This window comes from Urocampus carinirostris, chromosome 8 (genome assembly GCF_059441175.1).
Source record: "Urocampus carinirostris isolate Australia breed hairy pipefish chromosome 8, RoL_Ucar_1.0, whole genome shotgun sequence".
NCBI lineage: Eukaryota > Metazoa > Chordata > Actinopteri > Syngnathiformes > Syngnathidae > Urocampus > Urocampus carinirostris.
Window position 1 is genome coordinate 3,853,606 of NC_142356.1, and position 228,459 is coordinate 4,082,064.

Below are 228,459 nucleotides of genomic sequence, written 5' to 3' on the forward strand. Positions count from 1 at the left end.
CTCATCTCATTAGCTGCACCGCTTATCCTCAGTAGGGTCGCAGGGTTGCTGGAGCCCATCCCAGCAATCATCGGGCAGTGGGCAGGGGACACCCTGAACTGATTGCCAGCCAATCGCAGGGCACACAGGGACAGACAACTCGCTCATTCACACCTAGGGACAATTTGGACCGGCCAATCCACCTGAAATGCATGTCTTTGGAATGTGGGAGGAAACCGGAGTGCCCGGAGGAAACCCACGCAAGCACGGGGATACCATGCAAACTCCACAAAGGAAGTTCGATCTCATGACCTCAGAACTGTGCCACAAAAGCGCTAACCACTGTTCCGCCGTGCTGCCCCGATGCTCATTAGTCCATATCAAATATATCAAAGTGCCATGCTAATTTCTCATCTCATCTCATTAGCTGCACCGCTTATCCTCAGTAGGGTCGCGGGGTTGCTGGAGCCCATCCCAGCAATCATCGGGCAGTGGACAGGGGACACCCTGAACTGGTTGCCAGCCAATCGCAGGGCACACAGGGACAGACAACTCGCTCGCTCATTCACACCTAGGGACAATTTGGACCAGCCAATCCACCTGAAATGCATGTCTTTGGAATGTGGGAGGAAACCGGAGTGACCGGAGGAAACCCACGCAAGCACGGGGAGAACATACAAACTCCGCACAGGAAGTCTGGTAGCTGGATTTGAACCCACACAGGAGGTTCCCAAGACCTTAGAACTGTGCCTAACACACACGCGCTAACCACTGCGCCGCCGTGCTGCCCAGCTTGATTATATTTGAAATGAAATGCCTTCGACAATACGTGTTTGCATATGCCTCAACCCCTCCCAATATGAAAACGTACGTATATAAACTACAGCATTACTCATGTACCATGGAAAAAAATTTTGCGTGTCGTATACAGTGGTGTTAGAATAGAATAGAATATACCTTTATTGTCATTGGTACAACATGGGTTGAATATATTGTGACAACGAAATTGGACGTGGCACTCCAGTTCCACATTTTACAGTGAGGATAAAGAAAACGAAGATAAGGGAACAAAGAAGATGTTTGTACTGTCCTTGTTGCAGGCTTTGTTTTCCTCTGGAGGGGGGGTGTATGAGGGGGGTGAGGGACAGACAGAGATGGCCGGATCCAACTAGATGTTTGATCTTACTGTACACATGGTCCAGTGTTTTTTTTTTCCCTAATTGCTCAGTCCACGAATTGAATGAATTTGGGAAGTACAGTCCTTAAGCATGCCCGATTAAAGTCGCCGGCGATGATAAAAGCTCCGTCGGGATGTGCGAGCTGCTGTTTATTGACAGCAGCGGGCAGGAGATGTAGCGCTATGCTAACGTTAGCATCCGGTGGAACGTTAGCGTCCAGTGGAACGTAAACAGCAACCACAATGACCACAGTTAGCTCTCTCGGTAGATAGAAGGGTCTACACTGTACTGCTAGAAACTCTATATCGAGTGAGCAGTGTGTGTCAATGATTCGGCTGTTATTGCAGCGCATAGTCCCCCACCCCTGTTTTTACCGGAGTCTCCGTCTCAGTCGTGCCGGTGAAGCGTGCGTCCTGCTAGTTGGACTGACTCCGTGATGACAAAAATGCTGCAATTTTGGACGAAGCTGTTGGTGGCGATCCGCAGCTCAAATTCACTCATACACGCACAGCACAGCACAGCTAAACGCTAGCAAAGAAATGTTAGCGTCACTTAGGTTGGCAATAAATCGTATTGATTCATTGAATTCATGATTTATCATAAAAATACTCTTTAATTTGTTTTTATTAATATACATTTTTATATATTATATTATATGAGGCTGGGCAATAGAGGGAATTAATTTGATCAACATTATTTAAACTTAAAAAAATCTCGATTTTATTATTATTATTATGTTTTCTATGGATTATATTACATTTTATTATATTATGCTACATTATGAAATATCACTCAACTTAAGAGTGGCAATAAACCATGGCCCACGTGCTGAACTCAAGGCTGCAGTGCCTGCACGCCCGCATCAAGCGCCCGCCATGCGGGGCAGTAGAAAAGAGTGCCAACTATCGGTCAGTTCCTCTTTTTATATGGCCAGTTCCATATTTGATGTGTCTGTTATTCAAACTTTTAATCAAAAACTCAGGTTTAGTTGAGTGACCCATAAGGCCACGCTTAGATTAGGCCTGTTAGATATTAAGAGACTTGAGCTGATTCGCTAGATTGCTCTGACTTGTCCTTGCTTGTCGCCTTCCCATCTTTAAGCACCTTGCACGGAATAAACATTTACCAGTTAAAAGGGACAGTGTGTAATATTTAATGCCTCCTAGTGGTACGAAAAAAACCTTTTTTTGAATACTAGGTAAAAAACATGCACTGTCATACCAATGTTAATTTTTATTAAAAAAAACTAATCACAGGTCAGAAAATTTGTATTTTTTACAGTGGATTTCCTACCTAGAGGTCGCCGCTATCTTCGTCCTTCATCTCGCTGCTACGCTGTGCTCTCTGGTACTGGTTTTCATACATATAGGACACAATTTTGACTACAGTTCACAGTCAAAGTGTCAAACTAACTGTAAATCTCTAAATAAACCTTCATATGGAAACCCAATAAACCATGTAGGTTCATTGTTGAGACACTTTATGAAGTAAAGCCAGAGAACATACTTAAACCCAAAACAAATGTTTTACCCAGAAGCTCTAGCAAAGCATTGGGTGAGCGGTAAGAATGGGCGGGACTATACTCTTTTTTTTCCTTTGCCCAGAGTCTTCTGCACTGAAGGTAAATACGTTGGTATCCCTTTTTGCAGTATTTCGCGACATTTTTACAAAAGAACTTTGCTTGCACCTTCTTTTGAAACCATTATTTCGGACAAAAATGAACACTCTCAAGTAACTGCACAAGGGAGACAGGCTCCAGCGTTATTATTTTTTCATAGATTTAATCCAATCATCGAATGTTACACAGTGAAATAAAATGCGCTCAATAATTTACGGTTTTGGCAGTTTTGTTAAATTTGGTTTAAAAAGTGATGGTGTGGCTCTTTAGAATAAAAAATAAGATTCAAATAGTTTTACTTTTATGGCTCTTCGCTGAAAATGTTCCCAATGTAAGGGAACTTATAGTTTGATTATAGCTTGTATGTGCTTTGGTATGATTTTATCCTCAAAAGTTGTCATGATTACCAGTATGCTTCACCTGTGCCAGCTCCTTTGGCGCCAACTGACTCGGTCTCTGATTGGCTCCCTGTCCCTATTTAAACCCACCCCTTTCTGTCACCTGCTGTCAGTCTGTCTGCGAACCTCAGTTTACTCTAGGTAAGCTTTTCGACCCTGACTCACTCCTGTTTTTGCTCCCGTCTGTTTCCCGGCTTCGACCCGTTTTTTGATCTTGACCACGCTCCTTTCTTGGCTTTCGACTCGTTGCTGATCCCGAGCACGTTTTTTTGCTCTCCTGTCCCGGCTACTGACCCCTTTTTCCGTTCCCGATACCACTTCCGCGTTCAGAGCGATCTGCTTCCCGCGACCAGCCATCACCGGATCGTGTGTGCAATCCTTTCCTTTCTTCCCAATAAAACTGAGAAAAAACTTAACGCAAGTGGGTCCTGGCTTTGTTCAGGTCCTGAAAAAAGTACCTTATCAAAGCCAAAGATTATATCCAGGTGCTCTTTGTATTCTTGCAACAATTGTATCCTCTTCGGGCCCGCTAACTATTAATCAAGATGGCCTTCGCTTTGGTGCTGGGAAGTCCGGGAAAGAGCTTGCCTCCCTTTTCCAACTCGCTTGACTTCTCAGTGCGCGTTCTACCTTTTGTGTTACAAAGTTTCACTTTCCTTATTCAGTGTTCATTTTACCTCTGAAAAGTGATTGGTCCCGGGGACTCGCATGCTCAAAAATCTGTGGGTCCCAACAGAGATCTATGGCTCCCCAAAATTTAGTGTTATCGAGGTTGAAATTGTAAATCGACTACAAATATATAATATAAATCTATATATTCATTCAGTTTTAATCATTACAGTTTATTGGTAATACAAATCAGTTATCACTCCAAGATTTTTCAGTTCACAACGATATTGGACATCATACCAAATAATATTGCTGAAATAATTATATTTCTTTGTTCCTTTATCTCTTTATCCTCACTGTAAAATGTGGACCTGGAGTGCCACGTCCAATTTCGTTGTCACAATAGATCCCATGTTGTAACAATGACAATAAAGGTATATTCTATTCTATTAATCAATATTTTCATTCAGTTTTAATCATCACAGTTAATTTGTAATACAAAGCAGTTATCACTTCACATTTTTCGGTTTACAATATTGTACATTACGAGGTCTCGTTTGCCGAGATCGGCGTGCAGACGAAAACTCCAACCGCGAGACCAAAACAACAATGGCGGATCTGCCTGACGAAAAGTTAGGAGTGCGGTAAATCTTTGTTAAAAATAAAAGTAATCGGTAATAATGACAATTTTGTGTCGAAAAAGTTGCGTCCCGGGGACGCACGTTGATTTGAGACAATGCGTCCCCAGCATAAATGATGCGTCTAGGACGCAGGGACGCGGGCAAACCAGAACACTACTTATTGCTTATTTATTAGCGACCAGCATTATGGGCTGCATTTAAACATGTGATTTCTGTCGAAACTGATCAGATTGGTTTCATGGATTCATGTGATCTCGCTTAAACCAATCAGATGTGTTTTCAATAAATGAGTCTCTAGCCATTGGGGGTGTGTGATTTCTCTCCAAGCCGATCTTGGAAGCAGACCTAGGATAAAGCTCAGTAGTGTGTTCCTTCTTTATTCTCATACAAACGATATACCGTAAATTCCAGACTATAGAGCGCACCTGATTATAAGCCGCACCCACCACATTTTAAGAGGAAAACCGATTTTGTACATACACAAGCCGCACCTGTATATAAGCCGCACGCGCCCACGTTTAAACATGTAACACAAACACGAAATTAACCCAAACCCGACTTCAAGTCCCGCGATTGAAACTAAATGGGGGGTTTTTAAGGGTTATTGTTCTATCTTCGTTATTCATTATCCATTATCCGTTACGCTACAAAGCCTAGGACCTCTACTCTCAGTCAAAAGGCCAAGCTAAGGTCCTAGCCCTAAAGCCTTGCTGCGATCATTGCGAATGCACCGTTCCCGGAGGTACTACAATACCGGGCCGATGCGTGGAGTGGACAGAGCAAGCTCTTATTCCATCTCCGGATTGCAAAAATCAAAGTTCATGTCTACTCCGTCCGGTAGCCTAATTAACACATATCGGTATAGATGCATCAAACTAAATGTCCTTCATTAAAGTCCACAGTCCAAAAATCACAGCCGGCAAAATGAACGGAAAATGATACCGGTACTTAAGGTTTGATGCAGACCTGCAGAGTCCGGGTCCCGTTGAAAGTACTCCAAGGAAAATAGTGTATGTTTCCAAAGGTAAGGGTTGGAAAAATATATCAGATGAACACATTTACTCACGCAACTCCTTTTTCTTTAACCAACTTTTTACCCCCTCTTCTTTCTTCGTCTGTCCCTCACCTTTAGCGGTCCCCTCTTAAACTCGGCACCCCGCGTTTGTTCCGCCCCTCATTTTTCGTTCACCCGTGCAAAACATATCAGAATAAGTGTCTCAAATAAATACAAATAAATACATTACAAAAATATACAGTGTCAAATACCGTAAATTCCGGACTATAAGCCGCTACTTTTTTCCCAAACGTTCAACCCTGCGGCTTATTCACTGATGCGGCCAATATATGTAATTTTCTAATGGCCGCCAGCCACGCTCGAGTTCATGGTACATGACGCAGTTTACAAGCTAAACGCAATCGAGCAGTCCGATAAAGAAGGAAACAGAGCTACTGCACGCAAACTTTACCTTGCGAGCGTGTTGCTAGAGTGTTTTTGAATAAGGGAGCGCGGGACGACGTCTTTGTGACAAAGTCTCTTTCCCATACTAAAGGAGGCCAACTTTGATAACGCCAGTTATAGGGAGGAAGATGAGATCGATTTACCGTGGTTTCTACATGTACGGTATGTTTATTTTAACAGACCCGCCAACTGTATCACGAGCGTTTTGCTACCCTTCACAGGTACGGTTTGGAATGAAAGTTATAATATTATTATTAAAGCTTTGAAAACTCTCTCGGTTTACCGTCTTTCTTTGTAAATATGCGTAACCATGTGTAATATGTATTTGCAACTGTATATTTTTGTATTGTATTTATTTTGGACACTTATTCTGATAAGTCTTGCACTGACCAATTAAAAAGAAGGGGCGTAACAGACGCGGGGGATGACGGGAATTGGGGACCGGTAAAGGTGAGTGTTTGTGGACACGGCAAACAATAGTGGATATATATTTTTCCCATCCTTACCTTTGGAAATATACACTTTTTTTCCTTGGATTACTTTTAACGGCTTATAGTTCGGAATTTACGGTATACAAGTTTGTGGGATTGCTTGTTTTTTTGTGTACAGTATGTCAGCCCCTCAAAAAGCATGGCGGCATGATTAACTAGCTGTCGGCAGGCTTCACTCGCCGGCATGTGTCGGCTTCACACTAGCCGGGTGAAAAGTGTCTTGTGTACACACCCCAATAAACACGTCGGGCGCACACATTGTTGAGTGCTATAAACACACACTTCATTTGCACTCTGACAGCTCGCCGCATTTCGCTGATGGCGGAATTGACAGTTCAAGGTGACACCCGGCTACAATCTTGGCGTGGTCGGGCCTTGAGGCGCTTCTGTGACGTGAGGATGTACTTTTTTTTGGTTGTTGTTGTGTTTCTGTGGTCTGGTTTTCAGCAGGTAGGGGGTAGCTGACAGGTGTCCCTTCTTTTTAGCCATGCAATTTATCACACCGCTGGTGGTACAGGATGCTTTTGTCCAAACTGCAGAGGAAAAACTCTTTAACCCTTTGATGTTCCTGTAAAATTTGATTAAAATCCCAATCCAAGTTGTACCCAAGGTACCGTATTTTCCGCACTATAAGGCGCACCGGGTTATAGGGCGCACCCCCCAAAAAATCGTTTTTGGTCCTATATTTTCCATACATAAGGCGCACCGGATTATAAGGCGCTACAATGGGAACGTGGAAAAAACTGTCAAAAAGTTCAGTCCAACTGCATCGTTCCAAATATCATTCGGAAGGTTAAAGTCTCGGGATTCAAGAAATGCCAAACATTTCTTAGTTTCCATTTTATTTTTTGCTGGCAACTGTGTGGACAGCGAAGTACGAATTTGATTGTGCAGGAAAACTGGGTTCTTTCCTGTGCATAGGACAATAAACACTTTAAATTGAATTTAGTTTAAAAATAGACCCATCACAGAAACATCAAGATCGTTCTGAAACAAGATACCGGGAAAATATAAAGCCGCATAGCTCACCTAAGTTCTCTTGCAGCCATCACGTTCAATGATACGTAACCATGGTCTTGTTACAACCGTGAGTGTAGTAAATCCAGGAGAGTAAAATATTTACAAATACAGAATAGTAAAACATGTTTTCTCTATGCCGTAGTGCAACCCAACGTGTGATTCATCTTTTTCGGCCAATTGCAGGCTTTGTTTCGCCCCTTTAGCCTATGCGAGCCTGTAAATGATAAAAAGGCTCCGCCCCCTTTACCTCCGAATGACTTTATCCAATAGTGACTGATGATTGACACATTGGTTAGGAAATGAAACGCCGGTATATAAATCCCAGCATACACCGCGTACTACTTGGCGTTCGGGGGGAAATCTAGTAGGCGGCTGCTTGCCTTAGTTGCAAGACTTTGCGACTTAATATTGATCCATATGTAAGGCGCACTGTATTATAAGGCGCGTGGTCAGCTTTTGAAAAAAAATAAAGGCTTTTAGGTGCGCCTTATAGTGCGGAAAATACGGTAAATTGAATGCTGTTCTTGAACCATTTGGAGAATACGGGCGGTTTTGGTTCTATTTGAAATGAAAGTGGAATAAGAAAGATTGATGCGGTTGAGAGTAAATATTATTATCTCATTAAATAAACAATAGAAAAAACAATATTTTCCAAAAATAATTGTTTATTTTCACGACCTATATAGCATTGTATTTTTATTATTTTCATTCTCTGTAAAATATATAAAAAATACAAAGAATTGGGTTGTATACAGTACAATACAGTACACCATATGGAATAGATAGATAGATAGATAAATACTTTATTCATCCCCATAGGGAAATTCACACTCCAGCAGTCTACCCTGTTGTTTATTAACAGATTAACACGATGCCCTAGGGGTGCTTGTAGCGGAGTGGATGACGTCACGCTAGTCCAAAAGTTCGACATCCCTGCGGCAGATGGAAATCTTTTCTTTGTGAAAATCCAGGGATACACCACCTCGTGTTAGCAAGTCCGCCTCCTCTCCGATTCCCCCCGGCTTTCGTGTCTGTTATGTACCGTACCGTGGATTCATTCAGGCCATATTGTCGGGCTACGCTAGCGTAGCTATTTCCTGCTTTCAACTTGTCCAATAAACTCTTTGTTAATCGTTAACATATTTTAACGCTTTTTCTTCGGTTCACTAGATGCACCAAAAAACTTTTAGACTTAAAAAAATCACCGCGAAAAAAAGGCTAACTGACTGCGAGCTATGGCGAGAAGCGTACAGTACTGTACTGTATACGAGGTAAGCGTGGTCTACTGTAGTGAATGGGCCAATGGGGAGTCGAGTATTCGGCGAGTGCTGGCCAACGAGCTTGCGTTTATGGCCGTATAAACTTATAGAATAGAATAGAATAGAATATACCTTTATTGTCATTGCTACAAATGGGCTAACATATTGTGACAACGAAATTAGGCATGACACTCCAGTTTTACACATTCATAGTGAGGTATGAGCAAGAAGATAAAGGAACAGAGAAGATAATGTTATAAGACAAGGGGGATAAGGCTATAGTTATAATTTACATGGTATTTACACAAGAAATGTCGGCATGTGGGATGTTACATACAGGGTTGTCGTGATAACGTTGGTATCGTAACGGTTGTGCAATATTGCATTTGGTGCAAAGTCATCATAGTGCAAAAATAGTCAGCATATGCATTGGTGCAAACATAGACATCATAGTGCAGAAACAGGAAATGGTCAGACATTGTGCAATTTGAGCATTAAACGTGCATCTCTTTGTGTTTTAAAATCTTTGTAAAATGATGCAGTTACTAATTCCAATTGAATATTTTGTTTTCAAATTTTGTAAAATAATGTAATTTCTAATTTTAATGTAATGTTTTTCATTATTATTATTTTAAAAAAAATTTGTATTGATATTTATTTATTTTTTATTTTTTCCGAACGTCAAAGCGCGAAGTAGCGAGGTCCCACTGTACTCACTTTTGTGACATACTGTACTATTGACAACTATCTACGTCCATTATCCCTTTTACTGTAACTGGGCTGGCGTAATCAAATTTTTAAACACGCAAAAAATTGTATTTAAAAACTGACTTATCGCGTTTTTTTCCCTCCATTAAAAAAATGAATTTAATCCCCGTTTGGTCAAGGTGTGCAGCCACTCCGACGTGGAAAAAAAATGGCTGTCAAAAATAACTCATGACCAATGTTCCTTCTAAGCTGCATGTGTGCGCAATTGCACACTACCCAGAGCTGTTCTGCGCACAAGAAAATCTAGCCAGCTCAAATCAGGGCTCGAAATTGCTAGCTAAGAAACAAATTAAGTCAAAATTACATTGCAAGAAAGTAAAAATACAAGGGTTCCCCTGACGTTCTAAATGCGGTATTTGGAAGTCAAGGTCGAAGTAGAACGAAGTTGAGTAGTCAGTAGACTTTTTCGAGAACCGGCTTCTTCGGCTCGGCTCACTAAAAAGAACCGGCTCTTTCGGGTCGCAAGCGGCTCTTCAGGTTGTTTTTGCTTCTTTAATCCCTACACGACCAAATATTATCTAAAAGTATGCACAAAATGACTTTAGGGGGGGGCAATAGAAAAAAAAAAATACCAAAATGAAAAAGTAGTGAAGAGCTAGGAAAAAAAAGAAACAAAGGAGAGAAAAAGAGAAAAAAAAACGGGAAATTTTCAGAAAAAAAAGCCAGAAAAAAAGAAAAAGAAACAAATAAAAGGAAATAGAGAACAAAAAAGCAAGAAAAAGTAATAGTTGGAAAAAAATAAAAACAATAAGATTTTTTCAAAGGAATTAAAAAAAAAAGGGAAAAAGAAGAAAAAGTTTGTGTTGCATTGAAATAATTCCCAATTATATCAAGTCAATCTTGTTGCCAACATTGAACTTCCACAAAAAAATATAATCAAATACAGTTCTGTATCGTGCAACCGACCAAATAAGCCCCCCAAAAATGTTAGTATTATGCGACAAAAGATACCAGGAAAAAAAAAGAAATGGAAACCTTGTGAAAGAATTGTAAAAACAAATGACGTTTGTAGGCCGTACATGAGTCAATTCATTCAAAAGTGAAAAATAATCTTGCATTGCCGGAAACTCAGCAAAATGTAACTTGACGTTTTGGACATGTTTGATAATGACTTAGTTGCCACACTTGGGATTGCTGTCCCTCACTGTTGTTTCAAGCGTTGCTCACTGACTTTGTGTGAACGCTCAGACCCGTGAGGAAAATGACAGGGAACATTGCTCATGACTATCAATATCGCTCCCCAGATATCATTATTTGACTTCTATTCAATTAATTATGAAGGGAGCACGCTGAGACGCTACTTTAGATCTCATTTCAGGGCCCTAAATTGGTTTGCCAGCATAAAAAACCCATATTGTGTCGGCCCTGCAGCTCTTCGCCTCTCCCGCTCTCTCCTCCTGACGCATAATGGTGTGGAAAGTGGAATTGGATGTGGAAGTTAAATGTATAATTTAGTAGTTGCACATCACAAGCTTTTTTTTTTTTTTTTTTCTCTGACATTGGAGAGGCTTTTATTGGCGCTTGATCACTCTGCCGCTATTTTGTTAAACGGGATGATTTGCTTTTCTTTTTAAATGCGCATTCCTTGCTTCTGTCCTCGGTAACAGTGGGTTTCTCAGCGGGGAGCCCCTTCCCACTCCCGCCCCTCCTCGGCTATTGTTGCGCCGGAAAATTCCGTCGAGATTTGGGGGTGGGAGGCTGATGAGGCGGATGGGAAAACCATAAGGAATAGCCCCTAAAGCTGGAATCTTGCATTGAACTCATTCAATGTCAAAGAGTAAGAGTTGGTTCCAGGCAATTCTTGCCATTTTGACTCTTTTTTTTGAAGGCCTACGGAAAATTTGGTCCTATTTGAGGCATCCGTCCTTATCGGAATATTCTCCTTTCTCATCACGCTGCTTCACTATGCCTACTTGGCCTAAACACTCTCAATCGCTGGATACAGGAATGAAAATTAGGAAGTCGGGGCTCCCTCGATGTGTTGACAAAGATATGGTTAAAGCTATTCCTGCCATCTAAAGGTGATTTTTCATACTGAAATCATTCCCATAGGTTTGATGAGCTGCGAAAAATCCGTTTTTTTTTAAACGTTTTTGCATTTAGGGACAATGCTTTTCAAAGCATAGTTATACATTAAGGCAATGTTTCTGAACCTTTTTTGAGCCGAGGCACCATTTTTTAATCGAAATAATCTTGAGGCACACTCTCTGTTGAAATGTTAAGATATTAATTCATTTTTTAAAAAATTTTAAATCTTAAATGATCATGTCGCCTCAATTAACAATGTAACATTTTTAGCATTATTTGTGGTCACCGTGGATCTGGAGGTAATACTGGTTATTTCTTTTGGTTATTCATATTACAGTCATTTTTGATTTGACTATATTTATAACCTTATAGAGCAGGGGTGTCAAACTCATTTGAACTCGGGGGCCACACGATAGAACAAACATTCTGTCGGGGGCCGGATTAGTAGATTCAAGAGAAAGAAAAAGAGAGAGAGAAAGAAATAAGAGAAAGAGGGAGGGAAAAGGAGAGACGGGGCGGAACAAAGAAAGAGAGCGTGAGAAACAAAATAGATAAAAAGAGAAGTCGTGAAAGAGGGGAAAAGAAAGGGAGAGGAAGAAAGAAATCCAAAAAGAAATAGAAAGACAGAAGAAGAGAAAAGAAAGTGCAAAGGGTAGGAAGAGAGAAAGAGAAAAGAGAGAAAAAGGAAAAAAGGAAGTTAGAGCAAAAGAGGTTAAAAGACACAGAGAGAAAGAGACAAAGAGCAACAAAGGAAGAGAAAAAGAGAGACACAGAGAGTGAAAGAGACAGAGTGGTAGAAAAGGGGTGGAAAAGAAAGAGAGAGAGGGGGAGAGAGCGTGAGAAACAAAAGATAAAAAGTCGTGAGAGAGGGGCAAAAGAAAGGGAGAGGAAGAAATAAATCCAAAGAGAAATAGAAAGACAGAAGGAGAGAAGAGAGAAAAGAAAGTGAGAAGGGTAGAAAGAGAGAAAGAGAAAAGAGAGAAAAGGAAAAAAGAAAGTTCGAGCAAAATAAGTAAAAAGACACAGAGAGAGAAAGAGACAAAGAGCAACAAAGGAAGAGAAAAAGAGAGACACAGAGAGTGAAAGAGACAGAGAGTGGGAGAAAAGGGGTGGAAAAGAGAGAGAGAGTAATAAATACAAGCACAGTGTCTTTGTGAGAGACACCTGGCTTTGGCAACATCAAGTTGACATATTTCAACCTGCAGCTTGTTTTTCTCTTGCGCTTCTCTGAGTGTTGTCTCGCGGGCCGGATTCAATCCCTTAGCGGGCCTGATCTGGCCCGCGGGCCGCCTGTTTGACACCTGTGTTATAGAGGGCTCCGCGCTTTGTGCTAAAAATAGTAACACGGCTACGTGCCGCCATCTTGGAAGTCTGTCGATCACAAGCGGTGATAGCGAGAGGAGCAAATATTTACTCAGTTTGTCTATTTATTTACTCAACTAGCTTCGTTTGTGTACGGATTTTGTCCATCAACACTATGGAAAACTACGTGGAGAGTTTAGACAAGCAAGCACGGTGGAAAATTGGATCCCTACAAAATTAAAAACTAGGACTGGAAGTCTGATCCCGATTTGTTGCCGTGTGTGACTTACATCGAACTTGTTAACTATCTTGTTTTCCACCCAAGTCCCTTTTGTGAACTGAAGGATTTTCAAAATTACAAAAGTATGGAAGCCTACGACAGATTTGTGTCTGGTTGGGTTCGGGATGTGTCTGTGCACACAAGCGAAGGTGATGAAAACAAGATTGTGAAAGGGAAAGTGCTACATTCTCAGAGTTTGTCTCAGCCAAGTTTACAACCATGGATCATTGTTGTTAAGAATATTTTTTCCGAAATGTTACTCAAGAAGCAACACCTACAGTATTTAACCTAGCCATACTTGAATGGTGTCGACAGATGTACATGAAGTACACATGTCCCATAACCTTTTTAAAATTGATTTCTACATCATAAATAATTCAATTTACCTGTCAGAAAGTGGTCAGAACAAACACGAACACAGTCAAGCTTTGGCAAATTCGACCGGTTGATAGCTGCCAGCCACATTCGTCTTCGCCGTTCACTTTTCTCCTGAGCTTCAATCCCCTGATCGTAAACACACTTCGGAAGTCTAAAGAAGCCCTTCCCACCCTTTTCCCCTCGGCTACAACAGCCAACAATAACGCACGTATTCGGCATTACAATGTAGAATCTAACTGGTTCGCTGAACAATAACAATGAAGTGAAAAGCTTTGTGGACTTCCAAAATGGCCGCCAGCAATGCATTGTGGGTAATCTTAGGACCTCGAAGCACTCTATAGGTTTTACTACGTATTTATTTTCTCATCTCATCTCATCTCATTAGCCGTACCGCTTATCCTCATTAGGGTCGCGGAGGGGCTGGAGCCCATCCCAGCCATCTTCGGGCAGTGGGCAGGGGACACCCTGAACTGGTTGCCAGCCAATCGCAGGGCACACAGGGACAGACAACTCATTCGCTCATTCACACCTAGGGACAATTTGGACCGGCCAATTCACCTGAAATGCATGTCTTTGGAACGTGGGAGGAAACCGGAGTGCCCGGAGGAAACCCACGCAAGCACGGGGAGAACATACAAACTCCGCACAGAAAGTCTGGAGCTGGATTTGAACCCACGACAGGTTCCCATGACATGAACTGTGCCGCACAAGCGCTAACCACTGCCCCGCCGTGCTGCCCGTATTTATTTTCTTTTTCTAAAAAAAAATCTTAAAAATAATACTTAAAATGAGCAAAAAGATCTGCCAGTACAATTACTTTTCATCTTACTACAGTAACTATTTCTGCTTTTTTTTTAAAAAAACAAGAAATTATCAATCCAAATGAGTGCAATTAAAAGCAATATTTTTACACTGATTAATTGTATTGTTCAGATTCAGATATACTTTATTGTCCTTCTTGTACACATGTATACAGAACGAAATGTCGATACATCTGACACGCACAGTTTCCTCGAATGTACAGATATAAATAAAATGTCGTATTGAGTTGGAGTATTGAAGTACTAATAATATACTAAATAATGATAGCTATGTATAGTATTATACAGTAGTGCAAAGAGTGCAAGAGGAGCAGCTAACCAGATGTGCAAAATGGGCAGTCAGGTCAACAAGTCACTATACAATAACAATAACACTGGAGTGCGATAGTGCAGAGGAGAACAGATGTGCAAAGGAGTGGCTAGGTATAAGAGAGCTGCCAGTAGTGCAAAAAAACAAAAACAAAAAAAAAACAAACAGATGTATAGATTAGCAGCTGTGTAGGCTTACAATGTGTGTGATTGACCATTTAACAGTCTAATGGCCAGGGGGACAAAGCTGTTGCAGAACCTGGTGGTCCTGCACTGCACACGGCTGTACCTCTTCCCAGAGGCTAGCAGAGTGAACAGTCCATGATGGGGGTGAGAGGGGTCCCTAATGATGTTCTTGGCTCGGGATAGGCAGCGCTTCTGGCCAATGTTCTAAATGGAGGGGAGAGAAGTCACGATGATTTTCTCTGCTGTCCTCATCACCCTCCTCACACTACCCCAGTCGGAGGCACTGCAGCCTCCACACCACACAGAGATACAGCTGGTCAGGATGCTCTCTATGGTGCCCCTGTAGAATGTGATAAGGGTGGGTGGGGGCAGGTGGGCTCTCCTCATCCTCCGCAGGAAGTACAGGCGCTGCTGTGCCCTCTTCACCAGTGATGCAGTGTTCATGGTCCAGGAGAGTTTGTTTGTGATGTGCACCCCTAGGAACTTGGTGCTGCTGACAACCTCCACAGCCTTGTTGTTGATGAGAAGTGGGGCATGGTTGGGCTGGTTTTTCCTGAAGTCGATAATGATCTCTTTAGTTTTGTCAACATTCAGGACCGGGCTGTTGTCTCTGCACCAGCCCACCAACTGCTCCACCTCCTCTCTGTAGGCCAGGTCGTCGTCGTCCCTGATGAGGCCCACCACTGTTGTGTCGTCCGCAAACTTCACGATGTGGTTTGTGGCTGACCTAAGGACTTTAAACAGGCCAATCTGAAAACAGTTCTCCCGCATTTCCACTAGCATGTCGACTTATTTCAATTGGAGTACAATCTTGAACAGCTTCATCGAACAAAATAAGTTATTTATAACATTTCACTGTCTACCTCATAATTAATATATAAAGGGTAAAAGAATAGGAAACTGCTGCCAGGTTTTTGGCTGACCACTGGAATAAAAGGAAATATCCTGAACAATGGCATGCTTTTTTTATGGAAAGATAATATCGGGAAATTTCCTGCGGCACACTAATGTGCCCCGGCGCACTGGTTGAAAAACACTGCATTAAGGCACTGAATTCGTTATGGCCAATAGGAAATCAGATATTATGATTTGAGTTGCGAAAAATACAGTAGACCCCCATCCAGGTTACGGTGTCAACTGCCTCGGACTCTGATTGGCTCCCTGTCACTATTTAAACCCACTGTTACGAAACGGAACGGGAATCAGGAAGTTGGAACTCATTTGCGTAGACGATCTGTCACTTGAATTGAGAAAGAAAAGTTGTCCAACACACAAACGGATTAAAAACAAAACAATGCAGGCTCAAATGCAGGCAAAACTACGGACTAGGCATTTAACAGGAATCTCTCAGAATGTTACACCGAAGTACAACAAAGTCCAACAAGCACAACAAGAATAAACAGCTATCAAACAGGCATGAACAGGTTTTCAACAACGATCTGGCAAAGGGCTGTTCCAAAAGTCGCGTTAAAGTACCCATAGGAGTAATCAGGAAATGCAGGTCAGCCGGTGTCAAGGGGCAGGGCCAGCTGGGCGCCATGACAACCGTGCAGGACATGACACCCACGTCTATCTGTCACCTGTTGTCAGTCCGTCTGCGAACCTCAGTGTACTCTAGGCAAGCTTTTTGACCCTGACTCCCACCTGTGTTTGCTCCCGTCTGTTCTCCTGGCTTCGACCTGTTTTTTTATCCTGACCACGTCTACTCTCCTGTCCTGGCTTTCGACCCGATTTTGATTTGACCACGTTTTTGCTCTCCCGTCCCGTCTACTGACCCGTTTTTTCCCTTCTCGACATCGCTCGCCACGGAAGTCTCACTTCCACGTTCAGAGCAATTACCAGATCGTGGGTGCAACCCTTTCCTTTCTTCCAATAAAACTGAGAGAAACGTAACGAAAGATGGCGGCATCCCTGTCCGGCTGCGGCTACATCGGCTCGCTACAGTTTTTAAAACTTCGGCCATAAAACCCAGTCTTCGACTCAGTTTTGACGGCGCACAAAGTCAACTCAAACTGCAGATTAAGATACGATCGCAGTTTTTTTTTGCTGGATATGCGATCATCCAGACATCAAGCGCTCGGTGCTACGACCACTCTGGAGTGTTTATTAGCCACGGACTGCTATTTCAACAAGACCCAGCGGCCTACAAAGCAACGAAGCAGAGTGGCAAGAGAGCGGTGTACCGGAGGAGGAAGCTAGGTTGTCGGGCCGGGCTAACCGCTAGGCTAAAGGCTAAACCCTTCAAAACGCCTCTCCCATCCGTTTTCCTCTCCAACGTTCGCTCTCTGGACAATAAACTGGACCATTTACAACTGGAAGTAACATCGAACCGCGAGATGACGAACTGCTGCGCTAAAATTCTGACGAAGACATGGTTAAACTTATCTGTCCCGGCTGACGCTCAAGGAAACTGTGCGGGTCAGATGTATCGACATTTCATTCTGTATACACGTATACACGAATGACAGTAAAGGGAATCTGAATCTGAAAGTGGGTCCTGTCTCCGTTCTGGTCCTGACACATATAAGATACTGTTCAGCTATTGGTATGCATCACGTCCTCATTAAGATGCAGATAGGCTGTTGGTTGAACTCCTTAGTGTGCTAGAATAGTCAAGTTAATGTACTTGTATCGCCCTTAATCCCAAAATATCTCAAAGGATTACACAGACTATGACACCATCCCCTGATCTGAAACCGACATGCTGGCAAGGAAAACTAAGCATGAGGAAAATAGGACACCTTGAGAAGGGGCCACACAAGAGGGACCAGGCTGCAATAGATGCTGCATTGGGTAACTGTACACAAAAATAAGTCAGCATTAATAGTAAACGTTGGTAATACCTGTATATAACATTGAATACAGATTTCTGTACTGTGTTTGTTTGCTGTTGGCCCTCAGAGCTGCATTGATGCTAAAGGGAGAAGCAAATGATTTTGCATGCCCCAAAAAACATGCAAAATTCACAATTTGCAGTGTTGGTGCGAATTACACGTCTCATTTGTCTCTTAATTGGTCTCCAATTGGCTGACGTCATGATCAGTGTTCCCTCTAAGCTGCGCGCGTGCGCAATTGCGCACTGCTCGCACATTCTCAGCGCACAAGAAAATCTAGCCAGCGCACAAAAATCAGGGCTCAATAGTACTAATTAAGAAGCGACTTAAGTCAAAGTTACAGTGCGCGAAGGTAAAAATACACGGGTTCCCCTGACGTTGTGTCCTAAATGCGCTATTTCGAAGTCGAGTCGAAGTAGAACGAAGTTGAGTAAAGTTAGTAGAGAACCAGCTTCTTTGACTCGGCTCACTAAAAGGAACCGGCTCCTTCGGGTCCTAAACAGCTCTTCAGGTTGTTTTGGCTTCTTTAATCCCAACATGACCAAACATTATGTAAAATTATGTACAACATGACTTAAAGGACGGGGGGAATAGAACAAAAAAGAAAAAAATACCAAAATGAAAAAGTAGTGAAAAGCTAAAAAAAAGAAACAAAAGGAAGAGAAAAAAAGAAGGAAAAATTAAGTAAAAGAGCCAGAAAAAAAGAAAAGAAAGAAATGTAGAAAAAAAGTAAATAGAGAACAAAAAGAAAAAAGCAACAAGAAAGTAGAAAAAAACACAGAAAAAAGAAGAAAACGTTTGTGTTGCATTCAAATAATTTCCAATTATATCAAGTCAATCTTGTTGCCAACATTGAACTTCCACTCAAAAATGTGATTAAGTAGAGTTCTGTATCTTACAACCGACTATATAAGCCCCCAAAAATGTTAATATTATGCGACAAAATACATCAGGAAATAAAAAGAAATGGATATCTTGTGAAATAATTTTAAGAACGAAAGATGTTTGTAGGCCGTACAACCTTTGCAATAGTACATGAGTCAATTTATTCGTCTTTCTTTGTAAATATGTGTAACCCATGTGTAATATGTATTTGCAACTGTATATTTTTGTAATGTATTTATTTTAGACACTTATTCTGATTTGTTTTGCACGGGTGAACGAAAAATGAGGGGCGAAACAAACGCGGGGTGCCGAGTTTAAGTGGGGACCGCTAAAGGTGAGGGACAGACAAGGAAAGAAGAGGGGGTAAAAAGTTGGTTAAAGAAAAAGGAGTTGCGTGAGTAAACGTGTTCATCCGATACCTTTGGAAATATACACTATTTTCCTTGGATTACTTTCAACGGGACCCGGACTCTGCAGGTCTGCATCAAACCTTAAGTACCTGTTTCATTTTCCGTTCATTTTGCCGGCTGTGATTTTTGGACTGTGGACATTTAGTTTCAATCGCGGGACTTGATGTCAGGTTTGGGTTAATTTTGTGTTTGTGTTACATGTTTAAATGTGGGCGCATGCGGCTTATAGACAGGTGCGGCTTGTGTATGTACAAAATCGGTTTTCCTCTTAAAATGTGGTGGGTGCGGCTTATAATCAGGTGCGCTCTATAGTCCGGAATTTACGGTAATTTTCTTAGGTTACTATCTCATATCCCGGGGATCTACTCTATGTAGAAAATGGATAAAATGACCTTTGTTTTTCCACAATTCTTGACTTTTTCATGTCTTTATGTGGCACGTGACAAAGGACATACCACAATAACCAGTCCGGAAAGATTCCGAGAGTCCTAATGAAGTTGCCAGGTCGAGTGGTTATTTCCATCCTGCTTAGAAGTGAAATGTGTTTGTGATCACAACAACACAATAACCCACGGCAGTGGCGCCCTGTCGATACCGGTGACCAATGACGTTCATTTTTGCCGGACTAATAAATGTGTTGGATCTAAATGACACGGCACGCTCATGCATCTTCATGAACCCCCCATCCTCGTGTTTTACGCCGGTCTCAGTCCATTTTGCCCGGCGGCGTATGACCGAGTGCCGGCGTTCGCGTTTGCACACAAACGCATCACGGCCGAACTCGTTCCACTGATTCCCATTTTTGCTGACAGGAACGAACACGGCGTCGGTGCAGGAGAGCCGCCAGCCGAGACGAGGGGAGTCGGAGGAAGGAGGAACCAAAGGAGAAGGGAAGCACATCGGACACGACCTATTTATCACCCGGACTTCTCGCCTGGGAGGGTAAGGCGGGGCGGGAGGGACGCTGAAAGGGCATGCACAAAGAAAAGCAAAAAAAAAAAATGGAAGGTGTTTGTTATGGTAGAGATTTCAAATTCAGTTGATATCCAATCCAGTTGCAATAAAAACAAAAGTATAGTAACAATTCAGAGTTATCACACAATCAAATGAGTATATTATACTAAACGGGTACCCAGTGTTGATTTGACCTGTGAAAAGTGATGGGTCCTGGGAACTCTTATGCTCAAAAAGTCCCAACAGAGATCTATGGCTCCCCAAAATTTAGTCTTATCCAGGTTGAAATCGTAAATCGGCGACAAATATATCATATAAATCTATATATTCATTCCGTTTTAATCCTCAAATTATGAATTCATTTTCTGCATCAAATTATTGTTGGTAATATACCGATTAAAGGGATAACCACAAACCCGTCTTCCTTTTTTTCTTAACTTCTTTATACAACAACATCACTATGGATTACTTCTATCCTATGGGACATGGGTTTTAGCGCACAAAAATGCGTGTATTCAAGGAATTTCAACTCCTTGCCCTGAAGAATTCTCGTGCCGGCGTGATGAAGGGGCCTATCGGGGAAGAGGAGCCGGAGCTAGCGAAGCGGCTAGCGGCGTTATAAGTCTTCGGTACCATCCGTAAGCATGGTAAATGCGAACTCACGACCAAATAAGATCATCGAGTGCTGGTGGAAAACATCGAAGCGCACAGGGAGCGCAGTTGCTGTGTTTTGCGGAAACGTGGCTCACGTTTAGCATTCCGGACGCTAACGTGTAGCCACCCGGAGCTACCCGGAGCAATCCGGCTTCAACGCCGCTAAACAGAGACGCGAAAGCCGGGGGGAATCGGAGAGGAGGCGGACTTGCTAACACGAGGTGGTGTATCCCTGGATTTTCACAAAGAAACGTTTTCCATCTGCCGCAGGGATGTCGAACTTTTGGACTGGCGTGACGTCATCCACTCCGCTACAAGCACCCCTAGGGCATCATGTTCATCTGTTAATAAACAACGGGGTAGACTGCTGGAAGTGTGAATTTCCCTACGGGGATGAATAAAGTATCTATCTATCTATCTATCTATCTATTCGTAATATTAATCATCAAAGTGAGCCGTTTGAGAGGCGGCTCTCATTGATGAGTTGAGCCGAAAAAGCCGGTTCTCTAAAATAAGACTTTCACTACACATCTCGAACGCGTTTGACTTGATTGATTGATTTGCCGTTTGGTGATAGTCGGTGTTTACCGGATGGTACCCATAATTGACAAATTTTCGTTTTTCTGTACAGATTTTCTTGTACGTTGTACACGTCTTAAAGTGCACAATACTCCCAAATCTACTAAATTGTGGACTGAGCAATTCGGAAAAACGCTGGACTGTGTAATGTAAGATCAAACATTCGGTTGTGTCCGGCAACTCTGGTTGACCCCCCCGCTTGTGACCACTCACTGGTCGTGACTTCTCACCACTGGTCCACTTTTCGCATACATACTACTACAGGCAAAAAAAAAAGAAATATTGTGCTGTAAAAAGGTGTAGAGTATTCAACGTTGGGTCAGAATTCTGTTTTGCAATGTCAGAAAAACAATGTCAAAACATGTAAAGTGAATACTGTGTTATCTGAGCTATACTGGTGGAATTTGAGGTTGAGGAAGGGGACGTTAGCTTGTTTTTGCGCATCAAAGGTTGCCGTGACAATCTACCTCAGGCGGTCCGCCCCTCCCAGGAGATCGGAACCGAGAGCTGGTAGGTGTCTCGCCTCGCACGGGCAGTCTGAATTTGGCCAGCCAGAATGTAACAGGGCATATCCTAACAAGAAGAACTGGATCAAAATCCTGACTGGTCCTGACCAAGTCTCAGCTCAGCAAGCAGCCACAGAACCTAGTCAGTCAGCAGTCCCCATTTCCCTTAAAATAAAAGGCTAGTGTGAGAAACGTCCCACATTTGGGTCCTGATCCTGTTCCGGTTCATGACAGAAAATCAACCCAAAAACAACCCCAAAAAACAACTGAAATACGACCATGACGACCCAAAAAAACGCCTGGAAAAGGATACGTAAAACAATACAAAAAAAACCTAAAATATAAAACATGAATGGAAAAAGTACAAGAGCTTGTAAAAAGTGTGAAAAATTACCAAAACAGAACAAAATGGTGTTGAAAAAAAAAGTACTAACAAGCATGAAGAAGTGCTGAAAAGTGTCAAGGTTGCCATGGCGCCCAATTGGCCCCGCCCGTGTGGCGCCAGCTGCGGGTTGTTGACATATTAGCCTCCCTGCTATTTAAACCCAGTCCTGTCACTCTCCTTTGGTCAATCCGTCTGCAAAGCTTCGTATATACTAGGCAAGCCTTTTTTGACCCTGACTGTCGCCTGTCCTGTTTGTCTCCGGCGACGACCTGTTTTAATCCCGACCACGTCTGCTCTCCTGTCCCGACTTACGACTCGTTTTTTGATCCCGGCCACATCTGCTCTCCTGTCCCGGCTTGCGACCCGTTTCTGTCCTCTGCCACGTTTTTGCTCTCCTGTCCCGGCACTCGACCGTTTTTTCCGTCCCTGACACCGCCATCACTCGCTACTGAAGGTCCACTTCCGTGTTCGGATCACAATCCGAGTACGAGAGTGATTTGCCTCCGGCAAACACCAGATCCTGGGCGCAGCCCTTCGTCTCTCTTTCAATAAGATTTGTGGTAAACGTCGCGCAAGTGGGTTCTGTTTCCGTTCTGGTCCTGACCAAAAAGTAGTAGGAAAAATATGTACATTATTACTGAAAAGTTTGAAAATGAACAAAAAACAACTGAAAATACCCCAAAAGTGACAAAAAACAAGGAAAAAAGTCTTAAAAAATGACCGTAAATTGACCAAAACATGAACTTAGACACTAAAAACCAGCCCCCCAAAAACCCAGAATGGCTTAAACAAACGACCTAAAAACAACCCAAAACCAATGTTTGTTTTTTTCATTATTATTTTTTAAGACAGCGAACACAAACTATCATCCCCATGCATCTTTGAGACCCTCTACATCACAGGTGTCAAGCAGGCGGCCCGCGGGCCAGATCAGGCCCGTTAAGGGATTGAATCCGGCCCGCGAGACAACACTCAGAGAAGCGCAAGAGAAAAACAAGCTGCAGGTTGAAATATGTCTACTTGATGTTGCCAAAGCCAGGTGCCTTGAACAAAGACACTGTACTTGTATTTATTTTTCTGTCTCTCTCTCTCTCTCTCTCTCTCTCTCTCTCTTTTCAACTCCTTTTCTTCCACTCTGTCTCTTTCACTCTCTGTGTCTCTTTTTCTCTTCCTTTGTTGCTCTTTGTCTCTTTCTCTCTCTGTGTCTTTTAACCTCTTTTGCTCTAACTTCCTTTTTTCCTTTTCTCTTTCTCTCTTCCTACCCTTCGCACTTTCTTTTCTCTTTTCTTCTCCTTCTGTCTTTCTATTTCTCTTTGGATTTCTTTCTTCCTCTCCCTTTCTTTTCCCCCTCTCTTACGACTTTTTATCTTTTGTTTCTCACGCTCTCTCCCTCTCTCCTTTTCCCTCCCTCTTTCTCTTATTTCTTTATCTCTCTTTTTCTTTCTCTTTAATCTACTAGTCCGGCCCCCAAAAGAGAATGTTTGTTCCATCGTGTGGCCCCCGAGTTCAAATGAGTTGGACACCCCTGCTCTACATACACATTTAAACAATAATCGTCATCGAGGTGCACGTTCTGTCCATGCCAACGCGACGCGTTTGCGTACGCGTCGCCAATCAGAATTTTCAGTGTTTTCCCGAATGCAGGGCCACGCGTCTCTCTGCAAACGATGCGGCGGGCTCGCCTCCGGCTCGGGGAAATTGGTGTTCGATTTTAAGCGGGAGGACGGCGCGCCTTCGGGCCGGCTATTAGCCGCGTGCTAAGCTAAAGGAATGCAAATAGCGGCCCCGGGTTAAGCAGAGGGATCATTAAAAGGCATTCAGTGTCTTCAATAATACAACAGGTGATGCATGGCCGCGCCCGGGCCACGCTTAGACCGATTGTTCCTCGATAAAACTCCGACGGGTCGGGGGAAGTTCAGGGGAATGTTTAGAGGGGCGATGACTCGACAGGTTGTGGTCTTTTAAGGTCGCGCTGACGTATTTATTATCGTTTTACGGGACCCAAATCGTGCATCCCGGACCCTCCTAAAAACACTCCATTATAGGGATGATTAATGTTCTTGTGTGATTCTGTGAATAATAACGTACTTGTTGTTATCTGGAGAGGACAATCGACGTGGATTGATCGGATTGGATTCACAGTCTTGTTCCACGGACAGACTGAGGAGATCGTTTCCTCCTCATGCCATGAGGCTCTTTAACTCCACCCAGGGGAGTAAAAGCCCACATTAAAGCCCACCCCCACATTTGCATATTACCCTATTTTTATTACATTGTGTATTTTTGGCAGCACTATTTAAATACTCTATATCAACACGTTATATTGGGTATTTTTGTATTCTGTATCTTTATTTTATTATTTTATTTTTTAACACAAGGATACTGCTGGAAGTTTGAATTTCCCTACGAGGATGAATAAAGTATCTATCTATCATCCATCTAATCAATCTATCTATCTATCTAGACATCTATCTTTCTAGACATCTATCTATCTATCTATCTAGACATCCACCTATCTATCTATCTAGACATCTATCTATCTATCTAGACTTCTATCTAGACTTCTATCTAGACACTCTATCTAGACATCTATCTATCTACCTAGACATCTATCTATCTATCTAGACATCTATCTATCTATATCTAGACATCTATATATCTATCTAGACATCTATATATCTATCTATTTAAACATCTATATATCTATCTATCTAGACATCTATCTTGACATCTATCTAGACATCTATCTTGACATCTATCTAGACATCTATCTAGACATCTATCTGGGCATCTATCTAGACATCTATCTATCTATCTATCTATCTAGACATCTATCTAGACATCTATCTAGACATCTATCTATCTAGACATCTATCTATCTAGACATCTATCTATCTAGACATCTATCTATCTAGACATCTATCTAGTCATCAATCTATCTAGCTAGACATCTAGACATCTATCTAGACATCTATCTATCTCTTTCTATCTATCTAGACATCTATCTATCTAGACATCTATCTATCTCTATCTATCTATCTAGACATCTAGCTATCTCTATCTATCTATCTATCTAGCTAGTCATCTATCTCTCTATCTAGACATATATCTATCTATCTAAAATTCTCTCAGAAGTACAAAGTGTCCCAAAATGTACTCAAGTAAATGTAACGGAGTACAGAGGCTCCCCTACTTACGTGAAACGGTAGTTACGAAGATTTTTTTCGGGATGTCGAAAAATATCCGGACATTGCTGTTAGATTTTGTATCGTGTACATCTTCTTCCGAGTAGAGGTCAGTACTGTAGTGCTTCTTTCCACCGCGTGGCGCTGTGAGAGCTCACCCAGCAACAAGAAGAATTCCAGCTTCCTCTTCCTAGTTCATGTGTGAATATTCTATACTGTATCTCCAGCGCGCTAAGATCTTTGACATTTTTATTGTTAAATATCTCGCGCATCCATTCAATATGGTCGGTGTAACGTGTAAAGAAAAGGCACGCCGTTTCATTTGAAAATAGAAGTGGAATAAGAAAGCTTGATGCGGTTGAGAAGATGGTTAGATGGCTTTTTTTTGGTCCACTCTCTACCACAGATGAGGATCTTTTGAAGCTTATCTTCCAAAAGTAAGTTAAACTCAACTTTATTTATCTTTATAGAGCAGATTATTTTAAGAAATGTTTATTTTTTTGTACAAAACAATACAGGTTACTTATACAAGAAGGATGCCGGTGAGTCGCTTTTCTATCCCTGCAAATTCAAACACTACCCCCCAGATTTGAATTAAAATCAGAGGAGCCGCTTCATTTGGCAAGAGCCAGCCGCATTCGATTTCGCAGCACCGAATATGTCTGGAGCTATCGAGCGGAATTTAAAAGAGAAGAAAACACGCTTAAAATAGCCCAAATTGTGACCCAAGCTATTTGGCCCGCAGCGCAGTCGGAAAATAACCGCGAAAGGCGGCGTTTATTCATCCCGGCCGAATAAAAATGGCGCAAACGTCCCCCTGAGAACCGGGCTCCGTCTTTCTCACAGTTAGAGGTCACTGAAGGTTAAAAGCAAGGACAGCGGGCGAGCAAAGAAAATGGAGCCTAAATGGAACACGCCGCCGCCGCCGCCATGCTCTTAAATTGGGTTGTAAAAATTCACATCTCTCTGCTTTATACAAGTGTCCGGCGTGAGATCGAGAGAGGGATAAAAACAAGCAAATCAATTTAGCCGCCGGATTTATTTTCCGATCACAGCGAGAGTCGAGTAATAAAAACCGTATAGAGTCAAGGCTGAGTTCGGCTTGCCTTTTTTTTTTCGGTTTCTCGTGTAAATAGATGGATACCTTTGACACTCCAAAAAAAGTCCCTCATGAAATGTAGTGTAATTATATACATATATATCTCATTCGCTACACCACTTATCCTCAGTAGGGTCGCGGGGGTGCTGGAGCCCATCCCAGCAATCATCGAGCAGTGGGCAGGGGACACCCTGAACTGGTTGCCAGCCAATCGCAGGGCACACGGGGACAGACAACTCACTCGCTCATTCGCACCTAGGGACAATTTGGAACGGCCAGTTCACCTGAAATGCATGATAGATAAAAAGAGGGGCTGACAGAAGCGGAGCTATATATATACATATATAAGTACCGACAGACAGATATAGATAGAAATATATAGAGCTTGATACGTAGATAAAAAGAGGGGATGAGAGAGACGGAGCTAGACATACCCAGACCGTATATCTGTCTCTCTGTCTCTGTCTCTCTCTCTCTCTCTCTCTGTCTCTCTCTCTCTGTCTCTCTCTCTCTCTCTCTCTGTCTCTCTCTCTCTCTCGCTCTCTCTCTACTGACAGACGGATAGAGATAAATAAAAATATATAGAGCTAGATACATAGATAAAAAGAGGGGATGAGAGAGGGAGCTAGATTTAGCCAGACTGATATCTCTCTCTATATATATATCTATCTATCTGTATTTATATATAGAAAGATATAGAGACAGATAGATAGAGATAAATGTATTCTTTTTTACATGCAAGGAGTTCATTATTTGGTGACAATTTTTCCGGCATCTAAGAAGAAGAAGCTCATAAATCTACGGTGAGGTATTGAGATTTTGGACCGAGACTGTATTGGCAAATACTCCGAATCGAATAAATCAATCGAACCATTACCTTTAGAAGACAGACAGATAGATGGATGGATAGTTAGAGAGATTGATGGAAAGATAGATAGAGCTACATAGATAGATTGATAGATAGATAGATAGATAGATAAATAAAAAGGGGGAGAAAGAGAGATGGAGCTAGATACTATATAGCTAGAGTGATTGAGCTATAGAGATAGACAGACAGATAGATAGATTAAAAGAGTGGAAGGGAGAAGACAGACAGATAGATGGATGGATAGTTAGAGAGATTGATGGATAGATAGAGTTAGATAGATAAAAAGGGGAGAGAGAGAGAGATGGAGCTAGATACTGTATAGCTAGATCGATAGAGCTATAGAGACGGATAGACGGATGGATAGTTAAAAAGATTGAGGGATAGATAGAGCTTGATGGATAGAGTTAGATGGATCAAAAGCTAGATCGATAGAGCTATAGAGACAGACAGACTGATAGACAGATAGATAGATAGATAAAAAGAGCGGGAGAGAGAAGACAGATGGATAGATGGATAGATAGATAGATAGAGCTAGATGGATAGATAGATGGATAGAGTTAGATAGATAAAAAGGGGAGAGAGAGAGAGAGATGGAGCTAGATACTGTATAGCTAGATCGATAGAGCTATAGAGACGGATGGACGGATGGATAGTTAAAAAGATTGAGGGATAGATAGATAGAGCTAGATGGATAGATAGATAGAGTAAGATAGATCAAAAGCTAGATCGATAGAGCTATAGAGACAGACAGACTGATAGACAGACAGATAGATAGATAAAAAGAGCGGGAGAGAGAAGACAGATGGATAGATGGATGGATAGTTAGAGAGATTGAGGGATAGATAGAGCTAGATGGATAGATAGAGTTAGATAGATAAAAAGCCATAGAGACAGACAGATAAATGTATTCTTTTTTTACATGCAAGGAGTTCATTATTTGGTGACAATTTTTCCGGCATCTAAGAAGAAGAAGCTCATAAATCCACGGTGAGGTATTGGCATATACTCCAAATCGAATAAATCGATTACTCACTCCTTTGACTTCCTCCTTTGAAATTTTCGATCCCGCCAAACGTTTTCCCGGCCCCGGCCAAACCCGAGGCTCTCCGACCGCGCCGATAATTGAAACGGAAGCGGCGACAAACGAGACGCTGATTTATGAAATCCGTCCCTCTGTTTATCACGGAAAGCTCATTCCGAATGCGCCACGCCCGTCCCACCGCGAGACGGATGAGTCGTCCCGCCGGCGGGAGAAGAGCGATGGCCGCGGTAAACTCCGACGATAATCGACTCGTGAAATTAAACATCGGCCTTCACCCCAAAAAAACGCCGGGAATGATTGTGGGTGGCAATGTTCCCTCAAACATTCCCCGAACGCTTGAAACAACAGTGAGCAACAGCAATCCCATGTGTGGCAACTAAATCATTGTATTTGATTATATTTTTTTGTGGAAGTTCAACGTTGGCAACAAGATTGACTTGATATCATTGGAAATTATTTCAATGCAACACAAACTTTTTCTTCTTTTTCCCTTTTTTTAATTCCATTGAAAAAATCTTATTGTGTTTATTTTTTTCCAGGTATTACTTTTTCTTGCTTTTTTGTTCTCTATTTCCTTTTATTTGTTTCTTTTTCTTTTTTTCTGGCTTTTTTTCTGAATTTTTCCTGTTCTTTTTTCTCTTTTTCTCTCCTTTTGTTTCTTTTTTTTCCTCGCTCTTCACTACTTTTTCATTTTGGTATTTTTTTTTTCTATTGCCCCCCCCCCTAAAGTCATTTTGTGCATACTTTTAGATAATATTTGGTCGTGTAGGGATTAAAGAAGCAAAAACAACCTGAAGAGTCGCTTGCGACCCGAAAGAGCCGGTTCTTTTTAGTGAGCCGAGCCGAAGAAGCCGGTTCTCGAAAAAGTCTACTGACTACTCAACTTCGTTCTACTTCGATCTTGACTTCCAAATATGTACTATTGCAAAGCTTGGACGGCCTACAAACGTCGTTTGTTCTTACAATTCTTTCACAAAATATCAATTTCTTTTGATTTCCTGACATATTTTGTCGCATAATATTAACATTTTTGCGGGCTTATTTCGTCGGTTGTACGATACAGAACTACTACTGACTTTACTCAACCTCGTTTTTTTTGGCCTTTTAATATCGGTTTTCAGTTTAGTTTCCGTCTAGTTTTGTCCTGTTTCATATTTTCTCCAGTTTTTGTTCCCGTCTAGTTTCTCCCGTTTATTTTCGATATCCTGATTCGTTATCAATCCTGTCTGTCCCGTCCTGTCCGGTATCGACCTCATTTTCAAGTCAAGGCTTCCCAAAGCGCTTTACAATGTGCTCCACATTTCCCAATAGCGGCCTTGTATTGCAGCCATGTAAGACGCTAACCTGCTTATTGGGGGTATTAGGGGTTCAGTGTCTTACCCAAGGACACTTCGACACGTATCACGGATGAGCCGGGATTCGAACTGGGATCCCTTGATCCCAAGGCGAGCGATCTACCTCCCGAACTATAGCCGCCCATGCCGCCCAACACAAACTTGCATGGGCGACAAACTTTTTCTTCTTTTCTTCTTTTTCCCTGTTTTTTTTCTATTTTTTTTAATTCCTTTAAAAAAATCTCATTGTGTTTATTTTTTCCTAGCTGTGACTTTTTTCTTTTTGTTCTCTATTTACTTTTTTTCCTTTGTTTCTTTTCTTTTTTCTGGCTTTTTTCTACATTTTTCCTTCTTTTTTTCTCTTCCTTTTGTTTCTTTTTTTTCTCAGCTTTTCACTATTTTTTTCATTTTGGTATTTTTTCTTTTTAGTTCTATTCCCCCATCCTTTAAGTCATTTTGTGAATAATTTTACATAATATTTGGTCATGTTGGGATTAAAGAAGCAAAAACAACCTGAAGAGCCGTTTAGGACCCGAAAGAGCCGGTTCTCTTTAGTGAGCCGAGCCGAAGAAGCCGGTTCTTGAAAAACTCTACTGACTTTACTCGACTTCGTTCTACTTCGACCTTGACTTCAAAATACCGCATTTAGAACACAGCGTCAGGGGAACCCGAGTATTTTTACCTTCATGCACTGTAACTTTGACTTAGTTGGCTTCTTAATAAGCAATTTCGAGCCCTGATTTTTGTGAGCTGGCTAAACTTTTTTGTGCGCGGAATAGCTCTGGGTAGTGCGCAATTGCGCACGCAGTTTAGAGGGAACATCGGTGCGGCAAAGCGATTTGTCTGCAATTAGCGACTGGGCGCATAACTCACGTACGGGAGCTCATAAACACGTCGGCGCCTAATGGGACAAGACCGCGTAAGGCGACGCTACCCGGTGCCGAAGCGCGTGCTGAATAAACATAAAAACAGTAAGTTAATAAACGTAAGTGACATTAACAGGACCCGAGGCTAACGGTGAACAGCTTTCTCGTTTGTCAGCGGCTCCTATTGAATGCTTCGGAAAAGGTCCGCCGCTATTTATGGTCCGGCCCGGCTCATTTATAAGCGCCGGTCGGGTTAAGTAGACGGGGGAGACTTTCGCTGAATGTCGTTTTACCGACCGGCTTTTAGGGAGAGGTTCAGTGTTCATTTGTGATGGGTCCCGGGGACTCGCATGCTCCAAAATCTATGGGTCCCAACAGAGATCTATGGGGCCCCAAAATGTAGTCTTATCCAGGTTGAAATTGTAAATCGGCGACAAATATATCATATAAATCTATACATTCATTCAGTTTTAATCATCACAGTTAATTGATAATACAAAGCAGTTATCACTTCAGATTTTTCAGTTCATATATTCTTCGTGGTTTGCTGTCCTGCCACAGTTGTAATGCCTTCTAAAGGTCCAATCCATTATCATCCTCCTCATAGCGTCACCAGGAATATAATTGAGTCCATTTTGGCAGAAAAGTCCTTTTCTTGCTAGGAGTATTCTTTTGTTTATTTTCTTTCGTCGAATCGTTGGCTTCAACACGCGTGTTTTCCTTGCCCCTGTGATCTTCCGTAGAATTTCTCCGCCGTTCTTTCGTGCCGGAATTGTTGCCGTTGTTATCACTTTCGGCATTATGTTTAGACTTATTACTGAGACCGAAGAAATTACCAATTTGTGTTGATTTTCACCTTTCCTTGACGACAAACCACCACAACAGTGGCTTCATCTCGAAGCAACGAGATCTCGTTGGCCGAGTTCGGCGTGCCGACAAAAACTCGAACCGCGAGACCAAAACAACAATGGCGGATCTGCCTGACGAAAAGTTTGAAGTGCAGTAAATCTTTGGTTAAAAAAAAAAAAGGAATCGGGGAATAATGACAATTTGGTGTCAAAAACGTTGCGTCCAGGGGACGCACGTTGATTTGACACAATGCGTCCCCAGCAAAAATGATGCGTCTAGGACGCGGGCAAACCAGAACACTGGAGTTTGAATGTTAGCGTTAGCGGTGATGTTGGTGTGTGGTGAGGCACAGTCAGATTTACAAATAAGTGATGCTATATGCTCATGTAGGTTTTAGATCAGGGGATGGTGTAATAGTGTAGTAGTCTGTAGTCTGTAATAGTCTGTGGTCTGTCCAGCCCTTTGAGACTCCTTGAGGGTGTCACAAATAAACATGACTTGAATTGACTGAGGTTTTTGAGTTTTTCTTTCCCTCATGTTGTTTTTAGATCAGGGGATGGTGTCATCATAGTCTGTAGTCTGTGCAGCCCTTTGAGTCTCATTGTGATTAAGCGTGTCACAAATAAACATGACTTGAATTGACTGAAGTTTTTGAGTTTTTCCTTGCCCTCATGTACCGTATTTTCCGCACTATAGGGCGCACCGGGTTATAGGGCGCACCCCCAAAAAATAGTTTTTGGTCCTATATCTTCCATAGATAAGGCGCACCGGATTATAAGGCGCTACAATGGGAACGTCGACAAAACAGTCAGATGATTCAGTCCAACTGATTCCCCCCTTAACATTCCCAAAGCTTGCAAAGACGCAAATACGTGTCGAGAACACGTGCGGATGCGGTGTCCGTACGATGTCACTCAAATGCATCGTTCCATCATTCGGAAGGTTAAAGTCTTGGGATTTAAGAAATGCCACACATTCCTTAGTTTCTATTTTCTTTTTCGCTCGCAACTTTACTGTGCACATGACAATAAACACTTGGAATTGAGTTGAATTCACTCAACTCATCACAGCAACATCAAGATCGTTCTAAAACAAGATACCGGGAAAATATAAAGCCGCGTAGCTCACCTAAGTTCTCACGTTCAATAATGATACGCAATCATGGTCTTCTTACAACCGTTAGTGAAGTAAATCCAGGAGAGTAAATTATTTGCAAATACAGACTGATAAAACATATTTCTCTATGGTGTACTTTAGCAAGCTTGCTAAGCTTGCTACGCCATTGCTAAACTCGGCCAATTGCAAGATTTGTTTTAGTCATCTAGCCTATTGGAGGCTCTGAATAATTTCAGCCAATAGCGATCGATTTAACTGATGATTGACACATCTTTTTCGGCCAATTGCAGGGTTTGGTTTGGCCATCTATCCAATCCGAGGCTCCGAATAACTTCAGCCAATAGTGATCGATTCAAATGATGATTGACACATTGGTTAGCCAATGAAACGCCGGTAAATAAATCCCAGCATACACCGCGGACTTGCTACGCCATTGTTAAACTCGGCCGATTGGAGGGTTTGTTTTGGGCATCTAGCCAATCCGAGGCTCCGAATAACTTCAGCCAATAGTGATCGATTCAAATGATAATTGACACATTGGTTAGCCAATGAAACGCCGGTATATAAATCCCAGCATACACCGCGGACGACCTCGCGCTCGGGGGAGAATCTAGTCGGCGGCTGTTGAGTAAGTTGCGAGACCTTGCGAATTTAATATTGAGCCATATATAAGGCGCACTGTGTTATAAGGCGCATGGTCGGCTTTTGAAAAAAATTAAGACTTTTAGGTGCGCCTTATAGTGCGGAAAATACGGTAGGTTGTAGATCAGGGGATGGTGTAATGGTGTAATCGTCTGTAGTCTGTAATAGTCTGTGATCTGTCCAGCCCTTTGAGACTCCTTGAGGGCGTCACGAATAAACATGACTTGAATTGACTGAGGTTTTTGAGTTCTTCCTTGCCCTCATGTTTGTTTTCGATCAGTGAATGGTGTCATAATAGTCCGTACTTTGCAATAGTCTGTAGTCTGTGCAGCCCTTTGAGTCTCCTTGTGATTAAGAGTGTCACAAATAAACACGACTTGACTTGACTTTTGACAGTCTTAAAAATTGATTTGAATTGAAATCAGGGGAGCCGCTTCCATTAGCCAGAGTCGGCTGGATTTGTTTTCACATCTGTTGCAGCCTGGTCATCCTGGAAGGGGGGTTACCTCATAGGCCAGACCTGGGCACTCCGGTCCTGGAGGGCCATACGTCCTGCCAGATTTTGAAGTTTGCTCTTCTTTAACTCAGGTGATACAAATTATAACCTCGTTAGCAACCTAGCAAGTGCTCGTTAACGATACTGGTGATTGGAATCACCTGTATTGGATCAGAGAAACCTCAAAAATCATGCAGAACATGCGGCCCTCCAGGACTGGAGTGCCCAGGTCTGTCATAGGCAGTCCCTTCTCAAGATTTTTTCATTTTCCTCATGTTGAGGTTTTTGAGTTTTCCTTGTCCTCATGTCGGTTTTAGATCAGGGGATGGTGTAATAGTGTAATAGTCTGTAGTCTGTAATAGTCTGTGATCTGTGGAGCCCTTTGAGACTCCTTGAGGGTGTCACAAATAAACATGACTTGAATTGACTGAGGTTTTTGAGTTTTTCTTTCCCTCATGTTGTTTTTAGATTTAGGGGATGGTGTCATAATAGTCTGTAGTCTGTGCAGCCCTTTGAGTCTCATTGTGATTAAGCGTGTCACAAATAAACATGACTTGAATTGACTGAGGTTTTTGAGTTTTTCCTTGCCCTCATGTAGGTTGTAGATCAGGGGATGGTGTAATAGTCTGTAGTCTGTAATAGTCTGTGATCTGTGGAGCCCTTTGAGAATCCTTGAGGGCGTCACGAATAAACATGACTTGAATTCACTGAGGTTTTTGAGTTTTTCCTTGCCTCATGTAGGTTTTAGATCAGGAGATAGTGTAATAGTCTGTAGTCTGTAATAGTCTGTGGTCTGTGCAGCCCTTTGAGACTCCTTGAGGGCATCATGAATAAACATTACTTGAATTGACTGAGGTTTTTGAGTTTTCCTTTCCCTCATGTTGTTTTTAGATTAGGGGATGGTGTCATAATAGTCTGTAGTCTGTGCAGCCCTTTGAGTCTCGTTGTGATTAAGCGTGTCACAAATAAACATGACTTGAATTGACTGAGGTTTTTGAGTTTTTCCTTGACCTCATGTAGGTTGTAGATCAGGGGATGGTGTAATAGTGTAATCGTCTGTAGTCTGTAATAGTCTGTGGTCTGTCCAGCCCTTTGAGACTCCTTGAGGGTGTCACAAATAAACATGACTTGAATTTACTGAGGTTTTTGAGTTTTTCCTTGCCCTCATGTAGGTTGTAGATCAGGGGATGGTGTCATGGTGTAATTGTCTGTAGTCTGTAATAGTCTGTGATCTGTGCAGCCCTTTGAGACTCCTTGAGGGTGTCACAAATAAACATGACTTGAATTCACTGAGGTTTTTGAGTTCTTCCTTGCCCTCATGTTGGTTTTAGATCAGGGGATGGAGTCCGTGCAGCCCTTTAAGTCTCGTTGTGATTAAGGGTGTCACAAATAAACATCACTTGACTTTTGACAGTCTTAAAGATTGATTTGAATTGAAATCAGGAGAGCCGCTTCCTTTAGCCAGAGCCGGCTGCATTCGATTTCATAATAGTACAAAAAAAATAATGTACCGTATTTTCCGCACTATAAGGCGCACCTAAAAGTCTTAATTTTTTTCAAAAGCTGACCATGCGCCTTATAATACAGTGCGCTTTATATATGGCTCAATATCAAAATTCGCAAGGTCTGGCAAATTACGCAACAGCCGCCGACACGATTTTCCCCCGAACGTGGAGTAGTTCGCGGTGTATGCTGGGATTTATATACCGGCGTTTCATTGGCTAACCAATGTGTCAATCATCATTTGAATCGATCGCTATTGGCTAAAGTTATTCGGAGCCTCGGATAGGCTAGAGCGCCAAAACAAAGCCTGCAATTGGCCGAGTTTAGCAATGGCGTAGCAAGCTTAGCAAGCTTGCTAAAGTACACCATAAAGAAACATGTTTTATTAGTCTGTATTTGTAAATATTCTACTCTCCTGGATTTACTTCACTCACGGTTGTAAGAAGACCATGATTGCGTATCATTATTGAACGTGAGAACTTAGGTGAGCTCTGCGGCTTTCTATTTTCCCGGTATCTTGTTTTAGAACGATCTTGATGTTGCTGTGATGAGTTGAGTGAATTCAACTCAATTCCAAGTGTTTATTGTCATATGCACAGTTAAGTTGCGATCGAAAATAGAAACTAAGGAATGGTTGGCATTTCTTGAATCCCAAGACTTTAACCTTCCGAATGATATTTGGAACGATGCATTTGAGTGACATCGTACGGACACTGTTTCCGTATATGTCTAAGACACGTATTTGCGTCTTTGCAAGCTTTGGGAATGTTAAGGGGGTAATAAGTAGGACTGAACCATCTGACTGTTTTGTCCACGTTCCCATTGTAGCGCCTTATAATCCGGTGCGCCTTATCTATGGAAGATATAGGACCAAAAACTATTTTTTGGGGGTGCGCCCTATAACCCGGTGCGCCCTATAGTGCGGAAAATACGGTAAGTCTCGTGTTAGCAAGCAAAATAACAACAAAAAGCAAACTATGCCATGCACGAGTTAATTGACAGTCACAAAAATATTCCTAATATGGGAACTTTGATTGGGTAGTAACCCCGGTGAGCCACTTCGTCCACTGCATTCTATTTCACCCGAGAGCAACACATTGTATAAATCTGTCAAGCCAAACAAAATGGAATGAAAAAAAACTGCACTTATGCACAAACTTCTCCTGTGCTTGGTTTTAAAAATAGGACCCCGGGTTATTTTTCTCCGGATTCAGACTCTGTGCCCTGTGATTGGGTAGTAACCCCGCCGCAGTGTGCGCGAGCCTCTCGCCATAATTTATCCGGGATTGTCACTCGGACTCCCGGGACCCCGGGGCGTATAAACATTATATACGATAGATTGAAGGTTATAGCCCAGCGAAACCCTCGATTCTCCACCGGCCTTGTTTTCGTATAAAACACCGGCCCGGTTCAATTTTGCTACGCTAATTCCCCGAGTGTTTTTTGTTATCTTTCACCTCTGCAGAGGCGGAACAGCCCAGCTTCGGGATACGCCGACGCGAAATCCAGAAAGCGAGCGATTGAGGCCAAAGCGGGAAAACTAAACGTCAACAGACACAAAATTTAGACCAGAGAAACGTGAGGCTACACGACCAAAACCTGCCGCTTACAAGCGTGTGTTTCCTTTCCTTTAAAGCAGGGGTGTCCAACTCATTTGAACTCGGGGGGCCACACGATAGAACAAACATTCGGTCGGGGGCGGACTAGTAGATTAAAAAGAAAGAAAAAGAAAGATAGAGAAAGAGGGAGGGAAAAGGAGAGAGGGCGGGACAAAGAAAAAAAAAGAGAGAGAGGGAGAGAGCGGGAGAAACAAAAGATGAAAAGTCGTGAGAGAGGGGGAAAAGAGAGGGAGAGGAAGAAAGTGCAAAGGGTGGGAAGAGAGAAAGAGAAAAAAGAGAAAAGGAAAAAAGGAAGTTGGAGCAAAATAGGTTTAAAATGCACAGAGAGAGAAAGAGACAAAGAGCAACAAAGGAAGAGAAAAAGAGAGGGACACAGAGTGAAAGAAACAGAGACCAAGTGGGAGAAAAGGGGTGGAAAAGAGAGAGAGAGAGAGAAAAGGAGAGAGAGAAAAGGAGAGAGGGCGGGACAAAGAAAGAAAAAGAGAGAGAGGGAGAAACAAAAGATGAAAAGTCATGAGAGAGGGGGAAAATAAAGGGAGAGGAAGAAAGAAATCCAAAGAGAAATAGAAAGACAGAAGGAGAGAAAAGAAAGCGCGAAGGGTATGAAGAAAGAAAGAGAAAAGGAAAAAAGGAAGTTTGAGCAAAATAGGTTAAGAGACACAGAGAGAGAAAGAGACAAAGAGCAACAAAGGAAGAGAAAAAGAGAGACACAGAGAGTGAAAGAGACAGAGACAGCGAGTGGGAGAAAAGGGGTGGAAAAAAGAGAGAGAAAAGGAGAGAGGGCGGGACAAAGAAAGAAAAAGAGAGCGGGAGATAGCGTGAGAAACAAAACATAAAAAGTCGTGAGAGAGGGGGAAAAGAAAGGGAGAGAAAGAAAGAAATCCAAAAAGAAATAGAAAGACAGAAGGAGAGAAAAGAGAAAAGAAAGTACGAAGGGTAGGAAGGGAGAAAAGGAAAAAAGGAAGTTAGAGCTAAAGAGGTTAAGAGACACAGAGAGAGAAAGAGACAGAGAGGAACAAAGGAAGAGAAAAAGACACAGAGTGAAAGAGACAGAGAGTGGGAGAAAAGGGGTGGAAAAAAGAGAGAAAGAGAGAGAAGGAGAGAGGGCGGGACAAAAAAAGAAAAAGAGGGAGAGGGAGAGAGAGGGAGAAACAAACGATGAAAAGTCGTGAGAGAGGGGGAAAAGAAAGCGAGAGGAGTAAAAAAATCCAAAGAGAAATAGAAAGACAGAAGGAGAGAAAAGAGAAAAGAAAGCACAAGGGGAGGAAGAAAGAGAAAAGAGAGAAAAGGAATACAGGAAGTTAGAGCAAAAGAAGAGAGAAAGAGACAAAGATCAACAAAGGAAGAGAAAAAGAGAGACACGGAGAGTGAAAGAGACAGAGTGGGAGAAAAGGGGTGGAAAAGAGAGAGAGAGAGAGAGAGAGAGAGAGAGAGAGAGAGAGAGAGAGAGAAAGAAATACAAGTACAGTGTCTTTGTTTTGACGCACCTTTCTTTGGCAACATCAAGTGGACATATTTCAACCTGCAGCTTGTTTTTCTCTTGCGCTTCTCTGAGTGTTGTCTGGCGGGCCGTATTCAATCCCTTAGCGGGCCTGATCTGGCCTGCGGGCCGCCTGATTGACACCTGTGCTTTAAAGGAATTTATCTGTATTATGGGATTACGACTTGTCTGCATTTATTTACATGGATGGAAGCTATTCCTAATCCCTAATCTGTTTTGGAGGGTTGGAGGGTGTCAGATGATTGAATAAGCAAAATCTAGAAAAGAAATATTCTAGATTTTTGTAACTCCTGTTCTTTCCTGAGATTTTTATCCATCTCCTGGAGGTTTTTTTTTTTTTAGATTTTCCTCACCTGTTTTTCTAAATTGAATGAGATGCTTTCTTTTTTTTTCAAGATTTTTTTACACCTCCCATTTTCTAGATTTATTTTCATCTCCCTTTTTTTTGTAGATTTTTCTATCTATGCCCTGTTTTTTTTAGAATCTCCGTTTTTTTAGATGAGATTTTTCAGAATCTTTAAAAAAAAATCCATATCTATCTAGCTGTGTATCTAGCTATCAAGCTATAGCCTGTTTTTTTCTAGATTTTTGTATTCCTCCCGTTTTTCTAAATTTTTGTTTCTTGTTTTTTTTCTTCAGATTTTCCTATCCATTCCTTGTTTCTTCTTGTTTGTTTTTTTTAATATTTTTTTTTTTCTAGAAGTTTGGATGTGTCTTCCTTTTTCCAGATTTTTCTACCAATAGTCCTTTTTTTTCTCAAGTTTCTCTCTATATACAGCTGGCTAGCCATCTGCTATATATTTATCTCCTGCCTTTTCTACTTTCCTATATTTCCTCCTTTTTCTAGCTTTCTTCTTCTTTCTTCTTTCCATTTTGATGACTTTTCTATCCCTCTCTCATTTTCTCTAGATTTGCCTATCAATCCCTGTTTTTTCTTAAGATTTTTACTTTGGTCATCCTTGTGTTTTCTGATATTTATTCTAGCCACTTTCGGGGTTTTTTTTTCAGATTTTATAGTTTCAGGATTTTTTATCTCCAGTTTTTCGAGATGTTTCTATGTATCTCGTTGTGTCTACACTTCTATCCAACTCCTGTTTTTCCCCAGATTTGTTTCACCAATTTTTCTATTTTTCTATATTTTGTATCAGTTTTTTTTTGTTGATTTTCCAAACTCCTGTTTTTCTCTCTACCTACGTACCTACCAACCTACCTTCCATTTTTCTTTCTTTTTTCTCTTTCTTTCTTTTCCTGTTTCTCTCTCTCTCTCTCTCTTTCTCTCTCTTTATTCTCTCTCTCTCTCTCTCTCTCTCTCTCTCTCTCTCTCTCTCTCTATGTGTTCTCTATGTGCTCTCTATTTCTCACTTTCCTTCCCTCTCCCTCTCTCTATTTCATTCTTTCTACCTTGTCCTCTCTCTCTTGTTTTATCACTGTGTCTCTTTCCCTCTCTCTCTCTTTTTCTCCTTCTCTGTCTTTCCTTCTCTTCTTCTCTTAAATCCACCAGTCTGGCTTTTTTTTTCCTAGAATGTGGGAAAATGAGTTCGATATCCCTGAACTAGGTTTTTTAGAGGGCTTGAGAACTAGATTAATGACTTAAAACTGGTGGGGACCAGAGGAATGTGACTATTTAATGTCAGAGTGGCGATAAATGTACCGCTAGACCACCGGTGGTACAGATGACATGTGAAAAGGCATTATAGCTTATCTCTATACCTACCGACCTAGCTTCCATTTTTCTTTCTTTTTTCTCTTTCTTTCTCTTCCTGTTTCTCTCTCTTTTTTCTCTCTGTCTCTCTCTCTTTGTCTCTCTCTCTCTCACTACGTGCTCTCTATTTCTCTCTTTCCTTCCCTCTCCCTCTCTCTATTTCACTTATTCTACCTTGTCCCCTCTCTCTCTCTCTTTTTATCTCTTTGTCTCTTTCCCTCTCTGTCTTTTTCTCCTTCTCTGTCTTTCCTTCTCTTTTTCTTTTAAATCTACTAGTCTGGCTTCTTTTTTTTCCTAGAATGCGGCCCCCTGGGAAAATGAGTTCGACACCCCTGAACTAGTTTTTTAAAAGGGCTTAAGAACTAGATTAGCTATTTCTATGACTTAGAACTGGTGCGGACCAGGGGAATGTGACTCTTTGATTTCCGAGTTTACCAGTGGTACAGATGACATGTGAAAAGGCATTATAGCTTATCTCTATACCTACCTACCTACCTACCTACCTACCTACCTACCTACCTACCTACCTACCTACCTACTTGTATGTCTTTATCTACAGTATATATCTAACTGAAGTATCTTGGATAGCAATTATTGTAAAAAAATCACATTTTACATTTGTGGTTGAATAATAACGTGCAAGCATCTTCACTCAACAACCGCCCACCCAGGCTCGCACTTGTCAACAGTGAAAATGAATCGTTTGATTAATGTAAGGCGCTCCTACCCTTTTAATTTAGCCTAGCTGACAAATATCCGCGGTTCCTTTCCAGTCTTTGAAGCAAAAAATAACATAAACAACCATAAATATCCCTCGAGCGCACGTCTTTATAATCCTCGTTAATAACAGGAGTGATTTTGAAGTCGCGATTAAAATGGAATTACAAGGAAAAAAGAATGAGAAGTGTTTAAACTCGGGGCAAGTTTGTATGACAAAACAATGGCGGGTACGAAAAGGAAGGCAAATATTTCAAAATAAAAGTATCTCTACGTGCACAAACAGTATAAAAGTATGCTGTATCTGTTTATTAAGAACAGAGAAGTGAGTTGATAATGCATTAGCATCTCCATAGAACTGCATTTACGAATGATAGCTGCCATATATAAATGTGATGAACCGGAACAGGATCAGGACCCAAACGCGTGACGTTTCTCGCACAAACCTTTTATTTTACGGGAAATAGGGAGTCATGCACGTTAGGCAGCAGTCTGGCGTGGAATGACAGGAAGCCAGAGGCCGACGAGATCGATACCAATTGCCGGAGCAGATATCGGACAGGACGGAACAGACGGGATTGATATCGAAACAGGATATCGAAATTAAACAGGACAAACTAGAAGGGAAGGAAACTGGAAACCGATATTCAACAGGACAAAATAAACGGGAACAATACCGGTCAGGAAATACCAACAGGAAACAGGACCGATTCAAAACCCACGTCTTGCGGTGCAGAGGTTCGTTGACGGACTGACAAAGGGAGAATGAGATTACTGAGCTTAAATAGAAGGAAAGCCAATGTGTCAATGAGCTGCAGCTGGTGCCACACAGGCGGGGCCAATTGGGCGCCCTGGCAACCGTGACAAGTTCCCTGTTTAAATCACAAAATTTTACATTTATTTTTGTAGTATTGTACACGTATTTTTGTCGTATTTCTGGACATGGATTATTGTAATATTATTTTTGTCATATTTCTGTAGTGTTTCTGTATTTTTGGATAGTATTTTTATATTATTAAGTAGTGTGTTTTCATATTTATATTTTTAAAGTATTAAGTAGCACTGAGCTTAAATAGAAGGAAAGCCAATTTGTCAACGAGCCGCAGCTGGCGCTACACGGGCGGGGCCAATTGGGCGCCATGGCAACCGTGACAACAAAGTGTGCTCAGGATATCAAATATTTTGCCAATTTTACTAGATTCTCACAAATTTTGCTGTATTTGTGGGGAAAAAGAATAATCTTTAAAGTAATATAAACCCGGATTCTTGGACCCCAGATTTTTATCTCATTTTGAGAAACATTTTTTTTATTTCCTGTATTCTAATATTCTATCTTTTTTTAAAAACTTGAGTCTAGGATGTTTGTGTCCCTGCACTTTTATCATAACCGAGCCAATCTTTAATATTTGTTTTCTTAGTAGATAAGAAAAATAGTCAAGTCATGTCTATTTGTATAGCCCTTAATTACAAATAATACTTGATATGTTTACATAGAATAATATTGATTTTAATTAGAAAAAAATTAAGCACTTTTTGTCACGACCAGAACAGAGACAGGACCCACTTGCGTTGCGTTTTTCAAAAGTTCTATATGAAGAAAGAGAAAGGGCTGCGCCCACGATCCGGTGGACGCGGGAAGCAAGCCGGTACTCGGGTTGTGTTCCAATCGCAAAGTGGATTTTCCGTGGCGAGCGATGGCAGTGTCGGAGATGAAAAAACGGGTCTGTCGCCGGGACAGTAGAGCAAAAACGTGGTCGTGGTCGGAAGCGAGTCGTAAGACAGAATAGGAGCGAAGACGTAGTCGGGGAAAAAAAGAGTCGAAAGCCGGGACGGGAGAGCAGACGTGATCAGGATCAAAAACGGGTCGAAGCCGGGAACAGACGGGGGCAAAAAACGGGACAGGTGGGATTCAGGGTCGAAAAGTCTTGCCTAGTGTTCACTGAGGTTCCCAGACGGACCGACAACCGGTGATTGACAGGACTAGGTTTAAGTAGGGACAGGGAGTCATTTAGAAAAACAAATATAATATATTCTGGAATATAAACACACCAGATCATAAACCACACATTAAGGCAAATTTGGGCGTTTAGATGCCTTTATTGGGGAGAATACAATATATTTTCTACCAAAAACTACAAAAAATAATAATAATACTTGTAATAATTAAAATGTCTGCCGGTGGTGAACCCTTTCCACTGCCGTGACCCAACAGTAGACCAAACTTCAACTACTGTATTAACAGGGTTTGGTAGGGTTACTTTAACTGGATTACTTTCAATTACTTTTGGATTACTCCAACAGATAGATAGATAGATAGATACTTTATTCATCCCCGTGGGGAAATTCACACTTCCAGCAGTCTACCCCGATGTTTGTTAACAGATTAACACGATGCCCTAGGGGTGCTTGTAGCGGAGTGGATGACGTCACGCTAGTCCAAAAGTTCGACATCCCTGCGGCAGATGGAAATCTTTTCTTTGTGTAAATCCAGGGATACACCACCTCGTGTTAGCAAGTCCGCCTCCTCTCCGATACCCCCGGCTTTCGTGTCTCTGTATAGCGGCGTTGAAGCCGGATAGCTCCGGGTCGCTCCGGGTGGCTACACGTTAGCGACCGGAATTCTAAACGTGAGCCACGTTTCCCTGTGCGCTTCGATGTTTTCCACCAGCACACGATGATCTTATTTGGTCGTGAGTTCGCATTGACCATGATTATGGATGGTACCGAAGACCAGCTCAGTAGCCTAGATGGTAGTGTGCCGGCTTTGAGACTGGTAGGTCGCTGGTTCGCGCCTCGACCGAGACATACCTAATTGGTATAATGGCGGCGCCCTCTGGCTGCGGCTGCACCGACTCGCTACAACGGGTCAGGTGTATCGACATTTCGTTCTGTGTACATTGTTACAAAGAATGACAATACAAAGGAAATTATTATTATTATTATTATTATTATTATTACTTATAACGCCGCTAGCCGCTTCGCTAGCTCCGGCTCTTCTTCCACGATAGGCCCCTTCATCACGCCGTCACGAGAATTCTTCAGGGCAAGGAGTTGATTCCTTGAATACACGCATTTTTGTGCGCTAAAACCCATGTCCATAGGATAGAAGTAATCCATAGTGTAGTTGTCAAAACGGGAAGAAAAAACACCGAAGATAGGAGCAGACAATAAAACAATAGGGCAGCTGCTGGAAAAGGCAGCCGCTCGTGGCAGCGCTGCTTTGATCTTTTGCAATACCAAAAATGCTAATAAAAGACAAAAGAAACTAAATAGGAATAAATGACAAAAATTTGTGCAGGCTCGGGAAGTAACGGAACACAAGGAACGGCAAAAATGATGTTGGCAAGATGTTTGGATTTATTTTCATTTAGTTTCTGTCGCATTTCTGCCGGAGATCAAAGAGATCAAAGGCAGGAGAGAAAACTTACCACGTGTCTTTTGTGTTTTATTAGCATATTTGGTATTGGAGTCATCCAAAAGTCATTGAAAGTAATCAAGTTAAAGTAACCCTACTCAACCCTGTGTATTAATCATATTTTTTTTTATAACATATAAGAAGTAAATATACCTTTCAAAACAATTTTATATCATCTGATGGATGCTGTTAGTCCCAAGTCCAGGAACTCTGTTTATCCTCTTCCAGCCATTGATTAGATATAAACTGCAGACCAAGTTTAAGAATTTATTTTCTTGCCAGATTGCAAAAAGATCTTGAAGCTGTCCCGACTTAACTCCTAAAAATTTGGTCCTCGAGGGAGTGTGGTCGTCGGTTTTAACTACTCTAAACCCCCGGGATGTGACATTGAATGAATGGATGAATGAAAACTTTATTCGAACATTAAAATAACAACAGAAGAAAAACAATAACTCAACGACAAAATAATGTTACATAATATGTTCGAAAAGGGGTAGTAAGAAGCAAATGCTTCCCTATTAAATACACCAATCATATAACAACAATAGTAATAATATTAATCATAACAGTTATGATATAACAATAGCAACAATAACAACAAACTTAACTATAGTTTGTAAATGCAGTATTTCCAATCTTTCGTATCACTCATACTCGATTATCTTCATCTCTGTATTCTGCCAGTAATATTTATTTGTTTTTGAATTTGAACACGTGAATAGTTGGACATTGTTTGATCTCGTCTTGTTCCAAAATCCATGAATGATTAAATTACATCAAATACGGTCTTGACTGACTATGAAGCGATGAGTTTTCAGATCTACGGGTCTGTAGCGAAAATTCTCTGTGCCCCAGGCTGGTTTCAGGCCACCTTTTCAAAGCCATCGTTGACTGAAGGGGAATATGCGCCCTACATTCTGTAGTACGATTGGTGGTGGGGTCTGAAACCACATGCAACCTTTGAGCTGGAGGTAAGGCTCTGGTAGAGGTTCCCCTAAAACACTAGTCCTGATAGACAACAACGCCAGCAGAGCTGGGTGATGAAGACAGTTGGTCTTGGAGGCAAGGTGGGGTAATATACTGGCCTTATTAATGGTACCAGTTGTACCAGTTTGCACTAAATGAGCTCCCAAGGGCAGACTGTGTGGCTATGTCCATTCAGTTCACAAAGCAGAGGTGCCATGGTCTTGACTGAGAATGGAGCGATGAGTTCTCAGATCTACGGGTCTGTAGTGAAAACTTTCTGTGCCCCAGGCTGGTTTCAGGCCCATTTTTCAGAGCCATTGTTGACGGAAGGGGGATATGCGCCCTGTATTCCGTAGTACGATTGGAGGTGGGGTCTGAAACCACATGCAACCTTTGAGCTGGAGGTAAGGCCCGGGTAGAGGTTACCCTAAAACACTAGTCCTGATTGACAACAACAACGCCAGCAGAGAAAGCCTTCTGGGCAAAGCACGCAAGGGTTTTCTGTTCACTGGGCGATGAAGACAGTTGGTCTTGAAGGCGAAATGGGCTCAAGTACTGGCCCTATTAATGGTACCAGTTGTACCAGTTTGCACTTAGTGAGCTCCCAATGGCAGACTGTGTGCCGTCGTCCATTCAATCCACAAAGCAGAGGTGCCATGGTCTTGACTGACTATGGAGCGATGAGTTTTCTTATCTACGGGTCTGTAGCGAAAATTCTCTGTGCTTCAGGCTGGTTTCAGGCCCATTTTTCAAAGCCATCGTTGACGGAAGGGGGAAATGCGCCGTAGTACGATTGGTGGTGGGGTCTGAAACCACATGCAACCTTTGGGCAGGAAGTAAGGCTTGGATAGAGGTTCCCCTAAAACACTAGTCCTGATAGACAACAACGCCAGCAGAGCTGGGTGATGAAGACAGTTGGTCTTGGAGGCAAGGTGGGGTTATATGCTGGCCTTATTAATGGTACCAGTTGTACCAGTTTGCACTAAATGAGCTCCTAAGGGCAGACTGTGTGGCTATGTCCATTCAGTTCACAAAGCAGAGGTGCCATGGTCTTGACTGAGAATGGAGCGACGAGTTTTCAGATCTTTGGGTCCGTAGCAAAAATTCTCTGTGCCCCAGGCTGGTTTCAGGCCCATTTTTCAGAGCCATCGTTGACGGAAGGGGGATATGCGCCGTAGTACGAGTGGTGGTGGGGTCTGAAACCACATGCAACCTTTGAGCTGGAGGTAAAGCTTGGGTAGAGGTTCCCCTAAAACACTAGGGTGAGTCCTGATAGACAGCAACAACGCCAGTAGAGAAGCCTTCTGGGCAACGCAAGCAAGGGTTTTCTGTTCACTGGGCGATGAAGACTGTTGGTCTTGGAGGAAAGGTGGGCTTATGTACTGCCCCTCTTAATGGTACCAGTTGTACCAGTTTGCACTTAGTGAGCTCCCAATGGCAGACTGTGTGGCTACGTCCATTCAGTTCACAAAGCAGAGGTGCCATGGTCTTGACCGACTATGGAGCGATGAGTTTTCTTATCTACGGGTCTGTAGCGAAAATTCTCTGTGCTTCAGGCTGGTTTCAGGCCCATTTTTCAGAGCCATCTTTGACGGAAGGGGGATATGCGCCGTAGTACGAGTGGTGGTGGGGTCTGAAACCACATGCAACCTTGTGAGCTGGAGCTAAGGCATGGGTAGAGGTTCCCCTAAAACACTAGTCCTGATAGACAACAACAACGCCAGCAGAGAAGGCCTTGCAGGCCCTCACGGTCCAAAACAGAAGGAACTCATCACTGTGGTTCCACTGTTTTTAATGGTGACACTTTCCTTAATAAGCAGGAGACTTTCTGTTGAAAAAAATGAACTCCGATTGTTCTAATCTCCCGTGGGTAAGGTCAAACCGAGTTTAAGCAATGCTTCCTTTCCCCGCCAATAACTTACACGACCTCATTATCTCGCCCCAAAAACTTGAGAAGCAATCCCCGCCCATCCGGGAGCAAACGCCTCCCCCGGTAGTCCTCAATCCATCTTTTCCTTTTTACCTCTGACCTTTTCATCTCCCTATTCCGGCGTGACAATCCGTTCTCCCCTCGCCGTCATCTGCTCTCTTTCTCCACGCTGACCTTTCGGTTCCATTCCTCCTCCATCTCGTCTGGTCCCGGTCCGGGCTGTAATTCAGCTTGTTTCAGGGCCACTTAGGCAGCCACTGGAGTTAATCTGTCCTTTCAGGTCATAAATCACTTCTTGGCACTTTTCTCGCTTCCTGTCTGGTGTCCCGCTCTCTCGTTGGATGCATACCTGAAGATGATGGCGTTTGACTCTCCAGGCTGGCACGTCTGCGTCTTTGTTTGCTTCTCTCCGCTTTAACGTCTCTACCGGTGTCGGCAGTAAAAAGGAGATTGCGGGCTCTTCTATGGTAATTGGTGCACTGAAAAACGTTTCTCTTGCTCTCATCTCATCTCATTAGCTGCACCGCTTATCCTCAGTAGGGTCGCGGGGGTGCTGGAGCCCATCCCGGCAATCATCGGGCAGTGGGCAGGGGACACCCTGAACTGGTTGCCAGCCAATTGCAGGGCACACGGGGACAGACCACTCGCTCGCCTCATTCACACCTAGGGACAATTTGGACCGGCCAATCCACCTGAAATGCATGTCTTTGGAATGTGGGAGGAAACCGGAGTGCCCGGAGGAAACCCACGCAAGCACAGGGGGAACATGCAAACTCCACACAGGAGGTTTGATCTCATGACCTCAGAACCCCCATTAAACATCTCATCTCATTATCTCATCTCATTAGCTGCACCGCTTATTCTCAGTAGGGTCGCGGGGGTGCTGGAGCCCATCCAAGCAATCATCGGGCAGTGGGCAGGGGACACCCTGAACTGGTTGTCAGCCAATTGCAGGGCACACAGGGACAGACAACTCGCTCGCTCATTCACACCTAGGGACAATTTGGACCGGCCAATCAACCTGAAATGCATGTCTTTGGAATGTGGGAGGAAACCGGAGTGCCCAGAGGAAACCCACGCAAGCACAGAGAGAACATGCAAACTCCACACAGGAGGTTTGATCTCATGACCTCAGAACCCCCATTAAACATCTCATCTCATTATCTCATCTCATTAGCTGCACCGCTTATCCTCAGTAGGGTCGCGGGGGTGCTGGAGCCCATCCAAGCAATCATCGGGCAGTGGGCAGGGGACACCCTGAACTGGTTGTCAGCCAATTGCAGGGCACACAGGGACAGACAACTCGCTCGCTCATTCACACCTAGGGACAATTTGGACCGTCCAATCCACCTGAAATGGATGTCTTTGGAATGTGGGAGGAAACCGGAGTGCCCAGAGGAAACCCACGCAAGCACAGAGAGAACATGCAAACTCCACACAGGAGGTTTGATCTCATGACCTCAGAACCCCCATTAAACATCTCATCTCATTATCTCATCTCATCAGCTGCACCGCTTATCCTCAGTAGGGTCGCGGGGGTGCTGGAGCCCATCCCAGCCATCATCGGGCAGTGGGCAGGGGACAGCCTGAACTGGTTGCCAGCCAATCGCAGGGCACACAGGGACAGACAACTCGCTCGCTCATTCACACCTAGGGACAATTTGGACCGGCCAATCCACCTGAAATGCATGTCTTTGGAATGTGAGAGGAAACCGGAGTGCCCGGAGGAAACCCACACAACCACGGGGAGAACATACAAACTCCGCACAGGAAGTCCGGTAGCTGGATTTTGAACCCACACAGGAGGTTCCCAAGACCTTAGAACTGTGCCGCACACGCGCTAACCACTTCACCGCCGTGTTGCCCTTTCTCTTGCTCTGTTTGCAGAAAATTATAATGACTTCAAGTAGCAATAGCAAGTATTATTGTCATGATGCACTTGGCCAGTCTCAGAGCAAGTCAATTAATGTCATGTTTATTTGTATAGCCCTTAATCACATACTAATATTGCAACACCCCCTGATCTGAAACCTACATGAGGGAGAGGGAAAAAAATATAAGGATGAGAAAAATGGAGAAAAACCTTGAGATGTAATGAATGGAGAAAGCTCTCGACCTGTCGATTTCTTCTTGGCTCTTGGAATAATAAGTCAAATTGCATTACATGACTCTGACCAAACTGCATTAATAATAACATTTAGGCAGTGCTTTAAAAACGAAAATGTTTAATTTAAAAGTGTCACGGTTGCCATGGCGCCCAATTGGCTCCGCCCGTGTGGCGCCAGCTGCGGCTCGTTGACAGGTTTGCTTTCCGTCTACTTAAGCTCAGTGCTCTGACTCTTCCTTTGTCAGTCCATCAACGAACCTCTGCCCCGCAAGACGTGGGTTTTGACTCAGTCCTGTTTCCTGTTGGTATTCCCTGTCCGATATCGTTCCCGTTTATTTTTGTCCTGTTTATTATTCTCTCCAGTTTTCGTTCCCGTCTAGTTTGTCCTGTTTATTTTCGATATCCTGTTTCATTATCAATCCTGTGTGTCCGTCCTGTATATAACGAAGTATCATTATAAAGTCTGCTGTTATTTTTTTCCCGGGGAAATGCATCATACTTTGGGGGTCTTTTTCTGCACATGGGACAGGACAAATGCACTGCATTAAAGAGAGGATGACTGGGGCCGTGTATTGTGAGATTTGGGGGAACAACTTCCTCCTCTCAGTCAGAGCATTGAAGATGAGTCGTGGCTGGGTCTTCCATCAAGACAACGATCCGGAGCACACAGCCAGGAACCAAGGAGTGGCTCCGTAAGAAGCACATCAAAGTTCTAGCAGTCTCCAGAACCCAATCGAAAATCTTTGGAGAGAGCTCAAACTCTGTGTTTTTCAGCGTTTGACCTCTGTACTAGCAAACAAAGGCTACTGTACCAAATATTAACATTAGTTCCCCAAAATCTCACAATACACGGCCCAGTCATCCTTTCTTTAATGCGGTGGATCTCGTCCTGTCCCACGTGCAGAAAAACACTCCCAAGACATGATGCTACCACCCCCATTCTTCACTTTAGGGATCACGTTCTTCGGATTGTACTCTTCATTTTTCTTCCTTAAAACACACTTAGTGAAATTATGACCAAAAAGTCCTATTTTTGTCTCATCTGACCACAAAACTTTCTCTCATGACTCCTCTGTATCATCCAAATGGTCATATGCAAACTTGAGACGGGCCTTGACATGTACTGGATTAAGCGGGCGAACCTTTCGTGCCATGCATGATTTCAAACCATGACGTCTTAGTGTATTACTTACAGTAACCTTGAATAATGGTGGTCCCAGCTCTTTTCAGGTCATTGACCAACCCCTGTCGTGTAGTTCTGGGGCAGATTCCTCACTGTTCTTAAAATCATTGAGACCCCACGAGGTGATATCTTGCATGGGGTTCCACTCCGATTGAGATTGACGTCTTGTTTAGCTTCTTCCATTTTCTAATGATTGCTCCAACGGTGGACCTTTTGTCACCAAGCTGCTTGGCAATTGCACCTTAGCCCTTTCCAGCTTTGTGGAGGAGTACAATTTTGTCTCTAGTGTCTTTGGACAGCTCTCTGGTTTGCCATGTTACAAGTTAAAGTATTTTGTAATGTATGAGGTGGACAGGTGTCTTCATGCAGCTAATGACCTCAAACAGGTACATGATACATGGAGTGCAGGTGGACTTCTAATAGGTGGACTAACAGGACTTTCAGGGTCAGAATTCTAGCTGATACACAGGTGTTAAAATATTTATTTGAAGCGGTATCACACAAACAAATTGTTAAAATATTATGCAGTGTAATTTCTGGACTTTTCTTTTTAGTTTATCTCTCTCACACAGGGGACATGGACCTACGATGAAAATTTCAGACCTCTCCATGATTTTGAAGTTGGAGAAATAGCAAAATAGCAGGGTGTTATTTTCTTCACTGTATATACTGGACTGTCTCAGAAAATTAGAATATTGTGATAAAGTTCTTTATTTTCTGTAATGCAATTAAAAAAACAAAAATGTCATACATTCTGGATTCATTACACATCAACTGAACTATTTCAAGCCTTTTATTATTTGAATATTGCTGATTTTGGCTTACAGCTGAAAAAAACTCAAAAATCCTATCTCAAAATATTAGAATACTTCCTCAGACCAAGTCAAAAAATAATTTTATAACAGCAAAACTAAATCAAACATTTGAAAATGTCCATTGATGCACTCAGTACTTGGTTTGGAATCCTTTTGCACGGATTACTGCATCAATCCGGCGTGGCATGGAGGCAATCAGCCTGTGGCATTGCTGAGGTGTTATTGATGCCCAGGATGCTTCGATAGCGGCCTTCAGCTCATTTGCATTTGTAGGTCTGGTGTCTTTCATCTTCTTCTTAACTATACCCCACAAATTCTCGATGGGGTTCAGGTCAGGGGAATTAGCAGGCCAATCAAGGACAGTGATGCCATGGTCAGTGCACCAGTTACTGGTGGTTTTGGCACTGTGGGCAGGTGCCAGATCATGCTGGAAAATGAAATCCTCATCTCCATAGAGCTTTTCAGCAGATGGAAGCATGTAGTGCTCTAAAATCTCTTGGTACACAGTTGCATTTACTCTGGACTTGATGAAACACAGTGGACCAACACCAGCAGCTGACATGGCTCACCAAACTATTGCTGATTGTGGGAACTTCACACTGGATTTCAAGCAACTTGGATTTTGCTCCTCTCCAGTCTTTCTCCAGACTCTGGCACCTTGACTTCCAAATGAAATGCAAAACTTGCTTTCGTCTGAAAAGAGGACTTTGAACCACTCTGCAACTGTCCAGTGCTTCTTCTCCATAGCCCAAGTCAGACGCTTCTTCCGTTGTCTTGAGTTCAGAAGTGGCTTGACCACGGGAATACGGCTATTGTAGCCCATTTCCCGGACACGTCTGTGAACTGTGGCTTTTGATACCTGGACTCCAGCTTCAGCCCACTGTCTTTGAAGCTCCCTCAAATTCTGGAAGCGGCTCTTCTTCACAATTTTGTTAAGGCTGCGGTCATCTCTCTTGGTTGTGCAGCGTTTCCGGCCACATTTTTCCCTTCCAACAGACTTTTTGTGGATATGCTTTGAAACTGCACTCTGTGAACAGCCTGCTCTTTGAGAAATTTCTTTTTGTGTCTTACCCTCCTGATGGAGGGTATCAATGATGGTCCTCTGGACAGCAGTCAGATCAGCAGTGATTTAGTTTACTGAACCAAGCTGAGTGTTTTTAAGGCTCAGGAAACCCTCGCAAGGTGTTTCGAGTTAATTAGATGATTCAGGTGATTAGTTGAATAGCCTACTTGTATACTTTTTCATGATATTCTAATATTTTGAGATAGGATTTTTGAGTTTTCTTAAGCTGTAAGCCAAATTCAGCAATATTCAAATAATAAAAGGCTTGAAATAGTTCAGTTGATGTGTAATGAATCCAGAATGTATGACATTTTTGTTTTTTTAATTGCATTACAGAAAATAAAGAACTATATCACAATATTCTAATTTTCTGAGACAGTCCAGTATATATATATATATATATATATATATCATCTCATCTCATCAGCTGCACCGCTTATCCTCAGTAGGGTCGCGGGGATGCTGGAGCCCATCCCAGCAATCATCAGGCAGTGGGCAGGGGACACCCTGGACTGGTTGCCAGCCAATCGCAGGGCACGCAGGGACAGACAACTCACTCGCTCAGTCACACCTAGGGACAATTTGGACCGGCCAATTCACCTGAAATGCATGTCTTTGGAATGTGGGAGGAAACCAGAGTGCCCGGAGAAAACCCACGCAAGCACGGGGAGAACATACAAACTCCGCACAACAAGGCCGGGAGATGGATTTGAACCCACTCAGGAGGTTCCCACGACCTCAGAACTGTGCCGCACACGCGCTAACCACTGCGCCGCCGTGCTGCCCCCTGTCCGATAGCGTTCCCGTTTATTTTTGTCCTGTTTATTATTCTCTCCAGTTTTCGTTCCCGTCTAGTTTGTCCTGTTTATTTTCGATATCCTGTTTCATTATCAATCCTGTGTGTCCGTCCTGTATATAACGAAGTATCATTATAAAGTCTGCTGTTATTTTTTTTCCGGGGCAATGCATCATGCTTTGGGGGTCTTTTTCTGCACATGGGACAGGACAAATGCACTGCATTAAAGAGAGGATGACTGGGACCGTGTATTGTGAGATTTTGGAGGAACAACAAGGATATATATATATATATATATATATATATATATATATATATATATATATATATATATATATATATATATATATATATATATATATAAAACCCCACCTTGTATTGTTTTGAACCTGAACGTGTTATAAGCATTTAAAAGTATTGTAAGTGGTTTCTTTTTTAACATATGAAAAACATGCTAAAGCTTTAACCAGGACCCATTACATCAAAGGCGTTGAAAACGACAAAAGCAATCAAAATGGAGTAGTCCTCTCCCCGAAGGGGGCTCTTTATTGTTTCTCTTTCACAAGCGTAAGCAGAAACACTTTTATTAACAGTATATAAAAATGAGATTTATAATAGTAGTCAATGGGGACCCAAATTAGCTTTTTTACACCTTAAAAACTGTAGCTCTTGCTCTCCTATTTGCGATTACTTGGATTTTTAATGTTTTTTCTTTGATTTAACACATCAAAAACAAGCAAAAGCCCAAAACGGGAACTGATTTACCTTAGGTGTTCAAAGCAACAAAAACAATCAAAGGCGGCACTCCTCTTGTCACGGTTGCCATGGCGCCCGATTGGCCCCGCCCGTGTGGCGCCAGCTGCAGCTTGTCAGTATTTAAACTCTGTCCTGTCAGTCCCATTTTGTCGGTCCGTCTGCAAAAATCTTTTTTTTTTACACGGCAAGCCCTTGTTCGCCTGTCCCGTTTTTTGCTACTGTTTGTCTCCCGAATTACGACCTGTTTTGATCTCGACCACGTCTGTTCTCCTGTCCCGGATTACAACCTGTTTTGATCTCGACCACGTCTGTTCTCCCGTCTCGAATAACGATCCGTTTTTGATCTCGACCACGTCTGCTCTCTTCTCCTGGCTTTCGACTTTTTTTCGTTCCCGACACCGCCATCGCTCAGAGCGATCTGCTCCCCGCGACCAGCGATCACCGGATCTTGTGCGCAATCCTTTCCCTTCTTCCCAATAAAAGTGTGAGAAACAAGTGCGTCCTGTTTCTGTTCTGGTCCTGACACCTCTCCCTGAAGGAAACTGTTCGTTGTCTTTCGTTCTCAAGTGCAAAGTGAAGCAGTTTTATTTACAGTTTTTAAGAAAATGAGATTTATAATAGTGTTCAATGAACACCCTAATTTTGCCTTTTTTACACCTAGGTGTGTCACAGACCAGGAACGGAGACGGGACCCAAAAACGTAAACGGGTTCAGAAAAGAGGTCGGCAACGGGAATCAGACGGAAAACAGGGCAGGATAGAGTCAGGCGTCAAAAGAGCTGGCCTTGCATGTAGCTAAGGTTCGCAGACGAGCTTACGAATGTTGACAGGAAGGCGGGGGTTTAAAAAGAGGTCACCAGCCAATCAGGGTCCACGGCTGTTGGCGCCAACGGAGCACACTTGGTTCTCAATTGCAAAGTGAAGTATTTTTATTTAGAAAAATTCGATTTATAATAGTATTCAATGGACACCCTAATTTTGCCATTGTTACACCTAGGCAATGTTCCCTCTAAGCTGCGCGCGTGCAAAAATCAGGGATCGAAATTGCTAATTAAGAAACGAATTAAGTAAAAGTTACTGTGCATGAAGGTCAAAATACACGGGTTCCCCTGATGCTGTTTTCTAAATGCGGTATTTTAAAGTCAAGGTCGAAGTAGAACGAAGTTGAGTAAAGTCAGTAGAATTTTTGGAGAACCGGCTTCTTCAGCTCGGCTCACTAAAGCGAACTGGCTCTTTCGGGTCCCAAATGGCTCTTCAGGTTGTTTTTGCTTCTTTAACCCCTACACGACCAAATATTATGTAAAATTGTGCACAAAATGAGTTAAAGGAAAGGGGGGAATAGAACAAAAAAGAAAAGGACAAAAGGAAGAGAAAAAAGAAGGAAAAATTCAGACAAAAAAAGCCAGAAAAAAGAAAACAAAGAAACAAAGAAAAAAAAGTAGATAGATAGATAGTTACTTTATTCATCCCCGTAGGGAAATTCACACTTCCAGCAGTCTACCCCGTTGTTTATTAACAGATTAACATGATGCCCGAGGGTGCTTGTAGCGGAGTGGATGACGTCACGTTAGTCCAAAAGTTCGACATCCCTGCGGCAGATGGAAATCTTTTCTTTGTGAAAATCCAGGGATACACCACCTCGTGTTAGCAAGTCCGCCTCCTCTCCGATACCCCCCGGCTTTCGTGTCTCTGTTTAGCGGCGTTGAAGCCGGATAGCTCCGGGTAGCTTCGGGTGGCTACACGTTAGCGTCCTGAATGCTAAACGTGAGCCACGTTTCCGCAAAACACAGCAACTGCGCTCCCTGTGCGCTTCGATGTTTTCCACCAGCACTCGATGATCTTATTTGGTCGTGAGTTCGCATTGACCATGATTACGGATGGTACCGAAAACTTGTAACGCCGCTAGCCGCTTCGCTAGCTCCGGCTCTTCTTCCACGATAGGCCCCTTCATCACGCCGGCACGAGAATTCTTCAGGGCAAGGAGTTGATTCCTTGAATAGACGCATTTTTGTGCGCTAAAACCCATGTCCATAGGATAGAAGTAATCCATAGTGTAGTTGTCAAAACGGGAAGAAAAAACATAGAACAAAAAGAAAAAAGTAACAGCTCGGAAAAAATAAACACAATGAGATATTTTGGAAGGAATTAAAAATAAAATAGAAAAAAAGACAGGGAAAAATAAGAAAAAGTTGGTGTTGTATTCAAATAATTTCCAATTATACCAAGTCAATCTTGTTGCCTACATTGTACTTTCACTAAGAAAATGTGATTAAATACAGTTCTGTATCTTGCAACTGACTAAATAAGCCCCCCAAAATGTTGGTATTATGCGTCAAAAGATACCAGGAAAAAAAGAAATGGATATCTTGTGAAAGAATAGTAGGAACAAACGTTTGTAGGCCGTACAAGCTTTGCAATCGTACATGAGAGTATACCATCAGAAATGGGCAGGAGGAGGAGTACCGGAAATTGATTCAGGATGGAGCGACGCAAACCACCTGCACCTAAACACCACCAAGACCAGAGAGATGGTGGTGGACTTCAGGAGAACCAGAACTCACCCGGTTCCTGTAACCATCAAGGGAGAATGTGTAGAATTTGTCCAGACCTACAAATACCTGGGTGTGCAGCTGGACAACAAACTGGACTGGACTGCCAACACAGAAGCTCTATGTAGGAAAGGGCAAAGCCGACTTGACTTCCTCAGAAGGCTGGCCTCCTTCAACATCTGCAAAAAGCTCCTGAAAATATTCTATGAGACAGTTGTGGCAAGCGCCCTCTTCTATGCGACAGCGTGTTGGGGAGGCAGCGTCAAGAAGAAGGATGCCTCTCGTCTCAATAAACTGGCGAGGAAAGCGAGCTCTGTTGTGGGCACAGAGCTGGACAGCCTGACAACAGTAGCTGAGAGACGGGCACTGGAAAAGCTGCGGTCCATCATGGACAATCCATCGCATCCACTACACAGCATTATCTCCAGACAGAAGAGCAGTTTCAGCGACAGACTGCTGTCACTGTCTTGTACTACGGACAGACTGAAGAGATCTTTTCTTCCTCATGCCATGAGGCTCTTTAACTCTACCCGGCAGAGTAAAAGCCCACAGTAAACCACACCACCTACATTGCATATTACTGAATCTTATTGCAATGTGTATTCTGTGTAGCACTATTTAGTTATTCTATATAACACGCTACAGTGGGTATTTGCACGTCACACTGGGTATTTGTATATTGTATTCTTCTTGCTTTATTATTGTATTGTTCTCAGCTCAGGGATGCTGCTGGAAATGTGAATTTCCCTTCGGGGATGAACAAAGTATCTATCTATCTATCTATCTATCTATCTATCTATCTATCTATCTATCTATCTATCTATCTATCTAGACATCTATCTATCTATCTATCTATCTAGACATCTATCTATCTATCTATCTAGACATCTATCTATCTATCTATCTATCTATCTAGACATCTATCTATCTATCTATCTAGACATCTATCTATCTATCTATCTATCTATCTATCTATCTATCTATCTATCTATCTATCTATATATGTAGACATCTATCTATCTATATATGTAGACATCTATCTATCTATATATGTAGACATCTATCTATCTATCTATCTATCTATCTATCTATCTATCTATCTATCTATCTATCTATCTATCTATCTATCTATCTATCTATCCAGACATCTATCCATCTATCTATCCAGACATCTATCCATCTATTTATCTAGACATCTATCCATCTATCTATCTATATATGTAGACATCTATCTATCTATCTATCTATCTATCTAGACATCTATCTATCTATCTATCTATCTATCTATCTATCTATCTATGTAGACATCTATCTATCTATCTATGTATGTAGACATCTATCTATCTATCTATCTAGACATCTATCTATCTATCTATCTAGACATCTATCTATCTATCTATCTAGACATCTATCTATCTATCTATCTATCTATCTATCTATCTATCTATCTATCTATCTATCTATCTATCTATCTATCTATCTATCTATCTATATATGTAGACATCTATCTATCTATCTATATATGTAGACATCTATCTATCTATCTATATATGTAGACATCTATCTATCTATATATGTAGACATCTATCTCTATCTATCTATATATGTAGACATCTCTCTCTCTCTCTCTCTCTCTCTCTCTCTCTGTCTATGAGTCAATTCATTCAAAACAGAAAAATCATTTTGCATAGCCGGAAACTCAGCAAAATGTAACATGATGTCAAGTTTCGGACATGTTTGATAATGACTTAGTTGCCACACTTGGGATTGCCGTTGCTCACTGTTGTTTCAAGCGTTGCTCACCGACTTTGTGTGAACGCTCAGACCCGTGCAAAATTACAGGGAACATTGCCCGCGACCCTACTGAGGATAAGCGGTGCAGCTAATGAGATGAGATTTATAATAGTATTCAATGGACACCCTAATTTAGCCATTTTTACACCTAGGTGTTATAAAACCTATTTGCAATAACTGTTTCGTTTCGAACACGTTCTCACGATCGAGGTGATGAGTCATCTCATTTGAAGTGCTCCCCTCTTTGATGTAACACATCAAAAACAAGCGAAAGCCCGAAACGGGACCGGATACCCCCTAGGTGTTCAAAACGACAAAAACAATCAGAAGCGAGACTCTCCTCTCCCCGAAGGGAGCTGTTTATTGTCTCTCTTTTAAAAGCTCAGTCAAAGAGTAAGAAAATTGCGTTTGATTTTCCCCCTACCTAAAGGGCACGTGCACGCTTTTATGAGCCAGCACACAGGTGTCAATCAGGCGGCCCGCGGGCCGGATCAGGCCCGCTAGGGGATTGAATCCGGCCCGCGAGACAACACTCAGAGAAGCGCAAGAGAAAAACAAGCTGCAGGTTGTAATATGTCCACTTGATGTTGCCAAATAAAGGTGCCTCGCACAAAGACACTGTACTTGTATTTATTTATTTCTCTCTCTCTTTCTCTTTCTCTCTCTCTCTCTTCCACCCCTTTTCTCTCATTCTCTGTTTCTTTCACTCTCTGTGTCTCTCTTTTTCCCTTCCTTTGTTGCTCTTTGTCTCTTTCTCTGTGTCTTTTTAACTTCTTTTGCTCTAACTTCCTTTTTTCCTTTGCTCTCTTTTCTCTTTCTCTGTTCCTACCCTTTGCACTTTCCTTTCTCTTTTCTCTCCTTCTGTCTTTCTATTTCTCTTTGGATTTCTTTCTTCCTCTCCCTTTCTTTTCCCCCTTCTCTCACGACTTTTTATCTTTTGTTTCTCACGCTCTCTCCCTCTTTCTCTTTTTCTTTCTTTGTCCCGCCCTCTCTCCTTTTCTCTCTCTCTCTCTCTCTCTCTCTCTCTTCCTCTTTACCACCCCTTTTCTCCCACTCTCTGTCTCTGTCTTTCACTCTCTGTGTCTTTTTAACTTCTTTTGCTCTAACTTCCTTTTTTCCTTTGCTCTCTTTTCTCTTTCTCTGTTCCTACCCTTTGCACTTTCCTTTCTCTTTTCTCTCCTTCTGTCTTTCTATTTCTCTTTGGATTTCTTTCTTCCTCTCCCTTTCTTTTCCCCCTTTTCTCACGACTTTTTATCTTTTGTTTCTCACGCTCTCTCCCTCTCTCTCTTTTTCTTTCTTCGTCCCGCCCTCTCTCCTTTTCTCTCTCTCTCTCTCTCTCTCTCCCCCTCTCTCTCTCTCTCTCTCTCTCTCTTTCTCTTTACCACCCCTTTTCTCCCACTCTCTGTCTCTATCTCTTTCTCTCTGTGTCTTTTTCACTTCTTTTGCTCTAACTTCCTTTTTTCCTTTTCTCTCTTTTCTCTTTCTTTCTTCCTACCCTTCACACTTTCTTTTCTCTTTTCTCTCCTTCTGTTTTTCTATTTCTCTTTGGATTTCTTTCTTCCTCTCCCTTTCTTTTCCCCCCTTCTCTCACGACTTGTTATCTTTTGTTTCTCACGCTCTCTCTCTCTCTCTCTTTTTCTTTCTTTGTCCCGCCCTCTCTCCTTTTCTCTCTCTTCTCTCTCTCTCTCTCTCTTCCTCTTTTCCACCCCTTTTCTCCCACTCTCTGTCTCTGTCTTTCACTCTCTGTGTCTTTTTAACTTCTTTTGCTCTAACTTTCTTTTTTCCTTTTCTCTCTTTTCTCTTTCTCTCTTCCTACCCTTCGCACTTTCCTTTCTCTTTTCTCTGTCTTTCTATTTCTCTTTGGATTTCTTTCTTCCCCTCCCTTTCTTTCCCCCTCTCTCATGACTTCTCCTTTTATCTCTTGTTTCTCACACTCTCTCCCTCTCTCTTTCTTTGTCTCTCCTTTTCCCTCCCTCTTTTTCTTATTTCTTTATCTCTCTTTTTCTTTCTCTTGAATCTACTAGTCCGGCCCCCGACAGAATGTTCTATCGTGTGGCCCCCGAGTTCAAATGAGTTTGACACCCCTGAGCTAGCAGGTGCATGGGAAAGTGCTGCCCCCCCTGCACGGGCAAAAAACAGGAACGACGACCTCAGTTTAGAGGGGGAGGGGGGGAAATGCTGAAGAAAGAAGTAAAAGAGAAGAAAAAGCAGCTTAGCGTAGCGGGAGGCTGTTCTAAGAAAAGGAAAGGACGCTGAATAGCGAAGGGAGGGAAGGATGAATGGACGTGTTGGGGAGCTATTGTGGTCATTTTGTGAACAGGGTGTTAGTAAGCTAAGTGTTGGGCTGTGATTTACCGAGCCGAGGCCAGCGCAGTTGAAGTGTGCGAAAAATAGCTGTTTATAAGCCTCACTCGGTTACCAGAGAAAAAAAACAAGCCCGTGTCAGAGACCGGAAACAGATACAGGACCCAATCGCGTGACGTTCTCACACAAGCCTTTTATTTTACAGGAAATGGGGAGTCATGCATGTTAGGAAGCCGGTCTGGCGTGGAAGGACAGGAAGCCAGAGGCCGACGAGATCGATTCCAATAGCCCGAGTTGATACTGGACAGATCGGGTCGATCCCGGACAGGAAGAGACAGACAGGATTGACAACACATCAGGATATCGATAATTAACAGGAGAAACTAGACGGAAACGAAAACTGGAGAAAATAATAAACAGAAACAAAACTGGAACCCGAAATTAAACAGGACAAAAATAAACGGGAACAATACCGGACAGGAAATACCAACAGGAACAGGACCGAGTTGAAACCCACGTCTTGCGGGGCAGAAGTTCATTGACGGACTGACAAAGGAAGAGTGAGAGCGCTGAGCTTAACTAGAAGGAAAGCCAATCTGTCAATGAGCCGCAGCTGGTGCCACACAGGCGGGGCTAATTGGGCGCCATGGCAACCGTGACAAGTTCCCTGTTTAAATCACAAAATTTTACATTTATTTTTGTAGTATTGTACACGTATTTTTGTCGTATTTCTGGACATGGATTATTATAATATATATATTTTTTTCTGTAGAGATCGATTCCAATAGCCCGAGTTGAAAACCTGTACGTTTTTGCCGTACAAAGTACGTTTATTATGCATTTTAAGAAGTGTACGACGTACGAGAAAATCCGTACGGAAAAACGCAAATTTGTCAATGATGGGTACCATCCGGTATACACCGACTATCACGAAACGGCAAATCAATCGAGTTAAACGAGTTTGCCGCGGTAGCCTCTATCTCGGTATCGTTTTTTTCGTTGCAAACGAAGCGAGCGCTTTGATGTAGTGAAAGGAAGTCCGTCTCTTTTTGTCTCACAACAAAATGTTAATTAACAATATATATAATATAACTTAACGAAACACATGTACAATATAACATGTTAAACTACATAAATAAACACATTTAAAAATATGGTGTAAGATTTTTTTGTATTTTGTTTTGGGGGTCATTGAGCGCGACAGGTATGATATCGGACAGATGGAGTCGATACCGGACAGGAAGGGACAGACAGGAATGACGACAAATCAGGATATCGATAACTAACAGGAGAAACTAGACGGGAGTAAAACCTGGAGAAACTAATAAAGAGGACCAAAATGGACGGAAACAAAACGGGTACCCGAAATAAAACCAGACAAAAATAAACCGGACTGAAGATATCAACAGGAAATCAGGACCGAGTCAAAACCCATGTCTTGTGGGGCAGAAGTTCGTTTGACGGGCTGACAACCAAAGCAAGAGAGCGCTGAGCTTTATCTAGACAGAAAGTCAAGCTCTCAACGGGCCGCAGCTGGCGCCACATAGGCAAGGCCAATCGGGCACCATGGCAACCGTGACACACACGGGCGGGGTCAATTGGACACCATGGCAACCATGACGCACACAGGCGCAGCCAATAGGGCGCCATGGCAACCATGACACAATCGTGTTTAAACCCGATTAATTCTTCTAAGTTATATTGCAATACATGTGTTTTTGACTGAACTGCTAAAAAAATTATTGGTTTGAAATGGAAAACTGTATACTCACCCTTTCTATTTCCATCAACTAACTCACTTAATAATTTCATATTTTGTCGCTGTTGTGCGAAATAAATTATTTGTTTTTGCATTCATGGAATATTTAGAATTTTAAAAAATGCATTTATTGAATAATGTAAAAAAGAATCCCCAAAATGGAGATATTTTCACATGACAATGTTTTTCTTTGCGGCTGGTTGGTTAGTGGGGCACAGTTCTGAGGTCATGAGATCGAAGCTTCCTGGGTGGAGTTTGCATGTTCTCCCTTTGCTTGCGTGGGTTTCCTCCCACATTCTAAAAACATGCATTTGAGAATTAGATTTTTGTCTCTGTTCCCTGAGACTGGCTGGCAACCAATTCAGGGTGTCCCCTGCCCACTGCCCAACGATGGCTGTAATGGGCTCCAGCACCCCCGCGGCCCTACTGAGGATAAGCGATGTAGATAATGGATGGATAGGATACAAAGTTGGGCACGACAATGCAATATTATTTTTTCAGCGTCAACAAGTGCCAAATGACCACCCCCTCGAAAGGATTAAAAAAAAAAGTGGATTTTGCTCACAAAATGGATTTTCTCGATTTATTAGAATATGCTTTCCACATTACTTCTATCCCCAGGGTAAATTTTGTTTTTTTTGTACAGCAGCGAAATGAATTGCCTCAGCCCACCAAATAATCCTAATGTCAAAAGTATCATCCAAGAAATAAAAATAACTGAAGGCATGAGAACGACAGCAGCAACGTGGGAGGAGATGAGTCAACTCCAAATGAATGAATAACTGCGTGTGATGGCGGAATCCTACTTTCGAAATCGAAATTATTGATAATCTTACTTTGTTTAAAGAGAGATTTTTGACAACAAACGAGGCTTTTTATAGGGTTGGATTTTTTTAGGGTTTGAGTAATTCGATGATGTACTCGATTATTTGATTTATCGATTATCTGTGCCAGGAATGGTTGCCCTGATTAAGATAAAGCAAATTTTTCCTGATTACTGATGTGACCCACCTGTCCCGTTTTTTTGCTCCCGGCTTCGACCCGTTTTTGATCCTGATCACGTCTGCTCTCCCGTTCCGACTTTCGACCTCTTTTGGTCCCGGACTACGTCTTCTCTCCTATTCTGGCTTACGACTCGCTTCTGACCCCGACCACGTTTTTGCTCTCCTGTCCAGGCTTCTGACCCGTTTCCGCGGTCGGAGCACAACCCGAGTTCCAAAGTGACTTGCTTCCCGCGTCCAGCGAACACCGGATCTTTCTTCCAATAAAACTTCTGAGAAACGCAACGCAAGTGGATCCTTTCTCTGTTCTGGTCGTGACAAAATGTGCTTAATTTTTTTCTAATTAAAATCAAAATTACACTATGTAAAAATATCAAGTATTATTTTTCCTATCTACTAAGTGAAAACAAATATTAAAGATTGAATCAGTTATGATAAAAGTGCAGAGACACAAACATCCTAGACTCAAAAATAATTCTCAAGTCCGTCCCCTGTTGTCAGTCCGTCTGAAATTCTCCGTGTAAACAAAGGCTAGCCTTTTTCGACCCTGACTCCCACCTGTCCCGTTTTTTTGCTCCCGGCTTCGACCCGTTTTTGATCCTGATCACGTCTGCTCTCCCGTTCCGACTTTCGACCTCTTTTTGTCCCCGACTACGTCTTCTCTCCTATTCTGGCTTACGACTCGCTTCTGACCCCGACCACGTTTTTGCTCTCCTGTCCAGGCTTCTGACCCGTTTCCGCGGTCGGAGCACAACCCGAGTTCCAAAGCGACTTGCTTCCCGCGTCCAGCGAACACCGGATCTTTCTTCCAATAAAACTTCTGAGAAACGCAACGCAAGTGGATCCTTTCTCCGTTCTGGTCTTGACAAAATGAGCTTAATTTTTTTCTAATTAAAATCAAAATTATACTATGTACAAATATCAAGTATTATTTTTCCTATCTACTAAGTGAAAACAAATATTAAAGATTGAATCAATTATGATAAAAGTGCAGAGACACAAACATCCTAGACTCAAAAATATTTCTCAAAATGAGAGAAAAATCTGGGGTCTAAAAATCTTGTATTACTTAAAGATTATTCCTTTTCCCTTGAGGTACAAATACAGCAAAATTTGTGAGTATCTAGTAAAATTGGCAAAATATTTAATATACTTAGTACACTTTATTGTCACGGTTGCCATGGCGCCCAATTGGCCTTGCCCGTTTGGCCCCAGCTGCGGCTCGTTGACAGATTGGCTTTCCTTCTATTTAAGCTCAGTGTTCTCACTCACCTTTGGTCAGCCCGTCAACGAACCTCTGCCCCGCAAGACGTCAATTTTGACTCGGTCCTGTTTCCTATTGGTTTTTCCTGTCCGGTATTGTTCCCGTTTATTTTGTCCTGTTTAATATCGGTTTTTAGTTTCGTTCCCGTCTTTTTTTTCCTGTTTAATTTTGATATCCTGTTTTAATATCAATCCTGTCTGTTCTGTCCTGTCCGATATCTGCTCGGCAATTGGTATCGATCTCGTCGGCCTCTGGCTTCCTGTCATTCCATGCCAGACTGCTGCCTAGCGTGCATTACTCCCTATTTCCCGTGACGCATTTGGGTCCTGATCCTGTTCCGGTTCATCACATTTATATATGGCAGCTATCATTAGTAAATGCAGTTCTATAGAGATGCTAATGCATTATCAACTCACTTCTCTGTTGTTAATAAACAGACACTGCATATTTTTTTATTTTATACTGTTTTGATCCCGACCACGTCTGCTCTCCCGTTCCGGCTACGACAAGTTCTGATCCCGACTACGTCTGCTCTCCCGTCCCGGCTTTTGACCCATTTTTGATCCCGACTACGTCTACTCTCCCGTCCTGGCTTATGACTCGTTTCTGATTCCGTTATTACTTTTGGCCTTTTTTTTTTAGTATAACCCAACTTTCCATATCTGGCTACATACCATACATACCTACCATAACTATGTGTTAAGACAATGTACTGACAATTTAAAATGAAAACAAAACTAAAAACGGACTTGGATTTTTCAGGAATATAATGAAGTAGAGACTGGACCTGAAAATGTACACATTGTTAGACAACCTAAAACGGAAATATGAACTGTTATAAATATTTACGAACAAATTGAGTCTTGCTCTCTCAAGTGTCCATATATTGTCAACTGTTTTTCACCATGACCCAGCATTCTATGGGCCTGTGTGCTAGATGGTGTTGCAATTCCTGGAGACAGAGACCCAAATCATATATTTATTGCCATTTTGACAATCAAAACTCACAAAGTAGGATTCAAATGTATTTTTATTATTGGTTACAGATAACAAAAATGTTTTACAAAATGCATTACTTATTATACCCCGTCTTTGTCATTTCTTGCCCGTGATTGCTCCGTTGCCACACGTGCCTGTGAGATACCGTTGCGTGAAGTGTTGCAGAATATAAACTTGCATTTGTAGAATAGATTTGCATACATTTGTTCTGGAGACTTGCTAAAATGTAGAAAGACTTGCGTACAGTTGGGAGAAATGTTGCTTACATCTCGGGAAGGTCTCGGCGGACGAATTAGTATAAAAAATCCTCCTTAAGGGAGGACAAGAGATAACGGCAAAGGGCAAGGTGACATAAACTGGCATAAACTTAAAAACACTTCCAAATAAGGACGGAACCCTGGGCATGTACACGTGAAAGGGTGTAGCGTGAAAGGGGCGGGGCTAGATCCAGTTACACATGCTGTGTTGAAACTATAAAGACCCACGCATATCTGAGAATCGCTGAGTTTTCTTGTTGAAATTGTTGTATCAATAAAAAAGAGCTCCCTCTGACGTCATTTGATTCCTGCATTCTTTGAACATGTATGAGACGATTTCTCGACATATCTTCTTCAACAAATTGGTCTTATCTTCATCAGAAGTTACTGCCACCTTGTGGGTGTTTTGGAGAACTACTTTGATGCAATCTGATTAAATAGTGGTCGCGGGGGTACAGTCATTCAAAGTGGCCCGGTCAAACGGGGGCGCCGGCGCTCCCATGGCACTAAGAGGGTAAAGGAAAAGACAGTTTTAAAAATGCTATAATTTTGGTAGTGCTTGAGTCAAATTTGTTGGTGCCAAAAAGTTATAATATTATTATTAAAGCTTTGAAAACTCTCTCGGTGTACCGTCTTTCTTTGTAAATATGTGTGACCATGTATAATAAGTATTTGCAACTGTATATTTTTGTAATGTATTTATTTGTATTTATTTTGGACACCTATTCTGATAAGTCTTGCACTGACCAATTAAAAAGAAAGGGCGTAACAGACGCGGGGGATGACGGGAAGTGGGGACCGGTAAAGGTGAGTGTTTGTGGACACGGCAGACAAAAGTGGATATATATTTTTCCCACCCTTACCTTTGGAAATATACACTTTTTTTCCTTGGATTACTTTTAACGGGACCTGGATTCTGCAGGTCTGCATCATATCTTAACTACCGGTATCATTTTCCGTTCATTCTGCCTGCTGTGGTTGTTGAACTGAATACTTCATGTTCAGTTTCAAACGCGGGCCTCAAAGTAGGGTTTGGGTTAATTGTGTGATTGTGTAACAAGTTTTAGCGTGGGCACACGCGGCTTATATACAGGTGCGGCTTGTGTACATACAAAAGCGGTTATCCTCTTAAAATGTGGTGGGTGCGGCTTATAATCAGGTGCGCTCTATCGTCCAGAATTTACGGTAAATGCAGATCATTTCATTTTCATTTTATTATTTCTCTCAAACATTTAAGTCATTCTAGAACCAACCCGCGGGGCGTTAACCCCAACCCTCGGCACGTAAACCGATAGACAAGAAAAACGCCGAGTGCCCTTTCTTCCCCTACCTGTCTACCCATGCTGTGTGAGGAATGCTGAATTCTTTCTTTTTTTTTTCTTCCTCCCCACGCCGTTTCCCACCGTGGGGACCTTGAACAAATATCCACGGTATTAGAACAGCAAGCCCTATGACGAATGGGAGAAAATAGAGGAGGTGCAGGTTGTTTGTGTGTGCCCGAGTACGCTTTCGCCATCCTGATTCGTCCAGAAAGGAAAAAGGATTCCGTGGAGCAATATCCTGCCTTCTATTCCACTGCGGGATTGTGATAAGCGCCAACATACACCTACACACTTGCACTGCAATCATCGCCCCCATCTGACTCTGGCTTATGGAAAGACCGCTTTTTTTTTCTCACAGGAGGTCTGAGGTACAGTAATCCCTCGGTTATCGCGGTTAATGGGGACCGAGACCACCCGCGAAAACTAAAAATCCGCGAAGTAGCGGCGCCCCTTCAAAAATGCTTAAAAAAATGTATACAGGTATACAGTATGTTTTTTTTTCTTTAACAGGTCCGTCTTCTGTGTTGCAAGCGTGTTGCTAGTAGCGTTTTGCTACCCTTCACAGGCACGGTTTGGGATGAAAGTTATAATATTATTATTAAAGCTTTGAAAACTCTCTCGGTTTACCGTCTTTCTTTGTAAATATGCGTAACCATGTATAATATGTATTTGAAACTGTATATTTTTGTAATGTATTTATTTGAGACGCTTATTCTAATATGTTTTGCACGGGCGAATAAGAAAGAAGGGGCGGAGCAATCGCGGGCTGACGGGAAGTGGAGGAAAGGTGAGACATGTTTGTGGTCGCGGCAGACAACAGTGGATATATATTTTTCCCACCCTTACCTTTGGAAATATACTTTTTTTCCCCTTGGATTATTTTCAACGGGACCCGGACTCTGCAGGTCTGCATCAAACTTTAAGTACCGGTATCATTTCCCGTTCATTTTGCCGGCTGTGGTTTATGGACTGTGTATTTTATATTCAGTTACAATCGCGGGACTCAAAGTCAGGTTTGGGTTAATTTTGTGATTGTGTTACATGTTTTAATGTGGGCGCATGCGGCTTATATACAGGTGCGGCTTGTGTGAGTACAAAAGCGGTTGTCCTCTTAGAATGTGGTGGGTGCGGCTTATAATCAGGTGCGCTCTATAGTCCGGAATTTACGGTAATCAATTTACACAGAATAGGACTGCGGCGAAACCACTACGAAGCATTCAGTATGCTTGTATTAACCGCTCTCAACCACATGCAGCCATCGCAGATCATTTCGCTTGTTAACACTACCGGTTACATATTGAAAATAAAAACAGTGAAAATGTGATATTTGATGAGTGTTTGTGAAGCGTTTTGGGAAACAACAGTTAAAAAAATGGTCTGTGTTCATTTTAATGAAAGTGAAAGAGCTACCTTCTGACAATAGCAACATACTTTAGCTAGCGGCATCGAACGGCTTTTACAACAAACGCCCGAAACCGCACACAATCAGCCGTGTTTAGGTAGTACATTTAACCGCTCGCTTTTGGTAAAAAAAAGTCAAACTTGAGATGAAATGTGACAGAAGAGGATATACTTACGTCGCGTCGCCGAGTTCCTCCTTGATAAACTGAGCGCCACATAAGAAGGGGGTGAGGTGGGAGGAGTTGAAGGAGGGGAGGGGGGTTGAGCGAAGCGGTAACTCACCATGACTAAGCATTGTGTCAGGGCCTCCCCCTCCCCTTCACAATAAGAGTGTCCACACCGTGTCCTCAGTTGACATAAGCTCGCGCTCAATGGCGTCAAGTCAATAAATGCTTTGATTGAGAAGGTAAGGTATATTTTTTAGACCCGCGAAGCTCTGAACCCGCAAAAGTGGAACTGCGAACCTGCGAGGTTCCACTGTATTGGCGTTTCGAGAACCTCCTCCTCTTGTCCTCGGTTCCTCCTCCTTTGCCCTTCCTGCCCTGGAGCGTTCCCACTTCCTGACAGAGCAGTTAATCAAGCCAGGTCCCGGTAGGTCCATTTGGTGCTCGTGTCCAGATGTAGACTTTCATTTGCGCGGTGACGAAGGATCTTTCTAGCAGGGCTGTCATTTATCACTCTTGGCAAACTCCTCCACTTCAAAGTACGGTTTTTCTTTCGCATCCTAAATGCTGAAGGATATTATCAGGGTTGGGTAGGGTTACTTTAACTGGATTACTTTCAATGACTTTTGGATTACTCCAATACCAAATATGCTAATAAAAGACGAAATAAACTAAATATGAATAAAATGACTCCATTTTGTGCAGGCTTGGGGAGTAACGGAACACATGGAACGGCAAAAAGCTGTTTGGATTGATTTTCATTTTGTTTCTGTCGCATTTTATGTTCGTTTTGCCGGAGATCAAAGAGATCAAAGCCAGGAGAGAAAGCTTACCACGTGTTGTGAGTCATCATTTGATTCATATTTACTTTATTTTGTCTTTTATTAGCATATTTGGTATTGGAGTAGTCCAAAAGTCATTGAAAGTAATCCAGTTAAAGTAACCCTACCCAACCCTGCATTTTATGTTAGTTTTGCCAGAGATCAAAGAGATCAAAGCCGGGAGAGAAAGCTTACCACGTGTTGTGAGTCATCATTTGATTCATATTTACTTTATTTTGTCTTTTATTAGCATATTTGGTATTGGAACAATCCAAAAGTCATTGAAAGTAATCCAGTTAAAGTAACCCTACCCAACCCTGCATTTTATGTTAGTTTTGCCGGAGATCAAAGAGATCAAAGCCAGGAGAGAAAGCTTACCACATGTTGTGAGTCATCATTTGATTCATCTTTAGTTTCTTTTGTCTTTTATTAGCATATTTGGTATTGGAGTAATCCAGAAGTCATTGAAAGTAATCCAGTTAAAGTAACCCTACTCAACCCTGGTGTCATGTGTACTGATGTGACTCAGCTGTGCCCGTTCCAACTGCCACGGGTTCTGATTGGCTCCTGATCAGTATTTTTACCCAGTCCTGTCTTTGTGCTGTGATTCTAATTCCGCTCTTCTGCTTAAACTTAAACTTCCCAAATTCATTCAATACGTGGACTGCCCAAATGGGGAAAAAACACTGGACCGTGTGTACAGTAAGATCAAACATCTAGTTGGATCCGGCCATTCTTGTCTGTCCCTCACCCCCTCATCCACCCCTCCGGAGAAAAACAAAGCCTATGCACCAAGGACAGTACAAACATCTTTTTTGTTCCTTTATCTCTTTTTCTGTTGATAAGAGAGTACTCGGTTGGTCTGGACACATGGAGAGGATGGATGAGGAGCGAATGTTGAAGAGGATCTACGGAGCAGAAGTCAATGGAAGGAGACCAAGAGGAAGGCCGCCATTGACGTGGATGGATGGTGTTATGAGAGCACTGCAGGAAAGAGGTCTAAATATAATGGAAGCTAGAGCTCTTGTTGGTGATAGAAAGGAGTGGAGAGGTGTTGTGAAAGGATAGTGGGATTGTGGACGCGTATGATGCGGCAGGGGTAAACCAGTGAAAGCTGTCGGGCCCTGCTGTTGAACAAAAGAGTGTGTTCTGTCACCCTGACCCGAGTGACATGGCCGCTTTCTTGTGTCCTGTTTCATCTGGAGGGAGGAAAGCATGACCAACTTAGGTGCCGAGGTGCCTAACTTTTGGGTTTGGGTGTTTGGGCATTTGGGTTGGCCATGGTCCCAAAATTTTCGTGTGTGTTTTTTTTTGCTATTTTTTTCCCCTTTTATTTTCTTTGTTATTGTACGTGTTTGTCTTCCTGTCGGTCACCCCTCTTGAGGGATATGACCAAGGTAGATAGATATATAGATTCTCTATCCTCACTCTAAAATGTGGACCTGGAGTGCCACGTCCAATTTCGTTGTCACGATATATTCAACCCATGTTGTAACAATGACAATAAAGGTATATTCTATTCCACAGGCGTCAAACAGGCGGCCCGCAGGCCATATCAGGCCCGCTAAGGGATTGAATCCAGAACACTCAGAGAGACAACACTCAGAGAAGCGCAAGAGAAAAACGAGCTGCAAGTTGAAATATGTCAACTTGGTGCCTCGAACAAAGACACTGTGCTTGTATTTTTTTTTCTCTCTCTCTCTCTCTCTCTCTCTCTCTCATCTGTCTCTCTCTCTCATCTTTGTCTCTCTCTCTCTCTTACTCTCTCTCTCTCATCTTTGTCTCTCTCTCTCTCATCTTTGTCTCTCTCTCTCTCTCTTCCACTCTCTCTCTCTCTCTCTCTCTCTCTCTTCCACCCCTTTCCTCCCACTCTTTGTCTCTGTCTCTTTCACTCCCCGTGTCTCTCTTTTTTCTCTTTCTTTGTTGCTCTTTGTCTCTTTCGCTCTCGGTGTCTTTTTAACTTATTTTGCTCTAACTTCTTTTTTTTCTTTTTCTCTCTTTTCTCTTTCTCTCTTCCTACCCTTTGCGCTTTCTTTTCTCTCCTTCTGTCTTTCTATTTTTCTTTGGATTTCTCTCTTCCTCTCCCTTTCTTTCCTCCTCTCTCACGACTTTTTATCTTTTGTTTCTCACGCTCTCTCCCTCTCTTTTTTGTCCCGGCCTCTCTCTTCTTTTCCCTTCCTCTTTCTCTTATTTCTTTATCTCTCTTTTTCTTTCTCTTTAATCCACTAGTCCGGCCCCCGACAGAATGTTTGTTCTATCGTGTGGCCCTCGAGTTCAAATGAGTTGGACACCCCTGTTCTATTCTATTCTATTCTAAACGAAAGCCATCGATTTGCCCAACCCCTGCCCACCTCGCTCCCCCTCTGTCACTAAGTTTTACAAGTCAGCGATTTTGAGGTATGAAAAATTGCTCCTCCTCTCCTGAAATCTTAAATTTCAAACCGAATTTGACTCCGGTCCCTTCGCATTAGCGTCTCCGGCGCATCTTGCACCCCCGTGCCCTTTTTGCACAGGCGCCGACACGCATGCATGCCGACTTATTTTTCTGGTGAAAGGCAAAGGCACTTAGTCCAACGCCGCGTGACTCCCCATGTGATGTTCATCCCCGACCGCCGTTTCATTAGCCGGGAGCCCGGCGCGCTATTCCGGGAGGGGACGCCGCATCTTTGTCGGAGACCGAGACGTCTCCAATGGCAACTGAGACCTATAGGGCCTCCCGCTGTGCATCGGATTGGCTTGATCTTTTGACGTTGGCCGGGTGCATACGTCTGGACGTTAGATGAAAAGCGGTATTTCGGTGGCGAAGCAACCGGTGGGGTGTAGTCGGCAGTGTTCTGCTTTGCCCGCGTCCCTGCGTCCTAGACGCATCATTTTTACTGGGGACGCATTGTGTCAAATCAACGTGCGTCCTTAAATTACCGTATTTCCCGCACTATAAGGCGCACCGGGTTGTAGGGCGCACCCCCAAAAAAGTTTTTGGTCCTATATTTTCCATACACAAGGCGCACCGGATTATAAGGCGCTACAACGGGAACATCGACAAAACAGTCATATCATTCAATCAAACGTATTACTCCCTTAACATTCCGAAAGCTTGCAAAGAAGCAAATATGTGTCTCAGACATGTACGGAAACAGTGTCTGTACGATGTCACCAAACAAACATTTCTTAGTTTCCATTTGATTTTTTGCTAGCAACTGTGTCCAGTCTATGGTCCATCCCAGTGAAGTACGGTCTATTTCAGTCTCTATTCTAGTCTCCAGTCCAGTCTGAAGTACAGTGGGCAGTCCAGTCTCCTGTTCAGTCTCCAGTCGAGTCAACTGTCCAGTCCAGTCTCTGGACTATTCAAGTACGGTCTTAAGACTAGTAATATCCAAGCTTCAGTCTAGTCTCCAATCCAGTAACTAGTTTCCAGTCCAGTCTCTAGTCCTGTCTGCATTCCTGTCCAGTCTCCAGTCCAGTCTATGGTCCATCCGAGTGAAGTACGGTCCATTTCAGTCTCTATTCTAGTCTCCAGTTCAGTCTGAAGTACAGTGTCCAGTCCAGTCAACTGTCCAGTCCAGTCTCTGGACTATTCAAGTACGGTCTTAAGACTAGTAATATCCAAGCTTTAGTCTAGTCTCCAGTCCAGTATCTAGTTTCCAGTCTAGTCTCTAGTCCTGTCTGCATTCCTGTCCAGTCTCCAGTCCAGTCTATGGTCCATCCCAGTGAGGTACGGTCCATTTCAGTCTCTATTCTAGTCTCCAGTCCAGTCTGAAGTACAGTGTCCAATCCAGTCTCCTGTTCAGTCTCCAGTCGAGTCAACTGTCCAGTCCAGTCTCTGAACTATTCAAGTCCAGTCTTAAGACTAGTAATAGCCAATCCCTAGGCTAGTACCCAGTCCAGTATCTAGTTTCCAGTCCAATCTATAGTCCTGCCTACATTCCTGTCCAGTCTCCAGTCCAGTCTATGGTCCAGCCCAGTGAGGTACGGTCCAGTCCAGTCTCTATTTTAGTCTCCAATCCAGTCTGAAGTACAGTGTACAGTCCAGTTTCCTGTTCAGTTTCCAGTCCAGTCAACTGTCAAGTCCAGACTCTGGATTATTCAATTCCAGTTTTAAGACTAGTAATATCCAAGCTTTAGTCTAGTCTCCAATCCAGTATCTAGTTTCCAGTCCAGTCATTAGTCCTGTCTCTAGTCCTGTCTGCATTCCTGTCCAGTCTATGGACCAGCCTAGTGAGGTACAGTCCAGTCCAGTCTCTATTCTAGTCTGCAGTCCAGTCTGAAGTACAGTGTCCAGTCCAGTCAATTGTCCCGTCCAGTCTCTGGACTATTCAAGTCCGGTCTTATGACTAGTAATATCCAAGCTGTAGTCTAGTCTTCAGTCCATTATCTAGTTTACAGTCCAGTCTCAAGTACAGTGTCCAGTCCAGTCTCCTGTTCGGTCTCCAGTCTACTGTCTAGTCTAGTCAGGTCCAGTCAATTCTAGTCTAATCGATTCTACAATGCAAAAACAAAGCCTAAGAAAGCTATTTAATAAAAAATTGTACTAATATTATTAGCCTGTAGGATTACCCATCGATTGATGCTCTTAATTTAAAGGAACAGCGCATAGACTTCATTTATATGTTAGGTGAGATGATAGAGTGTTGCTGTTTCAATGCTGCAATTGATATATTGCTTTCTTGCTCTGCCCATCAAATCACAAACAAGATGTTCCTTTAATTGCGAATCAGACTGTGCCTTACCAGCAAACCGACCTGACCGCACGTCGCAGCAATGAACATGTTAGAGATGAGCCGGCGAGGGAAGCCATGCCACATATATCGATCGCGCCGGGTAATTACAGCGCGATTTATTACCGCGGAAGCAGAAAAAGGGAGGGGAACGCGATGCCATCGGATGCAGGCGAAGATGGAAGCCGCAATATCGGGAACGGCCTTGTAAATCGGCTTTTTTCGGGGCCGAGAACAAGGTCAGCGCGAGACGGGAACGGATCTCTTTCCTCGGACGGTCCCTCCGGTGCGATCGGATCTCTTTGCCGCTTCCTGACATCCTTCTTTTGGTTGCGTTACGGACAGGGTTAGGTAGGGTTACTTTAACCGGATTACTTTCAATGACTTTTGGATGACTCTAATACCAAATATGCTAATAAAAGACAAAAGAAACGAAATAAGAATAAAATGATGACTCACAACACGTGGTAAGCTTTCTCCCCTGGCTTTGATCTCCGTCAAAATGAACATAAAATGCGACAGAAACAAAATGAAAATCAATCCAAACAGCTTGCCAACATCATTTTTGCTGTTCCGTGTAATTCGTTACTCCCCAAGACTGCACAAAATTGAGTCATTTTATTCATATTTAGCCTCTTTTGTCTTTTGTTAGCATATTGGGTATTGGAGTAATCCAAAAGTCATTGAAAGTAATCCAGTTAAAGTAACCCTACCCAACCCTGCTATCTATCTAGACATGTATCTGTCTGTCTGTCTGTCTGTCTGTCTGTCTGTCTGTCTGTCTAGACATATATCGAGACATCTATCTATCTATCTATCTATCTATCTATCTATCTATCTATCTAGCTAGCTAGCTAGCTAGCTATCTATCTATCTATCTATCTATCTATCTATCTATCTATCTATCTATCTATCTATCTATCTATCTATCTATCTATCTATCTATCTATCTATCTATCTATCTATCTATCTATCTATCTATCTATCTATCTATCTATCTATCTATCTATCTATCTATCTATCTATCTATCTATCTATCTATCTATCAGGGTTGGGTAGGGCTACTTTAACGACTTTTGATGACTCCAATTCCAAATATGCTAATAAAAGACAAAAGAAAGTAAATATGAATAAAATGATGACTCACAACACGTGGTAAGCTTTCTCCCTGGCTTTGATCTCTTTGATCTCCGGCAAAACGAACATAAAATGCGACAGAAACAAAATGAAAATCAATCCAAACAGCTTGCCAACATCATTTTTGCCGTTCCATGTATTCCGTTACTCCCCAAGCCTGCACAAAATTTAATAATTTTATTCCTATTTCGTTTTTTTTGTCTTTTATTAGCATATTTGGTATTGGAGTAATCCAAAAGTCATTGAAAGTAATCCAGTTAAAGTAACCCTACCCAACCCTGGTTACGGAGGCCGACTTCCTCGCTTCCCGACTGCGGTTTCACCTGAAATCAGCCGTGAGCAAAGTGCTCGTCTCGACTGTATTGCGTGGGCGCACTGTGTGATCCTTTGTGTTGTTTGTGAGAATTAAAATGGAGGGACAAAGCAATGGCTGTTTTTTTTCCTCACATCCTGTGTTCCGTGTACGCCCGACATAAAAGATGGGTGTCCGGGCAGACGTAATGAAGTTGACCTCAGGAAGCTGCCAACCAGACATTGTTATTATTTATATTTTTGGTTGATTATGTCTTGGTATTGTTTGTTGCATCCATTGCCGCCTGGTCATCCTGGAAGGGGGATTACCTCATGTGTTCCCCTTTTTCAAGGTTTTTTCATTGTCCTCATGCTTAGGTTTTGGAGTTTTACCTTGCCCTCATGTCGGTTTCAGATGAGGGGATGGTGTCGTGTCCAGCATGGTCGCCGTGGCGACCGGCTGGCCCCGCCCCCTGGGCACCAGCTGAAGCAGATCGCCTAATTTGCGCGTTTGCTTCTTAAGGGGGGGTTTGGGTTTTGCGGGTGCTGGCTCATTGCATTTTCTGTTCTGTTTTGCTCTGTCCTGTTTTGTTTTAGTCGGAGGAAACCTGTGTTCGCACGTTTTGAGTAAAAGCCTGTTTTGTTAGTATTCCTAGTCTAAGTTTCTGATTGTCTTCAAGCCTTGTTTCGTTTTGTCCCATGAGTGTTGGACAACTTTTATTTTACTAAATAAAAGTATGGATCGTTAACGCAAATAAGTCCTCCCTCCCTGCCTCCTGCCTCCGTTCTGGTCCGGTCTCTGTGACAGATGGTGTCATAATAGTCTGTAGTTTGCAATAATCTGTGGTCTGTGCAGCCCTTTGAGACTCCTTGTGATTAAAGGCCAAACAAATAAACATGACTTGACTTGAGGTTTTGAGTTTTCCCTTGCCCTCATGTAGGTTTTAGATCAGGGGATGGTGTCATAATAGTCTGTAGTTTGCAATAATCTGTGGTCTGTGCAGCCCTTTGAGACTCCTTGTGATTAAAGACCAAACAAATAAACATGACTTGACTTGAGGTTTTGAGTTTTCCCTTGCCCTCATGTAGGTTTTAGATCAGGGGATGGTGTCATAGTAGTCTGTGGTCTGTGCAGCCCTTTGAGACTCTTTGTGATTAAGGGCCAAACAAATAAACATGACTTGACTTGAGGTTTTGAGTTTTCCCTTGCCCTCATGTAGGTTTTAGATCAGGGGATGGTGTCATAATAGTCTGTAGTTTGCAATAATCTGTGGTCTGTGCAGCACATTGAGACTCCTTGTGATTAAGGGCGTCACAGATAAACATGACTTGACTTGAAATTGTATTAATTGTCAACAGGATTGTAATAAAGATTTCAAAGAGGAAAATAAAATATATAAGGCAGAAAAAAATATGTACACGGTAGTGCTTAGAGACTGGCTCATAGTTGTACAATAACCGTGAATGATAAATGTACTGCATTTCTATAGAGCTTTTCAAGTTAATGAAGACCTCCCAAAGCGCTTTACAATGTGCTTCACACTTTCCCTTTGTACACACTAACTAACCGATAGCAGCCGTGCAAGGCAACTACCTGCTTTTGGGGCATTAGAGATTCAGTTTCTTGCCCAAGGACACTTCGACACATAATACGGAGGAGCCGGGAATTAAACCTCTTGATCCCAAGACGAGCGCTTTGCCTCCTGAGCCGCCCTGAAAGAAGAGTGCATCATAATAGTGCAATAAAAAGAAGTACAAAAACATTTAGCTACAAAAAAAAAGAAAAGTCACATGGTATACATATTCACAGTTTTATTTATGAGCAACAGAAAAGAAGAAAAAAAAATAGTCGCACATTTTTTTATTGTTTTGTGTGCTCTTTTTGGGTGGTGATGGCCCTGGGGTAGAAGCTTTCTCTGAGCCTGTCTGTCCTTGTTTTGAGGAACTTCCAGCGCCAACCTGGGGAAGTGTCTTTTATATCTATTCTATTTATAGTGATTTGCTTATATTTATATATATAATATCCATTATTATCCATCCATTATCTGCACCGCTTATCCTCAGTAGGGTCACGGGGGTACTGGAGCCCATCCCAACTATCTCTGGGCAGTGGGCAGGGGACACCCTGAACTGGTTGCCAGCCAGTCGCAGAGCACACAGGGACAGACAATTCGTTCATTCACACCTAGGGACAATTTGGACCGGCAAATTAACCTGATAATGCACGTTTTTGGAATGTGGGAAGCAACCGGAGTGCCCGGAGGAAACCCACGCAAGCACGGGGAGAACATGCAAACTCCACAGAAAGGCTGGTAGCTGGATTTGAACCCATAACCTCAGAACTGTGCTGCACACGCGCTAACCACTGTGCCGCGATGCTGCCCATATATATATCATATATTATATTATAATGTCATCATCCTTCCAATCTCCTTTTTCTTCCACTCGGTCGCTTTACTTCCACATCCTCTCACATTTAGTGACCCTATAACTCGGGTTTGCGAGACCTTTCGGTCTCCCGCCCCCCTTTCTTTGCCTTGCTGTAGGGAGTAGAGATAGAGAGGAGAGGATCCCCAGTCCCCTCGCTCCCTCCATTTTAGTCGCCTCTCACGACAGGCAGCGGACCACGGTGGGAAAATTCTCACACCTCCTAGGGAGAGAGGGCCCCTTACCACAGGACCATAGATAGATAGATAGATATAGTATCTTTATTTACATATATGGATGTATTTATATTGATGGCTCTGCTACGGTATCTTAAGCCGGCAATGCCCTATAGACCGGGCAGAGAGCAGCCCATGATCTTTTGGGTGGTGTTGATTACTCTCCGTATGTTTCTCCTTCCCGCTGCAGTGCTCCCAGCATAACAGGCGGTGATGCCCACCCTCAATGTAACAGAAAGTCTTTGGTATAAACGCTTCAGTTTATACGAGTCAAGGCCCGAAGCATTCTCCTGGTTTTGTTTTATACTATCCTATTTTAACGATAGCACCGGCACCGTTCCATTACCGGAGTTGTTAATCTAGACAGCGGCGATATGGCTCTTTAATGGTGCACGTGTATTTTCTTATCAGTCTTAGGGCGCAGTATCGATCGGGCTAAAGAAAGCTGGCTCTAATGCGCGCTGTGCAGGAGGTTGGGGCAGCTTTCACTTAGCCCCTGAGCCCTTCGCACAACATCTATCTGTCAACATTTCCTGGCATGCCAAGGTCAAGCTCGACCGGCACATAGGTGCACACAAACACACGGACGTCAGGAAATTTGAGACCGAAAGCTTCGAAAGAGATTGTCTTTAAACGTTTACAAAGGCTGACGAAGACCGTTGTTGTGAGCGTTTGCATGGAAGCCCACGAGTGCCAAAAATGCATTCAATGAAAATGACATTGTGAATTTACAGGCAATTAGACGACACATTTTATCATATTTTTTAATATATTTTTTAAAATGATGTAATGAAATGAAATGAACTGATCTGCATTTATATAGCGCTTTTCAAGTCAATGACTTCCCAAAGCGCTTTACATTGTGCTTCACATTTCCCAATAGCGGCCGTGATCTGTGCAGCCATGTAAGGCGCTAACCTGCTTATTGGGGTTAATTGGGGGTTCAATGTCTTACCCAAGGACACTTCGACATGTAACACGGACAAGCCGGGATTCGAACTGGGATCCCTTAATCCTAAGACGATCGCTCTACCTCCTGAGCTACTGCCGTATTTAATTCATATGATTTTCTCATCTCATCTCATTAGCTGCACCGCTTATCCTCAGTAGGGTCGCGGGGGTGCTGGAGCCCATCCCAGCAATCATCGGGCAGTGGGCAGGGGACACCCTGAACTGGTTGCCAGCCAATCGCAGGGCACACAGGGACAGACAACTCGCTCGCTCATTCACACCTAGGGACAATTTGGACCGGCCAGTTCACCTGAAATGCATGTTTTTGGAATGTGGGAGGAGACAACCCACGCAAGCACAGGGAGAACATGCATTACTGAAAGTACATATTAAAAAGAAAATAAAAAATATAAAGTTAATAATAATAATAGTTCTTTAATCTGGTTAATCATTTTGCCCATTAAGTAATATTTTTTATAGTTTTACCTTGAAAAAACACATTTAAAAAACTGTATAATATTTCAATGTATTTTACAAGAACATCAAATTAAATTAAATATAATAAAATAAGAATAACTTATTACTCATTGATTTATATTTTCAATGCAGTAAAGAAATGATATATTGAAATAAGATTATTATATTGCTAAAAAAATGTTTAAGTAAAACAATTGAGGGCAGCACGGCAGCGCAGTGTTTAGCGCATGCGCGGCACAGTTCTGAGGTCATGTGATCAAACCTCCTGTGTGGAGTTTGCATGTTCTCCCCGTGCTTGCGTGGGTTTCCTCCCACATTCCAAAAACATGCATAAATTGGCCGGTCCAAATTGTCCCGAGGTGTGAATGAGCGAGCGAATTGTCTGTCCCTGTGTCCCCTGCCCACTGCCCGAAGATAGCTGGGATGGGCTCCAGCACCCCCGCGACCCTACTGAGGATAAGCGGTGCAGATAATGGATAAATGGATAAAACAATTGACATTAAATTCAAATAAGCTATTATGACAGGTATAATTTTCCCAAATTTCAATATATTCAACTGCGACATATAGTATATATTCTAGTAAATAGATATCAAAGAATATTAAGTGCACTATATTTTCTACCCCCATTTTAACGAAAATAGTCATATTACATAATTGCTTGTTATTGAGCAAATTGTTTATCATTTCAAAAGGTTGTTGCATTTTGGCACCCTTGGGCTTCCATACATTTGTGTTTCTTACGTCTAATTGAAACAAAAGTCCGTAGAGAATTTCTCACAAGTAAGATGGGAGTACGTCGTATTTTTGCTGTTCCCATTTGAGCGGAAGCAAGCAGCTGCAACTCCCATCTGGGAGCGAGATGATGAAGAAGAAGAGATTGAGTCGCTTCTCATTTATCCGACTCACTTAATGCCCCGCCATGTCATATTTGACCACTAGTTGGCACTGTGGTGTCTGGTTTTGTTGTTTTATTGAAGGAAAGAGGAAGGGCTGCGCCCACAATCTGGTGTTCACCGGGCGCGGGAAGCAAGTCGCTCTCGTACTCGTATTGTGATCCTAACCAGGGTTGGGTGGGATTACTTTAACTTGATTACTTTCAATTACTTTTGGATGACTCCAATACCAAATATGCTAATAAAAGACAAAAGAAACTAAATAGGAATAAAATGACTACATTTTGTGCAGGCTTGGGGAGTAACGGAATACATGGAACAGCAAAAATGATGTTGGCAAGCTGTTTGGATTTATTTTCATTTTGTTTCTGTCGCATTTGATGTTCGTTTTGCTGGAGATCAAAGAGATCAAAGCCAGGAGAGAAAGCTTACCACGTGTTGTGAGTCATCATTGTAGTAATCCAAAAGTAATTGAAAGTAATCAAGTTAAAGTAACCCTACCCAACCCTGATCCTAACACGGAAAAAACAGGTCGGTAGCCGGGACAGGGAGAGCAAGGCGAGGTCGGGGTCGGAAACGAGTCGTTAGCCGGGACAGGAGAGCAGACGTGGTCGGGATCAAAACAGGTGGTAGCGGGAGACAAAAAGGAGCAAAAAACAGGGGCAAGTGTGAGTCAGGGTCGAAAAAGGCTTGCCTAGTATACACGGAGATTGGCAGACGGACTGACAATAGGATTGACAGGACTGGGTTGAAATAGTGACAGGGAGCAGAACCCGCGGCAGTTGGCACCAAATGAGTGGGCACAGCTGAGTCACATCAGTAATCATGACACCACTGTATAAAATAAATACAAATTTCTCGACCCAGCATTTAGATTGTTATGATAGTTGTTGTTGTCATGTATTATGAATATGCATTGCAAGTACTCCAAGGCTTCCTAATTATTGTCAAACAATTTCTCCAAACAAAAAACACGTGTAATAGAAAAAACAATAGAGGAAACTACATAAACCAGAAAACAAAGGAAGAGAAAACAAAATAAAAATTCAGAACAGTGTCGTGACCAGAACGGAAACAGGACCCAATTGCTTAACGTTTACCACAAGTTTTATTGAAGGAAAGAGGAAGGGTGTTCGCTGGAGGCGGGAAGCAAATCGCTCTCGTACTCGGATTGTGATCCGAACACGGAAGTGGTTCTTCCGTAGCAAGCGATGGCGGTGTCATGGACGGAAAAAACAGGTCGGTAGCCGGGACTGGGAGAGCAAGGCGTGTTCGGGGTCGGAAACGAGTCTGTCTGCAAACTACTGTTCATACAAGGCAAGCCTTTTTCGACCCTGACTCCCGCCTGTACCGTTTTTGCTCCCGTCTGTGTCCAGCTACGACCCATTTTTGATCCCGACTACGTCTACTCTCCCGTCCCGGCTTATGACTCGTTTCCAACCCCGACCACACTTTGCTCTTCCAGTCTTGGCTACCGACCAGTTTTTCCGTCCCTGACACTGCCATCGCTCGCTACGGAAGATCCACTTCCGTGTTCGGATCACAGTCCGAGTGCGAGAGCGACTTACTTCCAGCGTCCAGCGAACACCAGATCCTGGGCACATCCCTTCCTCTTTCTTTCAATAAAACTTGTGGTAAACGTTACGCAATTGGGTCCTGTTTCCGTTCTGGTCCCAACACACTGTCCCTTTAAGCAGAGTGAGGGATGAGGGCGGCCCTAATCCATCCCTTCGAAAGGAGAAATTCTGGTCGGGATGAGCCGTTTTGCGCGTTATCTTTTGTTGTCAGCCTGTTTGGAACTGCAGGAAGTGGCTGTTGGAAGTGCATTTTTTATAATTTCGCGAGCCGTGAGACTGTTTTTAAAAGGATGTAAATCTCTGTGGAACGCTTTAAGATGCAAACTATTATTCCTTGCCGGGAGATGTTGTTCCCTGTCATAAGCGGGAATGCAACATCAGGTGGCTTAGAAGAAGCAAAACAGAGAGCTGAATATTTTTTGGGGCTTTGGTTTTCAGAACTTACATAAGCTTCAAAGAATAATATTCAGTGGAAAATCATTCAAATATGTTTTTGTCAAGGATTATAAACACAAGATACTAACAATTTTGAGTCTGAATTAAGGGTGGGCAAACATTTTGATTAGCTGGCTGCAATGAGTTAGAAAATTTTGCATTGAAGCCGAGCAGGAAGAAACAAAAAGACTGATTGATGCATTTACGTTTTTGTATACAGGGGCTTGCGAAACTATTTGCCCCCCTTGAACATTGTGACCTTTTGCCACATCTCATACTTCAAACAAAAAGATATAAAACTGTCATTTCTTGTGAAGAATCAACAATAAGTGGGACACCATCATGAAGCGGAACACACTTTATTGGATATTTTAAACCTTTTTAACAAATGAAAAAGGAAAAAGTGGGTGTGCAAAACTATTCAGCCCCTTTACTTTCAGTCCAGCAAACTCTGTCCAGAAGTTCAGTGAGGATCTCTGAATGATTCAATGTTGATCTAAATGACTAACGATGATAAATGGAATCCACTTGGGTGTCATCAAGTCTCTGTATAAATGCACTTGCACTGTGATAGTCTCAGAGGTCTGTTTAAAGCGCAGAGAGCATCATGAAGAATGAGAAACACACCAGGCAGGTGGGATCCCTTAATCCTAAAACGATCGCTCTACCTCCTGAGCTACTGCCGCCCCAATACAAATATAAACAACACAAAAGCAGCGTTAACCAAATTTCCAGAGAAAAGGGGTGAATCTGCTTTGTGCCCCGGGCTATCTCCAGTGTCATGGTACCCCCTTTACCTCCCAGTGGTATGTCCGTTTTTGCCTCATTCGCAATTTGGTGAACACCTTTTCGAACATGGCCTCGAAACAGCAGTGAAAAGAAAAAACAAGAAGAACCGCTTGCTGGTAGTCACTGTTAAATTAAAAAAGCTCATTATTGTACTGTATTTCCACACCCATTTGGTGCACTGTTTTAAAGGGCGCACTCTCCTTCGTTTGGATAATTTTTTTTGTCAGCTCATATGGCGCACTGGCCTATTGGATGCTAGTCTCACCCGACTGCCTTATTACTGTCATGATTACTGATGTGACTCAGCTGTGCCCGCTCATTTGGCGCCACCCGCCGCGGGTTCTGATTGGCTCCCTGTCACTATTTGAACCCAGTCCCGTCAATCCCCTGTGGTCAGTCCGTCTGCGAATTTCCGTGATACAAGGCAAGCCTTTTTTGACCCTGACTTTCGCCTGTCCCGTTTTTGCTCCCGTTTATCTCCGGCTATGACTCGTTTTGATCCCGACCATATCTGCTCTCCCGGTCCCGACTTACGACCTGTTTTTGATCCCGACCACGTCTGCTCTCCCATTCTGGCTTACGACTCGCTCCCGACCCCGACCACGTTTTTGCTCTCCTGTGCCGGCTACCGACCCGTTTTTTTCCGTCCCAGACACCGCCATCCCTTATACGCAAGATCCACTTCCGTGTTCGGATCACAAGCTGAGTACAAGAGCGAACACCGAATCGTGGGCGCAGCCCTTCCTCATTCTTTCAATAAAACTTGTGGTAAACGGTACGCAGGTGGGTCCTGTTTCCATTCTGCTCCTGACAAAGGGTGCGTATTTAAAAAAAAGTCATATCCTATTTGTGTAGAAGTCTCAAAGGGCTGCACAGACTAAATGAATAAAAAAATAAAAAAAATACTTTTTGGGGCATTTCTCACATCTAAGGTAACTTACTTAACTGCCTGTAAAATATGGTGTTGATATTCAATGTCATTCTGGTCTAGAAGAGTAGAATGTCTTTCTGGGGAAAATGCTGAGTCAACAAAACCAAAGGTTGTCAGGACCAGAACAGAAACAGGACCCACTGGCATGACGTTTACCACAAGTTTAATTAAAACGTTTTATTAAAGGAAAGAGGAAGGGCTGCCACGATCCGGTGTTCGCTGGAGGCGGGAAGCAAGTTGCTCTCGTACTTGGTTTGTGATCCGAACACAGAAGTGGATCTTCTGTAGCGAGCTATGACGGTGTCAGGGACAGAAAAACTGGTCGATTGTCGGGACAGGAGAGCAAAAACGTGGTCGGAGACAAAAAACGACTCGTAACCCAGGACGGGAGAGCAGACTTGGTTGGGATCAAAACGGGTCGTAAGTCGGGACAAGAGAACAGATGTGGTTGGGATCAAAACGGGTCGTAGCCGGAGACAAACGGGAGCAAAAACAGGACAATCGGGGGTCAGGGTAGAAAAAAGGCTTGCCTTGAAAAACAGAGGTTCGCAGACGGACTTACCCCAGGTGACTGACAGGACTGGGTTCAAATTGTGACGGGGAGCCAATCAGAACCCTTGGCGGGGGGCGCAGCTGATTCACATCAGTAATCATGACCAAAGTGCTGAGTCAGCTTTTTGGCGGCATTTTTTTACATCTGAGGTAAAAAAAAAAAAAAGCACCGGGACCAAAAGTGAGCTTGATTGTGGTTTAATCAAGTATTTATCTGTCAGGAAACGAACCCGGAAGCAAGAAGTCAGAACTCATATGCGTTGACGATCTGTCACTTTAATTTAGGAAAGAAAAGTTGTCCAACACACAAATGGACCAAAAACAAAACAAAACAGGTTTAAAGGCAATCAAAAATACAAACTAGGCATTACTCAGATCAAACAGGCATGAACAGGTCTTCAACGAGGTAAAGCAATGGTCTGGCAATGGGCAGTCCCAAAAGCAGCGTTTAAGTACTCCAAAAGCAATCAGTCCAATGCGTCTCAGCCGGTGTCAAGGGGGCGGGGCCAGCTGGGCGCCATGACAACCGCGCAGGACATGACATTATCACAAAGTAAAACACCAGATTACAACCAAATTGTAAAAAAGAAAAAAAATTACCGTATTTTCCGCACTATAAGGCGCACCGGGTTTTAGGGCGCACCCCGAAAAAATAGTTTTTGGTCCTATTTTTGACATACATAAGACGCATCGGATTATAAGGCGCTCCAATGGGAACGTCGACAAAACAGTCAGATAGTTCAGTCAAACTTATTACCCCCTTAACATTCCGAAAGCTTGCAAAGACGCAAATACGTGTTGAGAATACGTGCGGTGTCCGTACGATGTCACTCAAATGCATCGTTCCATCATTAGGAAGGTTAAAGTCTTGGGATTCAAGAAATGCCAACCATTCCTTAGTTTCTATTTTCTTTTTCGCTCGCAACTTTACTGTATATATGACAATAAACACTTGGAATTGAGTTGAATTTAAAAATAGACACTCCATTCCATCCATTATCTGCACCGCTTATCACAGAAACATCGAGTTCAGTCTGAAACAAGATACAGGGATAATATATATAGCCAGAGTAGCTCACTGAAGTCGTTGTGTTCATAATAATGTGCAGCCGTGGTCCTCTTGTATCCGTGAGTTTAGTAAATCCAGGACAATAAAATATTTACAAATACAAAATAGTAAAAAAATGCTTTCTGTATGCCGTCAACCACGTGCTATACGTATTCATCTTTTTCGGCCAATTGCAGGCTTTGTTTTGCCGTTTAAGCCAATGCCAGCCTGTAAATGATAAAAAGGATCCGCCCCTTGACCTCCGAATAACTTTAGCCAATAGTGATCGATTCAAATGATGATTGACACATTGGTTAGCCAATGAAACGCCGGTAAATAAATCCCAGCATACACCGCGGACTACTTGGCGTTCGGGGGAAAATCGAGTCGGCGGCTGCAAGTTAGTTGCAAGACTTTGCGAATTAATATTGTTCCATATATAAGGCGCACTGTATTATAAGGCGCATGGTCAGCTTTTGAAAAAAATAAAGGCTTTTAGGTGCGCCTTATAGTGCGGAAAATACGGTAACAGTTTTGTCATCACATTTTTTTGAAACAAAGCCCTCAAACTCCATATTTTGTCGTACCACATTTATTATTTCTGATCATTTTCTCAAACTGGGACCGTCTCCTGCTTACACCCCGCGTTTCATTTCTCATTTTAGGACTTGCCAAGCATTCGGGCCAAGCACAAGTGCTTGCCATTGTAATATGGAGGAAACGGGTGAACAGCATCTCTAATTACACTTCACCCACTGACACTCATTTGCATACAAACACAATCACACTCCAGTCCAAAAGCTTCATTATCTGGGAACTCCATTCTTGTAGGGCTTGATATTCCGCCTCTATATTTCATTCAAGCGCCGCTTTCTCGGCTGCTGCTGCTGCATAATTACCGTAGCAACTGAGAAAATATATTTTTTTTTTTTTACTGTGATGTCTTTACTTTTTTTCCTGCTTACATTATATAAACGGTCGGGGGATCCAGATGCAAAATGAAGTTATTATATGGAGTGTGCATGCATCTGTGTGAGCTTCTGGCGCTTCAAACTATTTTTAAAAAAATCACACTCCACACTGCTAAAAATAGGAAGTGGGGGTTGTCATTTGGGGTGGGGGATCCAGCCCTCAGTGTACATGCGACCACATTTGAGTGTTATATCTTCAGGCAATACTTTTCTTGCCCTGCAGAAACTACCGTAAATTCCAGACTATAGAGCGCACCTGATTATAAGCCGCACCCACCACATTTTAAGAGGTAAACCGATTTTGTACATACACAAGCCGCACCTGTATATAAGCCGCATGCTCCCACAATTAAACATGTAACACAAACACAAAATTAACCCAAACCCGACTCCAAGTCCCGCCATTGAAACTAAATGTCCTTCATTAAAGTCCACAGTCCAAAAATCACAGCCGGCAAAATGAACGGAAAACGATACCGGTACTTAAGGTTTGATGCAGACCTGCAGAGTCCGGCTCCCGTTGAAAGTAATCCAAAGAAAAAAAGTGTATATTTCCAAAGGTAAGGGTAGAATAAATATTTCAGATGAACACATTTATTCACGCAACTCTGTTTTCTTCAACCAACGTTTTACCCCCTCTTCTTTCCTTGTCTGTCCCTCACCTTTAGCGGTCCCCACTTAAACTCGGCACCCCGCGTCTGTTCCGCCCCTCGTTTTTCGTTCACCGGAGCAAAACATATCAGAATAAGTGTCTAAAATAAATACAAATAAATACATTACAAAAATATACAGTTGCAAATACATATTATACATGGGTTACACATATTTACAAAGAAAGACGGTACACCGAGAGAGTTTTCAAAGCTTTAATAATAATAATATAGCTTCGACAGGGCAGTTAATGGTAGCAACACTCGAGCGCCACTAGCGACCGTTACAAAAATTACATAAATCGGTCGCATCACTGAATAAGCCGCGGGGTTGAAAGTTAGGGAAAAAAGTAACGGCTTATAGTCCGGAATTTACGGTATAAATAGTTGTGTTGGAGTCCTAGCGATGATTTCAGTGCAGTGGAGCATCAACAAATGTAGTGAGTTATCATTTTTTGGAACAGGGGTCTCAAACTCGATTTACTTGGGGGTGAGGTTGGGCCAAATCACGTTTTCCACTAGAAAATGTCTATTCTACAGTTATTTTATATATTTTAAACATTTTCTACAGAAGATAATAATAATATGTAAACATATAGAAATAAAAATCTATATGAAGATAAATAAATACATTTGAAATAAATGAATCCAGAATCCGTGATGGCTGCACTTAAATTTTCATATAAGGCTGGGTCCTCAAAATATGATCCCCGGGCAACAATTGGCCCCTGTGTCACGAGTTTAAGGCACTCTGTTTCTGTCAAGTACCAGAACAGGATCAGGACCCAATCGCGTGACGTTCTCACACAAGTCTTTAGTTTACAGGAAATGGGGAGTCATGCACGTTAGGCAGCCGGTCTGTCGTAGAAAGACAGGAGGCCAGAGACTGATGAGATCGATTCCAATTGCCCGAGTTGATACCGGACAGATGGGGTCGATACTGGACAGAACAGGACAGACAAGATAGACAAAGAATCGGGATATCGAAAATAAACAGGAGAAACTAGACGGGAACAAAAACTGGAGAAAATAACAAACAGGACAAAAATAAACGGGAACAATACCGGACTGGAAATACCAACAGGAAAACAGGACCGTGTCAGAACCCAGAACCTGAAATGCATGATTTTTGAACAATTTATTAGTGTTATACAGCTGCAAATAAGTAGTTGAATACCTGTGTATCATCTAGAATTCTGACCCTGAAAGACCTGTTAGTCCACCCATTAGAACTCTATGTACACTCCATTTATCATCCTGAATCAGATGCACCTGTTTAAAGTTGTTAGTTGGATAAAACACCTGTCAATCCCATAAAACCAGTGAGACTTTAACTTGTCACATGGCGAAGACAAAATGGCTGTCCAAAAACAGGCAGAATTGTACACCTCCACAAGGCTGGAAAGGGTTACGGAGCAATTGCCAAGCAGCTTGGTGAAAAAAGGTCCACTGTTGGAGCAATCATTGGAAAATGGAAGAAGCTAAACATGACGTCAATCTCAATCGGAGTGGAGCCCCATGCAACATTTTGCCTCGTGGGGTCTCAATGATTCTAAGAAAGGTGAGTAATCAGCTCAGAATTACACGACAGGAGTTGTTCGATGACCTGAAAAGAGCTGGGACCACCGTTTCCAAGGTTACTGTTGGAAATACAGTAAGACATCATGGTTTGAAATCATGCATGGCACGAAAGGTTTGCCCGCGTAAACCAGCACATGTCAAGGCCCGTCTCACGTTTGCATATGACCATTTGGATGATACAGAGGAGTCATGAGAGAAAGTTTTGTGGTCAGATGAGACAAAAATAGAACTTTTTGGTCATAATTCCACTAAGTGTCTTTGGAGGAAGAAGAATGAAGAGTACAATCCAAAGAACTCCATCCCTACTGTAAACTGAAGGGGATGGTATCATCATGCTTTGGGGATGTTTTTCTGCACATGGGATAAAACAAGTGCACTGCATTAAAGAGAGGATGACTGGGGCCATGTATTGTAAGATCTTGGGGAACAACCTCCTTCCCTCATTCAGAACATTGAAGATGGGTCGTGGCTGGGTCTTCCAACACCACAACCACCCGGAGCACACAGCCAGGAAAACCAAGAAGTGGGTCCGTAGGAAGCATATCAAGGTTCCAGCATGGCCCAGCCCGTCTCCAGACCTGAACCCAAAGTCCTCAGAAAACGTTTGACTTCAGTAATAGGAAACACTACCAAATATTAACATTCATTTTATCAGGTGTTTAAATACTTATTTGCAGCTATATCTTACAAATAAATCGTTAAAAAATAATGCATTGTGATTTTTGCATTTTTCTTTTTAGTTTATTTCTCTCACAGTGGACAACACCTACAATGAAAATTTCAGACCTCTCCTTGATTTCATTTCATTTCATTACATTTTTTTTGTTAAAAACAAGTTTCATTATATATTAAAAACCTATAATAATCCCATAGAGCAAAGCTGTCTCATGTGGCAGATTGTTCTACTATACCACAGGTGTCAAACAGGCAGCCCGCGGGCCAGATCAGGCTCACTAAGGGATTGAATCCGGCCTGCGAGACAACACTCAGAGAAGCGCAAGAGAAAAACAAGCTGCAGGTTGAAATATGTCAACTTGATGTTGCCAAAGCCAGGTGCCTCGAACAAAGACACTGTACTTGTATTTATTTCTCTCTCTCTCTCTCTCTCTCTCTCTCTCTCTCTCTCTCTCTCTTTCTTTTCCACCCCTTTTCTCCCACTCTGTCTCTTTCACTCTCTGTGTCTCTTTTTCTCTTCTTTTGTTGCTCTTTGTCTCTTTCTCTCTCTGTGTCTTTTAACCCTTTTTTGCTCTAACTTCCTTTTTTCCTTTTCTCTCTTTTCTCTCTCTCTTCCTACCCTTCGCACTTTCTTTCCTCATTTCTCTCCTTGTGTCTTTCTATTTCTCATAGGATTTCTTTCTTCCTCTCCCTTTCTTTTCCCCCTCTCTCACGACTTTTTAATCTTTTGTTTCTCACGCTCTCTCCCTCTCCCTCTTTTTCTTTCTTTGTCCCGCTCTCTCTCCTTTTCCCTCCCTCTTTCTCTTATTCCTTTATCTCTTTTTCTTTCTCTTTAATCTACTAGTCCGGCCCCCGACAGAATGTTTGTTCTATCGTGTGGCCCCCGAGTTAAAATGAGTTTGACACCCCTGCACTTTACTTTCAACTTCTTTTTCATATATATGTACTATGTGTTACTTTAACTTGATTACTTTCAATTACTTTTGGATTACTCTAATACAAAATATGCTAATAAAAGACAAAATACACAAAATATGAATAAAATGACTCAATTTTGTGCAGGCTCCGGGAGTAACGGAATACATGGAACGGCAAAAATGATGTTGGCAAGCTGTTTGGATTTATTTTCATTTTGTTTCTGTCGCATTTTAAGTTCGTTTTACCGGAGATCAAAGAGATCAAAGCCAGGAGAGAAAGCTTACCACATGTTGTGAGTCATCATTTTATTCATATTTCGTTTCTTTTGTCTTTTATTAGCATATTTGGTATTGGAGTAATCCAAAAGTAATTGAAAGTAATCCAGTTAAAGTAACCCTACCCAACCCTGTATATACTATATACACAACATGCAGAATACATGAAATTAATTCCTCTTTGCCGCGTGCAAGCATACAATAATGCTCTTATTGTGTAAGTATAATTCTTAAAATAAAGTGTAAAAAAAGACTTGTAGCTCAAAGTTTAAAATGAGATTTCAGTGTTTCCCTCCTCGCATCTCCTTTGTCTTCATCTCAACAACTGCGCCTCACTCAATGATCGCAAAGCCCACACCCCGAATAAACCTTTTGTGCGCCCATTACAATGTGAATGAGGAGGCGAGGCTGGTTTCGCTCGCTCCATGGAGAGAGTGTGCGTCGGTGCAAATAGCTTCGGGGGAGATTGATGAACTAGCGAAGAACAGCTAATCAAGTTAAACTTGCGGGAGTGACATGCTTTGCCCGGCAGAAAGGCATTTGGCACCATTGGGGTATGAAAGGAGGGCTTGGGGGCCGGCCTTGGACGTAAAATAGAGTTGCGCTTAGTGAAATTCTGTTCAGTAAGCAGCAATGTTCCCTGTAATTTTCCATGGGTCTGAGCGTTCACACAAAGTCGGTGAGCAGCGCTTGATACAACAATGAGCAACCATAATCCCAAGTGTGGCAAGATAATTCATTATCAAACATGTCCAAAACTTGACATCAAGTGACATTTTGCTGAGTTTCCAGCGGTGCAATTTTTTTTTTCTCTTTTGAATGAATTGACTCATGTACTATTGCAAACGTCGTTTGTTCTTACAATTCTTTCACAAGATATCCATTTCTTTTTATTTCCTGATATATTTTGTAGCATAATATTAACATTTTTGGAGGCTTATTTAGTCGGTTGTAAGATACAGAACTGTACTTAATCACATTTTTAGTGGAAGTACAATGTTGGCAACAAGATTCACTTGATAGAATTGGAAATGATTTGAACGCAACACAAACTTTTTCTTCTTTTTTTCCGTGTTTTTTTCCTACTTTTTAAAAAATTATTTTCAAAGAAATCTCATTGTGTTTATTTTCTCTGTTCCTTTTTTGTTTTTGTTCTCTATTTACTTTTTTCCTATGTTACTTTCTTTTCTTTTTTTCTGGCCTTTTTTCTAAATTTCTCCTTCTTTTTTTCCTCTTCCTTTTGTTTCTTTTTTATTCAGCTTTTCACTACTTTTTTGTTCTACGCCCCCCTTCCTTTAAGTCCTTTTTTGCATAATTGTACGTAATATTTGGTCATGTTGGGATTAAAGAAGCAAAAACAACCTGAAGAGCCGTTTAGGACCCGAAAGAGCCGGTTCCTTTTAGTGAGCCACGCCGAAGAAGCCGGTTCTTGACAAACTCTACTAACTTTACTTAACTGCGTTCTACTTCGACTCGACTTCAAAATACCGCATTTAGGACACAACGTCAGGGGAACCCGTGTATTTTGACCTTCATGCACTGTAACTTTGACTTAAGTCGCTTCTTAATTTGTAATTTTGAGCCCTGATTTTTGTGCGCTGGCTAGATTTTCTTGTGCGCTGAGAATGTGCAAGCAATTGCGCTCGCGCGCAGCTTAGAGGGAACACTGGTAAGCAGGCATTTTTTCGGCTTCTCCATGACACCAGCGATCCATTTTAATATAACATCATGTTTCCTGCTCTCCTTCACATTAAACTTGAAAGAAGCCACAAAATGTGTGTATTTTTGGACGATAAGGCGCACCCTCAGAGTATTCCTGTGTGAGCTATTTATTTCAAAGAATATATTCCTCAGGCTATGGTACTGCTGATCAGTAGGTATCAAGTTTCTGGGAATGATTTCAGTAAATTATCACTCGGTGGCAGAAATGACGTTGATCAGATTTTTGTCCACACGTCAAGGAGCCCCCACTTTTTGTGTTGCTTTGCTTCCTCTATCCAGCGATTGAGAGTGTGTGGGTGGCGCTCGTTCCTGCAATCAAGTGTTATTTTGCAGGCAAAGTGCCATTGTGTTTGTGGAAAGCATTTCTCGAGTAAAGGGAGTATCACAAATGAAAAAACAAAACAGATAAAAGTTCTTGAAATGCATCCTTTAACAACAACAGAAACCTTTTCTTGGAAACTAGCATTTTCAATGGTAAAAACTATACATATACTTTTTTCTAACATTTTCTAGGGGCCTTAAAAATGAGTCAAAATGGCAAAAAATGGCTAGCTCCCACAATTCTCATTTGACAGAAATGTCTGAGTTGAAAACGAAAATTAATTTGTTATAATCATTAAGGCTTTTATTTACCGAACTCTGACCTTTTGTGACGTCATAATTCCTCGACACGTAATTCATAAAATGATCGACCAGTAGCTGAGCACAAACGGGTAAATATTGCTTCTTAAATTAAGTATTATAACCCCAAAATGTTGTTTTTGAAGAAGCAAATGAGCACAAAAAGGAACAATGTTTGAAAATCCGTCGAGTTGACTTCAAGAGACTGAACTAGTTTACGTAGAATTCCGTTTATTGGGTTTTATCAGTTGTATCAGAAAGTGTTCTGGTGGGTGGGGCAGTGTGTGATCTTGTTTAAACCGAAAAAAACACCTAGGCAATCCCCTCTCTCATGTAATTTTTTTGAGTGATACAACATGAGCGTATCTGCGGAGCTGGCCATAAAGCGCCACTGGTGCGTATCCGCCCATGACGCATCTTTCATCCCACTAACGGGCCATGCTGCTGAAGGAGGAAAGAGGGGCGTTCGTACTTGCGATGAGTCGTTGGCGAACGAAAGGGCTTTATGACCCGGCTCTTTGCAGTGGAAGGACGAAAACGGGCTCCCCATCAATAAGGAATTGGTTCCATTTCTCTTCGCTCGTTTCCTTCTCGATCACTCTCTTTCTCTCTCTCTCGCTACCTCTCTTTCACTTTCCCTTACTCATCCTCTCTCATTCGCTTTTTATCTCCCTTTCTATCTCTCTTCCTCTCCAACTATTTTTTGCTCTATCCCATTATTCCTATCTACCCCTCTTTTGCTTTTTCTCTCTCCCATTTTCTCCTTTTCTCACTCCCCTCACCCCCTCTCAATATCTCTTTTGCTTTCTCTCACATTCCGTCTTTCTCATTTTCCTTTTATCCTCTGTTTTTCTCTCACTCTGCTGTTCGCTATTTCTCTTTCTCCCTCTTTCTCTTACTTTTCCCCCTTTTCTGTCTCTCTCTTTCTCCCGATCTCTATTCCTCTCCTGCTTTCTCCACCCTCTGTCCCTTTGTCTTACTCTCTTCTTCTTTCCCTCTTCTTCTATATTTTTCTGTTTTTTCCTCTCCCCTTTTCCTGTCCATTTCTCTCTCATTCTCTCCCTCTTTCTCTCACCGTCTTTCTGTGTTTCTCTCTTTCATTCATTCTGTCATTCCCTTTTTCTGTCCTTTCTTTTTCCTGAAAGCACTTGTGAATGGTCAATATGAGTGGCGTCATCTTTCTGCTTAGTATAAACAATTGATGGACAATTAGGTAATAGTTCACTATTAGTAATAGTTCACTATTAGTAGGCTCATCCATTTTCAAAATTAATTAATATGGGCTGCACAATGTTAATACATCATTTAAAGAGATTTGGGAGCTGAAAGTGCCGGCAATTTTGAATGATTCGAGGCAAAGGAGCCAGTTCTCGAAAAGAGCCAGAATCCTCATCATTAGTTTATACAGGGGTGTCAGGAGACTTCTTGTCAATCATCCTGCACCCCCTCCTACTCTTTCACAAGCCGAACCTCCTCCTGCATGTAAGCGCTCCTCCTGCGCACACGGACGCTAGAAAAACCCCTAAACCCCCACATCTGCCTTAAAAGCGCAGATAAAGGCAACTTGGCGGGAGCGAAGAGGAAGAGAGCGCGGGATAAATGGAGACGAATGATAAAAGGGGGAGGCGAGCGCATCATTCCGGGTGGCTGCCACTGCTGCTCTAGCTGGGAGAGGAAAGGGGGAGGAAAGAGAGAGAAAGACAGAGAGAGAGTGTGTGCATGCACAGAACTGTCAGCATCCAAAACACTCACACGGAGGAGGTGCGCCACGGAGATCGGATCGTTGGAACCTCACGGAACCAAGCACCGGTCCTTGCTCCACTGCAGCCCGGCAAGAGGTAAGCGTGCATTCTCGGTGTTAATGTGCACGCGTGGTTTTGTGTTTTTGTGTTATTTTGAGAAACGCATGGCACGTGCGTGAGGTTGCTTCATCGATCTTTCACAATCCCTCAGCTGCAGTGCTAATTTTATACTATAGACATTTTTGTATGTGTCAAAGTCACGTTTGCACTGTCTTGCATGCAATTGAACATTTTTTTTTTTAAAAATCGCATAAAACACCTGCGGCGTGCATCTTGCAAAGAAAAGTGAAGCACATTGATTTTTCAATCACTTTTTTTGCTATAAAACTTTAAAATTGTGAATTATTCTTTGTTTATTTAGTAAGAATATAAGTACTGAATTTAAAAAAACTCATAAGGGTTTTCTTCTAAATTGAACGCCCCCTTGTGATAGAGACTTACACTACACCTGAAAAGTAACAGGTGATCTCAATGTTTTGGAGTGTTTCGAAATAACATGAAGAAGTAATTCATTTAGATTCATTTCTTCTCTCCAATCACAATAATGAATAAACGAATGAATGAGCATTTATCACAGAATTTTTACTGCTTGGCAAATATATATGCTTTAAATTAATTCCTTTTTTTAGCAAGGGCATAGGTTTTGTCTCAGCATTGAAAGGAAGATTGCACATTTTTTCTACCGATCACGTGCCGGTAATATTTGTAGGGATAAAACAATGATTGCTCGATTTTGGTGGAGACATAGCACACTTTTTTTAACTGATCTCCTAATTTTGGCAAGGACAAAACAGTGGTTGCTCGAAATTGGTGGGACACGTCCCCCCCATCCTTGCCAAAACTGTGCCTTTATTTTTTACCAAATTCAACTTTACGGTAGGAACACGTGATCTCAATATTTTTGAGTGTTTTGAAATAACATTCAAAAATAACTCATCCGCTTTCCCCCTCTCCAATCTTGCGACATTATGAACTAATGAACAAGAATTTAGCACTGCTTACTTACTGCTCCCCTAACATTTTTTTTTAGAAATTATTTCATTTATTTCTTACTGATTTTGACTGTACGGTGGGCAACTTGTTAGCTCAACGGCCTCACATTTCGAAAGTCCTCTGATCGATTCCAGCTGCCGACCTAACTGTACGGAGTTTGCACGTTCTCCTTGTGCCTGCTTGGATTTTCTCCTGGCACTCGTTTCCTCCCTAAAAACATGCATGGCATGTTGATTGGTGTCTCCAAATCGTCCCTAGGTGTGGATGTTTGTGCGAACCCTGTGATTGGCTGGCAAATAGTCGGGACTTACGCCGGGATGGGCTCCAGTACCCCCGCAACCCGAGAGAAGCAGTTCGGGAAATGAATGAGTGAATGATTTTGATTATTGCTACAGGAGGACTAGATATGGAAAACTTTGGGGGGGGTTCATGCTTTTATTGTTACATTTGTATGCGCACGTTGTGCCTGCGGATGCCAGGAAACAACGTCTGTAAAATATGTTATAACTTTACTGATTTTCTGCCTACATTTTTCAACATTAAGATCGTGTAAAACCTGACAGATGACCACAAAAAGAATGGTGCCCAGAAGAGGGTTTTGCTCTCCAATCACAAGAATGAATGAACAAATAATAGAGATTTTTTTTAAAAATGGTCAGTTACAAAAAAATACAAGAAATCATAGAATAATACTTTTATACTGAAAAGAAATCGGCTGAAGCTAACGTTTACAGGATTGGTTGGAAAAATTAGACTATTGTAATCAAGTTCTTTATTTTCTGTTAGGCAATTAAAAGAAATGTGTCGAACAATCTGGATTTATTAAAAATCGACTGAAATATTGTAGGCTGTTTATTACTTTGATATCGCTGATTATAGCCTACAGTTTACCAGTATACTTTTTCCTATTATAATATTTTGACATTGATTTTTTTTGGGGGGGGGGGGGGAATTCAGTAATATTAAAACATTTCAATGATATATAATTATTTCAGTTCAGTTTGAATTTATCCAGAATGTATGACTTTTTTATTTTAATTTATTGCATTACAGAAAATGAACTTTATCACTAAATTCTAACTTTCTGGGACAGTGCTACCCTTCTCACAAGATTAAACAAGGGGAAAAATATTCTAATACAAATCAAGACTTCGTTTTTATGTCAATATTTTTTTCTTTAAAACAAATGTTTAACTGAAAGACTGCCTGGCATAATTTCAAATCATCGTCAAAATTTTTCCATAGTTTAAACACTGTTGTTAAATAACCTGTATAGAATATAATTACCATATTTCCTGGATTATAAGGCGCACATGATTATTTTTCTTCATATATAAGACGCATCGGAATATAGGGCACACAAAATAAAAACTATTGTACAAGTAAAGATTCCAAAACCATGAAGAAAAAAAAAAGCTGGTTAACGAATGTAAAAGCAGTTCATTGTAATTATGCACTTCTGATTTTATTAACTGTATTCCGGGTCTTGCAGGCACGCTCTTTATCATTTCTTGAAACTATTTGGTTTTACCTGCCCCTTATAGTCCACAAAAAATGGTAATAGACTAGAATTGTCTTTATTATAACATTATAAATATTGTTCACATTAAGAGGAGACATGCGGTCACTCCAGGACACTCGTGTAATACAAGACTTAAAAGAGAAAAATACAGCAGTGCAATAAAAAAATAGTGCAATGATATTTGCAGCAAAATATTTCCAGAATAAGAGTTGAGGAAAAATATCAATTCTTATTCGCTCACTCAAGGAATTCATGAAGTTACTCCATGAACTATGAAAAAAAATGTAATTTGTGCTGCAATATAATTTATCTTAATTGTCATTGATAACAACGTATGGAAGATTTTTCACAAGTAGATTATTTATGGTAATCCGGGTAATAAAATACTTGAAAGAGAAAGATAAGATAAAAAAAGAATGTTAGGATGAATAGACAACTATTTACGAGGGACTGGCCTGTAAGTGCATCAGTGGTAATGCAATTGTAGCATGACAAAAGCAGCAACATATTTGTAATTTGAGAAAAAAATATCAATATTCATTCACTCATTCAAGAAAATCATGAGGTTCCTCCGTGAACTATGAATTATTATCCGAACAAGTGTCTATAACACAGCGCCCACTTCTGGGGAACTTTGTTAGGGTTGCCGTCTGTAAATCCTATCTGCTTTTTGTAACCTGTAAAATATAACAAAAAGAAAGGCTTTCAAACAGATTTAGAATTTGGAATTGTTAGGGGTTTTTATATAGTTCTTTCCTGTTCTCCTTGCAAGTTCAACCTTCATTGATGTCTGCCCTTCTTAATTTGACTTTCTGCTAAACGCAGCGTCTTGTCACAATCGCACTACGTGACATCGCCGTATCAATCTTGCACTCCCACCGTGAACCACGGATTGTTTTCTGAACAAGTGCCAAGAAAATTACAATCTGTGCGACAATAGAATTGTCTTTATTGTTATTGGTAATAGTCAAGTTTATTTATATAGCCCTTAATCACAAAAATGTCTCAAAGGACTGCACAGGATTACAATGACACAATTACCTGATCTTAAACCAACCAATAATGTAGAGAATGTTATTTACAGCGAAATTAGACGTGGCACTCCAGCTTAAATATATAACGAAATATGTAATAAAAAAAACTGAAAAGGAAAAATCTGATAATAGAGTATCAGGAGAAATGGCAACTATTTACAAGAGACTGGCCTAAGTCGTAGTTGCATCTGAACTATAGTGCGATGAAAAGAAGCCAAATGACAAAAGCAGCAACATATTTTCAAAATAAGAGTCGATTAAAAAAATGTAAATACTCATTCACTCGTCTAAGAAATTCACGGAGTTTTCTGTGAACTATAAATTGTTTTCTGAACAAGTGTCAAGAAAAATGCGATCACTGCTACAATGGCACGCAGAGAGAAGAATGGCAAAAGGAACAAAAAAACGTGGGATTTTTTTCCTCTCGGTGGCTCCCGGCACATACATTAAGATGCTAATCCTTTTTGTCTCCTTCCACAATTTACCGCATTTCGTCCCCCCCTTCCCGCTTTCTTTCTTTTCTGTTTCTCAGTTCTATTTTTTCGTAGGCTACCGTCAGATTAGCGCTCCTGGCCAGAGGAGCCCAAGTCTAATTTGGTGGTACTTTAGATGATTAGGTTCAGAAATAGGACAGAAGTGCACATAGTTTGGTTCAATTAGAGGGAATCTGTTGCAGAGCTTTATGGGACTGATTAGTTGCGCCGGCGTCCGCCTCCCCGCATATTAACGCTCGGCAGCTGTTGTTTTTTTTTTTTTTTCCCCGGAGTCGTGTTTTACGTCCAGAATCGTGCGAGTGTGTGTGTGTGTGTCGCCTAAACTGTAAACACACGAGTTGTTAAAAGTTGGATTGAAGAATAGGTTTAATCTGTTTTTAATACTGGACACCTGCATAGGAGATTGCATAAGATGCCAAGTCATTATTTTGACTATTATCCCTCTGTTTTGTTCAGTATTTCGACTGTTATTGCTCACTGTTGTTCGTTATTTTGAGTATTATGCACTGTTTACATCATTGTCACCATTGGTTCTTATAGATTATACATTTTTGCACCAAATGCATATTGCACAACCCTTACGATACCAAACTGTATTACGATACCAACTGTATGTAACATCCTACATGCCGACATTTCTTTGTGTAGATATTGTGTAAATTATAACTATAACCTTTCCTTGTTTTTATAACTTTATCTTCTCTGTGCCTTTATGTTCCTGGTTTCTTTTATCCTCACTGTGAATATGTGAACCTGGAGTGCCATGCCCAATTTCGTTGTCACAATATGTTAACCCATTTTGTAACAATGACAATAAAGGTATATTCTATTCTGTTCTATTCTAGATTTCCACACCCATTAGGGCAAATCTGTTTCTTGTAACCCACAAAATATAACAAAAAGACTCTTTGAACAGATTTAGAATTTGGAATTGTCAGGGTTTTTTTTTTGTACAGTTCTTTCCTGTGTCTCCTCGCAAGTTCAACCTTTTTTGATGTCTCCTCTTCTTATTCTGACTTTCTACTAAACTACAAATTTATCAATATCCTCTTTTTGATTAGATGTTGCAACAGAAATAAAAGGTTAAAGCAGAAGCCCCTTTGAAATGATTTAACTTTGACCTATTGAGTAAAATTTTAGAAAGAACGTTTTAATAATCGAGTACCTAGAACTTAATTTCTTGACTTTGAAAAGACGTTTTTTTCAAAACAGTTTTTGTATAGAACCAGTCCAAAATATGCAGTAGTGGCTCCCTAAAAAGATGTGAAAAAAATTGGACTTAGTAGATCTGCACCACTATTTTGTTGCCTTCAAAATTAAAACAAAAATAAAAGGAATATGTAAATTCCTGCAGAAAATGGCAAAATTATATACAATAAATAAACTAAAATGATACAAGTTAAACAAAATATAAAATAAGAAAAATTAAAATAAACTAGAATAAAACGAATTAAATTCAAAGCAAACAACCCCCCCCTAAAGAGTAACTAAAATAAAACAAAATAAATTATAAACTTAATTGTAACTTCCAAATTAAAGCATAAAAAAAATCCAGGATACAATTTAAACATATAAATAAATATTTGCTGTGTAACTGAACTTGTTGCAGTGCAGTGACGAAAACATTCCAAACAAAAATATTTACTAAAAATATGATATATTTTTAAAAACTATATTTAAATAAATGTATTTATTAACATGGTTTTTGCTGTGTTTTTACAATCAATAAGGATAATCATGAATAGCAAAAAGTGGAGCATTAAAAAGAAAAAAATCTCAATTACATTTTTATAGTATTATGTTGACCACAATGAGAAAAATACGTAAAAATTACAGAGAATACAATTTGAAAACCAAAAGTTAAAAATAAAATTAAACGCAAAAATTGAAACGAAGTCAAATGATTAAAAAAATATGTAAAATTGGAAAACACAATTACAAAACAAAAATGCATGTAAAATAAAACTGAAACTTTGTAAAAATCATCTATAAGGTATACAAATACGAATAAAATAATTTAATACAATAATTTAATCAAATGTAAATGATATGACCAATGCCAAATGTCAATTTGAGTTTATGCTGTGGGCTGCTAGTAAAATGGAAGTAAGACCATAAATACTGCCCAGGCTGTCATTTAAACACCATTAATGTCGGTAGTAAAAGGTCAAAGTCACCTCAAATAATGTTTAAGTGCAGACAATTAAAAGTTAACTACCATATTTGTTCGTGTATAACGCGCATTTCTTTTTTTTTTTGTTACCGAAGACATAACTCAGTTTGGCAGCAAGTTATACACTCTATTTGTGCAATGATTAATCAGTTGAAAAATGTCCCTGACCAAAATTGCAAAACATTGGATTCAACGGGAATCAAACCCGGGCTGCCGCGGCAAGGGTGCCAGGTCCTAACCACTAGACCACCACTGATATAGATGACATACAAAAAGGCATTCGATTTTATCTCAGTATTACACCATTTCAATCACGGTACCAGAAATGAATGTTAGAGAAAAAGATAGAGATAAATAAATGCCAAAAAGCACAACGATTTAAACAATTCTTCGGTGTATTTGATGATGTATCGGACTTTGAAAGACGTTAAATAAATGTAGAGAGGTTTTTTGTTCGTGGAGCATGAAAACAGTCAAAGTAACAAAAGCAGTCCAAACGCCAACCAAAACTCCCCAAAATCTAAAAAAGTATACCGTAAATTCCGGACTGTAAGCCGCTACTTTCAACCCTGCGGCTTATTCAGTGATGCGGCCAATTTATGTAATTTTACTAAGGGCCGCTAGCGGCGCTCGAGTGTTGCTACAATTAACTGCCCTGTCAAAGCTATATTATTGTTATTAAAGCTTTGAAAACTCTCTCGGTGTACCGTCTTTCTTTGTAAATATGTGTAACCCATGTATAATATGTATTTGCAACTGTATATTTTTGTAATGTATTTATTTGTATTTATTTTAGACACTTATTCTGATATGTTTTGCACGGGTGAACGAAAAAGGAGGAGCGGAACAAACGCGGGGTGCCGAGTTTAAGTGGGGACCGCTAAAGGTGAGGGACAGACAAGGAAAGAAGAGGGGGTAAAAAGTTGGTTAAAGAAAAGGGAGTTGCGTGAGTAAATGTGTTCATCTGATATATTTTTCCCACCCTTACCTTTGGAAATATACACTTTTTTCCTTGGATTACTTTCAACGGGACCCGGACTCTGCAGATCTGCATCAAACCTTAAGTACCGGTATCATTTTCCGTTCATTTTGCCGGCTGTGATTTTTGGACATGCGGCTTATATACAGGTGTGGCTTGTGTATGTACAAAATCGGTTTTCCTCTTAAAATGTGGTGGGTGCGGCTTACAATCAAGTGGCTCTATAGTCCGGAATTTACGGTAGTTTATTCAAGCTGCAATGATGACACAAGCCAGAAGATAGCATCAGCGAGTAGAAAAGTTCCAAATCCTGTCCAGCACCTTTAACTATTTCCTTTCCTTTCCACAGGTATTAATCACAGTCAGCCAATGTGAAGACTGGAACTCCCCCAAAATGACGCGTGTGCCTCAACCTCAAGCCCCGCCCCAATCACCAGCCGCTATGGTCACATGATGCGTTTGTTCCCCCTCGTCCCAAAAATCGAGCGATCCGTCCGTCCCAAGTCCGCATCGGCCATGACGGCGGCTGTGAGATTCCGCCGCCACCTACGACGGCTCCTCCTGCTGCTGGCCTCCTGCTGCCTGGTTTCCTTACTCCTATCCGGTTACTTCCTTTTCACCAACTCCGCCCCTTCCATGCAAATCGGACAATCCTCCGAGCCCGCCTGCTCGCAACCCCTCTCCGTGTCGCCCTACCGCCAGCTACCGTACCCGTACCCGCCCAACCCGCCTCACACGAACGTCCACACGGACCCTGCGGTTCTTGTTCTGGTGGAGTCCCAGTACTCCCAGCTGGGTCAGGACATCGTGGCTATCTTGGAGTCGGCACACTTCAAGTTCCGCATGGAGATAGCCTCAGGGAAAGGCGACCTGCCGCCTTTGACCGACAAAGGCCGCGGACGCTACTCGCTGGTCATTTACGAGAACCTCCTCAAGTACGTCCACGCCGACACGTGGAACCGGCAACTGTTGCACCAGTACTGCACCGAGTTCCGGGTGGGGATCGTGGGCTTCTACCGCTCCACCGAGACGTCCCCGCCTCTGCTCAAACTCAGAAACTTTCCACTTGTGCTCAGGACCAATCAGGCCCTTTGGGACTGCTGCGTGGTGTCCAGTTCTCCCATCCTGGCCCTTACCAAACCAGGTACGGACCGCGGGGCCTTACCCGGTGAGGACTGGACCACTTTTTCCTCCAATCACTCCACCTACCAAGCTGTGCTGCACGCCCGGGCCAAAGACGTAGCAGGTGCAGGCAGCGGAGACAATCCAGGACCTGGTTTTAGTCTGGGCCTGCAAGCTACCGTGGTGCAGGACTTGGGGCTATACGACGGAGTGAGAAGGGTGTTCTTTGGCCAGGGGCTTAACTACTGGCTCCATAGGCTCATCTTAGTGGACACCATCTCCTACCTCACGGACAGGAAACTGACTTTGGGTCTGGACCGGCATATTCTGGTGGATATAGATGACATTTTTGTGGGAAAGGAGGGGACCAGAATGAACGTCAAGGATGTGAAGGTATGTCAGAATTTAATTAGAATTGTCTTTATTGTTGTTGATAACGTCGTGAACATTGAGGAGATTAGACGGAGAACTCCAGGAAACACATGATAAGAACATGAAGTTAGGAAATTTTTGATTTTACTCTGCGTATTTTGTGTCTATAAGGAACACTGCTTTCATTTCTGGCAAATCTTTTTCTCAGATACAGTGGAACCTAGGTTCTCAACCATAATCCGTTCCAGAACCCTGTTCGAAAACCGATTTGTTCGATCACCAAAATCATTTTTCCCATTAAAAATAATGTAAACCGTTTTAATCCGTTCCAACACCCTGAATGTTAACCTTAAATGTTTAACGTAAAGCTAACCCAGGCTAATCGTACGTTCGCGTTATCTTCCGTACGAAAGACTACGCTAACATGAACGTGTAAAAATAAAAAAAAAAGGTTAAAGAAAAGAATTATGAATAGGATTTCTTACCTTTGTGGTGGTCAGCAGAAGGCGCAGGTGGACGGTGGGGAGAGGAAAATCACCAAAAGTGTTTCAACCTCTTCAAAAACTTGCGGCCGTTGCTTGCTTATAGCACTCACTCCCTTAGCCACATCACTAGATTTCACAGCCTCCTTATTCTTTAGTATCGTACTGATCGTAGATTTAGCCATGCTGTATTCCCTAGCAAGATCACCTCCTTCATATTTTGCCATTATTTCTTTCTTAAATGCAATAGTTGTATGCACTACTTTTTTTTTTCACCTGTAGAAACTTTGCTGCTTGCGCTGACTTTCTTCGGAGGCATGATAAGGGGCTAAAACACCCGTCCACCGCTCAGCATGGCACCCTAGCGTACGCACTCACGCATTACCGGCGTTCGAACTCCGATTTTTGACCGAACAGCGAAGCAAGAATTTCTCGAAATTTTTAGTCGGACTCCGATTCGTTGGAACTGAGAAGCGTTCGTAAACCGAGGTTCCACTGTATGTCTAATAGTCCAAAAATACGGTAATTGAATCCATTTTTTTTGCATCACAAAGTGGTGAACATTGTTTGCAATGAAATTAGATGTGACACTCCAGACTAAACCCCCTAATAGAGACTTAAAAGATAAAAATCGGAGAGAAAAAAGTCGGATAAATAGGCAAAAATATTTACAAGGTTTTGCTTGGAGTCTTGCCCAAGTTATAAGTGCATCCTAACATGAGTGCAATGAAAAAGAATGCAATGAGTTGGAGAGTAATGAAAGGATAATGAAATTTAATCTAAGCGTGCCAATATTTCTTTTGCCTCCCTACAAAGCGATGTTGATTTAAAACAGGATTCTACTCTGACTTTTCCAGCAGTACTACTGGTAATTCTAATCTGGTCGCATACAATTCTTTAGTATTATAAAAATCTGGAGAGATATTTCTCCAAAGTATATGTAGAAGTAAACATATTAAAGATACTCCTTTCAAGTTGAAAGACAAATCACTGAAAATGAGATGCACCAATGGGACCGTGATTCATTTTAACAGCATGACGAACTTTCCCCACGCCCTCGCCTTTCGTTGCTCCTTTTTATGACGATTTAAATCACAATGACGTCATTGACTTTTATTTCACTGCAAAAAATGATGCACTGGTCTCATTTTTATTCGGCCGAAACAGTGGATGTGAATTGTATGTGTGTGTGTGTGTGCTAAACCATGAAGTAGACTGCCAATCTTTTTGCTTTGGGTTCTTTATTTCTCTCTCTCTCTGCTCTCTCTTTCTCTCTCTCTGTCTTTCTAATTCTCTCTATTTTAAACACTCTTTCTCCCAAACTTTGACTACCACTCTCTTTCCCTGTCGCTCTCTTTCTTTAACTCTCTCTTTGTTTCGAACTGTTTTTATCTTTCTTTTTCACACTTGCGCTCTCTTTAACTTCAACCCTGTAACTCTGATCTCTCTCGCTTTAGCTCTCGCTCTCACTCTCTCTCACTCTTTCTCACTCTCTCTCACTCTCTTTCTTTGTATCTCTGTCTAACTCATCTCTATCTTTGTCTCACTCTCTCTAACTCTCTCTCTGTCTCTTTCTCTCTTTCTCTATGTCTGTCTCTGTCTATATCTCTCTCACTCTTTCTCTCTCCCTCTCCCTCACTCTCTCTTTCACTCTCTTTCTTTGTATCGCTGTCTAACTTATCTCTATCACTGTCTCACTCTCTCTAACTCTCTCTCTCTTTCTCTCTCTCTCTCTCTCTCTCTCTGTCTCTGTCTCTGTCTCTCTCTCTGTCTCTCTCTTTCACTCTTTCTCTCTCCCTCTCCCTCACTCTCTCTGTCTCTGTCTCTCTCTCTCACTCTTTCTCTCTCCCTCTCCTTCACTCTCTCTCTCTCTCTCTCTCTCTCTCTCTCTCTAATTTTATAACTCTTTAACTTTCCATAATGCTCCTTAAATTTGTATCTCACCTTACATCTCTGTCCCGCTGTTTTTAACTCCCTCTGCTTAACTTTTTTCCTCCCACTCTCTGCATATCTCCCGCTGGGTCCTTATCACTCTTAACTCTTGTTCTCCTTCTTACTTTCTTCCTAACTCTTTTCTATCTGTTTGTCTGTGACTGATTCCCCCTCTGTAATTTTTATCTGTGTAACTTTGCTTAACGGTTTAACTCTGCCTTCTTTCTTTTACTCCGTTATCTGGCTTATTCTGTCAAAACACCACCTCACTCTATGTTTGACTCTTTATGTCCCTCTAATTTCTCTAGCTCCCTTTTAATTTCTAACTATCTATCACTTTCTGTCATTGTGTGTCCCTTATTAACTCTCTCTGAATATCTGTTCCACTCCCACTTTTTAACTACCTCTTCGTCCCTCTTTTTAACTATATCTCTCTCTCTCACTCTTTCTCCCTCTATTTTTTTCTCGCCCTCTTTTACTTTCACCTTTTTGTTCTTACCCTGACACACTAAAAAGTTGTCCACCTTTACGAGTTAATCGGTCGCAGCTCTGGTTTAAAAGTCAGTGTTACTGAAATTAAAATTGACTTATTTCCTACCATCTTTAAACCGAGGCCGCCATCTTGAGGCGACCAAAAACACAAAGTGCTTCATGAAGCTTCATTTGTCAATCCCAGGGGTGAATGAATCATTGGACTCGCAAATAGTAACTAATGTTCTGCCCAGTGCTGGCAAATGTAAGACGGATGACGACGTCGCCCCGGAAATGTGAAAACTTCAGCAAAATACTTGACGGGTCATCTATCGCAGAGTGTGGTTTTTTTGCGCGCTCACATATGTGTCGCGGTACGGCAAGAAAGTCGTGTCTTAAAGAGAAGTTTACATCCCATTTATGAGGACAAAGGCGGCAAGTGAATGAGGGTGAAAGGAGGAGGCGGGAGTGAGCAAGTGAATGATTGAGCAAGTGAAAAGATGAATGGTGGCTATTCCTCTTTTCCCACGTCGCTCCTCTTGGACTAACTCAAGGAGAGTCGACCCTCTCAAGGCGGCTTTTGTTTCAACACGCGCTCCATTGAGCCGAGGCACTCAGACTGGGCGGAAAAGTACGGGCGCCGTTCCCTCGCATTTTACAGTGCGTACCATCGGTTGTTGCAATCTCCAGATTAGTGTTTTGGAGGAGTTTTCAGCTGTGTTCATTTGCAGAAACACATTATACTTGTGTCATTTAGGGCTCAATGGATACATTTGACCTAAGGGAGCTGCACGGAATTCGGAAATGTTTTACTTGCTGCCACCATCTCCAGGCTTGCGTCATCATCGCAGCCTATGTCTGCTTGTTCACGATACAGATTTCTCAGATGCGCTAGAATATACTCTTCTTTTTTATCTTTCTTTGGGTTCCGGTTGGTGTTTGGACTGTACTTCAGGAAGGCCTCGTCCTACTTTTACCATTTGCGTGCTACACTAATATAAACAATAAACAAATAATATAAACAAATAAAAACCTGCAGGGGAAGAGTGTAATGTCCCTCTCCAGCACTTCCTCCACCCCATATTCCTCCTACCTAATATGTTCTGCCCTGAACAGCTTTGCTAAAATTAAGATAAAATTAAGCAGATAAGCGTGGTGGGAAAAAAGCATAACAGCACTTTAAACACATACTTAACAGAAAATCTATTTAACATTGAACTTTTTTAAGGACACCTCAAACAATGCTTCCTGTCTTAAAACATTTACCCTTGGAATCCAAAAATCAGTGAAAAAGTTGGATACAAAGCATAAACAACTATTTCAATTTTGGGTTCACCGCAACTGTAAATAGTAGTCTCAGAAAGCTAGACTGTTTTTTACGATTTGTGTTTGAAGCAGTTTGAATATCTTTATGAATCAGATAGATCAGAACAATTTCTTGATTTATTACCAAATCATTTAGCTAATCTTTGTTATATATTGATATTTATTATTTCACAATTTTTCTTTTAGGAAAAATTAGAGTAAATGTTGAATCTTTTTTTATATTTTATGAAAAAGAAGAAAATATATTTTAATATTATTTTTCCTATAAAAGATTTAATAACACTTTTTTTCTTATTTAATATATATATTTTTGGCTTTATTTTTGTCCATTTTCTTAAGTTGACTTTTTGTATTTATGGACCTGAAAGTGTTCAGGAAATTCTATAGTAAAATAAGAACAAATACATTCAAACATAGCATTTACCAGCTCAGTAGCCTAGATGGTAGTGTGCCCGCTTTGAGACTGGGAGGTCGCTGGTTCGCGCCTCGACCGAGACATACCTAATTGGTATAATGGCGGCGCCCTCTGGCTGCGGCTGCATCGACCCGCTACAACGGGTCAGGTGTATCGACATTTCGTTCTGTGTACATTGTTACAAAGAATGACAATACAAAGGAAATTATTATTATTATTATTATTATTATTTAAGAATAACAAGATACAAAAATATAATATCGTTTTTCATATTTTATATTTATCATCAGCATTTTGCAGTGTTTATATATGAATTGAGGCTGATAATAGGAAACATAACTAACCCGCTAAACAGTTCTGAAAAAAACCTCACCAGCGACGAGTGATTAAGATTTTCTTGGAAATTTGATTTCTAAATGGCATGAGAAATCATTGACATGATCAGTGTCTTTAAATAATGATCAATTCTTCTGAAAGCCTTTTAAAATCAAATCGCTCGGGATCCGTATGCAAGGCAGATGTTTTAGTGGTTGGCTGAACCTTATTAATAAAACTGTGAAAAAGCAAGATTAATAATAATAATTGTTATTTTAGAAACCTATTTCAAACTGGTAGCACTTTGTGCTAATCAGAACCAAGAAAAAGTTTGAAAAAGGCTGATTATCCCTTAAGTAAAAGTTTCTTTGACTGGCATTTCTTCGGTTACCAATACCATGAACCTCTTGTTTAGAAAGTTCATAGTTGCCAAATTCCAATGGCTTCTTAAATGCACTGCAGCTAAGTTTCTAAAAAACAAAGCTGTGGAGTGGAGAAGCCATTTGCACCACTATCGATTCCCTTCCTCGGAAAGAACGTACTCGATCGTGCCAGTTAGCAGTTAGCACTCAGCTAAGTTGCTGCAGCTCTTAGAGATGCCTCAAAGAGGTGTGCATGTCAATCTTGAAGCCTTTTGAGAGCTAAGAGATGGGTGCATGCGTGTCTTGTCACTTGGAGTGACTCGAAGTCATTTGATCTTTGGCTGTCAGGCTTCTTTTCTTAAGTAACTCCAAAAGATTGCGGAGCTTGTGTAACTCGATGACGGGGATCGTTTGCACTTAAGTACCCTTGGGCAGCATTAAATGCTAAACTCTCATGACGCATTGAAAATGCAACTTTGTAGTCGGTATAACTCAATTCCCGGTTTGAGCACTTGTTATTTCGTTTATATATATTTTTAAATACAATTGTTTTTCAGTAAATGCCCCACAAATGATTTCTTACACCCTACAGATATATTGACCTCAATTTAAGCAGATGTTTTGTTTTGAAATAATTTATCACGTTTCTTGAAAAAAAAACAAAAAACGATACCTACCATATAATTCATTTAGCTAATTTAAAGAAATCATTCCTACTAAAATATGAAAAAAATACTAAAAATAGGCAAAACATTCACTAGCTTTTAGCATAAGTATAAACGCCTCTATTTTACTTGGAAAGTTAAACGAGCTTAAAACAAATACAAATACTTTTCATTTTCTGCCAACAGGGTATATATAAATTATACATATATATATATATATATATATATATATATATATAAATATTAGTTTGCAATGCAGGTAGCATAGAAACGATTAAACATTGTAATGTATAATTTTGTCATTTTCAGACTTGTAAAAGGAGTTTTATTAGTAAAATATTCATATTTCATATTTGTATTTTTGTATATATTTTATATATTTTGAATAGGAAAATCTAATTTATTTTTCAAATTAATAAGATACTTTTTTACATTTTATTTTACTATGCATTTGACTTATTTATGTTTATTTTCTATATTTAGATTTTCCATTTCATTCATGTTCTATTGGTTAAATAATTTACAAATAATTGGAGAAAGTAAAGTATTTTAAAAATCACATATATATTTACAAAGTAAAAAAGAAGGAAAATTAAATATTTAAGCTTGATAAAAATATTTTTTTACATTTTAAAATTATATTTTATTTAATTATTTTTTTAATTTCTGTAAAATGATTTAAAATCTTAATAGTAAAAAGTAAATTGTATTTTTAAACACATTATTATTTATGTTTTACAATTTTTTAAATAATTAATCATCTAATAAAATGAAGGAAACTAAAATTCAATGTTTTAAAAGGAGTGTTATAGGTAAAATATAGACATTTTATATTCATATTTTTATTTGAATTAATATTTTTTTTTTCATTAAAGTAAAATATTTTTTAATACAATAAAAACAGTTTGACATTTTCTACTCTTTTCTAAGATTTTTTTCCAAGTGGGAAAATGAAACTTAAAATGAGCAAAATTATCCGGCAGTGGGATTTATTTGAACTTCTTTTTCTTTGCAGTAAGTCGATCACAATATATAGTAGTTGTGCGTGCTCACGTGTTTGTGTGTGTCTCGTGTGGGTTTCGTGCTGGTGCAAAAATGCATTTCAAATTGTTTGTATACATGTTTCAATCTGTGACATTTAGAATAGAATGTCACTTTCCATCAATGCCTGACAAAAAAAAGGTCCCACCTATCCATAGCTGAGATACAGGGATAAGATGTGAAGCATGCGGTGGCTGGAAAAAACGCACAAAAAAATCAGATTCCGCGCTTGTATATGAAAAGGATGCTCGTCGGAAAAAAAAAAAGGATAAGAGCGTCCTGTGTCTTCCTCGCTCGCGTATTCATTTGAAGTCGGGCCGACTCCTCAGCTTTGTCCCATAAATATAGATGAGGATGAACCGCCGGTGTAACACGGCGACGGGGAGGTGCGCCGCGGTGGGTGAGGTCAATAGACGAACAGGCAGAGCCACAAAGAGGACCAAGCCGTTGCATACCTGACCATTGTTACTGGGAAAAAAAAGTAATTAGTTACAGTTAGGCATCAACCGCTGTGGATTTTTCAGGGCTGATACCAATATAGCTTATTAGTACAGTGGAACCTCGGTTCTCGCATAAAAGCATAAAATGAGATGAGAGAGATTTTGCTATTATTACTTTCTTAAATGCAATAGTTGTACGCACTACTTTTCTTTTTTCACCTGTAGCAACTTTGCTGCTTGCACTGACTTTCTCCAGAGGCATAATTAGGGGCGAAAACACTTCGTACACCTATATATATATATATATATATATATATATATATATATATATATATATATGATTAAAGTCTCCGTCGACGATAAAGCTCCGTTGGGGTGTGCAAGCTGCTGTTTATTGATAGCAGCGGGCAGGAGATTTAGCGCTATGCTAACGTTAGCATCCGGTGAAACGGTTAGCGGTGTAAAGTAAACAGCAAACACAAAGACCACAATTAACTCTCCCGTTACATAGAAGGGTCTGGACGATACTGCTAGAAACTCCATATCGAGGAAAACAAAGCCTACTTACAACAAAGACAGTTAGTCCTTTGTTCCTTTATCTCTTTGTTTCCTTATCCTCACTGTAAATGTGGAACTGGAGTCGTCCAATTTCGTTGTCACAGCATATCCCATGTTGTAACAATGACAATAAAGGCGTATTCTATTCTATTCTATTCTATTCTATTCTATTAAAAGCGAAAGCAAAAGGAAGCACGTCCGCGCGCGATAACAGTTGGTCACGGAAAGAGCGATCTACACCCGTACGCCGCTCAGCATCGCACCCTAGCGTACGCACTCATTCATTACCGGCGTTCGAACTCCGATTTTTTTTTGACCGAACAGCGAAGCAAGAATTTCTCGAAATTTTTGGTCGGACTCTGATTTGTTCGAACTGAGAGGCGTTCGAAAACCGAGGTTCCACTGTATTAAGAAGAGGCTGATAACTGATATTTGGAGCCGATATTCATTTGCTGTTAAGCTTAGAAATTGGCATAAGAAATATTTAAGAACGCAAAAAGAAACAAGGAATATTTGTTACAACTTCAAAGAGAACTTTAATAGCTTTCTGAATCCTTTTACAATAAATAAATGATAATTTCGACACAACCAACATGACTAAACTTTTACTCAAACTTAAAAAACAACAGTTCAGGAAAAAATTAGGCTTAGGAGCAACTCGTATAAAGGTACATGAAATTTTTTTACCATAGCCTGAATAAATAAAATACAGTACAACCAACATGGCGTCAATTAACTAAAAACAAAACGTGCAACATCATTTCAACAGACCTTGCAAATTGAAAAGTGGAGGGTAATCCTGTTTTTGAGCCAGGTTGAAGAGGTAATGTTATGGTAAGAGCTCATCGCTTCCACTTTAGCGTGCTTTTTATGCTCTCAATCATAAACAGACACGCTTGAGTCTTATATCCTGTATGTCAGTGGTATTACCTAAGTTTTAACCTTAAGCTCACTTGCACTTTTATTTTATCTTAAGGTTAGGGCTATTCTCGTGCATCTTTACTTTCAATGTCTACGAATGCGACAGCGCGAAACGCAATCCCAATTCGTTTGTATGTCAAGTACAGAAGATCTTGAAAAATAAAATTGTCGGTATATATAAACACGCTCGCCCTTCTTTTGATTGTTACATCAGCATTGAGTTACTGACGGATCTAAGGAGAAACCGACAAACACATATGACATTGTATCACGTCCAGGGTTGGGTAGGGTTACTTTAACTGGATTACTTTCAATGACTTTTGGATGACTCCAATACCAAATATGCTAATAAAAGACAAAAGAAACTAAATATGAATAAAATGATGACTCACAACACGTGGTAAGCTTTCTCCCCTGGCTTTGATCTCTTTGATCTCCGGCAAAACTAACATAAAATGCGACAGAAACAAAATGAAAATAAATCCAAACAGCTTGCCAACATCATTTTTGCCGTTCCATGTGTTCCGTTACTCCCCAAGCCTGCACAAAATTGAGTCATTTTATTCATATTTAGTTTCTTGTATTGGAGTAATCCAAAAGTAATCGAAAATAATCCTGTTAAAGTAACCCTACCCAACCTTGAATTCACGTCATCTGCTTTTAGAAAGTAGCGGAGTAACGCGCCATATTGTAATAACAATTGACAACAAAATGTTCTTAAAAACGCGTTACCGACTCGTTCCGAGATAAGTAATATTACCGTATTTTCCGCACTATAGGGCGCACCGGGTTATAGGGCGCACCCCCCAAAAATAGTTTTTGGTCCTATATCTTCCATAGATAAGGCGCACCGGATTATAAGGCGCTACAATGGGAACGTGGACAAAACAGTCAGATGATTCAGTCAAACTTATTACCCCCTTAACATTCCCAAATCTTGCAAAGGAGCAAATACGTGTCGTAGACACGTGCGGATGCGGTGTCCGTACGATGTCACTCAAATGCATCGTTTCAAATATCATTCGGAAGGTTAAAGTCTTGGGATTCAAGAAATGCCAACCATTCCTTAGTTTCTATTTTCTTTTTCGCTTGCCACTTTACTGTGCATATGACAATAAACACTTGGAATTGAGATTCATTTAAAAATAGACACTCCATTCCATCCATTATCTGCACCGCTTATCACAGAAACATCGAGTTCAGTCTGAAACAAGATACTGGGAAAATATATAGCCAGAGTAGCTCACCGAAGTCGTTGTGTTCAATAATAATGTGCAGCCGTGGTCCTCTTATATCCGTGAGTTTAGTAAATCCAGGAGAATAAAATATTTACAAATACAGAATAGTAAAAAAATGCTTTCTGTATGCCGTCAAACCACGTGCTATACGCATTCATCTTTTTTGGCCAATTGCAGGCTTTGTTTTGCCGCTTCAGCCAATGCCAGCCTGTAAATGATAAAAAGGATCCGCCCCTTGACCTCCGAATAACTTTAGCCAATAGTGATCGATTCAACTGATGATTGACACATCTTTTTCGGCCAATTGCAGGCTTTGTGTTGCCGTTTAAGCCAATGCCAGCCTGTAAATGATAAAAAGGATCCGCCCCTTGACCTCCGAAAAACTTTAGCCAATAGTGATCGATTCAAATGATGATTGACACATTGGGTAGCCAATGAAACGTCAGTAAATAAATCCCAGCATACACTGCGGACTACTTGGCGTTCGGGGGAAAATCGAGTCGGCGGCTGCTGCATTAGTGGCAAGACTTTGCGACTTAATATTGATCCATATATAAGGCGCACTGTAGTATAAAGCGCATCGTCAGCTTTTGAAAAAAATTAAGACTTTTAGGAGCGCCTTATAGTGCAGAAAATACGGAACTCAAGGAGTTCCTTCCTTTGCAACGTGTAAATCCCAACACTGTACCCTACCACGTTTGCTCCTATAGTAGGGAATAAAGGAAAAGAAAATTGGGGAAAAAAAGGGGAAGAACAGTGCCTGGGGGAAGAGCTCACAGAAAACTTGCTCATTTCACAGAGACAAAACGCTCGAGTGGGGGAGTCGGAATATGATGATGAGCAGCAATTTCTCTCCTCCCTAAACGAAGGTTGAACAAGGTGACGATACTTCATTTATTGAGAAACCGGAATGGCGGAACACAATCCATTTTTAATTACGCCCTGTTGAAAAAAGCCTGAGTTAAAGTCATCCATTGTCAAAGAGTAAAACGAAGAATTTGGGATTAAATAAAAAAAGCCCAGATGTTGTGTCATCAATTCAAATTAACAAAGGGATTTATTCATGACATTTTGGAAGAAAATTCAGACTTTTTAAGGTTGTTTTAGGTTACACAAGTTTTACCCCATATTAACATTTTTATAAGTATACTTTTTAATTCTGTCTTGTTATTCTTATATTTTCTACCTTGATAAGAAAAATATTCTTCAAACATATATATTTTTAAAATTTTCTCCACCAAGATATTTTTTGTAAAAATATTATATGAATTATTTCTCCTTAGATAAGACAATAAAAATAGTCTAAAAATAATATTATACAAATATTTGTACCTAGATTAGAAAAAAACATTCTTAATATTATATATATATATATATTTACAAACAAGAAAAACGACATTCCTTATATAATATGATATAAATATTTTCTACCTACATTAGACAAATATTTTTGAAATAATATGAAATGAAATGATCTGCATTTATATAGCGCTTTTCAAGTCAATGACTTCCCAAAGCGCTTTACATTGTGCTTCACATTTCCCAATAGCGGCCGGGATCTGTGCAGCCATGTAAGGCGCTAACCTGCGTATTGGGGGTTCAGTGTCTTACCAAAGGACACTTCGACATGTAACACGAACAAGCCGGGATTCGAACTGGGATCCTTTAATCCTAAATGATCGCTCTACCTCTACCTCCTGAGCTACATACATATTTTCTACCTAGATACAAAATAAATCTTAAAATAGTATTATATCATGTAAAACACGTTTGAAATATTGCATTAATATTTTCTACCTAGATAAGAAAAATATGCTCGAAATAATATTAGGTACCCCGCGACCCTACTGAAGATAAGCGGTGCAGAAAATGGATGGATGGATGATATTATGTAAATGTTTATTTAAAAAAAAAAGATTCTTAGAAAAAGGAAACAATCGAACAGTTGTTAGATAACATAACGTTGTTAATTTAGGTACAGACGCTGCCTGACCTTAAGAACGAGTTGGGTTCCGAACGATCGTCTGTTAGTTGAATTTGTTGGTAAGTTGCTTCATATTTTGTATGTTTAAAGTTTATATAAGTATGTTTAAGGCTTGTATAAGTAACCTGTATTGTTTTGTACTAAAACCTAAAAAATAACATGTTTTATAAAGATAAAGTGAGGTTTTACTTACTTTTAGGAGATGTGCTTCAAGAGGTCCTCCTCCGTGGAAAAAAGTGTCTGAAAATAAGCGTTCCGACCATTTTCTCAACCGCATCAAGCTTTCTTATTCCACTTTCATTTCAACAAAAACGGCTCACCTCTTTTTTACACTTCACACCAACCATATTGAATGGATGCTCGAGATATTAAACAATAAAAATGTCAACGTTTTTAGCGCGCTGAAGATAGTGTAGGCGTAGAATGTGAGGTGCGCATGAATCATGTCAGTAGGGCGACACATGTTGCGAGAGTTGGTGCGAGAGTGTAGGAGAGCGCCAGAGTTTAGTTTTGGAGTGAGTTCGGTGTGTTTACAATAGACGGGTGCTAACGGTTGTCGCTCTCCAAAGAGACCGTAAGTGTTTCTCAGTATTTTTTTTCTTAAACGAGGAGCAATCCATTACCCACACAAAACGACACGCTACATTGGTGGCAGCGGTGGGATTACGAGCAGGTGAAGAAGAGATGTTTACATACGAACTAGGACACATGGGTCAAACTCCCGGCCCGCGGGCCACGTCCGGCCCGCCCTGTAATCATATCCGGCCTGCAAGACCATTTTACATTATTGTTATTAATGGCCCGTCAATATGACCAACGCCGTCTTATCCCCGGACATCATTTTCTGACGTTTAAGTCACTGTACCCATTTCTTCACATATGACGTATACTATACTAAAAACCAGGGGGTCGGGAACCTATGGCTCGCGAACCATATATGGCTCTTTCTATGAGTACCTATGGCTCAGAGACTAATTTAATTGCATGCAAATTTTCTCCATCTCGTTCAAAACTTGAGCCATTAATCCTGTTCAGATACACGCAAAGCCAAACCAAAGCTGAATTACATGGCAGTACTTTTCAGAATATATAGGGCACGTTTCCACTACGATTTACAGTCGAGGTGTCACACAAAAAAAAACTCGTTTTGGCTGTACAACGCTAAAGAATCCTTTATATAAAAGCTCACAATATAATCTGTGTTCAGTGTTCAGATACTTTTTGATGAATCCAGGGAACAAATTGTAAATACGCCATAACACCGGAAGAGAACTTAGTGATTTGATTGGGTGAGTGGAGCTATGCAAAAAGTGCAAGCACTCCCTCCCATCTCTCGCCCTACTCCGTCTGCGCCCAAGGTAAGCGCATCAGGCTCCCTGTTCTCAGAATGTTGAGACGTTTTTACAAAATAATTTATGTAGCATTTTCATATTTCTTCTTTTGACAGGAGATATATTAAGGAGAGCAAAATCTTTTGGGATATTTAAGTATGTTTTAATATATACATTGACATAGGAGCAAAGGAATTGGAATGTTATATTAATGTTGAGTTGTTTAAGTTAAGTTCTAAGTTGTACAATTTACTGTACTGTATAAGTGATTTAAGGTTTAAATTTAATATTCTTGTCTGTTTTTATTCATATTTATGTTCCAAAACAGTTTTAGTGTGTTCAATAAATGTTTATCCTGGTTGGCCCGCGACCTTAAGTGTGTTTTGAATTTTGGCCCCTTGTGCAATTGAGTTTGACATCTCTGAACTAGGAATAGGAAGCGGATTTTTTTACTTCATGCATATATGCTGGGTGACCTCTCACAGCGCCACACGCCGGTAGTGGCGGAAATAAGCACTACAGTACTGTCCTGTACTCGGAAAAAGGTGCACACTACAAAATCTAACTCACAGCAATGTTCGGATATTTTTTGACATCCCTCATAAAATGATCGGGAATCCGTAAGTCGGGAGGCGTCTGTATATGCTTTCTAATTTAGCCCTATTGGCAGAAAATAGCTTGTATCGAGTGTTATTGTTTCAGTTTGAAATGTACGCTCAAAAAAGGAACATTATCTGACAGCTTCTTTTCTAATCCTATTAGAAAAAAATATTTTATAATCTATTACAAATATTAAAAAAATATAAATTCACATTTTTAGTTGAAAGATAGAATACTGTTAAAAATATTTATACTTCACTGTAATTTTTCCTGCATAGTTAATATTAAAAAACGGCCCTTATTAGCATACAGTAAATACTGTATTTAAAACAAAAATCTTAAAACGTTTATTATCATCAGAGCCATCGTCCAGTCACTGGTGTTCCATTTAATCTTCAAGGAACGATGACAAGCCAATGCAATATGGTTCCATACTGTGGCAACCAAGAAAACGACGACATCTTAGAGAGAGAGATATGAGAGATAAAGAGTAGGAAAGAGAAGAGAAAAAAGAATGCTGAAAGAGAAGAGAAAGAGGCAAATAGAGAAAGAGAAAGAAAAATAGAGAAAGGGAGAGAGGAAATTGAAAAGGGACAGAAACCAGCAAAGAAAGGGAGAAGAAAGAGAAGAAAAAATTCTTCGGCGGAGGTCACTCCCGGGCTGCGCGACGGAGCGAGTTCGGCGGACGCGGCGAAACCCTAATAAGGATAAGCGGTGCAGATAATGAGATGAGATTTTTTTTTTTTTTTTTTTGAAGGGGCGTCGCTACTTTGCAGATTTTCACTTTTAGCGGGTGGTTTTGCTCCCCATTAACCGGGTCTAAAAAAATAATAATAAAAAAATACACATATTATTTATTTAAAAAACATTTTTTTTTTGAAGGTGCGCCGCTACTTCTGTAATGGTCGCCTTGGCGACCGGTCTGCCCCGCCCCCTGGGCACCAGCTGAAGCAGTACAACTAATCGCGTGTCTGCTATTTAAGGCTGGATTGTGGGCTTTGCGGGTGCTGGCTCATTATATATTCACATTGTCCATTCTGTTATGCCTTGTCCTGTTTTGTTGAGTTGGAAGAAGCCTGTGTTTGCACGTTTTGTTAAAACCTGTTTGATCTGTCTTGTCCCTGAGCTATGGACAACTTTTATTTTGGTTAATAAAAGTTTTGGGATCGTCACGCAATTAAGTTCTCCCTTCCTGCCGCCTGCCTCCGTTCTGGGCCGGTCACCCCTTCCACTCCATTCCGTGACAACTTCGCAGATTTTCACTTATAGCGGTTAGGTGGTTTTGGTCCCCATCAACCGCGATAACCGAGGTCTTACTGTATTAACAAAGAAAGACGGTACACCTAGAGAGTTTTCAAATCTTTAATAATAATATTATAACTTTCATCCCAAACCGTGCCTGTGAAGGGTAGCAAAACGCTACTAGGAACACGCTCGCAGCACAGTAAACGGCTCTGTTAAAAAAACATACCGTACTTGTAATAATCACGGTAAACCGTGCTCATCTTCCTCCTTATATCTGACGTCATCAAAGTTGTCTTCCCCGGTATGGGAAAGAGAATATGTCATAGAGACGTCGTCCCACGCTCCCTTATTCAAAAACACTAGTAACACGATCCCAAAATATAGTTTACGTGCAGTAGCTCTGTTCCCTTCTTTGTCGGACTGCTCGATTGCATTTAGCTTGAAATCTGCATCATGTGCCTTTCTTTTTGCAATTTGCATGGTGAGGATATATTTCTATGCTAATTTAATTAGTGCACAAGCTAAGAAGTTGCAGTCTTCCTCTGCGCATATATTCCACCGGTCTAAATCTTACCTTTTGTATTCGAGCGCCGCTGGCGGCTGATAGAAAAATTACATAAATTGGCCGTGTCACTGAATAAGCCGCAGGGTTGAACGTTTGGGAAAAAAAGTAGCCGCTTATAGTACGGAATTTACAGTATATGTTTCTTTTCCACATCACAGCAACACATTAATATTCTATAAAGGCGTGTGTTTATCTTAATGGTTTTTGCAGAACCGTGGTAGCAATTTCTCCAAAGGGATACTCTGATGTGAGTATAACAAATATGATTTTTGGTACTTGTTTATTTCTCACTTGCCCCTGAAGATTGAAAGCAAAAAAAAAACAGCTAAGCGATTCCTTCACCACCAGTCTTCATGTAACCCGGCATCAAATAACGAAGAAATACTGAGCGGGCCGACCTCCTCTTTTTATCCCCCGACAAAGAAGAGTGAGGAGGACCAATTAAAATGCCGCCCTCCGTCTCTCACCACTCTTCATTAGTCTCACCCCACGAGTTCATCTGGCGACACCAAAAAAAAAAAAAATGACACGTAGCCTACACACGCAGACACACACCTTTATTTCTTTCCATTAAAAATGATTCACGGGGAGGCAGGCGGCGCATGACATTTCTCAAAATGAAGGATGACGCCAGTCCAGAAGTGCCCATCAGTGATGCCGACGTGCTGCGCTGATGTTTTTCTTTTTCTAATTTGCGCCTTTGGTCGTGCCGTCCCGGTTCTCGCGGCCGCCCCGCCCGCCAAGTCATTGATCACTATCCTCGGCCTCTTTATATTCTGGTCCTCACTCTTTTTTTTCCCGTTTCTCCGACGCCCCCACGGCTTCGGTGAAAAGCGGTGCCACGGCGCATCCTTTCACCCCTGAATGCTTCACTGTGCGTAATTTATCGTGATGTTTGTTAGAGTTAAAGTTGAGCTGGACTGTCTGAGAGTAGAAAGGCGCTTGTAGACTAAGAGTCCAATAGTTTTATCTTTGAACTTACTGTAAAGTTAGCTATTTGTAGTTGTGTATTTCTCAGATTCCCATGCTATGAAATTAACCTGTTTTTATATTCCTAATATACAAGTAATCATCACACACACACATAGTCATGTTTTAAAGATCAGTCTATTTCTCATCTCATAAGCTGCACCGCTTATCCTCAGTAGGGTTGCGGGGATGCTGGAGCCCATCCCAGCAATCATCGGGCAGTGGGCAGGGGAGACCCTGAACTGGTTGCCAGCCAATCGCAGGGGACACAGGGACAGACAAGTCGCTCGCTCATTCACACCTAGGGACAATTTGGACCGGCCAATCCACCTGAAATGCATGTCTTTGGAATGTGGGAGGAAACGGGAGTGCCCGGAGGAAACCCACGCAAGCACGGGGAGAACATACAAACTTCGCACGGGAAGTCCGGTAGCTGGATTTGAACCCACACAGGAGGTTCCCAAGACCTTAGAACTGTGCCGCACACGTGCTAACCACTGCGCCGCCATGCTGCCCCCAGTCTATTTCTATTATTTGTAATACGTTTTCAGTCTAGCTCGGTGGCCTTGGGGGTGTGGCGTCCGCCCCGAGACTGGCAAGTTGTGGTTCAAGCCTCTGCCGAGTCATGCCTGAGACTTAAACATTGGTACCCGTTGCCTCCCTGCTTGGCGTTCAGGTTGGAATTGGGGGGTTTGGTCACCTAATGACTCCCAACACCTCAGTTGGGTTGAGCGAGGGGGCTGGGAATCCCCTCCTCTGAATCAATCTCCCAAAAAGAGTCAGAAAGGACTCTAGCCACCTCCCACAAGGGGGATATGGCTGTGGTATATATATATATATATATATATATATATATATATATATATACGTTTTCAGTCTAATTTTCATTGTAATGTAATATGACACTCATGTGTGACTCCATTTCCTGTTTATGTGCGACTTCTCAATAAACCACGCCTACTGACCGGATGTAGGCAGTTCGGCCCGGGTAGCCTGGCAAGATGGCGACCGGGCTGTCCTCTCTACATTTACGGAGTAGATTAAAAATCAATAAGTGCTTTTATCTGAATAATTCCGCCAGCACAGAGTTTATATCTTTATAAACTCTGACACTTACTCAAGTGAGGTGCTTGAATTTTGCGTGAAGTGCTTGTAAATGCTTGGAACTGTAGCTGTGTTTTTCGGCAGTCTGACTCTATAGACCAGGGGTGGCGAACAAGTTTGACTGTCACGAAACGGATCGGGACTGTCTTGAAACGGGTCGGGAAGCAGGAAGTTGGAACTCATTTGCGTAGACGATCTGTCACTTTAATTGAAAAAGGAAAGTTGTCCAACACACAAACGGACCAAAAACAAAACAAAGCAGGCTCAAATGCAGGCAAAACTACAGACTAGGCATTTAACGGGAATCTCTCAGAATGTTACACCGAAGTGCAACAAAGTCCAACAAGCACAACAAGAATAAACAGGTATCAAACAGGCATGAACAGGTTTTCAACAAGGGTAAACAACGATCTGGCCAAGGGCACTTCCAAAAGACGCTTTTGAGTACCCATAGGAGTAATCAGGAAATGCAGGTCAGCCGGTGTCAAGGGGCGGGGCCAGCTGGGCGCCATGACAACCGTGCAGGACATGACATTGACACAAAGAGCCGAAATTTTTAACTGTGAGAGTCAAAGAGCCACACCATGCACTGACCTCATTCAGGCGCTTTGTTTATGTCTGATATTTTGGTTTCAACTGTGTGTCGTGTAGATCAGACTTGACTTGACTTGACTTGCAAGTGTCACAGTTTCTCCATGCTTAATCAATTGCTGAAACATTTGAGACTGTCTTTTTACCTGGCTTTTCATGGTGCTCAATTTTGCGTAGTTCAGTCCCTTTGGGGAATTCTGTGTCAATATTAGCATGGGCTGTGCTAAAATGACGCTGAAGATATGAAGTCTTTAAATGGGATATCGAGGTACTGCATAATTAACAGAGTGATTTGCCAATTATTATTTATTATTTGTTATTAACTCTGATGGATTCAAGTGTGTTTTGACAGTGTTCTGGTTTGCCTGCGTCCCTGCGTCCTAGACGCATCATTTTTGTTGGGGACGCATAGGTGAGGATATTTCTACGCTAATTTAATTTGTGCACAAGCTAAGAAGTTGCAGTCTTCCTCGGCGCATATATTCAACCGGTCTAAATCTTACCTTTTGTACTCGAGCACTGCTGGCGGCTGTTAGAAAAATTACATAAATTGGCCGCATCACTGAATAAGCCGCAGGATTGAACGTTTGGGAAAAAAAGTAGCGGCTTATAGTCCGGAATTTATGGTAGTTTTGTTTCACTTTTTCTCAGCTCAAACTAAGCATTTAAAGTGACAAGCGTTACATATGTGCGGCCATGCATAGAATCATTAACTGACAATGTAAATTCTGAACGCACTAACTGTGATTCCTGAACCGCGTGGGTCCTCGGGGCCCCGCTGAGCAACCAAATATGGACAGATTTCTCCCCTGCTGACGGTTGCTGGCCTAAGTTCGTGTCGTGGCAAAGTTACCAACTCTCCATTCCTTGATGTTGTCGGCCCAGTTCTTTTCTATCTTCCTCTCCTCCTACCCGCTTGGATTGTGCTCTGGAGACTTATCTTGGTCATTCCTAATTATTTTGTGACTTGACCATAACACTGCAGTTTTTGTCTGCACAGTTGACAACAGTTCTTCGTTGGTGCCCTCCAATATTGTTGACTGTCATATGGACTGTGTAGCTGATTCCTAGAAATTTTCCATATCCATGGCCTGGTTTTCCTTTCCAGCTTTGCTCTGAGATTCCATGTCTCCCAAGCGTATAGGAGAAAGTAATGAGTGCTTGCATAAATCTGATATTTGATTTCACTGCTGTATTTGTCCCTCCAGATTGGTTTAAGTTTGGCAAAAGCTGGTGTAGTTTGAGCTATCCTGGCCATGATTTCTGGTTCTGACCCCGTCTGATACGACAGCTCCAAGATATTTCAATTTAGTGAGCTCTCAGTGGTTTAAGGTGAGGTTTGTGGTGATAATTTGGGAGTTTTTGGTCATTACTTATTTTTGTGCTGATTTCCATTCCATTGGTTGATGATTTGTCAAGGTGCTTGACCAGATCTCTGGGTTTCTATTTTTCTCTTGCTGGTTCGGTAAAACGGAGGTAAGTGACATTGTGTCCCCCAATGCTGACTGTACCTTCATGTTGGTCTCTCCAGGAAAATTTTGAATAAGGTTGGAAAGAGAATAGAGCCTTGTCTCACACTGACTGTGGTTTTAAACTATGCTGCCATGGTACCATTGATCAGTACCAGCACTGTTGGTATTCGCGTACAGCTGTTCAATAGTCTGAACTAGTTTCTGGCCTGTGTTGCCTTTCCGCATGGTGGCTCATAAGGTGGCTTGCCATACTCTGATAAATGCCTTCTTAAAATCCACAAAGACTTCGATGCGCAGATAAAAGATCTGTTCTGTGGTGCTCCTTCCCTCCTTGAATCCTGTCTGTTCTGCTTGGCTGTTTTCAGCCTGCTGTTCCAGTCGTTTAATTGGGACCTTTAGCATATCTTTACATCCATGGCTGCTGAGACTGATAGTTTTGTAGTTGGAAGTTTCCTTTCTTCGGTAGCATAATTACTAGCGATTTTGGATGGTGTAATAATAGTCTGTGATAATAGTAAAAATGTGGTTTGCAATAACCTGTGCAGCCCTTTGAGACTCTTTGTGATTAAGGGCTATACAAATAAAATGACTTGACTTGACTTTTGTCCACGCTGATGGCCACTGTCATGTTCGCCAGATCAGATTTAAATTTTTGTCAAGCTTTTCTGAAGACATGTTGTAGATCCCTTGGTTAAACACAAGGCCAACATAAGAATTAAAATGTATTCATTTTATGTCATTCACTGTCCAATTCATCGTCAGAAACACCAAAGAGTTGTTTCCCTTGAACTGTTTATTTCTAACGTAAATACCGGACTATAGAGCGCGCCTGATTATAAGCCGCACCCACCACATTTTAAGAAGAAAACCGATTTTGTACTTACACAGGCCGCACCTGTATATAAACCGCATGCACCCACATTAAAAAAATGTAACACAAACACAAAATTAACCCAAACTATGTCCTTCATAAAAGTACACAGTCCAAAAATCACAGCCGGCAAATTGAACGGAAAATGATACCGGTACTTAAGGTTTGATGCAGACCTGCAGAGTCCGGGTCCCGTTGAAAGTAATCCAACGAAAAAAAGTGTATACTTCCAAAGGGAAGGGTGGGAAAAATATATATCCACTATTGTGCGCCGCGTCCACAAACACGTCTCACCTTTACTCCACTTCCCGTCAGCCCCCGTTGTTTTCGCCCCTTCTTTTTTATTCGCCCGTGGGAAACATATCAGAATAAGTGTCTGAAATAAAGACATTACAAAAATATACAGTTGCAAATACATATTATACATGGTTACACATATTTACAAAGAAAGACGGTACACCGAGAGAGTTTTCAAAGCTTTAGTAATAATAACTTTCATCCCAAATGGTGCCTGTGACAGTTAGCAACACGCTCGCAACACGCTCGCAACACAGAAACATTCCGTACTTGTAAAAATCACGGTAAACCGTCCTCATCTTCCTCCTTAGAACTGAAGCCATCGAAAAGCAACTTTGTCATACAGTCATCGTCCCACGCTCCCTTATTCCAAAACACGCTAGCAACACGCTCGCAACACAGTAAACGGGTCTGGTAAAAAAAACATACCGTACTTGTAAAAATCCCGGTAAACCGTCCTCATCTTCCTCCTTAGAACTGAAGCCATCAAAATCGTCTTCCTCAGTGTCGGAAAGAAACTTCGTCATATAGACGTCGTCCCACGCTTCCTTATTCCAAAACACGCTGGCAACACGCTCGCTCCTTCTTTATCGGACTGCTCGATTGCTTTTAGCTTGAAAGCTGCGTCATATGCCTTTCTTTTTGCATTTTGCATGATGAGGGTATGTTTCCGCTAATTTAATTTACTGTATGCACGAGCCAAGAAGTTGCAGTCTTCCTCGGCGCATATATTCCACCGGTCAAAATCTTACCTTTTGTACTCGAGTGCCGCATCACTGAATAAGCTGCAGGGTTGAACGTTTGGGAAAAAAGTAGCGGCTTGTAGTAATTTACGGTATTTATTTCTTTTAGGTCGACTTTCTGTTTTCTCCATTGTCCAACCTTTGTCTCCGGTACCATGAGTGGTAATGGTGTATTAATGAGATAAGATGTAATGTTCTGCATTTCGATAGCGCTTTTCAGGTCAATGAAGACCTCCCAAAGCGCTTTAAATGCTTTTTTTATAGGTCATCTATGGTGTTCAAGTGGTTACAATTCGGCGCTCTCACACTCGCTACCTGGGTTCGATTCCCATTGCATGCAATGTATGGTAATTGCGGTCGATCATTGCACAAATACGGTAATATAATATTGTGAAACCTCTTGTATAATGCGGACCCAAACAGTGAGTTAGATTTAAGTTAAAAAAAGGGTATTATGGACAAATAAATATGGTGAAGAATCAAAATTGTAAAACTGAAAATGAACTTTGTCCTCCAAGTATACACTTTAAAATGTACCCCTGTAATGTACAATTTTACCTAGTGAATGACTTTGAAGTAACCACTTCAAACAGAGTTTGTTTGAGTACAAAATCTAATTAAAGCCGAGCAGAATTTCTGCCCTCCAATCCCAAAAAGTTCAATAAATGTCTTTGTGCAATATGCTAATAGTCCTAACTTAAGTCAAGGTTTCGGCTGAGCCGTCCTCTATTTATTGCGCGTTCCTACTTGGACTTGATCTTTACAGCTAATTAATATGATGCATGTTTGCCACTTAAGTCCGCAGAATTGAGCTGACTCCATATCCATTTGTCAGGAAGCCAAATGCATTGCAGAGTTGGAGAAGGAAGAGAAAATGCTTTTAGGGGTCTCAAAGTTAATTTCTTATGCAATTTGCATTACCTCATACTTTCTTTTGTGGAGGCAGAAGGTTTTATTTTGGCGGAATTTAATTTGACTAAAAGATGTTTGGAGTAACTCATTTTACGGCTCGCGAACAAGGTCATAGTCGAAGCAGTTGAATAAAAAGCAAACCACGACTTTTTTGTTTGCTTCTAACTACTTTACAGCTCGCATTTAGTTTCTTAATTATTTTTTAAAATTTACATTTAGCTTTTAATATATCTTGTTTATTTATTTACACAGTTCTGTTATTTTTATATGAGAATGTGTGGGGGAGGGGTGTTATAAGGGGGGGTGATCTTTCACCCCTCTCCCTGGGTATTTTCCCCCACCTGGTTACTCTGTGCCCCACCAACGTCTTTTAGAATTTTGAAATTTTTTTTTGGTGTGTGCTTGTGCACATTTGGTTTGGTGTAGATTAGGTTTATTATTATTATTATTTCCCCCTAAATTTCTTTTCTCCATATTTTTCAATTCCATTTTTTTCTTTTTTGCAATATATATTTTTTTTGTTGAGTTTGATGCGGAATCAGATCAATTTTATTTCAAATATTTATTTTATATTTCTTTCTTTCTTTTATTTTTACTGTATATGTTTTCATTTTTATATAAATTCATTTTTTGCAGTTATTTTAAGTTCAGGAAAATAATACCTCATGGCTGATTAGTTAGTAAATTATATATGTAGTTCTTTTTTAAATTATGATTATTTTTATTAGTAAATAGCAATGTATTTTATTAACATTTAAAAACTGGCATTTCTAAAAAACTGAACAAAAATGAGCAGAATCCGACTATTTTGGTCATCTTTATTTTTTTATCATTTTTAAAAAAGTTTCAATGTATAATTTATTAATCTCATTTAATTGTATTAAAACATAGCTAAATCATAGGCATATTGTTTTATTTATTATTTTTTTGTCAATTAATATGAGGAAAAAAAAATAATAGTCAAAAGGTGGAAAATTACATTTTACTTTTAAATAATAATATTTTCCTTTATTTTTTTTTTTACATAATTATTTGTAAATAGAATTCCACCCATTATATTAAATCAAATTTTCATTAATATTTCTGATAATTTTATGTTCAAAGTAAATATTACTTTTGTACATCAAAAGGGTTAAAATTGTTAATGCAAATCTGTATTATAAATATAAAAAATTGAAAGACAGCACATTGGTATGCTTTAACACTATCTCCAATTCAAGTTTAATTAAAAAACTTTTTGGGGGGGGCAAGGAAATATCTTATTTATAGCCACTGTGGCCTTTTACGAACTTTGAACAGCAGAGTTAATTACGGGCTTGTTACTTAATTTTTTATGATAATTAAAGCCTTCACTTTGGAACTTTTTAATGGTGTGTAGCCACTTTTGGAACTGTTCCACGAGCAAGCAATTTTCCTTTCTTGAAGTAGTTTGATCACAATTATTTATTGATTAATTAAATTGATCAGTAAGGTAAAGAGGAGTGCAATACTTGGTTAGTACCAGCAGAGGCGCTGTTGGGTAAAATACATTCAGAGGGAGATAAGCGCGTTCTAATGAAATACAGATAGCCCTGACTATAATGGGGTTTACTTTTCACGGGATCATGCATTGTGTTCTGCATTCTGATTGGCTAAACAGTCTTCCTGCTTTTTATCTACCTGTGCTTTAATACCGTTGCGGTTCAATATGTGCACATATGCACAATAACATGCTAAAAAGGGTTTGTTCTTTGGTTTAAAAAATAATAGAGTACAGTAGAACAGAACAGTAGAAGTATATAACATCAATAAAGTCCAAGGTGAAAATGTTGTATAACAGGGATAGAATCCATAGTTATGCTTAGCTAATGTTTAATCGCCTCCTTATTTTTAATAGTAGTCCCGACTTACGATTATGGATTGGTTATGGCCATGGAATTTAGCGAGGGTAGCGATCCGCGTGCTTTCTTCATATTTCTTTGTTCTCGCAAGCTCCATTTTCAATGTTATCATGTTTTTGCTTCTCCCTTTAGCATCACTGGAAACCTTGGAACCCATAGCGAATAGAGTACAATGAATAGAGTAAAATCTCCCCAACTCGCTAAGTTTTTACAAATCACACGAGGAACTCGAAACTAAATGAAGAGAAAGGCATTGTGGGAGGTAGTTCATGCAATAGCATATCGCCATCTTTAAGATGCTTGGATGAAAACCAACACCACACAAGGATTTCATATGATGTCGACCGGTAACATACACGTGACTCGTCACATGCACATACACCGCAAAGTTTGAATTTAATTTTATTTAAAGTTTTTGCTCACGCGTTTTTGATGTTTTATAGTCGGGGAAAATGCTCCCAAGAAGGGGCAAACAAACATTTTTTTTCTCATTTAACGCGGGGGCAGCGTAACCTGGGGCATCAGTTTAAACTATATAATCGTAAAGAAAGGTTTCTACTTCCCAGATTTGGCCTATCGCAAGCTCTTTGGAACACATCTCGATAACAGAGGTTTTTTTTGTACAATATTCCCTCGCTAGATGGCAATTTCAATACTTTGTGGATTGTAATCGCGTAGTGTGTTCTGCATTCTAATTGCAAAACAGTCACTTAGCCCTTTTTTGCCTGTGTCTGCCTGAGCGTCAATAACGTTGCGGTCTAAGTTGTACACATATGTAAAACAGCTTGAAAACCTACACACAAATAATTTTGGAATGCAACGCCAGCGGAAAACGAGGAATTACTTTATATGGTTTTAAATACGTAAAACGTTTATATTACAAACGGTTAGCAAAAAATGAAATATCATGGAAGTCTAAAAATGATTTGTTTCCTCCTGAGTGTTTTCGTCAGGAATTTACACTAAATTGTAGTAATGACAATCAAGCCTATTTTATTCTACTTTCCCTTCTTCTGGTTCTTTACATGGTTCGTACGGGTGCTTGAAATACTTAAAAATGCTTGAATATTAAGGTTGTGTTTTCAAGCATTTAAAAGCGCTTGAATTTTTGGTCAACTGCTTGTAAATGCTTGAAATGCCATTGCATTTTTCCTCCCTACTTGGTTAACTAAAGTTGGCATTAGTTTGTATGACATTGTCCAATGAAGCGTAATTGCGCCAAAGAGGTCAGGTGAATGCTACACCTAAACAGGGATCTATGAAATGTGTATTAGCGCAAGGATTACGTCAGTCATTTATTATTGGCCATGCAAAAAATTAAGGTTGCAATTCCCAGTGGTAAATTGTCATAGAAAGAACTTCCTGCAACTGAAATTGTAAGCTACATATTTCTGTTGTCTTTACCCAAATGACAGAAATATATTGGTGATAGGAATGAGTGGAGAGGTGTTGTAAAAGGATAGTGGGATGTTTAGACGTGTTCTAAGGGATAGGCAGGGCCCTTGTATGATGCGGCAGGGGTAAACCAGTGAAAGCTGTCGGGCCCTGCTGTTGAACAGAAGAGTTTGTTGTGTTACCCTGACCCAAGTGACATGGCCGCTTTCTCGTGTCCCGTTTCATCCGGAGGGACGAAAGCATGACCAACTTGGGTGCTGAGGTGCCTAACTTGTTTGGGTGTTTGGGCAATTGGGTTGGACATGGTCCAACATTTTTATGTGTGGTTTTTTTTTTTTTTGCTACTTTTTTATTTTTTATTTTATTTCATTTTCTGTATTTTTGTATTTGTTGTCTTTTCTGTCGATCACCCCTCTCGAGGGATATGACCAGGGTAGATAGATAACTATATGCAGTGTTCTCGTTTACCCGCGTCCCTGCGTCCTAGACGCATTATTTGTGCTGGGGACGCATCGTGTCAAATCAACGTGCGTCCCTGGGACGCAACGTTTTTGACACGAAATTGTCATTAGCATTTTTTAACAAAGATTACCGCACTCCAAACTTTTTGTCAGGCAGATCTGGCAGATGTTGTTTTGGTCTCGCGGTTCGAGTTTTTGTCTGCACGCCGATCTCCAGTTCGAGTTGTGTAGTCCGTCTCTTTTTAGAGAACTGGCTTTTTCCGCTCAACTCATTAAAGAGAGCCGGCTCTCAAAGAAAATGTATTATCCTCCTTAATTATATTTGCATGTATTTTTTCCTTCTACAGTGAACGTACAATCGACTTCATTTTTTAACTTTTTTTTATAATTAACCTCATTCATGTCGAGAAACTCAGTGTCTCACAACAAAATGTTCATTAACAATATATATGATAAAAGGAAACGCATGTAGCCTAGATGGTAGTGTGCCCGCTTTGAGACTGGGAGGTCGCTGGTTCGCGCCTCGGCCGAGACATACCTAATTGGTATAATGGCGGCGCCCTCTGGCTGCGGCTGCATCGACTCGCTACAACGGGTCAGGTGTATCGACATTTCGTTCTGTGTACATTGTTACAAAGAATGACAATACAAAGGAAATTATTATTATTATTATGTACAATATAACATGTTAAACTACATAAATAAACATGTTTGAAAAGAAAATATTTTTTTTTTGTATTTTATAAGGGAAAATACGACAGTTTGTAAGGGCATGGCGCACACTAAATGTTGGGGACCCATAGATCTCTGTTGGGACCCATAGATTTTTGAGCATGCGAGTCCCCGGGAGCCCTGTGATTGGCTGGCAACCAGTCCAGGGTGTCCCCTGTCCACTCCCTGATGATTGCTGGGATGGGCTCCGGCACCCCTGCGACCCTACTGAGGATAAGCGGTGTAGCTAATGAGATGAGATGAGATGAAATGAGTCCCCGGGACCCATCACTTTTCACAGGTAAAATCAACACTGTATGTGGGAAGATATTTGACTCGAAAACAAAAACATTTGCGATTTACTCAAGATTTAAGAAATCAGATGTCTTGATAAAAGCACATGCAAGATCGAAAATCACATATGCAAATCACAGATTTATTTGTGACTCTGCAAAATACATGATTCACATTGGATTTTTTCTTTGAACAGTACTGGAGAAATTGGCATTGAAAGTCCTTAAAAAGTGCTTGAATTTGGCCACGGAAAATGTGTAGGAACCCCGTCTTTAGAAAAACATAAGCATGTACATCTGACTATAACGTCCCGGGCGGGGGATTTAAAATCACATTTAGAAATAAGAAAGAACAATGTTGTTTTCTGCTATGTTGCCTTCTTAAGTGGTTTCTACTTGAATATATTTTTTGTTTGTTTATTGCAACAGAGCACGGCGCATGAGATTTAATTCCGGGTATGGATTGTCGAGTGCGTGCGCCTGTTTGTGTAGCTGTGCGTGTAATATGAACAGCAGACCAGCAAACTTAAGTGGGTCAGGCATCTTTTTTTGATGAGACGTCGCTCTCGCTGCTCTCCGTCTCGTTTGCGCCTCAACACGGAGCCGCCGAGACGCCAAGCATTTCGACCGGGATTGTTTTTTGTGTCGCAAAACAGGGTTGTATTTACATAGCATGTTTTATTTGCGAAAGAAAACAATGACATCTAAAAAAAACTGGTTCTCCATCAAAGCCAATGAGATCAAGAGTAACCAATATATACCACAGCCATATCCCCCTAGTGGGAGGTGGCTAGAGTCCTTTCTGACTCTTTTTGGGAGATTGATTCAGAGGAGGGGATTCCCAGCCCCCTCGCTCAACCCAACTGAGGTGTTGGGAGTCATTAGGTGACCAAACCCCCCAATTCCAACCTGAACGCCAAGCAGGGAGGCAACGGGTACCGATGTTTAAGTCTTAGGGCCCAGTCACACAGCCGTTTGCGTCTGTATCGCGGGTAAAATTTTGCGATTTTTTTTTTTTTTTTTTGCCCGTGTTTGCCTGCGATGGAAAATGCGCAAAATTGGCCAACCCGCTGTTCATCGGTGGTATGCCCGCAAAACAGACGCCGGCGACTGTTCCGCTTCCTCATCGCGTCATTTCCGCGTCATTTCCGCGTCATTTCCGCGTCATTTCCGCATGTGGACCACGGGTATAAAAGCTGCCGAGCCGGTGTTGTGCCGAGAAATGCATCCCTGCCGAGATTTGCATCCCCTGGCTACTATAACCACTTTGACCTGGTTTTATCTCACTTTTATATCACTTTTCAGGAATGTAATAACGGACATATAACCAAAACCACTTTGTCTTGCATTTGTTGGGAATGTAATACAACTTAAACCATTCCGTCTTTGTATTTGTTGTGAATGTAATCGAACGGTAATGCACGCCATATATAAATCACTTTTGAGCAGGTAACATGTTTATTTTGCCTTTTTCTACTCAAATCGCTCGTATTAAAACTGTTATACACTCTACCATAAAGCTTATTTCACCATAATAAGCTTTATGGTAGAGTGCATAACAGTTGTCAAAAGTGATTTATATACGGTGTGCATTACCGTTCGATTACATTCACAACAAATACAAAGACAGAATGGTTTAAATTGTATACATTCCCAACAAATGCAAGTCGAAGTGGTTTTGTTTATATCTTCTCCATCACATTCTCAAAAAATGATATAAAAGTGAGATACAACGAAGTAAAAGTGGTTATAGTAGCCAGGGGATGCAAATCTCGGCAGGGATGTATTTCTCGGCACAACACCGGGCTGTAGAAATCATAACCGCTCAAGACACAGTCCCGTGAAGATCAAGATTTCAATTTATGGCACCGAAGAAGCCAATATGTTATTATTGTAATAGTTTTTCATTTTTATTTTATTATCTTGTTATGAAATGAAAAGAAATAAAAATGGATTAAGACGTGATCACTACGGTGACGGGGATCCATGTTTACCCCTTGACGTCTCGAGCACAACTGACGTGTGCTCGGCAAATCGCGCTGTATATACGCGGAGAAAGGCGTTTGACCGTCACACGCGTTACACACGCTAATTCACGTAATAACACCGCGATACAGGCGCAGAACAAACGTGCTATGACCATGCTCCACCCGCGATTACCCGCTAAAATTTCGCGTCCTACCCGCGTGTAACCACGCTCTGGCCGCGGCCGCAGCACGTCGTTCCGTGTCTGTACCGCGTCATTACCTCGTGTGTACCACGTGTGCCGCCCGCGGTTACGCGTGGTCTAAAGTTTTGAGCAGCGCAAAACTTTTTTGCGCGGCCCACCGCGTGTGAATTTCCGACCGCGTGTAAAGCACGGCTGTATCTCGTCTGTATGGCGATCTCAAAGCGTCCAACAGCGTCTGCTTCACAGGCAGAAATTTCTGGCCGTGATTCAGCCTCGATACGCCCGTGAAAGGCTGTGTGACCGGGCCCTTAGGTATGACTCGGCCGAGGCTTGAACCTCAACCTCCCAGTCTCGGGGCGGGCGCCATACCCCCAAGGCCACCGAGTTGGTCAAACCGAAATATAATTAGCTTTACATGGTCGACTAACGGTTCTCGCCCCTTAAAAACACCTGCTGGGTTGTAGGGGCTCCTTTTAATGTGGTGTATCTTGGGCAAGTACAGCCTGGTGGTGCCCATCCCTCTCCAGACCAACAAAATATGAAAATACGATCACCTCCTAGTTTCCTACCCTCAAACCCTAAAAAGTCAAATACAAAAAACACACAACTGTTAAAATTAAATAAAGCAAAATAATGATTTCAGAATACATAAATAATAAAATAAATAAATACGAGGCACAGATTAACCATGTGAAGAAAAAAACTTAAGCCTGTGTCAGGACCAGAACGGAGACAGGACCCCTCACAAGTTTTATTGGAAGAAAGAGAAAGGGTTGCGTCCACGATCCGGTGATTGCTTCGAGTGATTGCTGAACGCGGGATACTCTGATTGTGCTCCGAAACGCGGAAGTGAATCTTCCGTGGCGAGCGATGGCGGCGTCAGGGACGGAAAAACGGGTCTGTAGCCGGGACAGGAGGGCAAAAACGTGGTTGGGGTAGGAAGTGAGTCGTAAGCCAGAGAAGACGTGGTCGGGGACAAAAAGGGGTCGAAAGCCGGGAAGGGAGAGTAGACGTGGTCAGGGTCCAAAACGGGTAGAAGCCGGGGGACAGACGGGAGCAAAAAACGGGACAGGTGGGAGTCAGGGTCGAAAAAGGCTTGCCTAGTGTTAACTGAGGTTCGCAGACGGACTGACAAAAGGGGACAGACAGGACTGGGTACAAATACTGATTGGGAGCCAATCAGAACCAGCGGCAGTTGGCGCCAAAGGAGCGGGGACAGCTGAGTCACATCAGTAATCATGACAGCCTGGTTCATCCACATATTAGTTTATTTGTAATAATTCCAGAATTAATGACGTTTTTTTTTCACTAATTCGTTACAAAAATTAATAACTCCGTCACAATATTCTAACTTCCTGAAACAGTCCTGCATTTTTTATATGTTATTTTTGTTATTGCAACTAATTGCAAATGCTTACTTTACTCTGACAGAATATGATGCATCGGATTACTTTTGATTCGAGACTAGTATCATTAATCTGCGGCTGCTTTATTTTGAAGGGAGACTTTATGTGTGAATGCACGGCTCCAGCGATTAACACAACATTTCCGTTTTGGTAAAAGTTTGCCACTTCCAGTTTTAAACAAGCACATGTTGTTATTTTCTTAAGAATAATTGTAATTACTTTTAATATTCTGGAGACGCATCATGTTTCATGCTTAGAAATACAAGTCTACCATCTTTTAATGTCAAAAGAGTGGTATGTATTCATAGATGGATACTAGATGTAAGATCAGGCCTATAAAAATTCAACCCGACCCGACCTAAATTGCGGGTATATAAACCCGAACCCAAGGGATTTACTGAATTTGATTAACAACCTGAAAAAAAAATAAAGCTTTACTTCGCTGTACTTCAGTGTTGTGGCTGAACTACGCAGCTTGGGGTTAACTTGGGGCCGAGTCCCTCAAATCAAGTGTGCACTGCAAGTGCAGCGCCAAAATGAACGGGTTAGGGCCGAATTGCGCACCTCAGCGACGTGCAGTGAACGAAAGTGCAACTGAACAAACTGGCACCAAAAAGAAAAAAATCTTAGTGAAAGATTTGGCCGAAAAGCAGAAAGAAAGTTTGTAAAGCTTGAAAGCTATTGGCAAGAAGCGGAAACGACGTGTGACATGAGGGGGGTGGAAGGAGGAAGCGGCGCATCTTTTACCCCAACACTGAGGAGAAAAAATAATTTGGATTTTGTGATTTTGACTGGCCAGACATAATGATTGAGAATTTAAGGGTCCGGTTCGAGCCCAGGCCCAAGATTTTTCCTCTAATGTATACCAAAGCCAATTATACAATTTCAATGTATATCCATCTGGACTGGGGTCAAATGTTGGATATACAAGAATTCTTGTGCGAGTCATTAATCTTGGTGTGGCACACTGATTTACAAGGACATCTGAAAATGGCACTCCTCACCGAAAAGGTTGCTGACCCCTGGTCTAAAGGGTCCAGAGGCCTGCCCAAGGGGCGTGTCCCACATGTATTTAATTTTTAGAAATATTTTGAGTTTCTTTTCTATAAGTTTGAAGCCTGACATTCTGGTCGGCCAATACTTTTTCACGGCATCTTCAGGGTTGGGTAGGGTTACTTTCAATTACTTTTGGATTACTCCAATACCAAATATGCTAATAAAAGACAAAAGAAACGAAATATGAATAAAATGACTAAATTTTGCGCAGGCTTGGGGAGTAACGGAATACATGGAACGGCAAAAGTGATGTTGGCAAGCTGTTTGGATTTATTTTCATTTTGTTTCTGTCGCATTTTATGTTCGTTTTGCCGGAGATCAAAGAGATCAAAGCCAGGAGAGAAAGCTTACCACGTGTTGTGAGTCATCATTTGATTCATATTTAGTTTTTTTTGTCTTTTATTAGCATATTTGGTTTTGGAGTCATCCAAAAGTCATTGAAAGTAATCAAGTTAAAGTAACCCTACCCTTGGGCGGCAGTGGGTCAGGAGGTAGAGGGCTCGTCTTGGGATCAAGAGATCGCAGTTCGAATCCCGGCTCCTCCATGTTACATGTCGAAGTGTCCTTGGGTAAGACACTGAACCCCTAATACCCCCAATAAGCAGGCTAGCGCCTCACATGGCTGCACGGCCGCTATTGGGAAATGTGAAGCACACTGTAAAGCGCTTTGGGGAGTCTTGACTTGAAAAGCGCTATAGAAATGCAGATCATTTAATTTCATTTCAACCCTGGGCATCTTAGATAAAGTAAAGATTGTTCGTGGTCTTCTGGAATATAAAGCTCGTTTTCCTTCGGGCGGACTTGAAGAAATGGGGATAATTTGCTCGGTAGATGACAAGCCATCTGTCCAGATGTGCCAAAACGTTCCCCATCTGTCTGAAGGCCAACATCACAGCAAACTGGCCTTACTTCTGACATTGGCAACGTAGCCGTGAGATCGGACACGGCTATCGCTAACCGATAATCCTCACGTGTGTTTACCTCCGCGCCTCGGATTGTCAATATACCGGGTTTACGCCCCGTGTAAATCCCCATCGACGCCCCGCCACTCCTCCCACAAACGCAGACTTCTCTCTTACGGCTCGGCTTTTATCGCCGCGCTCAGCATCCGAGAGACAGATTGACTCGGTATTGCTTCAAGGCCTCAGCTCAATGAGATCGGCTGCCATTACCGACGGGGGATTAAAAAATAAAAGCAGGAAGAAAAAAAACAACAGCCGATGACTTGATTGTTTCTCAGAGACTTTGGGAGTGCGTTTCTTTCCAAGAAGTACGTCACGTTTAATTGCCGGGTGCGGTTTGTAGTTGTCCCTAGGCCAAGTCAAGTCAAGTCATTTTTATTTGTATAGCCCTTAATCACACAGAGTCTCAAAGGGATTCACAGGTTATTACACGGACTATGTTTTCAGACTATTATTACACCATCCCCTGATCTGGAACCAACATGAGGGCAAGGAAAAACTCAAAAACCTCAACATGAGGAAAATAAAGAAACCTTGAGAAGGGACCGCACATGTGGCATCCCCCTTTCAGGATGACCAGACAGAAAAGGATGTTGCAATTACAAATAATACACATATTATAAACATAAAATATAGGTTAGCCATATGCTATAGAGTAGAAGTGTGTTTTAAGCTTAGATTTAAACATTTCCACTGAGAATCTCAGGGGGAAGAGCATTCCACAGCACCGGTGCCTGGATGGAGAACGCTCTCGGACCAGCGGAACACTTCTTGGCTCTTGGGATCACCAGAAGACCGGCGCTCTCAGAACGAAGGCTTCGGACCGGAACATAGGGGGAAATCAGATCTGAAATATATGTGGGAGCAAGTCCATGTATGATTTTGTATAATACTAAGAGAACCTTGAAATCACATCTTAGGCTAACAGGGAGCCAATGCAGGTTAGCCAAAATCGGCGTGATGTGATCAGACTTTTTTGTCCTAGTTAATAGCCTCGCTGCAGCATTTTGTACCAGCTGAAGACTCTTGATTCTGGACTTCGGGTGACCGTAGAGTAATGCATTACAGTAATCGAGACGGCCAGGAAGGTCCAAACTTTTTAGAAAGCAGGCCAGATCCGTTGTTGGCTGTCAGCGTCGTGAGCTTGTAGCTCGCCTTTGTAGCATTCTCATTTGACTCGCGGGGTCTCATGAAAAAGTGCTGCTGTGCAGTTAAAACAGCTTCGATTTGATTCACCTTTTCTTCGTCTGGCAGTGTCTCTTGATACGATATACCAGGGGTGGTGAACACGCGGCTCTAGAGCCGCATGCGGCTCTTGGCCAATAAGAATGTGGCTCTTTGCCTCATCATATTTTCTATATACTGTGGCTCTTTGCTTTGTTTCATATTTAGGTTTTTTTTTTGTATTGAAGGTGGACACTTTCCTTGAAATCAACACAAGAACAATACTTGTTATATTGTAAGGAGAGGAGTGTCTTATGGGAAATAATATGTTTTTAATTGTGTGTCTGTCTGTCATGGCAGGTCAGTGCGTGGTGTGGCTCTTTGACTCTCACAGTTAAACATTTCGGCTCTTTGTGTCAAACTGGTTCGCCACCCCTGCGATATACCATCTCTTGGCAAATTAGGCAGACACGGTGGTTTTGGTTTTTCGGTGAAAGAAATTACTCCAAAAGTCAATAAATAAAAATATGTTAATATATAGAACATAAAGTATTTGGGAAGATTATGTTCTATCCAGGGCAGCACGGCGGCGCAGTGGTTAGCGCATGTGCGGCACAGTTCATGTCTTGGGAACCTCCTGCGTGGGTTCAAATCCAGCTCCAGACTTCCTGTGCGGAGTTTGTATGTTCTCCCCGTGCTTGCGTGGATTTCCTCCGGGCACTCCGGTTTCCTCCCACATTCCAAAAACATGCATGTCAGGTTAATTGGCCGGTCAAAATTGTCCCTAGGTGTGAATGAGCGAGTGAGTTGTCTGTCCCTGTGTGCCCTGCGATTGGCTGGCAACCAGTTCAGGGTGTCCCCTGCCCACTGCCCACTGCCCGATGATTGCTGGGATGGGCTCCAGCACCCCCGCGACCCTACTGAGGATAAGCGGTGTAGCTAATGAGATGAGATGAGATGTTCTATCCATGTTTTAAGTATCTGCTTCATTACTTTCATGTTGTGTTCAGTTAGAACCAGTTGGTCTCCCAGCATATTCCGTGTTGTCTTCCTTTCATTTTGTTCTGTCAGAGGTGTTGGATTGAAACATTATGTAGTTATTCATTCTACACGTGAGTATGCTCACTGCATCCTTGCCCTTTTGTGTTTTATTCAGTTAGAACCAGTGGGTATTCTAACAAATCCCTTTTCTTTTTTGTACATTGAGAGCCACTTGGTGTCCCTTCGTATTCTGTGTTGTCTTTCCTCCTTTTTTTGTTCAGTTGGAGTTAATGTTCCAAAAAATCTTCTATTTCACATATTGTTAGTCTTCTTGTGTTGTTTTACGCTCATGTAGCTTTTTGGTGTTGAAACATTATGTAGTTGTCCTTTTCACATAAACTGATACCAAGGCATTTCCTCTAACCTTTTTTCGACCACCGACTCTAAACACAACGAAAGATCCACAATTCTTTCAGATAAAATGACCAGACTCTCCAGCTGTATGATGAAGATTTGAAACCGCAAAAAGTTAATTTGTAATCAAAATAATAATAATTTGCATATATGACATGTTTAATGCCAGAGGATTTGTTTTATTGGGGTCCACCAATTGGAGAAGTTTATTTTCAAAAGTATCAACAGGAACTCCAACTGGTCACAGGACATGACTATGGTGACTGACATCAACAGCCTTTAAAAGAGTGGCGCAAACGCCTCTCTCGCTCTCTATTTCTTAACACATGCTTGAAGGGGGTCGGGGGGCAGCACAGCAGCGCAATGGTTAGCGTGTGTGCGGCACAGTTCTAAGGTCTTGGGAACATCCTGTGTGGGTTCGAATCCAGCTACCGGACTTACTGTGCGGAGTTTGTATGTTCTCCCCGTGCTTGCGTGGGTTTCCTCCGGGCACTCCGGTTTCCTCCCACATTCCAAAGACGTGCATTTCAGGTGGATTGGCCGGTCCAAATTGTCCCTAGGTGTGAATGAGCGAGCGAGTTGTTTGTCCCTGTGTGCCCTGCGATTGGCTGGCAACCAGTTCAGGGTGTCCCCTGCCCACTGCCCGATGATTGCTGGGATGGGCTCCAGCACCCCCGCGACCCTACTGAGGATAAGCGATGCAGCTAATGAGATGAGATGAGAGATGCTTGAAGGGGAGGCCACATCGGCCTTCGCCCCCTTGGGACAATGGGGACGAAGGAGGGCTGGGCTTGTCTCCTTGGCCACAAGGCCTGGCGCAACCCTGAGGCATGTGGCCGAGTTTGCCCATCTATCTTTTTTACCCTCTCCATCGACTGAAAATAAAAAGGCACGATAGAGTCAAGAAAGGGAAAAATGTCCTTTGTCACGCCTGTGTTAAAGTGGCTTTGATGTCTTTAAATTCTGAAGGTTTCTCGTAAACCTGTTCTGCTCCTGTACACTATCCAATACTAATTCCCTTTCTACAAATAAATACAGTGGAACCTCGGTTCTCAAGTCAAGTCATTTTTATTTGTATAGCCCTTAATCACAAAGAGTCTCAAAGGGCTTCACAGGTTATTACACAGACTATTTTTTCAGACTATTATTACACCATCCCCTGATCTGGAACCAACATGAGGGCTAGGAAAAACTCAAAAACCTCAACATGAGGAAAATGAAGATACCTTGAGAAGAGAACGCACATGTGGCATCCCCCTTCTCGACCATAATCCGTTCCAGAACCCTGTTCGAAAACCGATTTGTTCGATCACCAAAATCATTTTTCCCATTAAAAATAATGTAAATCGTTTTAATCCGTTCCAACACCCTGAATGTTTACATTGAATGTTTAACATAAAGCTAACCCAGGCTAATCGTACGTTCGCGTTATCGTAATCTTCCGTACGAAAGATTACGCTAACATGAACGTGTAAAAATAAGAAAAAACGATAAAGAAAAGAATTATGAATAGGATTTCTGACCTTTGTGGTGGTCAGCAGAAGGCACAGGTGGAGTAGTTGTACGCACTACTTTTCTTTTTTCACCTGTAGCAACTTTGCCACTTGCACTGACTTTCTTCGGAGGCATAATAAGGGGCTAAAACACCCGTACGCTGCTCAGCATGGCACCCTAGCGTACGCACTCACGCATTACCGGCGTTCGAACTCCGATTTTTTGACCGAACAGCGAAGCAAGAATTTCTCTAAATTTTTGGTCGGACTCCGTTTTGTTCGAACTGAGAGGCGTTCGAAAACCGAGGTTCCACTGTAAATCCAAAATCTTTTTCTGTGTCTACATTTATGGGACCAGCTTCTCCGGCCAAGCCAGAACTTCTCTATTTTCTACATCGGAAAATCCCTTTCTACGCATGTTTTGTTTATTCCTGCATCAAATCGTTCGCGTTTCAAGGTTCCAGTTCCCGTTGTATGTAAAATGGCGGAATACGATGCAGGCACATGCGTTAATAATGCATTTTGAGCAAGCGCGTTGCTGAGATGAGATCGAGTTAAAATGCAAAGCGCTCGACAACAAAGTTAATTTTGTTCCGAGTATTCGCACGCGTGTGATGTAAAATTATGGCATCACGGCGGCGACAAGGGATCCGATTAAGCCTTCGCACATCTGTCAGCACGCCGCCATCTTCAACACCATTAGATTAGCGCTAATGAAGACCCCGCGCCTTCGACTCTATATTTGAGAAGGAAACCCTGCTCACCGGCGACTCCTCGCTACCCCCCATCAGTAGGCCCCGTCCCATAAATCACAGAAGGTTCCCGGGGATCGATTAAAAGCGGGCCCGGCAAACATTTTTAATAGAGACGTGGCGCTGAGCCCGACAAAACGACCCCGCAGCCTGAAATACGTAGCGAATCATAAAAGTTTCATAAAAAATATTTATGGCCGGCAAACAGCGAGAAGTGCAATGATGGCAAGAAGAGAGGAACCCGAAGGAGGAGCGAGCGAAGAGATAGATCCCCCGTGCTGCTTCAGCCTTCCTTTTAAATTAGAACGAGGCTGTCTCCGTAGAACGTGACATTTGAGCTAGCCGTGGAGGGATGAAGTTTCAGAGGGGAATGGGCGGAGGAGTGGGTGGGGCCGAGTCCGCCCGGGAATGGAGGGATGCGAATCTATCTACCGTAAATTCCGGACTATAGAGCGCACCTGATTATAAGCCGCACCCACCTCATTTCGGGAGGAAAACCGTTTTTGTACATACACAAGCCGCACCTTTATATTAGCCGCATGCGCCCACATTGAAAAAATGCCACACAAACACAAAATTTTTGGGTTTGAACAATTTTATTGACACTATTAACAGCAACTAAACAATCCAAAAATCACAGCCGGCAAAATGAACGGAAAATGATACCGGTACTTAAGGTTTGATGCAGACCTGCAGAGTCCGGGTGCCCGTTGAAAGTAATCCAAGGAAAAAAGTGTATATTTCCAAAGGTAAGGGTGGGAAAAATATATATATCCACTATTGTCGGCCGTGTCCACAAACACGTCTCACCTTTACTCCACTTCCCGTCAGCCCGCGTTTGCCCCGCCCCTTCTTTTTCATTTGCTCGTGCAAAGCATATCAGAATAAGTTTCTAAAATAAATACATTACAAAAATATACAGTTGCAAATACATATTATACATGGTTACACATATTTACAAAGAAAGACGGTACACCGAGAGAGTTTTCAAAGCTTTAATAATAATAATATAACTTTCATCCCAAACGGTGCCTGTGACAGGGCAGTTAATGGTAGCAACACGCTCGCAACACAGTAAACGGGTCTGTTAAAAAAACATACCGTACTTGTAAAAATCACGGTAAACCGTCCTCATCTTCCTCCTTAGAACTGAAGCCATCAAAGTCATCTTCCTCAGTGTCGAAAAGAAACAGTGTAATATAGACGTCGTCCCACGCTCCCGCAGCCGGACTCGCACTCATTGTCGCTGGAACTTTCATCCACTCCTGATTCTGTGCCCTCCTCTCCGGCACGCAGCAGACCGGCTTTTCGGAACCCGTTGGTGATGGTGGATTTTTTTATGCTGCCCCATGCTGTCAGGATCCACTGGCAGACTTGCTAAAAAGTTGCCTTTCGCATGCGGCTAGTTTTAGTGAAGTTGCAGTCTTCCTCGGCGCATATATTCCACCGGTCTAAATCTTACCTTTTGTACTGGAGCGCCGCTGGCGGCCGTTAGAAAAATTACATAAATTGGCCACGTCACTGAATAAGCCGCAGGGTTGAAAGTTTGGGGAAAAAGTAGCGGTTTATAGTCCGGAATTTACGGTAATCTAAACTACTTACAAAATCCTGATTTGTTTGTGTGTGTGTTTGTACGTGACTTATAGGCTCTGAAACAGCTGAACTGATTTTTGTTAAAACGTACAACAGTTGTACTTCAGGCTTTTGCGAGTATCTTAAGCTAGGTTTTGTGTCAAGGCACCCCCAATAAATATCAACAAAGATGAACACCGTGTGTTTCGTGTGTTTTGCTTTTGTGGAGTCTCGAACACCCTTCGGTGGTACTGCAGCTTCAGACCGTTGACCACTTCAAGCAGCCAAATTCAAATTTCTATCGGAATCAACGGGAGGCTGAGCCCGTCTTGGGATCAAGAGATCGCAGGTTCGAATCCCGGCTCCTCCGTCTTACATGTCTAAGTGTCCTTGGGTAAGACACTGAATCCCTAATTCCCCCAAAAAGCAGGTTGGCGCCTTGCATGGCTGCAAGGCCGCTATTGGTGTATGAGTGTGTGTGAATGGGTAAATGTGAAGCACATTGTAAAGCGCTTTGGGAAGTCTTCATTGACTTGAAAAGCACTATATAAATGCAGATCATTTCATTTCATCGATTGATACATTTGTTTTTTATGCACATTTTTCCACAAAACATGGCCCCAACAACCTCGCCCAAGTAAGGCTCAGCAACGCTAGTCTGTTATGTCAGAGATATGATACACAAGCGCTAATCCGGGCCAAACCCAACCCGAATCTTGTCTTGGGTCGGGCTTAAAATGTCAATGATTACGTTCGGGTTGGGCCTGACTTCTCTCTGGGTGACTTTTTCTTTCCACTTTTACGTAAATCTCTGAATGAGTGCCTAATGCCCTGTCAGTGTCAGAGCTAGTAGTGTGGACCGAGATGTGCAAAAAACACTGTGATTAATTCAGTATCTTGTCACAGTGCTATGCTAACATCAAAGTGCGCCGAAGCGTTTCAAAGCCGTGAGTAGTTTTATCCACGAGAGACCATGGTCCGCAAAAAAAACGTAGGTCTCCGCATCACAACACGTACTGTACTAAACTCTTACGATGTCAATTCAAAGAACTTCTTCCTGTCTCTACTATCCACCTGTCATTGTCCGTCATTGTCTCTCAACACTAGATTCTTAAGGACGTACTGCTGCTGGACGTTTAGGGCCTAATTTTTAACCCGTCAAAATGACGGACGACCTTAAAATGTCCCGATCAAAACAGTCAAAGGCTGAAAATTGGCGGTTATTGTAACTTCAAACTATAGATCAAAATGTTTATACTAATTTGTTTAGCATTGATCACCTCTCCTCCTCACAAGTCCTCACCAATAAAATCAGAAAATTCCGCTTTTCTTCGGGCTCGGTCCTGCATTGGTCACGCTCAAGCTTGGTCAGTCGTAATACCTGTGAAGTTGGGTCAGGTTGGGCTGAATCTTTATGCCCGATCTTACTTCTAATGCAATTGGCCGACTTAGGGTGGGTGTATGTGTGCATGGGGGCGGGGGGATCCTCTAGAGGCTTTTAATGCATCGACCTTCATTAGCCGGTGTTACCGCCTCGGTGTGTGCATGCCCATGCTCGTTTTTTTGTGTGTGTAAGGCGCTTTTGTTAACACTCATTACCGAGTCTTTGTTTAAAGGCCAATCATCTAATGAAGTCATTAAAAAATGGGAAAAAAAATCCTGATTTGGGCATTAACACCTGACACCGGGGTGTATTTAGTGCGCTGGTGTGTATTATATGGTAGGGCTGCTGCGATAAGTCGACATTGTCGACTAAAATCGATAACATATTTAGTCGACAATGAATTCCTTTGTCAACTATTACCGCCAGATACGTTTTTTCCAACAGAGTGAGGCATCTACGTGAATTTTATCTCAGTTTAGATAGATAGATAGATAGATAGATACTTTATTCATCCCCGATGGGAAATTCACACTACAGCAGTCTACCCTGTTGTTTATTAACAGATTAACATGATGCCCTAGGGGTGCTTGTAGCGGAGTGGATGGCGTCACTTTACGCTAGTCCCAAACTTCGACATCCCTGCGGCAGATGGAAATCTTTTCTTTGTGTCCAGGGATACACCACCTCGTGTTAGCAAGTCCGCCTCCTCTCCGATTCCCCCAGGCTTTCGTGTCTCTGTATAGCGGCGCTGAAGCCGGATTGCTCCGGGTCGCTCCGGGTGGCTACACGTTAGCGTCCGGAATGCTAAACGTGAGCCACGTTTCCGCAAAACACAGCAACTGCGCTCCCTGTGCGCTTCGATGTTTTCCACCAGCACTCGTTGGTCTTATTTGGTCGTGAGTTCGCATTTAGCATGATTACGGATGGTACCGAAGACTTATAAAGTTTAGAATCACTCATGCAGAATAGGGTCAGTCTCAAGCGGTATCATACAGAAATTATGACGACTACTTAAAAAGTTTGCAAAACACACCTTGCTTATCATGGCATTACCTCTGTTCTCCACGAACATTAAAAGGGGATAGCAAGTCGGCCATTTGAAAAGAATTGAGTCTGACTCGCCTCAGTCAGATTCAAGTATTGTTCAAGCCAATCCGGTTTTGATGACGTACATTGTACATTTTATATGCGTATATTTCGCTTTAAAATAGTGCTTGAGCGTTATGCCATACTGTGCCCGACAAACTTAATTGAAGTAAAGACAGAAATTCCGAACGACTGCTGTTAAAACTTTAAAACAAAAACAAAATCGGTTGTTAATACTGTTTGAATACAAGTGGTTGACCATTGAATGTACGTCACAAAATGCTCATATAATTTGTTTTACTTACTGTTCTACTGCTGCTAGTGAGCTTGATCTTAAATCACAGGGATAAAAACGTTGACCACGGTGGCGCATTGGTTAGCGCGTGTGCGGCACAGTTCTGAGGTCATGGGTTCAAATCCAGCTACCGGACTTCCTGTGCGGAGTTTGTATGTTCTCCCCGTGCTTGCGTGGGTTTCCTCCGGGCACTCCGGTTTCCTCCCACATTTCAAAAACATGCATGTCAGGTTAATTGGCCGGTCCAAATTGTCCCTAGGTGTGAATGAGCGAGCGAGTTGTCTGTCCCTGTGTGCCCTGGGACTGGCTGGCAACCAGTTCAGGGTGTCCCCTGCCCACTGCCCAAAGATAGCTGGGATGGGCTCCAGCACCCCCGCGACCCTACTGAGGATAAGCGGTGCAGCTAATGGATGGATGGATGTATGTATTTGTGTATCCCTAGAAATAGACATTAGGTTGATTCATGTACTGTGCCTAATTAAATAGGGCATTTTTGTTCATTTTTTATGAATATTGAGAATGTTCAATAAATAATAAATTTTACACTGCATATGTCCAATGGTTAGAAAACTGACAGTATCTAATTGATCTGCAGGCGCTGCTGGAGACGCAAAGACAGTTACGAGCTCAGATATCCAACTTCACTTTCAATTTGGGATTTTCTGGCAAGTTCTACCACACAGGTGAGGAACAGTCCAAGAAGGTAAATTTGGTGTTATACAGGAATACACTGCAAACAAATAAAAAAAAATATCTATTTATATAATTATATAATTATATATAATTTCTCTAGTAAATAACATATGGTTATTAAAATAACAGAAATTATATGTTTTGTTTGCAAGAAAAAATAAATACAATTTTGCACCCTAGGTTTTGCTATATCATTTCTACAATTGAGTAAAGATAGTTCTTAAAATTACTTAATTTTTTTTTTTTGCAAGAACAAAAAAGAGCTGTAGACAAAGAATTCCTGTCTTTTGAAATATGATTGTTCATATATTACTATAGCTTTATATTTTCCTTTTGTAACTGTTTTGACTTATACTTATACCAGCTCAGTAGCCTAGATGGTAAGGCGCCCGCTTTGAGACTGGGAGGTCGGTGGTTCGCGCCCCGGCCGAGTCATTCCTAAGACTTAAAAAGTGGTCGGCGGCGCCCTCTGTTGGCTGCGGCTGCATCGGCTCGCTACAACGGGTCAGGTGCAATCGACATTTCGTTCTGTGTACGTTGTTACACAGAATGACAATACAAGGAAATTATTATATTATTAATTATTATTATATATAAGTATTATTAAAAGTGTTTGTATTATTTCTACATTGAAGATAATTCTTGAAATGAACCAAATCATCTGATATTGCGGATGCAAAATGTATTTTTCTCATTTTAACACTTAATTTTAAAACTTAAAAACAATAGCTGACTAAAATATTTACAGAAAAGGAAAATGGAAAACGTAATTTTAGCTGTACCTTATTATTGCCCCAAAAAATCAATTGGGAAATTATTTTGCTTATTTTAATGATGACTTTTTCGTTTCATTTTTTATGTCGTTGTAAATATTTTAAACAAAAATGTCATTATGAAATGAAATGAAATGAAATGATCTGCATTTCTATAGCGCTTTTCAAGTCAATGACTTCCCAAAGCGCTTTACAATGTGCTCCACATTTCCCAATAGTGGCCTTGTATTGCAGCCATGTAAGACATTAACCTGCTTATTTGGGGTATTGGGGGTTCAGTGTCTTACCATTGACAAGCATTATTTTTTGCCTTAATGATAATGTTGACAGTGTAAAGAAATTATATTGCCAAAAAAGTATGAAATGTCAACATATTTTTTGTCACAACTATAAGTGTGTTTAAATATTTTTTCTGAGCTAAATTTTTTTAAATAGCATTAGCATATACTAGTTTATCCAATCTGTTGATTAATTGACAAAATAATTGAGTACAGACGCTGCCTTACATACGAACAATCGTTCGTAAGTTGCTTCAGTTCTATATTTTGTATGTTTAAGGTTTATAAAAGTATGTTCAAGGCTTGTATAAGTAGTCTGTATTGTTTTTTACTAAAAAATAACCATTTCATAAAATGATATGCTCTATAAAGAGAAATAAAGCTAAGTTTAACTTACTTTTGGAAGATGAGCTTCAAGTGATAGGGGACTACCTCTTCCGTGGTAAAAAGTGGCCGAAATCAAGCGTTCCAACTGTTTTCTCAACCGCATCAAGCTTTCTTATTCCACTTTCATTTCAAATGAAACAACTCGCCTCTTATTTACACTTTACACCAACCATATTGAATGGATGCATGAGATATTAAACAAAACAAATGTCAAAGTTCTTAGCACGGTGGAGATACAGTATAGAATGTTTACACACGAACCAGGAAGTAAAAGCCGGATTTCTTCTTCGGGGTGGATGCTGGCCGAGTTCTCACAGCGCCTCATGCCTGTAGTGGCGGAAAGAAGCACTACAGTACTGTCCTAACTAAACTAATTTACAGCAATTTCCGGATATTTCTTATCTACCGTTTTTCTTAAGTCATATGGTCGTATGTAGGGGAGCGTCTGTAATTGAATACTAAAACAAATATTTTTTGCATCCCTAATGCATAGGCACAAACATTCAGAGGGATGTCCTTGTGGGCTGTATTAATTGTTTTGCCATTCAATTAGTTATTCGAGTTTCATCTAAATGAGGTAAAGAAAAACATTTTTTTAAAACAACTCTAGAAATGCTTTTGAGTTGCATTTTTTAACACAAATTTCGACCTTCACAGCACTGAGGATGGAAAATTTCTTGTCATGCCACAGCTAATTGGTAGACCACATATCTATTTGAATGTTTTAATTTTTTTAATTGATGCTATCTCAGTAATTCGGAGTCACCGAACTGCGGGATGCAAATGAGCGTGCGCCCTTTTAGCTTCAAGGTCATTTTTTGTTATTCTATTGTGTTTGAATAAAAAATTAGAGCTTGGGTTTTTAGAAATATTTCAAATGGCAAATAAATATGTTAACAAGGATGGTGCCATATTTTTATCTACAAAAAAGGCAGATGAGCACCAACGAATTCTAACCTTTTGCAATGTGAAGCTGTATCGCTACATTTTTGGGGTTTTACGCATAATGGAAATTGCAAAATTTCTAAAATATCCCTTGATCAAAAATATATCTTAAAAAAACACACTTTAAAAGGTGGAAAATATATCCATCCATGTCCCACCAGCAGGAGGCCCCGGGTAGAAAAATTTGTAAGTTAATTCAAAAAAAAAATTAAAACAATTTGTTATTGAATCAAAATATATCAAAATAATAACAGGAATTATACTTAAAGTTTTAGTGTCAAGTCAAGTCACATTTATTTGTATAGCCCTTAATCACAAGATGTCTCAAAGGACTGCACAGGATTACAATTACTTCATCGCCTGATCTTAAACCAACATGCAGGCAAGGAAAAACTCAAAACCTCAACATGAGGAAAAAAGAAACCTTGAGAAGGGGCTTCACAAGTGGTAAAAGAAATGCAATTGCAAAGCGAAGCCACTAAATAGCAATGTTGGCATCGTTTTTAGGCAGACTTGTCGAGAAACCTGGCAACAATATCAAGCACTTACAAGCACTTCATCCCCCCAAAAAATCAAGCACTTTTCAATCCTTGAAAACGCGTTAAAATTCAAGCATTTCCAAGAATTTCAAGCACCTGTACGAACCCTGCATTCATAGATGGACTGCCTGTTTGAGGGGAAACCCCGAAATTACCAGACGCAAGTCCATCCTTGAATCCAAACAATACCTTTAAAATGAGTTAACAAATTCATCTGAATTTTGCCCAAAGGTAAATATTTTGGTCGATACTGTTTTTGTATACAATTGCACTGAACACAGACTTGAAATCCCGTTTTGGTCGATAATGGTTCATAAAAGAATTCAGTGGAGGTTTGGATCATGGGGGCAATCTGTTATTGATTTTCTAAAAATCAATGTGTAGATGCATTTTAATTACCGTATTTTCCGCACTATAAGGCGCACCGAAAAGTCTTAATTTTTTTCAAAAGCTGACCACGCGCCTTATAATACAGTGCGCCTTATATATGGCTCAATGGTGTGTCGCAAAGTCTTGCAACTAATGCAACAGCCGCCGACTAGATTTTCCCCCGAACGTGAAGTAGTCCGCGGTGTATGATGGGATTTATATACCGGCGTTTCATTGGCTAACCAATGTGTCAATCATCATTTGAATCGATCACTACTGGATAAAGTTATTCGGAGGTAAAGGGGGCGGATCCTTTTTATCATTTACTGGCTTGCATAGGCTAAAGGGACAAAACAAAGCCTACAATTGGCCGAAAAAGATGAATGTGAATAGCAAGTTTGGTTGGTTGTCTACGGCATAGAGAAAGCATGTTTTACTATTCTGTATTTGTAAATATTTTATTCTTCTGGATTTACTACACTCACGGATGTAAGAGGACCATGGTTGCACATTATTATTGAACGCAACGACTTCGGTGAGCTACTCCGGCTATATATTTTCCCAGTATCTTGTTTCAGAGTGATATCGATGTTTCTGTGATGGGTCTTTTTTTAAATTAAACTCAATTCCAAGTGTTTATTGTCATATGCACAGTAAAGTTGCGAGCGAAAAAGAAAATAGAAACTAAGGAATGGTTGGCATTTCTTGAATCCCAAGACTTTAACCTTCCGAGTGATATTTGGAACGATGCATTTGAGTGACATCGTACGGACACCGCATCCGCACGTGTCTGCGACACGTATTTGCTTCTTTGCAAGCTTTCGGAAAGTTAAGGGGGTAATAAGTTTGACTGAACTATCTGACTCTTTTGTCGACGTTGCCATTGTAGCGCCTTATAATCCGGTGCGCCTTATCGACGGAAGATATAGGACCAAAAACTATTTTTTGGGGGTGCGCCCTATAACCCGGTGAGCCCTATAGTGCGGAAAATACGGTACCCTCAGTTTAGTGAAAAATAGTGAAACAGAAACAGTTGACACAAGTAATTTCAGGACTTTCAGAAAAAATTAAATACTGCAAAATATTTCTACGCTTTCCAGAGGTAGGTTGAGATGTACATATAAAACCAGCTGTCGTATTCTTGTTTTGAATCACGGGCATTCCTGAACAGTGTTTGCATACAAATGTAATAGGGCTGCAACAACGAAATCAATAAAATCCATTAATATCGATTCTTAAAAGCGTTGGCAACTAATTTCATCAATCAATTCGTCTTGTCGTGCGATTTTTGAGCCACTATGCACAATAAATCAATGCAAATAAGTGCATTAAATTTCAGGAAGTTGAGGATTGTAGTACCGTTTTGGTTCAGCAGAGAGCGCTTCTAGACCTTTTACAAAAAAGTATCTTACATTTTAGTATTCTCATTAGCTGCACCGCTTATCCTCAGTAGGGTCGCGGGGGTGCTGGAGCCCATCCCAGCAATCATCGGGCAGTGGGCAGGGGACACCCTCAACTGGTTGCCAGCCAATCGCAGGGCACACGGGGACAGACAACTCGCTCGCTCATTCACACCTAGGGACAATTTGGACCGGCCAATTCACCTGAAATGCATGTTTTTGGAATGTGGGAGGGAACCGGAGTGCCCGGAGGAAACCCACGCAAGCACGGGGAGAACATGCAAACTCCGCACAGGAAGTCTGGAGCTGGATTTGAACCCACGCAGGAGGTTCCCATGACTTGAACTGTGCCGCACATGCGCTAACCACTGTGCCGCCGTGCTGCCCGCACATTTGACTATTTTTGTAAAAAGTATTTTTGCTACACATGAAATGAAATTCATTGCTTTCTTTGTTTTTGTTTTTTTTATAATAAGTCCAAGAGAAATATCTTTGGATAAGGTGCTAGGAAAGGAGTATTTTACATATTTGCAGGTGTATAGCATCCATCCATTATACGAACCGCTTATCCTCAGTAGGGTTGCGGGGTCGCTGGAGCCCATCCCAGCTATTCTCGGGCCGTGGGCAGGGGACAGCCTGAACTGCTTGCCAGCCAGTTGTAGGGCGCACAGAGACAAACAACTCACTCGCTCGCTCATTCTCATGTTGGGACAATTTGAACAGGCCAATTAACCCTGAAATGCATGTTTCTGGAATGTAGGAGCAAACCCATGCATGCACGGGGAGAACATGCAAACTCCACCGGGAGGTTGCAGTAGCTGGACTTGAACCTTGAACCTCTGCACCGTAGGGCTGCACGCTAACCAACCAGCCGCCGTGTCTCCCTATAGCATACATTTGTATGTTATTTTACCTTATTGTTAAGTTGTTTGACAAACACTTGGATTTGTCATAGAATATTCTTTTGTTTTGTGAACTTTTTCTATAGGTCTGAAACTTCAATAATTGAACGAAGAAGATGAAATTAATTATGTGCTTTTTTAAAATTTCGATCGATCGAAAAAAAAAAAAAACATTCATTGATTATTAAAATAATCATTTTGTTGCAGACCAAGTACCGTGAATTCCGGAATATAAGCTGCTACTTTTTTCCCTAACTTTCAACCCTGCGGCTTATTCAGTGATGCGGCCAATTTATGTCATTTTTCTAACGGCCGCCAGCGGCGCTCCAGTGTTGCTACCATTGACTGCCCTGTCAAAGTTATATTATTATTGTTAAAACTTTGAAAACTCTCTCGGTGTACCGTCTTTCTTTGTAAATATGTGTAACCCATGTATAATATGTATTTGCAACTGTATATTTTTGTAATGTATTTATTTGTATTTATTTTAGACACCAATTCTGCTATGTTTTGCACGGGTGAACGAAAAAATGAGGGGCGGAACAAACGCGGGGTGCCGAGTTTAAGTGGGGACCGCTAAAGGTGAGGGACAGACAAGGAAAGAAGAGGGGGTAAAAAGTTGGTTAAAGAAAAAGGAGTTGCGTGAGTAAATGTGCTCATCTGATATATTTTTCCCACCCTTACCTTTGGAAATATACACTTCTTTCTTTGGATTACTTTCAACGGGACCCGGACTCTGCAGGTCTGCATCAAACCTTAAGTACCGGTGTCATTTTCCATTCATTTTGCCGGCTGTGATTTTTGGACTGTGGACTTTAATGAAGGACATTTAGTTTTAATCGCGGGACTTGAAGTCGGGTTTGGGTTAATTTTGTGTTTGTTACATGCTTAAATGTGGGCGCATGCGGCTTATATAAAGGTGCGGCTTGTGTATGTACAAAATCGGTTTACCTCTTAAAATGTGGTGGGTGCGGCTTATAATCGGGTGCGCTCTATAGTCCGGAATTTACGGTATGTACATTGTTGTTTTTGCCTGCCATGTTTTCATCTTCGACTATTATCATTAACATTATGATTATCATTGTGTCAATATTTTCCTTTGTTGGAATCGTGCAAATGTCACTTCTCTTTGTGAAAAACATTAAACGGAAACGCAGCTAATTGGTGTGCTTTTTAACCGTTTTTGAAGGCACCCTGGAGGAAGACGAGGGAGACGATTTATTGCTGAAGTACGTGGACGAGTTCTGGTGGTTCCCCCACATGTGGAGCCACATGCAGCCTCACCTCTTCCACAACGAGTCCTCGCTGCTGGAGCAGATGGTTCTCAACAAGGAGTTTGCGCTGGTGAGATGGATGGGCCCCAAAACACACACACATCAGCACACGCATCCCAGTATTCCCTTGTCTTCCTTTGCTTCCGCACGTCCTTGAAATCGTATTTGCTTTCCGAACCACCTCCGTGTGAAATAATTGCCGTCTCTTTGCCTCAAAGCACCCGGAGTTAGAAAAATAGCTTACGGTTTTACACGTAAACACCAACACACGTTTTTTTTTTGGTCTTCTAACAGTAAAATAAATTAAGTCGGGCAGAATAAAAGCGATAGGAGAATTTTAATGCTATGCTAATGCTAAAAGTTTGCATTATAGTAGAAGTGAAGAGGTTTTAAATCAGGGGCGGGAAGACTACTACTAGGAGGGACCACCCGAGGCTGCCAGGCTTTTTAAATCGGCTACAAATGAAAAATGGTTATTAGTTATGTGTCAGTCTTGTCCCCAGTATCCCTTTGTCCTCCTTTTTTATTCAACATGTACTGCATTTTGTTACATTCAAATAATATAACTGTCATTTTCAATATCAATTTTAATGGTGCATTTTTCTTTGTTTTATTCATCCGGATATTTATCAAATGTCATGTGAAAGAAAATATGTTTGCCTTCTGTGTTTTGTATGCATATGATCATATTTAGTGCTTAAAAAAGGAATACACATGGCTTAATCTGACCAGCCCAGTCCTTTCACTCACCTGTTGTCAGTCCGTCAGCGAACCTCTGTTTCTACTGGACTAGCATTGCATTAGTGCATTAGTGTCTTGCCCAAGGACGAGAAACGTCGATTATAAAAATCTGCAAGAAGAAAATCACTAATATATATATATATATATATATATATATATATATATATATATATATATATATATATATATATGTATACACATGAATCAATTTTTTTGTCCCACACTAAGACTTTAACGCAGAGTTTAGGAACCTTTTTAACCCCAAAGAGCCAAGAAAGAAAAATATTCTCATTTTATTATATTTAAAGAAAACACCAAAGTCACTCACAAAAGCTAATTCTTCAGCACCGACACTTATATTCTATAACTTATGAATGATGAATGAAGCGAGCTCTGTTGTGGGCAAAGAGCTGGACAGCCTAACAACAGTAGCTGAGAGACGAGCACTGAAAAAGCTGAGGTCAATCATGGACAATGGCTGCAATACAAGGCCGCTATTGGGAAATGTGAAGCACACTGCAAAGCACTTTGGGAAGTCATTGACTTGAAAAGCGCTATATAAGTGCAGATCATTTCATTTCATGTATATGACATCGCTGTTTTCCATCTGCCATCAGTATGTACCTGTATTTACTCATCTTCATTCATGCAATGTTTGCGTTGCGTCGTCTGCTAGAAGCCACGTGAACTCCTTTTTCCAAGATGCTTTTAATGTACGTTTACGTTTTGTAGCGTCATCAACTTCGTTAGCTTCTTTTGAATCTTTCTTCAGAGGGGTGAGGTTTTGGATTGATTCCTAACCACTTCTCCATTTTTCTTGTGTTCTCTGTGCGTTTACTTTGGAAAATGATATGCAAATGCACGACCTTATAACGCTCGGGAAAGTCCGGAAGCACGAAGTTATTCGATGCAGGCTTCTGATTGGCTGCCGAGTATGCAAATTACCAAACCAACCAAAATTTCCAAACCAAACAATGATTTTTAAATCTGAATAAAACAAAATTTGTCGGCCACCCGGGCGGAGACGTACGGAGTTGTACGCCCGACGTAAAAAATGCACGCCGTTATTTCAGACACTGTATAAATTATTTATGGAAAACATTCAGAGTCTTTCTACAAAGCAGTTGTTTTAGTGGTTAACTGAGCGTATTTGAACCCTAGTTCTAATCATTTCAACCTGGTAATAACATAATAATAACATAGCAAGAAAGTCATTCTAACATGATAAGTTGTTATTTTAGAAATGCATAGCAAACTAGCCCTTTGCGCTAATTAGTAACAAATAATTAGCTCTCAGCTTCAAAAAGCTTGGTGGCTCCTGAAATAAACAATTCCCCCACAAAATTCAATCATCATTACTCTCCTCCGAGTTCCCCAGGAGCCTCGCCTCGTCTCCAGGGCCTTTTCACTCCTCCCATGTGTTGAAATAATTCAAACAGGAGCCCCTCAGTTATAAAAAAAAATGACCTCAGACACAAATGAGCTCGGTGCCGGCAGCCTCGCCTGAGCGACACTTTACTAATCTCTCAAATCCAAACAAATCTTTATACACCCGTGGCTAATGGGGCATTCACCTTAATGGCAACCCAGGAGCCATTTTTATCTCCCACTTTTTAATCCGTGTCCCTCAAGGTAGGCCACTGTTATCGCCCAGCTCGGCCACTCTTGCAGGTTTATGAAAAGTCGTCCCTAACCTTTATTGCGTCCATTCATTCGTCCGGGTGTGACGGTGAAGGACAACGTCATTCGTCTACTAAAATTGTAGCATCTTTGCCATGCAGAGGGAAGAAAAACTACTGGACGAGTTCCAGGTTTGATGTGTGGTAAGGTTAATAGAGGAAACGCCAAAGTCAAGATCAGGGTTGAGTAGGGTTACTTTAACTGGATTACTTTCAATGACTTTTGGATAACTACAATACCAAATATGCTAATAAAAGACAAAAGAAACTAAATAGGAATAAAATGATGACTCGCAACACGTGGTAAGCTTTTTCTCCTGGCTTTGATCTCTTTGATCTCTGGCAAAACGAACATAAAATGCGACAGAAACAAAATGAAAATAAATCCAAACAGCTTGCCGACATAATTTTTGCCGTTCCATGTGTTCCGTTACTCCCCAAGCCTGCACAAAATTGAGTCATTTTATTCATATTTAGGTTCTTATGTCTTTTATTAGCATATTTGGTATTGGAGTAATCCAAAAGTAATTGAAAGTAATCCAGTTAAAGTAACCCTACCCAACCCTGTAGCTAAAGTAGTTACTGGATGCAGTACCGGATGATTCAAATAAGCATACAAAAGATCTATTATTCCATTTGTTTTTTCCTAAGGAGTTCTGTGTTTCTAATAGCTCCATTGCCCCTTCTTCATTCATGTATTTGTGTATGTTTGACCATCAGGGTTGGGTAGGGTTACTTTAACTTGATTACTTTCAATTACTTTTGGATGACTCCAATACCAAATATGCTAATAAAAGACAAAAGAAACTAAATATGAATAAAATGATGACTCACAAGTCAAGTTAAAGTAACCCTACCCAACCCTGGTCAAGCTGTATTTGAACAATAGCTGGTAATTGATGAACAATGACTAAGAAAATAAACGACATCTGAAATAAAAAATAGTAAAAGAACACACTGTATTTTGACCAATTGATGTCCCGTTGATGTGTAGTGCAACCGGAATTTTTAAGCACAAACTTTTGGACCATACTTTTCAGTTTTGCTTTTGAAAACAGATACTTTAATTCGATACTTCATATTCATAATAATTCGTGCGTAATGATTCTGCAATCACGCTCTGTTAATTATTTAATACATACAGACGCTACCCGACCTACGATCGTTCTTAAATCAAATTTGTTCGTAAGTTGCTTCAGTGCTATATATTGTATGTTTAAGGTTTATATAAGTATGTTTAAGGCTTGTATAGGTAACCTGTATTGTTTTGTACTAAAGAAAAAACATTTCATACAATAATATGCTCTCCAAAGATAAAGTTAAGTTTAATTTACTTTTGGAAGATGGGCTTCAAAAGGTCAGAAAAAAAGTGATCCAACCTTTTTTCTCAACCGCATCAAGCTTTCTTATTCCACTTTCATTTTAAAAGAAACGGCTCGCCTCTTCCCTACACTTTACACCAACTATATTGAATGGATGCACAAGATATTAACGTCAATAAAAACGTCAAAGTTCTTAGCGCGCTAGCAATACAATACACATTGTTATGAATACACACACACCAGGAAGTAGAAGCCGGATTTCTTCTTCTTCGGGGAGGATGTTGGGTGACCTCTCACAGCACTACACGCCGGTAGCGGTATAAAGAAGCACTACAATATTGTCCTGTACTCTGGTTAAGGTGCACACAATACAAAACCTAACTTACAGCAATTTTCGACGGATATTTTTCGACATCCCGAAAAAAAATCATCGTATCTGCCGGAATCAGTAAGTCGAATGTACGTATATATTAGAAATTATTGTTATGAATCATCAAGTATATATTTTTTTGTTTCAGTCGTAAAATACTTTAATATATAGCCACAGTTTACCATACAAAACTGTGCATAAACAGTGTATAATTACGGTGGTCCAGAATCTGTTGGATGTTGGGACACAAATGGCGCCAAGGCCTTAGTTTGGACACACACATTTTGTCTAAGTCTCAAATGTCTGCAATTAATAGAAAGTGGGTTATTATAATTCAAACAAATTTACCTCAGCATACTATGTCTTATCTTATCTTATCTTAGCTACTGATAAATACAGCTAAGATAATGCCAGTTGATAAAACCAAAATATATTTTTTCTTAGCTCTGGCTTGCATTAACTATTGGACCACTTTTATTATATTTAGATATCATGTGAGAAAGATGTAACCCCAGTTGACCCCACATTCCTAACATTCCGATTAAGTCAGTGCATTCCTAACAGTCCTGACATTCCAAAGTACTGATGTCACTGCATTGCTATCATTCCTAGCACATAAAGTAATGATGTCAACACATTCCAGGGAGTTCCAGAATGCTGACGTCTTCAACCTGGAATGTCCGGAATGTTAGGAATACGGTGGCGTCAGCTCGCTGGGAATGTGAGAATGTTAGGAATGTAGTGATGTCATCACGTTGGATTTCCTGAAATGATAGAAATTCTAGGAATGTGGTCACGTCATCATTTTGGAATAGTGTTTGGAATGCAGTAACGTCATTGGAATGTTCGGAATACTGGTCAATTGAGGCCAAATCTTGACAGTTAATTACCTTTTTGACGAAAGGCGCGTTTTATTATTCTCTCTGCCGCTTTTTCCCATTATAAACACATTACAATCGTATGCACTTTCTGCAATATTTCCGATATTTAATTATGTATGACGCCTAATTTTAATTAAAAATGGGTATACAATTTGGTCTCCATTTTTCTCAGCTCAAACTAAGGATTATAAGTGACAAAGGTTGAATACCTGTGGCCATGATTATAATCATTTATCGACAACGTAGACTATCAACACAATGGTGGGTTTGGGGGGATCCCTTAACCACTAGGGTCATAGGCAATGTTCCCTGTAATTTTGCACGGGTCTGAGTGTTCACACAAAGTCGGTGAGCAACGCTTGAAACAACAGTGAGCAACCATAATCCCAAGTGTGGCAAGATAATTAATTATTAATTATATTCCGGCAATGCAAAATGATTTTTCTCTTTTGAATGAATTGACTCATGTACTATTGCAAAGGTTGTACGGCCTACAAACGCTGTTTGTTCTTACAATTCTTTCACAAGATATCCATTTCTTTTTATTTCCTGATATATTTTGTCGCATAATATTAACATTTTTATTTAGTCTGTTGTAAGATACAGAACTGTACTTAATCACATTTTTTAGTGGAGGTACAATGTTGGCAACAAGATTCACTTGATATCATTGGAAATTATTTGAATGCAACACAAACTTTTTCTTCTTTTTTCCTTTTTTTTTTCTAGCTTTTTTTTAAATTCCTTTAAAAATCTCATTGTGTTTATTTTTTCCTTTTGTTTCTTTTTTTCTGTAATAATGTAACATCCTACATGCCGACATTTCTTTGTGTAAATATTGTGTAAATTATAACTATAACCTTATCCTCCTTGTTTTTATAACCTTATCTTCTCTGTCCCTTTATCTTCTTGGTTTCTTTTATCCTCACTGTGAATATGTGAAACTGGAGTGCCATTCCCAATTTTGTTGTCACAATATGTTAACCCATTTTGTAACAATGACAATAAAGGTATATTCTATTCTATTATCAATCCTTAATACTTTGCAACAATAGTTTTTTTTGCGATGAGTCGTCTTATTGTGTTTCAAGTTGTGAAAAATGGGGCAGGCGACTTTATGGCTGGGCAGGCAACTTTTCAGAGTTGTCTGCCCTGGTGTCCGCTAACTTTTTGTCATGAGTTTCTGACCCTGGTAGGAACCGTGATTATAATACAGACTAAAATCAACATTTTATGTGAATTGTATTACTAAAGCACTGCATTTTTGTGTGTACAGCAACACTCCATCCCGGTCCACATGGGCTACGCCGTGGCCCCTCACCATTCGGGGGTCTACCCGGTGCACCTGCAGCTTTACGAAGCCTGGCGCCGCGTTTGGAACATTCAGGTGACCAGCACGGAGGAGTACCCTCACCTCAAACCTGCCCGCTACCGCAAAGGATTCATCCACAGCAACATTATGGTGAGCGTCCTTAAACCCCAAATGGATGATGTCACGCTTGTGCGAGTGTGTGTCGGATGTAACCTTGTGTTGCAAATGAATTGTGTGACCTTGCCTCTCCCCTCTGTGTGCTCTAATTCAATATTTAAAAGTGGCATATTTAAAAGGGGCAAAGCTGTTCCAGGCAGTGCGATATGTGCTTTGCTAGCATGGAGCTAGTAAAATGCAAGTGACATACCGTAAATTTCGGACTATAAGCCGCTACTTTTTTCCCCAAACGTTCAACCCTGCGGCTTATTCAGCGATGCGGCCAATTTATGTAATTTTTCTAACGGCCGCCAGCAGCGCTCGAGTACAAAAAGTAAGATTTAGACCGGTGGAATATATGCGCCGAGGAAGACTGCAACTTCTTAGCTTGTGCACAATTTAAATCAGCGTAGACATATCCTCATCATGCAAATTGCAAAAAGAAAGGCACATGACGCAGCTTTCAAGCTAAACGCAATCGAGCAGTCCGATAAAGAAGGAATCAGAGCTACTGCACGTAAACTTCACTTTGCGAGCGTGTTGCTAGTGTTTTTGATTGAGGGAGCGTGGGACGACGTCTGTATGACAAAGTCTCTCTCCCATACTAAAGGAAGACGACTTTGATGACGTCAGTTATAAGGAAGAAGATGAGGACGGTTTACCGAGATTTCTACATGTACGGTGTGTTTTTTTTAACAGACCCGTTCACTGTGTTATGAGCGTGTTGCTAGTAGCGTTTTGCTACCCTTCACAGGCACGGTTTGGGATGAAAGTTATATTATTATTATTAAAGCTTTGAAAACTTTCTCGGTGTACCGTCTTTCTTTGTAAATATGTGTAACCAAGTATAATATGTATTTGCAACTGTATATTTTTGTAATGTATTTATTTTAGAGACTTATTCTAATATGTTTTGTACGGGCGAATCAAAAAGAAGGGACAAAAACCACGGGGGCTGACGGGAAGTGGAGTAAAGGTGAGTTGTGTTTGTGGACGCGGCGGACAATAGTGGATATATATTTTTCCCACCCTTACTTTTGGAAATATACATTTTTTTTCCTTGGATTATTTTCAACAGGACCTGGACTCTGCAGGTCGGCATCAAACCTTAAGTACCGGTATCATTTTCCGTTCATTTTGCCGGCTGTGGTTTTTAGGCTGAGTACTTTATATTCAGTTACAATCGCGGGGCTCAAAGTCGGGTTAATTTTGTAATTGTGTCACAATTTTTAATGTGGGCACATGCAGCTTATATACAGGTGCGGCTTGTGTAAGTACAAAAGCGGTCATCCTCTTAAAATGTGGTGGGTGCGGCTTATAATCAGGTGCGCTCTTTAGTCCGGAATTTACGGTAATTAGAGTGAAAAAGGCTTTAATTTTGTTTTTCTGACTGGTTATATCAAGGCGCATATGCTTCTTTCATGGTTCATAAGGGTGCTTGAAATCATTAAGGGATCCCAGTTCGAATCCCGGCTTGTCCGTGTTACATGTCGAAGTGTCCTTGGGTAAGACATTGAACCCCCAATTACCCCCAATAAGCAGGTTAGCGCCTTACATGGCTACACAGATCACGGCCGCTATTGGTAAATGTGAAGCACAATGTAAAGCGCTTTGGGAAGTCATTGACTTGAAAAGCGCTATATAAATGCAGATCATTTCATTTCATTTCAATACATGTAGCAACTTTGGACAAAGACGTTTTTATTGGACCCTCGGGAAATTTAGTGGCTGTCCTACAAACGTTTTTCGCCATGGCTAAATAATGTGTACCGTAAATTCCGGACTATAGAGCGCACCTGATTATAAGCCACATCCACCACATTTCGGGAGGAAGACCGATTTTGTACATACACAAGCCGCACCTGTATATTAGCCGCATGCGCTCACATTGCAAAAATGCAACACAAACACAAAATTAACCCATTCCCGACAGAGTCCAAAAATCCCAGCCGGCAAAATGAACGGAAAATGATACTGGTACTTAAGGTTTGATGCAGACCTGCAGAGTCCGGGTGCCCGTTGAAAGTAATCTAAGGAAAAAAAGTGTATATTTCCAAAGGTAAGGGTGGGAAAAATATATATCCACTATTGTCGGCCGCATCCACAAACACGTGTCACCTTTACTCCACTTCCCGTCAGCCCGCGTTTGCCCTGCCCCTTCTTTCTCATTCGCTCGTGCAAAACATATCAACATAAGTTACATTACATTACAAAAATATACAGTTGCAAATACATATTATACATGGTTACACATATTTACAAAGAAAGACGGTACACCGAGAGAGTTTTCAAAGCTTTAATAATAATATTATAACTTTCATCCCAAACCGTGCCTGTGGAGGGTAGCAAAATGCTTCTAGCAACACGCTCGCAACACAATAAACGACTGTGTTAAAAAAAACATCGAACTTGTGGTAACCACGGTAAACTGTCCTCATTTTCCTCCTTATAACTGACGTCATCAAAGTGGTCTACCCCAGTATGGGAAAGACACTTTGTCATATAGACGTCGTCCCACGCTCCCTTATTCAAAAACACGCTAGCAACACGCTCGCAAGCTAAAGTTTGCGTGCAGTAGCTCTGTTTCCTTCTTTATCAGATAGCTCGATTGCATTTAGCTTGAAAGCTACGTCATGTGCCTTTCTTTTTGCAATTTGCATGGTGTGGATATTTCTACGCTAATTTGATTTGTGCACAAGCTAAGAAGTTGCAGTCTTCGTCGGCGCATATATTCCACCGGTCTAAATCTTACCTTTGGTACTCGAGCGCCGCTGGCGGCCGATAGAAAAATTACATAAATTGGCCGCATCACTAAATAAGCCGTAGGGTTGAAAGTTTGGGGGAAAAGTAGCGGCCTATAGTCCGGAATTTACGGTAATTCCTTTAATTGTGGTTTTTGTCAACTAGATGGATTGCGTTGGTTTGATATTGGTGAGAATCCAGGAGTTGAGTATCCGTGGCAGTATTAGCCCAAAGCCTTTGTAATTTTACAAATGTACGGTTTACATATATGCAAAACATTCAATTCAAGCTGTTTTTTTCTTATTTCTTTTTTCAGCATTAGGGCTGCCAGCCACTTAATGTAAATTTGCAAATTGTCTGCTTTTGTTTGTTCAATTTGTTGATTGTTTTCCTTTTACGTAAACATATATATGTTTAATGAAAACAGAATGACTAAATGAGTCATTGTTGTCATCACAAAATTATTTCACTTGCATTTTCTACGTTCTAATTGATAAACACGCCCAAGTGTTGTTCAAATGGAAAATAGTAAAAGCACAACATAATAATCATGATATTTATCCGTCCAATCGTCAGCTTCATATTATTAAAATAAATAATTATTTTTGTTTTTGACGCCTTAACAAATCGCCATAGAAAATAAATGGCATATAATAATGTTTCCGTCACATCACCAACTGCAAATTTTGGTGTCAAATCGTCTTTTTCCCCCGCCATTTGTGATAAAAGAGCAATTATTTGTCTTGACAAAAGATTCTGACATGAGAATAACGGGGGAGGAACTGCGACTTCAACAGATGGCGTCAATGACGAGACAGGAATTTGTACGTTCTCATAAATAGAATGGCGAACCAGGCCCACAGACAGGAAAAGCCGTGTAATTTCGGCACATAAATATTCAATAATAAATAGATAAATATATATGATCATAAATTAATGAAACAAACATGAATTATTACCGTATTTTCCGCACTATAGGGCGCACCGGGTTATAGGGCGCACCCCCAAAAAATAGTTTTTGGTCCTATATCTTCCATACATAAGGCGCACCGGATTATAAGGCGCTCCAATGGGAATGTCGACAAAACAGTCAGAGGGTTCAGTCCAACGTATTACCCCCTTAACATTCCGAAAGCTTGCAAAGAAGCAAATACGTGTCGTAGACACGTGCGGATGCGGTGTCCGTACGATGTCACTCAAATGCATTGTTCCAAATATCATTCGGAAGGTTCAAGTCTTGTGATTCAAGAAATGCCAGCCATTCCTTAGTTTCTATTTTCTTTTTCGCTCGCAACTTTACTGTGCATATGACAGTAAACACTTGGAATTGAGTTTATTTTCTACAACAATTCTTGCTTCGCTTTTCGTTCAAAAAATCGGAGTTCGAACGCCAGTACGCTAGGGGCGACGCTGAGCGGCGTACGAGTGTAGATTGCCCCCACCCCTCGTGAAGAACTGTTGTCACGGCAACGCGCACTCCTTTTCTGTTTTCGTTTTTCAAAAGCGGTGAAGGGAGTGTTTTAACCCCTAATTATGCCTCGGAAGAAGGTTGGTGCAAGTAGCAAAGTTGCTACAGGTGAAAAAAGAGGAGTAGTGCGTACAACTATTGCATTTAAGAAATAAATAATAGCAAAATATGAAGAAGGTGTGCGAGTTTCCCTTCTTTCCAGAATACAGCATGGCTTCTGCCGACCGGTAAGAAATCCTATTCATAATTCTTTTCTTTATCCTTTAACCGCTCACCACTTGTTGTGGAGACCCGGGTGCTAAATGACGTGTAAACGACCTGATTTTTTTATTTTTACACGTTCATGTAATCTTTCGTACGGAAGATTACGCTAACGCGAACGTACGATTAGCCTGGGTTAGCTTTACGTTAAATATTCAAGATAAACATTCAGGGTGTTGGAACGGATTAAAACAATTTTACATTACTTTTAATGGGGAAAAAACGGCTTCGGTGATCGTCCAAATCGGTTTTCGTACAAAGAAGTGGAACGGATTATGGTCGAGAACCGAGGTTCCACTGTAACATATTTCAGCAGGAATTTCAATTAAACAAAAGTTATTATTACACCCGTTACGTATATATTTTAAAAACAGTATTATATTCTTTAATAATACAGGATTATGAGACTTTAGCCGGAACACTTAAACCATTTCCATGTATATGAGAAACATTGGTTTAGCAAAGACGATAGCCATCTTTCCGCGATTCCATCCCATCCGTCTCTTCTTCTCGCACCCTCCCGCTTCTCCTTTGATGACTCCGAGGAGGACAGGAAGTCATCTTAAAGCCGTAAAACGCTTCTCCGTGTTGACGGCGAGCAGATTGAGAGACGCCCACCTCACCGGCGGCATCGCGAGCAATCGGGCGGCGATACGGGAGATATGGGATTGTTGTGTTGCACGTGTGTCTTTTTAAAACCTACTCTATCAGTTTGAGCTATAGCTCTGTGGATAATTGGTTTGGTGAAATAGTGCTGAGTGTCTCCAGCTCTAGTGGTCTCTTTTTCTCTCTCTCTCTCTCCCCCTCTCGTTCGCCCGCTCACTCAAACACAACACCAACCAGCCTGTGATCTAAATTGGACCTTTTCAACGCCCATTCCACATCCAGAACCAGGCCACGATACATAAAACTGAATTCTGATCGTGAGAATGATAGCAGCCAGAAAACTGTTACGTTTGATTTTCGTGCATGTCCAATCAAATGCATTTGTTGTTCTTTTTGGTTTACGTGGCACCGGAAACAAAAACTGAATTAGAATCTAACTTGAAGTCTCCAGTTGGGACTGACTAACAGGCTTTAACTTGATTACTTTCAATTACTTTTGGATTACTCTAATACCAAATATGCTAATAAAAGACAAAAGAAACTAAATATGAATAAAATGATGACTCACAACACGTGGTAAGCTTTCTCTCCTGGCTTTGATCTTTGATCTCCGGCAAAACCAACATAAAATGCGACAGAAACAAAATGAAAATAAGCTTGCCAACATCATTTTTGCCGTTCCATGTGTTCCGTTACTCCCCAAGCCTGCACAAAATTTGGTAATTTTATTCATATATAGTTTCTCTTGTCTTTTATTAGCATATTTGGTATTGCAGTAATCCAAAAGTAATTGAAAGTAATCAAGTTAAAGTAACCCTACCCAACCCTGTAGCTAAAGTAGTTACTGGATGCAGTACCGGATGATTCAAATAAGCATACAAAAGATTTCTTATTCCCTTTGTTTTTTCCTAAGGAGCTCTGTTTTTCTAATGGCTCCATTGCCCCTTCTTCATTTATGTATTTGTATATGTTTGACCATCAGGGTTGGTTCGGGTTACTTTAACCGGATTACTTTCAATTACTTTTGGATGACTCCAACACCAAATATGCTAATAAAAGACAAAAGAAACTAAATATGAATAAAATGATGACTCACAACACGTGGTAAGCTTTCTCTCCTGGATTTGATCAACATAAAATGCGACAGAAACAAAAATGAAAATAAATCCAAACAGCTTGCCAACATCATTTTTGCCGTTCCATGTGTTCCGTTACTCCCCAAGCCTGCACAAAATGTAGTCATTTTATTCATATTTAGTTTATTTTGTCTTTTATTAGCATATATGGTATTTGAGTAATCCAAAAGTAATTGAAAGTAATCAAGTTAAAGTAACCCTACCCAACCCTGCTGAATAAATACCTGAAACTAAGGAAACCAAAGGCATTTTTCCCAGTAATTCTCTCTCTTTCTCTCTCACTGAATGAGTATTTAATTCTATATGTTTTTATTTTTTTCTTAAATGATAAAATGCACAAGAAAAGACTTTACAAAATACATGACAAACCACATGACAAAATACACCGAAAAATATGACAACATACGTGATAAAATACACAACAAAATACATGACAAAGAACACCACAAATTACATGACTAAATAAATTACGGAAAAAGCGATGAAATACACGACAAAATGCATGACAAAATAAACAACAAACAAGACAAAATACATAACGATACTCCACAAAATACAAGACCAAATACACAACAAAATACATGTCAAAGAAGACGACAAATTACATGGCTAAGTAAAATACAAAATACATAAGAAAATGCATGACAAGATACACAACACACAACAAGACAAAATATATAAGATACACCACAAAATACGCGAAAAAACATGACAAAACGCGACACAACACACGACAAAATAAACAAAAAAATATGACCAATACATGACGAAATACACGGCGGAATACACAACGTAATACTTGACAAATAACACACCAAATTATGACCAAATAAATTACAAAATAAACGACAGAATACACAAGCAAATACATGAAAAAATACACAACAAACAAAAAGACAATATACATTAGATACTCCAGAAAATACCCGAAAAAATACAAGACAAAATACACAACAGATTACATGACAAATAACACGACAAAATAGATGGCTAAGTAAAATACAAAATACACGAGAAAATGCATGACAAAATACACAACACACAACAAGACAAAATATTTAAGCTACACCACAAAATATGCGAAACAAATACTAGACAAAATACATGACAAACAACAAGGCTAAGTAGATGTCAAGATACACTACAAAATACATGACAAAATACATGACAAGATACACCGCTAAATACCACCAAAATACAAGACAAAACACACAACAAAATACAACACAACACACGACAAAATACACAGAAAAATTTGACCAATGCATGATGAAATACACATCGGAATACACAAACAAATACATGACAAAGAACACAACACATTACATGACTAAATATATTAGAAAATAAACAACAAAATACACGAGAAAATACATGACACCAAGACAAAATACATAAGATACTCCACAAAATACCTGAAAAAATACAAGACAAAATACATGACTAAGTAAATTACAAAATACACGACCAAATGCATGACAAAATACACAACGCACAACAAGACGAAATATATAATATACACCACAAAATACCTGAAAAAATACAAGACAAAAGACATGACAAACAACAAGACTAAGTAGATGACAAGATACACAACTAAATACCCCAAAAATACAAGACAAAATACATGACAAAATACACAACAAAATACGACACAACACACGATAAAAAACACAGAGAAATATGACCAATACATGACAAAACACCACCAAGAAATACAAAACAAAATACGTGAGAAAATAAACAACAAAACACACTCCAAAATACACAACAAAATAAATAAATGAATAAATCAATTCTACAAAATTCATAAATAAATGAATAATGTATATTTACTTGTAGTAGGGGGTAAAGTCGGGTCTATAAAATCCAGCCCGATCCAACACTGGCCTGTGAGTGTTAAAGCCTGACCAATTAACTTGATTTGAGGGAACCTGAACTTGATGTTTTATTTGTGATGCCTCGGTAGAAGGAGGGGTGATTCTGGCTGAGTTTTGGCGGCTGTGTAAAAGTGGGACAGAATACATTGCGCAGATCATCCACCGCGCGACATAGAGAAAGAAACCAAGAACAACGACGGGTAGATAATTAGAAAAAAACAAAAGTCAGCGAGAGAGAACCCCGGCCTGGCTCGAACCCAAACGTAATGATTGACGTTTTAGGCCCGATTCGGATTTTCTACTTGGGTTTGGGTTCAGGCTCTGGCTTAGGATGTTACCTCTAATTTTTCACAAATTCATGTATACAGTGTTGGGAATTGTACCGTTTACCAAATTGTTCGAATTAGTTATCAACCAAACACAACCAACATTCACCCAACAATTTATGCGCGCTCGTTTCTTGACGGCAAAGATGAACAGGAAAGCCGACATTTCCACACAGGGGCAGATTTAATTTCATTAACAATTGAACTAAGTGTACTCCGTCGAAAATGGCCGAATTAGTGACGTTGGAGTCTCTGAGAATCCCTCTCCTGAAGTCTTTTAGCTCCCTCTTCTTGGCCCACGTCTCCCTGCAAGATGGCGTCTCGGCTCCTCCTAAGGGCGTGCCAATGAAGCCCCCTGGGCTTCACCATCTCGAAGAAGAGCGCCGCGATGTCTGGAACACTCAAACCAACACCGAGCGTTTCTACATCATCAGGGCCTCGTTCTCAAAACAAGGCCTGCCGTCCTCCTTCAGAGTCCTGTTGCCAAAATTCCCTAGTCAAAATATTCTGCATTTGGAACAGCGTGCCCCGTCATTGAACTAAAGCCCAGTCAGTGAATATCTTGGATTAAACTCAATAAATGTAACTTGTATTCAATCGTATAAAATCCTTTATAGTCAAATGTATAAAATCCTTCAAGTTACTCCTACATATGGCAGGATCGGTACTCCATACAAGCGAGAGAGTTCTCAAACGTGATATTGTGATGCGCGGCATGGTATGTCAGACGCGGAGCTCGTCAAAGAGGCGCTCGTTCCGCTCGCTTTGCCAGACAAGACATATTCTGATTTTGCGACATCCGATGAAGCGCGACGCATTACTTCCGCAAAAGTGGCAGCAGTTAGCGTTTCCACGTTGTAGCTCTCATGCACTTTTTGTGTCGATGCGTCGGCATCGAGTGGCTCCGCCCACTCCAAATTGGGTCAGAGCAAGTTTTGCGGTCGAGTCGGTACGACAGATGCGCCGTTTGGATCGGGGACATTCGCAAAATATTTTGCCAGGAAATGGATTTGTTAGGGGGGGATATAACCGCGGTGTACCTGACCCACCAAAGATCCACATTCACGCTGGACTGGATGATGAGGTTTTTATTACAGTTGCTGCAAATGAATGAGTCACAACATGTGGTAAGCTTCTCTGCTGGCTTTGATCTCGTTGGCAGATCGTTGTAGACTGCCCAAAACATATCAAAGAGCTTTCTTTTCAGTTTACTTAAAATATATTTTAGAATATCAACCATCACAATACATTTTTACATCCATTTTAACAAGATACTTTTAACAAGAGATCGTATAGTGTTGTTTTTTTTAACGTTTACAATGAATTCAACATGTTTTTCTTTAGTCTGAATTTTAACCAACATCATCCTTTTCATATGTATGAGAAAATAGAAATAATAACAATAATGAGTATAAAAACGGGTACAATTTACCTGCAAATGAATGAGTCACAACACAAGTGGTGAGCTTCTCTGCTGGCTTTGATCTCTATAAGGGGAATTAGCCTTTTAGCACAACATGCAACGTCCGGTAAAACTAACATAAAAGGCGACAGAAACAAAACGAAAATAAATCCAAACAGCTTGACATCATCAATCACATTACTGTGCATGTAATGAGAGATTTGTCAGCTGTGGTTTTAATGTTTAAAATTAACTTTTTGCGGAGCACCAAAAGATCGTGTCTTACCGTTGGCAGCTCGTTGTGGACCGCCAACAACCCCCACCTTCCTGTTGCAAAGTCTAAAGCCAAACCAAACCTTACCACATACCAGCAGGTGGCACTGTTGGACTCATCATTGCAGGACACTTATACAGAAACTATACAACATATTTCAGCAAGAATTTCAATAAATCAAAAGTTATTATTACACCCGTTACATATTGACTTTTGATTGCAAACTCTAGCAACACAAAGCAAAAAGAATTTCTAAAAAGTGTTTTTAAATAATATTGTTCTTATATCACAATAAAAGAAATCTTGAAATAATACTAATCCAGCCATCCCGATTTGTGTATGTGTGTAAGCGACATATAGGTTTTGAAACAGCTTAACCGATTTTTGTGAAAATTCACACAGTCGTACTTTAGACCTTCGCAAGGGTCTTAAGCTAGGTTTCATGCCAAGACATCGCCAATAAATACCAACAAAAATGATCAACATCTTCTTTTGTGTGGTTTGCTTTCATGGAATCCCTAACACCATCTGCTGGCTAAACTGGGCACTGCAGCTCCCAAGCAGCCCAATCCAATCTTCTGCCATTTTGCTTGTAATAATTAAAAAAAAAAAAACAAAAAAAAAATACATGAAAAAATAAAGGACAAAATACACAACAAAATACAAAACAATACACAACAAAATACCGTTATATTTTAAAATACATGACAAACTGCAAAACAAAATGTATGACAAAATACACGACAAACTGCATGACAAAATGTTTAACAAAAATTTACAACAGAATACCAAAAAGTACACAATAAAATACAAAAATACACAACAAAATACCGGTAAACGTTCAAATACCTGTACATGACAAACTAAAGTACAAAATATATGACAAAATATACGACAAAACACCCACAAAAAATAACAGTTTCAGTTTCAGTTTTTAATGGTACCACATTCTTACAATGAGATTCTATTGGGTCCATTTGAACCCAACTGATGTATTGGGATTCATTAGGTGACCAAACCCCCCAATTCCAACCCCTAATGGGTACCAATGTTATAAGTGTCAGGGCCAGAACAGAGACAGGACCCACTTGCGTACGTTTTCTCTCAGTTTTGTTGGGAAGAAGTGAAAGGATTGCACACACGACCCAGTGGTAGCGGGGAGCAGGTTGCTCTGAACGCGGAAGTGCCACTTCCGTGGCGAGCGATGGCGGTGTCGGGAGCGGAAAAACAGGTCAGTAGCCGGGACAGGAGAGCAAAAATGTGGTTGGGATCAAAAAACGGGTCGAGGCCAGGAAACAGACGGGAGCCAAAACAGGAGTGAGTCAGGGTCGAAAAGCTTGCCTAGAGTAAACTGGGGTTCGCAGACGGACTGAATATTTCACCATTCGTAGCTTGTAATCTGGAGAATTTAATTTTTGTTTCGGTGCTATTTTGCTCTGTTTCATTTCACTGAACTTCGCCGAAATGCACACTTCCGGCGTTGCACTTCTTAGTGCACATTTGAATCGAGGGACTCGGCCCCAAAAAAGAGTATTTCAGCCGCACACTTATGCGCTGAAGTACGCACCCGAAGCTTTACTTCGAGCTCTGTTTTGCATACAAAATTAATCAGTCAGGTTTGGACGGGTTTGGGTTTTTAAACCCGCGGTTCAGGTCGGATTGGGCTGGATTTTTTTAAGCCTGATCTTACCTGATTTATGTCATATACAGGTACTTAGGTATGACTTGATTTACTTATGTCTTAATTCATTGATACGGCATATAATCATATGTTTCATTTCTTTGTAAGTTGCTTCAGTGCTATATTTTGTATGTTTATGGTTTATATAAGTATGTTTAAGGCTTGCATAAGTAACTTGTATTGTTTTGTCCTAAAAAAATAAATATTTCATGAAATAACATGCCCTATTAAGATAAATTAAGTGTTTACCTTACTTTTGGAAGATGAGCTTCAAGAGTTAGGCGACTTCCTCCACTGTGGTAAAAAGTGGCCGCCTGCCTGGTGGTGATACGAAGGAGAAGAACGAATTGAAATGAGTCAGCTGACCAGTGTTTGACCTGAAGCATGTGAACGCCTGTATGGACCAGCTGGCAGAGATGGGAAGCTGCCTCGTGGCCGTCATAGACTATCTGGACTAGTTTACAGGCTGGGGGCGTCGCTGCTGTCATGCACTGTCCGGACAAATTTTCAACATGTTACCTAGTGTTTACTATGTTTGTGTACTGTAATGCTAAATGTAATTCACCCTGGTCATCCTGAAAGGGGGGTACCACTTGTGAGGTCCCTTCTCAAGGTTTCTCTTTTTCCTCACGCTGAGGTTTTGAGTTGTTCCTTGCCCGCAGGTTGGTTTAAGATCAGGTCATTGTGTCATTGTAATCCTGTGCAGTCTTTTGAGACATTTTTGTAATTAAGGGCTATATAAAAAAATTTGACTTGACTTGACTCGGAAAAAAAAGCAATCCAACCATCTTCTCAACCGCATTAAGCTTTCTTAATCCACTTTCATTTCCAATGAAACGGCTTGCCTTTTCTTTACACTTTACACCAACCATATTGAATGGATGTACGAGGTATTACACAATAAAAAGTTCTTAGTGCGCTGGAGATACAGTATAGCATGTTTGCACAGGAACTAGGAAGAAGAAGCCGTATTTCTTCTTCGGGGTGAATGCTGGGTGACCTCTCACAGCGCCACGCGCCGGTAGTGGCGGGAAATAGTACTACAGTACTGTCCTGTACTCAGAAAAAGGTGCACACAATACAAAATCTAACTAACAGCAATGTCCGGAAATTTTTAGCATCCACCGTTTTTCGTGACTCGAATAGTCGTAAGTAGGGGAGCGTCTGTATTTATTCATCTGTACTCGTATTTCTACACACGGCACCATGTTTCTCTTTTTACGCCCTTTGATGAATTATTCCCTCACCGACAAATATTTCCCCCGACGTGTTTGTTGCTACCTTGGCGGGCGATTTGTCAGCAGGAAATGTCGGAGTCAGCGTTTTGGGGACAAGGTGCGTCTCGGAGACTGAAAGATGAAGGCTGCTCCAATTAATACGCATTAAATATACAAATGGAGTGAGTTGGAGCGTGACTCTGTGTCTAATGAGGCCACCTTCTCTCCCTAAATAATAAAGAAAGGCTCCGGTATGCAAGATTGGAGGGAAACCCAATTGATTCGGATGCCCGTGTCCTTGTTTGACCTCCCTGATTGCTAGCACTGTCCTTAACAGTGTTCACACGGACAAAAACAAAGCAAACTATAACAGTCGAGTTGGATTTCATATTCATTTTCTCCTTTTTCAGGACAAATAAGTCAACAATAAACCCTAGTTCCTGGATTATAAGTCTCTTTGGAGTCTGACCAGTTAAAAAGGAAAGAAACATATTTAAGTCGCACTTTTGGGGACACATGTTTGCTAAAAACACCAAAAATATACACGTCGTCCTAGAAGGCAATCTAAAATTAAAATAAAATCGAGAACACAGTATTCTGACGTATGTACATGCATATCTTAGACACACTCATAAACTTTAGTTATTGATGTAACATATAAAGGGATTTCCAAATTCTGAAACATACCAAATGTGGGAAAATAGTATGTGTTGTTTGCATAATATCTATCTATCTATCTAGACATCTATTTATACATCTATCTATATCTATCTATCTATCTATCTAGACATCTATCTATCTATCTAGACATCTATCTATCTATCTATCTAGACATCTATCTATCTATCTATCTAGACATCCATCTATCTATCTATCTAACTAGACATCTATCTATCTATCTATCTATCTATCTATCTAACTAGACATCCATCTATCTATCTATCTATCTAACTAGACATCTATCTAGACATCTATCTATACATCTATCTATCTATATCTATCTGTGTCTCTGTCTCTCTATCTATTTATCGAGACATCAATTGAGACATCTACCTATCCATCTCTATCGAGAGAGAGAGAGAGAGAGAGAGAGAGAGAGAGAGAGAGAGAGAGAGAGAGAGAGAGAGAGAGAGAGAGAGAGAGAGAGAGAGAGAGAGAGAGAGAGAGAGAGAGAGAGAGAGAGAGAGAGAGAGAGAGAGAGAGAGAGAGAGAGAGAGAGAGAGAGAACTCTAGCAAGCCAGTCCCCCGATGGTTTACATGTTAACGAGTTTAAGTTTTTGAGTGTTTGAAGCCAGGTTTTGGTAATTTTTTGTGGAGAATGCTTAGGCGTTGTGTCGCAGGTGGGTGCAGCAATGGTACAACAAATGGCGAGCAGCAAAAATGGGGCGAACTGGTAAAAATAACACACAGGCAGGCTAGCCGGCTGCTAAGAATGGCTAACCGGGACGATAGACAGGAAAACATGCAGTAAGCAGACAGAATAATAGAGAGCCAACGACAAAAAAATTACCAGCAACAAACATGAACCCAGCTGAGAGAAAAAAACAATGAGCACGGAAGGCAAGCCAGCTAGCGATAGCTCTCGGTGCTAACCTAGGCCAAACTATATGGTAAGCCTTAGGGAGGCCGCGCACTAACTGGGAGCTATCTGGACAATTTAATATTAATTACAAAACACGCGGCGAAAAACAAAGTGGGAAAAGACACATGCACATACTTAAGAGGAAAAGAATTCCTGTTCACCACGATATGTGATTTTCAAGACAAAGTTATGTTTTGGTGAGGCAGACCCAAGCACAGGCACGCAAATGGTAAATGGTCTGCATTTATCCAGCCCTTTTCAAGTCACTATACAATGTGCTTCACACTAACCCATTCACACACACACACTCACACACCAAAAGCGGCGTCAGCCTTGCAATGCCTAAGGACACTTTGACTTTGAACAAGGCGAATGACAAGAGTGTTTTTTTCGGCAAAGGGAAATAATAAAAGGCATTCACCACATTGGGAGAGGGGGGAGTAAAGGAGTAACAAAAAAACACTGTCCGGAAACACTAATAAAGTTAAGGAAGTTCAGAATAGATCTTCGACAAGTATCCCCAGGCAGGAGATCGGGGCAAACCCTAATCCGACATCTTTTGCTTACGACACAGTCCTTAAATATTGGATTCTGTTTCGACTCAGGTGCCAGTGATGACGAACAGGTGTGGGTCCTTCGACTTTGCTCGCCTTTTGGCGCCCTCTGGAGGACGGCTGTATGCTAGATCCTGACAAAAGTCTTTCTTTTCCGTTGCAGGTCCTACCTCGACAAACATGCGGCTTGTTCACGCACACCATCTACTACAAGGAATATCCCGGCGGGCCCAAAGAACTGGACAAAAGCATACGAGGGGGAGAGTTGTTCCTCACCGTACTTCTCAACCCGGTGAGTCGAAGTTAAAATGCGTACTGTGAGCCTGAAAGGCTTTACCCTATCGCGAATATTGGGCTAGATTTATAATTTGAATGAATAGTTGATGGATTACCGCAAATACTGGACTAGTCAAGTCATTTTTATTTGTGACGCCCTTAATCACAAAGAGTCTCAAAGGGCTGCACAGGTTATTACACAGACTATTATGACACCATCCCCTGATCTTGAACCAACATGAGGGCAGGGAAAAACTCAAAAACCTCAACATGAGGAAAATGAAGAAACTAGACTACAAACCACACCTGATTAAAAAAATGCGTACAACAGAACTCTATTTTGTCTTTGTACTAGCTGCAGAACGTCAATGCCATCTTGCCCCCGCAGAATTGACGCAGTTTTCAGCTGCGTTGTTGTCAGTCCTGCCCCGAGTTGTTTACATCAAATTTTTTCAGGCCATTCAAGATGGCGTGTACAAACACAGGCACATATTTACTACTGCACCGAAAGAAAACGTGAAAGAGTTCTTTGTCGAATAAAATGTGAAAACAATTTTTCTAGACAACAGGGCAACAATACTGCAGATAATAGTGCCAAATTGCAACACAGAGGTGTCTTTTGGTGGTATTGGCATTGCTGGTTGCAATAATGGACCAAACTGCATTCGCTTGTCGGCGTTCCTTGAGGATTAAAGGAAGCTTCAGGCCCCTAACATTGATGTTAATGATACAGAAAAAGAAGTGTAGCTTTTTTGATAGACAAGTTCTACTCCTGTTCATTTCAGATGTAAACATTGAGAAGATTTGTGAGTGAAAATGTTAAAAAATCGCGAGTAGGTTGTAAATTTTGAAGTCAGTACTGTCGAAACCCCAATATTGCCACTGTTACTTATTATATGAATAATGTTGGCAAAAACATGGAAGTTTTCTTCTTGAAGGGCGTCATAAATGTTTCCAGGCATTGCCCCAGTGTTTTGTAGCTTGTTATTTTTTACTATTTTTATTTCACTCATTTTATTTTTCTGTATACATTTTTTGCTTTATTTGTCTCTTTTTTCTGTCCCTTTCTCTTCTTCTTTGTCTCTCTATTTCTTCTCTCTTTCTCTGTCTTTCTCTGTCTCTCTTTTCTCTCTCTGTCTTATTCTCTCCCCCTTCTCTTCCCTCTTTCACTTTTTTCTTTCGATATCTTTTGTTCTCTCTCTTTTTCTCTTTCTCTCTTTTCCTTTAGTCTGTCTGTCACTTTGTCTTTCTTTCTTTTTTTTATTATTTTCTTTCTTATTTTCTTTCTTTGTTTCTGTCTCTTTTTTTTCTTTCTTTTATTCTTTTTTCTTCCTTTCCTTCTTTCTTTCTTTCTTTAGCTTTAGCTTTTTCTTTCTTTTTTTTCTTTTTTATTTCTTTCTTTCTCTCTATTTCTCTTTCTCTATCTTTATCTCTCCCTCCTTCTTTCTCTCTTTCTTTATTTCTGACTTTCTGTCTTTCTTTCCTTCTATCTCTCTTTCTTTTTTCTTTCTTATCTACGCGTCAAACCCCTGTGAGTTTTGTTCCTAGCACGTGACCTCCAAGCTTAAGTTTTTCCTCCCTTACCACTTATCTGGAACTCCCTTTTTTTAAAGTCTAATCTTTCAGCTTTGCCCGTACGTGTTTTCTTTTCATGTTGTGGCCACCGAGGCCCCCTCGCTGCGAAGTCTTGTTTGTCTTTCCGACCCTAAATCAGGTCTCACCACGGGGTCTCCCGCTTTTCGACTCTCGCACAAAACAAATCATCTCGACACGAACTGCTGCGTGTGTCACTTTAATTTGCTTCTTCTTTGACTTGAGCCGCACGATCAGTTTGTCGTCGGTGTGCCGACAATGTCGAGTGCGCTCGTTCGAAGTCCACTAATAAGGCAAGCTTGAGGGAAAAATAATCCACGAATAATGAAATGGTTCTTTTCAAGAATTAGCTTTTTTAAAATCCTGTTAGGCTCAAACAATAACAGTGGAAAGTTGGTGTGACTCAGCTTGTTATAAAATTGACCTTTCGAAACATACAATCCACTCCAGTCCTGTAGGTGGCAGTATTTGTCGTTTAGAAGCGATTAATAGCACACAATTAAAACAGATATGATTTAATGGGGGGCAGCACGGCGGCGCAGTGGTTAGCGCGTGTGCGGCACAGTTCTAAGGTCTTGGAAACCTCCTGTGTGGGTTCAAATCCAGCTACCGGACTTACTGTGCAGAGTTTGTATGTTCTCCCCGTGCTTGCGTGGGTTTCCTCCGGGCACTCCGGTTTCCTCATTCCAAAGACATGCATTTCAGGTGGATTGGCCGGTCCAAATTGTCCCTAGGTGTGAATGAGCGAGTGAGTTGTCTGTCCCCGTATGCCCTGCGATTGGCTGGCAACCAGTTCAGGGTGTCCCCTGCCCACTGCCCGATGATTGCTGGGATGGGCTCCAGCACCCCCGCGACCCTACTGAGGATAAGCGGTGCAGCTAATGAGATGAGATAATGAGATGTTTAATGGGGGCAGCACGGCGGCGCAGTGGTTTGCGCGTGTGCGGCACAGTTCTGAGGTCATGAGATCGAACCTCCTGTGTGGAGTTTGCATGTTCTCCCTGTGCTTGCGTGGGTTGCCTCCGGGCACTCTGCTTTCCTCCCACATTCCAAAGACATGCATGTCAGGTTGATTGGCCGGTCCAAATTGTCCCTAGGTGTGAATTTTCCGAGCGAGTTGTCTGTCCCTGTGTGCCCTGCGATTGGCTGGCAACCAGTTCAGAGTGTCCCCTGCCCACTACCCGATGATTGCTGGGATGGGCTCCAGCACCCCCGCGACCCTACTGAGGATAAGCGGTGTAGCTAATGAGATGAGATGAGATTTCTAGTTGATGTGGGGAAAATGCCATAAAGAGGGCCAAAAAAACTGTAAAGCGGAAGTGTGTAAACGGGGGGGAAACTTTTACACAGCACTTGGCTAATTACTGTTTTGTTCCTGTTGTTGTTATTACCGTGTATTACGGACCTCGTAACCAAAGGACACCTTTTTTCACAAAGGCAATTTACACGTGCACACATACGCTTGATGATTCACTTCCCTCTCTCGCTGCTGGGTTTCCATTTGCAAAGACAAAAGCTTTCATTAGAGTGTGTGCTTTGCAGATCAATAGCGTCGCCAGGCGCGTGCTTTTCATCCCTCCGGGCTTCCCTTTTGTGTGATGATCCACGCCTTAGTAACGTTGTCACTTCCCATCCAACCATTTTTAATCACATCGGGCCGGCGGTGACGCTTTCCAACAGCGGTGGCCAGGGTTGGGAGGGTTACCGTATTTTCCGCACTACAAGGCGCACCTAAAAGTCTTATTTTTTTTCAAAAGCTGACCATGCGCCTTATATATGAATCAATATCAAGTCGCAAAGTCTTGCAACTAATGCAACCAGCCGCCGACTCGATTTTCCCCCGTACGCGAAGTAGTCCGCGGTGTATGCTGGGATTTATATACCGGCATTTCATTGGCTAACCAATGTGTCAATCATCATTTAAATCGATCACTATTGGCTAAAGTTATCCGGAGGTAAAGGGGGCGGATCTTTTTTATCATTTACAGGCTCGCATAGGCTAAAGGGGCGAAACAAAGCCTGCAATTGGCCAAAAAAGATGAATGTGAATAGCAAGTGTGGTTGTCTATGGCATAGAGGAAACATGTTTTACCATTCTGTATTTGTAAATATTTTACTCTCCTGGATTTACTACACTCACGGATATAAGAGGACCATGGTTGCACATTATTATTGAACGCAACGACTTCGGTGAGCTACTCCAGCTATATATTTTCCCAGTATCTTGTTTCAGAGTGATATCGATGTTTCTGTGATGGGTCTTTTTTTAAATTAAACTCAATTCCAAGTGTTTATTGTCATATGCACAGTAAAGTTGCGAGTGAAAAAGAAAATAGAAACTAAGGAATGGTTGGTATTTCTTGAATCCCAAGACTTTAACCTTCCGAATGATATTTGGAACGATGCATTTGAGTGACATCGTACGGACACCGCATCCGCATGTGTCTACGACACGTATTTGCTTCTTTGCAAGCTTTGGGAATGTTAAGGGGGTAATAAGTTGGACTGAACTATCTGACTGTTTTGTCGACGTTCCCATTGTAGCGCCTTATAATCCAATGCGCCTTATGTAATGGAAGATATAGGACCAAAAACTATTTTTTGGGGGTGCGCCCCATAACCCGGTGCGCCCTATAGTGCGGAAAATACAGTACTTGAAAAATGGATTACAATACAGTTGCGAGTTACCTGTTGAGATATGTAACCAGTGACGTAATTCGAATACCATAATATTGTAGTAATGCAGTGGTTCTCAAAGAGTGGGCGGGCCCTTATGGTGGAGATTGACCTTTCAGGAAGTTTTTTTCCAAAGAATCAAGTACAATTGGGCCAGTGTTCTGGTTTGCCCGCGTCCCTGCGTCCTAGACGCATCATTTTTGCTGGGGACGCATGGTGTCAAGTCATGTGCGTCCCCGGGACGCAACTTTTTTGACACAAAATTGTCATTACCCGATTACATTATTTTTTTAAGCAAAGATTTACCGCACTCCAAACTTTTCGTTAGGCAGACCCGCCATTGTTGTTTTGGTCTCGCGGTTCAAGTTTTCGTCTGCACGCCGATCTCGGCAAACGGTCAATGTGGTGGTGCTTGTCGTCGAGGGAAGGTGAAAATCAACACAAAATTGGTCATTTCTTCAGGGCCAGTAATAAGTCGAAACTTAATGCAGAAAGTGATAACAACGGCAATAATTCTGGCACGAAAAAACGGCGGAGAAATTCTTTGGAAGATCGCGAAGGCAAGGAAAACACGTGTGTTGAAGCCAACGATTCGACGAAAGAAAATAAACTAAAGAATACTCCTAACTCTGCCAAAATGGACTCAATTATATTCCTGGTTACGCTACGAGGAGGATGATAATGGCGGCTACACATTCTGTGATGCGTGCACGCAGCAACACAACAACACCAGCTTATGAAGGTGCATCTTACCATACAATTGGACCTTGAGAAGGCATTACAACCGTGGCAGGACAGCAAACCACGAAGAATATATGAACTGGAAAATCTGAAGTGATAACTTGCTTTGTACTACCAATTAACTGTGATGATTAATGCTGAATGAAAATATAGATTAATATAATTATTTCAGCAATATTATTTTGAATAATGTGCAATATTGTTGTGAAATGAAAAATCTTGAAGTGATAACTGATTTGTATTACCAATAAACTGTGATGATTAAAAGTGAATGAATATATAGATTTATATTATATATTTGCCGCCGATTTACAATTTCAACCTCGATAGCACTACATTTTGGGGAGCCATAGATCTGTGTTGGGACCAATAGATTTTGGAGCATGCGAGTCCCTGGAACCCATCACTTTTCACAGGTAAAATGAACACTGTTGCACCTCCACTACACTAGGGAGCAATGGCGTTTTCTTTGGCAGTGTGTTGTTTAGATTTAACCTCCACGCTGTGAATATAGCACAGAGTATAAGCATTGAGTATATATTGTAGATATGAAGTGGAGCAGGCCCTCAAGTCACCCATGAAAATAATAATGAACCCAGATGAGGACAGGCGGCACGGCAGATGAGTGGTTAGCACGTCCGCGGCACAGTTCTGAGGTCGTGGGTTTGAATCCAGCTAACTGCCTTCCTGTGCGGAGTATGGATGTTTGCTCCGCGCTTACGTGGGTTATCTCTGGTTTCATCCCAAGTTCCAAAAACATACATTTCAGGTCAATTGGCCAGTCCAAATTGTCCCCTAGGTGTGAATAAACGAGTGAGTTGTCTGTGTCTGTGTGCTGGCCACCAGTTCAGGGCCCAAAATTCCCGGGAATGGCTCCTACACCCCGAGACCCTACTGAGGATAAGCAGTGCTGATAATTGATGGATTTTAGGGGGTGGTTGTTAGGACCACGAGGGGATTTCTTCTTCCAAGGGGGGTCGTGACTGAAAATAATTGAGAAGCGCTGCAGTAATTTAACTTGATTACTTTCAATTACATTACTTTTAGATTACTCCAACACCCAATATGATAATAAAGTACAGTAAAAATTATATAATTACAATTAATATTTTTTTTAACGATAATTGAACAATGCAACCTCTAAAAAGAATTGGAGTAAAAGAATATCGGGCCTAAAAAAATCCAGCCCGACCCAACTTGCGGGTATTACTGCCCAGCCCAGCCTGAGCTCGACAAAATAACTTGATTTGAGGGACCGAGCCCGAAGCTTACCCGAATTTTCATATTTTATCTGTGAGGAGGAGGGAGTCAAAGGAGATTTTCAATTTTCGCGGGTGGTCTCGGTCCCCATTAACCGCGATAACCGAGACTTCACTGTAGTCTCCATCCCTGGCGGCGGCTCACACCAGCAAATCGGATGCGCCGAGGCACGCTCGGCCAGTCTTTCCCATCGACCATCATGGAAACTGCCTCAGCCCACCCTCGCTAATCGATGATCTGACCCAGGCTGTGCAAACAGCCAATAAGGGCAAAGAAGCGTTGGATAAAAAAAAAACACGGCGTTTTAATTTTCAGGTCACGGGCAATCTGATGTAGGCGCAGGCGGACGCTTTAGCGCATATGTTAATGTTTTGCCGGCAGACCGACGTTATGTTTATGGTGCGGCGCTCGCCTACATCAGCAAAAACGTTTATCAGGGCTGACGTTTAGCGATTAGCTCTGCCGCTTTTGCTTATTAGCGAAAGACCCAAAAGTCAGCGCTATCAACTCCCACGCCTCGCTTGATCCCATTTTACGAAATTTTGCCTGTCCTCATAGCTTAACTGTTTTCTTTTTAGTTTTTTCAAGTTAGATCAAGTTTCGAACTCGATCGCTGATGAAAATGGTCGATATTCCATATGAGTAATTCTTAAGGTTTTTAAGCGAACATGTTTGATCTTATCTTTACCTCCAAATCAGGGGTGTCAAACTCATTTTAACTCGGGGGCCACACGATAGAACAAACATTAAAGAGAAAGAAATAGAGAGATAAAGAAGTTAGAAAAAGAGGGAGGGAAAAGGAGAGAGGGCGGGACAAAGAGAGAGAGGGAGAGGGAGAGGGAGAGAGCGTGAGAAACAAAAGATAAAAAGTCGTGAGAGAGGGGGAAAAGAAAGGGAGAGGAAGAACGAAATCCAAAGAGAAATAGAAAGACAGAAGGAGAGAAAAGAGAAAAGAAAGCGCGAACGGTATGAAGAGAGAAAGAGAAAAGAGAGAAAAGGGAAAAAGGAAGTTAGAGCAAAATAGGTTAAAAGACAGAGAGAAAGAGACAAAGAGCAACAAAGGAAGAGAAAAAGAGAGACACAGAGTGAAAGAGACAGAGACAGAGTGGGAGAAAAGGGGTGAAAAAGAGAGGGAGAGAGAGAGAGAGAGAAATAAATTAAAGTACAGTGTCTTTGTTCGAGGCACCTAGCTTTGGCAACATCAAGTGGACATATTTCAACAAGCAGCTTGTTTTTCTCTTGCGCTTCTCTGAGTGTTGTCTCGCGGGCCGGATTCAATCCCTTAGCGGGCCTAATCTGGCCCGCGGGCTGCCTGTTTGACACATGTGCTCTAAATAGATCTAAACAAGAAAAAAAAGATAATTTGTATTCATAATTACGTTTGTCAAGTCATGTTTGTTTGTGACGCTCTTACTCACAAGGAGTCTCAAAGGGCTGCACAGACCACAGATTATTGCAAACCACTGACTATTATGACACCATCCCCTAAGGTAAATGTAGAAACCTTGAGAAGGGGCCGCACATGAGGTAACCCCCCTTCCAGGTTGACCAGGCTGCAATGGATGTTGTAGTAACAATTAATACACATATCTATCTATCTCTCTATCTATCTCATAGTAAATTCCATTTTGCATAAAATGTAAAATTGTTTTAAAAATGGGTGTAATTTACTCCTTAAAATGCGCAAATCTAAAATAAAACGTTTTTACTTGACATTAAAAAGAGAACAGTGGATCTAAAATTTGATCAATGTGTTTAAGCCTGAAGAAAAAAAAATATGTGTGTATATATATATATATATAAATATCTCATCTCATCTCATCAGCTGCACCGCTTATCCTCAGTAGGGTCGCGGGGATGCTGGAGCCCATCCCAGCAATCATCGGGCAGTGGGCAGGGGACACCCTGGACTGGTTGCCAGCCAATCGCAGGGCACACGGGGACAGACAACTCACTCGCTCAGTCACACCTAGGGACAATTTGGACCGGCCAATTCACCTGAAATGCATGTCTTTGGAATGTGGGAGGAAACCGGAGTGGCCGGAGGAAACCCACGCAAGCACGGGGAGAACATACAAACTCCGCACAGTATGGCCGGGAGCTGGATTTGAACCCACTCAGGAGGTTCCCACGACCTCAGAACTGTGCCGCACACGCGCTAACCACTGCGCCGCCGTGCTGCCTTATATATAAATATATATATATATATATATATATATATATATATATATATATATATATATATAATACAAGAAAAATGGATAGTAATTGTTCAAAACTAAAGGTTTCTACCTCACGGATTTTGCCCATCACTTTTTTGTTTTGTTTTGTTTTTTAAAACAAACCCACTCGCATAACGAGGGCTTACTGTACTGTAAATCATACTTAAACAAGTACTAGCAGTTCTTGTGCAATTTTCCTCTAGAGCAGGGGTCGGGAACCTTTTTGACTCAAAGAGCCATAAAAGCAAAAAATATTAATTTTATTTTGGGAAAGAGCCACACCATATATTATGAGACAAATTTACAAAATTGCTAAACCCGCACCCCAGACAAAAGCTTAGCCTTCAGCACATTTATTTTTGATGATTTGATAAAAATTATGAAAGGAGAATAATGCCAGAGCCCCTGTCCCAAAATCAACAAACATAGCACTTTAAACTTGTCTCTTTCTTGCAATTACTCAAGATCGGTTTAACTCCTTTTGACCCTTTTTTTTCATACATATTGGTTTCAAAACCAGATGCAAGCAGTTATTGTGTAAAAACGTCACAACATTCTGCAAATAGGGAGCCTGATGAGCTCACTTTTGGCGCAGATGGCGTAGGGCGAGAGATGGGAGGGAGTGCTTGCGCTTTTTGCATGGCTCCACCCATCCCTCCCACTCACCCAATCAAAAGACTAAGTTCTCTTCCGGTGTTTTGGCGTATTTACAGTTCTGTGGATTCATCATAAAGTATCTGAACACTGAACATAGATTATATAGTGAACTTTTAAATAAAGGATTCTTTAGCGTTGTACAGCCAAAACGAGTTTTTTTCCCCCCTTTTTTTGTGTGACACCTTGACTGTAAATTGTAGTGAAAAACGTGCCCTATATATACTGCGAAGTAACGTTTGATACATAGCTTTGGATTGGATTTGCGTGTACCTGAATAGGATGAAGAACTCAAATTTCGAACAAGAAGGAGAAATTTTGCATGCAATCAAATTTGTCTCTGAGCCATAGATATTCATAGAAAGAGCCATATATGGCTCGCGAGCCATAGGTTCCCGACCGCTGCTCTAGAGGCAGTGTTGCGCAAACGAGCATTCATGTCAAGTTGGCAGTAACTACTAAAGAAAGTCATAAGTCAAGTCATGTTTATTTGTGACGCCCTTAATCACAAAGAGTCTCAAAGGGCTGCACAGAATACATATTTTTGCAAACCACAGACTATTATGACACCATCCCCTGATCTAAAACCGACATGAGGGCAAGGAAAAACTCAAAAACATCAACATGAGGAGAATGAAGAAACCTTGAGAAGGGACTGCACATGAGGTAATCCCTCTTTCTGGGTGACCAGGCTGCAATGGATGTTGCATTAACAAACAATAAAAATCTATCTATCTACCTTGGTCATATCCCTCAAGCGGGGTGACTGACAGCAAGACAAACACATACAATAACAAAGAAAATAAAAAGGGGAAAGATAACAAAAAAACACGCAAAAATGTTTGGACCATGGCCAACCCAAACGCCCAAACAAGTTAGGCACCTCGGCACACAAGTCGGTATCGCTTTCGTCCCTCCAGATGAAACGGGACACAAGAAAGCGGCCATGTCACTCGGGTCAGGGTGACACAACACACTCTTCTGTTCAACAGCAGGGCCCGACAGCTTTCACTGGTTTACCCCTGCCGCATCATACAGGTGCCCTGCCCATCCCTTAGAACACATCTAAACATCCCACTATGCTTTTACAACAACTCTCCACTCATTCCTGTCGCCAACAAGAGCTCTAGCTTCCACTAGATTTAGACCTCATTCCTGCAGTGGACTCCATAACACCATCCATCCACGTCAATGGCGGCCTTCCTCTTGGTCTCCTTCCATTTACTTCTGCTCTATAGATCCTCTTCAACATTCTCTCCTCATCCATCCTCTCCATGTGTCCAAACCAACCGAGTACTCTCTTATCCACATGCTTACTCAGTTCCACTACTACTCCAGTTCTGTCTCTCACAATTTCATTTCTCAATCTATCCAATCTTGTCACTCCTAGCATACTCCTCAAACACTTCATCTCAAAAACATTTTAATTTCCTTCTCAGGCTCCAAGTCTCTGCACCATTCAACACAGTCGGCACAATCACACTCTCACACAGTCCCCTCTTAACATCCATACAATAAATTAGAATTTACTTTTATTGTCATCCTTTGTAACCATGCACATAGAACGAAATGTCGATACACCTGACCCGTACAGTTAAGCTATAGCAGCCAAACAGGGCTGCCGCCATTTTAGACCCAACTTCTGTGTTGGGAGTCATTAGGTGAACCAGCAACCTCCCAGTCTCGGAGCGTGCGCCCTACCATCTAGGCTACCGAGCTGGTTAAGAATTAAACAATAAAAATAAAATATAAAATGATTATAGTATACAATAAAATAGACGATAAAATAAAAAGGATGACCAGTTTGCAACGAATGTAGCATTTACAACTAATACACTGATATTGTCAACATGAAATATAGCTCATTCATAAGCTATATAATAGAAAATGTAGAATAGAAAAGGTCAACGTACTCAATTATTTCAGCAGCCGTTTAATCACAACAGCCTGTACACATTTTCTACGTTTTTGGACACATATACCGTAAAATCCGGACTATAAGCCGCTTCTTTTCCCCCAAACGTTCAACCCTGCGGCTTATTCAGTGATGCGGCCAATTTATGTCATTTTTCTAACGGCCGCCAGCGGCGCTCGAGTTCAAGGCACATGACGCAGCTTATAAGCTAAACGCAATCGAGCAGTCCGATAAAGAAGGAAACAGAGCTACTGCACGCAAACTTTAGCTTGCGAGCGTGTTGCTAGCGTGTTTTAGAATAAGGGAGTGTAGGACGACATCTATATAGCAAAGTCTCTTTCCCATACTAAAGGAGAACAGCTTTGATGAAGTCAGTTATGGGGAGGAAGATAAGATCGATTTACCGTGGTTTCTACATGCACGGTATGTTTTTCTTAACAGACCCGTCAACTGTATTGCGAGCTTGTTGTTAGTAGCGTTTTGCTACCCTTCACAGGCACGGTTTGGGATGAAAGTTATATTATTATTAAAGCTTTAAAAACTCTCTCGGTGTATCGTCTTTCTATGTAAATATGTGTAAACACGTGTAACCATGTATAATATGTATTTGCAACTGTATATTTCTGTAATGTATTTATTTGTATTTATTTTGGACACTTATTCTGATACGTCTTGCACTGACCAATTATAAAGAAGGGGCGTAACAGACGCGGGGGATGACGGGAAGTGGGGACCGGTAAAGGTGAGTGTTTGTGGACACGGCAGACAATAGTGGATATATATTTTTCCCACCCTTACCTTTGGAAATATACACTTTTTTTCCTTGGATTACTTTTAACGGGACCCGGACTCTGCAGGTCTGCATCAAATATTAAGTACCGGTATCATTTTCCGTTGATTTGCCGGCTGTGGTTTTGAACTGTGTACTTTATGACTAGTTAAAACTGCGCATCTCGAAGCAGGTATTGGGTTACATATTTCAATGTGGGCTCACGCGGCTTATATACAGGTGCGGCTTGTGTAAGTACAAAAGCGGTTATCCTCTCAAAATGTGGTGGGTGCGGCTTATAATCAGGTGCGCTCTATAGTCCAGAATTTACGGTAATTAATTTGTAGTTAGTGCTGTAGAGTAGGGAAAACGTGGTAACAAAGGGCTGAAAAAAAAAATAACTCTGTAAAACGAAAACCTGTATCCCTGTTGCCTAATACACTGAAATCACAACCAACTATTATCTTAATATCCTTTGACAACCGTACAAGCGGAGCGTCCTGACTTTGCTCTCTCATTATTATTTTCGTCCCTAAAGTGAGTCTCATTTCCACTCCCCAATATCCTCTAACAGCTTTGGCAGCCCCACTCACACAAAACCGGCACACTCGCATCGCAGCGAGAGGACAAACAGGGAGAAATTACAAAGCGAGAGCGAAGCGCTAAAAGATAGCCAAATGGGAAGACACAGTCGCCGTCGACCGGAGCCGACAGAATAAATTGAATTGGAATCGCTCGCCGTATTGACATTCAGCTTTCGATTATCCACCGGCGAGACACGGATAGCTAAATGGGCCTGGAGTGAGAGGAGGGCAAGAGAGGAAGGGTGAGGGGATCGGGATTTTCTTTATTTTGAGTGGCAATAACAATTCAATCAAGGAGAATCGTATGCGCAACTAAGTGCTTTGTAATGGCTTGGTAAACATCCAATGGCGGACGTATAAAAGTGATTACCGTATTTTCCGCACTATAAGGCGCACCTAAAAGCCTTTATTTTTTTCAAAAACTGACCATGCGCCCTATAATACAGTGCGCCTTATATATGGATCAATATTAAGTCGCAAGGTCTTGCAACAAAGGCAAGCAGCCGCCGACTAGATTTTTGAATAGCAAATTTGGTTGTCTACGGCATAGAGCAAACATGTTTTACCATTCTCTATTTGTAAATATTTTACTCTCCTGGATTTACTACACTCACAGATATAAGAGGACCATGGTTGCACATTATTATTGAACGCAACGACTTCGGTGAGCTACTCCGGCTAGATATTTTCCCAGTATCTTGTTTCAGAGTGATCTTGATGTTTCTGTGATGGGTCTTTTTTTAAATTAAACTCAATTCCAAGTGTTTATTGTCATATGCACAGTAAAGTTGCGAGCGAAAAAGAAAATAGAAACTAAGGAATGGTTGGCATTTCTTGAATCCCAAGACTTTAACCTTCCGAATGATATTTGGAACGATGCATTTGAGTGACATCGTACGGACACCGCATCCATCCGCACGTGTCTGAGACACGTATTTGCTTCTTTGCAAGCTTTCGGAATGTTAAGGGGGTAATCAGTTGGACTGAACTATCTGACTGTTTTGTCGACGTTCCCATTGTAGCGCCTTATAATCCGGTGCGCCTTATGTATGGAAAATATAGGACCAAAAACTATTTTTTGGGGGTGCGCCCTATAACCCGGTGCGCCCTATATTGCGGAAAATACGGTACATTCGGTGGAGGGAGGGGAAAAGGAAGGGTGGAACGCAACGGTGGTGGTCGTTGATGGAGGGTCTGCCGGCTTGACCTCCTCAAGGTTGTCCATTAAATGTAGGACGAGGTCAGATGTCAGGGGGATGGTGCCGCAGCACGTGCGGATAAAACGCGCCTCTGTAAATTGCCGGAACACAATCGGGATGGGACGGATGGGGAAGGGAAATGGTGGAAAGAAAAACGAGTGAATGGATGAAATAAAACGAGAAGGAAATTATGAACGTTGTTAGTCGACTGAGGACTGGGCGGTTTGGGTGAGAAACTGATTCAAGGGTGAGTGAATTAAGTGGATGGATGCATGGATGTATGGGGTCATTGATGAATGGCTGGATGAATGGATGAATTGGTTCAGGATGGACAGGTTTATGGATGGCTGGATGTGATAGATGGATGGATGAATGGATGCGTTGGTTGATTAATGGAATGTTTCTTTGATGCAATGGCTCCTGGACGGAAGGGTTTATGGATGGCTGGATACATTGGCTCCTTGATTAATGGAATGTTTCCTTGATGCAATGGTTCCTTGGATGAATGGGTTTCTGGATGGGTTGATGGATGGATGCATTGGCTTTGATTAATGGAATGGTTCTTTGATGCAAGGGTTCCTGGATGTATGGGTTTCTGGATGGATGGGTTTCTGGATGGATGATTGGGTTCTGAATTGATGAGTTTATGGATGACTGGATTTGATAGATAGGTGGATGGATGGATGCATTAGCTCCTTGATTAATGGAATGTTTCCTTGATGCAATTATTCCTCGGATGAATGGGTTTATGGATGGGTTGATGGATGGATGCATTGGCTCTTTGATTAATGGAATGGTTCTTTAATGCAAGGGTTCCTGGATGTATGGGTTTTTGGATGGATGGGTTTCTGGATGGATGATTGGGTTCTGGATTGATGAGTTTATGGATGACTGGATTTGATAGATGGGTGGATGGATGGATCTATTGGCTCCTTGATTAATGGAATTTTTCTTTGATGCAATGGTTCCTGGATGGGTGGGTTTCTGGATGGATGGATTGGGTTCTGGATTGATGAGTTTATGGATGACTGGATGTGATAGATGGGTGGATGGATGGGGTCATTGGCTCCTTGATCAATTGAATGGTTCTTTGATGGATGAGTTCATGGTTGGATGGATTGGGTTCAGGATGGACATGTTTTTGGATGTATCATAGATGGGTGAATGGATGGACGCATTGGCTCCTTGATCAATGGAATGGTTCTGTGATGCAAAGGTTCCTAGATGCATGGGTTCCTGGATGGATTGGTTTGTGGGTGGATGGAATGGGTTCTGGATGGATGGGTTTATTGATGGCTGGATGTGATAGATGAGTGGATGGATGGATGCATTGGCTCCTTGATTAATGGAATGGTTCTTTGAAGCAATGGTTCCTGGATGGATGGGTTTGTGGATGGCTGGATGCATTGGCCTCCTGGAACGGATTAGCACATTTACATTCAAAGGGTGTCCCTACTTACAAATGTTTCAGTCCCAGAACAACTTAAATCTGTAAACAGAGGTACCATTGGACATGCATTTATGGGTGGATAGATAGAATGACAGCTGGATGGATAGATGCACAGTAAGCCCTGGGTAGATCAATTGATGAATCAATTGATTAATGGTTGAGTGATTGGTTGGATAGTAGAATTGATGAATGAATGATGCAGGACTATGGATAGGTTGCCACATGGAAATTACAAGGTTCTTCATATAGTGGAGTAAAGGTATTGTTCTGTGTGGGATTAGTGCATAGTTTGTACAGGTGCTTGAAGTACTTGCAAATGCTTGAATTCTGAAGTTGGGTTTTCAAGGTCTGGACAATGTTTACATTTTGGTTTAAGTGCTTTCAATTGCCATGTTACTTGGCAGTCTGACCCTACAGACCATGCAATAAAAGAAGAAAAAAAAGTGCCTGCTCCGGTGGCTTGTCTTTACGGCAAAATCATGTAAAGTGTCATCGCTCCCTACTGGTTGCACCCAAGAGGACAACTCTATTTAGAATACCAGCTCTTTTGGCTCGCCTCACTGAGAAAAGCCGTCTTTCGTCACCCAAACGTCTCCTCAGATCTTTGTTTTTTTCATGATATATGACCATTAATAAAACATTATACAACAAATTATTTAGTAAGTAGTAATTTCATATGTTTTGCACGGGATCCTTGAAAAACGTGTGAAATATAAATTAGATTACTCACAGATCTACAAAAAAGAAAAAAAGAAATACAAAACAATTTTAGCTTTTTGCACGAAGAACAGATTTAAAGTCGAATAACAACATTAAATCCCTGAAAATGCAAAACAATAAAAACTTTTCATTGCTAGAATCAAACGATAAAATGCAGAAAAAAGTTACAATTTACAATTATTTTTTTAATGAATTTAGACACAGATTCTCTGAAAAACATGCAAAAAATATACATTATGATAAGTTAAACAAAAAGCAAAAGATCAGCAGTCTCTAAGATTGAATGCAATCTTTGAACAAATCAATCTCATTAAAATTAGTCCAAATTTGCCTAATTTTTCTGCTTTTTATACACACAGTCAGTGTTCCCTCTGAGCTGCGTGCATACGCAATTGCGCACTGCTCGCACATTCTCAGCGCACAAGAAAATCGAGCCAGCGCACAAAAATCAGGGCTCAAAATTACTTATTAAGAAGCGACTTAAGTCAAAGTTACAGTGCATGAGGGTATAAATACACTGGTTCCCCTGACGTTGTGTCCCAAATGCGGTATTTTGAAGTCGAACGAAGTTGAGTAAAGTTAGTAGAGTATGTAGAGAACCGGCTTCTTCGGCTCGGCTCACTAAAAGGAACCGGCTCTTTCGGGTCCTTAACGGCTCTTCAGGTTGTTTTTGCTTCTTTAATCCCAACATGACCAAATATTAAGTAAAATTAAGCACAAAATGACTTAAAGGAAGGGGGGAATAGAACAAAAAAGAAAGAAATACCAAAATGAAAAAGTAGTGAAAAGCTGAGAAAAAAAGAAACAAAAGGAAGAGAAAAAAAGAAGGAAACATTTAGAAAAAAGCCAGAAAAAAAGAAAATAAAGAAACGTAAAAATTAAAAAAAACACAATGAGATTTTTTTTTAAAGGAATTTAAAAAAAAAAGAAAAAAAACCACAGAAAAAAGAATACAAAGTTTGTGTTGCATTCAAATAATTTCCAATGATATGAATCTTGTTGTCAACATTGTACTTCCACTAAAAAATGTGATTAAGTACAGTTCTCTATCTTTCAACCGACTCAATAAGCCCCCAAAAATGTTAATATTATGCGACAGAATATATCAGGAAATAAAAAGAAATGGATATCTTGTGAAAGAATTGTAAGAACAAACGACGTTTTCAATAGTACATGAGTCAATTCACTCAAAAGAGAAAACAATTTTGCATTGCCGGAAACGTAACTTGATGTCATGTTTTGGACATGTTTGTTAATGACTTAGTTGCCACACTTGGGATTGCTGTTGCTCACTGTTGTTTCAAGCGTTGCTCACCGACTTTGTGTGAACGCTCAGACCCGTAAGGAAAATTACAGGGAACATTGCACAAAGTACATGTTTTCTTTTTTTTGTCTTCCTTCGTGAACTCCATTTTTACCCAACAACTATAGATCCCTCTCCGTGTTTGTAAGTATGACATAGTCAAGCGGCGCCTGCATTGTTGAAGCAGATTGGCAGAATTTATTTCAGTTTATAGCAGCCTGTTGACACAAAAGGTTGTAGATTATAGATAGGGAAAGCTAAAATAGCACAAGGTATGTGCTAGCAGCAAAAAGAAACTTTATTTTAGTCACCAATATTTTGATCGGTGCTGAATTGTTTCTTTAGAAGGTACTGGGAAAAAAAAGAAAAAAATGGCATTGAAAGTGCTTGAATTTGGCCATGCAAAAGGCGCATCAACCATGTTACAGTCTCTTGGCTGCGGCAGTGATGACGGGATAAAGTATTGACGGATGGAGGGACGGAAAAGTCGAGCCCTATACACACTCAACTCAGAACAAATCAAATAAGTATTTCCCCCAATCATGCACTCGCTCATGTTAGCGGAGGTTACAACTCGACGACATGTTTTTCCTAATCCGACAAGATTCTTAGATTTATGCCCGAACGAGTGCGCTCCGCGCATGCATGTGTGCGCTTCTGCGTGTCGTGGTGGATTTTAAAGAACATGCATCAGCAACACGCTTCATCAGAGCATCTAGGTCAGCGCAAAGCAGTAAGCTACAGCAAAACCTAAACTATAATGTTTTAGACCTTTAGATGATATTAAAAACTTGGGCGTTGTTTTCGACTCTGAGCTCAAGTTTATTCTACATATTAAAAACATAACTAAAATTGTTTTTTATCATCTCAACAATATAGCCAGAGTCCGCCCATTTCTCTCAGGCAAACACGGAGGTACTGATGTATGCTTTTATGTAATTTATGTTATTGTAATGCCTTGCTCTCTGGTCTTCCCAATAAGAGTACTGCCACCTTGTAGCTATTCCAAAACGGGGGACCAGGGGATGAATCACTAACCCCAGTTTTAAAATCACTGCATTGGCCCTCTGTGCGTTTCAGGATCAATTTTACGGTGCTTTGACATGTTTTTAACTGTCTTTATGGTCTTGGACCGTCCTATCTGTCTGATTTGCTTTTGTTGTATCAGTCCTCGTGGTCCCAGAGATCCTCTGGCAGCAGGTTGTTAACTGTTCTAAGGGTGAGGACCAAAAGCTAAGGTGAAACAGCATTCAACCACTTGGGTCTTCATCTATGGAACAGTCTGCCGGAGAATATCAGGTCACGGGGGCAGCAGCCTTAACAGGGAAGCCCAGACCTCCCTATCCCCAGCCACTTCTTCCAGCTCATCCGACGGGATCCCGAGACGTTCCCAGGCCAGCCTAGAGACATAGTCTCTCCACAGGTCCTGGGTCGTCCGCGGGGCCTCCTGCCGGTGGGACATGCCCGGAGGTGTCTAGGAGACATCCTTATCAGATGCCTGAGCCACCCCACCTGGCTCCTCTCAATGCGGAGGAGCAGTGGGTCTATACAGAGTCCCTACCGGATGACTGAGCTTTTCACCTTATCTCTGAGGGAGGACCCAGCCACCCTGCGGAGAGAAGTCATTTCAGCCACTTGTATCCGGGATCTTGTTCTTTCGGTCATAACCCACAGTTCATGACCGTAGGTGAGGGTAGAAACGTAGATTGACAGGTAGATTGTTTTTACCATTAAAATTAATTAAACTAAATTCAATTCAAAGTGTTTATTGTCCTATGCACAGTAAAGAACCCCGTTTCCCTGCACAATCAAATTCTTACTTCGCTGTCCACACAGTTGCCAGCAAACAATAAAATGGAAACTAAGAAATGTTTGGCATTGAGACTGAGACTTTAACCTTCCGAATGATATTTGGAACGATGCATTTGAGTGATTGGTGACACGTATTTGCTTCTTTGCAAGCTTTCGGAATGTTAAGGGGTAATAAGTTTGACTGAACTATCTGACTGTTTTGTCGACGTTCCCATTGTAGTGCCTTATAATCCGGTGCGCCTTGTGTATGGAAAATATAGGACCAAAAACTATTTTTGGGGGGGTGCGCCCTATAACCCGGTGCGCCTTATAGTGCGGAAAATACGGTAGATTTGATTTGATAAACACGCGGCGACCGCCATCGACGGCTGTGCTGGCTAACGCCATCGCCTCAACAGCTCCTATCGACGACCGTGGACGTCAACGGCAGTAAAGGAGTACGTTTTTGTCCCGCATCTCTTTTCAAACCTTTGCTTTATCCCAAGGTTGACCCGTTGATTTCTTTCTAAAAAGGGCTCTAAATGGCGAAGAATGAGTCACGGCGGCGCTCGATGGCGAACGGGAGAGGAAAAAAAAATCATTGCAGGATTCGTCCAATTGAATTGTGAGCCGCAGTGGCTCCCTGGGCTTTGAGTTGGGGTCTTCCGCTGTGTCAAGTGGCTTTTTCAATTCGGATCCACCAAGGTTATATTTTTTAGGTTCTTGTTTTTCATTTAAAATACTACTTGAAAATGGATGAGTTTGTTACTATTGGACGAGTGCAAACGGGATTTTATAGAATGACAGTTTCTTGTTCAGTGTTGATTTTAGCTCTGAAAAGCGATGGGTCCCGGGGATTCGCATGCTCAAAAATCTATGGGTCCCAACACAGATCTATGGCTCCCCAAAATTGAGTGTGCTCCATGCCCTTACAAACTGTCGTATTTTCCCTTACAAAATACAAAAAAATCTTTTTTTTTTTTCATACATGTTTATTTATGTAGTTTAACATGTTGTATTGTACATGTGTTTCCTTATATCATATACTGTAAATTCCGGACTATAAGCCGCTACTTTTTTCCCAAATGTTCAGCCCTGCGGCTTATCCAGTGAAGCGGCCAATTTATGTCATTTTTCTAGCGGACGCTTTAGGATTTAGACCGGTGGAACACGTGCGTCGAGGACTTTAACTTCTTAGTTACTTACTTACTACTTACTGTCTGTATGACTAAGGTTCTTTCAGATGGCGGGTAGACGTCTCTCACAGTGGCAGTTATAGGGAGGAAGGAGAGAACGGTATACCGTTAATTTAACAATTACGGTATACTTATTTAACAGATACGTTTGGTGCGTTGTGAGTGTATTCATAGTAGCGTGTTGGTACCTTTCAAAGGCACGGTTTGGAATGAAAGTTATATTATTATTATTAAAACTCTCTCGGTGTACCGTCTTTCTTTGTAAATATGTGTAACCATGTATATTATGTATTTGCAACTGTATATTTTTGTAATGTATTTATTTGAATTTATACATTACTGATTTTCACGAATAAGAAAGAAGGGGCGGAGCAAACGTGGGCTGATGGGAACTGGGGGACGGGTAAATGTGAGTGTTTGTGAACGCGGGAGACAATATTGGATATATATTTGTCCCACCCTTACCTTTGGAAATATACACTTTTTTTCCCTTGGATTACTTTCAACGGGCACCCCGACTCTGCAGGTATGCATCAAATGATAAGTAGCTTGCTCTGTTCTCTCCAAGTATCGGTCCGGAATTGCAGTACCTCTAAGAACGGTGCAATTACACTCATAGGTTCTTGGCACTTTGATTAGGATCTTGACTCAGTTTCCTGGCTGGTAGCAAGTGTCCCGGCTTATTGGCTTTGAAATATATCATGAATCGACTGATAATATACAATGGATAATTGCTTAAGGTAATAGAATAATACATCTATATAAACTCCTACCGGTCAATAAAATTGTTCAATCAATATAAAGCCATTAATTATTGTAAATTGTTCAATCAAAACAAATCCATCATTTAATGTGGACGCATGCGGCTAATATACCGGTGCGGCTTGTGTATGTAGAAAGTCGGTTTTCCTCCCGAATTGCGGTGGGTGCGGCTTATAATCAGGTGCGCCTTATAGTCCGGAATTTACGGTATATCGTTATGAACATTTTGTTGCTCGACATGAATGAGGTCTATTATATAAAAAAAGTTCAAAAATAAAGTCGCTTGGACGTTCACTGTACAAGGAAAAAATAATAATTAAGTAGTATAATACATTTTCTTGTTCAAATGATTCATTCATTTTCTGCATTAAATTATTGTTGGTAATATACTGATTAAAAGGGATCACCACAAACCTGTCTTTTTTCATTTTCTCCTTTTATACTTCCTTTTATTTTAACTTCTTTATACAACATCATCATTCGTAATATAATGCATCAAAGCAAGTGAGCCGTCTCTCACAGTGGACATGCACCTACGATGAAAATCTCTGACCCCTCCATGATTTCTAAGTGGGAGAAATAGCAAAATATCAGGGTTTTCAAATACTTATTTTATTCACTGTATACCACATGTATATGATTCTTTTTTATTTTCTTTTTTAAGGCAATTATTTGCCAGTGGAAAAAGAAAAATTGAATGTAGAGACAATTATGTTACTCCTTTGAATCTTTTCAACGACCAAGGTTATTTTTTTTCTTTCCTTTTCTCTTCACTCCTTCCATTCTTTCCTTTTTCCTAAATCGCGCTCCGATTCCAAACGCAATCAGCCTCCTTTTCTCCCTCTATTTAATTTGAGAGCCCATCTCAAACTCTATAATTAATGTTTCCATTTTCGCTTCTCCTTCCTTCTGACCTCATAAAAGCGTCATTCGGAACTAAACATAAATCCGTTTTTGATTTTCACAAAAAAAAAAAAAAAGGACGTCTTATTTACATATGTGTTTTCCTAACGTGCAAGCGTCTGCTCGGCGCCGGCGGCGACGTTTCTTTTCACGTGGAAAGACGTCCCCGGCGAGAAGTCTGTCTGGTCCAATTTTGCACGTCCCCGAGAATGAAAGCGAGGTTTCTCCCGCGTCGGTGATTCATCGGCTTGGGATTTAGCGGCTGAGCGCTTGAAGATTTTCCCCGTCGGAAAAGAATTGGGCTGTGAGAGGCCGACGTCGAGGAAACGAACCTTCGTCCTTTGCAAATCGAATAGGAATGGATCTGCTCTTTTCAGCCATTTAGTGTACAACAGGAAGATATAACCCCCCTCATTTTTCCTGACCTAACAACCCGGGAACGCCAGATACATAATAATAATAATAATAAAAAAATGTCATTTAGAAAATAAATGCATTTATGGAGAGGCACAGACTAACCATGTGAGGAAAGGGACCTGAAGGGGGCTCATCCACACCGACAATATTGGCTGCAAACGGCCTCAGAATTTTGTACCACACCCTACCAGTGTATTGCCCACGTGTAAGTATGTATATATATATATATATATATATATATATATATATATATATATATATATACATACATACGGCGGCACAGTTCTAAGGTCTTGGCAACCTCCTGTGTGGGTTCAAATCCAGCTACCGGGCTTCCTGTGCGGAGTTTGTATGTTCTCCCCGTGCTTGCGTGGGTTTCCTCCGGGCACTCCGGTTTCCTCCCACATTCCAAAGACATGCATTTCAGGTGGATTGGCCGGTCCAAATTGTCCCTAGGTGGGAATGAGTGAGCGAGTTGTCTGTCCCTGTGTGCCCTGCGATTGGCTGGCAACCAGTTGAGGGTGTCCCCTGCCCACTGCCCGATGATGGCTGGGATGGGCTCCAGCACCCCCGCGAACCTACTGAGGATAAGCGGTGCAGCTAATGAGATGAGATATATATATATATATATATATATAGAGGGTTGGGTAGGGTCACTTTAACTTGATTACTTTCAATGACTTTTGGATGACTCCAATACCAAATATGCTAATAAAAGACAAAAAAAACTAAATATGAATAAAATGACTAAATTTTGGCCTGCAGGCTTGGGGAGTAACGGAATACATGGAACGGCAAAAATGATGTTGACAAGCTTTTTGGATTTATTTTCATTTTGTTTCTGCGCATTTTATGTTCGTTTTGCCGGAGATCAAAGAGATCAAAGCCATGAGAGAAAGCTTACCACGTGTTGTGAGTCATAATCTTATTCATATTTAGTTTCTTTTGAGTTGTATTAGCATATTTGGTATTGGAGTCATCCAAAAGTAATTAAAAGTAATCCAGATGATGGATGGATAAAGGGAAGAATACAGCTCATAAAAAAATGCATGTGTCAAATGAGGGAAAAAAAAGTGAGCAAAAGTGTCTGCCACTGGAACGATGAATATTATTGACCTCAAAATCTGAATATTTTATTCAACAAGATCTCGCGCATCAATATGGCGAGCCTTTGGCGTTCACGACGGCTTTCTCGGTCGGATGCCGATCCGTCATAAGTTGTCGCTTTCTATCCGGGCGGGCTCCGGGCTTGAACGCGGGGTCCCGGCGGTCTTCTTTCCTATGCAAGCGTTCACATCTGCAGACCCGAATATTCTGACACGCCATCCCTCGTGCAAAAAAAGCCAACCAATAATTCATGTCGTCACGGCTAATCTCACTCTTCCCTTCCAGACATTCATGCAATCCGAAAAAGGGACACATTGCAGATGAGAACATATTTATTTTTATCATTTTTACTTGTGTGTTGAGTAAATCGTGCTTTTATACTTGGATTGATTTCTTCGCTTTTTAACTGTATGATTAAAGATGTGGATATTCTGTGTAATGATCCCGAGCTCCCGTACCTTGTCTTTTTAATGCACGGATGATTTGTTGTCTTGTTTTGTGTTTGAATTTGTTATGTTCGAAATAAAAGTTTCATTCCTTCACACCAGTGAAACCAGGAAGATGCACCTGTACAGATGACTAAGTTAAATTATTTAAAAGATGATTGAATTAATAGGTAAAAATCAGAAGAAATACTGATTGGAATAAGAAAATGATCTGCCAGTGGAACAAAAAAAAATGGAATATCGATAGAAAACGACTAAGACGAATAATGATTAAAAAGAAATCGATTACATGGGAGATGTTGTGGATTAACTGTAAGTCAGCTTCGAGCTGACAACAGAACTGATAAAAAACATCTGGATGTTATAAAACAATGTTGATACAAGAAATACCAAGATGTTGACTGAGCAGAGTCGGGGAGGGGGGGAAAACACTGTCGAGAAAGAATACTTTCGGTTCAGAGGAAAACATTACGAAACCACGAGGACGCAGTATAAAAAGCCCACCGGCTCTCAGACGGACTTTGAACATGGATGAATGTTGTTGAATGAATAACGTTCCCTTTTTGCCATATTTCTGCGTATGTTTTGGGGCGACGCCCAACGACGTTCTCTCCAAAAGAGACTAGGGTATCGCTTGTTAAAAAGTGTAATTTACTGTTTGAAAAAAACTTAATACTGCTAATATTATATATATATATATATATATATATATATATATATATATATATGACATCAGTTTTTTTCTTGCTATGGTACGTTTTTGGTTGATGCTGTTTATTTGATACCAATAACCTCACTCACTAGCTTTGCAAATATGATCAATCCCATTTACAAAAACACATATGTGACTTCCACCCCAGATTGGTTACCTTTTAAGTGGTTTTGCACTTATGTGAAAAAAAAAAAAACCCCTCCAAAATTTGTTTTTGTTTATTTCAGGAAGATTGAAAAACACTAATGTTACACCCAAAGATGGATTCCGGACGTATCGTTTTTTTTTTTTTTTAACATGAATGCAACGATACATTTTATATTGACAGGTTTACAGTTTGATTACTATTTTTGATATTATTTTTAGTCTTTAGTATTTGATTATCAAATGAATCAATCTGCAACGATTTTATAGTCTTCTCCTGTTTTCTTTGGAAGGTCAAAATTAAATGATTCATCCTTTCCCCTTTTTCAATGTCTACTAAAGTATAAGTATATTATGATATATTATAAAGTATGAGTATATTATAAGTATATTTCCACAGTTTTTCCTTTGCTTTCTCACTCACAAGCACAGCCACTCCTTCTCTAGCATGTCCGCCCGGAACTCCAGACCTTCTACCATACAGACCTCCAAGCTGTAATTCACCCTTTCCTTTCATCTTTGTTTCATTCAAGGCTAACACATCAACCTTCCTTTTAGTCATCATCCTTCCAATCTCCTCTTTCTTCCACTCAGTCGCTTTACTTCCACATCCTCTCACATTTAGTGATCTTATAACTACGGTTTGCGAGACCTTTCGGTCTCCCGCCCCCCTTTCTTTGGCTTGCTGTCTCTTAGGGAATAGAGATAGAGAGGAGAGGATCCCCAGTCACCTCGCTCCCTCCACTTTAATCGCCTCTTATGACACACAGCGGACCATGGTGGGAGAATTCTCTTATCTCTCACAAGGAGAGGGCCCCCTCACCACAGGGACAAAGAGGTCTAAATATAATGGAAGCTAGAGCTCTTGTTGGTGATAGAAAGGAGTGGAGAGGTGTTGTGAAAGGATAGTGGGATTGTGGACGTGTTCTTAAGGATGGGCTGGGCACCCGTATGATGCGGCAGGGGTAAACCAGTGAAAGCTGTCGGGCCCTGCTGTTGAACAAAAGAGTGTGTTGTGACATGGCCGCTTTCTGGTGTCCCCTTTCATCTGGAGGGACGAAAGCATGACCAACCTAGGTGCCGAGGTGCCTAACTTGTTTGGGTGTTTGGGCAATTGTGTTGGCCATTGTCCAAACATTTTTGTGTGTGTGTGTGTGTGTGTTTTTTTTCCAATTTTTTTCCCTTTTATTTTCTTTGTTATTGTATGTGTTTGTCTTGCTCTCGGTCACCCCTCTTGAGGGATATGACCAAGGTAGATAGATAGATAGACTAAAGTATAAACTTATCAAATAGTATAAACAACGTTTTCTAATTTCTGAATGATAAAAAAAACATCAACTAAATTGTGAAACAGAAGTCTTTTCATGTTTTTTTTTTCCAGATCAGCATTTTCATGACTCACCTGTCCAACTACGGCAACGATCGTCTGGGCTTGTACACTTTTGTCCACTTGGCCTCCTTCCTTCGCTCTTGGACCAATCTCCGTCTGCATACGCTTCCTCCTCCTCAGCTCGCCGGCAAATATTTCCAGTTGTTCCCTGAGCAAAGGGATCCGCAATGGCAGGTGCACGGACGTCCCTGGTGTTTTTTTTGCCACAGTGTCGCGGTCCGTCGTAATTCAGAGTTTGTGTTCGGCAGAATCCCTGCGACGACAAACGGCACAAAGATATCTGGTCGAAAGAGAAGACTTGTGACAGGTTGCCCAAATTCCTGGTGGCGGGACCACAGAAAACGGGTAAGGTCGGGGGTTGTGTTGATGTGCTAAATCATTCTTCCATCCATCCATTATCTACACCGCGTATCCTCAGTAGGGTCACGGGGGTGTTGGAGCCCATCCCAGCAATCATCGGGCAGTGGGCAGGGGACACCCTGAACTGGTTGCCAGCCAATCGCAGGGCACACATGGACAGACATTTCGCTCATTCACACCTAGGGAAGATTTGGATTGGCCAATTCACTTGACATGCATGTTTTTGGAATGCGGGAGGAAACCGGAGTGCCCGGAAGAAACCCACGCAATCACGGGGAGAACATGCAAACTCCACACTGGAGGTTTGATCACATGACCTCAGAACTGTGCCGCACACGCGCTAACCACTGTGCCGCTTTGCTGCCCGTTTTCAAATGCAACCACAAGAAAAATATTTATTCTTTTATAAATGTAATTTTGCTCTTCTTTTAGTACTTTTGGGGATATTTTATTGGTTTTGAACCTACGTTACTTTTTCAGTAAAAGCAATAAAATACGAATAAAGAACTCTTTCTAAAATTATTGTAGCAGAATAAAAGCTCATTTTAATTATTCCATTTATTTAAAAAAATATTCATTATTTTCGAGAATTTTCAATTTCCACGATGCATTTAATGTACGTTTACGTTTTGTAGCGTCATGAATTTTGTTAGCTTCTTTTGAATCTCTCTTCTTGGGCTGAGGTTTTGGCTTGATTCCTAACCACTTATGCATTTTTCTTGTGTTCTCTGTGCGTCTACTTTGGAAAATGATATGAAAATGCACGACCCTTTAAGGCTCTGTAAAGTCCGGAAGCACGAAGTCATTCTATGCGGGCTTCTGATTGGCTGCCGAGTATGCAAATTGTCAAACAAAATCGTAATAAAGCAATCGTTTGAAAAAAAACGTTTTTTTTTAATGTTTTTTAAGATGTACGCCCGACGTAAAAGATGTTATTTCAGACACTGGTCTCGAACCAGTGACCTTTCGCATTCCAAGCGATTTTGCCAACCACTGCACTACGCAATATTCACAGTGTAAAACAGAACTTATAACGTTTTGTAGCGTCATGAATTTCGTCAGCTTCTTTTGAATCTCTCTTCTCGGGCTGAGGTTTTGGCTTGATTCCTAACCACTTATGCATTTTTCTTGTGTTCTCTGTGCGTCTACTTTGGAAAATGATATGAAAATGCACGACCTTATAAGGCTCTGTAAAGTCCAGAACCACGAAGTCATTCTATGCGGGCTTCTGAGCATACTACCGAGTATGCAAATTGCCAAACGGAACTCCCGAAATTTTGAAATCGGAATAAAGCAAACGTTTTATTTGAGAAAAGAAAAAAAAAAACCCATGCGGAGAGGTTCTGTAAGTTGTACGCCCGACGTAAAAGACGTTATTTCAGACACTGGTCTCGAACCAGCGACCTTTCGCATTCTAAGCGATCTTGCCAACCGCTGCACTACGCAATATTCACAGTGTAAAAATAGAACTTCTAACGCAATGTTGTCCGAATCCCCTCACCAATAGCAAACATTCCCTCATGACGTTTTTTAATATTGCATCTCATCGTTAAGTGTCAGTTCATTAAGTGTATGACGTGGTTGCAAAATGAAAAACCCGCGCGGGATCGCCCGGCTTATAACGCCGCCATTTTTACCGCCATAATTAGCGCTTAGCGTGCGGGGCGCGAAGGTCTCCGTTATGTCGCTAATTAACCGAGTGTTGATACCTTGACGAGAGGTCACCATGGCAACTATTTTCGAATCCGATCCGTCGGAAAAGGTCGCAGCTAAATGGGAGTTTGTGGTCTGTCCATTTTTTTTGCAGGGACGACGGCGCTTTATCTCTTCCTCCTCATGCATCCCTCAATCTCCAGCAACTTCCCCAGTCCCAAGACGTACGAGGAGGTCCAGTTCTTCAATACCAACAACTACCACAAGGGGATCGACTGGTGAGCACGCGCAAATAAAATAAAATAAAAGAGTAAAGACAGTACTAGTAATAAAAACATGTTTTGTTTTTTTGGGGTGTCAACTTTTTCCCTTCAACAAAAATGCAGAAATATTACAACGTAAATTCCAGACTATAGGGCGCACCTGATTATAAGCCGCACCCACCACATTTTAAGAGGAAAACCAATTTTGTACTTACACAAGCCGCACCTGTATATAAGCCGCACGCGCCCACATTAAAAAATGTAACACAAACACAAATTTAACCCAAACCAAACTTTAAGTGCTGCGATTGAAACTGAATGTCCTTCATTAAAGTACACCGTCCATAAATCACAGCCGGCAAATTGAACGGAAAATGATACCGGTACTTAAGGTTTGTGCAGACCTGCAGAGACCGGGTCCCGTTGAAAGTAATCCAAGGAGAAAAGTGTATATTTCCAAAGGTAAGGGTGGGAAAAATATATATCCACTATTGTCCGCCGCGTCCACAAACAGGTCTCACCTTTACCCCACTTCCCGTCACCCCGCGTTTGTTCCGCCCCTTCTTTTTCATTCGCCTGTGCAAAACATATCAGAATAGGTGTTTAAAATAAATACAAATAAATACATTACAAAAATATACAGATGCAAATACATATTATACATGGTTACACATATTTACAAAGAAATACGGTGCACCGAGAGAGTTTTCAAAGCTTTAATAATAATAATATAACTTTCATCCCAAACGGTGCCTGTGACAGGGCAGTTAATGGCAGCAACACGCTCGCAACACAGTAAACAGGTCTGTTAAAAAAACCTACGGTACTTGTAAAAATCACGGTAAACTGTCCTCATCTTCCTCCTTAGAACTGAAGCCATCAAAGTCGTCTTCCTCTGTGTCGGAAAGAAACTTTGTCATATAGACGTCGTCCCACGCTCCCGCAGCCGGACTCGCGCTGTCACTGTCGCTGAAACTTTCATCCACTCCTGATTCTGTGCGCTCCTCTCCGTCACGCAGCAGACCGTCTTTTCGGAACCCGTTGGTGATGGTGGATTTTTTGATGCTGCCCCACGCTGTCAGGATTCACTGGCAGACTAACGAAAAAGTTGCCTTTCGCATGCGGCCAGTTTTAGTGAAGTTGCAGTCTTCCTCTGCGCATATATTCCACCGGTCTAAATCTTAGCTTTTGTACTCGAGTGCCGCTGGCGGCCGTTAGAAAAATGACATAAATTGGCCGCATTATTGAATAAGCCGCAGGGTTGAAAGTTTGGGGAAAAAGTAGCGGCTTATAGTCCGGAATTTACGGTAGGTATCACTGCCATCAAAGCTGCTCGATACCGCTTCGACGCTCCACTCCTGCACACCATTTTCATTGCCATTCACATCTCTATACATCTATGTTCCCTTTTCCTCGGGGCTCGCCATGAACAACATCATTTTCCGATTTCGCCTCCAGGGGCAAAAGGAAAAATCTAAGTCACGTTATCATCTCTTGCCTTTAGGTACATGGAGTTTTTCCCCGTCCCCTCCAACGTGAGCACAGACTTTCTATTCGAGAAGAGCGCCAACTACTTTCCCTCTGAGGAATCCCCGCGGCGAGCTGCGGCGCTTTTGCCTAAAGCGAAGATCATCACCCTGCTCATCAATCCCTCCGATAGAGCCTACAGCTGGTACCAGGTGCATAAACTATCCTTATTTTCTACGAATTTTGGGTCTATTTGGACTTCACACGGATTTCCATTCCATTTCGAATTATTGTAATAATGACAAAGCAATGAGCTTAATTTTTTTCTCCATTATTCTCTTACTTAATATTGTTATCATTATTACATTTGACTCTGCGATTTGTTTTCTTTTCTCTTTTTCACTCTCTAGCCACTGTAAACATAGTCTGTAAAAAGAGATACTAATTATCTGCTTAGGAGGTAGTACAGTGAAATATTTGACATGAAAACATTGACGGACGGTGTGCCTCGGAACCTTTTTTTATAAATAAAAGTGTACCTTGGTTCGAAAAGGGTTGAAAAAACACTGCTGTAAAGGATGTCAGTTTGCACGGACACGCCGCCGTTGGTTTTCTGCAGCAAAAGTATTTCCAAACACTGCTTGTGAACCATACGTTTCGGACCCCTGGGTTGGGGTAAGGGTAAGGAAAAGGTTAAGAATTAGGGGTAAGGCTAAGGGTTAGGCTTTGTTTAAAATCTCTGAAGGTGAAGTACAGTAATCCCTCGGTTATCGCGGTTAATGTGGACCGAGACCACCCGCGAAGTAGCGGCGCCCCTTCAAAAATGCTTAAAAAAACGTATACAGTACACTCCCCCTGTATACAGTACGCTATATAGAATACGGGTAGAGAGAGAGAGAAAGTGAAATTCATGTTATAACAAAAAAAAGTAAAATATGTTGTATGTACACAGAATAGGACTGCGGCGAAACCACTACGAAGCATTCAGTATGCTTGTATTAACCGCTCTCAACCACATGCAGCCATCGCAGCTTATTTCGCTTGTTAACACTACCGGTTACATATTGAAAATAAAAACAGTGAAAATGTGATATTTGATGAGTGTTTGTGAAGCGTTTTGGGAAACAACAGTTAAAAAAATGGTCTGTGTTCATTTTAATGAAAGTGAAAGAGCTACCTTCTGACAATAGCAACATACTTTAGCTAGCGGCATCGAACGGGTTTTACAACAAACACACGAAACCACACACAATTAGCCGTGTTTAGGTAGTACAGGCAACCGCTCGCTTTTGGTATAAAGAAGTCAAACTTGAGATGAAATTTGACAGAAGAGAATATACTTAGCCAAGTTCCTCCATGATAAACAGCGCCACATAAGAAGGGGGTGAGGTGGGAGGAGTGGAAGGGGGGGGGGGGGGGGGAGTGAAGCGGTAACTCACCATGACTAACCCCTCCCCTTCACAATTAGAGTGTCCACACCGTGGCCTCAGTTGACATAAGCTCGCGCTGGCTCAAGTCACTAAATGCTTTGATTGAGAAGGTAAGGTATATTTTTTAGACCCGCGAAGCTCTGAACCCACAAAAGTGGAACCGCGAACTAGCGAGGTTCCACTGTAGTTGTACTTGAATACTTCTATGAGAATAATGACACAATATCATCGTTTAATTTTTCGGGGGGTGTCCCTAGCACCAGCGTGCGCACGAGGACCACGCCGCCCTCCGCTATTCCTTCTACGATGTGATCAGCGCCCGAGGAGGAGCCCCAGCCGAACTGCGTTCCCTGCAGAACCGCTGTCTGCACCCGGGCCTCTACGCCACGCACCTGGAAAGGTGGCTCACCTACTACCCACCTGGACAGGTAGAATCGACTCCACACGTTTTCTCGTCTTTACTGGTCTGGCTTTTAACATTTTTTCGATTGACGTATAGCTGATGATCATCGACGGCCATCAGCTGAGAACGGACCCTGCTACTGTCATGGATGAAGTCCAGAAGTTTCTGGGGGTCACCCCTCATTTTAACTACTCTCAAGCCCTTACGTGAGTCACTTGTCCTACATCCTATCTGCTTATGTTTTTTCAATAATGTTTCCCATTTTATATTATTATGTTAGGATTGCATTTTGGAGAAGAATTACATTAAGGTTAGTGTTAATCAAAGGGTTAGAGTGGTGTAGGGGTATGGTTAGTCAAAGGGTTAAAGTATGGGTAGAGTTAAAGTAGGGAGGGATAGAGTTGTGTAGGGTAGGGGTATGGTTAGTCGAAGGGTTAGAGTAAGGGTAAAGTTAGGGTTGGAGTAAGGGAGGGTTAGTGGTATGGTTAGTCGAAAGGTTAGAGTAAGGGTAAAGTTAGGGTTACAGTGGTTTAGGGTAGGGGTATGGTAAGTTAATGGGTTAGAGTAAGGGTAAAGTTAGGGTGGGTTAGAGCGGTGTAGGGTAGAGGTATGGTTAGTTGAAGGGTTAGAGTAAGGGTAAAGTTAGGGTTGGAGTAAGGGAGGGTTAGAGGGGTGTAGGGTAGGGGTATGGTTAGTCGAAGGGTTAGAGTAAGGGTAAAGTTAGGGTGGGTTAGAGTAAGGGTAAAGTTAGGGTTACAGTGGTGTAGGGTAGGGGTACGGTTAGTCAATGGGTTAGAATAAGGGTAAAGTTGGGTTTGGAGTAAGGGAGGGTTACAGTGGTGTAGGGTAGCGGTATGGTTAGTCAATGGGTTAGAGTAAGGGTAAAGTTGGGTTTGGAGTAAGGGACGGTTACAGTGGTGTAGGGTAGCGGTATGGTTAGTCAATGGGTTAGAGTAAGGGTAAAGTTAGGGTTAGAGTAAGGGAGGGTTAGAGTGGTGTAGGGTAGGGTTAGTCGAAGGGTTAGAGTAAGGGTAAAGTTAGGGTTACAGTGGTGTAGGGTAGGGGTATGGTTAGTCGAAGGGTTAGAGTAAGGGAGGGTTAGAGGGGTGTAGGGTAGGGGTATGGTTAGTCGAAGGGTTAGAGTAAGGGTAAAGTTAGGGTTACAGTGGTGTAGGGTAGGGGTATGGTAAGACAATGGGTTAGAGTAAGGGTAAAGTTAGGGTTGGAGTAAGGGAGGGTTAGAGGGGTGTAGGGTAGGGGTATGGTTAGTCGAAGGGTTAGAGTAAGGGTAAAGTTAGGGTGGGTTAGAGTGGTGTAGGGTAGAGGTATGGTTAGTCGAAGGGTTAGAGTAAGGGTAAAGTTAGGGTTACAGTGGTGTAGGGTAGGGGTATGGTTAGTCAATGGGTTAGAGTAAGGGTAAAGTTGGGTTTGGAGTAAGGGAAGGTTACAGTGGTGTAGGGTAGCGGTATGGTTAGTCAATGGGTTAGAGTAAAGGTAAAGTTGGGTTTGGAGTAAGGGAGGGTTACAGTGGTGTAGGGTAGCGGAATGGTTAGTCAATGGGTTAGAGTAAGGGTAAAGTTAGGGTTAGAGTAAGGGAGGGTTAGAGTGGTGTACGGTAGGGTTAGTCGAAGGGTTAGAGTAAGGGTAAAGTAAAGTTTAGGTAAGGCTTGGTTTATTCAAAGGCTTAAGAGGGGTTGGGAACCTTTTTGACCCAAAACCCACAATAGCAAAAGTATTTTGATTTTTTTTTTGGGGGGTGGAAGAGAGCCTCACCATATATTTGAAAATTAAATTTAACAAAACTGCCGAACTCGCTCTGCAGACCAATGCTAATTCTTCAGCAAATTTAATTTCACTGTGTAATGTTTGGTGATTTGATAAATTATTTGAATTAACAAGAGCTGTGTTCTATATCAATATACCAGTTAAAATTTGTCTTTCTCCCGCAGTTACTTAAAGGTTTTGGGGCTTATTTTGATGGTATTTTTGTCCTAAATAATGGTGCGAGCAGAGTTCTAATGTAAAAATGCCACAAAAAAATGCAAACAAAAGATACCAAAGTGTTTGTCCTAAATGCAGATGGCGCTGGGGGGAGGGTTACACGCATCGTGTGTATAACTCCGCCCATTTCTACCACTCACCTAATCAAATTACTCTAGGAGCAATGCTAGAGCTTTTGGGTGCTTCAAGATTGTTTTGTGGCTTTTCACCATAAAGTGTTGCAATAGTGAACATATATGGATTAATGAGCTTCCATATAAAAGACTTATTTAGCAATTTACAGCCATTTACAGGTGTGGGACCTAGACTGTAAACTGTAGTTAAAATTGTGTCCTATATGGACTGAACCCTTTCACAAGTCAGCATTGTCTCAATTTTGCACCTGCAACAATAGGCTCTGCATGTTAGAATACATTAAAAGATTGTGCTAGTTCTATTTTTTTCTCCAAGCCCTACTTTCTAGACCCCTGTGTTAGAGTAAGGGATGGTTAGGGTCAGATTTAAGGTAGGTAAGGTTTAGGGCTAGCCGAAGGGGTAGAGTTAGGATTAGGGCTAAGGTCAGTGTAGCGCTAGTCAAATGGTTAGGGTAAGAGTATGAAACAGGGTAGGGTAAGGGTTTGTCTAAGGGTTAGAATTTGGGTAAGTGCTAGGGTTAGAGTACGGAACAGGGTAGGGTAAGGGTTAGGTTTTTTTTTTTTTTGTCATACTGTTTTCACTTGCCCATTCACAACATGTTCAGACATTTTTGTAAATGTTTCTGACTAATGACATTTATCGTATCATTACTTTCGCACAATTTAAGTCACCGCTGGTAGAAATCTCATTAACAAGAAAAGAACACACACAATTACATGAATTTCATCTCATCTCATCAACTACACCGCTTATCCTCAGTAGGGTCGCGGAGGTGCTGGAGCCCATCCCAGCAATCATCGGGCAGTGGGCAGGGGACACCCTGAACTGGTTGCCAGCTAATCGCAGGGCACACGGGGACAGACAACTCACTCGCTCATTCACACTTAGGGACAATTTGGACCGGCCAATTAACCTGACAGGCATGTTTTTGGAATGTGGGAGGAAACCGGAGTGCCCGGAGGAAACCCACGCAAGCACGGGGAGAACATACAAACTCCGCACAGGAAGTCTGGAGCTGGATTTGAACCCACGCAGGAGGTTCCCAAGACATGAACTGTGCCGCACATGCGCTGCCCCTACATGAATTTCAATATAAACAAATATCTGTCCTTCAGTCATCTGTCATTCTTCATCTTAAGATCTATCGATTTTCTGTTCACTGTTTGTTTTTTTTAAGGGTAAAAATGAGTTGAACCGATCTTGAGTCATTGCAAGAAAGAGAAGTTTTAAGTGGTATGTTTGTTGATTTTGGGACACGGGCATTATTCCCTTTTCATCATTTGGATCAAATCATCAAAATTAAATGTGCTGAAGACTAAGCTTTTGTCTGGGGGGCGGGTTTAGCAATTTAGTCAATTTGTCTCATAATATATGGCACAGGTGTTAAACAGGCGGCCCATGGGCCAAATCGGGCCCGCTAAGGGATTGAATCCAGCTTGCGAGACAACACTCAGAGAAGCACAAGAGAAAAACAAGCTGCAGGTTGAAATAGGTCCACTTGATGTTGCCAAAGCCAGGTGCCTCGAACAAAGACACTGTACTTGTATTTCTTTCTCTCTCTTCCACACCTTTTCTCCCACTCTCTCTCTGTGTCTTTTTCTCTTCCTTTGTTGCTCTTTGTCTCTTTAAACTTATTTTGCTCCAACTTCATTTTTTTCTTTTCTCTCTCTCTCTCTCTTCCTACCCTTCGCACTTTCGTTTCTCTTTTCTCTCCTTCTGTCTTTCCATTTTTCTTTGGATTTCTTTCTTCCTCTCTCACGCTCTCTCCCTCTCTCTTTCTTTGTCCCGCCCTCTCTCCTTTTCCCTCCCTCTTTCTCTTATTTCTTTATCTCTTTTTCTTTCTCTTTAATCTATTAGTCTGGCCCCTGACAGAATGTTCGTTCTATCCTGTGGCCCCAGAGTTAAAATGAGTTTGACACCCCTGATATATGGTGTGGCGCTTTCCAAAAATAAAATTAATATATTTTGCTTTAATGGCTCTTTGAGTCAAAAAGGTTCCCGACCCCTGAACTAAGGGAATAAAATGACACGTTTTGTACCCGTTATGTAATGCCGTTACATGTGTTCAGTTAGTCCCCAAGCATGCTGATCAGAATGCGGAAAGCTAACTCACCAGACAAGGGGGGCAGGGGTGCTTTTCGTCCGGACTTTAGTACGCGGGGACACAGAGGGCCTGTGTCCGTCCACAGAAGATGTGCAAAGAAATGAGATTTGACAGGAGTGCCGGGCACAAAGATAGTCCCCCACCCCACAAAAAGGACGATTTTTGACACGACAGCAGCTCGACAGCTCCTCAAAGACAACCCTTTTTTCCGTCTCGTCACACGGAAAGTAAAGAGCAGACGACAAAAACAAGAAAATGAAGCGTGAAGATAAGCGGGACATGTTTACGTCGTCCGGTCACGTTCGCAAAAGGGCAACAAGAGGCCCTTTCCGGCGATTGCGCCGAGCGAGTCGGACGAAAAAGGGATTTGTTGTGTTTTGTTGGAGTTCAAACGGTGACTTTGTTTTCTTCCTTATTTAGGTTGTTTGAAGGAGTCACTTGGGGGGGGGGGTTTGATCCAGGAATTGGCAAACAATGAAACAAAATGAGTTATGGTAGCGTTAGGATTCGGTTGAAGCTAGAGCTAGGGATTAAGATTAGTATTGGTCAGAGTTTTACAGAAAGGGTTAGTCTTTGGGATGTTGGGGTTTCAAGTACAGTTAAGTTTAAGGCTAAGGCTAGATGTTGGGGCTAGGGAAGGGTTGATGTCAGTGTAAGAGGTGTTTCAGGTTAGTGCTAGACGTTAGTGTTCGGGTTAAGGTAGGGTTAGTCTTAGTGGTTAGTGTTTGGGCAATTGACATCGTTAAATATTAGTGTTCGGGTTTGGGTTAGTGTTAGGTTGAGGGTAATTGTTAGTGTTAGAGGTTAGTATTAGGGTTAAGGTTAATTGTCAGTGTTAGTGTTAAGGTTAGGGTAATTGTCAGTGTTAGAGGTTAGTGTTCAGCTAAGGTCAAGTTCAGGGTAATTTTCGGTGTTAAATATTAGTATTCAGGTTAATGTTAGTGTTCAAGCTAAGGTAGGGTTAAATTCAGGGTTTAGGTTAGTGTTTGGGCTAAGGTTAGTGTAGGGTTAATGTTAGTGTTTGGGTTAAGGCAGTGTTAAGTTCAGGGTTTAGGTTAGTGTTAGAGGTTAGTATTAGGGTTATGGTAATTGTCAGTGTTAAATATTAGTGGTCGGGTTAAGGTTAGTGTTCAGGTTAAGGTAGGGTTAAATTCAGGATTTAGGTTAGTGTTTGGGCTAATGTTAAGTACAGGGTAATTGTCAGTGTTTGGGCTAATGTTAAAGGTTAGTGTTGGGTTTAGGGCTAGGGTTACAGTTAAGGTAGGGCTAGCGTAAGAGTTAGGGTCTTTAATTTAAAATGCATCAATTGATTTTTCTAGAAATTGGGGGGAAAATATGAAGACAAACTAATTGATTTTTAGGGGAATTTTTGCTCTACTTACATTTATGATTTCAGAATATATCTAACTAATCCTATTTGTGTATTCATTCATCGGCTTTGGTTCTTTACGCACATCACGATTATAGCACTGTAATAAAATCCAATTTTATCATAAGAAATAGCAGTAGTGTTAATATTGGGTTTTTAACAGATTACAATATACTATATTCTAGTAATCCTAATAATAAAGGAAATAATAATGAGCACAATGATTTTAATACTGTTCCTATTTTGAATGTATTTTGTCATAATTATATGTAACATCTGACCACTCTAACTTTGTTTCCCCAGTTTCGACCCCCAAAAGGGTTTCTGGTGCCAGCTGCTGGAGGGGGGCAAGACAAAGTGCTTGGGGAGGAGCAAAGGGCGGAAGTATCCTCCTATGGATTTGGAGGTAAGCAAAATACATCAGTCTTTGACATTTATTCCTTATAATTGAGACAGTAGACCCCAGGATATGACATGAATCTGTTCCAAGGTGGGCATCGCAAGGTTAAGTTGCCCTATAGCAATTACCATGAAAATAACCAAATAGTACATTGCAAGTACCGTATTTTCCGCACTATAAGGCGCACCCCGAAAAAATAGTTTTTGGTCCTATTTTTGACATAGATAAGGCGCACCGGATTATAAGGCGCTACAATGGGAACGTGGACAAAACAGTCAGATAGTTCAGTCCAACCTATTACCCCCTTAACATTCCCAAAGCTTGCAAAGACGCAAACACGTGTCGAGAACACGTGCGGATGCGGTGTCCGTACGATGTCACTCAAATGCATCGTTCCAAATGTCATTCGGAAGGTTAAAGTCTTGGGAATCAAGATATGCCAACCATTCCTTAGTTTCTGTTTTCTTTTTCGCTCGCAACTTTACTGTGCATATGACAATAAACACTTGGAATTGAGTTGAATTTAAAAACAGACACTCCATTCCATCCATTATCTGCACCGGTTATCACAGAAACATCAAGTTCAGTCTGAAACAAGATACAGGGATAATATAAAACCCGAAATAGCTCACCGAAGTCGTTGTGTTCATAATAATGTGCAGCCAATGTCCTCTTATATCCGTGAGGGTAGTAAATCCAGGAGAATAAAATATTTACAAATACAGAGAAGTAAAAAATGCTTTCTGTATCCCGTCAACCCAACATGCTATTCACATTCATCTTTTTCGGCCAATTGCAGGCTTTCTTTTGCCCCTTTAGCCAATGCCAGCCTGTAAATGATAAAAAGGATCCTCCCCATGACCTCCGAATAACTTTAGCCAATAGTGATCCAGTCAAATGATGATTGACACATTGGTTAGCCAATGAAACACCGGTAAATAAATCCCAGCATACACCGCGGACGACTTCGCCTTCGGGGGAAAATCGAGTCGGCGGCTGCAAGACTTTGCGAATTAATTTTGTTCCATAAATAAGGCGCACTGTATTATAAGGCGCATGGTCAGCTTTTGAAAGAATAAAGGCTTTTAGGTGCGCCTTATAGTGCAGAAAATACGGTACTACTTTTATGGAATTTACATGTAGTTGATCAAATATTATATATTGTTGTCATGGTTTTTGCTTCTCCCTTTAGCATCACTTCAAGCCTCAGGACTCATAGTACACAAAATACTGGTGGTCTACTGTATTTAAATGATAAATATGCTTTCTTTTTCTTATCATTTTTACTGATATGGAGTATTTTGCGCGTAGGCTCGGGCTTACCTGTCCAGGTACTACAGGGAACACAACGTGGAGCTCTCCAAGCTTTTGCATCGCCTCGGGCAACCGCTTCCCTCCTGGTTGAGGGAGGAACTGCAGAAGGTTAGTCGCATTTATATATACATTTTTCTGTATTTAATGACATCACATTAATTGTGTATACTTTTGCTTTTTTTTTTTTTAATGAAGTAATTTATTTCTCTTTTTTAGGTTAATGTGTGTATATGTTTACTTTTTTGGTATAGATATTTTCACATTTTGTTCCCCCCAGGAAAATATAAAAATTTAAAATTTATGAATTTTTAATATATATTTTTGCTGTTTTCATGTAATTATTTTTATTCAATTTTTTAAGGCACATTTTTCTATATTTCATAGATGTTTATTGCAATTATATTTAAAAAAAATATCTAATAAGAAAAGTTTCTTTCCATATTATTATGTATATTTTACTTTATTTTTTACTTTTCCTAAAGTATTTATACACATTTGTACAATTTATTTTTATCTTGTTTTGTCTTTTTTATATATATATATATATATATATATATATATATATATATATATAATGTATTTCTATCCATTTTTATATTTCTTAAACCCTTTCAAAATATGTAATAAAATATTTTTGAAGCTAACCAATACTTAAAAACATAGTATCTAATATTCGTATTTATGCTGAGCATTAACACCAGGTTTAGTGATTCAACTATTAGTATTTGCTGCCCTCGTGTGGATGTTTTATGATAAGCATTCTCAAATTGAAATAAAATCCCTTTTCGGTTTCATATAAAACTGATATCTAAGGAGGTTTATAATAGTTTATTGACTATATGTCCTTTTTTTTCTGGATTGTTCCCATCAGAAGTCATTAAAGTATCGGTAATCCTGAATAAATCCAGTACTCTTATCCTGGTAACTGGAAAAGTTAGACAACGATATAATATTGACCACTGATGCTACAAGTGCCCAACTAAGAAAAATCAACCCCTTGAAATTATATTTTTGGAAAATAATCTTTCATATAGAGCAAAGGAATATTGTTCTCAAAATCGCATTAATTAGTCCTTTAAATTGTAATAGTTTTACCGATACTATGCACTTATCACTGATACCACACGTATTTAGCTGGAGGAAATTCAGAACCCGCAAAAATATATATATATATATAAAGAAAAGCCTTTTACACAAATTATCGTTTTCAAAAATTGTAACAAATTAGTCTTCGTTTTTAATACCATACACCAGGGGTGTCAAACTCATTTTAACTCGGGGGCCACACGATAGAACAAACATTTGGTCGGGGGCCGGAGGAGTAGATGAGAGAGAAAAAGAGTTAAAAAAAAAAATGCAGAGAGCAAAAGAAGGTAGAGGGAGAGGGCGTGAGAAACTGATAAAAAGTCGTGAAAGAGGGGAAAAAGAAAGCGAGAGGAAGGAAGAAATCCAAAGAGAAATAGAAAGACAGAAGGAGAGAAAAGAAAGCACGAACGGTATGAAGAGAAAGAAAAAAAGGAAAAAAAGGAAGTTAGAGCAAAAGAGGTTAAAAGAGAGCGAAAGAGACACAGAGCAACAAAGGAAGATAAAAAGAGACAGATAGTGAAAGAGACATAGTGGGAAAAAAGAGGTGGGGGAGAGAGAGAGAAATACACGAGTACAGTGTCTTTGTTCAGGGCACCTTTCTTTGACAACATCAAGTTGACACTTGAACCTACAGCTCGTTTTTCTCTTGCGCTTCTCTGAGTGTTGTCTTGCGGGCTGGATTCAATCCCTTAGCGGGCCTGATCTGGCCCGCGGGCCGCCTGTGCCATACACCGATTACAGATACCACGAGTATCTAGCTATACAAAAACCAGCATGCGCAAAAATTATGTTTAACAAAAAGATTTTTATACAATCAAAAGGAATTTTTTAATCAAAATGACAAACGTTTTAATTTAAATAGGCGTGTTTTCAATTGGCCACCAGGGGGCAGCAGATATGGTAAGGCTGGTAGTTGACGTCTCAGATTTTTATTATCGATTTATTATTTGATTTTATTTAAAATGGCTAAAAGAAATTTATATTACATTTATAACAATCAATTAACGTTTTTCGCTCCCCTTTGTTTGCCACTTGGTCTTCAACTCTTCCTGAAGGTTAGATAACCTTCGCGTCCACCAGGCGGCGCTAAAAGACAAAAATATAATACCAACGGCGTGGGGCCCACACCCTGTACCTCGAATCCTACGGCAAGCCGGCAGGGTCCAACACGAGGAGCTCCGTGGTTTCGTCTTACCCCCACCCGGCGGAGAGGACCAAGTAAACAAAACGAACAGACGGACGCAGAGAGGCGCTTGGACACACAAAAAAGTGCAACTTGTGTGGTTTTCACCTTTAATTTATGGCAGCGCTGGTCAGCTGCGCCAATCTTCATCAAGTGCACTACTTCCTGAAAATGAAAAGAAAATAAAGAGATAACTCCCTGTATCAAGTGTTTTCTTCCTGGGTGCCTTTCATTTGTTTTACGCTTGTTGGTTGGGTGCCAATTAGCTGCCGGTGTTATGCATCCCCTAGCTCAGGGGTGTCAAATTCATTTTAACCCAGGGGCCACACGATAGAACAAATTCTGTCGGGGGCCGGATTAGTAGATTCAAGAGAAAGAAAAAAAGAGATCAAGAAATAAGGGAAAGAGGGAGGGACAAAGAAAGATAGGGAGTGAGTGTGAGAAACAAAAGATAAAAAGTCGTGAGAGAGGGAGAAAAGGAAGGGAGAGGAAGAAAGAAATCCAAAGAGAAATAGAAAGACAGAAGGAGAGAAAAGAAAGTGCAAAGGGTATGAAGAGAGAGAGAGAGAAAGACAGAGTGGGAGAGAGAGACAGAGAGTGAGAAAGAGAGAGAGAGAGAGAAAGACAGAGTGAGAGAAAGAAAGAAAGACAGAGTGGGAGAAAGAGCGAGAAAAATAAATACAAGTACAGTGTCTTTGTGCGAGGCACCTTTCTTTGGCAACATCAAGTGGACATATTTCAACCTGCAGCTTGTTTTTCTCTTGCGCTTCTCTGAGTGTTGTCTCGCGGGCCGGATTCAATCCCTTAGCGGGCCTGATTTGGCCCGCCTGTTTGACACCTGTGCCCTAGCTTTTACAACCACTTTTACCTGATTTTATCTGACTTTTTTCCACCCCTTTTCTACCACTCTTTGTCTCTGTCACTCTCTTCTTTTCTTTGTTGCTCTTTGTCTCTTTTTGACTTATTTTGCTCCAACTTTTTTTTTCCTTTTCTCCCTACCCTTCGTGCTTTCTTTTCTCTTCTGTATTTCTTTACTCCTCTCCCTTTCTTTCCCCCCTCTCTCACAATGTTTTATCCCTTTTGTTTCTCTCTCTCTCTCTCTCTAATCTACTAGTCCGGTCCCCACCTTAAACCGTTTGCTTTAATCATATCATGATTTAATTTGTTACAAGTGTTAAATGAATCCTTGAATGGTTGTAGAATTTTGGTAGCAGAAGGGAGTTAGGGTTTTGGTTGGAGCTGTGGTTAGGGCACATGTGTCAAACTCCCGGCCCACCTTGTAATCATATTCAGCCCGCAAGGCCATTTGACATTATTGTTATTAATGGCCCGTCAATATGAACAATGCCGTCTCATCATATTCTGATGTTTTAGTCACTGTGCCTATTCCTTCATGTATGACGTATACTATACTATATACCAGGGGACGGAAACCCATGGCTCGCGAGCCATATATGGCTCTTTCTATGAGTACCAATGGCTCAGACAAATTTAGTTGCATGCAAATTTTCTCCATCTCGCTCAAACCTTGAGCCATTGATCCTGTTCAGATACAGGCAAAACCACGCAAAGCCGATTTGTGAGCAGTACTATTCAGAATATACAGGGCACGTTTTCACTGCGATTTACAGTCAAGGTGTCACAAAAAAAAAAAAAAAAATCGTTTTGGCTGTACAACGCTAAAGAATCCTTTATATAAAAGCTCATTATATAATCTGTTTAGTGTTCAGATACTTTTTTATGAATCCAGGGAACAAATTGTAAATACGCCAAAACACCGGAAAAGAACCTACCGTATTTTCCGCACTATAAGGCGCACCTAAAAGTCTTAATTTTTTTCAAAAGCTGACCATGCGCCTTATAATACAGTGCGCCTTATTTATGGATCAACATTAAGTCGCAAAGTGTTCCAACTAACTTGCACTTGCCGACTAGATTTTCCCCCGAACGCCAAGTAGTCCGCGGTGTATGCTGGGATTTATATACACCAATGTGACAATCATCATTTGAATCGATCGCTATTGGCTAAAGTTATTCGGAGCCTCGGATAGGCTAGAGGGCCGAAACAAACCCTGCAATTGCCCGAAAAAGATGACTAAATAGCAAGCTTGCTAAAGTACGCCATAAAGAAACATGTTTTATTAGTCTGTATTTGCAAATAATTTACTCTCCTGGATTTACTACACTCACGCTTGTAAGAAGAACATGATTGCGTATCATTATTGAACGTGAGAACTTAGGTGAGCTACGCGGCTTTATATTTTCCCGGTATCTGGTTTTAGAACAATCTTGATGTTGCTGTGATGAGTTGAGTGAATTCAACTCAATTCAAAGTGTTTATTGTCATATGCACAGTAAAGTTACGAGCAAAAATAGAAACTAAGGCATGGTTGGCATTTCTTGAATCCCGAGACTTTAACCTTCCGAATGATATTTGAAACTATGCATTTGAGTGACATCGTACGGACACCGCATCCGCACGTGTCTACGACACGTATTTGCTTCTTTGCAAGCTTTGGGAATGTTAAGGGGGTAATTAGTTGGACTGAACTATCTGACTGTTTTGTCCATGTTCCCATTGTAGCGCCTTATAATCCGGTGCGCCTTATGTATGGAAGATATAGGACCAAAAACTATTTTTTCGGGGTGCGCCCTATAGTGCGGAAAATACGGTAGTTATTTGATTGGGAGGGATGCAAAAAGTGCAGGCACTCCCTCCCATCTCTGCGCCAAAGTTAAGCACATCGGGCTCCCTGTTCTCAAAATGTTGTGACGTTTTTACAAAATAATTTGTGTAGCATTTTCATATTTCTACTTTTGACAGGAGATATATTAAGGAGAGCAAAATATTTAAGTTTTTTTTAATATATACATTGACATAGGAGCAAAGGAATTTGAATGTTAAGCTGTTAAAGTTCTAAGTTGTATAATTTAACAAGATATTTTAATTTACAGCAAAAATAATAAATACTGTATAAGTAATTTAAGGTTTAAATTTAATATTCTTGTCTATTATTCATATTTATGTTCCAAAAACATTCAGTTTAAGTGTGTTCAATACATGTTTATCCTGGTTGGCCCGCGACCTTAAGTGTGTTTGGAATTTTGGCCCCTTGTGCAGTTGAGTTTGACATCCCTGGGTTAGGGTTTAGCAAATTAATCTGGACTTGAATTTGGCCCGTTTTCTGACCCCAGAACTCTAGGTTTATCCAAAATTCTAGCATGTCATGTTTTAATATGAATTAGAAAGAGCACGGATAGCTTAACGGCTATGATGACTGTATTTCAATTATAGGGTTCTGGGTTTGAATCCCAGTCAGGGCAGTACAAACTTTAGGGTTTTTGTTGGAGCAACCAAAACCCTAACCCTAGAATACGTAATGTCACAAGATGCCACACGGTGGCGACAAATCACAATTTTTCTATACTCAGGTTAAAACTATATACTTGCCTGCCACTAGAGGACGCCAAATATTTTTATTTGGATTGCAAGAACAAACCAGCAAGATTGTTTTTTTTAAACGTTGTAATGAAATAATTACTGTAATTTATTCTTGGCCAACCCCGACTCTCACCTTTTAAGATTTACGTAATAGTATGTAGGGATTATTTAGAATCCACGAAATAGATGAAATGAAATAACACGATTGACTTAGTGTTTGCTCCCAGTGCGAAGTAATAGTTTGTTTTGCAATATTGTATGAAAATTAATGTCAAAAAAAAAAAAAAAAAAAAAAAAAAAAAAATCCTGTTTTCCTGAAACGAAAGTATTTAATAAAAAAGGGCACTTTTAAGTAAATAACGTTAAAAGTCAATTTATTTAGAATAAACAGCACAATAAAATGACAAAAATATCAATTTAAGAGTTTTTTTCCAAGTGTACCATCATAATAAAATGTGTCAAAATGAGAGTACAGTGGAACCTCGGTTTTCGAACACCTCTCAGTTGGAACAAATCGAGTCCGACCAAAAATTGAGAAATTCTTGCTTCGCTGTTCGATCAAAAAAAATCGGAGTTCTAACGCCGGTAATGCGTGAGTGTGCACGCTAGGGTGCGATGCTGAGCGGCATACGGGTATTTTAGCCCCTAATTATGCCTCCGGAGAAAGTCAGTGCAAGCGGCAAAGTTGCTACAGGTGAAAAAAGAAAAGTAGTGCGTACAACTATTGCATTTAAGAAATAATAGTAAATATGAAGGAGGTGTGCGAGTGTCAGATCTCTCCTGCGCCTTCTGCTGACCACCACAAAGGTAAGAAATCCTATTCATAATTCCTTTCTTTAGCCTTTTTATTTTTACACGTTCATGTTAGCGTAATCTTTCGTACGGGAGATTACGCGAACGTACGATTAGCTTTAAGTTTACGTTAAACATTGAGGGTGTTGGAACGGAGCCCCCTTTCCAATGAACCGCTCACCACTTGTGGAGACCCGGGTGCTAAATGACCTGATTTTTTTTATTTTTACACGTTCATGTTAGGGTAATCTTTTGTACGGAAGATTACGATACCGCGGACGTACGATTAGCCTGGGTTAGCTTCATGTTTACGTTAAACATTCAGGGTGTTGGAACGGATTAAAACGATTTACATTATTTTTAATGTGAAAAACGATTTCGGTGATCGAACAAATCTGTTTTCGAACAGGGCTTCTGGAACGGATTATGGTCGAGAACCGAGGTTCCACTGTAGGTGCTTTTATTCCCAATGATTTGTGGCCCTAAAGGAGGACAGCCATTTGTCTTGATGGCCTGGTAAAAGAAATTGTGGTCTTATGGGCAAAAATGCCGATGTTTTACAAGTGTCCAACCTACAGCACACCCAATTAGTTTTCATCAGCTTATGTTCGGGAGTAGTCGAGTAAAAATGGGAAAATACAAGCGCTGCAGACACTGTGCAAGAATTTTGATCATAAGAATCAGATGTGTAGTAGGGTGAACCATACATGAGTATTCCCTGGAGAAAGCGTCTTTGCAGTCCTAGTCCTCCAGGGACAAAATGCCACAGGATTTACACATTTTTATCAACTCACCTGGAAGCCCAGCACAAATCTCATGGGAATTGTGATTAGAATCAGATGTGTGGGAGGAGGGAAACGGACCCATCTTGGTCCCTTGGGAGAAGTCTCTTTGCAGTTGTGGTCTTCAAGAGGCGAAATTCTGCAGGTTTCATGCAAGTGCTGTTGACAAGATTTGAAATTCCAATCATTTGAATCAGATGTGACAAAGAGGAAAAACCTGAACATGTATTGATGCCCTGGAGAAAGTGCTTTTGCAGTTGTGGAGGGAATCTTAAAAAGAGATTTAGGAGTACCTTTGAGAGGAAGGTCTTGAGATGAGGCAGGGAGCCTCGGGGAGGTGGTCTCGTGGTAGTGAAGGTCTTTGAAAGATATGGGAGTACCTTCAAGCTGATGGTTGAGAGGAAGGTCTTGGGGTGAGGCAGGGAGACTTGGAAAGGTGGTCTCGTGGTGGTGAAGGTCTTAGAAAGAAGATTTGGGAGTACCTTCAAGATGGTTGGAGAGAAAGGTCTTGGGATGAGGCGGGGAGACCTGGGAAGGCAGTCTCGTGGTGGTGAAGGTATTGGAAAGAAGATTAGGGGGTACCTTCAAGAAGATGGTTGGAGAGAAAGGTCTTGGGATGAGGCAGGGAGACATGGGAAGGCAGTCTCGTGGTGGTGAAGGTATTGGAAAGAAGATTAGGGGGTACCTTCAAGAAGATGATTGGAAAGAAAGGTCTTGGGATGAGGCGGAGAGACCTGGGAAGGCAGTCTCGTGGTGGTGAAGGTATTGGAAAGAAGATTAGGTAGTACCTTCAAGAAGATGGTTAAGAGAAAGGTCTTGAGATGAGGCTGGGAGACTTGGGAAGGTGGTCTCGTGGTGGTGAAGGTCTTAGAAGATTTGGGAGTACCTTTGAGAAGATAGTTGGAGGGGAAGGTCTTGAGCTGATGGTTGGAGAGAAAGGTCTTGAGATGAGGCTGGGAGACTTGGGAAGGTGGTCTCGTGGTGGTGAAAGTCTTAGAAAGAAGATTTGGGAGTACCTATAAGACAACGGCGGGCGAGGATGGTCCTGGGGAGCCGAGGGAACTGAAGAAGAAAGTCTTGGGAAGGCACACTTGTCGTTTTGGCAAGTGAATGTCTTGAGAAACAATCAAAAACTGATTTGGGAGGTCTGGAGTATTTTTAGTAGGGGTTGTCTAATTGGCTGATTGGGAGCACCTTGACAGGAGAGTAAGAGAGGGACTGGAAAATGGCGTAATGCTGCCATATCTTGGAGAAAGAGAGGGACTGCAGGCAGAGTTTGCAGGCGAACTGAATATATCAAACAATTGTGTTAAAAGAGGGAAATATCTCAAAATGGAGGTGCAGTATTCAAACGAGAGCTGAAAAAAAAAATCAGGTTTGTTGGAGGAAATTGCCAACGCTTACAAGAGAACTCAATAAATGAATCAGGTGTGTTTGAGGAGTGAACTATCTCAAATCGACAGTGCAACAATTACAAGAGAGTTGAATAAATCAAACAGGTGTGTTGGAAGAGGGACATGCAAGTGCATTATTTAAGAGAGCTGAAAGAAATCAGGCTTGTAGAGGGGGGGACCATCTCAAATTGCCAGTGCAACACTTACAAGAGAACTCAATAAATGAATCAGGTGTGTTTGAGGAGGAAACCATCTCAAATTGCCAGTGCAAAACTTGCAAGATAACTCAATAAATGAATCAGGTGTGTTGGAGTAAGGAACCATCTCAAATTACCAGTGCAACGCTTACAAGAGAACTCAATAAATCAATCAGGTGTGTTTGAGGAGGGAACCATCTCAAATTGCCAGTGCAACACTTACAAGAGAACTCAATAAATGAATCAGGTGTGTTGGAGGAGGGAACCATCTCAAATTGCCAGTGCAAAACTTGCAAGATAACTCAATAAATCAATCAGGTGTGTTGGAGTAAGGAACCATCTCAAATTACCAGTGCAACACTTACAAGAGAACTCAATAAATGAATCAGGTGTGTTGGAGGAGGGAACCATCTCAAATTGCCAGTGCAAAACTTGCAAGATAACTCAATAAATGAATCAGGTGTGTTGGAGTAAGGAACCATCTCAAATTACCAGTGCAACGCTTACAAGAGAACTCAATAAATCAATCAGGTGTGTTTGAGGAGGGAACCATCTCAAATTGCCAGTGCAACACTTACAAGAGAACTCAATAAATGAATCAGGTGTGTTGGAGGAGGGAACCATCTCAAATTGCCAGTGCAAAACTTGCAAGATAACTCAATAAATCAATCAGGTGTGTTGGAGTAAGGAACCATCTCAAATTACCAGTGCAACACTTACAAGAGAACTCAATAAATGAATCAGGTGTGTTGGAGGAGGGAACCATCTCAAATTGCCAGTGCAAAACTTGCAAGATAACTCAATAAATCAATCAGGTGTGTTGGAGTAAGGAACCATCTCAAATTGCCAGTGCAACGCTTACAAGAGAACTCAATAAATGAATCAGGTGTGTTTGAGGAGGGAACCATCTCAAATTGCCAGTACAAAAATTACAATGAAGCTGAATGAATCATACAGGTGTGCTGAAAGAAGGGAAACGGAAGTGCAGTATTTAAAAGAGAGCTGAAAGAACTCAGGTTTGTTGGAGGAAGGAACCATCTCAAATTGCCAGTACAACACTTACAAGAGAACTCAATAAATCAATCAGGTGTGTTGGAGGAGGGAACCATCTCAAATTACCAGTGCAACGCTTACAAGAGAACTCAATAAATCAATCAGGTGTGTTGGAGGAGGGAACCATCTCAAATTGCCAGTACAAAAATTACAATGAAGCTGAATGAATCATACAGGTGTGCTGAAAGAAGGGAAACGGAAGTGCAGTATTTAAAAGAGAGCTGAAAGAACTCAGGTTTGTTGGAGGAAGGAACCATCTCAAATTGCCAGTACAACACTTACAAGAGAACTCAATAAATCAATCAGGTGTGTTGGAGGAGGGAACCATCTCAAATTACCAGTGCAACGCTTACAAGAGAACTCAATAAATCAATCAGGTGTGTTGGAGGAGGGAACCATCTCAAATTGCCAGTACAAAAATTACAATGAAGCTGAATGAATCATACAGGTGTGCTGAAAGAAGGGAAACGGAAGTGCAGTATTTAAAAGAGAGCTGAAAGAACTCAGGTTTGTTGGAGGAAGGAACCATCTCAAATTGCCAGTACAACACTTACAAGAGAACTCAATAAATCAATCAGGTGTGTTGGAGGAGGGAAATAACCTAAAGCGTCACTGCAGTATATCACAGGAGAGCTGAGTCAATCAGGTGTGTTTGAGGAGTGAACCATCTTAAATTGCCACTGCAACACTTACAGGAGAACTGAAGAAATCAGTCAGGTGTGATGGAGGAGGGAAAAAACCTAAAACGTCACTGCAGATTATCACAGGAGAGCTGAGTCAATCAAGTGTGTTTGAGGAGTGAACCATTTCAAATTGCTAGTGCAACATTTACAAAAGGTTTGAATAAACTGTGTTGGAGGAGGGAAACATATCAAAACTCCAGGACCTGAAAAAAGCTTAAAATATGTTTCAAAAAGCAACATTTCAAAAACAATTGCGTTTGATTTTTTTTTTTAATAAGCGAGCACCAGGGTGCCTAGTGCAAAAGTGCGCGCACACATGAAATGACGTCACACATGCTAGCTTGAGTGTACCATACCTGTCAACGTACACATTTTCACTGTATTTCATACATTTTTGTGTGCCGTCGAACCATTTTTTGTACGTGATAAAGAAAACCCACAGAAAAACTGTAAACAGCCAGACATGCCAGCCAAGCACACAGAGCAATTTGATTGGGTGAGAGGGGGGCCTGGGTGCACACATTCTTTCCATGGGAAAGAATGCTTGAAGAACATTTTGTGTTGGTCTTTGTTTTATTATTATACATTAGATGTATAAAACCTATGGCGTGGGGGCTATTTGCCCCACCTTTATATGTAAGTTTAAAGGGACAGTGTGTGATATTTAATGCCTCCTAGTGGTACAAAAAACATTGATCTGGATACTAGGCAAAAATACATGAATTATAATTGGTTAGTTGGTTGAATCCCTTAACCACTAAGGTGGTAGGGGGCACCGTTTGCTGTGGTGTGTCTTGGGCAAGTACAGCCTGGTGGTGCCCCTCCCTCTCCATTAAAATCTATGAAAAAGCATAGTTCTAGAATGTATTATTTGTTATTGCAACATCCATTGCAGCCTGGTCATCCTGGAAGGGGGATGGCCTCATGTGCGGTAGCTTCTCAAGGTTTCTTCAGTTTCCTCAGGTTTTGGTTTTTGAGTTTTCCCTTGCCCTCATGTAGGTTTTAGATCAAGGGATGCTGTCATAAAAGTTTGTAGTTTGCAATAATCTGTGGTCTGTGCAGCCCTTTGAGACTCTTTGTGATTAAGGGGTCACAAACAGGGTTGGGTAGGGTTACTTTAACTGGATTACTTTCAATTACTTTTGGATTACTCCAATACTAAATATGCTAATAAAAGACAAAAGCAACTAAATATGAATAAAGTGATGACTCACAACACGTGGTAAGTATTCCCTCCTGGCTTTGATCTCTTTGATCTCCGGCAAAACGAACATAAAATGCAGGGTTTCGGTAGGGTTACTTTAACTTGACTACTTTCAATGACTTTTGGATGACTCCAATACCAAATATGCTAATAAAAGACAAAAGAAACTAAATATGAATAAAGTGATGACTCACAACACGTGGTAAGTATTCCCTCCTGGCTTTGATCTCTTTGATCTCCGGCAAAACGAACATAAAATGCAGGGTTTCGGTAGGGTTACTTTAACCTGACTACTTTCAATGACTTTTGCATTACTCCAATACAAAATATGCTAATAAAAGACAAAAGAAACTAAATATGAATAAAGTGATGACTCACAACACGTGGTAAGTATTCCCTCCTGGCTTTGATCTCTTTGATCTCCGGCAAAACGAACATAAAATGCAGGGTTTCGGTAGGGTTACTTTAACCTGACTACTTTCAATGACTTTTGGATTACTCCAATACAAAATATGCTAATAAAAGACAAAAGAAACTAAATATGAATAAAGTGATGACTCACAACACGTGGTAAGTATTCCCTCCTGGCTTTGATCTCTTTGATCTCCGGCAAAACGAACATAAAATGCAGGGTTTCGGTAGGGTTACTTTAACCTGACTACTTTCAATGACTTTTGGATTACTCCAATACCAAATATGCTAATAAAAGACAAAAGAAACTAAATATGAATAAAGTGATGACTCACAACATGTGGTAAGCTTTCTCTCCTGGCTTTGATCTCTTTGATCTCTGGCAAAACTAACATAAAATGCAGGGTTTCGGTAGGGTTACTTTAACTGGATTCCCTTCAATGACTTGTGGATGACTCCAATACCAAATATGCTAATAAAAGACAAAAGAAACTAAATAGGAATAAAATGATGACTCACAACACATGGTAAGCTTTCTCTCCTGGCTTTGATCTCCGGCAAAAGGAACATAAAATGCGACAAAAACAAAATGAAAATCAATCCAAACAGCTTGCCAACATCATTTTCATTATATTCCGTTACTCCCGAAGTCTGCACAAAATTTAATAATTGTATTCATATTTAGTTTCTTTTGTCTTTTATTAGCATATTTGGTATTGGAGTCATCCAAAAGTAATGGAAAGTAATCAAGTTAAAGTAACCCTACCCAAACCTGGTCACAAATAAACATGGCTTGACTATTTCTTTAACATAGTGGAATCCCTACCTAGAAGTCGCCGCCATGTTTGTCTGGCATCTTGCTGCATTTATGACTGGTTTTTGTTTGATTAAAAATTAAAAAAAACAGTGCTGTTTAGTGGTCAAACACTACACACTGGGGCTTTAACGTAAGAGTTCGACATGGATGTTCCCTTCGGAGAGTAGATTGTCACTGCTGTTGAACTGAAGCTTAAACAACTTAGTGTCTTACAAATTCTTAATACTTTTTTTAATTTATGGAACTTGTTTTCTACAGATGTTTTTTCCTAAAATATATTTGAGAGTGGTATATTTTTATCAAACCTGATGAGACCAAATTTTCCCTGACCCAAGGTCTGACAGCTCCCAAGAAAATCAAGTTTTTAGCCCCATGTTCTACATAGTCCGTCTTTCTGTGAGTAAATAGGTGCTTCTCTATGTTTGTAAGGTTTATTATTTCCTAATAAGTGGAATTGACACTTTTAATAAGTAAAGCAATTGGCTAAAGTTGACAGGTATGGTGTACTGGCAGGGTTGGGTAGGGTTACTTTAACTGGATTACTTTCAATGACTTTTGGATTACTCCAATACCAAATATGCTAATAAAAGACAAAAGAAACTAACTATAATAATAATAATAATAATTTCCTTGTATTGTCATTCTGTGTAACAATGCACACAGAACGAAATGTCGATTGCACCTGACCCGTTGTAGCGAGCCGATGCAGCCGCAGCCAACAGAGGGCGCCGCCGACCACTTTTTAAGTCTTAGGAATGACTCGGCCGGGGCGCGAACCACCGACCTCCCAGTCTCAAAGCGGGCGCCTTACCATCTAGGCTACTGAGCTGGTATGAATCAAATGACTAAATTTTGTGCAGGCTTGGGGAGTAACGGAATACATGGAACGGCAAAAATGATGTTGGCAAGCTGTTTGGATTTATTTTCATTTTGTTTCTGTCACATTTTATGTTCGTTTTGCCGGAGATCAAAGAGATCAAAGCCAGGGGAGAAAGCTTACCATGTGTTGTGAGTCATCATTTTATTCATATTGAGTTTCTTTTGACTTTTATTAGCATATTTGGTATTGCAGTAATCCAAAAGTAATTGAAAGTAATCCAGGTAAAGTAGCCCTACCGAAACCCTGCATTTTATGTTAGTTTTGCCAGAGATCAAAGAGATCAAAGCCAGGAGAGAAAGCTTACCACGTGTTGTGAGTCATCACTTTATTCATATTTAGTTTCTTTTGTCTTTGATTAGCATATTTGGTATTGGAGTAATCCAAAAATAAATTAAAAGTAATCAAGTTAAAGTAACAATACCGAAACCCT

General features: G+C 41.2%; 2 protein-coding genes, 1 long non-coding RNA gene and 1 pseudogene across 5 annotated transcripts in view; 2 read left to right on the forward strand and 2 right to left on the reverse strand.

The window, feature by feature from the left end:
- LOC148360532 (uncharacterized) overlaps nt 1–19,761 on the forward strand; it is a 132,285-nt gene extending 112,524 nt beyond the window's left edge. The window contains exon 4 of the long non-coding RNA XR_015851198.1: nt 19,666–19,761. This is a non-coding gene — a long non-coding RNA (uncharacterized LOC148360532). The remainder of the gene's footprint in view (nt 1–19,665) is intronic.
- On the reverse strand, nt 5,151–5,242 carry LOC148360533 (U2 spliceosomal RNA; annotated as a pseudogene).
- A 73,327-nt stretch (nt 19,762–93,088) lies between the features above and the next one.
- ndst3 (N-deacetylase/N-sulfotransferase (heparan glucosaminyl) 3) lies at nt 93,089–216,577 on the forward strand. Of its 2 annotated transcripts, none has more exons than XM_088341388.1 (15): nt 93,089–94,848; nt 102,357–103,522; nt 146,422–146,509; nt 153,302–153,456; nt 159,656–159,841; nt 175,140–175,268; nt 201,198–201,380; nt 201,455–201,551; nt 203,374–203,497; nt 204,987–205,161; nt 206,637–206,807; nt 206,879–206,988; nt 212,695–212,797; nt 214,103–214,213; nt 216,252–216,577. In XM_088341388.1, exons 2-15 carry the CDS (start codon nt 102,458–102,460, stop codon nt 216,279–216,281), a joined length of 2,727 nt encoding a protein of 908 aa, XP_088197514.1. In that variant the 5' UTR covers nt 93,089–94,848; nt 102,357–102,457; the 3' UTR covers nt 216,282–216,577. The 2 variants fall into 2 exon arrangements, with proteins under 2 accessions (XP_088197514.1, XP_088197515.1); XM_088341389.1 differs by having other exon boundaries at nt 93,090–94,848; nt 216,247–216,577.
- Nucleotides 212,152–223,262, reverse strand: LOC148360535 (uncharacterized). 2 transcript variants are annotated; one of them, XR_015851073.1, is made up of 5 exons: nt 221,684–223,262; nt 221,403–221,549; nt 216,327–216,539; nt 214,115–214,204; nt 212,152–212,783 (listed from the first exon to the last, which is right to left on the reverse strand). XR_015851073.1 is itself a non-coding variant. In XM_088341390.1 (4 exons), exons 1-4 carry the CDS (start codon nt 222,021–222,023, stop codon nt 216,231–216,233), a joined length of 696 nt encoding a protein of 231 aa, XP_088197516.1. In that variant the 5' UTR covers nt 222,024–223,262; the 3' UTR covers nt 216,071–216,230. The 2 variants fall into 2 exon arrangements, 1 of the variants encoding a protein (XP_088197516.1); XM_088341390.1 differs by lacking the exons at nt 212,152–212,783; nt 214,115–214,204 and having other exon boundaries at nt 216,071–216,539; nt 221,684–221,872; nt 221,973–223,262.
- Between the last annotated feature and the right edge of the window lie 5,197 nt (nt 223,263–228,459).

What these genes read in the sequence shown, in the direction of transcription:
- LOC148360535 (XM_088341390.1), bottom strand. Translation starts at nt 222,023, where the DNA reads ATGTCTCCCTGCCTCATCCCAAGACCTTTCTCTCCAACCATCTTCTTG. An exon ending in CTCCAACCATCTTCTTGAAG is followed by an intron (nt 221,873 to 221,972) that starts GTACCCCCTAAT and finishes ACCATCTTGAAG; the next exon opens with GTACTCCCAAATCTTCTTTC. An exon ending in TCAAGACCTTCCTCTCAAAG is followed by an intron (nt 221,550 to 221,683) that starts GTACTCCTAAAT and finishes TCTTGTCAACAG; the next exon opens with CACTTGCATGAAACCTGCAG.
- ndst3 (XM_088341388.1), top strand. Translation starts at nt 102,458, where the DNA reads ATGATGCGTTTGTTCCCCCTCGTCCCAAAAATCGAGCGATCCGTCCGT. An exon ending in AAAGGGATCCGCAATGGCAG is followed by an intron (nt 201,381 to 201,454) that starts GTGCACGGACGT and finishes TGTGTTCGGCAG; the next exon opens with AATCCCTGCGACGACAAACG. An exon ending in AACTACTCTCAAGCCCTTAC is followed by an intron (nt 206,989 to 212,694) that starts GTGAGTCACTTG and finishes TTGTTTCCCCAG; the next exon opens with TTTCGACCCCCAAAAGGGTT.